A 233,310-nucleotide genomic window follows, 5' to 3' on the forward strand; every position below is an offset into this window, starting at 1 on the left:
TTGTTCAGTATCCTCCTGAGATCCACAAACCCACCCTAGAGGACATCTTGGTTTTGCTCACATCTCCCATACTAAAACATGCTATACACTCTATTAAGTCCTGTTGTTTAATTACATCATTATCACATGTGTGGGGGTGTTTTTTTTACTGTCCCAACACTTCAGATCAAAATTTAAAAACTTTTTTTGCTTCCTCCCCTGGATCTCAGGAGGATATGCACTGCCCTCCCACAAAGATGACTGTAAAAACACAGACTTTTAAAAACCTCCCACTTCTGCGAAAGAGTCCTTTCATTTACAAGTCAGGGTCAGGCCTCTGGAGTCAGGAGTCTTCCCATCTTCTCATGCCATGTACACGTTCGAAATGGAAGACATAGCAGCAGAGCTTGGTGCTGTGGCTGGGAAGTCTTTCTATGTTCCTACATCTTTATGTATGTAGTCATTCCTCCAGGGAAGGAGATGCTGATCACCATTTGCCCATGTTAGTGGTGGGTAATAGACATGGGGGAATAAGGGAATAGTAATAAATAATAATATAATATAATATAATATAATATAATTAATATAATATAATATAATATAATATAATATAATATAATATAATATAATATTACAGGTAACACCTGGAGCAGGAACTGGGAAAAAAGTGTTTTAATTCCATATCTGAACTTGCTAAACAACATGTGAGTGCAATGGGCCAGAGAATATCCCAGCTTCTTAAAAAGAACAACTTGTGATTTACTGAACTGCCCAAAGACAATACTTCCATGCCAGAGGAGGAAACATGGTGCTTATTGCTGGCTGCCGTCCCCAAAAATATGCGTCCAGCCTTCATTACAGTTAATGAGCTCTTTTGTCATCCGATAATTAAATTTGAGGAAAAAGGCCGGCCACACAAAGCACAGCACACCGAATTCGACAACACCGTCATCTTCAGGGATTTCACACATTAAGGAGGACTATTGTACAAGAGAAGGCCCAGAATGTGCTACGTTATTAACTGGTCAAACACCCATCATCATGCCCCGAATGCATTACTTGTAACCAAGATGGCCAGCAGTTCAAACCTCAGGAAGTCTTCTGTTAGGTTATTAAAAATAACATTTGAAGCATTGTAAGTGACTCTAGTCTCCTTTATTATTATTATTTTTCTTTTTACATAACATCCTGGGGGCCTGTATCACGAAGTGGGATTTCTTGCTTAGCTGGATAACTTGTCAGATTTAAGGTAACCCAGTATAAATGCACTCTATCTTTATTCACTTACATTTAGCCCAGACTACCTTAAATCCGAAACATTATCTGGCTGAGCAAAAAATATTCATTTGTGATACAGGCCTCTTGGACTGCAGTAAATTCCTTGCAAAAGTATTGATGCTGGCAGCTAGATCCTGGTTGGAAGGATGAAAACTTGCTAGCTGAAATAACGGCCACTCATCTTCGAAAAATGACAAAAGAACCTGGCCAATCGATGAAAGTTAAAGGCCACTTTTTTTTCACAATAAGAAAACCAATATAATTCTGATAAGTGCATGGTGATAATTCTGATGAATGCTTCACATTCAGGATTCAGTCAACATCACTGAAGAGACAAAAGGAAAAAAAACTCTTTTTAAAGGAGCCCACGGTGAACAAAGGATGACTTTGCTCACTTCATTTCTGATCATAGATTCCTCATCATCATACCAGTACAAGCGCACCCAGCTGTTAATACGACATTTATGCAATAAAAGTATTTCCAATCTAGATTAGACCTATTTATAAATGAAAGAAAAGACATAAATTAAATCAATGGCTGTTCAGACCCAACAATAACTGAAAATCAGCTATGAATATTCATGAAGACTATAAATGGTTTTACTTAGCACCTCACAAAATTAGAAGTTGTAGCGGAGAGCGTATAAATCTTCCATTTAGAGCATCGGCCTGATGCCATACAGTATCAAATTTGTCATGAAAACAAGCATTGGCACAGATGTTAGGAGCACGATGCAAATAAAGTATAGCTAGTGCCAGCAGTTTAAATGCATTTTCTTTCTAGAATTATGTGATTAGAATTATCAAGAAATTCTCTGGGATCAAAGCAGTTCATCTAATCTAATTCAAGAACATACTGAACAAGAGAGAACATTATATAACCAAGCATTGATCATTTTTTTACTGATCGCACAAGCATTTGGGACAAATTTGCATGCATTGCATTGCAGGAGGTTTTTAGAGAACCGCAGAACACAATGGGTGGCTACCTGCCCTGTGGACAGTGTCGACATCCCTGTTCCCACAACTAAATGCGGCAGAGGAAGCCAGCCAGGTTGAGACTCGGAGCCCAGTGTGAACTGAACAGACGGCGCGTCTAGCTGAAAATCGTGGGCTGGTTTTCAAGTTGGTTAATTGTGCTACACATGCAGCATATTGCTTCTGTAACCCTGACCAGCTGCAATTTAAGCCTGCCGGGGTCTAAGAAATATGGGGGCATGTTCTACGAGCATAGCAGCCTCAAAAATACACCTGACCCACAAGCAAGGTTTGGCCGCGTTCATACTGACAGGAAGGTGTCCCGGAGAAGCTCCAGAATTAATGCGGAGATCGTGTTTTAATCTAAAAACCCGGTGGCTTTGTTCCAAAACTGCCATAAAGTGCATCACACGAGAGAAGCAATCAAATGTGAGGTTCTCCTCCACGTCTCACACACCTGAGTCTGTGCAGAAAGGTCTCTCTATCAACTGACAGAGGCAGCAAATCTCTGACACCCACGCAAGTCAAACTAATGACGAAGCACTGAGGACAGTGTAGCTCATGACAGTATTGCCAATGGAAAGTACAACACCGGTCCAGAATATAATTAGTGCTCTTATCCATATCGTGTATTACCTGGATTCAGTAATACAGTCATATACTTTGAAAACAAAACATTTTTACCTGTACAGCTGTGGCCAAAAGTTTTGAGAATGACATAAATATTAATTTTCACAGTCTGCTGCCACAGATTTTATGATAGCAACTTGCATGTACTCCAGAATTTTATGAAGAGTGATTATATGAATTGCAATTAATTGCAAAGTCCCTCTTTGCCGTGAAAATGAACTTAATCCCAAAAAGCTCATTTCCACTGCATTTCAGCCCTGCCACAAAAGGACCTGCTGACATCATTTTAGTGATTCTCTCGGTAACACAGGTGAGAGTGTTGATGAGGACAAGGCTGGAGACTACTGTCATGCTGATTGAGTCAGAATAGCAGAATGGATGCTTTATAAGGAGGGTGGTGGTTGAAGTCATTGTTCTTCCTCTGTTAACCATGGTTACCTGCAAGGAAACATGTGCAGGTATCATTGCTTTGCACAAAAAGGGCTTTACAGGCAAGGATATTGCTGCTAGTAAGATTGCATCTAAATCAACCATTTATCATCAAGAACTTCAAGGAGAGAGGTTCAATTCTTGTTAAGAAAGCTTCAGGGCGTCCAAGAAAGTCCAGCAAGCGCCAGGACCGTCTCCTAAATTTGATTCAGCTGCGGAATTAGGGCACCACCAGTGCAGAGCTTGCTCAGGAATGGCAGCAGGCAGGTGTGAGTGCATCTACACGCACAGTGAGGTGAAGACTTTTAGAGGATGGCCTGGTGTCAAGAAGGGCAGCAAAGAAGCCACTTCTCTCCAAGAAAAACATCAGGGACAGGCTGATATTCTGCAAAAGGTACAGGGACTGGACTGCTGAGGACTGGGGTAAAGTCATTTTCTCTGATGAATCCCTTTTCCGATTGTTTGGGGCATCCGGAAAAAAGATTATCTCAAGAAGAAAAGGTGAGCGCTACCATCAGTCCTGTGTCATGCCAACAGCAAAGCATCCTGAGACCATCCATGTGTGGGGTTGCTTCACAGCCAAGGGAGTGGACTCACTCACAAATTTGCCTAAGAACACAGCCATGAATAATGAATGGTAGCAAAACATCCTCTGAGAGCAACTTCTCCCAACCATCCAAGAACAGTTTGGTGATGAACAATGCCTTTTCCAGCAGGATAGAGCAGGCAAACGTGATAACTAAGTGGCTCGGGGAACAAAACATCGACATTTTGGGTCCATGGCCAGGAAACTCCCCAGACCTTAATCCCATTGAGAACTTGTGGTCAATCCTCAAGAGGCGGGTGGACAAACAAAAACCCGCAAATTCTGACAAACTCCAAGCATTGATCATGCAAGAATGGGCTGCCATCAGTCAGGATTTGCCTCAGAAGTTGATTGACAACATGCCACGCCAAACTGTCTTGAAAAAGAAGAGCCAAAAGAAGAGTCAAATATTGACTCTTTGCATAAATTTTATGTAATTGTCAATAAAAGCCTTTGACACCATAGAAACATCTGACAAAAAGATCCACAAACACTGAAGCAGCAAACTTTGTGAATATTAATATTTGTGTCATTCTCATAATTTTGGCCACGACTGTACAGTCCATGAAAAGGGTATGTCATAAGCATAAAATGTACTATTGATATGCAGAGTTGGATTAAGAGTATTAAGTGCTTCTGGGCAACAGCACCTAGAAAACGCTCCCAACCTAGGGGCACAGGAATGCACCTATCATGGGGAAAACGCTACATAGGCTTATCAGTGAGTATCAAAAGAACAATATACAGTCATACTAAATAAATCCATCTTGCCAGCCATTTTCTGTAACGGCGTGTCCTATTCACGGTCACATGGGGTCCGGATTCCCATAGGCTTCGGGCACAAGGCAGGGAACAACCCAGGATGGGGTGCAAATCCGTTGCAGGACACACTCATGCATACACACCAACAGGCAATTGGGTAACTCTAACCTGTACAGGGAAGGAGAAACCAAACTACCCAAACACTGGGAGAACATGCACACATGGAGTGATGACGGAGATTCGCACCCGTGCCCGCATGCATAGTATGGGTCAGTTAGTATGCCAAAAAGCCTTTGTTACATTTGCTTATCTAGTAGATGCTTTTATTCAAAGTGACACACAATTGAGATGCAGGGTCAGACAGACCCAGAGGCAACTGGGTTTAAGGGCCTGTGCTCAGGGCTCTGATGATGACATCACTCTGCTCTGATGATGACATCACGTCTCATGTTAGAGACCCCTGATATTCTGTGATCGTATGCACCGCCCAATCACCAAAGGAAACGTCTTTCCACAGAAACACTCAGCCTGCGTTATTGCTTTGTTTTCTCAAAGGTGTGTGGTAAGGTGTCTGGGGGGGGGGGCGGGGGAGGGGGGGAGATGGATATTGCTGCTGTATCACACAAATCCTTTTCAAAACACATTTAGTCCCATGAAATCAAATCATGGGTTCTTTAAAAGAGCAATGAGTTATTTGTCGGGACGGAGTTGTCGAACGATTTTGTAAACCCTGGGGGGAAACCTTACAGATGATTAAATTAATCGTCCTTAATTTGAGAAGTGCAGAAAGGTAACACTTTGCAAATATGGTAAATATTGATTTAATGTGGCAGGTGGTAAATAGAGAAGGGAATGTGTTTATATACAGTGCCAATGAGAAGCAGATGCAGGCCAGAGGGCTGGACAGAGGACCACAGATGTGGATTTCTGGTCAGCTTACCAGCTTACCAGCTTACCTCTGATGCTTCCTAAAAAGTGATCCAGTCGATGGATTTAATACCTTCTCAGGAAGGAGAGGTACGACTTTCCCCTGACATCCGAAATAAGCTTTATATAAAAGTAGATTACTGTTGTTATCCCATCGTGTTATTGTATCTGCTGAGTTTCAGGATTCAAATATTTTAAGTAGCAAATGTAAACAAGTGTTTTTCCACTGACATCTTTCATGTTTCATCATGAGATGAAATAAAAATGAGAGAACAGTGGAGAAAAAGAGAATGATTTTTGCAGAGTCAATCAGAATCAGTAATTATTAAACGAACTGCCTGGGAGAACTGAAAACAAAGCGTGGGTTTGGAATCGAGGGCCAGATTTGAATAGTGGGGGTGTACACATTTCCATTTTATACATCATATAATTCAGTGTTTCTAAACCAGCTCTCGGGGACCCCCATAGACCGTCATGTTTTTGGTCTCTCCCATTTGCCTGGCAGTTGAGAGGGAGCAAAAATGTGGATGGTCTGGGGGTTCCCGAAGGACTGGATTGAGAAACACTGATATAATTAAAATATCAACCTCTAAAATTAACTATTTTAATTTTTATAAACTGTGTTCTCAAAATTCTGTACTGCGGTACAGGACCAATTAAAACTCTGGCCTTTGGCAACTGTTTCGGAAAGGAAGTGCTTTGGTTTAGTATGACTGTGGCGATTTCATGCTGGACTAGTTCTGCTGATACAGCAGGTGACTTAACTGCCGCAGTGTCCAGCAGAGAGACCAGCTGCAGAAGCTTCGATGTTCAGATTGAACGTTACTTTCAGCGAACGAGACCGCAGACCATGGAGCACACGTTTAGTGATAGGGCAGAACTTTCCACGTTGTTATCAATGTTGTTATTAAGAGTCATAGCAAATTAAAAGTGGGGTCTTAAGACAACATATAACAAACTGTAGGGTGAGGCGATGGATGTCCAGGGATGGGGGCAAAGGCAGGTGACCAGCATACTTATTCAGTCCAGAGATTTTTTATTCCTAATTCCCATTACACCCACGGCCCCATCACTGCACTCTTCTTTTTTGTTTTGTTTTGTGTTCTGTAGCTACTTTCATGATTAGGAGCCAATGTTCTTCAAGCTACAGAACAGTTGCACTCTTTTCGTTTTGTTTCGTTTTGTAGCCATGTTCATGATTAGGAGCCAACGTTTTTCAAGCTACAGTAGAGATATTGCTTGTTTTCTGCCTTTTTACTGCTGCAAACCACTACTGGGCGATCAAGGGCATAGAAAGCAGCATGAATTAAATCATAGGACATGGATGAGAATCAAAACCACACACTGACTTTGAACTGTGACTGAAGCCAATTCAGTCTCAGTCCAGACCCCTCACAGAAATCCTGTTTAATCTGGGCACTGATTCTACTTCTGTCATTTGATAAAACGTTGACAAAAAGAAGAGCAAATTGAATTCTGAACATCCAAAATGACTTGTACTGGATACGAAGGTTTGCATCCCTGCATTACAGTGCCTGTCAACCCCTCAGGTGACATCAGCAGCCTGCTGGAGCAACATCTTCGGAGGAGGTGCTGATTTTGCAACCCCTTAGCCACCCCACCCGTCGAGCCAAAGTGAAATTGGCTGGTAAAGTTTACTTGGCGAGGGGGGTTGGGGGGGCTCCAGGTGGGCACTGCTACTTTGCTGCTTAACAAACCATCTTCTTTTTTATATGTGGGTAGCAATCAATATCTCACTCTCTAAATGTTAAATTCAGGTCATTCAAGTATTCATGATCCAATTTTATATCACACACCTACTGAAAATTATTAAGGCAAGCAATTCTGTGCACTGTGGATTTCATTTTGTTTCACTGAAAAAACTGTATGCCTATAAAAAAAATATTTTAAAACATTAACACAAAACTTGAAAAGCTGGAGACTGAATAAATGAAATGTTTTCAGAGGGCCATTCTTTTAGCTAAACCCAGCACACAAACAATTATATAAACATAATGACTGATTACATCTTTCTCGCTTGGAGAATAAATGCTTCTGGCTTTAGAATCTCAGATGCGCTTTCTAAACATCGAGTTTTATTCCCATCTGCAGAATAATGGATGTTGCAATGATGACTTTGCAGCTACAAACGCGGCTTATTGTAAACTCAGCGGCCATTTGTGTAAACAGCTGGAGAATGTTGCCTTGGGAGCCCAATTGGCCCTGTCGTTTTTATGCTAATTTAAATCCCCTGGAGTCTTCCATCACCACTTTCCCTACACTGTCATGCCTTGTATGCGGGCCGAGGCTCTGCTGGTGCCAAAGAAACTTCACAGACATATTTTCACAAAAGTTTTCTCAAGACTCAGTATGTGTTCAGGGACAAGTAGTATGATGTAAAAAGCATTATTGAGTAGAAATAAAATACAAATCAGGTTATTTAATTTTAAGGACAACCTGGAAGTGATATGACCTAAATTGATCATGTGACATGTTCCATGCGATCTCAATTGTAGTCTAATGAATTGGAAGGGCCATGTTGGGTCATGGACATGGGTTTCTCCTCACGCTTCACAGGAGACCTACTGCTTGTGAGATGACAGCCTCAGATGAGTGTCCCGTTACTGAGAAGTTGCCATGGGCAAACTTCCTCTGCATGAGCTTTAATAGCATGGAGCGAATGAGGAACCCACTGTCATCCTCAAGGCCTCACAAAGCCCCGGCTGGGGTTTTTCAGGAGGAATTTCTCCAATCCAGGCCTGCCACTAGACTGGCTTGTCCAGAAGAGAAATCAGAGATTTTTTCTATCTGATATTTCATCTTTTTATCTGGTACTTTCTCAATCAGACATTTCTAGACATATATTTTCATAGTAGAGTTCATGGGTATCAATTCTGGGAGGCTGGGAGGGTTTATAACGCCCCCAATAATCAGAACTGGTCAATGCAACCCCACCCCCACCAAAACAAATCATTGTTATGATGAATGGGTGAGGACCTCAACCACCCCCAATGTTCAATCCAAAGTTATGCCTTTGTTAGAGTTTCACACAACCAAACAAGCCAATCAGAATTGAAATAAATGGGGGAAAATGTCTGTTGATTGGCTGAACACTTCTAGGAGGCACAAAAAGGCCCCACCCCCCACTCCTTAGCCATGCATCCATCTGCAATGATGTGAGAACTGCAGAAATGTCAAAAGGATCTCATCACCAAGCCCCCCCAAGACCCAGCCCAAGTACTGATTCTGGGCTGCTACGGGTTTGCTTCCCTACCTACATGAAAAAATAACAAATGCAAAAACAGAAATGCTTAGGGAATAGCATGGTGGTTTCTGCTAGGGTATTTAAAGTTTCATATTGCCATTATATGAGCTTTAAATTGTTTTCTAAAGTCACACAACAAAATAAAATCCGCCAGCATATCATTTCCTGTCTGTCCCTATATAAAATTAATGGAGACTCAATGTCATCCCCCTCCATTTACCTTATAATGGTTGGCATTAACGGTAGGCCATTGTGGAGATGCTGTATGCCGTCAGACATACATTTTGCTTGAAATGCTTCAGCAATTACCCTTCTGTGTGACTGGGAGGAGAAAAATGTGAATGCTGGCAAGATTAAAATATCCTATATAAAAAAGCCAGCTGTTGAATACATGAGGGGCGGCATTCAAATATTTCTGGGCCATAACGTTATCATGCCTGGCGGAAATTTGCAGCAAACTCCAGAACATTTGAACCAGTACATATTTACATGAGATGTAAATGTTAACCTTATTGGTTAGGCATACATAAACACACTCGAGGGCATGATATCTGCGGGAGTCCCGGCACATGACATGAAAGCGGCTTCAGTATCCCATGACACGAAAGGCCGGACGCCGAGCGTCCAGGTCAAGGCTTATTGCCGTTATTAACCCCGAATCCAGGGAGCAGCAGATCTGCAGCCTGAAGTTGTGCACATGGGACGTAAATAACCCCATTTCGCCTGGGGTCCTTTTCTCAGGGTCCAGACCAAAACATCATTTGTCTGGGAGCCATTAGCCTCTCCTCACGTCTGTCCCCTCGCAGGGCCAGCCGGCTGCATTAGCGCGTTCCCACAGCCTTGGAGCACAAGGCTCAGATTGGCCATTCCAAGCTCGCGGACCATAATGAACATAGGTTTCCTCTACCAGCCATAAACATGCACAGTGAAACCCTTTCAGCTCATAATGGCACTGGTTATTTCTTTGGTCTAGAAAGAGTACCATGCTATTTTATATTTATAAAGGTTGTTTCATATAGGAAAACCAAAGCATCCTTGTGTCTTATTTTCATGCCAAAACCTACCCTGGAAAAGCAGTTCAGACTGGCTAGAAGGTTCTCCACTTATTGTTACCTTAGCAACTGGTCAAGGTAATAACTTTGATGAATGATAAAACCTAATAACTTATAATATAACAAAAATTTGGGTCAGACTGCCATATCCTATAAAACATATCCAATTAAAAATTAGTCCTTTTTCAATCTCCATGGAAAAAGGTATGTTCGGCACTGACAGAAACTCCAGAGAATCTCTTTTTTTGTCACAAACCATGACTCATTTTTATGATAAATTCTTGCCTACTTATATTGTTGCATTCAATGAGTGTTTTTTGGGTTATTGTTTGAGCCTGTTATCCATAGCAACATTCAAAGTGGCCAGCATTCAAATGTAAAGCAGACATTAGCTGGAATTTAAAAAATCTGGTTTTATAACAAGGACACTGTGTATATGAGCTTTATTACAGAATGTTCGCATGTTACCTTGGTCATATGCACGTCCCAGTATTGTGTGATATGCCAAAAAACCCAAGCAAACTCACCCAAGCAAAATAATTTGTTGTTTCTCTTCTACAGGGACATGTCAGTTACGAGAAGTGTCTCAAAACAAGTGCAGTGGTACCTCAGAACTCGAATTTAATCCGTTCAGAACTCCGGATCGAATCCTAAAAAGTTTGAGTTCTGATTGAATTTTCCCCATAAGAAATAATGGAAAACCAATTAATTGGTTCCTGGCCCCAAAAAATTACACCGAAATATGTTTTTTTTTAGCATTTAAACACAAAATGAACAGGATAAAACAAGAAGAGCATATACTGTACTAAACACATCTAAGCACATTTATCAAAACAGTCATTTGTAAAGTAAGAAAATAAATGTATCCAAACAACGTGTAAAGTTAAAAAAAAAAAACAATGTGTCCTGCCCTGATATTCCACTCCTTTCGTGTGCCACGCCCCCTCGTTAACCCTGTGTGGAATCCCCGTGTGATCAGCTGTTTCTGGTTGTTGTCATTAGTCCTCTGTATTTAGTTCGCGTTTCAGTTTGTTTCCCCAGTCCGGTCATTGTATTGTCCGTCTGCGTTTTGCCTGCCTTACCTGTAATTAAACCCCGTATTCCCCGACACCCTGACATCTGCGCCTTTGTCTCCATTCGATCCCAGCTGTGCACGACAATATTATTATAATTAAATGTATTAATGGTTTATTATTAATATTAAAATAATTAATAAGAAATCTTTATTTTGAACTGCATTTTATTACATAATAATAATTACTGTTACTGTCTATCATTGTCTAAATGTATTTTTATTGTCTAAATATATGTATTCAGCTAGTGTAAACATGCAGGATGCTATCACAGCGAATGCCAGGCTGAGACTGAAGCGTTAGCCTTTGTTTCCGCTGAGAGAAGTGCGGCGTGACTCATTTCTCCGTGCGTACAAGTTAGGTCGGTGTTCACGGTTCGACTTCTGAGATTCAGATCGAGTTCCAGGTCATTTTTTTCCGAACTGGTTGGTTCGACTTTTAAGAAATTCAAGTTTTAATGAGTTCGAGAACCGAGGTATCACTGTATTTTTATACTGTGTGAATCAAACATGGCCCCCGATGAGCCTTAAAAAAAGAGTAAACATTTCATGCTCAGTGAGCTGAACCAGGGAGAGGTATCAGTGTCTCAAACATTTGCCACAAACACCACACTGTCACATGCTGTTTACACTGTGTTATTATCCCTGGGAAATGACAGAGGCTGGAGCATGTTAATTGTGTCTTTCAAACACAATCATCAGAATGTAAATAGAATCTTGCAGATGGACTTGAATGGACTAAACGATACAGAAATCCACTTTTGTAAAAATTATACAGAGTGACGATGAGAGAGTAGTATTACTTGAAACACAATTCTGTGAGGTTGTCCCTGCTCCCTGCAGTTAAAAGAGAAAAAAAAAACAATTAAAAAGAAGCTTAGAAATCCAAAACAGGTGAGGTTACCATATATTCTCACTATATCACTGTCAAAAATCCCATCACTCACATAATGAAAACGCACCCAACCACAAGGTTCCTCTGAACAAAGCCCTGAGCAGATGGCCTGAAAGCATTTCATTGACTGGACCAGGTGCATATCTATCGCAAGCATAACAAGACTAATCATGTGACCTGGTCATGTGATCAGGTGTGGCTGGGTGTTTCTGCTGATGGCAAAGAATGAACTCGGCTTGTATGCATCCAGGGGCAAACCGGCAACAAAGAACAGGCTGGACATTTGCCACTGACCAGGGGGGCTGGTAAGGTCCCACTGGGTATATTTTACCAATCGCAATAGATCAGGTCTAAGCAGATAAAGCATAATCCATTAATCATCTCCTGCGATCAGCTTGGAAAGACTGACCAACGGGTTGGGCACCCCTTGTATATTGGCACTGGGAAAATTCCCAAATTCCCTGATGGCCAGTCCATACCTGTGTGCATCTCCATCAACATCCAGATGGTCTTGTGTACACAGTAGCCTCCCTGCATAGCATTTGCAGCATGATGAAAACCAAAAATTTTCCATAATAATATTTGTATCATGCCACCTTATACCACTAACAATATACAGGGTAGGACAAAAGAAGGTGTACAGTTTTTTATTTTACACCACCGATTGGGTCATATTTATTCTTTTAGGTGTTTGAAATGTCCTCCGCCAACGTTGATACGTTCCTGGAGCCTGTCCCTGACACTATGACACACAAATCCCAGTTAGGATTAATGTCCACAAATGCCTGCAAGATGAGCTCCTTCAAGTCACACACTATGTGGGGCTTCCTGTCAAGAACTTTCTCCTTTACTATGCCTCCAAAAGAAGTCCATTGGTGTCAGGTTGGGTGAATGTGGTGGCCAGTCAATGCTGTGGCGTTGCCTGATCCAGCGCTACGGAAAGGTGCTGTCAAGGTAAAGTGTGTCACGGTGTCAGGGACAGGGTCCAAGAATGCATGAAAGTTGACGGAGGACATTTCAAACTTTATTTTGCAAAACAGAACCTGTAATTTGTATGATAAAAAACTGCATATGTACTTTTGGCCCAGTGGCGGAACAACTGTGCACTGGGCTCTGGGGCAAAAATGGACCAGCCCCCCATATCCAGATTCACACCTAGGGCCAGTTGTAGCAGTTGCGGATGACGAAATTTTAGCAGCCTCCAAATATCATACCCATCATGCACTGCAGTAGTTAGCAAATTCCACAAGCATGCTTTTTTCATTAAATACATGCCTCAACAACATAGTTTGACTACAAAACATTACAAACTATTACATTTCAAAATTGTTTTAAGTATTGTACCAAATATTTTTGTGTTATGACTCTCACCATAATCAGATTGTATACATATAAAAAAAAGATATAAAATAGGATGTCACAGACTATGTTTAACATATATGATGTTAGTACTTTAATTACAATAACTGTTTTGGTATATACATGAAGTTTTTTTGATTGGTGGGGGGCCCTTGATGCCCTGGCTGCCCCGCCTACCAGTCCACCCCTGTTTTGGCCCACTCTGTTAAGTTTTTCTTAATTGCCTAAGCACAGTGGTCAAAACAATAGAACAGTCTCAACACAACCTGCAAAATGCTTACATAATTTGCAAAACTCTACATTATAGCAGCAACAACCTCCCTGCCAATCAAAACAATAAATACATGTTGGAAAACTGCATAAGTCACTCAACAAGTAGCTCACAGCATTACAACAGTGACACAAGCAGTCTGCGGATAATCACTGTCAAAACGTTCAACATACGTCTCAGTGAGGCTTAGCGCAAACTGCGGTCAGTTAAACAGTGCAATTGTTGCTTGTTACCTACTGTATGGCACTAACCGTAATCCACCATACATACATATATAGATGGGTCAACTAAATGAAATACAAAGATCTGAATGCACATTTTTAGTGCAATATGACCGATTTTACAGATTTTTTTCTGCAGGCTTGAAGCACTATCTCTGAAACCATTAACACATGTAGCTAATCCATTTACAAATTCAATGTATGTTCTCTGTTTCACACTCAAGTTGAAATTTTATAACAGACTTGTTGCAAAGCTGTAAACACAACTCACTGCTTTCCACTCAATTTGCAATTTAATAACACACATCTAGCAAAACTGTAAACATTGGTCTCTACATTCCTATTTGCCAAATGCCGCTCCACATTGACACACGTGAAAACACCTTTATATAATTACAAATCAGAGCTTGAGCACTATAAATACGCCACAGGTAAATATTTGGTTTGGAGAACAGTGGATGCCAACACTGGAAAAGGAATAAGATGGGTGAGATCTATAGGAGAACAAGGGGGGATATGAGGAGGAGGTGAAGAAATTGGAGGAGGAGGGGAAATATGAGGAGATGGAAGAGGTGAAGAAGTAAGAAGAGATAGGTGGAGGACGAGAAGGAAGAGGTGAAGTAGGATGGGAAAGAAGAAGAGGAAGGAGAATTAGGACCACAATAACTGATCAGTGCAGCTTTGGTTGACCATGTTGTCAACCAGGGGAAGAGCATGAGGGAGGCTGGGCAACTGGTTCAACCCAATCTGAGCCAGTATACTGTTGCTGGGATAAGTAAGTAACTGGTAAGTTACTGTAGGCTTCATAGGTCATAGGTACAGTAATATGTACTGTACTGTACTGTCATAATGAGAAGGATCTGTCACTAAAACCATTATAATTTTATTACAGAACTGCAAAAAAGCAGTATCTGGTGGAAGAGGCCTGCCCTTTACCCCAGAGCTGGAGACCCACATTGCAAATATGGTCACTGCATATAACTGCATCACACTCAGAGAACTGCAGGATCACATGAGAGCAGATAACCCCATATTCTAAAATGTCAACACAGTGAGTCTCGTCTACTGAAACACTATAGAATTAGGGAGAAGCAGCTGTACAGAGGCCCTTTTGAAAGGAAGTCAGACCATGTAAAACAGCTGAGATTTGAATATGTGCAGGTAAGCCATACAATCCTATTATTGGTACTGGATCTGGAAGTGTATGATGCTACATCATATTGACTGATCCCTGTCTGTTCATACTGTCAAACAGCGTTCTTCACCATCATGCAATCCTAGATCCATACAACACTGCATACGCTATCACCTTTCTGGACACCCTCCACAACAGACTCATTCCTATAGTCTACTGACTTCTGAATCTTCTGTCCAGTTCGAACCTCAGAAGTTGTCTGTAGAGCTCATCAAGAAACGAGCAAATTTTGTCATTTACATTTGATTCTCAGATGACTGCCGTGTCTGTTTGATAAAAGATGTACAGCACTGGAGAATTACAACAGTAATAATGTCGACTGTTGGGCAAAAGTATTTCTGGTTTGGCTTATATGGTGTTTACGACTGACTACATGCACTGCTGGCTTGATCAGCCCCTCTAAGCATCTGAGAAAAATTGTAATAAAATGTACTTGTAGACTTCAGTCCTCTGCTGCAAGCCAAACATGCTTGTGAAAATGACTCAGTGTTCACATTAAGAGGGGGCGGGCCCTGGGCCCCGGGCCAGCATCTCGCAGAAGTCAATGGAGGTCTGCTTCAAGGAAGTTCTGGTTGTTTGCTCAGAAGTGTTTAGTTTCCATCCCAAATTTCTCAACATGGACTCTGTCCGAGTTCCCAATGTCTTGCTAAAACTATATCTTACTGTTCTCGATGCTATGATTCAGTGTCTACCAGCTTACTATTTCAAAGCAGCTTACTAAAGTACAACAAACAACCCTGAAGAAACCCAAGATATTTCGTGCTCTTTTCAAAGCTTTACATCGCTGCCATCTACTGATGAAAGGTTAAAAGGAGAGAGGGAATAGAAACTGGAGGAGAGGCGGAGAATCCTGCTTCTTCATTTTGATTATAAAATCAGATTTAGCGTCATTAGGGCATTTGATCAGACCAATCCTTTGAAATGTCAAACTCTTTACAAATCATATATGGCTGGGGCGTGAAAGCAAATACAAAAGTAATTGTGTTTTGTGCTGATTAATAGTACAGTTCACAAAATAAATTATAAATGATGCAAGACATTACTAACAGACTCAACTGTCAAATGAGAATTTCTATGCAATTTCACTGCAATCCGTAAGACCATTTCTCATTAAGGTACTAATAGAATGCAGTAATTGTAATCTGCTGCCACCTTGTGGGTGAAATATTTTACTGCGCTATATTTAGTCCTTATAAAACAAAAATACACACACTTTACTAGGAACACCATACTAATACCAGGTAGGACTTCCCGATGCTTTCAAAACAGCCACAGTTCCTTATGGCATGGATTCCACAAGATGTTGGAAATATTCCTTTGAGATTCTGGTCCATTCTGACATGACTGCATCACACAATTTCTGCAGATTTCTCGCCTGCACATCCAAGCTGCAAACCCCCCATTCTACCACGCCCAAAAGGTGTTCCATTGGATTCTGATCCAGTGACTGGTAAGGCCACTGAACTCATTGCCATGTTCATGGAACCAGCTTGACATGACTTCTGCTTTGTGACAAGGCTCGTTATCCTGCTGGAAGTAGCCATGAGAAGAAGAGGTGAATTGTGACTATGCAAGGATGCATATGGTCAGCAACAGTACTCAGTAGTATAGTAGTACTCAGTGGTATAGTAGTACTCAGTAGTATAGTAGTACTCAGTAGTATAGGTTGTGGCATTCAAGCGATGATTGATTGGTATTAACGAGCCCAGAGTGTGCCAAGCAAACATTCTCCCACACCACTGCACCAACAGCAGCCTGGACTGTTGACACAAGGCAAGGTGGGTCCATGAATTCATGCTGTTGCTGCCAAATTCTGACCCTACAATCTGTGTGCCTCAGCAGAAATCAAGATTGATAAAAATAGGCTACATTTTTCCAGTCTGCAGCTGTTCAGTTTTGGTGAACCTGCGTCCACTGCAACCACAGCTTTCTGTTTGAAGTGGAATCTGACATGGTCTTCTGCTGTTGTAGCCCTTCTGCCTTAAGGTTTGGTGTGTTGTACATTCTGAGATACTTTTCTCTTCATCATCCTTTCAGTCAGCTCGAATCAGCCTGGCCTTTCTCTTCTGACCTCTCTTATCGCCAAGGGGTTTACGTCAGCAAAACTGCCGCTCACTGGATGTTATTTTTTCCACTACATTCTGAGTAAAGTCTACAGAATGTTTTGCGTGAAAATCCCAGCAGTTATGGAAATACCCAAATCATCCTGGGATCGACAATCATGCCACAGTCACAACCAATATATGACATCAGTTTTCCCCCTTCCGATGTTTGATGGGCACATTACCTGAAGCTCCTGACTAGTATATGCATGATTTTCTGCATTGTGTTGCTGCAACATAATTGCCTCATTAAATAATTGCATGAATAAGCAAGTGTACAGTTCCCAAAAAAGTTTATCAAAGGATGTGCCTGAATACATAGCAGGTTTGACTGTTTAGCCCATTATGTGTAAAACTGAGATTTTTTGCCCCATTCCAATTATGAATTGGAATTTGAATTTGAAGACCACACAGATTGTTGAATTGGAATTTAAATTAGAATGACAAGAATAAAAATTTACTTCATATCAATTCAAAGAAATCCATTGCAATCAAAAAATACAGGAATGTCATTTAATCTAGCAAAAACATAAAAAATATACATATTTTATTTTTTATTTTTAGATGAATATATATATATATATATATGCATAACTCTTAGCCCATTCTAAGAATATACATTTGCCTTATGTTAGACACCTAAGACCTTTTCCTTGGTCACATATATATTGTTTTTGAATATTTAACCGTTTATGTGTGTTGGCATTTTTTACTGCAGTCACTTTTTTACGAGTGCCCGTGAGCTAAGGTGACTTGTATGAAGTGCTCTCCCACCATGGTACAACCGACAGTTACTGGCAGAGAGTGTGAAGCGTCTATGGATCCCCGAGGGCCAGGTGGCAAAACACTGGTTAATTCTATAGTTGAAACTTCAGGTTTTCCACTCTTTCATTCTGAGCAACATGACATTTTTATAACAATGATATTGTATGTGCTTCTGTGTTAATGGTTATGTGTCATTCATGTTGAAATGTTAAGCTGTATTGTTACAGCTACACCTACACCTTGTACTGTATATGAATTTATGTGAATTCAATTCGATTTTAATTCTACTTCCTTAAATGTAAATTAGAATTTCAATTCTGCATCCCGTTTTCAACGACAATTGAAATTTATATTCATGAATTCAATTAGAATTTCAGAGCCATTCTTGATTCAGTTCTGAATGGTGCACAACCCTATTATGTACCAATATTGTATACTAGACTATCCTGTCTTGGCTGTCCTAAATAAGAGCATAAGAGCACCTTATCAATATTTTATGAATCCCTGCATCACTGATGTCAATTCTCCAATAATATACGGCTGCAAACTCTTAACATCATGGGGGCAGCGTGTGACTCAGTGGAATAAACATCTGTGTTTGTGATCAGAAGGTTGCTGGTTCACACCCAGCCTCAGCAGACCTGTGGGTCCTTTAGCACAGACCTTAACCCCCAGCTCCCTGGGTGCTGCTATGGGTGGCTGCCCTTCATGGCCAGCTTGCTGTCACCTACAGAGAGCACATTGGGAGAGGCGTAAAGGGAATTTCCCCAAGGGGATTAGGGAAGTATCTATTACCAGCTGGGGTGAGACATACACAGAAAACAAACAAACATGCACTTCATCTGTGTTGCAGATTTTTAAAGTGTAGTTTATTATTCTTGTTTAGCGTGTTTGAAAAAAAATCATATATACATATTTATACACCATCTGTTTCATAATTGTCAATCTATTCAAAATCTAAATATTTAATATGTTCATTTTGCGTTTACTGTTTAAAATGTTACTGTTTATGTGTAAAGACTCACACAGCAAAAAACACAAATAGAATTTTATTGATATCAGCGGTTGCCTACGATTACTTGTCAAAGTCCCGTCTAGATATTTATTATTAATCACTTTTAACATCTGAAGCATTCTGGATATGAATTTAATTATAACATTTTCAAGGGTATAATGTTTTGGAAAACTATTGCATTAACTGTTGCGTTATTCGTTCTGGATCAATGAAATAGGCCCACATTTACATCAGGATTGAAATAGTACTGAAGCAATATTGCTACATGGTCGGTTGATTCTAAGAGTGGTGCATCGTTCTGCTTATGAGTGAACCGGAGGGGGCTGGAGAGTAGCAGGACCATATAGTGTCGGCTGTGTGTGTAAAGCACGAGGACGAAACAAATACCTAATGAAGATTGTAGTCCTGTATTAAACTTATCTTATGGATCGGTTTTTATTTTTGTGAAACTGTACTCTAAACAATATTAGTCTTGATCTGAATGATGAAATCTTTATTATTCTAAAATTACTGAAAAATATCTGTTTTATGGCATCCTTTCACGATGGTGTCCAATGTCTCTCCTTTCAACGAGTGCATTATGAGGCTCAGGGTAAGGCACTCCTTGGGTGTGTTGTCTGTTGTCTCCGTCTATGCTCCGGCCAAAGTGAGTGATGTGTCGACGAAGGAGACATTTTATTCGCAGCTTTGCTTGGCTGTCGATGGGTGTCAATGAGGTGACACTCCTCTGGTCATGGGTGACTTCAGTGTGACCACTGGCACTGACAGGGCTGGCTATGAGGATTGTGTCAGTCCCCACAGGTCTGGAAGTTAGTCAACCTGCCTCAGGTCCTGATGATTCCGTTTTGCACAGCAATCATCAAGTCCATCCTCACTTCATCCGTAGCCATCTGGTTTGAGTCCTTCACCTCACAAGAGCGAGCCAAACTCCAGCGTATTGTCAGGATAGTGGAGCAGATTATCAGCTGTACTCTGCCAACGATTCAGGACAATTACAATACAAAAAAGTCACAAAGTGCTCTGGCAAGATTATAGATAACTCCTCTCCCCCTGGACATCACCTCTTCCAGCCTCTTCCATCTGGTAGAAGGCTCTAGACAATCTAGGCCCATACAACTAGGCATGCCAACAGCTTTTTCCCCAGAGCTGTGGCACTCATTAACAGAGAGCCGTACCATGTGGCAACAGACCCATCAACGCTTAGCTGACTGATCCCGCAGACTGAAGGACCAGTATGACTGTCCACCCCGAACCTCCATCTCCCAGGCTGCCGCAAACTGGTCCCTAACTACATTAGCCCATTCCGCATTCTCCGTCAGGTGGGGTCTGTGATGTTCCAGTTGCAGCTCCCCCGCACCTACAGGATCTCGCCGACCTTCCACATGTCACTGCTAAAGCCCGTCCATTACTCAGCCCCCGAATGACTTGGACGAGGGTGAGACTCCAGAGGACGGCAGGGGCAGCTGCAGTATCTGGATGACTGGGAGAGTTATGGCCCAGAAGAACAGACCTGTGTCCTGGCGGTGGACATCTTTAACGCTGAGATGGTGGCTGAATTCCACCAGGATCACCTCAACAAGCCTGCTACTCTGACCGTTTTCTACTTGTCTTCTATGCAGCCCTGACCCAACCTGCCCACCCTGTTTCCATCCCTGATCATTTGCTCCAGATTCCTGCTTTATGTCTACCCCAGTCCAGCGTCATCTTTGTAGGACTGATCTCCCTAGCTTCCCAACTTACTTGTTTAGTGACCCCGACCAAGGCTCTGCTGTTCGATTCTGTTCCTGGCTGTCCCGGCTGATTCTGTTCCTGGCTGTCCTGGCTGATTCTGTTCCTGGCTGTCCCGGCTGATTCTGTTCCTGGCTGTCCCGGCTGATTCTGCTCCTGGATGTCCTGGCTGATTCTGTTTCTTGCTGTCCTGGTTGATTCTGTTCCTGGCTGTCCCGGCTGATTCTGCTCCTGGCTGTCCCGGCTTGTTCTGCCCGTGAGTCTCTCCCAAATATTTTCTGGTGTAACAATATTGACCTTATATACACTCACCTAAAGGATTATTAGGAACACCTGTTCAATTTCTCATTAATGCAATTATCTAATCAACCAATCACATGGCAGTTGCTTCAATGCATTTAGGGGTGTGGTCCTGGTCAAGACAATCTCCTGAACTCCAAACTGAATGTCAGAATGGGAAAGAAAGGTGATTTAAGCAATTTTGAGCGTGGCATGGTTGTTGGTGCCAGACGGACCGGTCTGAGTATTTCACAATCTGCTCAGTTACTGGGATTTTCACACACAACCATTTCTAGGGTTTACAAAGAATGGTGTGCAAAGGGAAAAACATCCAGTATGCGGCAGTCCTGTGGGCGAAAATGCCTTGTTGATGCTAGAGGTCAGAGGAGAATGGGCCGACTGATTCAAGCTGATAGAAGAGCAACTTTGACTGAAATAACCACTCGTTACAACCGAGGTATGCAGCAAAGCATTTGTGAAGCCACAACACGCACAACCTTGAGGCGGATGGGCTACAACAGCAGAAGACCCCACCGGGTACCACTCATCTCCACTACAAATAGGAAAAAGAGGCTACAATTTGCACAGTTGAAGACTGGAAAAATGTTGCCTGGTCTGATGAGTCTCGATTTCTGTTGAGACATTCAAATGGTAGAGTCAGAATTTGTCGTAAACAGAATGAGAACATGGATCCATCATGCCTTGTTACCACTGTGCAGGCTGGTGGTGGTGGTGTAATGGTGTGGGGGATGTTTTCTTGGCACACTTTAGACCCCTTAGTGCCAATTGGGCATCGTTTAAATGCCACGGCCTACCTGAGCATTGTTTCTGACCATGTCCATCCCTTTATGACCACCATGTACCCATCCTCTGATGGCTACTTCCAGCAGGATAATGCACCATGTCACAAAGCTCGAATCATTTCAAATTGGTTTCTTGAACATGACAATGAGTTCACTGTACTACAATGGCCCCCACAGTCACCAGATCTCAACCCAATAGAGCATCTTTGGGATGTGGTGGAACGGGAGCTTCGTGCCCTGGATGTGCATCCCACAAATCTCCATCAACTCCTATCAATATGGGCCAACATTTCTAAAGTATGCTTTCAGCACCTTGTTGAATCAATGCCACGTAGAATTAAGGCAGTTCTGAAGGTGAAAGGGGGTCAAACACTGTATTAGTATGGTGTTCCTAATAATCCTTTAGGTGAGTGTATGTACTAGTGAGTGAAGTAAATTTCACATTTGCATGAGTGTAGGATACATATTTACATATTTATCACTGAGATGCTCAGATTTTTCAGTCAGGTGCCCGGAAGGGGGGGGGGGGGGGGGGGCATGGCCAACTGGTAATTTTTGCTATGGTAAATTTTCATGATCGCAGGGTCGTGGGATTCAGTATATGCTGTTTATGTTATGTAACATGCTGTGTAATTCATTTTCAAATATTAAATCTCATCCTACTGGCTGCACAGGCAGAATTGGGCACGTCTGGCTGGGGTTCGAGTCAGGGTCTGTACTGGCCCTCCCTGCCCTTCAGCCAGGGGCATCAGAAGCATTTTGAATGTGGGGGGGGGGGGGCACAATAGCGGGGTGTCTGGGGACCCTCCCCCAGAAATTTTTTAATGAATTAGATGCCGTATGTGTATTCTCATATCGATCAAGTTGAATGGATTCTTTCGTGAAGCAATAGGAACAGCCCTGGGTGAACTAATATTTAATGTTTAATGTGGGGGGGTCCAGATGAATGATTATGAAAAGATTTAATAGCGGCGATGCCCACGCCTTCAGCCGCAGTGTACCTAAGCCCCTAGTGTGTTTACTGTTACCTGGACCGCCACTGTGTTTGGTACTGTTTCTTTGTCTTTGCCTTTTGTCCCCACTTTTGGTTTACCTTGTTGTGCCTGGTTTGATTATGTTCTGCATAGCCTTATGTTCCTAGTCTTCCCTGGTGTTGTTAAGCCTGGGTTTGTTAGGTTTCTGGTTTTGTTTAATGTAAATTCTGATGCCTGTATCTCTCTGAAAGGACAACATGCAAAAGTTCAAATAAAGAACGGCGTAGAACTAACAAGCGGGTCGGAGCACTGGAAAATTTAGGAGCAAGAATACGAACTGGCCTACTTAAAGTTACAAAGGGATTCGGGAAACATTTGCTAATTAAGGATTGATGTTAAGTGCTAAATAACGAACTACTTAGAGTTAGGAAGCTTTCGGGAAAGGCACCTCAGTTCAGGGGCCGGGACATGCCCCCCTCCGCCCCTGGCCACGGCCCTAAGCCAGGGACACATAGGTTACGGTCAGTCATGTGGTTTAATAAGCATTAATGATTTGGCTGTTTTCCCTTTTCACGTATTTATAGACAATTGAAGGGACATGGAAGGCGACACCAGCATGATAAACATGCTAACCCAGAAGCGCTTAGGACGCAGCCACATTTCTCACAAGAGAAATGTAATAAGAGACAACGGATAGAGCTACAAGATCAGTCGGATGAGCCGAAGGTGGAAACGGGAGTTAAATGATAGAGTAACTTACTCTGGTTTTATCCTCATAGGTTTCACATCACATATATCTCAATATACCCATTATACTTTTCAAGGCAAAAGGCCTGACTTTATACTGACCAAATGCATTTCACCACTTAACACTGGCTAATTGCATAAACCATTGCATAAACCATTACTTCTGTTCTATTTGACTGGAAAACAATGGCTTTTATTAGGCTACAAAGACAGCTTCACTTGGAAAAAACAAATTATTAGCACCCTGCTAACAGTGAAATACCACCAATGAAATGTGGACATTTTAAACAGAAATGGAACAAATGACAAAAAAAAATATTTTTCAAGCAAGAATAATGTCAACCAATTATTTCAATTTTCACATTTTAGCGGAAGATTATCTTAAGTGTTACGTTTTTGTTCTGAAATAGACTTGCTTTAGCCTAATTATTTTAATTATGTATGCTTACGTGTTAGACACAATTGCAGATTTATATTTTGTTAATTCGACTAAAATTGGCAATAAAATGTAGTAACCTTTATGAGAATTTATCCAAAGGATGTGTAATTCACACAGGAAAATTCATAGGAAATATCCTTTAGATTAAGTTAGTATTTTAACGAATTATATACATATAACTGTAACCCTAAATTAAATTTTATTTGTATAGCCTACTACATTTGTATAGCCTAATACATTTCACTGACAATATAGGTCACCACACAGCATAATTCCATCGACAAAAAAATATTAACAACACGACATTTCAAGAAGTGATCATCCCCTGATGTTAAAATTTATTTAGCATACCGATGCTTCGTTTAAATTAATCATCAAGCTACACTGCTCTCAGTTCTCGAACTCATTAGAACTCAAATTCTAACTGTTACGATCCCCAGTCTAGGGTTGAGGATCGCCAGAAAGGTAGAGGAGAGGGACAGAGGAAGACGGGACAAACAGGGAACGGGAAAGGGGAACACAGGAAACAAAGGGATCTTTTTTGTATTTTTTTTATATTTATTCACAGACACGGTTACAAACAGGAGGTGCAACAAACTTCGGGAGTGACCCACGCCAAAATAACAACCAAAACAGCTAACGAACACGTCCCAAATTAAGCTAGGCCTAACTCTAAAGGTAATGAAAAGAAGAGGAAACAAAATGACAAAGACTAAGTGTAACTCCCTAACCAAAACAACAGTAAACACCACGTTCGCAAAAACAAAAAGGCAGTCACTCCTTACGCACCTAACAGACATGTACAGAAAACACACAGGCCGAAACACGGTATCCGAAAGGGCGAGGCAAAGAGAGTAGTCAGGAGCTAAGCAAGAGTTCAAACCAGAAGACAAACAAATCGAAGGCAAAGGTACCAAAAGGGCAAAGCAGAAAGTCAGAAACCGAAAAACCAAAACAGTCATACACAGATAATCAAACCAATAAGCAAACCAAAGATAATCCAAACAATGAGCAGAGCTCCCGAAGTTTGCAATCCGCGGTCGTTCTTCACAGGAACCAGGAAGTGACGCGTGATGCATCAGGGGATATGTGGGCGGGGTCCAGTCAAGGAGGCGGAGCCAAGCCAAGAAACCAGTTTGAGGGGGAAAAAAAATACCTAGAACTCGTTCTGAATCTCAGAAGTCAAACCGTGAACGCCGACCTAAGATAACTTGTACGCGCGGGGAAATGAGTCAGGCATACATAAATAAATAAAGTAAAAAAAAAAAAAATACTGTTTTGATAAATGTGCTTAGATGTGTTTCGTACAGTATATGCTCTTCTTGTTTTATCTGGTTCATTTTGTGTTTAAATGCTAAAAAAAACATATTTAGGTGTATTTTTTTGGGGCCGGGAACCAATTAATTGGTTTTCCATTATTTCTTATGGGGAAAATTCGATCACAACTCGAACTTTTTAGGATTCGATCCGGAGTTCTAAACGGATTAAATTCGAGTTCTGAGGTACCACTGTATTTCTTGTACAGTACCTGCTAGTGCTATGCAGGGTCGTGGGGTCCGGGGTCTATACCGGAAATTAAGGACGCAAGACAGGGGACAACCTTGGATGCGGCACCAACACATCGCACGATCTACAAACCATTCATACCTACGGGCAAGTTAGTAAATTTAAATATTCTCAACATGGTTTTCTTTTCTTTTTTTAAACTGTGGGGGAAAACACCACAGTGGAAACCCCAGGACGAAACGCGGAGGACATGCAAACTGCAAACTCCACAATGGAGCCACTTCGGACACTTGGACCCCGTTTCCAGAGGGTTGAGGCAACAGCGCTAATCACATTCCACTCCTGAATTAAAGAATTTTATTATAATGTATATTTTATCTTTAGCTAAATTGTTTTATTTAGTTTTTAATTAAAATCACATCATAAAACTATAAAACAATAGGCATATTAATCATTTTATTTAATTTTTATTATTTGAGTAGGATGGTGATGAATTTGATGAATTTATATAGGCCAATGGTAGATACAGATAGCATCCCAATAACACCCCTTTATACTGTATGATTACATAATCGTAATATTCTATTGATTCCTCAACTAATTTGTGCAATTATAGGATTATTCGATTAAATATAATTGCAATTCACATTATAATTCACGTTACAATTCACATCTGCTGGACTACAAATCATTCAAGGACGACATAAAAAAAGTATCGACGCAGTAAACCTTAACGTCGAGTCTAACATAGAAATGCAAAACAATAGTTTAAAATCTGTGAATAAAAGCCGAGCAGAAAAGATTACCAAAGACGCACTTGTGGGCAATTTAATAATCATAATCTATTGAAAGGAATGTCTCTTGCGTAACAAGCACGCTTGGCAGAATTGTGTTACCCTCGAGGTCCGATCATTCTCGGCTCTTCAGTCCCTTTGTAAAACTTCGCTGCCCTCTTTATTTCGCAGGCGATTGATTCATTCAGGTCAGCTGTGCCCAGGCAATCGGATAAAACCACGAGGTAAATGTTACAATGTATCTTGCTCGCATAAACGTTTAGGTTATATGTAAAATTTAATTATTATTATTATTGAAGACGTTTTAGTGGTATGTCAATGTTAATCATGCTTAATTTACGTGAGCTAAAAGGCACAAAAGTATTATAAGAACAACAAGAAAGCATACGTTAAAGCCTGGATTACTTGAGTTTGCTTACCGTTGTCGCGATCTCAGTGTTCCACATTATGAAAGATCTGTGAGAACGAACACCAGTTTTACTTAGGGGCCGTGTTACGGTTAAAAAGTCACTCTTTTGTGTGCATTTGACGAGTCCGAGCTGACAGAGGTTAAGCTGCCGTTAAGGGGTTAAATAAACCGTCTCTCGTATTTCGTGTCTCCGAAATTCTTGAACAGAGACACTTATGATCAGGGTTGGTCAAACAAATGTTTTTATTATTATTAATGTTTTATTGTGTGTTCTTATAAGTTCATATGCATCTGCAATTTCCTTCAAGATGAACAAAGCTTTTATCTTGTAATATGTATAATTCGGTCAATACAAGCATCTTCAGAATTAATATCATAAGAAGCGATAGCAGAAATGGCTATTATGTAAAGCTTATTGTTTTTTTTGGGGGGGGGGGCAGGAAATATTTCAGGACCTTCTAGTCCCTTTGTTATGTATAGTATAGTCTCATTTCCTTGTACACAAGTAATCCTACACCATTTCTTTTAAGCCCTGATTCAGAGCAAATGCTCAATAAAAATAGCTTAAGCAAGGCAATCGAAGTTGTTTCTAAATATGTAGTCCTTTTTTCAGGGTTGCTAATTTTGGTCAGCATATAGATGTAATAGTTTTATAACCTTGTAAATAGTCTGTAGGGTTTACAAACTACCCCAACGCTTTTGATGTAGGCCTAGCTAATTTTAGTTTTATAATGGAATAATATAGATTTACAGTAAGATTTCAGGCGTGAATCAGAAATCGTCTCGTCTGATGCGTGACAGTTGGCAACCCGGTTTTTAAAAAAAAAAAATTATTTTATTAAATGCGATTATGCTGGTCTTGCACGGCTGCGGCCAGGAGCGCCGACTTGGCCTAGTCCTCAGCAAAACCTCAGCAATCATCGAGACCACTGGGCGCCTTCACGATGTTGTGGTTTTCGATGATTTTTATCATCGGCTGTGCAAAACACGTTAGAAACAATAATACGACTCCAGTAAATTTTTCTTTCTTTTTCTTTTTATTGCGCCCAGATATTACTTCAAGCCCACCCACCCTTCCCCTCCACTGCACCTGGCCTGTTAGATGGGAACCACAAAATGGCGAAACCAAATAAATAGGCTACGTAAATTTTGTGTACATTGTAAAAATAAATAATTCGAAATCTGAACTGAGATAAGATTAAGTCAGTTCGTGTTGACATTAAAAGTAGTTTAATATTGAACAGTAAACCAAAACAGGCAAATACTTATAAATTAACGTTAACTTGGAGGTGGGCGGGTCATTCTGCCTGTCTGGCATAAAATTGTAGGTTATTGAGAAAGAATCCGAATAACTGGAAAAATGGACATTAGGCAATAGACGATTTAACACCTGTCAGTGGAGCAAACAGCTCAGTTGAGATTGCTTATTTAGCTTTCTTAAGATTAAAGCATATATAATCCTTAGACGTTATGTTTTTTTTCTTTAGTAACCGCTGACCTTATATTATACGCGCGTGTTCATATTTGTGCAAACTACGATGTACAACATAAAAACAGACCTCGTGTGGCTTGTGCTGCCCATGCGTCTGTCAGTTTGTCATTTGCTTCGCCAATGATTGCCTGTCAGTTGTTGTTATAACATTGTAATAGCAGTATTACTAGTATTCCTCTTGGTGAAACTGTGCCCCCACGCCGTACGTACGACGCATAGCAGGCCTGCCAAAATGGTTCTGGCGCCGGGGATGGATATGCATATTTAAAAACACTCTTGTGGTTAAAATACTCACATGAGCAATGATTATGTGCACTTTGGCTTGTTAGCCATTAGAGGGCAGTCAAGTCAAATTTCACAGAGTATCTGAGCGGAAAAATGATTTATTTAACAGAACAATGTCTATTAAGTCAGAGGAATGGCCCAATATACTATTTGGGAGATTGTTCTTTACATCAGACAACAACATATACCATAACTGTCACTTAATGTGCAGAAAAAGAATTAACTTAGATTACTGTCATATTTTCCAATGGTAGACAGTCAACAAACAAAATTCGACAAAGCAAAGGATGCCCAAGAAAAGTCATGATGAGCCTACAAAGGGCATTCATTATTTCGACCTTGTAGTTATTTATAAAGTGGGTTCAGAAGGACTAAATCTCTTAAATTGCCCAACAAACAATCTAGGTTGAACATTTAAATCCAGGCACTGATTACATAAAGGAAACATTTTTCTTCCTCGATAGGTGGGGAAATTTGGAAAAATAAAGACAGATGTAGACTTCGGTCAACACTGAGATATTAAATATTAAAATTTACTCAATGCACTCCTGTAATTCTAATGTTTAAATAGTATTTCTTTATTATTATTATTATTATTATTATTATTATTATATTTGTCTCCTGTAATCTCCTTACAAATGTTGCCTGTTCTGCCGTTCATACTGTACATCCTTCGATGCTTTTTCTAATCGATTATCCTGACCGTGAAGGCTGAGCCTTACAAATAAAATGTTTTAATGAAACAGTCATTAGGTCGACAATCTAGTTATCGTGACAAATTTAGTTTTCGTAATTTAAGTTTAAACTTGCGTTTAAGTTACTTGTGTTAAACTTGTGTTTAACTTATCCTTCTCGTAATGCGTCAGTGAGTAAGTGATGCGTAGGCCTACGTAAAAACCATGAGAGTGATGCTCTATCTATCTATCTATCTATCTATCTATCTATCTATCTATCTATCTATCTATCTATCTGTCTGTCTGAATGTAAATGTAAACGTCATTTTCTGCCGGAACGCGTTGTTACATTGACCTTAAAAAGCCCAGGTTGTTGTGGGTGCCTTTAATATTTAATTATGATGTCTTTGTTACTGAAGGCGAAACATTATTTAACCGTAGTAATGAAAAAATATAGAAATGAAATTGGTGGTATTGTTTTCCAAAATATTTGTTGAAATATAGTCTAGATAAGCTTATATTTTGGATAACAATGTTGACATTTCAGGTCTTTTGTACATTTGTTGTTGTTGTTTTTTTTCGTAGGTTAAATATTTTGTAGGAATACTTCCAAATAAATTGGCAACATATTTTTTCTTAATTTCGGTGATATAATTTTTCTGTTCTGGTACGATGTATTTCTTGTTGTTTTTGTTGTTGTTGTTATTGTTGATGATGATGATATTTAGATATTGAATACTTAATCGTTAGATGTACAGTCCCTACGCTAGTATTATATACGTGTTAAGGATTTTTTTCTTACAACAAAGTCAATATGCTACAGAATACTGTACTTTATTTTGTTAACCGCCAGTTACAGAAAATACCATAACAATCAAGATGACGTGTATGAATTATTGAATATGCTATTATTGGAATAGTTATAGGCCTATTAGAAAAAACAATAAACGACATAACGTCAGTGAGGATAAGATGGTAATGGTCTAATACAATTTGGCGTTAACATACAATAATACCCACAATCACATATTCAAGGGTCGAAGAACGAGTTCTGAGCCACTGGGTTGGCACTCAGGCCTATATTCTAGCTGGGCTAACGAGGTCGGGTTCATCACTTACTCATGACATTATGCGATGTCACGGATAGCCAATGGGAGTAGCCTATATCATCTTCTAAGTGAATGATTCCGTTCGCCTCTGGAACCGCTAGCTGAATTTTTATTTTTTTCTTTAATTGGCCTGAATAATGTATCTGACTGACAGGGGTCCCTGCAGCCGCACGGCGCACTATCACACAAATTGGTAAACGCAGTGCAGCTAATTCCTTATATTTTTGTGAGGAATCCCATTTGCTATTGTGTTCGACCAATCGCAGAATACTGTTTTCTTGGGAATAGTTTCTTTCGCTGTGCACTTCGCCTTGCCATCGCTGATTGCACCCTTGTCCCTTCGCCAATGATGTCCTATTTGTTCAAGGTCGCTAACTGCGGGACACAATTGCAATGATTGATCGGAGAGGTCAAGACAGAGGCAGAGCACTGTGCCACGGCACGCGAATATTGTAAAGCAAGAAGAGACGGGTATACCTTAGCCGCCTGGATTTAAATACATAAGCAATGCCAGATAAAGCAGCAGAGGCTCAGAATTCAATGTCACCGAGGGTCTCGTCGTTTCTCATTGAAAATTTGCTTCGCTCAAGCTGGGATGAAACCTCGCGATCGCGTGCACGCCACAACTCGGAGGGTGGCGGCAGAGAAAAGGCGCCGCGCACAGCAGCGCCCAACAGGCAATGCAGCCATGCACGCTGTCCACGGCTGATGAATCGTGCTGACCGTGATTGCTCATGTCCAAGGGAACCTTCGCCCGGCGGCGCTAGCGGAAATCTACCAAGTAAGTCATCACTCCGCTTCAAAAACAGGGCATCTCCCGGTTGGACTATAGTGCCATACGGAAAGATTACCAACTATTCATTAGATTAATTGCATTGTAACCACTCGGAGAAATGGTAAGGTATTACAGTCACAGCAACACATACTGAGACCGCAAATAACTATTTTGCAGTATATTCAATTAACATGGGATATTATTAGGCACAATAATAATAATAATAATAATAATAATAATATCGAAAAAGTATATAAACACAGCAGGCGACTACATCTTTCTGTAGTTGTAGTTCTTTTCTCCACATGGTAAAATCTCAAAGCTATTATACAACTCAAACGTCATTATATAACTGCTAGGATAATCGTTATGTATATTTAATATTAGAAGAATTAAGCCTTTAAAATTAAACAGGTCTGATAATAGCCTCGTCGCTGTGACTGCTGGCGGAAAATAGGCTACCCAAACACTTCTGTCACCCATAGGCTACGATTATGTTAGTGGACCAATATTATTTTTCAAAGTGTGTGCAAAACATTAATATATTGAAATTGCATATTGCATGTATTATTACTCTGCATAAACATAGATTATGTTCTAATTAAATGTCCGGTTGATGTCGAATTGAGTTTTTACTAATATTAAAAGTAGTCATTCATTATAATTACCAGACTATTCAATAATCACTCGATAAAAAGTATAGTGTAAAAGGTATATATGTGTAAAGTGATGTTTGATATGTGATTTCCTTACAACTGTTGTTTTGCACACTGCGCCCTTATAGGTCTGAATCAATATCTAAACAGTTCGGAAGAACTCTCTGCTTCTCTAATCCCAACCAATGATCGTGATTCACCATTTATATCTGAGGTAGAGGAATGTAATGAGGAAATGGACTTAAACAGACGGCAAATTCCTCTCGACGAACCGGCTTACAGTAGCAGCCGTACCTTTTACGAGCGAGACGGGCACCACGCTCCGGATCAGAAATCGGCTCGCAAGAAGAAGACGCGGACCGTGTTCAGCCGGAGTCAGGTGCTCCAGCTGGAATCAACCTTCGACGTGAAGCGCTACCTGAGCAGCTCCGAGAGGGCGGGGCTGGCCGCGTCCCTTCGCCTTACCGAAACGCAAGTGAAGATCTGGTTCCAGAACAGACGGAATAAGTGGAAACGGCAGCTGGCCACGGACATGGAGGCCGCCAGCATTTCCCACTCTGCCCAGAGGACGTTCGGGGTCCCCATTCTGTACCATGAGGGCACGGTGCCTACAGGATTTACCGTTGCGCCTGTGCCCGCTTCCCTAGTTGGATTTTCACGCCCTTTGAATATTCCCTTTTCTCCTTTCACCCCTTCTATGTCTTTCTTAAGGTCACAAATGATAGGGTTCGTATAAAAATGTGCGTGTTTAAAAATCAGTGGGTACTTATAAAATCACCTGCGTGCAATAATTCATTGGGATTAGCGTCTGTTCCTTACATGTAAAACACTAAATTTGTCATAGGAATGCATCATTTAAGGGATGTTTGTTTTGTTCTACGATATTATTTTCTCTTCGAGGTAGTGCAAAAATATCAATGGTCTCACATCCCAAAAGTATTTGCTGTATATTGAATGAAGACAATTACAAATTTATTTTACAAAACGTTTGTAAAACCTTTTTTTAAGGATTCACCTATGTTCCACAATACCAAGTCTTAATTAGCTATCAATAAAACAGATGAGCGTACGAGTTTGTTTGTCTTTGACGTCAGGCTTTTCTCCTTTGCTCGCACCTGTCCGCTAAGGACCACGATTATCACTCGCCGTTGTAGGCGACGCTTCATTCAGTGTCACTGTGGAGCAGCCAACAAACCAATTTCTTACCTTTCATGTAATTTAAATATTTTTACTGGACCAAAACCTTGAAAGCTGACAATTGGCCTAAATCCTATCCAAATTAAACGAATGTAAAATTAATTTACACGGTATATTAATTTATTGACAATACATAGATACATTCGATTCGTTAGGCCTATTATAAATCAAAGTTTTCTATATAATCTAAGTACAACGATTTTATTCTTATTAAGGAGAAGTAACGAAGCATATCGTTATTTTACGCAGTGAGAGATGCGACTAGCAAAAATATTTTTCGAAAAAGAAATTCAAGCACTTAAGTTGGCAATTTACTCTTATATAGGCGAATTAGGGATAGGTGAAAATACAAAGATAAATAGAGCAGTACTGAACATCGCATTATTATATAAACGTAAATATGCGTTTGTATATTAGATAAGGGGCCTGGCTTTAGCTCTTCTGATAACATGTTGGTAGCCATCAAGGTCAATTATCCTTTCAATTTTCGCTCAAGAAGGAATTCTAATCGAGTTGTCTCATTTCAGGATATCACCATATATAACGAAACCACGTATATATACTTCGCGAACAATCTGGGTCATTCTGTATGAACTGGCCCATTACTTTTGCTATATTGGACTTTCTTTGCCGGTCCTATAGAGGATGGGCCTTTTAGTCTGGGTCCTTCCAAGGTTTCATCCTGCTAGGGAGTTTTTCCTTGCCACTGTCGCCTCTGGCTTGCTCTCTGGGGGACTTTGGGTATAGGGACAATGTAAGAAAATGTAATACTGTGAAAATGCGCTATATAAATAAATTTGGATTGTTGTGATACTTTTGCTGAATCTGTATTAAGCTCACTTTATAAATTACCTTCAGAAGCAAAGACTGCTGTACACAACTGTAATTAACAGCCTAACTGGACGCGCGTATTCCGGACGAAGCGCACTGAAGTACTATGTAGCACAAATAAGACAATGCATCCAATGTTACTCCTTAAAATCAACGACTTTGAGGTTTTATTAAGTTGTCTCGTTTCAGGTTATCACAATTTACCGACCGCTGGCAGAAGCGCGCTATAACGAAACAGTACTGGATCTCGGGGATCGCAAGTAAAAATAAAAAAAAAATTAAATGACTTTTTTGTATTTAAAAGCATTCAGTTCTACGAAAACGTTCTATGGAGGACTTTGCCTAAAGTACAAGAACAAATGCACATCAAATGCAAAATTGTCCATATTTTATATTTATAAATAACCATTTAGAAGACGCTTTTGTCAATGAGACACTCAGAAAAAAACAGTAATGAGTGCCGGTCAGCACTGGAGTAGCAGCTTGACAATTCATTACGAAAAAATGATCATAACAGAAGAACTATTGCAACCAAAGACAGGTTTAGCAGTAGGTTCTTGCGGAACTAGTGCGAAATACAAGAGCATTCAAGTGTTCTCGGAAAAGACGAGTCCTCGGGTTTCATATTAGGCAATGATCAGCGATTCCGTGACCACCTTCATATACGAGTAAACATGGTTAAATCACAAGGGGAAGAAAAGAGAATCCCGTCCTAGGTCCGAGCATGCAGCATCCAGTCCACGCCCTCTCCTGTCACCCATCGTCACGACAGCTCTGTTGGGTCACCAATCCACTGCTGGAGAGACACTATCTTCCGGTTCATTGAATAACCGCTATAGACAGCCACTACTGTAGTTGTGATTTTGGAGCAATGGTGTTCGGAGTGCCCAGATTTAACAGTTTTCTGGAAATAGGGTAGAAAATCAGAAGCAAAAATTCACGGTCTGAGGCAAATTCTGGAGAATATGAGCAATGAAATCATGTCAGGCCGACCTCTTTCGCTGAAATTTACAATTGACAGCATTCTCAATCTAAAACAAAACAGCAAGAATTTTGACGGATTTCATTGTAAGCAACAAATTGACAGGGAGAGTGAAAATATTTACCGCGAACAAGAAGACCATGGTATAGAAAGTGGACACGAAACGGTCTCTTTACAGAAGTCAGGTACGGTACTTTGTTCAGTTTAAATTTTATGTGCATAATTTGCTACACAAAAAGTTAACAAAGGATCAGAAGCTGGGTAACGATTTTCTTCCAGTTTATCTGTAGAACCGTGAATTCTTTGCGACCTGTTGTTTCGGATAATATGTATAGTTTGTGATTATTAAAATAATAATTAAAGAAATAGTAATTGTGTCCGTTTTATCTTTACCCCTCAGAAATAACAAATACGGACTGCTACAAGTACACTGCGGGAGAGCACGTATGCGGCGCTGGATCTCTGAGGATCGCGGACTTGCGGGATCGGGATCTCACCGAAGGCTGCGGCCACGGCGACTCGCAGCACAGAATAACCAAGAAAAGCAAGCCGATAGCCAAGAAGAAAACTCGTACAATATTTTCAAAAAGACAGATTTTTCAGTTGGAATCTACTTTCGACATGAAAAGGTATCTCAGCAGTGCGGAGCGAGCTTGTCTGGCCAATTCTTTACAACTGACCGAGACGCAAGTAAAAATCTGGTTTCAGAACCGCAGGAATAAGCTGAAACGGCAACTGTCAACGGAGATGGAGAGACCTTCTGCTGACCATTTCACGGTGGCCAACAAGACCATGGTCCTTCCACCACTTTACAAAGAAAACGACATACTGGGTCGATGCATATTACCAATGCCTTTGCCTGTTGTGTACCCTGGAAATAGCACGCCATACCTCTGTTTTCCAGCGGCCAGCAAATATTTTAACCTTTTCGATGGAGACTTATGATCCAAGGTGCTTCCCTTTCGGGAAAGTAGCAGGCGCGCGACGCCCGCGTCAGTATGCGCGCGACTTTCTCCGTTTACATTTCGTACTTTGGGATAAAAGTAATTGCGAAGTTGAATTTGACATTTCTGGATGAACAGCTTGGAAGTAAGCTTTTATAACCGTGACACCGATCTGCTATTTTAATACGACATGCTTCCGTTACATTTTTGCTACATTTGTTATACTACCATCTGATATGTGAAAACTGTTAGACCCACTCGGTTAAACATAGTAAAAGCATATGGGAGCGGCATATATGTTAAAGAAGCATCAAAACATGTAGCCTATCGTCTTCATCCTTTAATTTCTATAATGGCAGTATAGTGTTTATGGTTAATTAAACGGTTCTTGTTTACAAGAACAGTTGGAAGTTATGTAACAATTATCATAGGCCTAGTAATAACGTACAAGTTGCAACAATAAACACAGCCAAAGACATTTTGATCTTTGCCTCTATGTATCGCATTAAACACTTTATTAACAGTAATTTTGGATTACGGCCATTTAAATGAATGTACGAACATGTTTATTTTGTTGACTTTTTAAACGTGTTAAGATGTATCTGGTTGATTTATGTTATTATGTATTATTTTTTATTGTATATGTATGACCTTAACATGCATTTATACTGTCCTGATCCTTTATTAAACCATCTATTTTTAAACTGTACAGCTATTAAATTTTATTGTTAAAATAGTCATGGTACCATATTTATTAGTTTTAATTGTTTTTTATTTATTTATTTTCACTGCTTGTTCCTCGGGAGTATAGCAGGAAGTAGCCTAAAATAGTCCAATCTGTGCACTAAAGTCTTACGTTTTAATGGATCCTGTACTATCTAATAAATTAAACAACACGGCGCCATGTTTTATATATCGTTATACACCATTTTATATGATAAAATGGATTTATTTTACTAAGTGTATCTATTTAATAAAACAGATGATTTTAGTGATATTTTAATCCCGGCACATATATGATTTTCCTTTGAAATTGTTTTATTTTTAGTGTGAAGGATTTCCAATTTCTACCGCTGAATATTTCCTATAAAACTATCGGTCAAGTGTTCCCATAGAAAGTTACGTCATTAAGGCTATTGTGCTTAAACGTCATATTTCCTGTGGGAGAAACGACAGCTGTCTGTTTCCAGTCAATTAAAATGTAGTATGATAGGAATCATTGGAAAACAGGTTGCATAACCAGTGTAATGATAAAGATTGATTTTTTTTGGTGACATAGTAAACATGCACTTGGCTAATGAGCGCGTGGCTCCACGTGTCGGATCGGCAAAGAGAACAACTTGTCCAAATATCAAAAACGATAACCACTGATTTAAAATGCAGCCACTTTGGAAATCCAGGGGTCTTAAGTGCGAAAAGAAGCAACGAGTAGTAAGGAAGGTAATTTCAAAGTTATTGCCCCTATTTAACCCGAATTAAGATTAAACAATATTACTTTCTTTGGTTTTTCACTTTAAGGCAAAGCTGCAGTGTTAGGCAACTATAGGCCTGTATCTCTGTGTTTCACTTCGCTCGTCATAAGGGTCACATATTGTATTTTATTTTAATGGTTTTTAAAGGTATCAAGAACTGGACTGAACTGAATAAAAGCAGCATGGTAAAGACCAATAACTACCTTCATGCATAAGACATATGTGTTTGAATGCATGTTTACGATTAACTGGCCTCTCGTTCTGGCGGCTCATTGTCTTAACTACACATTCTTACATTCTTCCAGAGATTAATCCTACAATAGGACAAGCGGTTATTGAAAATGGGAGAATCGATTCAAACGTGGGTCTTAAGTAGCTCCCTTAATTCTTTTGCGCAGTACCGCACAATTACTCTAATCATAATTGAACATGCGTATAGTAAGATATATTAACCGAATTCATTTAAGTTTAGCGTAAAAAATAAATAGTACATTAATTCACTCACATGTGTCTGTCAAACATAATACAACAGATCAATAGGCTTTAAAGCAAAACGAACCAGTATTTAAAATGGACATATACGTTGTAATTGTAAAGTACATCGTATACTTAGGAAATACATTAAACCGTGTTCCAGGACATTTCACTGGCGTTCCTAATCAACGCTTCTGGACACATTTGCATATTTTGTTTATATCCTGCATCATTAATGGCCTGTGTATGTATGCTATCTGGGTATTTATAAAGCATACTGTTCACGTTTGGCTTTAGCCTCAGTCTTTATAACACTTCGTCTGGCAGTGGTGAAGAGTTTAGTGAACAGTAAACAGGAGGCGATTTTTTCTTTTGAGGTTGGAAGAGTTTTTTTTTTTTTTTTACTTTGAGGAGTTTTGTGTCTTATTATACGATTAGACCTTTAAAATTGCTAATTAAGTTTATTTCCGTTTTTGTTTACTTCTTGACACCAAATATTGCATGGTATAGATTACGGGAAATTGTGAAAATCATAAATACAACATCAGATCATCGCAGTCGCGCAGGGAGAAAGAAAATAATGTATAATCTGGAATTTTAATAGTCAACAAGTCACTGAAAGTCATCCAAAGCTTTGTCCCGTGTATATTATTGAGCAACTGCGGCTATAAGATTCTTTCTTGGTCAATATTTCGCGAACTGTAACACATACGGTTATGCGTCGCTTAATGTCCAACAGTAGGCTACATACGTCCGAGGTCCCGTAAGGTTAAAATAAAGTTGATAAATCCCGATCGGTTAACGGTGCACAGCAGACGTAAGCGGCCGCTGTACACCACGTGTACCTGTTGTAAATAAAGCGGACGCGCTCCCTGCCGTAAAATGCTACAGTACATGGGCCTATCTCATTTACAATACCCATGATACATGATGGCAATAATAATCATCTATGTTACGCATTTGTGTATTTATCTAACTGTACTACTGTCGTTCTTGTCTCTCTGATAAAAAAAAAATATATATATAGCGTCCACATTGTAGATGGATTGACTTATGTTTGCTTAGCAGTGAATATTTATTTTGACAGGAATCGTTAGTGCTAGTCTTTAATTATTTGTGTATGCTTGTACTTCAGTGTGTTCAGTTTAAATGTTTTTTTTTTAAATATGAATAAAACGGATGAGGGAGAACATTTTTAATAGTCTAATTAAAGCCTAATATTACTCTGACTCTCACTCTGCCAGTTTTAGTAAAATATTACAATTTTATAACAGTTGTCACTGAATCTTCTCTTCAGTTCCTTGGAAGTATACTTAAATTAGAGCTGTAAGTTTAATTTTAAGATTGGTTGTCTCTATGCTGCTCTGTTTTAAATATTATTTTCCAAATCGCTTTAAAATGATGAAATCACAAAGCAACAAAGTTTTGAAACCTTAATAGCTTCCAGAATCATTCAAGAATACTATATTAAAATATCACTTTCACCACCACTTTCATAGCATTTTCCACAACATACAATCGTAATGCTTATTATAAAACAAAGCACAGCTACAAAGCTTGACACAGTCAAATCCTGACTCTTTTTAGAAAATATGGGCCCTGTGGTTCCAATCTCATTGTCTCCAGGATGCAGCATCTCATTTGAAAAGCTTTGAGGAAAGATGAAGATTAATGACATTAAATCAGAATGGAAATAAATTCAGCAGTGACCACACAACTTACATGCCTTTTTAAAAAAGTGTACTTTACCATACACATCTCTCACAAAGACATTTATGTGACACAGGAATAACGGACCATTTTTCAGTTTTCTCTTTTTTCACTCCTTATTTGTTCACCTGATTTTATGTAATTGTTTGGATTTGTCAATGGGAAAGATGATGGGGCACATTGTAAATAATCAAGCGCAAAACTTTTTTTTATATAGGAAAACGTACAGGATACTATAATACATTGAACATATCCTAAAATCTAAATTTTTGTCCTTCTGCACAACCATTATGTAAAATGGGTGCCACCGGGAATTATTTACAGACAGGACAATGCTGGAAGATGTGGCCAGAACTTCTTGTGGGTCCTTTTGTCCCAGACATAGTCTGACACCAACGACCACCATGAGGATGATACTACATCAATGCCTTCTGGGAGCATTTGCTATGCATTGAAAAAGATATGTCACAATGACTGGATACAGTCTTTAAACAATACTCTTTATCATTATTATATTTAATAGGGTCCTAACTGACTTGCAGATGAGTACTTCCTGGAGTAATTTAGATTGAGTATTATAGTGACATGTATTACGACAAATCCATTCATCGCATGAACATTTATACTTCCGTGTTTAGAAGTTTGAATCAGTTGCCATAACACTACCTGCTACTGTGGGAGATAGGATAAGCTCCCAGAGATATGCTGATCTTAAATACCCCCACTCAGCCACACAGAGTAAGTCAAGTATCCATGGTGAATTTGAAGTAACTTAAAATAGGAGCTGGCCATAGGAATTTGTTCATGCTGGTATCATACTGGCGGGTTCAAACTCAAAAAAATAAACACTGGATTGAAACTTAAATGGAGGCTGCTACTGGAGTATATTTAACTGTGTCATTTACGAACAAATCATGCACTGCTAAATATTACGATGACTTCGCTTTCTTCATTCTTTCCATATGATGCTCGAAAAATCAACATGTAACTGAAATATTGGATTGCTGTGTGTTATACTGTATAGTGTCAGAAAAAAAGTACCACTTTGTACCTTTGAGGGTATAATTTCTTGTCAGTGGGGCTGTACCCTCAAGAGTCTGGCAGTTGTACCCTAGCTGTAGGTAAATGTACCTTTTAGTCTAATTTAAGGTACACAAATTGACTCTGGGGAACATTTTTGTACCATTGGGGGTATATTAATGTTGTTTGTACCTTGGGGAACAAAACTGTACCAGGGCTGTACTAGTGCTTTTTTTCTGACAGCATATAACCAAAATTAACTTTTAAAAGTCTGTATGTTTCAGCCAACAGATCTTCATGACAGTTCAGGGAAAGGCCTGTTGAACAAATACAGTAGCAGAATAATGAGGAATGGGACTCCACACCCTCTCTGCTGCCCTATTCCCTCTGCTACAGTCAGCAGATTTACCTCCCAACAGCCATGAGATGTCGACACACTTCTCTCTAGGCAGTGACACTGAGACTTTCCTAATTATTATGCTAGTCAGTAGTAACAGTGCAGTAAACAATATTAATCCTACTCAGCCTCACGCAGAGGTTGTGGAGATCCTATAAGGTTTCTGTAATCACACTCACACAGGTGTGCGCTTGTGTGGCTGTACATAGCATTTGATACATTATAGCACTTTGACGTCAGTTCTGAAAAGAGAACAAGCAATGCTCTGGAATCCTTTTATTCACCAAGTATGATAAGTGCATTGCATTTGCTTTTGGGCGTGAGGTATACAGTGAAACATGTCAAGACAGACAGATGTAAGCAATAAATAGTACAAAAGTGGAAGAAACCCCACAACCACGTGGAGAGAACATGCAAACTCCACACATGGATCCATGGTGGAGACTCGAACCCAGGTCCTAACGGTACAAGGCAACAGCGCAAACCACTGTACCACCACAAAACCAACATGCTAATTTTTTATTAGCTTAATCAGTTCAATCAATATTTTGTTTAGGACCAACAACAGAGATTGTATGAAACATATACAGTATTTTAATACTTAAAGAAGATTTAATATGGTGAAAGTTATAGTGTTTACAAAAATCTTATCATAATTTGATCTCTAAGAATGCTTGGGTATCTATAGAAACAAGTAGCCTCTTTGGTGTTGCTGTCTTAGAATATTGCCAATGAATTAATTCAGCTATGCGGAGCTGTTTGACGGGCGTAATACTATTCTTTGTAACTGTATAATCATAGACAGCATATTATGCACCATAAAAGTAAATGAGTTTGCCCCCTGCAAATATGTAAGTTTAGGGGTGGTTTCAGAGGCTGGTGTGTGCCCCATCAGGTTAGGCTTCTGTGTCTTTGACTGGAAGGTTGTTGGTTTGAATCCCGTCTTTGGCAAGGCTGTCAGCCAAATAGCCGCACCTGCATAGGACCTGAACCACCCCAGGTGCCACTGAAATGGCTGAGCCTGCACTTGGTTCCTAAACTTCACTCTCATGTGTCTGTGTCTCAAAGGGAATCAAGCTATATATGTGAAAAGCAGCTGTCTGATGTACTTCTGCGAACAAAGAGTCGTTTTGTTTTGGGGATGTGGGGGGGCATCTTGTCGTCTCAGTGTTGAACAGCTCCATTGGCAGGAGTTGGAGCATCACAACCTTAGAGTGCTTACATGGAACATACACGTGTGGGACTTCACTAACTAGGTTAACAGGAAGAAAGCAGCAGGTTCGTTTCCTAGGACGGACTGTACTCAAGCGACAAAATTAACGAAGTTTCCATCCATCATAAGAAAAGTGGGGTAATGTAATTTACTTCCTAGACTGGAATGGAGAATGACATTGAATTCTACGACATGTGTAAACAATACAAAAAGATTGAAACTGAAATATATAACGAGTTGGTGGTTGCGGAGCCAGGAGTATACGTTACGTAATGAGTATTATGAAATACGCATAATACAGTATGGTTGCATATACAATACAGCATGTTTCGATCTGCACTTCAAAGAATCTTGCTGTTTCCAAATCGGAGGAGGCCAGAGTGTCATTTTCACACTCCGCTTCTAACTCCTCTGCGATGGGTTGCCGCTCCCTCCTGGGTAGACTATGGACCCCCCATGACCCTGATTAGGACAAGCAGTTATAGAAAAGAATTGGATGGACTTCAAACTTCTTCAAATTCTTGTTCAAACACACCTGCTTTCAGTCCCTGAATAACAAACACCAGACAGACCATGCCAGTTTTATGTATCATTGCACTAGGGCTGGGTGATATATTGACAAAATATCGTGTTGTGATTATAAGCATTAATTTCATCATCAGTTTCAATATCGTGAATATTGTGGTATAGCCTAAATAGTTATTTTGTGGCGTAATTAACAGGTATAACACACTGTCTTCACACAAATTCCATCAAGGTATGAGTATGTTCTTGGTGTAATTTAATTTTATAGTTGTAACGTGCTCCGTAACTATTAGTAAAACAACTTTCATAATCAGAAAAAACTCAAAACCACCTGTCGTATTTTACTGTTTTCTACAGATGAATTTTAGAAGATTGTGATAAATGTCGATATTTTGAACGCCTCCCTGCTCTACATTGTACATGTATTGTTAGCCCGAATGAACACTTACTGAAAAGCCATTCAAAAAGGTTTTTATTTTGGAGTCACATTATAGCCAGACTTACAGTAGTGCCCTTTTACGTTTCTAAATGCACCATCCTGTGTCCCCAGTTGCTCTTCAAGTGAGTGCATAACATTTTTCATGTTGTCTGTCTTTCTTATAGTGCAGATACATTATGTAGACAGTTCTCAGTTATTGAATGGACGTTGGCGTATAGTTTTTTTCTTTTTAGTCTACTAACGGAGGTGCCGGTGTTCTTCTCAGACTCAGTATTGGGTTTCGGCTCCGGGTCCCTTAAGCCCCATTAATTCAGTGTCTCCGTCCCGCTAATGGCCACGGCGGGCAGGATGGGGGGCGACCGGCAGACTCTCTGTCTCGGCTGGCCAGCGCAGGAGCGCTTTTCCGTCGCGCTGTGCCAAGGTGCAGACGACCTTCTGGCTCCATCACTTCTGGCGTCTGCGTTTAGCGTGCGTCCGAGGCAAACAAAAATCCATCGGAATCTCTACCTGATCAAAAGAAGTCGATGCCGGCTCACCATCTGCGCTCGGTTAAGGATATCCATAACCCTGACATGCTCTAAAAGTTTCATACGAGCTATTGATTAATGTCACCGGTAACTATTAAGGACACCGTACTCTATTAAGACCGTTTCGGGTTTCTAAGGGGAGGTCTGTGCTCTTCTGCATTCTGACAGAGCTTCGCTCAGCTCAAGTGTTGTAGAAACTGTCAGCAGTTTTTTTTCTGGAGAAAACAAAATGGCTGCTGACTGAAAACGTGGTTTCATTTTAGCTGGTATGAGTTTAAAATTTAAATCAGTAACACTGACCAAACAAACCGAAAATGAAAGAAATATATCCCAACAAAATGTTTTTTTATAAATTTACTATAATAATTAACTCATCTGTCTTCTAGCCACTTATGACGGACAGAATTACAGGAGATCCTACAGCTTATGCCGGCCAATGGGGAGGTGCCACATCGGCTAGGATCAATGCTGCATTATGGGTAATATACAAACTACATTTATCAATTACAGCTTTTTGGGCATTTGGGAGGGAACTGGAAGAAACCTGTGTCACATGAGTGCAGATAAGCTCAGCACACAGGGAATGTTAGCAGGATTGGGGAAGGAGCTGCATTACCAACGGAGTCATTGTTCTGCCCATTAGAATTTGCCACTTTTATTAATTGTTAAGGATGCGGGTGGATTTGGGGTGATGGCGAGGCACAGTGCAGGCAGGTAGGAGGGAGGTGGCCGACCTACTGGCAACTCAAAGGACAAATGGGGTTTATTAACTGAACTAAAAAAAAAACACAAGGAACAACTTACAAAACAAAGGACCACGAGGGGTCAAAAGTATATGGGGATAAACAAAGACTAATTACAAAACGGGGCAGGTAAGCAGAGCCAGCATACAACTTCACAAACGATCAACGAACCAGCGAACAAACTAGAGAACTAAACAGAGGCAGGGACTTAAATACTGAGGGTAACAAGGCTAACAAGGGACAGGTGAGATTGATCAACACGGTTAGGAAAACAGGTTACAGGTGAAACTAATAATTAACTCAAGGAACTAAAACTAAGAACTAACCAAGAAATAGGGAAAACAGAATCTAACTCTGGGGGAATAACAGAGAGGTGGAAACACAAGCACGGGAACAAAGAACGGAACCAAAACCAAATACAAGTCACCAGACACAGGAACTAGAAAAACTCATACAAATGAAACACTAGGGAACAGAATACAAAAACAGAGGAGGCGGGATTCGAACACACGGCAGAGGGGTTCACAGACCGGGAGCAGGCGAAAACACAAAGACTGACGACATGAGTGATGGGATGACCAGTAATGCCTGCTGGCCAAACGGGGAAGGGACACAGAGTGGGACAACAGGAGCTGACCCTAACATTAATATACAATGTTTATACATTCATTCATTCATTTCCTGCAACCGTTTGTCCTATTCAGGGTTGTGGGGGGGTCTGGAGCCTAGCCCAGAGGCCCCAGGCACAAAGCAGGGAACAACCCAGGATAGTGTGCCAACCCATCGCAGGGCACACTCACACATGCACACCTATGGGCAATTTGGTAACTCCAGCGAGCCTCAGCATGTTTTTGGACTGTGTGGGGAAGCTGGAGGACCCAGAAGAAACCCCACGATGACACAGGGAGAACATGCAAACTCCACAGACATGGAACCCAGGTCTTAGAGATATGAGGTGACAGTACTGACCACTGCACCACTGCGCTGCCCCTTATACGTAACTTATCAATTTAAAATACTACAAATAAAGAAAATGTGGAATTAATGTCATTCTTACTAATTTAGTACTTGATGAGTGAATATGGTCTTCAGACAAGTTACGCTTTTTTTCTTATTACACCAAGCCTGACTGTGCTCCACACACCCAAACAAGGACAAGAACTCTCGTCATAGTAACTCGAAATCAGAACCGAATACTCTCTACTTCCAAACTAAATGCTCTTTACCATTAACAGAGTGAAATGCTTTTATCCTGTAAGGTCCATTTAACTCATCTGGCTACATAGATAGTAACGACACTCTCTGCTAGGCTGGAGTCTCGAGTCTGTTTGGCTGCCCACAGTATCATTCCCTAATGTGCTTTTCCTGCCTCCCTCGATGCTTCTCGTGTTTCGTTTGCCGTTGTCGGGCTCTTACCCCGACTCCTTATGACGGCACACAGCTGACATTGTAACTGACGTCTCTTGCTCAAGTCACTGACCGAAACGGGAGGCACACACGCCTGTACAGTGCTTATTTCATGTCCGACCCGTGTGTGTGTATACGTTGCGTGTCTGTGAGCATTGAATAAGGAGTTGCTTCATCACTGGGTTTAGATCTTGGACCTTATAAAGCTGCTACTGTAGGATTCAAAAGTCAAGATATTTTTAAATACATAGATGAAACAAGGCAAGCTTTGCATGCAGTACAAGCCAAATATTATAAGGAGAGAGTTTAAAAGGAATTAGTCACTTCGGGCAGCACCTTCCCAACACTCGGATTTCTGAACTGCTTGTGCCGGGTTGAGTTACAAAATCTGAAGGCTTTCTCAGAGAGGAACATCAGCCCGCATTAGCGGGACTGGTGACTTTCACAAACACAACCCCAAGGCTGAAGACCACACTGAGGGCGCTAAATGTCACAGGGCACGTAGGGATTGCAGAGCCGCAGAGGTAAACTTAAAACACATCATTCACTTTAGACATTTACCCTATGACCCACTGGTCTATGATGAGACAGGTGTCAGTCACAGGAACTCAAATTACCATGACTTGATTGTGATTGTTCTGTTATGCTGTTACAACCAGAGACAGACTGACTTGGGTATATATATAACACAGAATGATGACTGGCTGCGTAAACGTACTTCAAAGGGCTAGTGTGTAGCTCTAGTGCCCAGTACCCCTGTTCAAGGTTGTGGGTTTACAGCCTAGGACCAGCAGAATAACCGTATCATTGTTGGTCCCTCGAGAAAGTGCCTTAATCCCACTGCTCTAGGGGCACTGAACACTGACTGACCCTGCGGTCTGACTCCAAGAGCTGTTTATACATGTGTGTTGTGTCCCTTATGGGGTGTAAAATGGGATATGTGAAAACTACCCAGTTTCCCCAAGGGGATGATAAACTTCCATTATGCAGTTTTATAGCCCCAGGTCCCAGTATCACTGAGGTAGGGAATCACCCTGTGCGTTGATCCCACCCCTTGCATGGTATGTTGCCCCCTCTGCAAAACAGCCCAAGTCCTGACAGAACTCCTTTCTGTGGGGGCAGCACCAGAAGCCCTGGAGGAAATTCCAGTAGAGCAAGACTGTCTCAGGGGTCCCCTGCTGGGATGGGATGCCACAAGTTCTGGGTGATCTTGATGGAAATGTCTGAGAATCTGGGTCAGGGATGTCATATCAAGGAATCAAGGACCTCTCACCAGGACTATGTCAGGTCCACTCGGTATTCCAGTCCCTGGAGAGAATTCATCAAATATCAATGAATGAGTCAAATATCTTATTAATGTTGTATAACAGTTTATCATTTTTGAGCCTAGGACGTTCAGGGCTAGCAGGAGAAGAGAGTGGACTGGTTACCACAGGTTTGGGCATAAGTGAGCATTACTCTGCTACCTTCAGAAGATAGTAAATTCATAATGCAATTGGCAATTGGAGATTGGGTATGAGGGACATTTGAGGATTGGCAGAGGCATTAAATGTCTAACTACATTGTTTCTTGGTGACTTTGAGCATGTGTGGCATATCTTAACATTTTGTTCACTGTTGCTCTTCCGAAATTTGAGCGATACTAGGCATTCACTGCATTTCAAACCTGGATCTCCAGCGCAGGGAGGTCTGTGCACCTACTGTAACAGATTTCAGAGATATTTTGTTACTTGGGACCTCTTGGAGAGTGTTTCTTATTAACTTTGGTGTTTTTGCGACCAGATTGGTGATTGACAATGAATTGGAACCTGCCGAAAGACAGCGACCACTTAGCCTGTCTTTAAGCCGCTTGGCCCTCTGAAGGTATTCTAGGTTCTTGTGATAATGTATAACAACAAATACCAACAACAAAAAGCTTCCTCCAGCTAATACCTCCATTGATCTAGAGCAAGTTTTCTAGCTACTAATTCTTGGTTTCCGATGTCATAGTTTCTTTGAAACGTAAATGGTTGACCTTTTTATTGTGACAGTTCTGCCCTCACACCAACCTCTGAGATGTCAAACTTAACAATAAATATCTTCAGGTTGGACCAGGATTAGAGTTGCGGTAAACAGTGGCATCAGCCTATAGCTCCCTTTAGGACATCAGAGGTAGGAGCTGCTATTGAACTAAAATTCTAATATATTTCTGGAAAGTTTACTGCAGCCTAGAAACTATATGCCTCTTTCAGTGTTTATTGCACTGGCCAATTCCTTACAATCTTACTCCCTCAGGACCATAATGAATCTTAAAAATGACACAGTAGGGAAGTAGATTTATTTTCCAGTTCAATGTATAACTTATTCACTAATAGGAGGTGCAATACAGCTCTGAAGTTCTGCATATGAAAATCTGAATCTGACATATATATATCAGTACATTATCAAGAAACCCCTCTGCAAACATACTTAGGATATGTCTTAACACGATATTGAGGGGGTGTTGACCCATAAACAGCAAAGTAAAAACCCTCCCACAACCAACAAGAAAATGAAAATGGCAGTCACACCCCTACAACCGGTGAGATTAAATACATAGGCCAGTGAACACATCGACACAGAGGGTTAACTAAGCCATAAAGGACAGACTAAGCTCACCATCCGAATGACAGATCAAAACCAATATTGAAACCACCAGGAGTAACAACGCATACAGCAAGAGCAAAGGCAGGTACAAGGCTGAGCATCGAAAATTCAAAGCTCCCAGCACTGGCTCCTTGAGTGGCTATATACCGTCACCCACTGATGACATCATCAGGATGGAGACAGTCCACAGGCTGGTGAAGAGGTGCAGGAGAGTAGGAAGGCCTGGACTGGAGTCAGGGACCAACCAACCTGCACACCTGGGACCACATACAGTATACTGCCCCTAGCAGTTTGTAACACCGCATATTACATACACAATTCACAAATGTTGTCTTATACATAAACACCAGAAATACAGTCTTACATACATGGATCACACCTTATATTACATATACTCATATCACACTGTCTTACATATAAGATCACAAGTTCTACGTGACTTAACGTGCCACTGTAGGGTAACCATACTACTCCAGTGCCTGCGATTGCCCTGGGGATGCATGTCATTGCGACACTGCACGTTACAATGAAAATAACATCCGATTCATTAAAGCCTGAAACTGGAGCGGACCTGTGGCTGTCTGCACCTCCTCCGAGGGGGGGCAGATGGCTTATTGATTCTCTAATTTAGTGGAGTAACACGACAGGCGTATGGAAATGGATGGGGGATAAGGGAGTTTGAAGAGCCTCTGCTAAAGTGAAGAGATGAGGCTATGGGGGGGGGGGCAGTGGGGGGGGGGGGGGTCTGAAATATAAAACAAAATTTTCTGAAAACAGTTTGCCTCTTGCTTTCTAACTGTGGAGGAAATGCAAATGCATATTTAGTGCATCAATATATGTTTAAAGTCACTTAAAAAACTACAGTCACTTTAAACTTACTCTTTACATACATAGGAGTGAATATATACAAGTACACACTACACTCTCTTCTACTACAGTCACTTTAAACTTACCCCTTACATACACAGGAGTGTATATATACAAGTACACACTACACTCTCTTCTACTACAGTCACTTTAAACTTACCCCTTACATACACAGGAGTGTATAGGGTATATACAAGTACACACTACACTCTCTACGACTACTACAGTCTTTTTATAAGTACTTGCAAACACTAAACACTGTTTATTATGCACCTTACTGTTTTACTATTTAATTTTACTATTTACTACTTGTACTAGTTTTCTGCTTTATTTTATTCTACTTAAGTGCTATGTTTTTTATTGTTAAATGTTATTTTAGTGTGCAAACATTGAGCGGGGTCTGTGTCCAAGAAATTTCATTACAGGTATATGACAAAAAACTTGAAACTTGATGTTACGAATTTTCAAATTAACAAATAACATTAACAAAGATATGAATGTATTATTTTCATGAACCGAAAATATAACAATGTCGGTAATATCTCGAGGATTCACTAATGACTTGTGCCTTTTGGATATTAGATAGGCTGCATTATCAGTTCAGGAAGCAAATAATGGCAGCGGCTAATTCTGTTTTGTCAATAAAGAGGAACTCAGCGTCCCCCTGTTCAGTTACAGGCCAAAGCCACAGTCACCATTAATAAAGGCCCTGTCACTCCAGCTTCACTGGTGCTCACGGTGTTGGGAGCGTCTGTTAAGAGCATCTTGGGCTATCCCATATCATAAAGGACCTTCTTAAAAGGGAGGGCAGGTATATGAATGCTGACAGCACAGATGGGAAACCCAATTCCTGCTGTCACAGCATAGAAATCTGCCAGCTGAATGGGGACACTGCAAACTGGACCAACGTGACGCAAAATGTCAGAGGAGAATCAATGGCGCAAACTCCAGGGATCGCGGGAATGAATCCTGATGCACGCGAAAATATGGCAACAGATACAAGGGGCTGTAGTTCATATGAATATGGATGGTGCAGGTCATGCTGGGGTCGTAGAAGAGGCCAAAGGGTCTTTCTAAGAGCTTTAGGGACATGTAATCAAAAGCTGTCGGGCTATTTCAGCTGTCTGCTGAAAAAAACACAGGGAACACAGACAGGACGCCTGTGGGGGAATCCCCCTGCCACCCCCTCATCTTGTAGGATCAATACTTTGTCTTTAGCCGCACATTATGGGCACATTAGCAGGACTCGGCGGACAGGCTTGACGTGAGAGCTCTTTCATTAATGAACACGGCAGGAAGTGCGAGGTGGTGCCCCCGGGGGGACGGGCTCAGCTGCCTCCTCATTGGCCACCACCCGGCCTCGGGGATCGACTGTCTGTCTCCTGATTGGCTGCCTGCATGCAGCCACTGAAAGCTCATCAAAGTTTTACTACAGCCGCCACAAAGGAAAGAGAAAGAAAACAAGAGACATGTTTGTCATAAAAAAAGAAATGTTTCAAAAGAATCCATAGGCATTGATCAGGAAGCATAAGGTTTTTGCCCCTCTGATAGAAAACATATGGGTTTTAGTTTACAGCTTTAGACATTTTATATAATATAAAATCTATTACAGACAATAGCAAGTTTATAGAAAAAAATATTTGGCACATGGGTTTTATATATTCACATTTTCTTTATGTGGGAAAATTACTGGTATCTAAACAATGAAGAAATTGAAACTCCACCATTGGCTTCTCCCTAAGTTCTGCATTGGCTTTTGTGCTGACAGCATCCTGAGACTTTGGAGCCTACCCTGTGGCAGAGGTGAGGGGGTCACGGGAGAAGTTTGACTCCCGTGCATCCTGGCCCCCGCAGGAGATGAAGATACCAGAGTCACAAAACGATTGTACTGAGTGTATTTCTGTAGACTGGTCATATAAACACAAACGTACATTACGTCAGTCCCACCCTTCTGTCAGCCAGGGTTAAGCTCTGATTATGTTACTCGTTCATGGCAGGACATCATGATGATGCCAGGAGTGACCAGAATAAGGCAGGTGGGCATCCGTTTGGCACCATGACCACTGCTGTTTCGGAGTGTAAGGATGGACTATTCCATGTCCTCAACATACTGTTCATGCCCAATGAATACAAACCAAGGTCATGGTCTGCATAATTCTTTGATAAATCTACAGACCAGTAGGACAGATAAAAAGAGGCTTTTGACCCAGGTGTCAGGACTCTTCAGCCAATCAGTCCTCTAATTAGTAATCTAATTAGGGAGTCACAGCGAAAACCCACATACACACCCAGTGGCCTATGCTGGATAAGATTGGCCACCACTGGTATAATGAACCCAAGCTAACCAGGGGTGTGATTCCCATACGACGGAGGCTGGCATAGCTAATGCATAGACATGGTACGATGTATCATTAAACTGAAGTACGACTGTTTCCCAAAATAGTCATACTTTGTTTGTTCCACAATAGTTTGAACCGTGTTGCTTTGAACCACCGTAGGTCAAACTACAATGGTCCCGGAGGTGGTTGGTCTGACTTTCATAGCGGGAAGCCTGCAAAAACTCATAAACTTAGTAATATGATTCAGAAATATGACAGTTGTGATGATGTTACATTAATATATTATTTTAGTCATTTAACAACAACAATAATAAAAAAAAACTTCTAAAATAGCAGTAGTGTCATAATAATAATATGATTTGCTTGTTGTAGAGGAAAAAACTGAATTTACAATGCATTTAGTGAAATAGGTTCTATCTGTAATTATGCTTATTTTGTTTTATATTAATCACACTATAAACACTCCCTGATCCGTCACTGTTTGTACAGCGTAGTGGGACGGGTTCACACTCCCCTACGGTGTAACAACATTTCTCACTTACACAGCCAAAGGGTCGTATCCAAGCAGCAATGTGTGCTTTTTAAAATCTTTTTATATGTCAACGAAAGCTCTCAGTGATTAAGAATTGATTGATTATTTTTAGGCACTAATTTGCCCGAATGTTTATTTGCTTTCCCCATGTTTTTCCTCATTTGACACTGTGGGTATATAAACACTTAATTATAAATCGTTTCAGTATCGTCATGGCGATGTACACATGCATAATAATCAGATCACACTCTATTGTTAGATAAGTTCTCTTTGGCAGTATTTAATTTCATCTCATTTTTGGTTTTATAAATATTACAGTATTACTCTATGTGATATTGCAATGTCATAATCGTGCAGCCCTAAATATATATAAATATATTTATAAATGTTTTTGAATTCTATCATATAGCACAAACAAAGTGAATAAATAACATCCTGTCCAATCATATCATACTCATCATCAGAGAAGTACAGTCCTCTTACAACGACATTTTCAAAACACTTGACATTGTAGATATTTATACAGCTAGATTATTTAGCATTTTCACCTCATGTAGATGATGACTACCCTCCTTCGACTGCATTTTCCACCATCGATGACATAGTCACCAGTAAACAAGCTTCTAATTACAGCTCAAGAGCTGTAGCTTGAACAACACAACTTAACGACAGTGTTTGCGCATGTTCGTTCGAACTGTAGTTTTGGGAAAGACCTGTGTAGTTTGACGATGGTTCATACTATGTAAGTTACCAAGGTAGTTACCTCCATAGTTCGAACTTGCATCGCAAATGCATTGTTCCGAGTAAGTCTTTGGGCTGTCGTATCACTCAGCTTATTCATGTAACTAGTGGCATAGATTCATACAAAAGAGCTCTTTCAACTTTCAACATCGGTCCATCAAAGCAGGTCTTTTCAAACGATGATTCAGGTACTATACCAGCTGATCAACATGATAACAGACAAATGAGTTACATCCCAATGACTCTACTGCCAGAATGACTGCACCATCAAGAAAATCCTTGCCAATTTTAATTAAATGTACATGTGCAGAAAAGAATAGGGCAGAGGGCCAGGGGATCTCTTTGATGGGATGCCAGTCACACGTTTGGGGAATTTACATTCCAATTCACCAAGTTCCATGACTTCAGACTAAGGAAGGAAAGTCATAAATCACAGGAAGAGAATATTCAAACTCATCAAAAAACCTTTTTTTGGAAATATTTAGTGATTTATATGAGCTATAGGAGCATCAGGGGCTGTAGGAGTATTTGGGGCTGGAGGTCTATCAGGGGCAGTAGGAGTATTCAGGGCTGGAGGTCTATCAGGGGTTGTAGGAGTATTCAGGGCTGGAGGTCTATCAGGGGCTGTAGGAGTATTCAGGGCTGGAGGTCTATCAGGAGCTGTAGGAGTATTCAGGGCTGGAGGTCTGTCAGGGGCTGTAGGAGTATTCAGGGCTGGAGGTCTATCAGGGGTTATAGGAGTATTCAGGGCTGGAGGTCTATCAGGGGCTGTAGGAGTATTCAGGGCTGGAGGTCTATCAGGGGCTGTAGGAGTATTCAGGGCAGGAGGTCTGTCAGGGGCTGTAGGAGTATTCAGGACTGGAGGTCTATCAGGGACTGTAGGAGTATTCAGGGCTGGAGGTCTATCAGGGGCTGTAGGAGTATTAAGGGCTGTGGGTCTATCAGGGGCTGTAGGAGTATTCAGGGCAGGAGGTCTTTCAGGGGCTGTAGGAGTATTAAGGGCTGTGGGTCTATCAGGGGCTGTAGGAGTATTCAGGGCTGGAGGTCTATCAGTGACTGTAGGAGTATTCAGGGCTGGAGGTCTATCAGGGGCTGTAGGAGTATTAAGGGCTGTGGGTCTATCAGGGGCTGTAGGAGTATTCAGGGCAGGAGGTCTGTCAGGGGCTGTAGGAGTATTATGGGCTGTGGGTCTATCAGGGGCTGTAGGAGTATTTGGGGCTGGAGGTCTATCAGGGGCTGTAGTTCTATGGGGCTGTATGAGTATTAGGGGCTGTAGGTCTATGGGGCTGTAGGAGTATTAGGGGCTGTAGGTCTATGGGGCTGTAGGAGTATTCATCAGGTCAGCTGTGCTGTGTAAACTTACATCCAGCAGCCCATCTTGGATGTTTGAAACATGCAACCATCAGGTGACAGGTCCAGATGTTTCAGATGTCCATCAGCTTTGAGCCTTCACTCTCAACAAGGCGACCTCAGAGTCCACCTTGGGATTGCTCTGGCCACTAATTCATACTCACCTACATGCAGCTTTTCCACTGCAGAACCCAGAATAGAAACTTGCATTTTCACTGGTCAGCTGCAGACAGATTAGTTTCACATGAAGGAGATACTGTCTGCATAGCATGCATTTAGCTGATAAAAAACACGACTCCCGGGATCAGCTAGAAATTCAGAAACAAAAAAAAATGCCATTATTTCATCAGTGCGCAAAAGTGAGAGGAATACGTATCTATAAATAGGTTCTGCCTGGGGTGCGGGGGGGTGGGGGGATTGGTTTCATATATAGAGCACTGCAGAAAGTTTTTATGTTTATTAAGGAATGGACATCATCTCAGGAATGTATTATTACACAGCACTGTAGAGATCCAGTATTTCCGCAGGCCTAAGGAATTTTGTCTAATGTTTAATAATAGTCAAATAGATCATTTTGAAAAACATTTCATATCTGGGAGATGATTCCTGCCCTGCCTGTGTCAGTGGGCCTTCTCTCTGTGCTTACACGGGCTCCTTACACATACTCTGCTTTCCTCTCACACTCCAAAGACATGCAGTTAGAATAAATGGTTTCCCTAAGCTGCCCACAGTTTTCCTGTGAATGTGTGTGTTTGGGCATGCATATATTACATCGTGGGGACCAAATATTCCCAACATGTGATAAGAATCTGTTATTTTGACCTTGTGGCATTTTTTCAGTCCTCACAGGGGAAACCTTGATTTTATAAAAATCTCTCATTACAATAAAACACCAAAAATAGCCAAAAATCTTGTATTTTGTTTGGTGACTTATGGTGAAGTTTAGGGCTGGGTAGGGGTTAAGACCCCCTCCCCCCCAATAACTAACAAAATGACTTATTCATCCTCCATTGCTTTGGCATGGTTTATTGGTCCCAGGTCCTGTTCTGTGGTGTGAAAGTGACACACGAAAGTGAGCAGGAGCTACAAAAGTTCCAGGTGGAGAACTTTGCTGTGAAACTGCCTGTTGTCATTATTGGGATTAGGGTTTTACCCTTAGAAATGAATGGACGGTCCCCACAAAGATAGATGCCTAACCTCTCTCTCTCTCTATGGATTAGGTTTCTATTACATTTAAGCACCAAATGGCCCCTACAATGTGATAAAAAAAACCTGTTATTTTGACATTATGGGGACCCCTTTTCAGGACAGACTCCCAGTTCACTGCAATGCTGTACGAAAAAATTATATAAAATAGTCAGTGGATAGACAATTTAAAAGGATGTTCATTTGTGATCAAATACGCATGTTTCATTTGAATGTTAGTAGCTACAATGTGATATGCCTTATATAAAAAATATCATTCAGAAAAGTTCCAATACAAAAAATTCACTCATCTCTATGGCCGTTTTTTTTGCACTTATTTTGTCGTATACGGGCAGTGCTTGATCAGCAAAGAACCAGTTTCTGTGCGCTTTCTGATCCTACTTTGTACACATTTCACTAAAATGCTCTGGTTTGGATCAGTTAGGATGCCAGTCCAGCCAGTCCCCCATGCTGAGATGTTTCCTTGACATTTAGGAGAACAAGTAGTGGAGTGTTTTGCATAGAAATGTTCTTCATTTCAGAAGACCTGCCCAGTTCTTTAAGCACATACCCGTGGATGCCTCTGTGTCAGTGGCTCACCATCCAACAAAATATTTCTGACATCATCGTCATGGTGTCCGCGCTGAATGCATTCTTGACATCATCGTCAAGAAAAGCACATTGCATTGAGTCTCCCTATTGCGTAGGTTGCATGCAACCTGCCTTCCAGCACCACAATATCTCCAGCGGGATAACGAACCCTCATGAGCCCACAGATCCCTGGGAATTCTAATGATTCCGTGAAAAAGGATCAAATCCTATAGTCCGAAGTGACATAATAATCATATTTTAGGAAGTAAAAGATAAGGCTGAGCCGATACACACATTTTAAAAATAAAAAAATACATTAAGAAACACAAAAAAAAAACAAAAAAATATATGCGTGTGCTTCATACCCAATATTATATATTCATATATACTGCAGACACACATATATTTATTTGTATAAGAAAGTAATCAAATCATTTGCTCTGCCATGTAAAGTACCTGTATCCATCAGACTGCCATAACAAAGCTGTGTTTTTCCTGCATTTTGCACGACTCTGCTATGTCTGGCCTTTTCCTGTCTCTTTCCCTCACATCACCTGGTATTAACTGCAGTAGTGCTCTTAACTGCAGTAGTACTCTTTCACCAACGCGGCCGAGCCGGACGACATGCCGCGGAGCAGGGGAAAGGAGCAATTTCAGTGTCGATTAATGGACTTTAATATATGGATGAGTTCCACCCTGCAAGTTGTTCTATGTGTCTCTACCTCACAAACAGAGACACATCATAATCAATAAGAACCAGGTGGCGACTATGAAAATGAAGCTGATGAAGTCAAAACATTTAACTCAAAGCAAATTTTATTTCACGACTGTAAACATTCTCATAAATGAGTTTTGGACATTGTGTAATGGATGTTGATATTCTGAACATTCATTAAATATGAATTCATTAAATATGACCTTGTAGCGATGACAACATTTTAATGAGCGTAAAAACATGGCCATTTAGCAGAAAAAAAACATAATAATTATAATAAGTATGACGGCCTCTCCTGGCTTTATTCCTTCACGCAAAATGTGTTTACCGGAAAGCTATGACCAAGCTGAAGATGAACTTATTCATTCAGGTGAGCGGATCCGCCATAGTAACAATACGGCAAGTTCACTTTCGAGTTAAAGACCGGCAAGTTTAATGACAGCTATGGGGTTTTTCATATCTTGCATCAGCGATTTTCTGGTTTCAATCATATTGTTCAAGTTTTTATCATGTCCTTAGCCATTATGTAGTCAGTTCATACACTAAAACATCCAGGGAAAGACTAAAGGACTTATTTACAGGTGTATAGTATGTGGACCAATGAATGACTGAATGGCCACACGTGTATCACATCTTCCATGTGAATATGAATGAGAATGGACAGGACCAGACTCTGATTTTTTCTGTATGTCTATAAAAAACGCAATCTTGATTTTTTACACATAAGAACCTAATTATCCAGTAACCAAATACATCGACAGATACACAATCTAGAGGGGGATCAGACTGGCCAGCCTGGTTTAAGTGAACACCCTCTGGGAAGAGCTTGTTAGGGCACGACAAAGCATCGTTATTCAAACTGAACCCAAGGAAATCCACACCTCGCTCTCTCAGCCATAAAGGGCCATGCATACCATAATGCAACACAGCTAGAAAGGATCTCAGCAAACTTCCTGGTCGGGAACTTTAATCCTTAAAAGGAAATCATGTGGAAAAATAAGATATCAAGCTCATTTTGGGAATCCCTAGATGATGTCATTCAGAGGACTGATTCAGCAATTTCTTAATTCACTAGCTGTAACCATTAAGATATGATTTTGAAATCACATTTATGCACTGTGATACTTCTACTCAGGGGTGTCATTAGAGATGTTGGGCCCCCAACCCAGACCAATTATATTCCAGATTTTTTAGGGCCCCTCTTGCTGAGGGGCCCTTGAAATTGTCCCCCTTTCCATGGCTCCTGCAATATGTGATTCTGTAATATGGAGATAATGCTTCAAAGCTTAGCAGCGTGAAAGGCACAGTCCAACAAGCCACGAAACAAAATACAAAAATGCTAATTTCATTACTTATGAAAACCAAAGCAAATACCACAGCGGATCCTTACCAGAGCAGACATGAGGGATAACATCTAAAATGACTGAATCTTGGTGGGTTCCTCCCCGCCCCCCCAATGCTGAAGTCACAAGGTTTGGCTGCCAAGGATCCAGTTTAAATTTAAATGTGCAGAGAAGCACCACTCCTGCCTAAGAAAGAAAGAGCTTATGAGTCTATTAGTGTCTGTCAGAGGCAGTAAATACTAAAGAGTGCTATATCAGAGAGAACCACCGCGAAGCTGTGTTTCTCCATAATGCACATTTAATGAGCAGGCTATTCCCCAGGGCAAATCACATCATTCAGACTGACAGGCTGTAGAGTGAACTATGAATTATGGGGTATTGAAAGGGCTAATCACCCTGCCGGCCCTCCAGAAGATCTTACCGTGCTTAGGTGCAGATTTTAGAGGGGAGGTTTGAAGGAAAACCACAGGTCTGAAGCTTTAAATTACGTTTAAATTTGCATGAATGCAGTTAACAGAAATCCGCAAAAACTTGTAGGTCAGCACATATAAATAGTCAAGCGTAGTCTAATGATGGGAATATGTTCTGAGTTGTGGGTTCTCAGCACAGAGATAAGAACAGTCTGAAACCGTGTATTTCAAAGCTTTACTTTAGGGTATTTTGTACAACATAACAAAGCAAAGGTTTCAATACACTAGAAACTTTCAGAACGCTAGACATTTTTTTCCATTGTAGTTTCCAATATTGCATTTGTTGTGGTAATGTGAGTAGGTGTGATTTTTGAAAACCTCTGTATTCATTTCTCAAGGTCCAGACAGTCAAAGTCTTCATTTATATACAGTTATTCATGGTTGATTTCTGCTTTGTTCATTCAGCAACAACAAAATCATTCGCAGACTTGGCACGTTCTTATGTTACACGTTTTAACACCTCCGGAGACGCACATGTCTTTCTCCTGTAATAAATCACAGATACACCGTAACTCTATTGTATCATGAAAAAACAAACATTTGGGGGGAAAGTTGTTGAACTGTACTGAGGCCTGAATTCTCAGATTCCCGAGACTCACGTCCTGAGCACGATGCTGATGCATTTGCATCCAATAAATGATAAAATTTCAAATGGCCTTTCCCCACTTCTGTCACTCGTCGTGATCTTTGCATACTTAAGTTGCATGAAAGTCCTTTGAGTTGTAGCCATTGTCCATGTTTTACTGGTTCAAAAATGATATATCCTCTCAAAAAGTGCTAAAGACATCACTAACTCATTTCAGCTTCCTTTCTCTGCAGACGAAGGCCTCAGACATTCTCGGTGCATCTCACAGATTCAGAATAGTTTTTTTTACAGTGTGGCACACAACAACGCCATTACATTTTTTTTGACACAGCATAATGGAATTCATTCTTTACACAGCATCTCTTGCATCATAGCTTTAATATTACTTTTAAAAATTAGAAAGAAAAAAACATCATTATCAAGTGACATGCCAACGGTTATCATTATTTATTCAGAAAGTAACCCACAGACATGCTAAAATTACGTCACTGAAAAACACACATGTATGTCTTGTTATAAAGTGTGGAGCAACGGGGAAAAAGAGTAAGGAAAACTGAATTTACTTTTGAAATTTTTGAAATTCTGCGCAGTATGATTATATGAATCACACATAATTGTATTATCACAGGCAGGACCACAGAACAGTCTAGGTCGCGGGACAGGAGTCAGTTCTGTTATTATATGCTGTGGTAAACTCCACAGGGCATTTAAACAATTATAGAGGAATTTTTCATTGGAAGTGATGAGCGACGATGACAGAATCTATGTTATCAGCCATTTCTAATCTGGGACTAAAGAAACCTCAAATCTCCTTACTGAAGTGGTAATGAATGTAGATGTGTTGAAATGACAGGCAGATTAGTTCAAGACAATTTCCAACGCAGTTTGCATTGACATTTGGTTGTTCCGTAATAATTATGGACAAAGTGACATGCGAGTTCTGTCTGACAGCGCATTACAGCATCTAACAACTTTACTAAAACCCCTACAGGTGACAAAATTAATTTTGCACATTTAGAATGGTAATAATTATTTAAATGTTTGCCTCATCACAGTGATGTCTACAGTAATCTTACTTGAGATGAAATAAAAATTACTAGGCAACATTTGGTAACAGTTTACATTAACTGCACCTTCATAATACATTTATAATGCATTCATAGAACATTCTGTGCACCTTCATAATGCATTCAGGCAGTAAGTATACCTTAACATCCTAACATACTTTAATATACATCAATAACAAACATTATATGATTATATTACTATAATGTTTATTATCATATAATATTATTATAATAATGTTATTAATGTACACTATATAATATATAATATATAATATACTAAAGCTGTTGGGATATTAAGGTGTACTTACAGGTCGCTTATTTATGTTGTACGAATGCATTATGAAGGTGCACTGAATGTTCAACAAATGCGTTATAAAGGCATTATGAAGGTGCAGTTGAAGTACAATATTTCCCAACATTGTATTTTTCAGTTAGCTAAATTTCAATGCAGAAGTGACAAAAGTATAAGACCAAGACAGCTGAGAATTAATTGTGCATGGGAATGGTTGCGCTTCCTGTAACACTGATGTGATGTGAAACAGTCCCAGCGTAGCCCTGCACAGTCTGGGTTTGGTGATAGGAAAGCTGTAACTGTAGTCACCATGGCCACTGCAGGTTCAGAAAATGCTCACACTCTACTTTCTCCACAGTCATTGATCTGCTGTCCACAGGAAACTCTTGGATTTCAAGGTTGCCTATTACCTGGACATCAAGAAATTCAGGCTGACACTTGGTGCATTGTGCGAGCCGGCCTTCCACGTGTTCCCCTCGAGCCGACAGCTTTATCGTCTCACTTCTCGGATGAAGATGAAGGCTGGGGGCTGAAGCTAACAAGTGCTAACACAAGGCCACTGAAAAAGCCTGTAGCATACTGAAATTTCATACAGAATCGGCCTGATACAATCCATCCACATGCACAGTTTTTAAAGGGAAGTTATCCTCCTAAGGATGCCATTACCAAGTCTAGCTGCATCTTTCAAATGCAATACACCTGAAGCAATACATCACATGCAAGGCATCCAGCTGAACATCAATTCTTTACCAGACAGAGGGAAATAGAGAGAGAGAGAGAGAGAGAGGCAGGGAGAGGAAGAGAGAAGGATGGAGGTCACTGGTAACATTTCCAAACCCAGCCCATGATCAAAGCATGCAAGGCCTTGTCTAGACATTCTAGGTGTTACCTTTCAAATGGAATGTGTCCCAGACCCACCTTCGGTCTGTGGTTCCAGGCCAGGTCTTCGCTGAGCTGATCTGTGACTAATTTCAGCTACATTCAAATACATTGTCTATTCTTATATAAACACTTCACATAAACATAAACAGACACCGTTAGCATTCTCTTGGCACTTGTATGATTTTCCTTTTCACTTAAATATGCACCATGACTTGCGGCATTAGCTAATACGTTTCGGCAACAAATTTTCCTGTTAACCTAAATCGGGTCATTGCCAAACCATTGTAGATTCCAAATTGCATAATGAAGTTAATCTCGGGGGTAATCCACCGTCCCTTTGATCCCTCTGAGATCTCCAGGTCAGGTCTTCTCTGTGTCACCCTGCAGAGAGGGGCTGTGCCTCCCGCTAAAGCTTAGGAGGTCACATTTCTTTCACCTGATGCATTAATCAGTCTAAGCGTCCCACTTGGTCACCAACCGCATGCTAACTGCTAACATACTGTGCAATAGATGTGCCTATGGGCTCAAATGCAGCATTTTTGTCATTTTGTGCAGCCAAATACATAAAATGTCCGCTTTCCTGGCAGTAATCCTTCATGTCCTGAATACATTTTTAAATATCATCACTCCACTATACTCACTTTGCATCCTTTCAAAATAAATGCAGGAATAACTGAAAGCATTGAAGACCCACAAAAACAATTACATCGATACAAACAGGAAACAAACATTTATCATTTTACTGTACAGCTTCGGGTCCTCACTCTCCTATGTGCGTTCTATTTCCACAACTATACTGAAACTATATTTACAATCCAAGCAACAACACGGGTCTGTAAAGAGTTCAGAAATTACTGTGAAATTATATTTAGCACATGAAAGCATCGTGGATCTCTCTGGGGCTCAAAGTTACCCCCCCCATTTGTTGTTCTTGACGACTTGCAAATGAATATTAGTTGCTTAATAGCCCCAGTTAGTGGCCCTCAAGGGACTATGGTTCCTATATGGTCCCCTGTGATGTGGGGGAGGAAGCTGGACTGTTAGCAGAGGAACTAGGGGGGGTGAGGGGGGGGGGGAGCAAGCACTTACAATTACTAGTAACTGTTCAGCGGATGAGGTCTTTGAAACCCAGAGTCATTTCCAGGGCCCTGGATCTGATGAACCCAAGAACACCTTTGGCTTGTCGTGGGCAATCAAGAGTTGATTCACATTTAGAAAACACATTCCTTCATGCAGGGCCATTTACCCTGATTAAAGGTAATGGTCAATTCACACACATTTTCTCCTTTTTCTGCAGCTGGTATTCTGTTTTTGCCTAATTACCTATTACACCCACAAAAAAGGGCTATAGATGATTCAGAGTAGGATTGTTTATTTTCGTTTACACACTTAATATGTTTAGTATTTCACTGTTCTGTTTGCTAGGAATTCTGAGGATAGATTTGCTTGTTTGTCTGTTTAAAGGTAACAGTGTAAATGGTAAATCAAAATGTTGTTCTTGCAAAGGGTGAAATTATTCCACATGAAATAAATTAGCACGGGGAGAACAGAACTCCCATAAAACTATCTTTTGATCTTGAGAGCACAAATTGATCCAAGGTGATGAATGTGTAATAGGTTATGATGGATGGAGCTCGGGTGGGAAAGGGCGTGCCTTCATCCCAAGGCAAAAGTCTCTCCGTCAAACCCACTGTAGCGTCCAACAGTCTACCGAAGGCCCTGGGAAAATATAGTCAAGCGGCGAGTTTAAATTGTATCGAAACAGATGCGGCTTCGTTAACCGCTCAAAGAGCGGGAAGTGTTACATTATAGCTCGTGGCTACTTGAGCCCTATGGGGGATTACAAGAGCAGATCAAGTGTTAAATGATGACAATAATGAAGAGGTGAATAATGAGAGGAGAGTGGCCGTCCCAGCCTCGGTCAGACGGGCTGCGCAGCAAAACAGAAACATGTGCTCTAATATACAAATTTCAAAGCCTTGAGTATCACTGACTTGTCCTGGTGCTTTTTTCAGTATGCATTGAAGTAAATCATAACCATGCAGTGTAACACTATGGGATGTATCTTATAACAATAGATCACCCCCCAGTCCCCACCGCCCCTCCCTTAAAATAAGACCCCATCAGCACTCACAGTGAATTCTGATCTTTGAGGCACAGTGTCATTCTTATATAGAGTAATGTTAAACCCAAGCAAATCCACGTCACTTAAAGAGGAACGGCACTATATTACCTATCAGCTGTATTCTAGCTCAGCAGGTTTGTGTGCAGTGACTTCGTAAAGGTTCGGAACACCTCGTAATCAGATGGGTGTGTGAACTTTCATGCTCATTTTCGGCAAAGGTCTTCACAGATAATCTCGTAGGCTTGAGTAAGGTTGTCCTTTATCATGCAGTGTGTTGCGGTATTTTGGAGTCAACGGAGCTGGGAGTCTTTCCCGAGTTACCGTCGTGCTCCAAAGGCCGTCAAAAGGAGAACGGGTTTGCAGTCTTGCGTACTCTCCACCTCATGCCCAGGGTGAAAGCCCTCATGATTTTGAGAAATTGTTAAATTCAGAAGAAGAGTAAAATAAGCACATTCTGAAAGGTGAATTTATATAAGCAGGTACAACCAAATATATCCAAGCAGATACAACAAAAGCTTTTTTTTTTTTGTGGCAACAAAAAGAGGTGCCCACTATAAGACAGTAACCACTGAAAAATCGTCATTATGTGGCCACATATATGTATGTAAATAGATAGATAGATAGATAGATAGATAGATAGATAGATAGATAGATAGATAGATAGATAGATAGATTTTACAACAGTATCTGTTAGAGGAGTGATGAAATCTTTAATGTATTATCAATTAATTTTTCTAGCGTGGAAACAGATGTGGAGCAGCAGGAGGTAAATTGAATTAACCCACCCAGCAGTTGGCAAAACATTCCCTCATATTCCGCTTTCTATATTCGCTCAAACTGATTTAACTAAATCTGTCAGCTATATGACGAGCCTTACTTCCCAGCATTTGCAGCTTCTCCTTCACGGCCAGGCGCATATTAAAGAGCGAAGAGGCAAGTTTAACAAACTGCAGGGTGCCTACAATGCGTCACAGGGTTACGTATTTCATACGCCTAATATGAAGGTGAGCACTTGTTGAAAATTAATCATATCTTGGAAACCATTTTGTTGGATTGACCTAGGGTCTAACTCCGACACCTTAAATTCCTAAGGAACACTTCCACGTGTTTCCATACACCCTCCATAAGTCTTTATTTCCAGCTTGCTTCTGGAAGCAATCAGTTAATTACAGGCATTTGTTGCAAACAATTACTTAGGTTTTTTTGTATTATTAGGTCGTTTTAGAAGAACCAGGCTTTAATGCATGTTGAACGCTTTGTTGATGAGATATGTTGATTACAGTAAATTGCACAAGGCCCTGTGAGACCAGCAGCATAACAATAAGCATACATGGCAGGTTATTAAGCATGTGCAACACTTCAATCATGCGCATTTTTTCAGGTAATACTGCCCATTTCTAAAGAACAATTGTGCACCCAATTTGGATTCTTTTACAAGAACCTTTGTCAGGTTGAAATATGATTTGGAGAAAAGGCAACGACCAAATGTTGACATTATTGCTAATTCTCCCAGTTTCCCCAGCTTCTACAGGGCAGTGATCTCGGTTTAGACTAGAAATAATCGTAAATTAACAACATAACCGATTATAAACCAAAAACCCAATAATCGGGGTGAAGCAATAATCAGTTATCTATAAAACAAATTAATAATTAGAAGGAATAACACTGGTTTATACAGACAAAGTAGCGGGTGAGTCGAGCGGAGGTTACGCAGGCGATAGTCGGCAGGGCCAGTTTCACTCACCTGGAATGACGGCGCTCCCGGGGGGGCGGGAGGCGGGGGCTCCTAATCAAACGCAGGCGCGCCTCATTACAGCGCCGCGACTCCTGGCTCATGTCTGGCGGCTCGGCTCCTCCCCCCATCAACGTGCCTTTTTCACACGGTGCCGGCAATATACCGAGTATTTAAAGATTATTAAACAACGGAAGTGTTTCATAGCCTGGCTATGAGACTGACTGTTTTAAGTTAATGTTTTACACAGTCGGTTTTAAGGAGTGCTGTAATAGGTGCGAGTGACAGGCTTTTCCTGCCACGACAAAGGGAAACGTGATTTCCCTGAAATTCCCATAAGCGGTATTTCTATATATGTATATTTCATATATATATTTCTAAATCATGGCCACGATTCTGTGAATTCTGCTACGATTGAGAATTTTCTAAAGACTGCCTAGTCTTTGTGGGAAAGTAGTGACCTTCCACATTAGCGTGTGCTTTCGTATGGCCTACTGCCTGAGTAAACTCTCCAAATAAAAAATGCATACGGTTCGATGTTCTTTCTCTAGCATGTAGGGCTGGTTACCATGGGGATGACCAAGTCCATTTCATATGCATGGATGAACCCCAGAGCATACGGAAATATTATAGGTATAAATCTGATTTTCCCTTTTAGTGTAGGGCTTTGTGGAATAAACTGTCACACTGTAGGTGCCATTTGCAGTTAATTCGGCGAAGGCTATGGTAAAACTCTTATCATACCCCACCTTTTAAAGATTAATTTTCTACTTGTGATGTAATTGTTATTGATTTGAAATCCCCATATAGAGATTCTGTATGCTTTCATTTTTCAGTTAGCGGTGGTCCTGGGTTCGATCCGGGGCCTTTCTGCGTGGCGTTCGCACGCTTTCTCCGTGTTTGCGTGGAGCTCCGGTTTCCTCACACGGTCCAGAAGCGCGCAGGGCAGGTTGATTGGTGAGTCTAGATTGTCCCTGTGAGTGTTTGTGCGCCCTGAGGTGTGTTGCCGACTGCTTGGTTCCCGGGATAGGCTCCAGTCAGGAAATTAGGGTATCTATGTTGATTTTTCTAGGCTGACAAACTTAATTTTAAAACCGCCAGTTGTACCACACTATACTTATTGGGGAATAAGTATTTTTATGGTTTATCAGTATGGCTGGAGGATCATATTGTTACCTTGGGTACAGTGAGGAGGAATTGGCACTTAACAGGGTTATGTCAGGGTCTGCTGGGATCAGACCGAGGTTGTCTCAGTTTACCAAAGATGAGTGATGATCAGCGATAAGGATGCCTTTAATTGGACTGTTTCAGTGGTTTACCCACTTTAATGACAGGTTGTGAGGGATGATAAAATAATACGAAATGATATTGACGCCCGTCCATCTTTTAACTGGACATTACAGTCACCCGGATCCTATACCAGTTCATCAGACTGCATAAGCACAAAGACACAAACTGCGAGTAATTTATAGATGTCACTTATCCTAATAGCATGGTTTTAAATGGTGAGAATAAAGTAAGTACTCTGAATAAATAAGGAGACCATATCAACTCCACAAATTCAATGTGAAGGGATTCAAACCCACAACCATGAATGTAAGAGACAAAACTGGGTTTGCTAACTCGGGGATATTCTAGGATGTGACCCTTAAGGTAGGTTGACTCCTTGAAGTCAACAGGACGTCAACCCCAGTGATTAAATTTGCAGAGAGTAGGGCGGATCCCAACGACGAAGTTTGCAGAGTCATGGGCATGGGAAAAAAATATTTTTGGGACGGCTGAGAGAAAAAACAGGGGTGCTGAAAACCCCCTAAATAGGGTCTCGAACTAACTGTCCATAAAGTTACCCAGGACTGGTTAATGTGTGATAGGAGATTAATAAAAGATGTTAATATTACAGGAATGTTACAGCTGTGTGGCAGGCAAGGTGGTATGTCTAACTGCACTCCTTACAGTGACACAGTGACACACTCCTTCCATGCATCCCATACACTGCACTCCAGTGACAACGTTTCAGTTTATAACAATGAATCCGGCTTGTGCTGCTTGTGGACGTCTCTTCAGCTTGTATGCATTCCACATTTACCACATATCCACCACACATAGAATCCTAGCTATGAAACAGGTGTGAAGTCTAGGATTAAATTGCATTTGCATTCGCCAGTAAGGACTACGGATTTGGCATCTGTGAAAAAATTACTTCAACTAACTAAATACGTTAAATATGTGGCCTGGTGCTCTGTCAGCCAAGGGCCTGTATTTTCCTTCGTAAATCAGCTGCGGCTAATTTTACTAAGCATGTGTCACCTTTAAAAAAGAAAGAAAAGCACAGAGTGAGGAAAATAAGTGGAAAATACCTCTCGGGAGGCAAACGGTCACCATGGCACGGATTGCTGCGTGGAAGGGACCCATCCATGTGTGCACTAATATGACCTGACAGCTGACGCCACATTAAGTCCAGGCTTGCCTGGGACTAGAAGGCCTGTTCAGCTCGCAAAGCATGAAAGTAGTTTCATGCTTTACGACATCTACTGTCATGTGACTGGCACGGCGCCCCCCGATGGTGGAAAAAGTTGCCTGAAGGGTCATTTGGGGTAGATTTCAGCATAATTATCAGCTTAGACTGTAAATGAACTAGATAATATGTACTTCAGGCATAATATTTATATGTATATATAACTTGACTGATATTCTTCTGTTTTCCTATATTTTGTAAATCTTACCAGACTGGCCTGAACACTGCAATAGTATAGCTTTGCAGAATCTAATTATACTGTACATGGAAAATTGGGGTTTGACTGAGCCAAGGTTTGTAGCTCCTTTTTCATTGTTGGGGGTGGCCATTCAGTAACGACTTGGGTCTTCTTTGGGTCCATCTATACTCCTGACAAGGACAGGGAAGAAGTATCTAAGGAATGAAATGGGCGTAACAATGAACTAGCACTTTCCCTGTTTAACTACAGTATATCATCCAGAAAGATATTGACAATTCAATGTATTATGTCTCTCAGGACATTATTAAGGAGCATTTACCAGCCCGAAAGGCATAATCAGCTACTCATAATGCCCTGTAATAATGTGCATGGCAATTTTCCATTCACTCCCCTCTCATCTACAAACTAGATTGTAGGTGTTAAAGGGTTCAAGCTCTTACAAATAAACGTTCTCAATGGTGGCTGAAATAAGAGGATGGGGTAAGGAGTCTTTACTGCAATAGCACCAAAGCCCTGAGAATCAATATAAGGCTGTAAGAAACTGTTCTACTTATCTTTAACTTCCACTTCTCTCTGGAATTGAACATGGTAGATCTACCACCTAAGTGGATCAATAACACAATCATAAAATCAGTGTAGAGATAAAGAAGCAACTATTTCTAAAGACTTCCTCTAGATCTAAATAAGAGTCAAGGATAGACTCTTCTTTATTAACCTGCTAGCCAAGATGATCCCACAGAAAGAGGTTGCACTATTCACTTGTAGCCCAGTAAATATGGCAGTTCTCAACGTATTTGTGATTATGTGTCTTAGTTATAAACCATAGGCGTTCTAGATGAAGAACAACCAAAGGTCTGTGACCTTTACAGAGCTGATTGGGTTCCCTACTGAGTCCCACTTAGTCAATCAAATTGTCAGCAGACTTATAGTCCACTATCAAGAAACTTAGCAATCACCCCAGGGAGACTTTACCTAACAGTAAAATGGGAGCACTGGGAATGATGAGGAGTACAGTGTGGTTCATAAGGGCCTTTTTGAATATGGTCTGTCCTAGCTGCTTTGGACATTTCAGACAGAAATGGTCAGGCTTACCACCGTATTGGTGTAAAAGACATTTTCCCAGCAGTGGATTTGTTCTTAGCTGGACAAGTGCATATGGTCCAACTACATAGGCAGTTGGAGGACCAGCCAGCTGTTCAGCATGTTGGCATTCTGGTCCAAACTCACAAGAGCAGCCGAGCTCCTTATCCACTTTGCACTCCTGCTTGCAGACGTCCTTCATGCCTCCATGAGGAGACAAATCAGAGATTAATGCATATACCCAAGGGTGTCGGAAATGGGGGGGCGAGGGGGACGTGTCCCCTCCAATATTGGCAGAGCCCCCCACCACATTCCGGAAGATCAATAAATAATAATAATAAATGCATGTTACTGAGGCAAATTTGCTGTGCATGCAGAGCGTGAAAACAAAATATATACATATGGAAGACTGTAGTCCTGTATCATTGTATCATATTGCATGTGTGTGTGTGTAAATAGACATGTGTGTCATGATATGCATCCTCCCCCCTGCCTTGCCAAATCACCCCCACCCGCAAACGTCAATCTCCTTCCAACGGCATTGTGTATACCCCTTAACCCAACAGGGTAACTCCTTCTTCAATGGGTCACATAATATTTAGGAGTAAGCAGCGATGACAGAGGAACACTGCCTCTTATGCAGCAAGAGCAAGTATGACTCAATGCTCCAGCTAATGTCAGGGAGGTCAAATATACCTCGGAATTGCTTTAGGAACAGTATCCCAGCATCCTCTGTTTCTGCACACTGCCCTTTCCAAATGAATGAATGGGCAATGCCCAGGATTGGGCTATCACTGTGAGAAGGGAAATAATGAAGGAAATCTTCAACTTAGGTGTGGGAAATTACAAAAACACCAGGGAATACTATGACTGAAAATCCAAGAAATGTCTCCATTAGCTGGCATTGGCCATTACCTAAGAATTTCCTTCATCTCTGGATGTTGTTGGGTAATCATGAGTGCATATGTCGATAAAAATTTAAGTAATAATAATAAAAAAAGAGTGCATATGTCATATGTCCTGTAAGGCTTAAGCAACTGAGAGAGACTGTAACTGCTGATTGCCAAGAATGGTGCCCTGCTTTGCAAGAGCCAACTCAAACATTTTTGTTTCTGCTGGATCCTTGGTGCAGCTGAGTATTTAGTCGTGCTTGTGGAAATACTTGCAATTCACACTGCTGGAGTTTGCAGGGTGAAATCCATCATGGAAGGGAATCAACCAGTGAGATTCCAGTGATGAAGTTCTGATGTCTGAGGTGAAAATGTTGACAAGGGACATTCAGGAGTGAAACAGATGTAGCATTCAGAACCTGAACCAAACGGCAAAGGACAAGACGAGAGGCAACGCTGAAATCTGAGTGAAGAGATGAACCTGAGAAAACCATCAGTTACAAAAATCAATTAGGGCTTGCTAACAACAATACTCAGCAGTGAACCTTTGTTGCTTGCTTGTCAATAACGTCCCTCATGTCAAAAGCCTGGGGAACGCTGCCAGAGTTACTCTGACACAAAGGACGTCTGCAATGACTGTGCATATACAGTGTTGGTTCCACCTGCTGGACTGGCGAAGTTGTGCCAGACAGAGAAATTCACATATTTTACCCCATCTTCTTGATTCAGTATGCAATTAATGCAATTACCCCAAACTGTGAGTCTGCTTCCTTGAATGCTGTCAATTTGCTTGTTTTTCTTGGAAGGTATGAATTCTTTGCACATTTGCAGAATAAAAGTGTCATGGAGACAAACACTATGTGGAGTGGAACCACAGTTACTGTGATTATTTTCAGCCCACAGTGTTTTCACTGACAGCATCAGCTGCCAATCAGTAAGGTCCATTTGCCCAGAAGCTGGTGATATATAACACCATGCCTTTGCTACCAAGCGATCAGTACAGACAGTTCACGTTCACACACCACTTGCAGCCTGGAATCATGCTGTTACATTGGATTAGAGGTCTGCGACCCGACCTGCCCTCGTCAGGCCCAGAAAAAGTATCGGGTTTTGGGCCAGGAACTTTGGGCTCATGTCGGATACAGGATTGGGTTAGTTTTTTATGTGTGATTTTTTTAAATGTGTTAATCACTTTTGTGCTTGCTGGATCCTTTGTCCATTCGTACTTTCCATACCACCATCAACACCCGACCCCCCTCTCCTCTGCCCCCCCTTTTTCTCTAGTCTACCAGCTTTCTTCCAAGCATCCAAGTAGCAATGGACGAAATGCGGCAAATCTCAAAAATATCTCTGTATACTGTATAATATAAGTCATATTTCCATAATTCTACATTTCCAAATCCCTACTATTATTGGAGCCAGGTTGGGTTCGGTGTCACGGTCTGGCTATGGATCTGAGCGGGGCTTTCATTTCAGGCCAGTACAGGATTCTATTTTGGATTCAAGGTAGCCTGACTGCATGATGCCGTCAAGCAAAACCCACAAACATCCTCCAGAGAATTTACCCCCCGCAATTTGCCTTAAACACATCCTATGACAATACCATGTGTGGGCAAAGTTCCAGCTGATAAAACCATAATCATGCAAGAATTATCAAGAATCATACAAGAGAAAAGTTATTGTCTGGCTTCACACTAAGCTAATGCTGGCCAGTCTCCCCCCACTGGGAAGTGTCCTGCCTTCAGGGCTTGCTGTCAGTTTGAGTTTGAGCTTTTACACATTGCAGTGTTGCCCTTTAGCAATCCCAGGAGTCTCCTTCTTGTCCTCTGTCTCTTCCCCACATTTTTCAACTTTTTATGAGAAATAATAGTAAAATCTATGGCTCTTTATCTGATAGCATTATGTGCTCAGTCTACACAGTATAGATGCAGTGTCACTTCTGCCAGTGTTGTTTCTGTGACGTAGAATACAGAGCTTTGTCTGAGTCAGTTAACCTCGTGAGGCTATAGAGGTTTAATTAAGCATCAATGTGTCCTTTGCAGTACTGCTGCATGATACCTAAAGTTGCTCTACGTTTTTTGGAGATGCAGCAAATTCAGGAAATTCTTGAGACTTTTTTGATGTCGTTTTTAACCTGTTTTAACCCAGAGATAGCACAGCTACTAACATTAAGAAAAGGGCAACTTAATATTTTATAACTTGTACTGTCTTATGAGGTCAGTTTTATTCAGTCCAAAATAGTACACCTGAATAGTGATTTTGCTGGCATGCATTTCCTGTATCCCTGCAGGCTTTCTGATATGCATTTCCTGTATCCCTGCAGGCTTTCTGAAATGCATTTCCTGTATCCCTGCAGGCTTTCTGACATACGTTTCCTGTATCCCTGCAGGATTTCTGACATGCATTTCCTGTATCCCTGCAAGCTTTGTAACAGTGATCAAGTTATCAACCTGTAGGCTGCTTTTCCTTCATCTGAACTGGCTATTGACATTTCTCCTGGAGCCAGCAATAATCAGGATCCCAAAAAGGAACCAAAGGTCTTCCCTATTTTACATGTTTTTGTGATCAAAATATATATTTTTATTCATTATTTTCAAACACAAATGTGCTTGTTGTAAAAAAATAACACTTGGTATATATAAGTAATTTTCCTAATAGTGTAAAGCAATGCAACTTTCAAATCGTGGCTTGCTGTGTTCTTGGTATATTTGTATCATCTTATGAGCAGCTAAAAAGAAAATACAAAACTCTAATGATGTGTTTATAAATCATGACTTCCCCGTTTACAGCAGGCTGTCATTCTCATTTCTGAGCACGGTTGGAGCATAAAAAGCTCACAGCTCTCTAATTTCCATGGGGTCTAAACAAACTCAAGTCTAGGTCAGGACCGGTTCAGTGTAGGGGCAACACATTCCAGAGTGTCACAGAATCGTGCCTTTAGCTACACACTATCTGCTAGACGTAATCAGATCTCATCAACGACGCGTCTGAATTCTTTTTCCCCGTCTGCCAGCAATGAAACGATTTCATTGTGCAGAGCTGAACCGAACTCGCCTCCCCTGAAGTACAGAAATAAACTATGTACCCTGTGGGGATGGGACGACCCGTCCCATGGGTGGCAACACTGCGTCCCATCTTCAGAGTGACATTCGGTATAAGAGCTCAGCACCGTTCATAGAATACAGCCTCCAATGACCCCTTCAGATCAGATTCTATGAGATCACAGGAGGTACTTTGGTTATAAGAAGGATTATCAGAATCTAATAGTAGCAGAATGAACAAAACAGATGATGACGGGAGAACAATAATGTGTTGCTGTCAATGAGAAAAAAAGTTTTACTCAGAAGTTATGTATCTAGTGACCACAGTCATTTCTGGAAAGTCTCAAAGCTGTCATTCAGATGTGCGGGGTAAACAATATTAAAATTAGTCTATAAACACAAAACAACGCCATAGCCTTTGAGCACACCAGCTCTGCATTAGCCTGGCATGACCGCCTCTCACAAAAAAATAGATTTTTCTGTGGCTTGAAAGTCTTCTGTTTCATTTGAGCCACAGATTTAAGCATCTACTTAATGCTAAAAAATTCATTAAGAGGTATAATTTGCAGATGACTTTCATTATCAGAAATACCAAAATCGCTACTGGGTTGTGATGCATTTTGTTCTTCTGTATTGCGAGCCTTTAACTGCTCTTCACTGCCAGGGCACCTGGAAGATGTCACAGTCACAGAAGAATATTCCAAGCTTCTTGCCTGTATCTGACCTGCCAGTCCTGGAGTTTTGTGCTTTCAGTGCCTCCAGCTCTGAATTGCTTTATTCACCCCAGTTATGTACAATCCTCAGTCAAACTTCACCAGATGTTTGGTATCAAATTAGTAGCTAAATCGGTCATTAACTGAGAAGTTTCCCTGTCGTGCCTTAGAAAGCTAAGCTTATATTTGTTTTCTGTTTAAACAGAACAATGATTTTAAAATTGCAGTGTTTGTATAAGCCGGATATGTGCCTTGCTTGTGTGGAAGTAAAATTGGACATTAGTAGGCCCGGGAGGGGAGGCATATTGGGTCTGTTATGTTTTAGGGCTTAGGCAAGAAGAGATTGTTTTGAATACTGTGTGACCTCGCTTTGTGATAGCTGCCTGCAATGGGCTCCGCAGAAGCTCGGACCTTGGAGAGGCAGACAGTGGAGCAAAGGGGGGGAGAAACCACTTGCAGGAAGAGACTCGAAGCTGCCCCAACTGGTGCACAAAGAGTTATAGCTTAATAAAATAGTTGCAGTAGACAATATATAATATGTTACGCAATTGATCGCATAAGTAATCATGTTAATCATACTAATGTTAATCATACTAATCATATGTTAACCATGTATTTGCAGTGATTCAGGGACAATACGTCAATGTGTTAATCATTAATCAGTGGAACACCCAAACATTAACAGTGATTCAATGTCATATAATTAATATCTATTTACATATCTCAAGTAGAGTCTAGAAGCCGAGGCCAACTCCAGTAAATTGCATATAATGGGTGAACTTTACCTTGCTACCAAGGTGAACCAATGGAGCAGGAGAATTGTGTTTGTTATACGTTTCAGTTTAGTTTGTTGATGTTTCATGACCAATCAGGACTTAGAAGTCCTGGGAGCTATGGTTTATCTACTGGTTGCTGTGTATGCCGGGTGTGACTTGGTACCAAGGGCCAGAGTGTGATGGGAGCGCTTTGCTGAACTCGCTGGAATAAAAGAGATTTTCTTTACTCACCAAACTGAGAGGTCCAGACTTTTATTCTAAGTGCCTCTCTGTGTTATCAGAGAGGTTGATTTATAATTTTTCTACCACACTTGGTTTTGCAGAGGTTCAGTGGATGACACTGTTGCTTCGTACCTTCAGGGCCGGGGTTGTCTTGTGATGAGCTGCCATCCCACCCAGCATGGGGTAGATCTGAGCCCCCCCATGAGCCTTTGAATCATGACTTTTTTGTTTTGTGAAAAATATTAATTTGTCTTTATATATAAAGACAAAATAATATTATGCACTTAAAGAGCATTATAGATTTTTTAATTTATTGTTATTGGGGCTTATTTCTCTGATTCCAGAATGCTTCAGTTTTTATTTCCTTCATTACTGTAAAGCAATGAGTCAAACTTTTAGATGATAGGAATGAGAAACAGTTTATTAAACCATGAACATGTGTTTCAAAACAGGTGCGGTTGCAGGGTCAGAGCATATGCAGGTCTTAGCTCAGAAACCTATGAATGAGGCTGGAGTCATCATCTAATGGATATCACTGACAAAACTTTAGCTATTGTCAGCTAGCCAGCAATCTAGCAAACTTATTATTAGTAATATCAATTATTAACATGCTTGCTTATTAATATATTACTATATGAATACGAGTACAGCTGTGGAATGTCATGTTCTGTGAACCTGAAACAAATGTCTCTGCCATATTTCTTTCACTAAATCCATGATGTTTGCAATTAACTCGATTTACAATTTCGCATTCAGCTATCGCGCCAAGGGTTTCATACAGCTGAGAAGAACAGCACCGAAGCCGGACTGGTAAAGTAGCCGATGACTAACATGATCACTGGAGATCTGAAGTCTGGCGTTGCAGATCTGAGGGATTCCATTCCTGGCGAAAAAATGTTACAATGTACAAAATGACAGTGGTTGTAAAAGTGACTCTAAAAAAAATCATGCTTCGCTAAAAACATTCATGGCGTTAGCCCTGTACGCCTGTCACTGGTGCTGCCCATGTTCTAAAATGAAGGAAGTGATTAACTTAAGTAATTTTCATTGCACATCCTGTTTTCTTTATGCTTCCCAAACAGATGAGAAGTAGCGGTTTAATACACTTGATTACTGATCTTGTCTTGTGCAATTTAGTGATATCTGACCAATTACTAAGATTATAATTTTGCTTTCACGACTATAGTCATGTTTCCTTGTTTATGCTGCTAATTTTTACCTTCTACAAATGAAATTGACATAGAACAATGCTAACTTGTACAAGAAGTTTTTCTTTTTCTGAAAGATACTGATAAGCATACATACTAATAAAAGCTTGCAGAATTCTGGACACAAAGTGCCACATTTCTCAAAAGAAATTGTACATTGTTTTCGGATATTTATGCTATATTTTATTTACACTTCAACCTGATGCTGATTATGTCATATGTATAACATAGAAGAATACAGCTATCAGATGACAGTTACAGATGTTATTTGATTTTGTTTGTGTTTTCTGAAGCTGAAAAGTGGGGAAATGATTTCCTCATAACCATAGCAGTTTATTAGCGTGGATTATTGGTCTCATACGCCTCATTGTGATAACATTTGTTGTTGCTTTTGATGAGAGGAAAATCTGGCCCATGACGCAACAAGCTGGCCAAAAAAATGAGGTATACCGGTGATTTTAAATGGTCAAGAATGGGAAAAGTTTATAAACGGTAATGTCCACATTCACAGGCAAAAACAACAGGGGCTGTATACGTGGAGTATATTAGGCAGGAGGCAAACTGGCAAGCCAGACTGTAATCTCTATAGCTCTTCCAGATGATCTGCATTTTTTTGTGCCGGTTTTTCCATTTATTAGTTCACAGAGCCTATAACATGTACAACATCAGTGACCGGGTTTGATTTGTCTGGACGAAAGTCTGGACGAAAGTCTTTCATGTAGCAGAGTTGTCGTGCCTGGTGTTTGTACAGGATTTGGCCAGCAGTTTTGCTACAGTAATGCCGTAACTCTGATTCCACAGGCCAATGACGCTGAACCTGCTGAGGTTGCTGTGGATTGTTTTGAGTGGAAGAGTTTAGGCGACGAACATGACCCATGTGAGTTTCCTGTGGCGCTGACATCACCTTGGAGTCGAGACGGGAAAAGGCATAATTATGGACTCAAGTCAATAATCATGGAACTACTACTCTTGGAACTAGCTGAAGGAACTACTACTCTTGGTTTGATTTTTTTGGTTTGTCCCAGACCTTTGTAATCTTCGCAGAAGAGCCTGTTCTTTGAGCAGCAATGTGTCGCTCTCTTCAACTGAGATGAAGTGGAACATTATGGAACCAACAACATACCAACCTGTCGAGTTGAGAAGACCGCCGACTGCCGAGATCAGACTTAAAGACTATGCTTAACTAACCATAGACGGATGTTAGAAGTTGTTTATGCACTACAGAAGGCCTAATGTTTCAATTTACTAATTTACTGACCACAAGTACGATTTCTCTTTCAGACCTCTGTGTAATATGACATGATTGTCTCAGACCTGTAACAAATGATAAAGAGCAAAGGAGATCCCGCCGGTCTGGCCCGAGAACAGAGAGCTCAGAATAGCGGCTGCTCAAATGTGTTGTTTCAAATCAGGTTCAGTGACTGCAAGCTTCTCGGGCTGAAATCCGATCAGGAGTCCCTCTGGCCTGGGGGGCATACAGGCTGCCTCTGAGTGCCCCCTCCTTATGCTTTCTGAGAGGGTGGAACATAATGCCCCATTTTTTACTGTTGGCTCCTCTGAAACAATGTCAGGTACACGGCTGAAACCAAAGTCTGGGAACAGCTATCTATTTGGGAAAATACTCTTTTTTTTTCTTTAAATCCTTGCCATAGGGCTTTAGTGTAGACAACAACTCCTCTGTACCAAATGAGTTCCTTGGATGGCCTTAAGTTGTTGAAAGTTCTTGCCTTGAGGTTGCCCCCGCATTTATCATTAGCCAAATCATTATCGCCTCTCAAACCATTTCAAATTGCAGCAGGATTGGGTTACACGTGCATTATTTGGGGGCTTATTTTCATCCCAGACTAAATAATAATACACATAGTTCTATCTCAAAGTTGCATCTTGGGTATTTCCACACTTTGTAATCCAAGAGCAAACATTAAAAATCATTAAATAAGTTTTCTCTTTCTTGAAATGGTGCTTGCATTAAAAAATTTAAAATAAGGGTTAAGTGTTGGGATATGGTTGTGTTTTGATGACAAGCATTGCATTGGCACATGAACACAAAAATTTGAAAGGAAATCTAATATTTTTGTCAAAAATATGAACGCAGTAATGAGTTTCATATTTGCAGCCTTTCACATTGAGAAGAGTCAGACATCGTTGCAGCTAAAATAGTACGGTTGTCTTTGCAGTCTTGAGTACCAGTACTAAGATGGTGAAATGAAGTCAAAGCAATATTTAGTGGAATACAACTCATTTAATGCCAATCTGGGGTGCATTTCCCAAAAACTTCTGTTAGCACCTAACATGGTCGGACCCATTCAGTTGTATGGTTCCAACCATGTAAGTTGCTAACATATTGAGATCCTGATTATTTAAAAATGTGGTTTAAAATATATGGCACCAGATGATAACCCCAGAAAAAAATGACTTTCATTTGACATAATGACATTTACTTTATACTTCTGATGGTCGTTTACACTTTGGTTGAGCTTTGGTTGTCCATTTGGGACAATGTACAGAAGGCAGTGACATGAGGAGCTTGCAGCAAGGAAGGCGTTTGTTTACAAATGTCTAGCTTTTCAGGGTTAGACAGTGATGGGCTGGGCTTGGCCTGTTATGGCACAAACAAAAGCAAGGCAGTCAGGTCTCGGTCAGGGGGAAGAATTAATCATAGGTGAGACTGATGTGTTGGAGCTGAACCGGATAGGAAATTACAGGTCTTGGGACTGAAGGCGGTGGGCATCCGGGTTACTGAGATGAAGCGAAACAGAACACTCCAATTTATACATGCTGGGGAGCAAAAGGGGACAGGTGGAACCAATAAACTGGAATAGTCTTAGTCATCCCAGTCTCCCTCCCAGTATGGCCAAAAGCCATGTGCCCTCTTTTTATATACATGCAGGATTTTATATTTTCTTTTTCATGTAGGTAATGCATACTGACACCTTTCTCATATATTCCATATCAATGATGTTAGTGGAGTGTGTTTGACACAGCGGGATGTCAGACAAAAGCTCAGCTCCTTCTGCATTTTTGTAATCTCTGTTATACAGTCTCAGCAAGAAAAGGCAGGAAACCTGCATAGTTTTAATGTGTAACAGAGTTTTTAATATCATTTTTTTCACCTGAATTCCTTATGGAATTAAATGTATTAGTATCATAATAATAAGAATATTAATTATTATTATTATTATTATTATTAACAATAATAATAATAATATTTTTCCCACTACCCTGAATAGGATAAGTGGTTACAGATGTTAGATGGATGGATGATATTATTATTATCATTATTATTATTACTCTTATTATTAATAATATTATATTTGTTATAATTATTATGATATTATTATTATAAATGTAATTGTAAGTTATATTATTATTAGCATCATTATTATTATTATTATTCAAAGTTGTTTTATATTGCAAACACAGCCCATGCAGAAACGGCTGGATGTCTGGGGCACCTCGCTGATATCCATATGAAGAGAATGTATAGTTAGATATGGGTGTTAAGATTAAGCTTAGTCATAAAGATCAACAGCGCAGCCATTTCCTCTGCAGCTTTTCATTGCTGATGTTTGTCGGTGACAACTAAAGTCCAGTTTGTTTGTATGAGTAACAGTCCATATTAATGAAAGAACAGAATGCTCACATTGAATGGACAGAAAGTCACACGAATGGACATTTATCCATCCGTCCGTCCGTCCGTCCGTCCATCCATCCATCTATCCATCCGTCCATCCATCTATCTGTCCATCCATCCATCTATCCATCCGTCCATCCATCTATCTGTCCATCCATCCACTTTCCTCCACTTAATGAATAAAAAAGTAATGGATAAGTAAAAACGGATGGATGGGCATTTTTCAAAATTCTTTTCAAAAATGCCCATCCATCCGTTTTTACTTATGCAGTGCCAAGCCTGAGGTCTGTCAGAGTAAGTTCGGGGTGAGCCAGGTCTTCGCAGGTTGTGCTCACTTTGGATAAGAAACACTGATCTGCCTAACGACGTGTTTTTGGACTCTGGGAGGAAACAGGACTGACCAGAGGAAACCTGTGAAACCAAGGAGAACACAGAGGAGAACACAGATACTCCATAAACACACACACACAAACACACACATGTGGGCTATACATATCCTTATGGGGACCGCTCATTCATTTCAATGGGAAAAATGCTAACGCTAACTATGACAACCTTAACCCCTACCCAGCCCTAACCATAACCATAAGTAACCAAACAAAATACAAGAGTTTTTGCACACACACACACACACACACACACACACAGAACTGGGTAGGGAAATCAAACCAATCAAACCACTGGGGGTGTGAGGTTTCAGAACTAACTGCTGAGCAACCACACTGAGCGAGTAAAATGCACCAGATTTACACGTGAAACATCATGTCAGGTAAACCTTATTTACTAAAAGCAAAACTGAGGGAAAATATATCTGCTCAAAACTAAAATGTTCTCATACTATAATGTCTGCAATCCTAATTAGTAGAGTAACTGAGGAAATAATTTGTTAATTCGATTAATTGAGTAGAATGAAAATGTGCAAAAACTCACAGACCTAGTGTGATCATATCTTAGAAGGACTATGTCCTGTTTGAATTTTGTCACATTCCAGCACTGAAGTCATGAATCAAACCTTCCAATAAAAAAAATCACAAGCTCTGCATTTGTAATTAAGTTAACAGACCTGGGACCAGTTGGCATTTGTTTTTAACCTGAAAAAGCAACATAAGGGCTTACAAATTCTGTGCCAGCACTCCTGAAGCTATGGCACTAAGAGGAATGCCAGGGAATGTGTTTTTGTGCCCCAAACACAGAGCGGAGGGCTGTGTAAATGAAACACGGAGCAGGAGCTCTTCAGCTGAAGCTCGACGCGTGTGGTTCTGCGACCGCTGCATTCTTTCGTGTTCCTTTCCAGCCCCGTAACTCAGACGTCACACATCTCAGCACAGCAGGATGGAGGAGAACCAATGCAGAAAGCTGACCTCGGCGACCACATGAGAAAGCACCCATCCCAAGGGAAATCGAAGCCAATGGACAACAACAAGAGATACAAAAACACACCCGCCCTGTGATTGCTGTGTTTTGAATGTCAACTCACCCATCAAATTAGTTCCAGGGTCAAAACTGAGCTGAGGCCTTTTGCCCATATCCCATCTGATCGTCACGCCTCCGGGGAGAGGAATCAAATAAAACGACGGAGAAGGAAATTGTCTTCAACTTCAACAAACCCCCTGATGGCCACTGTGACAAGGCAAACCCCTCCTGCATACCAGACAGAAGCTAAGAAAATCATCATGATAACCTTACCCTGCTGGATAAGTTGTGTTTTAGTCAACGGCTTTCTAACAAGCGTGGAATTTAGTTTGGAACAGAGGGCCAGGCACGCGGCCCCGTTCATTCACTTCGCAGACTGGCTAGTGACAATGGAAGCAGCTTTTTTGCCGCCATTGATGTTGACACAAGCACAGGCCGGTAATTGCTGCTGTTCAACAGCAGACTAAACTGGGGACAACACAGGGGCTTTATTGGAAGATCAAGTGCTGTTTATGCAATTATGTTAGTTTGGCTGACCACAGTGAATCGTCCCTGTGATTCTCATGAAAATGTGCCGCTGCCTCTGGTTGGCAAACTGGGGCATTTATTTTACTCCAAACTTTATTATCTATTAGCATTACTACAGTTCGCATAAATGCAAATGATCTACTGTTCATGATTAAATCTTAAAAAAAAAATGTTTAAATGAGAACCACACACATACACCTCATCTATGACAAAACAGGAATTCATTTCTGTTGTCTAAGTTGAAGAGCAAATTTACAAAACTTACTTAGTCCACAGCATTTGTTTTTCAGAAAAATGTTGGCCTTTGTGAGTCACTGTTGACTTTATGTCATTGGAGGTCTCATCTCAAAAACAACAAGAAAGGCCTGAGTGAATTTTTGAAATTTACTCTTTAGTTAATTATGCTTTATCTGTCCAATCATCCTCAGGGTTATGTCTGTGTGTCTGCCTCTCTATTGCTGGTAAGTGTGCTTCCTGCTCACTTTTAACTGTACTACTGTAAATAGCCACGTGTCTGAAAGACACAATAAATGAAGCAGAAAAAATGGGGCAAAAACCGAAGCATTTCACTGGCGGTTTGAGTAGCCTACCTGTTAATGCCATGGTGCTAATTCAGTGCGGCAGCCAGGCCTGCAGCCTCCATGTCAAATGGTCAGCAGGAGAAGGTCACTCCCAGCCAGCGGAGCAGACAGCCAGATCAATGCATGGCTTTGAAAACGATGACCTCACTATGAGCACAACTTCTATCAGATATGGCCTCTGTACCTATGTACTTTTTAAGCAATCCACACAATATGTATATTTTGTCTTTAATCATCTCTGCCGTGTTTATTTTATGATGACTGATAAGTCTAATTGTTTTTCAAATGCAAATTCAATTCTACTTGTCACATACCAAACACTCCAGATAGCACACATATGTTGAAATGACACAGATTCCATATCAGACAAAAAAGGCTGAACAACGTTGATCTTCAATGTTTCACCTTATATAAACATTGAATCAAGGTTTTGCCACCATCAATTTTTCAATATTGAAAATCTGACCAAAAATCAATTCAGTTTCAACGGTGATAATTTAACACTGACCATAATTCAACGCATTTAACTATAATCCAAACAATATAGCAATAACATGGTGCTATCTGGGACACAGTATGATTTGCAGTGAAATGTTATTTTATAACACTCCGTGACATAAAACAAAACAGTGGGAGCAGGGATAAATTAAAAAAAAAATTCACGTAGGAATCTAACAGTTGGGGCGTACTGACGTCATAATTTTTAAACTTTACTACTTTGGTACAATTTTCACACATATATTTATATTTGCGTTTATACACTATAGTGCGGCTACGATGGTCTCCCTCTCTGACATTAAAAATGTGTTTCGCTTTTTTAACTGCTTAAAGTACCGGAGTCATAGGAATGAGGCCGGACTGTATGGCTCCAGCTCTGCCTCCCAGTGATAATCGGCCGTGCTGTATGAACCAATTTATCTCCACTGACAGAAAATAATTTGCAAAGCAAACAAATTAGCTGCGCTACACTGAGCTGGCCCCTACTCCGGGGGCGCGGCGGGGTGCGGCGCTGCACTGCAGACACGGCTGCCTTAAACTCCATCACAGTCCCGCCTGGAACGGAAACCACGAAAAATGAGCACGATTGACAGTAGATATGAATGCATACTGTTTAGGGATCGCTGTGTGAGCCGGGACGCGGAGAGCACAGTCACAGTAAAGTGGAAATCTTTATTGTCGGCTCGTGATTCTAAGGTAAACTTCCACAAGACGACTTTTAAGAATTCAATGCTGTTTTCCTTACATTTCGTTTGCAGAGAGAATCAGCCATTAATACCCATTTTTCACACGCCCTGGTTAACCCTGCCATATACTTCGCCGTTTAGTCATGGAGCGGATGTCAATTTAAATTAAATGGACATCGGAATATGGTCCGCGCGTTGCAGCCTCGAGGCGCGTCACGTTATCTGCAGCGTCGTGACGTTTACCGGAATGCCTACAGTTCAGGGTTAAGCAGATAATGTGCTTACAGCTGTTTACGGTACCATTTAGTAGAAAAATCACTCTTCTATGCATTGATGTGGTAAATATAGTCATTAGTCACCTATGGAAGAAGTATAACACGTCATTGATTTTACTACTTAAACCGTGACTGCCTTACTCTACTTTCTTCAAGGTCCTTAGACATTTTGTTCATTACGGAAAGTATTGAAATCGGTCGCTAATAACAATTCAGCTTCACCTTGTTTGAATTTTCCACTTAAGGAAAATATCAACATCTCACACTGTTAAAAATGGGCAGCTTCATATTTGTTTTTAAATTATTAGTGTTATTAAATTATTAAAATCCCTCTGCAGAAAGGTTCTGCACGTTAACTTAGTGCGTCAACTGGTAAAATCCTGGGTTTCAATACCACCTGTACAGTTTCAACATCATTGTAGGACTGATACATAATTTGTTGTAAGGTTATACAGTAATTAAAATTAAACGTATTTTACATTCTCCTGCAGTGTTTTATGCCGAGGGTAGCAGTTTCAAGGCTGGACTGTGTGCTTATAAAGAGTGCAGCCACTCTGCACAGTTTGTTCAGCCTGTTTGGGACTTGTATTCTTTTGCATTTTTCCCTCTGTCTGGGGCATCCCAGTCCAAACGTTTGCAGTTAACACATGTGTACACAACACAAGCCTGGCACACAGCATCTTAAGGTTCTTTCTAATCTGAGTGATTTTAGATTAATCTACTTTTCACATTTTCTGTGCTAAACGCTGAGCGTTTAACTACGACATAAGACTGTCCTTGAGTTTCCTGCATGGTGAAAAGCCAGACCTGACTGTGATTGTGACTGATAACTTTTGAGCCCCCTGTCCGTCATTGGTTTCTCAGCAACCCAAGAGAATTGTAGCAAGACTGAACCAAGTTAGTGTGCAAGGATTTATCACAAAAAGACTCATTTCTGCCATATGTGCTTCCTGCATTTAGTGCAGTAGTGCATTATTTTGTTCTGTGTTATATGTTAGAAAAAATCACAATTTTGTAAAAAAAAAAAAAAAAAAAAAAAAGGAGGGGGGGAGATGAATTAATTAGTTATCTTTAATATTTTTGTGATGTCCTGTAAAATTAACAAGAGTTTTGTTGCTGATTATATACGTTCTGCGAACCTAACCATACCTGCCATTCTACTTAATGTATACTACCCCCCCCCCCCCCCCCCAAATGAGCCTTTATTCGAGCATCCCCCTGTGCTCTGGCTTGTGCCTAATAAGCTTCAGGCTCCCCTGTGACCCTGTACTGGAGGAACATTTGCAAGATGGATGGTTTCATTTTGAGTGCATTTGTTAAAACTTGTAAAAAGAGAAAATACTAAACTACTTCACAGATTTTTGCTTCCTTGGTTCTAAAATTAGGGAACACATTTTATAGTATAGCGGGGGAAGACCTCGATCCTAATGCGGAGGACGTTCTTTGTTGGTACTGTTGACATCTTGCAGGGAAATGGCCATTGAGGGATTTAAGTAATGGAGAGCAAAGCAGCGCACCACAACCCATCCAGAATACATCAGGGTTTCATGAGTCCAGTGACCAATCAGAGCTCACGCTTACGGGGCTTAGCCAATCATCCCTCTACTGGACCGTTTCTATAAAGACAGCCGGCCGCCCCCCGGGCAGCATAAGAAAATGTTTTCCCGCACAAGGTGCTCAACAACAAGCAGTACACATAGAGTTTAACGCCGTGCTGTACAGCCTCTGCAGGTCAGGAATGCAGTTCCGTCACTATGTTTCAATATGTCAGCTAACTTTTTTGTAGTTATGTCGAAGCACACAAGTCGATCAGTGGTGGGCACATTTCTGCGAAGTAGGAGACAAAAATATGGCCACGATCGTAGCCTTGCCTTGCCTGTCTTTGCCGATTATAGAGCTGCGGACGCGAAGTCCGTTAAACAAGCCGTCAAACGTTAAATGACACGCTTACGGTTCATAAAGCACAGCGAATGGATCCAGAGGAACGCGACATATCACACCCTCCAGGTATGCAGATGATGGGCAGGCAAAATAAATAAAACAAACGGGAACTTTTCGGCTGAAAGTTTTTTTTTTTTTTTTTAATTCAAGCACTTTAGAGTGGAATAATATCTGAAGTGTTTTTTTTTTTTATTATGCCTTAATTTTGCTTTTATTCACACTTTATATAACACGCAGTGTATTTAAATACTGCAAGCAGAGTTAAACTTAACATATAAAACCTAGTAAATCAAATGAAGAAAGAGGTTTTTCATTATAACTGGCAACAGTGGAACCTGCTTCTTTGAAGGTTGTAATATGTCTAGAACAGGGGAGATTCTTGCTATTTCTTGCTAAGATCAGGGGCTAAGTCAAGTTTACCTGGGGCTTGACTTTTTGTTGAAGAAAGGAAGATTGGCATCAGGGCTAAAATACTTGGGGCTAAGCTTAAAATGCCCGGTGCTATACAGGTAGCTCTGAGTGATCGGACCTAACGACGCCCATGAGTCTAGAACACATCTCCAAATGGATCTTTTCTTGTTATAAAACTGCATTAGAAATGTTGAATGTCTTGCCTTGGTTAAACAAAAGGTATGTTAATGGACCTGGATGTTGATATCCTTTTTTTACACTCATCTTTATTACCAAATAGGTAAGTTTGGCACAGTTCTTATGCTTAAGACTCCAAATAAGACGATCTCGCACCACTAATAAGGAAACGCTGTCAACATTGCTTGCAATTGGATTAATCATTCACTGCCTCCTCTCCATGTGGCTCTCTCGAGACCCCTATGCCCTAAACATCTCCTCCTCTTCTCCCTCTTGCTATCACGAAAAAAAAACGTGGCATCACCCCACGATCCGTCAACAAGGGCTTCAAGGCGATTCCACCCAGATTGTAAGCACATGTAAGCTATTTGAATAGAGATCTGTCTACGGAGAAATGTTTGTTCCTTTATGGTTGACAGTTTACTGACAGTGTAGCTAACATCGCGCAGACCTTCCTACCCAGACAAAGGAGAGAAAAAAGCCTGCGTTTTGTTTCTGAAAGCGTTTCATGAAATTTCTGGCCAATAAACAATAACTGGGGGGACAATTTAAATCTTTATTATTACTTAAACAAACTATTTTCTAAATAGATGGGATTTGATGATTAATAAACCGGGCAATGAAGTTAGTTTAAGAAAATGTCCGAATCTGGACCTTTTAAAGGTATGAGATTTACGTTGCTTTTAGGAAGCGGCAAGCAGTTAGGCAGGAATTTTATGTTAATGGGATTATGGCTCCACCTTCTGGTTATTTAGCGCAAGTTCCAGAACATAATTTTTTAATAATTCAGAGAGCCTATGGTATTTGAAAGAGGTGAACCTCAAACACATTATACCAATGTCATTCAGATGCTTATTAATTTTCTTACCATATTTTGCAAGAAGTTTCTTGATGCAGCGTGGGTCAAAAGTTTCTTGACAGTCCGGTAGATTATTTTAAAATGAAAATTGAAATTTGTATGAAAAAAGATGTTAACTTTCAGTTTACATTTTAAGGTGTTCATGTTTGCATTAGGTAAATACTAAATAGTGTAGGAATTTTCGTCCTTTTAATGCATGAACACCCCAATTCCAGAGCCCAAACCTGTCCTTGGGATCCCCAAGACAATCCACACTTTTGCTCCCTACTGGGAGCTGGGAAGGAGCAAAAATGTGGATTGTCTGGGGGTCCCCAAGTAGAACCAAAAGTAATTGAACAATTAGTTTGGTTTATTCCACAGGTATGTTGTGTTTCATTATTACTTATAGAGTAAAGAACTAGCCAAGATCTTGAGAAGATTCTAGGTCCAACATTTGCAGTTGGAGTTTTTTTGTCTCATCACAAGGAGCAAAGAAGTGACAGTACCAATGCATCAAGCCACCATGCAACTGAAGGATCAGAAGAAAGTGGTCAGAGACTAATCAAAATATTATAGTATGCTAAATTCAACTGTTATTTGGTACATTGTTAAGAAAAAGTGTTGTGATGACATGGGCACTCTCAAATGATCTGTTAGGCAAGTATAGTGAATGAAAGAATAGATGTGTCAAATACTACCATCAAGAAAAGATTATACCATCAACTGATAGAGTTAACCACAACATGCAAAATCCTTGTTAGCCTTGAGAATAGAAAAAAAGAGATTTGCATACATTAAAAAGTCTTGAATGCCGAAGCACAAAAACATCGTGTCTACGCACATCAAAGTGATTGCAACCAAAACTCATTGGACAAAACTTCACTCAGCAGGACAATGACCTAAAAGTGGAATTTTCTGTCTAGCAATCAACTGACCTCAGTCCAATTGAGAATAAATTTCATATTGCAAGACCGGGCTGAGATAAAAAAAAAAAAACAACCTTTAAAACGGTGGCAGTTCAGGGATGGCAAAGTATCACCATGGGTGATACCAAGCGTCTGGTGACCTCTACAGGTCATAAACTCCTGGACGTCATTGGCTGCTAAGGATTTGCAACCAATTAAATATAATAACTTAATTTCAGCTCATGTTAATTTATCCAAATACAGCCCCTTAAACTTTATAGTCACACTGTATAATCAACACTATAGATATCAACTGCTGAGAATGCTAAACGCTTAAACTAAAATTGAAACAAATAGACTGTTTTCAAGTTTGTCAAAATGATTTTGTTAAAATCTCCCTTTATGCAGGAAGCATATAAATTATACATTAACTTAAAACAATAATAATCTCAGATTTGTTTAATGATTAACACGTGTATAATCGAAAAGCATATTTCTATACACGGTAAAGTTATAATATTGCTGGGGAACAGTGACCTCTAGTGTGCAGCAATTAAGTCGAATTGATGGTAGGTATTTGTGTGGGTCGTTTAACAAAAGGTTTCTCCGATGTTAGTTGCTCTGTTTACTGATTGAATGGAGATGTTATGTCATCAATATATTGCATCTTTTTTCACCTTGAATTTTAACCAGGAGCAATGTGGCTTGAAGGCCATGGTGGTTCAGGAAGATTAAAAAAAAAATGCATTTCCAAAAAAACATGTTGCTCAGCTGTCATTGGTTTTACTAACCCAGTCCTGAGTCACACTTTAGAAAATATGCAGATCGACCAAATGATGCATTGATTGTGGCATCGCTGATGACGCTGACTCCCGAGATTTCAGCATACTAGAGTAACACTTAATATGCTTCTTGACAGTTTGTCTCCATTAAAATCCGAAAGGCCAGGTAAAAGCTTTTTACTCCTCTGAGTAATTCTCTGGGGGAAGCAGAGGATTTCAGTGGCAGACCCGAGGACAAGCTAGTGCAGCTTAGCTCACCGTGCTAATTCCATTGTGGCAGACATCAGATATCGGTGTGACAGGCAGAAAAACCCTTGTTAGCTGAAAACTGAACTGAATTGGTGCCATTTTGTGTTAATCGAGTACTCTCACTATTATTAATACAGTTCATGTATAGTAAAATTAATTGTAATTTAATAGTAACTTTAACATTGTTAAAACAACCTTTATGGAGTGCCAAGTGGTATCTTTTTGTGCATCTTCAGCAAAAGAGAAACATCAGGTTCGTTCTGTAGATACACACCTTTGTCAGGATGTTTTAATTACACCATAGTTACTGTCTTCTGAGGCATTTTGGGTAAAAGACACAAAAGGCTCAGATTGCTATGGTTTGCTTTGAAACGTAAGGGCAGTCAGCAGTACTTACTCAGCGTGAATCTCTCTCATCAATGACACCTGTTTGCCAGGCAATGGCAACACAGTAACCTTAAGAAGGCATTAACCACAGAATAAAAACACACTGACACGGACTGTCCAATGGGGGAAGACAAAAGATGTTTTCTGGGCTGCATATGATACACTAGGAATGCAAGGGAAGATGTGATTGGTACATGGGTCAGCAATGCAATGCCATCTGTTCTACTTTGTATACACTCTAACCGTGTGATTGGTGGTGGAGCTTGTTGGTTCTGGCTTGGACCAGTATAACTCAACCCAATCACCAGGAGGGTGGGAGTGCTTCTAGGGGATGGGGGGGGGGCGTCCTTTGGAGTCAGTGTGACTGTAGATAGTGGTCGTTTCTAAATACCAAGAAGAACGCTAAGATCATACTTGGGGTCTCGGCAAGAACGGTCTTGCTAACTTGCCTTTGAAGAATGAACTTGGGGCACAATGAATCTTGGGATTGGTCTCATTCGGCAAGGATGCAACCAATGTATCCTTTATATTTGGGGCAGGGCAGGAATGACATCAGGGGATTTTTACCGTCCTCTGTACTTCCGATCTTAGTATTGGAACTGGTCTACGGCAGCGGGAGATGATGCAAAACGGGTACATGAGAACACAAGTACGGTCAAGTACACATATTGAGAAACACTTAGTGACACCAGGATGTGATGGATGCAAAGCTTATGTTATACGGTCCCTCAGGAGGCTTTAGTTGTTCCTCAGGAGCCAGTTTGGGGTGGCGCCCCCGGTCTGGCTGAAGTAGGACCACCACCACGGCTTCTCAGGGCCCTCATCTCCACCCTGGTGCAGCTCCGACATGGTGTAGCGCTCGAACTGGTTGTACGGGTCGAAGCGGTCGTAGGTGTCCGTTAGTGGGATGTGGAGGTCCTCCATGCCCGGCTCCAGGACCACGGGCTTCAGCTGGAAGTCGACGCGGCCGGCCTGCTGCAGGCGCGTGGGCAGGAACACCTTCTTGGTGGCCCTGGTGTAGCCGGGGGCCTGGGCCGTCACGATATGCACGCCGGGGGCTAGCAGACGCCAGTAGTCACCTTCCTCAGCTGGGTGCAAGCAAAACAACACAAGGTCCTGCTCACTTCAGGAGTAACCAAGGCAGCAATAACCTGACATTCAGAAGCGATTCCGCATGAGTTTGAAGTTTATTTACTCAGTTTAACTTATTGTAAGTGAATTACTTCTTTCTGTCTGGCCGTACACACACTATTCACATTTATTATACATGCTATGACATATATATACACACACACACACACACAGAGTCGTGTAATCATATCTTTTTCGGGACCGCTCATTCATTTCTATGTGAAAAATGCTAACACTAACTATGACAACCTTAACCCCTACCCAGCCCTAACCATAACCATAAGTAACCAAACAAAATACAAGAGCTTTTGCATTTTTAGTTTTTTCATTGCAGTCGTGGATTTTTATAAAATAGAGTTTTCTCATATGGGGACCAGGAAACTGGTCCCCATAAGGTAAAAAAAAAAAAAAAACGGGTATCCATCACGTTGTGGGGACATTTGGTCCCCACAAAGTAAGGTATACCTGGACCACAGTGTTTCAGTGTTCTTCTAGCCATCCAGCAAGGCATCAGTCACTTTTTGGAGACAAGAATAAATTCTTGTTAGTTTTTATTGTGTTATTCTTAATTTGCATCTATTCTAATGTTAAACTGTGTTTTTTTTGTTCTGAGCCAACACTTACTACCCAGATAAATAAGTTTAAAGATTTCCTGTGACTGTCTTAGACTTTTGCACAGTACTGTATATTTGATATTATATGTATATTTGATGTAATGTATTATTTATCATGTATTTTTAGTGTACATTGTGCTTTATGTAAATCTGTAAATTCATTTCCCATGTCCATGAATAAGTGTGAGAGCACTGACGAAGTAAATTATGCCGACAATAATTATCTATCATAGACTGAATTAAACCTGGGGGCCAACTTTCCGCTGTGCCTGGGAAAGAGCCTGTTAGCCACAAGCAGCCCTCAAAGACGATGCTCTGTTTTCAGAAACCAGGGCATCTTGGCACAGGTTGAGTCTGAGGGAACACAGAGCTTGTCGTGTTCGGTGGAGAGTGCGGCCTTCTCTTCCAAACACCCACGAAATTGTGGATTCAGCACAGTCACTGTCGGCTCCTACCTGTGGTGATGTCGCGTCTGATTCCTCTCACCGACACTCTGGCTCCTTTGATCCCTTTACCCTTTTGGTCTTTAACTATCCCTTTTATCCCGCGGTGCACCTGTGAAATGCAGACAGTTACACACAGTGGGATCCCTTAGTTGCCTTCAGATACAAATGCAGTCACAAAAAAAGGACTATAAAACTCTTAAAGGTGAGTCAAGTTCTCTAGAAGCAGTAAGCTTCAGATGGATCATGCCTGCCGCATCTATGAAGCACAACGGGACTCCATATTCACTGAGATGTGACTGAAGTAACGGACCATTCTACTCCATGGAGCTCAGGACAGTGAACTCACCGACTCCATGAAGCTCAGAAGAGCTTCCTTATTCCGCTTCCACTCTGTGTAGAGCTCTTCCTCAGCTGGGAACTTATCGCAGCCCAGCTCCACAGTGATCTCCAAGCAGTTTGTATGAAGGTAGTTAAAGTCAGACATTCCTGAGGAACGGTGACATTTAACAGTTAAAGAAAACACAGAGATGACAAGTTTGAAGCCTAGAGGTCTTCGCCGCCCCACAGTCATGGACTAAAGTTGCTCACCTCCTGCAAAGCTGTACCACTGGGCACCATTAACGATGCCCCCGTTGTTGGCAAAGGTACCCCCACACCTCTCAGTGTTTTTATCGGCCATGTCAGCATGGGCATCAGCGTAAGTTCTCGCCAACTGCTTGAAGACCTGCAGGGAAACAACCGTGCAAACCAATAAATTAAGTTCCGGAACCACAGCATCTTTGCCAAAGTTCTTCAAGAGAATGTCCATTTGTGATTGACCCATTTTATGACACATCCCTCACTTAGGTCACCTGCTCATCTGGGGTTGGTGAAAACATCTTTTCCTCCAAAGGGTGTTTAGAGAAGTCGAATGGATAGGAGGCAAGCAGGTCCCCACTGTGGAAACTGGCTGAGATCACAAAGGGGACGGTCCTGATCCACTTCATCACTGCATATGTCTCAGGCGCCACCTGGGATGTGCAGCATAAACACAGAAGGTAATGGGATATTAACGAGGTGGGAACACTGCACAGTGAATGTCAACCAGTGTTGTTCACAACCAGCTACTGGGAAGTATATCCTGCTTGCTCAAGATATGCAGGGTCACAATACATAAACAGAGATCCCAGTCCATACCTTACCAAACCAGTAGGAATCTGGAATGGGAATGTGATCACTGCGATATCGCCGGTTTCTCCGGCGACTATAGACGATGGATGTCAGCTGAGGGAAGTTCCGATTTAGATCGATGTTCTGTGCGTTGGTTCGGCCACTGGTCCATGCGTCGTACCTCGGGCCCTTTGGGTCACATGGGGGGAGGTACAAAGGTTTACTGTTTTGGGTGGCGGGGAGCAGGGAGTGGCTGTGATATAGATGAAGGTATGTCGAGCACAGAAGGAGATCCACTGATACCAATAAAGAGATGTTCCAGAATGATCTCCAACACCAGAAAAATGCCCTAGGGGTACCTTTGTTGGTCAAGTAGTTTAGTTAACACTGATCATCTTCTATGTCTAGATCTTCCTTTATTGTGCATTTTGGAGGAAGCGTTCCTTAATTACACATACAGCAGACCAACATGGTTCAGACATCTTGCTCCAACACGCTCACGGAAATGGACTTCCCCTTTTTTCATTCCCCTTATACTGTATTCACTCTAGCTGCCAGCATGTGTTTATACATCGCAGATTCCTGAAGGATTTTTTTTTTCCCCTCCCACTGCCAATTTTGGGTAGTCGGGCATTTTCCAAGCACATGCAATGACTTGCTGTTGGTCAGTCTGATTTTCAGTTTTAGGACACTCAATTTATTGTTCTCAAATGCATTCCAAATAACATTTTAGAATCCAATGTGATTTGTTTTGTTTTGTTGGCTTTACAAAATCTGAATATATGAGGTAGGATCTATCACATACCATGCACACCCGCAGCTGTAGAGTTACTGTTTCTTATGCTCCAACTGTCACACTTTCCTCAAGGAAATGTGTCCAGTCATGTGCTTTGTACGATTTAAATGGATTCTTCAGCTCACTGGGGGTTTTGCAAGTCGTGTTGTTTGTTCTTGCATTTGAATAAATATGGAATCATTTCAAACTGTGCTTTTCTAATGCCAACATCTGAAATGGATGCTCTGGGTCTGAGGGTTTAATAACAGTGTTTAAATCGTTGCTCTCAGGCTACATATAAGCCGTGTTTAGTTTTTGGTTTTATGTTAATTTGTAACCGCAGTGTCCTTTCACACACCAGACACCTGTTATCTATTTTCCGTCATTGAGCAACAGCTGCTTCAGTGCTGTGAGGAAGCTGAAGACTCACAGGAATGGTGGTTAGTCATATGACAAGGCCAGCAGCCTTCCCACTGCCAGATGTCCTAGCGGAACGGCACTCTTCATCTTAAGCTCCGTGAATGTTTAGTATCAGAGGTGGACAGTTCAGGTCCAGAAAGTAAAAATCCGGACCAAGATTTTGTTTAAACCAACCAGAATACTCTGCGATTGTGACTCTTTATACTCAACTGGTTGGATAAAACAAAATCTTGTTCTGAACTATCTTGACTGAACTATTCAGTCTATACAGACTTATCCTTTAACTTATTTTTTTGGTCGTACAGGTAGATTCTAAGTTAATATTGAATTTTTTTGGTTAAGCAGTTTATCTTTCAGTTACTTGACCAATGCTCGACTCGGGTATTAGATCTGCAAATAACTTGCTCTCCACCGGATGGCGCCGTACGCTTGAAGTAAGCGAGGACACAATCTGGAAATGGGTGACCAGGCACTGCTAGGGAGGAGCCAGGGCAGATTTATGAAAAATGAGTATTTACTTCCTGATTTTCTGGATCATTGCTATCCTCTACGTCTGCGGCAGCCAGTTCATAGCCATCAGGGTTCATGGAGGGCAGGATGTGGATGCGGGTGGTGTTGATGAGCGTCTGGATTCGCTCGTTGCCCAGCAGATACTCAGAACACAGGTACTGAGCAAGGTAGATGAGCAGCTCTCTGCCCAGCACCTCATTCCCGTGCATGTTGCCGATGTACTTCACCTCAGGTTCCACTAGGGGGCAGAAATGATGCAGCTGTCAAGGTGAGCGATCAGAAAGTCAGGGACTACAGTTGCCTGTGAAGAGATGAGACTGAGACAACGTGTCTTAGAATGGCAAGGAGACAACTTGCTTAGAAATGAATGGAAAGAAGAATGTGTTCAGAAATCGTGAATCTATAAGCAGTCGCTTACCATAAAATGGCTTGTACTACAAAGCTGTGGGAATCAAGCATTACTCACATAGGTCGTGGCCGCCTGGGTTTTCTGAAAATTCGATGACCAGAAGGTCCTTTCCCTCGAGGCTTCTTCCGATGCTGTAGGTCCTGGAGATGTGGGAGCACCGTGAGGCCGTCTTCTTCAGCATGTTCACCATCTGGGTGTTGGAGTGGTAGATGAACTGGATGATTGTCGACGGCTCCTCCGGGGCGATATCGGCCAGGGCTACCTCTTGCCTGGCTGGAGGTGACGCCGTAACACGTCAGGAGACAAAAAACATCCGTAACTGTCTTGCAGAGCTCCAGTTTGGACTCTTATAGGCGACCCATCAGAATGACCAGGATCGAAGCTTATTAAATTTGTTCATTTATCCAACATTTATCCAAGATTTTTGCAACTTTGCAAAACTTGCTCAATGCATTTTTTGTTTTGTTTTGAGATGAGAAAACCAATGACCTAAAGTCAGGCTTCCTCATCATATGTCACGGTACTAAGAACCAAAACTCACTCATCCTCATGTGATCCATTCCAAATTAAATTTATAAAAACTCACTAAGTCTACAGGAATGGTATCTACTTACGAGTTTTGGAAATTTGCTCTTCAGTTCCTCCCCAAACAGTCATGTTGTGCCTAGCAACCTTGTCAGGGACTGAAGTCGTTTTTTGAGATAAACAGCTCAAGTCACGAGGAGAGAGGTACAAGGGATAGGAATCCACATTTAGTGTCTGCACCTCCACATTCCAGGGAACTGCTCTCTCATTAATGTGACAGAGATATATGAGAGCATATGAGAAATAAACCAGAAGCAGCTGAGAACAGACCTCATTAGACCAAAACGTGAGTCACCATGAAACTACTTCAAAGATGGAAATAATTAAAGAGCTGAGGGGCAACACCAAACATCTGCTCGCTTTTTCCCGCCGTTGCTTTGGGGCCGACTTTGTAATCCTGTTAAAAGCCATCAAACCTGGGCAGCGAGCTTATTGGTCATTAATGAGCACAGTTCCGCAAATGGCGGAAATGACATTATGGCTTAAACAAATTTCTCATTTCTGAGAGCGGTGTTTCAGTTGGCCCATGAGCTGCAGCACAGCTGTGATAATAAATAACAGGGCCCAGGAGACAAGCAGATCCTGGTCCACACAAATAACGCCTATTTAGAATTAAAATGTCCGTGGATGAGGCCCATCTGTGGGTGCTCGGTCTACTTCTAAAAATCGAGAAATATTTTCTCCACATGGATGGCGTATGCAATTTAACTCCTGTTACACTGAACAAATGGAGAAGTCCGATACAATCGACGTGATGTGCCAATTGTAAGATTTCTACTTTTCACATAATACCCAAAAATATTTACATTTTACTAGCATTTATATGACCCATGTGGAATGTTCATTGGATCATAGTATATCCAATAGTTTGTGTTTGTTAGAAGTCTATTAATGATACCTTAGTCAGTCGACATGTAGCTCCAGAGAGAGAACCCTCAAGCATCATCTAACCCTTGGATGATTCCCATGTGTCTCTTCCACACATCGGGCCCCGTACCTCTCAGACCTTCCAGGGGGTCGTAGCACCCTTCCTCATCACTGACGAAAAAGCGGTCGCAGTCCAGGAAATAGGGCCAGGCCATCTGGATGCCTTCGAAGGCGTGGATGCAAGACTTGCGCACTTGCTCGCAGGTAGAGCGGCAGGGCTTGACAGCTCGGTCGCGGTCACAGCGTGGTACCACCACCGAACACGACAGCAAGCGCAGGTCTGGGTTACACTCCCCGCCCAGCAGCGAGTTATACACACTGAGCAGCAGGTACTCTATGCTCGTCTCCACCTCCTGCCGTGAGCGCTGGTCCAGCAGGTTGGGGAAGATGGACTGGGAGTAGGGCATGTCGTCGCAGTATCCCAGCACCATATCCGCGCACCTGGCTTTTTGGGCAAGTGGGCAGACAGAGAGCCAGTTTCAGGTAGTGGGGAAATACACCCTAGACAAGCTGCCGATACAACAGCATCCAAGCAAAGCCAGCTTCAGATAGAGAGGGTAACCAGAATCAGGTTCAGAGAGAGGGGAAGGCATCAGATCCAGGTTCAGATAGAGAGGGCAACCACAGCCATCTTCAGATAGAGGAGCATCCAACTGCAGCCAGCTTCAAATAGAGAGGGCAACCACAGCCAGCTTCAGATAGACTGTCAGAAAAAAGCATACAGCCCTGGTACAGTTTTGTTCCCCAAGGTACAAACAATATGAATGTACCCCCAATGGTACAAAAATGTTCCTCAGAGTTCATTCCTGTACCTTAAATGAGACTAAAATGTACATTTACCTACAGCTTGGGGACAATTTGCAGACCCTTGAGGGTACAGCCCCAGTGACAAGTAACTGACCCCTCAAAGGTACAAATTGGTACTTTTTCATGAGAGTATATAGAAGCATGCAACCAGAACCATCTCCAGGCAGAGAGGGCAACCAGAGTCAGTTTCCAGTAGAGGAGCATGCAAAACAGAGTCAGCTTCAGGTAGAGGGACATTCAACCAGAGCCAGGTTCATGCCCAGGGGAACACACCCAGAGCCAGCTGCAGATATAGCAACGTCCAACCAGAGCCAGCTGCAGATAAAGCAACGTCCAACCAGAGCCAGCTGCAGATAAAGCAACGTCCAACCAGAGTCAGCTTGAGACACAGGATATGCTACCTGACATTTTAACTACGAGCATCAGGCCATTCTGTTATTGTTCGTGTGATAAATCCTACTTAATCTTACATAAATTATAATGCTGTAGACTGCTACAGGTCTGCAATCCAGCCCTCCGTAAGCAGAACAAAATAATAAATTGTGCTTGGCAAAATGTAACTCATTTCAAATTCATAGAAATTCTTTGGAAAATTGATATTTAAGCAAACCCATTGCAATTATCCAAAGCATAACTTAAAGAGAGAAAATATATGCTACACTGGCATGCCCCCACCCCCTCCGCCACCCATCCTGTCAGAATCTAGTGGTTCTAGGCCAGTGCTACAAGCCCAAGACATAACTGGGACACTCTCTTGGGCTGGAAAGGAGAGGAAGATATTTACAACTCAAAGACACCCTGTCCTCTTAAGAATTTCCCCCCTTAATAGCGACATCTGCTGAGACAGATCCTGACGCCTTTTTACACAGGGTCTGGCTGGGCTCAGAGGACGATGGCGCAACCGGATCATCATTCGGACTTTTAACTGAAAGGCTTAGTGGATGATTTTCACCCAACCCACTGTCCAGTGAAGCCTTTCTGGTTGTTAGTGATGAACTGATGCCTGTCTGGAAATTAGCATTTCATATTCACAGAGGTAAGGGTAAAAAATTGTGCCTTTGCTTGTTGAGGTACATTTCTGTACCATTGATGGTACATTAATTCTGTTTGTACCTTTGAGATGTTCCTCAGAGTCCCTTTCTGTACCTTTTTACAAGGGTACAGCCCAGTGACAAGCAATTGTACAAATTTTTGCCCTTTTTTTTCTGAGAGTGCAGCAGCAGACATTTGCATGCCTGATGAGTAATAGGTAGAAAGTTAAATTAAGTAGTATGTTTAAACTTATAATTCAGAATCTAATTAGATACAAAGCGTATGGAATGTGACAATCACAGTTCAAACAACTGAAAGTGCCATACGGTTCAGTTTGGGGAAAGACAGGAGAAAGAGCACCTACGTTTTTCTTCGGCTGATTCCCTGCATCTCCCTGCAAGACACATCATACATGTTACTACATTATTACCGTAACTGAGTAAACACTACATTCAACACTAGATGGCAGCAGTGCGATTACGTTCCTGCTGCTTCATATACAAACACGTGAGTAGTAAGTTCTTTTTTGAATGATCAAAGCAATATACTCTGCTACAGGGAAAAAGAAACAAAGAAAAAAAAACATTGGAAACATTTCTAACGCTCGTTTAGACCTTATGTTTGTAAAATGTATAAAATTCATTAAATACAATGTTGTTCTTTGGTAGCTCATTTTCCCACTGCCGACCACTTTCGTTATACATATCTTCCCCTCACGTTTCTTTAGATTAGTAAATACACTCTCTCCCCCTTCCTTTCCCACTCCCCAATTTAAAATATTGCGGTCTTCTGTGAATGGCTTTGCATCAGCGCACGAAAATTGTTTCAATATGCAACTAAACGTGTCCTTTCTTTCACAGGAAACAATCCTTGCCCCCCAAAGGCTTAATTATTTTCGTTAATGTTATATTCGTGTCAAACTCTGTTGTTATTACAAAATTCAGCAGAACTGCATTTCCTCCCTGCATATAAATGTAACGTCAACCTAATATAGCCTGCAGTTAACTAATCAAAAAGTTGTTAAACTTATAAACGTTTATTTATGCTACAATGAAAAAGTGAATACAACTGAATGTAACATTGTAAATGTTCACTATATCATAAGAACTGCAACGAGAATAACATATATGTGAACATGCGTCAATGCAATTCTGTCGTACGTCATGGAAGATTAAATCACGACAATATGTCCTTTAGCTTTGTCTTACCAAAACACTGTAAACATTTGTTGCAATCAGTTCTGGTATTTCGCTCATGAAGTACAACTGCATCCAGAAGACTGTAGTATCCGGCTTAGAATAAATCATACATTACCTAAAATTTCGTCTCCCGGTTCGCACCGCGGAGGAGCGGACCAGACGGATATAGCGAATATATTAAACGTGAAGATAATAGAGTTCATTTTGATCCATTTGTATTCCATTTGGATTGTGATGTGGCACGTCTGCGCTCCCCCTCACTTTAATTACAAAGGGGGCGCTCCGCTCGCTCTGTTCCCCCAGAAAAGTTAGTTTCTTATGCGTTTTACGGTCGCCGATCAAATTACAAAAGAAATTGCTGTACAGAAGAAAAGCGGGGCGACAGCGTATTGGCTTATTGCCTATATATGTATGCATTTTAAAGCCGTATATTAATTAAGTATTATTCTAATAGTAGACTACTTGCAAAGCTGTTGGTAAGAAAAATAGACTATATTCTTTTTATTTGATGTACGTTCGCACATTTTGCTTGCTTTCCATACTTTATAAGAAAGCATATTATGCGGTTCCTAAACACTTAAGTTTTGCTTTCACGCAAAATATGTGGTTGCGGAGATTGAGTCCATTTCGGAGTCCCCCATTTGTTTCCGTGGGATATACAAACAGTTAATCCAGGCAAGTTATAAGCATACTTGTTTTTCGGAGTTTGTCACATTTCTGGTCATGATGCACCTTACTTTAGAATAAATGGCCTTTGTTTTTCAAACTAGTAGCCTATAATTAGCATATTCTTTTCCCGTTTATGTAAACTGTTTACTTGACATATACGGGAAATGCATATGCTAATTACACTAAAATGTTAAACATCTAGGAAATTGCTTAGACGTTGAGTGATGCGTGCGCTGTTTAGCGTTTTCTGAAGTGCAGGGTCCGTTTAAAAAGCACAGAAAGTTCTCCGTAGTAAGTCATGCCACTCTCTCGTAACAACCTAATAACCTTCCAACAATGAGGAAACGTGGCTCGTGTGTTGTACTGTCTAACAAGTAATAACCACTGACTTCTCAAGTGTCCTCTGCTAGGGGCGCTTCCTTAGAGACAATAAAGTAAACAAAAATATGTTCAAACAATAATTCCAGAACAAACAATAACAACAAAATAGTGGCTAAAGAATTAAACAGGGTTCACCAAACATCTCTGCCAACTTTATTGCACTAATTTCACAAATGGTTCCACTCACACAACAGAAAACAGCAGGTACCTTGGAGCAAAATTAACATTCACTGTTTACTTCTGAACCATCTGGTCCTACGTTTTACTGGGTACGTATAGAAATTAAGCGAATGTTTTGGGCATGAAAACACTGACTGTCCGACAGTTATTTATAAACATAATCTGGCACAAGCACAATATAATTTAAAGCACATAAACAGTATAACTTTCTCCACACAGAGGTTTATTTCTCCCTAATAAAATAATAATTTCAACAAATACGTGATTTTAATGCAGCAAAATAAATTGCCTGGAAGTTTAGTATAAATATTTTATAAACCATTTCTGCAAAATAAAAGAGAAGTACAAATGTGTTTGAGATCTGGCAGTACATTCAGTTTAACACGTAAGCATTATAGTTGTAATAAAAAAAATGGATTTTGCCTTTGGCCTTTTTTTGGAACTATTAGCTCTGAAATAATGACAAAGTGCTTTAAGAGCCAGTGAGTGACATACCAGAGTGAACGGCGGTGGAGTCTGCAGAGTCCACAATGGGGAGGGGGGGGGGGAGGGTAAGCTAATCGTTGTAGACATGGGGTTTCCTGCAACACACTCCCGGTGGAACTTAATGCATCTCTCCATTCCCGCCCCTGGCACCAGACTCTTGAAGTGTGCCGAAAAGCCTCGCGGCTCTGCCAGCTGTTAGCTATGGTGCCACCTAGTGGTGGGCTTCCGTTCAACTCAAGCCAGACCACCACTGACACAGATTCAGTTGAAGAGGAAAATGGGCATCTCCATGTCAATGCTCAGTGCCAGACTAACAGCACTGTTGTGTTTGAATGGAGTACCAAGGCTATTAGGTATATATAAGGTCCTCAAGTTTCTGTATCCATCAAGCTGACGGCCAATTACTCGAATGAATCCACTAGCTGATCCAGTTTGGTCCCTGCGTTTGGCACGGTCCATGGGTCCCAGAGCTGTGCTGGCTTTCTCTGACTGTCAGCATGGTCCCAGGAGGACAGACGCCCCCCCTCCCCTAGCAGCTGCACTTATGTCTGCTTACAGCATGGCTCTGGGCCACACAAGTGAGCTTAGCTGATCCTCTGAAGACAGGAGTCATTCTCTGTATCCAGGGAGCTGTTGTGTCCAGAAGAAGGGTAGAGGTCCCTCTTCAGCACGCGGTTGACGATGTGGATCAGGACCTTCTTGTACTGCTGCCGCAGTAAAGAGTACGCAAAGGGGTCCGAGGCAGCTTTGCTGTATGTCAGACACTTACTCACGATGCCCCAGTGCCTGTTTATGCCTACAGAGGGTAACAACTCTGCCAACCTGAGGGCAAGTGAAGAGAAGGTAATCAACAGTGATAGCAATAGTTTGTAGTAATGGGCATATGAAACTTCATAAACCATTAGCTATATTTTCTGAGTTCTCTAGATGGTGCTCATTATTCATAAAAGGGCTCAAAGCAAAGCAAGAGCACCATCTAGTGGGGTCAGAAAATACAGCAAATGGTTCATGAAGCTTCATTTGCCCATTACTAATGGATTGGACACAGAATTCAGTACTCAACACGCATTTATCCTGGTGTTACCCTTGTGAGCATCAACATTCATATTTAACACTGCTAGTTCACATATTTTTACTTGACATTTAAAAAGCATCACAAGAATGATCTGTGCTCTACCTCTGCCTCGTGAAGGCGTTTGATACGAGTGATGGTATAGAGTAGACCTAAGGGGGTTGACTCTCACCTGATGAAAAACTTTACTCATACACAAGAATCGTATTGAACCAGTGTTGTCACTGATACTAATAAATATTCATTATTAATTTTCATGTTAAAGATATTTTATCACCTGCCTTTCAGGTTTCAGAGTGAGTTTTTTCCAATCTCTGTGCCTTTCGTTATTTCGATTATGTAACCGTATTAGCAGGTATATGTGAGAGATTGAATATCTTAAAGCACACTTACCTGGTTACAACATAAGGGGCGAAGCAGATGATAAATGAACCAATAAAAATGCTGATCTTCTTTGTTGCGCGCTGTTTTCTCTTCTTCTGCTCCACAAGACAACGTTGTTTGACACTGGAGAGGTTAGGGCACACACATACCCCATTGTAAAGAACAGGTTGCATGATGAATAAATAAATATACAAACAGTTCTGTCAAATCTAAAGCGATGACTAATCGTTAATGCTGTTGGTAATATAATCGCAAATATTACGGTCAGTGTTTTATATCTCACACAGGGGTTTACCATACCGACCTTAGTTACAGTCCTTTAATATCTGTTTTATGGTAGATTAGTTTAAACTACCACCGTGCGCTGGATATTTGATTCGCACCAAAATAAGCAAATCAGCATACCTTGGGTGAATATCTACCAGCAAGAAGAGGGTCTGCATGGTTATCACGTCAATCCTTTTGCAGTGAAATCGTGCCACTTTTAAGACCTTTAGGTATGTGAAGCACAGGGTTAGGAGGGAGAGCATGAAGCTGGTGGCATGGAACACGACGGTGAAGACTGTAAACTTTATCCGCTCGCTTTCTGCATTGAGGTGCAAGGTGCAGGAGGCATATACCTGGTGATAATCAAACCAAGAAAAAATCACTGGGATGAGGGAAAAGGTGAGCGAGTGAAGCCACGAGTAACAGACCATGACTATTGCGTCCTTGTATCGCATTTTACTGGAGTAACTCAGTGGGAAAACCACGGCTATCCACCTGTCTATGCTTAGCGCTGCCATGCTCAGCATGGTGTTCGCAGTCAAAAAAGTCTCCAGAAAGCTGACTGCCTGACAAATACAGTCTCCAAAGGGCTTTTGGTTTCTGATAATCCCCAGTAACGTCGCTGGCATGTTCAAAATCGTGATCAGTATGTTGCAGAAAGACAAATTCATTGTGAAAATGCCCGGCACCTGCCTTCTTATCTCGGTGCTGTACATAAAACATAGCAGCACCAGTAAGTTCGACAACAAAGAAACAATCGCGACCACAAAGATGAACAACACTAAGAGGATTTCTGCCAAGTCCATTTCTCAAGCCAGGATGTCACCAACGTATTATCTGCAGTTGTCGAAATATCTCCATGATCTCCAGCGTGACCCTCGGTCGCTCATCCTCAACACATCTCATTCCTTGCGGGGAAATTTAACTCCTCCAACTCTCGCCTGCGAAGCCGGAGCTGTCCAGCGTGCTGAATCCAAAAGTTGATCGCCTCCGCGGCCACCCGACCATTTCCCCTTCACACTCGGCGCAGCCTCTTCCACATTCGCTCCCTATAATTCGCCGAAATCGCTTTCATTTTTCGAGGAACTTTTGGTCGTTAGAAATTATGATGATGCACAATATTTTCGTGTCCGCTGCTGCTGTGATTCCTTCTATGTGAAAATCCGAGGTAGAGAACAGATCATGCGCATAAAACACAGCCCGTCTGATACGCGACTTGGGGGGGGGGGGGGGGGGGGGGGGTTGTCCTTCACCTGATGAGAAACTTTAGCCATGCAGAGCCTGAATAAGTGCAATCATTATTATACACTCGCAGTCTTGTTATTTATGAGTATTAATTATTATTATTATATTATTATTATTATTATTATTATTATTATTATTATTATACTAGCTATCAAGGGTGTAATTAGAGGATGTAATGAAGAATTTACAGAGTAGACTTATCTTGGCATGTCTGCACATCAAGCTGATTTCATTTATACGGGCGGATCGCTGGGTTTAATGAAGAAAAAATGATTTAAAAATATCTTTATGCCACAACACATTCATACTTTGCAAATAACATCGTCTATCGTTTCATTTTACAACAAAGTAATACAGTAGTTCAAATATTTTTTCAATTATTATTTCAAATGTTTTTTTTTGCTCAAAATTTATCTGTTTTGAGCACGTCTCTGTATTTTTGATGAACCCATTCTCCCCTGCAGTCTGTTTAACTCATGTACAGTAACTGCAGCCATCTGCTTAAGTGACAACGGTGTCCCTGGCGGAACCATAAATCCATTAAACATAGATGTCTTAAATAAACCGTGTAAACAAAGAGAACAAGAAAGGCACAGAAAGAGGAAACGGATAAATTTACGGATTCTGAGAACTGAAAAACAAGCATTAAAATACTTATCGGTAATACTTCAGACCTCCAGTCTTGTTTATTTATTTGCTTATTTATTTATTTATTTATTTATTTATTTCCTGCTCTTTTCAGTTATAAACCATCACGCCCAAATGTTTCGCGATGTTCTTGTCAATTCACGTTAGGCCCACATTAAAATATGATTTACCTAATTGCCTTACTCCGATGGTCCACAGGGACACGCTTGATAATTACAAATGCATTCGATTCTCTCGTTGCCCTGACACTGGGAGTTAGGCAGATAGGTTCATTTCCCGAAATTAATTATTCATTACAGACCCAGAATAACCGGGAATAAAGACGACTACATGTTTCAGCACGGTATTCAAATGGATGTGGAGAACGGCAATATTCTGGTGACTAAAAGCATCGGACACAGGAAATTAAATTAAATGGAACAACATTTTTAGCCAAGTCATGCCAGCCCGTTGAATACAGTATAATGACATAAATATTATATGACTAGTAAACAGAAATTTTAGTGAGGGTCTGTATCGAAAAACATTAGGGTTCTTGGAGCAACAAGTGACAGTGATTAAAAACCTGGACACATGAACAGTTATTACAAATGTTACAGAGAAGTTGCGGTGGTCAGTATTTTTTATTTGTTTGGTGACAAATCTTAAACACTACCTGATAAATAGGTATACTACTGAGAATACTTCCTAGGGTAACTAATTACTACTAACAGATAAACACTGCTCTTAGTTTCCTTATTCATTGTTTTAAAAGAACCATCTTGAATAAATAGCAGATTAACAACCCGCTGGTTCAGGTAAGACCATGCAGGTATGTTTCGATTCCCGCGATAAGTCACTTCTGTTCCACGGATGGGACTCTGCTTTGCATGTCTGTTGCATTTTGTCTTTTATATCCTATCCTGCTGGGCCCAGTTCTCTGGCTGGATAAAAGCGAGTATCTTTGTCAGATATTAGCAACCAAGGAAGCCGGTCCTCTGGTGCCATCCATCCGTCGCCTGCCTGCATAAATCAGGCAGTCTTACATGGACTGTCTAACGTATCTTACATATTTTATTAAACAGAAGAGGTTGGGGTGGGGGCGGGGGTGCTCTCAGACTGACAAATTTTGTGACAGTCCTGTTCTATATTTAAAGCATTAAACAGCCTAACGTGAATCTGAACCTAGCTTGTGCCTTGACGGATGTCAACAGTAACATTTTTAAGGACCTGCTAAATCGAGGCACTCGAAACACGGCCATTGTGTTGGTCAGCATATTCCTGCATTGTGTACTTTGTTGAATGCAAAAAAGTGATGAGTAGATTAGCATTTACCAAAGAACACTTAAATACGTTCTAAAGCAGACCTGTGGCTGTCTCTTAGCACGTCCAGCTTTGCTGGCTGTTTTCCTGTATTTACAGTGATTCGAGTTCAGATCAGCTCAATAGGAAGTTTTCTCTGTTGATTTTGCTTTGTTGTCATCACATCAGCTACTGAAACATTCTGATCAAGATGAATCAATATGTTAATTCCCTCAGCATCGCCCTGTGAGGTTTGGTAACCGCCTCATTGTCCTACAAAATCTCCAGTAATTCCTTCAACAAGTTTTAGACATCCAGTTTTTTTTCTCTGCAAGGTCAGATCAAAGGCTGCTATGGTTACGGCTTCATCCAAAACTCGCCTTACTGGAAAATGCTTCAGCGCGTCACTTGAAAGCCTTCCTGGTGAGACTAGAGGGCACGTCTCTTATTTACATGGAGGGAAACATATCTGATTTATTGTCGTCTGCCGGGTCAGGCCGTGTTTGTACGCAGCAGCGCGTAACTGTGTATTTACACACTGGAGACGGCAAGGTCTGTTGATTGGCCCAGAATGTGCTGCCGTTAGGTAAGACTTCACAGCCCTCGCCGTTCCGTAATGAACATGGTAATGAGGCGACTCGGGCCGCACCTAAGTTTAGGCTTCCCCAGGGTCTGGTGACTCACTGTCTCGGAGAAGATGTCAGCTCTCGGAAGTGGCTGCTCATCACAACACCCAGAGACATCACTGTCTGTTCTGTGTATCCCTGTTTCATTTCATTATCATGATCAGTTATATTAATATGATATGATAAACATTTTATATATATGTATACATATAAAACACACCTGTGGAAAAAATTGAGACCACAGAGACACAATTTTTCGTTTGACATGCTAATATAACGGCCATATTCAAAAAACGGGATAGAAGTAATCCAGCAAACTATAGGCCAATTACTTTAACTTGCATAACTGGAAAAGTAATGGAAGCTATAATCCAAGTGAAAATGGTAGATTACCTGGATTCAAATAGCATTCTGAGGGATAGCCGGCATGGATTTAGGAGAGGTAGGTCCAGTTTAATTTGCTTGAGTTCTTTGAAGAAGCTACAAGAGAAATTGATTACAAAAAGGCCTATGATGTGATCTACTTAGATTTTCAGAAGGCCTTTGATGTTGTCCCCCACAAATGGCTCTTGCTTAAGCTCAAAGCTGCAGGGATTTTAGGAACTGCAGCAGCTTGGATCGAAAACTGGTTAACAGACAGAAAGCAGCGAGTAGTTATTAGAGGCACAATGTCACAGTGGGCCTGCGTTCATAGTGGGGTACTGCAGGGCTCAATTTTAGGACCATTATTGTTCCTAATTTACATTAATGATATTGACACCAATATATACAGTAAACTGGTTAAATTTGCAGATAACACCAAGGTGGATGGTGTAGCAGATACGGAACTAGCAGCACATAGGCTACAATGGGATCTTGATTTAATTATTGACTGGGCTGATACCTGGCAGATGGAATTTAACATAGATAAATGTAAGGTAATCCATGCAGGGAGCAGAAATATAAAGTACAGATATTTTATGGGTTCCACTGAAGGTAGCTGATTATGAGAAAGACCTCGGTATGTATATTGATGCTTCCATGTCCCACTCTCGCCAGTGTGGGGAAACAATAAAAACGACCAATAGGACGTTGGGTTACATCTCTAGGTGTGTGGAGTTTAAGTCAAGGGAGGTGATGCTACGATTATATAATTCCTTGGTAAGACCCCACCTAGAATATTGTGTGCAGGTTTGGTCACCATACCTTAAAAAGGACATTGCTGCCTTGGAAAGGGTGCAATGTAGGGCTACGAGAATGATTCCTGGTCTTAGAGGAGAATGATTCCTGGTCTTAGAGGAATGTCTTATGAGGAGAGGTTAGCTGAGCTGAATCTGTTTAGCCTCAAGCAAAGGAGACTAAGGGGGGACATGATCCAGGTATATATGATTCTAACAGGTCTGGATGCTGTTCAGCCAAATGGCTGTTTCAATATTAGTTTAAATACTAGAACTCATGGCCATACTGTAAGTGGAAATTAGCAGGAGAACATTTTAAAATGAATTTGAGGAAGCACTTCTTTACACAGCGTGTGGCTAGAGTATAGAATAGTCTTCCTGTTCAAGTACTGCAGGCTAAAACCCTGTGTTCCTTTAAATCTAGCTAGATAAGATTTTAACAACTCTGAGCTATTAGTTAAGTTCTCCCCAAACAAGCTTGATGGGTCGAATGGCCTCCTCTCATTTGTAAATTTTCTATGTTCTTATGTTAATTTCTCAAGTTCTGGTTGTTTGTCTGTGAATAATATATATTTTTCTGCAAACTGCAGCCTGGTTCTTCTTTGTTTCTCATTGAAGGGCTTCTTCCTTGTTTCATCGGAATTCAGTCCTGCTTCTAGGAGCCCGATATGAACTGTTCTAGCAGTGCACTTCACACCTGCCCTAAATGTTTCCCGTTCCTTTTGAAGGTGACTTGATGCCATCCTACGATTCATGAGAAACTGTCAGATAAGTTAATGGTCATCTCTGGCTGGTCATTCCCACTGTCTCCTGCTTCACCTTATTCTCTTGTATACTGCTGTCTTAGAAGTTTTGAACCTTGAAGCATCCTGATACTCAGCGTAGCCCTCAGCCAGCAGAACCATGATTAAACCAGGATGTAAAAATGCAGATTTGTTTAAAAATATAGAGTGGTCTCTTAATTTTTTCCGCGGCTGTATATATATTGCTGCTATATAAAGAGGTAACATGGAAAAATGGATCAATACCAGAATATTAAAAATATCATAATTTTCTCTAATACATTTAAATATAGATTCAAGTATCAGTATACTATTACCACTATTGGTGGGCAGTGCATTAGGTACGTCTGCTTATTGATGCAAACAGCTTGCTCCCCCAAAGAGTGAATCCCAGCTTGCCAACTTTGGTCAGACAATACTTTTATTATCTTGTAAATAGTCTGTAGGATTTGCAAATTACCCCAATGCGTTTGATGTAGCTAATTTTAGATTTATAATGGAATAACATAAATTTGCCATAAGATTTCTGGCTTGAGCGCGAGTCTGAATGCGTGAGTGTCACGCTAGATGCGTGAGAGCTGACAATCCTGGTCAATCATGTAACTACAACCGAATATATACAGCTTGGAGACAGTAGGGGTTGACTTTAGCACTCTGCGATGATGCGTTCAGCTCGATGTCGACAAGTCTGTCTGCTGGCCATATTTAATAATTAATTATATAAATTTCACGGGTCGTATAAATAAAATATTATTAAAAGGCTGTGTCCTGTTTTGATCGAGATCCATTCCCCAAATAGCCAACAAATAATTAACAAAACGACTTGTTTTGGGGTACTGGTGTAGTTCCATATGTAACTATGTGCTTATATATCGTTAAGGTCACAGTTTCTGCTGCGCAGTGACACACCAAAGTAGCCAAGAGCTCCTACAGGTCCCAGATGAGACGGCTAAGGGACTTGGAACCAGGAATAGGTTCCTGAACTTCGGTGGGAAGGCGCCTTATGGCTGGGAGGAGTTTTGTTTTATAAGTGCTATTCTGTCAATTTGATCTTTCTTCTTTCGCACTTAAATGGAAGTTGTAGCATACATGTGTTATTGTTGCATAAATTGATGCAGCCTGTTGTTATTTCTATGCGTTTCTGTTACACATAAACGATTTGTGTGTGAGCCGTCTGCATATGCATTAAGTTTTGCTAATGCAGATTGTTGGTTGTTGCCACTCATTCCCTGCTCTTCTGGGTTTATTAATGTCCTCATCAGTAATTAGTCGCCTTTGGGTCAGCTTTCACGTTACAACTGTCGACTTCAAAAAAATTCAAGTCATGCAGGCCTTAGTAGACATGGGTAAGATGCTCAGTTACTGGGAGGCTAAGCATTAGAACAACTGTGGTGATGGTGGTAGGATTGTTGGTGCTGGATATGATGTTACCAGTATTCATTTTCCTGGAATTTCCTTGCACTATATTTACATTGATTTTGCAGACACTTTTGTTCAAAGTGACATACAAGTGAGAGAGTGGGCTCAGCCGGTCCCTGGACCAATTGGGGTTAAGGACCTTACTCAGGGGCACGACAGTGAAATCACTCTGGTGGTCATTCAACACTGACCCACTACAGTGTCCAAGGTTAACAGAGAAAGTTGGATGAACAAGACATATCCAGTCAGGGACAGTTATTTGGCTGTAAACACCATGTTACTGACTGAAGTCAGAGGAGAATGGCCTGACTCGTTACAGATAGCACATGCTTCATGACATTTAGTGAGACAATGCAATGCTGCATATGAGCTGTGCAGTTGGCCGGGCCCTTTGTTCTGGCTTTCACAGGCACTGGACAGTCAAAATGGCAGCTGTTGACTTCATGATCTCTGGAGTGGTCATGATGGTGGACAATCTAGATCATCTGGGACCATCAGATACAAGATGACGTGACTCAACAATAGCTGCTATCGATGGGTATTGTGTATAGTTGGTCATGTGCTGTAAATCCTTCATTGTTGTACATTCCGTAATCCTTCCATCCATCCATCCATCCATCCATCCATCTATCCATCCATCCATCTTCCAATCTCTTATCCAATATTGGGTTGCTGGACATTATATGGTATTATATAATGTTATTATAACAATATATTAAATAGTGATGGAAATTTCTGGCCAATACCGATAGCCGATTATTTCTAAAACTGACACAATACCAATTTTTTTGGATGTTCTGCTTAAAGAGATTTAAAGGGACATTCCACCCAAAAAAATGTAAAAATAAATAAATTACATTCCAAAAATATGAAAAAGTATTTATTTTTGGTAGGATCACCAACTAAACCACTACATTTTATAACTGTATATATCTTATATATTTATGACATTTACAACACAGAAAGGCTGATCATCAAGTGTGATAAACTCCATAATTTTCCAAGTATTTCCGAGTATATTTTGATTCCACACTGCCTGCACCGAATTTTCTTTTGCTATCAAACGCTTGCGTTACTGGCAGACTAGCCTTATCCACCAGTACGGCAGCCATCATTACTGGAACAGCTTTTGTTTCTCAGAAACTCTTCATACTCTTCACTCTCTTGCCTTAAGGTGATCAATCAAATTTGTTGTGCTGAAATGTATTAGTAGATTCTCCTCGTGAAATTTTAGCAGAGCGATGTTTGCAAAATGCATTTCTAGCTTAGTTTTTCCTAACATTAAAAAAATTCTGCACAGCAAACATTTCTCTAACTATTTAGTATGCGGGTCTACGAAGCAATACGGGTCTCCAGTTTATAGGGAAATACCGGCAGTAAACATTGGCTCATCTTTAACCATCAGCTGATGGCTGACTGTTGCTGTATTGGCCGATACTGATAGTTATACAGTTGGTGCATCTCTAATGCTAAATATTTATAGACATATGGTCTTTGTGACACCTGTTAGAGGGATTGGCCTATAGCTTATCTCTAGCCGTCTCTCGATGGAGAGATTTGGGTCATTCATGCTGGTTTTTTCCTGCTGCTGTTTCTTCAGAATATATGAGCTGGAGTGTTCAGTGACTCTCTGCCCCAAGTTCTGTGTTCCCTTCTTCTCTCCCAGACACACTCCTGTGTTTGCTTGTTTTTCTTTCCAGCCAGTAGAACAACTTACGTCTTCCTTCTGTGTATGCTGATCATGTCCCTGCTCCGGCCCGGAAAAAGAGTCCCAGTCTTCAGTTAACTCCTGGTCGCTATTCGGGCCCTTTTGTCATTTGGTTCTTCTTGTCTTTTTCTTCCCGAGGCACATTCCGTTCTTTGGTGTTGTGAGGTTGCATCAGTGGGTTTTCTAGAGCGCTGGGTGGTATTTGCCTTCCCAACATCTCCGTCAATGACCTCACAGGCTACCCTGTGCTCTTGGTTCTTCTGGGTTCAGGAGCTGACAGACTTTGTTTTCTTTAAATTTCTCTCTGAGGCGGGAGGATCCCCGGAGTGAGACTGTCGACTGAGCCCAGTCCGGTTGGGGGTGGCCAGATGTGAGAGCTCATTCTGTGTCAGGGTCTACAAAGTCATGTTTGCTGGTCTGCTGCTTACTGCCCTGCACATTTTGACAAGAGAAATTCAGCTGCACAATATTCCATCCATCCATCCATGCATACATACATACATCTTCTGACCAGTGTTGCAGAGTGTCTTCCTTTTTGCAATATAGGCCCTAAACTGTATATTTCAGATGCTTCTGCATGCACCCTATATCCCTCATATGTTTTATGATAAATGTACACAGTTTATTTTTAACATGCTATTGTTGAACAATGATCCCGTGAGAGTAACCTTTTTCCGGTAATGATGAACGCACAGCTTTCGCCCACTGTTAGGTCAAGTGATACATTCAGTCAGACGCCTTACTGGTGAGTGAAACTGACTGAAATGGATTTCGGATATATAAACGCTTCCAGCTGGAATGGGAGAGCCATGACAGAATTCTTGTGAGTCATGTTTCCGTGGCAACCAAGAAGTCCCATGAGATTTCGGCCATCTTTGTTTGACCTTGCGTAGTAATTACAGACTTGCCATATGACCAGCTGTAACTTCTGCTTGGTGTAAATTAAATAATCCTTGCCTTTGAAAAAGGCTATACAGGTAAAGAATCTATGTGACACTGCTCCTATGGGACGCAGCCATTCTAAAACATTTTTATACAGTAGGAGATCATAAACCTTGTTAAGGGATGACATCTTAATTCTGAGCCAAAAATTAGAACAGAAACGTCTTTTGACCAGATGTAAAAGGCTTTCCTTGTCTTTGGCTGCCAGTAATACTTTCTTATGTTCACAGTCCTGTGTCCCACCGGGCCAAGATAAACAGCACATTCCATCCTTCAAAAGGTCCTACGCCGGTGCCAAGAATGAGGCAGAAGAAAATGTACAGAAGAAAAACTGGCGTCAAAATGTGGAATGTCGTGGGCGGTTTGTTTACCTTATTTGAACTGTTCTCCCTGACAACACTGTAGCCCCGATTCATCACGCAGCCGCGGGTAGATTTAGATTAACGTGGACTGGAAATAGAACATGCAAGCGAGGCTTTAGAGAATGATTGTGATGGAGAAGTTGCTTTGTAACTCTTATATTCATCACTCACTTAGGTTTTGGTTAACGACGCTACATTAGACAATGTTGGAGATGATAAAAATAATTTATATAGGCCTCCAGGCATTCTCTCTCAACGGATAGCACTGTACTCTCATACAGTACTTCCCGGAGCAGAGGTTTGAGTCCCACCATTACTGTGGGTATACAAAGCGAGTGTTGGAGTTAGCATATTCCCCCGGTACATTGTGGGCTTCCACCAGGTCCTCCTAGACATATCACAGGGTTACATTCTGATGAACCCATTGCAAGTGGAATATGAATATACTGTAATATGATAAATAAGTAAATAAATAGCTACTCTCGCTGCATATATAAGTAAATAATTCCAGTAATTAGAAAGTCAATAAATTAATTAAAGTTTATTGAGTTAGACACAGAAAAAACAGACTGTATGGTACAGTTGTTAAACACTGCACGAGATGTTTACGCTCACGACTGCTACAGAGACTGGAAGCGTGGCTGGGTGGATGCTGCCATAACCCGGCATCGGTAGAAAGTATCGTACGGCATATCGCTAGCCGGGGAACAGATCAAAATTCAAAGTTGGTGCATTGCTTATCGCACAGTTGCGAAGTAAGAATATCGCAGGTCAAACCATTGTAAAGCGAATCGTTTATCGTAGTTTTCTATAAACTGCTCAGAGTGCGTGACTGACTGACAGACCGACTGTGGGTATGTGTGCCATGTGATAAACTGGTAACTCTGGGCAGTGTCCCAGTGCATTCTGGGCTAGGCATACGGCCTGCTGTATTCCTGTCTTGGATATTCAGTTGGAAGATGGATGAAATGATGTAAGCCGCCTAGGTCAATATGGCGTAGGACCTGAACTGTTGCAATCATTACTTCACACATCCCACACCGGACCTTCTTCCCAAGCCCCCTGACCGCAAGCCCGGCTAAGAGGCTCTTTCATCTGGGGATTGTGGGAGGTGACACTGGCCCAACACTGTCTTTAAAGGTGCCTACCCAGGGCTTCGAGCAAAGGCAGGCTTTATGTGCTCGGCGGGGGGACAACAGACTCCTTACCATGACTGGTGGCCTTTTGTTGATTTATTTATGACCCCGATTCTTTGTGTCGCCTTTCTGCGTATTTATTTATTAATCTGAACATAAAAGGCATCCGCCGGGGATGAGAAACATTCTCTGGAATCGCTTTCGTGAGAGGCTTGGTTTTAAACAGACAAAAGCAACATTAGGTAACACATAAAGCTTTGTTCTCTACTAGGACAAGCACCATTTCTAGTGAGTGTCACATACTCTGTCTTCTCTCCAGCTTACCAGGGGAACACACTGAGAGTGTTCTTCAGCAGAGGTCCGCAGACCTATTCCCGGTGGATATTTTTGCTGCTTTAATTGCTGTTTGCATTCTGTTGAAAGGCGGTCCGCGAGGATTCCCTGCCGAAAGAGATTAACAGCACAGGAGGGAATAGGGAAAGTCTATTAAAGGTAACGCGGGGGCGTCTTGTGAATGCAGAATTTCGAAGAATGTCCGTCAAAAGCCTTCCTGCAGGGAAATATTTACAGTAACGACAGTAGCTTTTGTTGCAGTGAACAGACATGAATTATTAATGGACAGCAGACGGGGTATTCATAGCTATACCTGTGGCTGGGGCGTCTACTCTGCCTGTCAGCTCTCCAGGCATGTCACCATTATTTCATTGTCCTTTTTGAAGTTTCCTACCCTCCCCCCCGCTGTCAGCAGGCAGACACATTAAGCAACACCTCTGTAGCTGACTTTCCTCCCTCTCTAGAGGGGTTCTGTGGACTTTTCCAGCAGTTCCCTGCATATCGGCAGACAGGAGTCCGAGGACCATCCGGTCCCCACCGGAATCTTTTTGTCCCGTTTGCCAAGTGACGAGCTGACTGAAACAAAGAAGTCAGACTCCTGAGTCTGCTTTCAAGAGCACCGCACACCGCCCGCCCATATGTGTAGCGACTTAGCGTTTGTTTAAAGCAGTTTACAGTCATAACCATTTATGCAAAAGAGCGTTAAGCCACAGCTAACAGGAAGTCAAGGGGGCCTACACATGCTGCGCGTCACAGCCAATCAGGATCAGTTGAAGTGGTCAGATGATTCAGAAAGTGGTTACAGTCTCGAATCATGCCCAGTGTCTCAAGGAAACAGAAGCTGTCTGGCGCATAGTCATAAAGACATAAAGTTGAGTAAGGCACTCATCCTGAAGGGTTTCTGTGGATGCACAGAGGCGTACGCACAGCGGAACTGCGGGCCTTGTAAATTGCTTCAGATTATCGCGAATGCTGAGCAACGGAGTACTGTAAACAAAGGCGAGAGAAACCGCGTCTGCTGACTCCACGACCACAGCCTGCAGGAGTGATGTCACCACGTAACATCTGCTCGGGCCGAACACTGAAATAGCACGAGTCAGATGTACCCGCTGACTTGCTGAAGAAGCTGTGATGTATGCTTCACTGCTAAAAAAAGGTGGTCCTCCATCTTCTGCTTGCTCTGTTTTATTCAGAATTAATTAAATCCTAATTCCGGCAGAGCTCATTTCCTACATCTGAGTTTGACAGTTTGTCTCGAGAATGGCTGGTCATAACTGCACGTGTGCGGATCATAACCCATAAACCACTATCAACTACACTAACAAAGTCTACAAATAAATTCAGACAATTAACTGTGCTAATAAACTCTAAAGCCAGTTTATTAATGTCTGCCAAAAGATTTATGTAGTACTCAGAGGCCATTCTGTACACAAAAGCTTATTTAAAGGAAAATGACTGCTCAGAGACAAGCATACATGTCATTACTTATTTAGAGCCACCCTTCAATGGAATCAAAATGTAAAAATTCCGTAATGTGAATAAATGAGGTAGCAGAGTTGTGAATTAATGATTCTGTTTTGTTTTGTGCAGCTAAATGCAGTGCCTGACAATGGGACAGCAACATACCTAACGATGTTCCAGCACCTCTGTATCAGCGCAAACAGGACGGAATCCCTGAGTTAGCATCGCCGCTCTTTCTGAGCACGCCACACTCCGGTATAAATTAATCATCCTGGTAGCATTTCAAAGGGAAACGGGATTCTTTCTTTGCCTCTTCACGCCGAGCTGCGCCCGTAATGCAGATGACGAAAGGTGACCTTAAAGAGACCCTCCCCTCCCCCCCCCCATCACCCCCCAATGGTCCATGCTGGCCACCCCGGGAAGCGTGCTTTAAAGGCCCGGAAGGCCCAGCCTGCCAACGAGCTTCGTTCAGTGGAAATACAAGCTGTGGTGGCTGTAGGAGGGCAGACCTACGGTATTATGACGGCCTATTTAAATTCTGCAGTGAGAAGAAGACTGCAGTAACAAACTGGAAAACAGAACCACGGAGTATGAATTCGAGACACGCTATACACCCCCCCCCCCCAATAATCAAAACTGGCTAATATAACCACCCCCCCCCCCCCCCCCCCCAAATGGGCGAAGACCTCAGCTCCGCCAGTGATCAAACCAAAGTTACAATGTATCATGAATTCATGTGTGAAAGAATGATACGGTGTGACTTTGATATACAGTGCATATTACATCGATAGTTTGAATTTGTATATTTTATAAACATGCTAGTTTAAAATATAAAGGGAAGGTCCCAAATAATGATAGTTATCAGTGCATCATTTTCTAAACACAGCCTAACTGCACATCATGCGTAATACATCCATAAAAGTTTTGCAGCAGTTCAGAGTAAAAGGTCACATCTGGAACGCGTCCTGGGATTAAAACTGGGAGCCCCCGCCCCCCTCCCCACAGGCTTGGGGGGGATAATATATCTTCACCTTTAGCGATAAGAGAGAAACAGCACGGCAACATAATCCTCTGGAATGCAGTGAGAAAGAAATCTTGGACTAATAACACATCGTAGCAGCTTAAAAATACACCAACCCCCCTCCCCCCCACCCATGTGCCACACGTCTAAAACAAAAACAAAAAAAACAAAAAAAACGAATGAGTCATCTGGGACCAAAGCACAGGAAAACATTGTCATCCTCATCCAAAGTCTACGCAATGCATTTTCAGGAAGATATTTTTTGAAAACAAAGCTTGGATTATTCATCTTTCACAATGAGACGATGTTCCGGTAAAGTTTAAAAAAGCTGAACATGCTCGCTAACTGTTAAAGTGATACCCTACTGCTGTGTGTGGTTTTGTTAAGGATACCGAACTGTATGACCTGTTTTCAGCAATCTGCCCTGTTTTTACAAACCTTCTCCATAGCTCTCACTTTTACGCGCAGTGTGCTCAAAGCCCAAGACACATAAACAAATATCTATTTATATAATCCAATGTAATGACAACGCATTTAAATATTCTTACAGCAATAAGATGGATGGTTCCACTGAAGATATGGTTCTTAAAATTATTTTAGGAATATACAGGCCATAACAGTGTAGCTATTTTTTGTAGTTTATTTCTTCGTAAGACTTTGTTATATCATTTGAATTGTCTTACATGTTGTTTTTGGTAAATTCCATCCTGTGTGGGATTTTTTTTTTTTTTTTTTTGAAAAATTGGTGATGCTTTGTTCCATGGTGAGTAATTACTGCATAAATAGCTCACAGTAGTAAATTATCTGTAATAAATAAATAAATAAATAAATAAACAAACAAAATAAAAAACAGGCATTTAGCTTTGAGGATAGATACAGTCCCTCAAAATTAGCTCCATGTCAAAGTGTTTTCTGTCATTGTACAAAATGCCCATACTAGATTGGGCTGTCGTTCCAGATTGCACATATTTTATGTGGGCTGAACTGTTGGGAGGATAAGAGACAATCTGTGCAACTCCACCAGCTTCTTGCATCTTCATCTGTCTGTCACTAACCCTTTCGAGAGAGAGAAAGAGACAGATCACACCCGGGCCGCAGAATGTCTTGACGCAGCGGGACTAATGCAGCACAACACTGTGTTCATAAAGAAAGGCTATTTTTGGCTAAGGAGGAACAAAGCAGGATCATGACTTCCACAGTCTAACTTGAGCAATGAAGCAAACATGAGGGTCAGAGGGCACATTTTTCCTTTTGAGAACTTCTTCAGGCTCATTTATTAAGGTCTCTGCAGTGGTGGCTCATCTCACCGTGACCGTAAGTCTCCTATGTAGTTATGTAGTGTGTATGGCACACGTGTTACCCCCCCCCCCCCCCCCGACCACCATTTATCTAGCTACCAGAAACCTGCTTGTGTGTGTAAAAAGCTAGCCTAACTGGATTAGACTGTCGAAGCGAACAGACAGAAATGTCAAAACCAGGCACCAATCAGGAACAGGGAAAGTCATAAAAAGTTAGCTCTGGTCCAAGCCTGAGCGATGAAGTCACCAGGCTTGAGAGTGCTATTGGCAAAAACGGCCTGGCTATCATCATCACTATCCACGTAACCATAGTGACCTGCACTGCCAATGAAAATGCAGGCTCAGTTTACCAAACATCAACTACATCAGCTTGAACTCAAACATAACACAGCATGATTAAGCTCAGTTCTGTTCAATGAGCTTTTGAATCAGTTGAAAGGATTCCTGTGTTCTGCTTCAATATATGCAACACTAGTTGGAGACATTACCTTTCAGCTTAGCTCATGAATGATTAAAATATATGGTGTCGCTTTTATAGCTACTTAGTACAGTTGGAAGTTCACCTGAGTAGATGTTCTCAAAGACAGGAGTGTCAAAAGAATGCTTTTCATCTGCTCAGGAGGATAGTGAGATCACGGTTGCATCTGCACGGCAAGGATTGAGCCAGAATCCTTCTCAGTGGCCTTGTTTTGGCAAAAATGCTGGTGAGACAAGTGTGAACGGCCCCTGTGAGAAAGCTCTCTCGTCTGCCAGCACCTTGGCAAAGACGGGACTTCATTAGGAAGTGACAGATTGTGCCTTTTGTTGACTCATTTTGCCTGCATTTTACAGCTGCTGGTGTAAATCATTATTAATAAGAAACTTCTTTTGGTGACCAGTAAAACTCTGTTTTGGCCTCGGCTGATGAGGGACCCCTCAAATCAGAGCTGAATCGTTCTCTGCCCTTTGATTATTGGTCATTAGAGGGACATGATTCAATTGGAGGATGAATCCTCGATGAAACAAAGCAAGCTGTGGGGATCTGTTATCTGTCGTAGCTCCTGATCCTGGGACACAGGATAGCTGACCTTCTTTGTCTGTTTCCAGATCCATTTGTTTATGGCAAAACAGAAGAGCAGACACTTCCCCAAAATGGGGGAGGTGGGTGACTTAATAGAGATTTATTTCCAGTGACCGACTTCTGTTTTGTTTCCACAGGTTTAAAAGGGCAAATGGGTGACCATGATTTTTGGACCTCATTGTGTGAATCTGGGTTTGGAGTTAATGCTCCCTCACAGTAAGAACCAAAGGGGCCCTGTGGTTCACCAAAACCTCCGGGCCAGTAGCTAACTTACAGATACGAGATGCAATCCAAAGTTTATCATCTCGATTTTAGATATTCTGGTATTGAAGATGTTGAGGTTCAGCAAATTAACCAAAATTAGCCGAAATATTCAACATTAGAAATCTGTTACGCTGGATGTTACTGTAGATAAAACGCTAATTGACCGTATTAGTTTAGGAAACATTCAGCTGCCCTGAATTGGGCTGATTAAAGATAGCAGAATCGTTCAATTGATATTTCTGAAAACACCACATTGCTGGGGACTCCCCCCCTCCCCCCAGCCCCCATTGTTTTGTATCTGGTGTGTGGGAACCCTGTTAGTTTTGCCTTGTCTCCCCCAGACCCTGGAGACCGTTACGCAAGAACCAGGAGGCATCCCAATGACCTGCTTACCGTGCTGAGTGCCGGGACGTTACATAAGAAAAACAACGCATGAGTCACATATAAGCCAGCACCCCCCCAATACTTGGGACCACAATGAGCATTGTCTTTATTGTGTCTCCATGTTAACCATATCGATGTGTATCCATGTCAACACATGATGCAGTTGTACTTCTACTGATTCTTGTTTTACTGGCTTTAACATTCAGGCTGCCATGGCTCGCACATTTTACTGCGCACTCTGTTCTGGGCGGAGCAAAACTTTATCCTGACATCATTACTTTTTCAGTAGCCATTCACTATTCACCAGCGTTACATAATTCTAATCAGGCAAGTAAGCGAGGCTCCTAAAAACCTTCACAGCCCAGAAGACAGCTCTTTAATCTTTAATTAACCACTATGTGCACAGTGGATTCATCTGTTCGCAGAGAGAGCTATTTCCCGCTGGCAGCACCTGATCTGATGCTGCTAGGTTAGGGACTGCGGGTCCATTTAAAAGCAAAGATAGTTTTAGTTATTCAAAGGAAAATGTTATGAGAATTTCAAAGCTTTGACAGAAGGTATTTGTACTGGCTTTGCAAAGGTAGGCAAGGAACAGAGAAAAGTTCAAGAATTCAGAAAGACGTCTGAATGCTAACAATAAGTACATACACATACTGATATATATATATATATATATATCTGTGGCATAGGAACTGGGGGGAGCTGTTTCCCCCCAGTATTTAATTTACCTTTACCCCCCCCCAATAAATAAACTTTTGCATTTAAATTATTAAATTGTGCCCCCCCCGCAATATCAAACTATCTCCTATGCCATTGTCTTTTGTCATTACTCTGTTGCATAGACACTACTGTTTTTATTAACATTGATTCACAAATATGTACCTTTCTTCCAAAACAACTCCAGCATATTAATTGTGTTACTTTAATTACTTTATTCTTATTGAGTAATGTTGTCCTGCCTTATTTTTCTGTAGCCATTCAATAGCAACATACATCTTCTGTCCAACATGCATGTGGGGCTTTATGTCTGTGCGACTGTCTGACAATTTTTGGCTCTCTGTGCTACTGGAGTTCCGGGCCCCCACACACGTTCTACATCAAATCTGCCCATAGCTGTAAACACAGACAGACTGATGCTATCTGTCACTTAAACTGCCATCTTTTCACTTACCATGATAGAAAAAAATACTTGAGAAAACAATGAAAGAGGATAAGACAGCTGTGGAGCATTATGGCACTGAGCAGGCTGAAGGAGTAACAATGTGTTGGCATAAACCTACACATGAGGTTCTTATATAAATGGAGCCTGGCGGAGCTCAGCCCTACCAGCTGATGTCCAAATCGCACCTTGCTGGAGTGCAGCTCCGCCTCCTCATGTCCAAATCACACCTTGCTGGAGTGCAGCTCCGCCTCCTCATGTCCAAATCGCACCTTGCTGGAGTGCAGCTCCGCCTCCTCATGTCCAAATCGCACCTTGCTGGAGTGCAGCTCCGCCTCCTCATGTCCAAATCGCACCTTGTCAGAGTGCAGCTCCGCCTCCTCATGTCCAAATCGCACCTTGCTGGAGTGCAGCTCCGCCTCCTCATGTCCAAATCGCACCTTGCTGGAGTGCAGCTCCGCCTCCTCATGTCCAAATCGCACCTTGTCAGAGTGCAGCTCCGCCTCCTCATGTCCAAATCACACCTTGTCAGAGTGCAGCTCTGCCTCCTCATGTCCAAATCGCACCTTATCAGAGTGCAGCTCCGCCTCCTCATGTCCAAATCACACCTTATCAGAGTGCAGCTCCGCCCCCTCATGTCCAAATCGCACCTTGCTGGAGTGCAGCTCCGCCTCCTCATGTCCAAATCACACCTTGCTGGAGTGCAGCTCCGCCCCCTCATGTCCAAATCGCACCTTGCTGGAGTGCAGCTCCGCCTCCTCATGTCCAAATCACACCTTGCTGGAGTGCAGCTCTGCCTCCTCATGTCCAAATCGCACCTTGCTGGAGTGCAGCTCCGCCTCCTCATGTCCAAATCACACCTTGCTGGAGTGCAGCTCCGCCCCCTCATGTCCAAATCACACCATGCTGGAGTGCAGCTCCGCCCCCTCATGTCCAAATCACACCTTGCTGGAGTGCAGCTCCGCCTCCTCATGTCCAAATCGCACCTTGCTGGAGTGCAGCTCCGCCTCCTCATGTCCAAATCACACCTTGTCAGAGTGCAGCTCTGCCTCCTCATGTCCAAATCACACCTTGTCAGAGTGCAGCTCCGCCTCCTCATGTCCAGATCTCACCTTGCTGGAGTGCAGCTCTGCCTCCTTCAATATTGACATTTTCTCGTAATGTCCCAAAAATTTGTAAAAGATTCAAAGCGACCAGTTTAATAAAAGGTTAGATTTGCATTACAATCATGGTTTTCCATCAGTTTTAATGTTAATTTTTATTTCTCGCTCTGATTTCTCAAGCAAATGAGATGTTCCCACATGACACCTTGATATCTGCCCATGTTATTGTACCTTGACTTATATCACTTGTAGTATTGCTGCCAAAACTTCACTTACAGTATTAGCTAGACTCTGCTTGAGGTATGAAATGTGTAGGAAGCAATCTGTGAATAACTTGATATTTTAATGCATTTTCACAAGGACACAATGAATGAACAAGCAAGAACATTACTTGTAGTGATAAACCATTCTGAAGCATTTTTAAGTTTCATTTGCGTTTGAAAAATTCATGTACTCTTTAACCATTGTATATCTGCAATAATCATATTAAATAAAAATCCATATGATAACTGCATTCTGTACCTGACAGGGCTTCCTCTCCTCTCTGAGTCTGACTTAACCCTGCATACACACACATTCAGCATATATGCTGTCGCGCTCATGAAGATGCTCAGTTTGTTTTTGCTTTTAAGAAAGTGCCGGAACTCTTACATAGTTGTCCCTCCGACATCGGGATGGTGAGTTTGTGACTTGTGAGGAGTCCTGTGCAGAGGTCACTGGCGGAACTATTGGCAGTGCAGCTGGTGCAGCCACACTGGGGCCCACAGAAACAGGGGCCCATCAACCCTCTGTGGGCCCCTGTTTCTGTGGGCCCCAGTGTGGCTGCACCAGCTGCACTGCCAATAGTTCCGCCATTCACGGGGAGGATCAGGAGTTGATTGTATTAGTTTAAATTATCAAAGAGCACGTTACATTGCATTATGAACAACCAGAAAGCATAGGTGTGTGTATATATGTGTGTATATATATATACACTCACCTAAAGGATTATTAGGAACACCATACTAATACGGTGTTTGACCCCTTTTCGCCTTCAGAACTGCCTTAATTCTACGTGGCATTGATTCAACAAGGTGCTGAAAGCATTCTTTAGAAATGTTGGCCCATATTGATAGGATAGCATCTTGCAGTTGATGGAGATTTGTGGGATGCACATCCAGGGCACGAAGCTCCTGTTCCACCACATCCCAAAGATGCTCTATTGGGTTGAGATCTGGTGACTGTGGGGGCCATTGTAGTAGAGTGAACTCATTGTCATGTTCAAGAAACCAATTTGAAATGATTCGAGCTTTGTGACATGGTGCATTATCCTGCTGGAAGTAGCCATCAGAGGATGGGTACATGGTGGTCATAAAGGGATGGACATGGTCAGAAACAATGCTCAGGTAGGCCGTGGCATTTAAACGATGCCCAATTGGCACTAAGGGGCCTAAAGTGTGCCAAGAAAACATCCCCCACACCATTACACCACCACCACCAGCCTGCACAGTGGTAACAAGGCATGATGGATCCATGTTCTCATTCTGTTTACGCCAAATTCTGACTCTATCATTTGAATGTCTCAATAGAAATCGAGACTCATCAGACCAGGCAACATTTTTCCAGTCTTCAACTGTCCAATTTTGGTGAGCTCGTGCAAATTGTAGCCTCTTTTTCCTATTTGTAGTGGGGATGAGTGGTACCCGGTGGGGTCTTCTGCTGTTGTAGCCCATCCGCCTCAAGGTTGTGCGTGTTGTGGCTTCACAAATGCTTTGCTGCATACCTCGGTTGTAACGAGTGGTTATTTCAGTCAAAGTTGCTCTTCTATCAGCTTGAATCAGTTGGCCCATTCTCCTCTGACCTCTAGCATCAACAAGGCATTTTCGCCCACAGGACTGCCGCATACTGGATGTTTTTCCCTTTGCACACCATTCTTTGTAAACCCTAGAAATGGTTGTGCATGAAAATCCCAGTAACTGAGCAGATTGTGAAATACTCAGACCGGCCCATCTGGCACCAACAACCATGCCACGCTCAAAATTGCTTAAATCACCTTCCTTTCCCATTCTGACATTCAGTTTGGAGTTCAGGAGATTGTCTTGACCAGGACCACACCCCTAAATGCATTGAAGCAACTGCCATGTGATTGGTTGATTAGATAATTGCATTAATGAGAAATTGAACAGGTGTTCCTAATAATCCTTTAGGTGAGTGTATATATATATACAGTGGTACCTGAGTTCTCGAACTCATTAGAACTCGAATTTCTTAAAAGTCTGACCAACCAGTTCGAAAAAAATTACCTAAAACTCGATCTGAATCTAAGAAGTCAAACCGTGGACGCTGACCTAAGAAAATGAGTCAGGCGGCACGTCTCTCAGCGGAAACAATGGGTAGCGCTTCAGTCTCAGCTTCGCATTCGCTGTGATAGCACCGTGCATGTTTACACTAGCTGAATACATATATTTAGACAGAAAAAATACATTTAGACAATAATAGACAGTAACAGTAATTATTATTATATAATAAAATACATTTCAAAATAAAGATTTCTTATTTTAATATTAATAATAAACCATAAATACATTTAATTATCATATTCTCGTGCCAAGCAGGGACAGAACGGAGACAAAGGCGCAGACGTCAGGGTATCGGGGAACACGGGGTTTAATTACAGGTAAGGCAGGCAAAACGCAGATGGACAATACAATGACCAGACTGGCAAAACAAACTGAAACGCGGACTAAATGCAGAGGACTAATGACAACAAGCAGAAACAGCTGATCACACGGGGATTCCACACGGGGTTAACGAGGGGGCATGGCACACGGAAGGAGCGGAGGATCGGGGCAGGACACATTGTTTTTTTTAACTTTACACATTGTTCGGATACATTTATTTTCTTGCTTTACAAATTACTGTTTTGATAAATGTACTTAGATGTGTTTAGTACAGTATATGCCCTTCTTGTTTTTTCCGGTTCATTTTGTGTTTAAATGGTAAAAAAACAACATATTTAGGTGTAATTTTTTGCGGCTAGGAACCAATTAATTACTTTTCCATTATTTCTTATGGGGAAAATTCGATCACAACTCGAACTTTTTAGGATTCGATCCGGAGTTCTGAACGGATTAAATTCGAGTTCTGAAGTACCACTGTATAAAATAAAATAAAGTTTAAATAAATTACATAAATGCTCTAATAGTACACGTAAGTTAGTGGTTTATTTATTGTTAGTTACTGTAATGTTGCGCTGCTTTATTTGGTTAATCGTCCAGTCTGTGAAGAAGGCATTCAAGTAAGAATTGCATTGTAGTATGACTCATTTCCTGGTGCGTACAATTTATATTAGGTCAGCGTTCACGGTTCGACTTCCGATATTCAGATCGAGTTCTAGGTCAAACTGGTTTCTTCGACTTTCAAGAAATTCGAGTAGTAGTGAGTTTGAGAACCCAGGTACCACTGTGTGTATATATATATATATACACACACACACACACACACACACATTTTACTCATAGTGTCTAATTTTGCATTTTTCATTTTTATGACAGGACTATGAAAGTTCACATACCTTAAGCATAGTTCTCAAGATGGTACATCTGTAACATTTAACCATTAATGGTCAGGGGTTGGGTGACCACCTAACCCATGTCGGGGGGGGGCACTATAAGCTAAGGCATAGTTTGCAAACTACCATTTCAAATGAAAAAGGCCTGAATTTCACTTTAGCACTGAGTTCTTCCTGTGTGCTGATTGGTCAGTCTCCTATCATCATGCGTGTGTCACTAATGATCATGTGAATCAGCTGGATGAGTCTTTCAGTCAAGGAAACAAATCAGCCAAAGCACCAGAAGACATGAAGAATTTAGCCCAAGTAGGGGAACCTTTCAGCTTTAAATTAGTTAGTAAAATCTGGAAGTAGCTCAGTGTCCGCTCTGACCGGTCCTGAAATAAGGAGCCCCCTCCCCAAAAAAATCTAACACTGGAGTCCACTATAAGAAGCTTACACCACTGAGGGATAACACTACTTTTTATGGACTATTGTCCCTTCCATCCATAAAACGATACTGTGCTCTCTCACTGTCAGCAATGTCATTCCCTTCAGTGTCCCGCATCCTCCTCATCTTCTCCCTGGGGGGCGCCAGTAACCCCGTGCTCTGCATGCTCAGTGACCCAAGACGTGTGGCTGCACCAGTTGGCACGTAAAAACTGTTGCCCGAGCAGCATGGCCCTGGCGAGACTGGCAATGGTCTTGACAGTAGCTCTGGTTATAATCGTTACTGAGTGGATCACGCTAACTGTGCTAGCCTGCTGGTACTAGCCTGTAGACTTTAGCCTCTGGTATTGCCTCACTAATAGATACTGTGACTAGGGCAGCTACAGACTCAGAGTGTGGTACATGGCTATGATGGGCTTGGCTGGCTGCTGTTATATGTCACAGGTGGCATTTCAAATGGATGGGTGCATCAGTGAATTATAACAGAGAACACAGGAGTTCCATGCAACCGGACAGTATAGAGAAGAGTACAGGCAGGCAGCGTGGGCTGGCCTCCGCTGTGCAGCTGTCAGTACCTGCTGCAGGGCACTTTGATCTAAGGCTGACAGACACCCGCCCCACGCCATGCAGCTACCTCTTTCAGGCTGTTTCAGCTCCATTTGCAGATGCACCTTCAGACCTCATAAAGACCCACTATTTCACGCTAAGCGGCGCTAACTTCACCCAGTGCCCCTGAAACTGACGGAGGTTATGATGGAGGTGGAGTCAGCTTACAGCAGGACACTAGATTTGATCTTGAGTAGAAGGAAAAACAACCGACAGCTTTATTTTGTAGGTTCCTATTCAAGTAAATTGCTAGGTTTACCGCTCAGCATGTGAATCACCTAACCTTAACAAAGCTTTTTTTTTTTTTTCATTAGTATTTTCCGTGTATTAGAGAGAAAAAAAAAACGCTCAAGATAAACCTCTCAGAAGGTGCCGAATAACCGATCGTTGTTGTCATGGTAACGGCGATAGCTTCTTCCACGTTTTTGAAAGACTGCTCAGGTGCGGATGACATTTAGAGACGCCGCTGTTATTCATGCCCATCTGAAGAGAAATACCTTTAACTAGGTGTGCGTCCAGAGCTGTGGTATTGTTGTTCCACTGACAGCATGAAGGCGGTAACCGGCACAGCGAATAAACATCACACCTGGTTGTGCTCAATTCAATTTCTCACTCGTTGTTTGTACAGCTCTAATCTTTATGTCTCTATTTGGATTTGGAGTGGTTGGTGGAGTGACAAGCAAACACTGGCTGTTTGAAAAACTCAAAGGTCCTCGAAGCCTGCATGTTTGCAAATGCTTGGTATGAGCAAGAACAAGCTGAAATGTATGCATGGGTTTATTTATCTAAATCTGTGTACAGTGAGGCTTTGCTTTGGACAGAGGGCGTGCGTGACACTGTTTAAGGCTAGGAGGACCGTTTCTGTGGCAGTGAGCAGATGCAGCCTCAACCTGGTCTGCAAGTTCTACAAAAGAGGACAGGGTGTACTGTGAAATGCCAACTACCCTGTAGAATCAGATTTAATGCTCTACTGAAGATGACCCTTATGGACTCCACAGATGACCCCTATGGACTGATGGTACAGACGAGCAGGCAAGATAAATTACTGTGGAACCTAAACAGTAACCTCTTGTGTGTGAAGGTTTTAGAGTTATTGCCCTCATTCCGCTGAGTCAGGCACTGGCCCTATTCTGCGCGCTTTCCCTGGGGGGTCACCTTGAGCAGGTGTTGAAGGATACACCTGGAAAATTATAGAGAGGGAGAGATAGAGAAAGAGGGGAATGAGAGAGAGAGAGCCCTCGTTAACAGGTCGTCCAGAGGACAGGCGGTAATTAAGACCAGCCCGAGTGGCTGTTGAAGAGGAGACACTGAATGTGAGACCGAGAAAAGTGTTTAGCTTTTTATGTTCCTTATGAAGCCCTGACTTTTGTGTGCTGCTACCTCTGCAGGCAGGTCATGCGTTAAAGTGCTCAAAAACACAGAACACTTATAGGATCCACCAATCAGCTGAGGGAATTCCCGGGGGGTAGTCTTGACCTTTACTTGACCATAATTTTTACAAAAAAGTAGACCACATTACTTACAGTATAACCTTTTATATATAATGAACTAGACATATTTCTTCTGTTAAGTTAGTCAGGGTCAAGGTGAGGCTTCTGTACTGTAACACTGTAATGTTCAGATGAGATTATCTGCAGCTCTGGCGTTTGCTCGTCTCAGTGGGTCGTGGTCTCAGCCACGTTCCCTCCTCAGCACTGCAGCTAGCGGTACGGCTACCAGACAAGCCCTCTGGTGCCTTTATTGATTGAATGCAGTTATAATTGAGGCCCAGAGCACTAATCACTCGCAGGAATAACACAGAATGACGCTCGTCTGGGCATGGCTGTTTCTCTGATTGGGCAGGTGTTCTTATAATGTGCAGTCATGAAATGAACGTCACGCTAATTAAAGGGAGGGCTCGTGAATCTCTGACCCTCATTGGTAGTTCAGCCTGTCCGTCAATCCACTTTGCCGATTTTTAAGTACCTGCCCATCTGAGCTGTCCGGGTCCCTGAAAGCAGAACCGCACTCCGCTACCGTATATGGAGCCGATTAGCAGGTCCCTGAGCAGCGGTATGATTTATGTTGTGTTTTACAGCTGAGGGACTGGACCAGAATTAAGGACCCGGGAACATATGCACAGCTTATGGAACCAGCCAGCCATGGTGGGTACACACATGACACAACTCAGACATAGGAAGGTTGTTTAAAAGAGCTAGAGATGAGCTGATATAATTATGCTAAAATTAGAGCTGTGGGTTTGCTCACAGTACCAAGTAAAGCCAATATCTTTAATCAAAGGGTCTTTGTACGCCTGATGTCTTAGAGAACTGGTACCCTGGCTTAACTGTATATTGTAATTATCCGGGATGACATGGAGCTGGTGTAACACCATTGTTCCCAGCAGGCTCACTCAGACAGATCAGCAGAGCCATGTTGTGAGGTAGATTCACGCTTTGAGAAGAGGAGTATCTCAAGGCCAGGTGTAAACATTAATCTGAGCTTCAGCGGAGTCTACAGCTTGACACCTGCAAGCCTAGTCCTATTACTCATTACCCTGTACTCAGATACGCAGCTGCTGCCGGGAGGCAATTCCGATTTTAACGGCTTCAACGAATTCATCTTCAAAGACGTGCACTGGAAGGAACAAAATCTCACTGCAGAAGCCGTCACGTGCACACAGCTCCAGCAGAACACAGACTCAACTGGAAACTGGAATCCATCTTAATTACCAAACTATATCCATGCTACAGTTTGAAACATCTACTGAATGTCCTGATTACATGCCAGAAAATGTTTGCATTATATATTACAAGGATATATATGACAAGGACTAATGTCTGGAAGTCATGCTTGTGGATGCATTCAGGATTCAAGGATTCAAAAGTTTTATTGTCATTTGTACATGTGCTTCTCACTTGCCTACCTCCCTTCAGATTTAAACAACAAAAAATAACAAACAAATAAAAAACAACAGAATAGTGTGGACAAATAATCAACAAACTATATATACAGTAAACATACAGTAACATACAACCATTATAACATATAAAGCATACAACTTTTGATTCTAGTACACACCAAAAATAAAGAAAAGGGATGTGGTATTTTTGTGCCTTTCGGGGGGGGGGGGGGGGTTTGTACAGGATCCATGGAAAGCAGGAAGAGTTTATTTCCGTACAGAATCCCAAGGCAGCCCTTCGCATCAACACAGGACACCCAGGTGATGTTTTTCACGAACGTGCCTTTGACACCAATGCAGGGCTCTCGTCTCACGCCGTTAAGTTAAAACGGAAAGGGGTGACAGAGAGAGCTAAATAGTAACCACAGAATAGTGGCTGAGGAGTACCAAGCGACCCCTTACATGCCCCCCCTCGTAAGCACATTCCATTACCGCTCACCTACCCAGACGCTAGCCCTCAGGAAGACGTCAGTCTCAGCCCACAAAAGCAAACAAGAAATATTCTCTAACAACCGATTTCTTCTCTAGTTTAGAGCTCAGCTCCCAGCAACTCTTCAAGTTTTACTCATCAAGGCAACGTCTTACAACCTTATTTTTCTTTCCAAGTTCGTCCTTCTTTCAGACAGTGAACTGAAGGCCGGATTCATGAGAAATAATATAAGACATTACAGACTGTACTTCACTAAATGAGGGTCTTGAATATGAAGAAAAAAATACGGAAAACCATGATCATTTCGAAGAATGTGGTCTTCAAATATCCCATAAAGACAATAAAAACAGCCAACGGCCATTACGTGATTACCTGACCTGTTAAATATATTATTTGAGAGTTACATCACTTAGTTTGAGGTCTCATATAACAAGTAATTGCAGTTTTTACAAGTAGAGTCACCAAATGCTATGTCAGACTGTAGCATGCTGCTGCAATACAAAACCAGATGGACGGCGGTGACAGGAAGAACAGAAAAAGGAAACACAAGGTACCGGGTGGTTCTGGGTAATTAAACAGTTTACGTGTTTTGACTGCTCTTTTTCCTAAGCCCCAAGCAAACTTGTGGGATTACGCTGCTTTAAAGAACCCATAAACCTGCGTGGTTTCACTTCACGTTCTCACACCGTTCATTTCTTCTCTCCGTCGGGCCCACACCGCGTGCAGAAGGCGAGGTAGTCCTCACCCATTGGGGTGTGTGGAGGGTAGTTGTTGCAGGGGCAGTCTCTCTAGGTCCCAGTAGGTGCCTGGCCTACTGGGAAAGTGAAGAAAGCATGAAGAAATGTAAGGTGGGGCAGAGAGACGGCTGAAAGGGTAAAGAAAGAGAGAGTGGGAATGGTGGAAGGAAGGATGGAAAAGGAAAAAGTGAGAAGTGAGTAGGGAGAGATGAAAGAAAAGGTGAACACCTCCCATTACAGCCTTTCTGGACCACTTCTGCCAGGTTGGTATGGACTGGAGTGTGGGAAATAATGGAATGGGACAAGTGTGGACTAGCATGTATACTCACTGGCCACTTTATTAGGTACACCATGCTAATATCAGGTTGGATCCCCTCTTGCATTCAGAGCTGCCTCAATTCTTTATGGCATAGATTCAACAAGGTGTTTGAAACATTCCTCAGAAACTTTGGTCCAGTGAACTCATTGTCATGTTCAAGACACCAGTGTAAGATGATATGATATGAACGTAGCCATGAGAAGCTGGGTACACTGTGGTCATAAAGGGATACACATGGTCAGAAACAATACTCCGGTAGGCTGTGACATGTAAACTATGCTCAATTGGTACTAAGGGGCCCACAGTGTGCCATGAAAATATCACCCACACCATTAAACCACCAGCAGCAGCCTGAATTGTTGATACAGGGAATGATGGATTCATGATTTTATGTTCTTTACTCCAAATTCCATCTGAATGTCGCAGTAGAAATCGAGACTCATCTGACCACAGTTTTTCCAATCTTCCATTGTCCAATTTCGGTGAGCCTGTGCTCACTGTAGCCTCAGTTTCTTGTTCTTAGCTGACCGGAGTGGCACTCAGTGTGTTCTACTGCTGCTGTAGACCATCTGCTTTAAGGTTTGATGTGACGTGCATCAGAGATGTTCTTCTGCATACCTTGGTTGAAACCAGTGGTTATCTGAGTTACCGTTGCCTTTTTTTATAAGCTTGAACCAGTCTGGCCATTCTTCTCTGACCTCTGCCATCAACATTGACCAGAGAACTGCCACTCATCGGATGTTTATTCTTTTTCAGTCCATTCTCTGAAAACCATAGAGATGGTTTTGTGTGAAAATCCCAGTAGATTTTTCTGAAACACTCATACCAGCTTGTCTGAACCATGCGATGTTCACATAAAGTCACATAAATCACCTTTCTTCCGCATTCTGGTGTTTGATGTGAACATTAACTGAAGCTCCTGACCAGTATCTGCATGATATTGTGAGGCCAGTGAGTATATATAACCTTGATATAATATTAGAGATAAATCGTTTATTTCTTGTTCTAATATTGGGAATTACCAAGATGAACGAATAGTGTACATGAATATAGTGATTCCTACAAGACAATGCAGTGCAATAACAACAAGTTCAGATTTACATTAAAGGAAAGAGATCTCTTGATTGATAACGGCAGTGTAATAATGACTGGTGAGACCCTCGAACCCAAGGTTGTCAAAATCGGAGCTGACCAGGAACATCCGCTGCTGTACTACTGAAAGAGACGGGCGGCAATGCTACTTCCCGGTAGTCTTATGGTTTGCCAAGGATTCTTACTCTGTCTGGTTAAGCATATCTGGGTCACATGCTTAAAGCTCAGAAAATAGAATGCAATGAATGGATTTTTCTCCCCCAACCAGAATGCCTTTCAAAACTATTTAAAAATAGTAAGCATGGTAGTCATTTTACAAGAGTATCCATTACCATGCTGTATGTGTTACGGGTACAAACAGGACAAAACAAGGGCTCCTAATATTTTCCATACATGCAGGATTTATATAAACCAGACTTCTTCACATTGAGCCTGATCGAGTGACAGCTTTTCCCAAAATCCCCCCGATTCAGCATTCCCAGTGAGCCCCGCTGAAATTGGCCCCTAAGGGCGGGGTGTCACATGACTGCCATCTGCCCCGGCTCCTCCAGTAGCGAGGCCCATTAGCCACCGGGCCCGAGCATCTCGGAGTGAAAGATGACTACCTCGATGAAAGATGAATGGCTGCCCTGAATCCCGATGCCCGTTCCTGGCTCGGCTCGCCGGGTCTGACTGATTTAAAAGCTCTCTTGGCACAGCCAAGCCAAAGAGATGGGCCTTCCTGACATACTTACCGGTGTGGATCGCACACCTGTGTGAAGTCAGATCTCGTCGCCTTGGAAACCCTAAGTATTTCCTCATTAGCCACGAGGACCGGGGATAGTACCCGGGTTCAGGTGTAAGGAAAAAAACCCAAAAGAAGGTCAGCAAAGGAATGTTTTCCACAGGTTCCTGGGCAATGCGACGCTCTCCGTTGACACAGGTGGTAGCCCTGGCTCTCTGTTAACATCTGTCTAGTGCAGAAGCAGCTCAGCCTCTCGTCCAGGCTACACTGCCTATCCCAGTGATGCCCTTCCCTGTCTGGGATTCACACAGCTGCTTCATAAAATGGATTACCCCCACAATGTCTGTGCACTCTAGATGAACAATCTCTCAGTGTAGATATTTATGTGCATCTGCAGACATTCATTTCAGCCACAATCCCAGAGACTGTTCTAGAACAACTCATGCATACAAACATAATGTGTGTGTGTGTGTGTACACAGCTTTGTCCTATTATATTGGTCTAGGACATTTCAAATAAAAACAATGATGTGCACTCATTGGTCATGCTTCGGGAATGAACTCACAATCTAACCAGGACAAAAATGCAGCTGTTTGGCATTTTTACTCACAAACTAAACGAATCTCATTTCTAAGTTACAAACAAAATCCCCTTGTTTGTTTTATATTTCATTTTTAGTATGCATAAGAAAGTAAAATTTTATGGTATTCGTTCTGGATCGTGTCTTTTTATTGAATCTGTGGATCTGGGGGTGATTTATCTGTTAGCCTATTTTATAAACCCGTATAAGCATATTTTGAAAATATGCATTTTTTTTTTTTTTCGTTTTCTGTCTACTGGATTTTAGTACTGACATTTAATAGTTCGGCAATGTAATAGCGGCCCGGTTGCCCTCATAAATTCCATTTGAAATCAGGGGAACATTTAATCTCAAAAGATGATATGTCAAGAAAACGGCCTGAATAACGAACCAGTAGATCAACAACAGGTTTGCTGGGAATGACACTGTGCATGTTGCAGCTACTAAGTCAATCCAAGAGTTGAGCCACAGAGGACACTGTAAACAGTTTAGAAATGTACTTGGAACGTGTTCTGGAATTTCCAGGGTACTTACAAACCCTCAGGACATACTCCAGCAATGATCCAGTGCATTAGAAGACAGGGTGGCACCAGACAGCACCAATCCTATAGCATCCTGACAGACAGAAGACACAATATATTTTTGGAAGCGTTTAGGCTGCCGTAAAAGGTTGAACGAGCTTTTGTTATAAAGTTTTAAGTGCTTGTGGTAAACACTTAAATAAGGATGAATATTTAATTGGTTATGTATTTCATTGGGTCCTGGCTTTCAGTCTGGCCTGTTAAGGTTTCACAACATTACACCACAGACTTGTTATGCAAACATTTTTCTCCCTGGCTGAAATATAAAATCCAGTATTCCAGCTATCCATCTATCCATCCATTTTATATAACCGCTTACCCTATTTTGGGGTTCTGGGGGGTCCAGAGCCCATCCCGGAGGCTACAGGCACAAGGCAAAATCCAGTATTGTGAAGAATTACTGGAAGAATTTTCCAGTAGCCCTAAGCAAATTACCATTAGCGACAGCCTTTCCGCATGCATTTGCTCAGGTGGATTATGCTACGAAACGGACATGCGCAGGCAGCGAGTGCTAAAAAGGCAAGCCCCCCCCCCCGTTCAGTTCCCGATGTGGCTCCGCCACGCTCTTTTCCCTGTAGGACGCATAAACAAGCTGTGCTTTCTCTCTGGGGCTTGCAGACCAACCGCAGCAACGTAGATCACTGACACAGAGACACACGCTGCAGATAAGGGGTGTAGAGCCAGGGAGACACACGCTCCATAGTCTGCAGCAGCATTTTCAGGGCAGCTGCACCCCTCAGGATAAATTATGGATGGCCGCGCTTCTCTCCCTTAGCAACATTCTCAGTGCCATCGCCAACCTCAGGGTTAATTATGGCTGGCCGCGTTTCCCTCTATCTCATGTCAAGGTTCTCAGTGCCGCCACACTATCAGGGTAGACAATGGCTGGCCGCACTCCTCACCACAAGTCAACAACTTGCAGTTTAACCACAGGGCTAAATTAGAGCCTTTTGGGAGTAAAGTTTCCTGACTCAGCCTGGTATAAACTCTGCATGACTCTTAGTCATTATCCTAGCTGCTGACCAACATCCTCTACCATGAGATAGACATAAATTGGGCCCTGTTTTGGTGAAAAATGCCCGGGCATCTTGCCAGGCTGTGTTCTTGTCCATTGGCATCTCGCCCTCTTTCCGACAGACAGCCGGAGTAATGGCTATGTTTTGCACGTGCTGAAAGAGAAATGGTGAGAAAAATATCCCTACTTTAAAAACCACTTGTCTAATGGTTGTAACTCAACATGCTGGAAAGAGGCGTCTAACTGAACAAGAAAGTCCTAGGAACTAAAAGCTTTTATTTGATGTGGTGATAAATGGAAACAAATGTTAAATATTACAAGATCATGCTGGGTTACATTAAACTAGGATAAATTGTCAGAAAGCGCAGTTCTTATTGGTGTGCTTTCGGATGTTGGAAAATTTGAACGTGCAGAGGACTACCGTTCAATAAACACTCTTCAGAATGTGCTCTTTTTAAATGAAAAGTTGGTTCACACAGATTTCACGGGATGTGGTTCCCGGGAGGTCTCAAGGCCTGGTGAAACATGTCAGCTCACATTTTCTTACTGCTGAAAAGTTGATTCAAACATACATCTTCAACAGGACAGCGCTTCCAACTCTGAGTCTATGTAAAAGGCTGGAGCTGTAATGCATAAGAGGAATCTGCTGAATTCAGCCCGGTGTGGCTACAAAGTGACTCATACAAGCCATAAAAACACAGGAAGGAGAACGAATGTCTGAGTAAACCTCACTTAGGCAGCAAACACACACGTGAAGGTGGACGTGAGCATACTCTGTTTATTCGTGGTAAGTGCCGGGCTCACACTACTTAATATTATATTACGACAGTCTTAAAATGTGGGCCGTATTAAAAGCACATTCCTTTTTTACAGTCACTGGAAGCCATCTGTGAGACACAGAGAATCACCAAGAAGAGCTGTTCATTTGGATCAGTTAATCCTTCTTCAACTAAATGTAGTTTTTTTTGCAAGTGCAAAAACTATAGAGAGGACAGCTGAATCAGTTTAGCATATTTGAAAGACAGCTGCTATCCGTAAGGTGTCGGTCACACTTTAGTTGAGGGGGCAGAAGTAATTAGTAACTAGTAATTAGTCAAGTACAAGTCATGAACAAATATAGTAACTGCAGGAAATACATGATGACTGATTAATGATGAAGGAACATGGGATCAGTATAATTAACACTTAGTTTCTGGTTAATTAATACATTAAGTAAGAGTGTAGTACTACATTTTAGGGTGTCCCTCAAAGCGTTACAAAGCTGTCTTTTTAACATCTTAACTCAAATGCTAAAACTATTTCTTTTGATTTTGTATCAGCATGTTTTGTATTATGTGTGCAAAATGAGTTTTAAAAGATGGAATCTTACATCTGCTGCACAGCTAGAAGTATACAAAGGAAACACGGAAACATTATTATGTGGCTATTTTGGAAACAAACCTGAAACAGTCAAACTGGTGACTAATACAGCCATCACTCATACAAGCTACTCTCTTCAGGCAGTGACACCTGAGCAAAGAATTTTCAGATTGTAGCTTTGTAATGGTAACCATACCTGAGTGTGGATTTGTGGGGACAATCACTCCTGAGTGTGGGTTCGGGAATAATCACATGTGAATGTGGATTTGTGAGGTTAATCAGTCCTAAGTGTGGGTGTGTGGGGATAATCATACCTGAATGTGGGTTTGTAGTGATATTCACGCCTGAGTGTGAGTTTGCGGGGATAATTATTCTGGAGTGTGGGTTTGTTGGGATAATCAGTCCTGAGTGTGAGTTCGGGAATAATCACATGTGAATGTGGCTTTGGGAGGTTAATCAGTCCTAAGTGTGGGTGTGTGGGGATATTTATGCCTGAATGTAGATTTCTGGGGATAATCACGTCTGAGTGTGAGTTTGCGGGGATAATGTCTCAGTGTGAGTTTGTGGGGATCATAATGTCTGAGTTTGTGGGGATCATAATGTCTGAGTGTGAGTTTGTGGGGATCATAATGTCTGAGTGTGAGTTTGTGGGGATAATGTCTGAGTGTGAGTTTGTGGGGATCATAATGTCTGAGTGTCAGTTTGTGGGGATCATAATGTCTGAATGTGAGTTTGTGGGGATAATGTCTGAGTGTGAGTTTGTGGGGATCATAATGTCTGAGTGTCAGTTTGTGGGGATCATAATGTCTGAGTGTGAGTTTGTGGGGATAATGTCTGAGTGTGAGTTTGTGGGGATAATGTCTGAGTGTCAGTTTGTGGGGATCATAATGTCTGAGTGTGAGTTTGTGGGGATAATGTCTGAGTGTGAGTTTGTGGGGATCATAATGTCTGAGTGTCAGTTTGTGGGGATCATAATGTCTGAGTGTGAGTTTGTGGGGATCATAATGTCTGAGTGTGAGTTTGTGGTGATAATGTCTGAGTGTCAGTTTGTGGGGATCATAATGTCTGAGTGTCAGTTTGTGGGGATCATAATGTCTGAGTGTGAGTTTGTGGGGATAATGTCTGAGTGTGAGTTTGTGGGGATAATGTCTGAGTGTGAGTTTGTGGGGATCATAATGTCTGAGTGTCAGTTTGTGGGGATCATAATGTCTGAGTGTCAGTTTGTGGGGATAATGTCTGAGTGTGAGTTTGTGGGGATAATGTCTGAGTGTCAGTTTGTGGGGATAATGTCTGAGTGTCAGTTTGTGGTAATAATGTCTGAGTGTCAGTTTGTAGGGATCATGTCTGAGTGTGAGTTTGTGGGGATCATAATGTCTGAGTGTCAGTTTGTGGGGATCATAATGTCTGAGTGTCAGTTTGTGGGGATCATAATGTCTGAGTGTCAGTTTGTGGTGATCATAATGTCTGAGTGTCAGTTTGTGGGGATAATGTCTGAGTGTCAGTTTGTGGGGATCATAATGTCTGAGTGTCAGTTTGTGGGGATCATAATGTCTGAGTATCAGTTTGTGGGGATAATGTCTGAGTATCAGTTTGTGGGGATAATGTCTGAGTGTGGTTTCGTGATGTTAACCTTCCACTGACTGTAGACTCAAATCGCACATAACATTAGAACTTCCAATTTATATAAAAATGTGGCCAGTGCAGAGGGACAGCAATAAGGATATGTGACTGTTATAAGGCCGATTGAAAAAAGATCAGCACGACCCCCCTGTGTGTGACAAGCACTCTCTGTCTCATTAGCAGCTGTCACTAGAACAGACAATGTTCACACTGGATTATTTTGCCATAATGCAGTGCCCTACAAGCACTCATAAATGAACTGTGAGTTACTCCAGCCTCCTCAACACTGGAGGCCTTGATGACTCGTCCTTCTGCTCTAAGCTTTTCTTCAGATGCTCTCTGGATGGCTTTTGCTTTGACGCACATTTCATGCTTAGCGCTTTTTCTTCTGACGGAATTGTTTTTCATTTCCAGGCTGATGAAGGTGCGCTTTTAGCCATACCGTCGTCCATGGACGACGGCCGAAGACTCCGCGGAAAGTACCGGCTTCTTGAAAGCCTTAGCCGCTGTCTGCACCCTTGGGACAGATTCGTCAGAACCTCTGCTGTAATGGGACCTTACTGTCTGCGTAACTTTAGCTGGAGCCTGGCCTGACTGGACCCTGGCAGGTCAGACTTCTCGCAGGTTCGCTGAGCTTGATGAGGCATCTGTGACTGAATGAGGATAAATTCTCTCTTTGCTTTTTTCTGACTCAGGGTCACAAAGAGGGGATCCAGTGTCTTGTCTCATGTCAGCTTTGCTTTTACGTGCATCGATGTGAGGAAAACTCATCTCTGCTTTGCCAGTTTAATGTGAAACTCACAAATGAAGCCTGCTACATCATCCTTTCCTGGAAAGGCTGAAGCATTCTCCAGAAATTCCTGACTGAATGTGACATTAACACACTCACGTGGTCCCAGTATATGGTAGCTGAGACAAATTTAAAATTCTAATTTCTAAAAGTTTTTTTTTCTTGGTCTTCAAGAATGATTGTGGGCAGTCTTGCCAGCAAAGACCGTGAAGAGCAAACTGTCAATTTTTAACGTGTTTTGGATTCAGTCCCTGAACGCAGATCTGTCTTTCAGCCATACGGACACAGCAAGGACACCAGGACACAAAGGCTACACAGACAATTGCTCCAGTGAAAGGCAGAGGGATTCTGAAAGCGATGAAGCAACCCTGCCCACCTACACCCCCCACCAAGGTCTTGTGGCTTTTGAGACACCGGACCATAATTGTGACCGGTGGGGACTGCTAGGATAGCGTCCCCACACCCCCTACAACGGCCCTCACCAAATTATTTATGGAACTAACATTTCGATGAAAGGCAGCACAGTGGAGCCAGTCTCTCCTAACCCTTTTCATGTAGACATGGGGGGGGGGGGGTCCCTTTAATTGATAATGACCCCAATTGGTTGTGGGGGGGGGGGGGGGGGGGGTCACATTTATCAGGGTGACCTCCAGGGTAAAGGACTCCATTTATAAAACTAGCAAAACTGAAACAAATGTGAAAAATGCTTTCTTCAGTCATTTTGGCCTTCGGTCAGTCCTAGCAGAGGTCATCTGAAGAAAGTTGCCTTGGTGTGCAGCCGTGGGTTACGAATCTGCACCTGTTCCCGGAAGGTTGCTAGTTCATGTCCCGTGGCTGGCAGAGAAGTCACACGGGCACTGAGCCCCTGAGCAAGGCGCTTTACTCTAAAATAAAAAAATGTAAAAACTGTTTCTGGGTAGCACTGTCCCCCTGCTTCGCTCTCACCAGCATGTGTACCTGTATGTAGTTTATAGGAGATGCAATGCAATGGGATATGTGGAGATTGAATTTCCTTGTACTTGCTACCTGTACAATGACAATACAAGCATTCAATTGTGGCTATATTTAGTAAGCTTGATGAGTGTGTGTGTGTGTATCAGGTCAGGTGGAAATGTTGAGCCCCAGACATCCTAAAGCAGTGTTTCCCAATCCAGTCCTCAGGGACCCACAGACGGTCCACATTTTTGCTCCCTTCCAGACAGTCCACATTTTTGCTCCCTTCCAGACAGTCCACATTTTTGCTCCCTTGCAGACAGTCCACGTTTTTGCTAGGTGGGAGGGAGCAAAAACGTGGACTGTCTGCGGGTCCCCAAGGACCGGATTGGGAAACACTGTCCTAAGGTGATCGACACAGGCCCTGCAGAGGTCCACATTCCTGGAAATACACAGTTGTGCTTCTTTATTTACAATGTTTACACAGAAAGAGAGCCATGCTCTAATAAACTCAGGAATGCGCCGTTCAGTATATCGTGACCCTCCCCCGGCGACAGCAACTAAAAATAAACACAGCTCCGGACTCAAAGCACCATTTTTCTTTGGTCCATAAGGCACCAGCCTGACCCGTCTTAATAACCTCTGTCATTTCCGGAGGACTCGAAAGGGCCGGTTCCACTTGATGGCAGTGTGTACCTCAACATCTCACGGGGCTCGCTGTGGTTCTGTCTGAGGGAGCGTTTGGGGCAGAGTCAGTAGACGTAAAAGCACACGTGTCCCAAAGAATATGGATCAAATGAAAAGCTTCCCTTATTTTAAAAAGTGGATTATAAACTGATGGAAACAAGCATCTTATTTATCTTAAGATTCCATTTTTTAACATATAATCCCTCGCATGATCAGAGGTATAGATTTCGGGTCCAGAGAGTCCAAATCCAGACCAAGATTTTGTTTCAACCAACCAGTTGAGTACTATGTGACTAACTCTTTATACTCAACTGGTTGGTTGAAACAAAATCTTGGTCTGGATTTGTACTCTCTGGACCTGAACCCTCCACCTCTGCGTATGATCTATACCTGCACACAAACTTTACTTTTTCTATGCATATAATGCGACTGCCTTAGGCAATCACACCAGCTGATTCTCAGCCAACAGAACTCAGGGGATAGTGCAATGATCATTGTGTAGGTTGTTCCCATGAGCGCCTTTGCATGTCTTCCAGTCACATGTCCCTTTTCCTCCAATGAGGCACGTTGGCAGGACGCAGGTCCATCTCTCCATGGGCGTAGGCACAGTTCTCGGGCTCCAGGGGGCAGCCTTGTGGATGGTGGGCATGAAACCAGCACGGCCGGGTTTTCCGTGCCTCAGTAGCTGTCCGTCTGCTTCCGGGTCCAGGTTTGGACTTCCGTGCTCCAGCAGGTACACGCCAGTCACGCACAGACACCCTGCCGTTCACCACTGAAAGGAGAATACTGACATTAATGCTGAAAAACCAGCGGATTCCTGTCCCAAACACAAGTACCGAAACTAATTATGAATATTATGTTATCAGTACTACAATATATTTTATCCAGCTGAAAAAAAATATTAAAACATGAAACCTATGCAGAGGCAGACACTGTACTTTCACTGAAAGAGAAGCTCACAAGAATGGGTCAGTGTACCAGAGTCCGAGGCAAACATGGTCAGCAAACAATGTATGCTAGTGTTGTGCTACATGATGGCTTGACTGCAGCAGGTGTGACAGAGCAGCTGGTCATGTGACACACCAGCCGGTCATGTGACACACCAGCCGGTCATGTGACACTGCCCAGCCACTTCATCTTAACAAGTTGGCCAAGTGTGAAGGCAAACAAGAAACAGTCTCTGTCACCTCCTGAGTCTTTGACGGCAGTGTGCAATGCTACATGAGAAAATTAGCCCCTACTTTAGCGCGATAAAAATTACTTTGTGACCTAATGACATACAATGCACAAATAAATAATAACATATATAATTATTAACCTGTAAACCAAATGGATGTCCTGAGACTGACCATCTTGTCAAGCTGATTGCATGTGACACCCGTTTTAACCAATGATTGCATGTGACACCCGTTTTAACCAATGACTGCATGCGTTTTAGGTAAAGAGACTGAACGTGGGGACCTTCTGTACCTGTAAACACTTGGTGGTTGTTCTTCAGCAGTGTCTGCAGCCCTCCGCATTCGTTCTTCAGGGTGAGGAGTTTGTCCTTGTCCAGGAGCTCAGCTACCTCCCTGAGTGTCAGGCTTCCTGCAGGGCACAGAACTGGCTGATGTCACCAAACACACAAACTGCCTCACTCAGTTATTACTCACTCAAATCTTGGAGTCTGAGCTCACGCTGTAAGAACTCATAAGTATCTCTCCCTCTCACACAGCTAGATCCTCACCGTGTAAGATCACACACAGCTACATGCTCACTCTGTAAGACCTCTGACAGCTACATCCTTTCTCTGTAAGATGTCACACAGTAATATCCTCACTGTGTAAGATCTAACACGGCGACATTATCTCTCTGCATGATCTCATACTTAATGTTTCACTGGCATTGTAGTTTGAACCCCTAAAATGGAGTTCTCCAGCGAGTGTTTTTTCCTTCTTCACAGTTTGAGGATAAAATTAAATTCCTTTCACAGTTAATTACCACATTGGACGGGCAAAGCTCGTTTATCTGGAAATCCAATTCAAGCCCTCTGAAGGTCTCCTCCGCCAAAGCCTGCTGTCCCTGAGGAGCCTGCATTAGCGGGCGCCCGATCGTGAGGAAGACGCCCCCCCCCCCCCCACACACACACACCCCCGCCGGCGGGACGCAGAGCTGCCCTGCACTCAAGCTACAGCGGTGGGAAATTAATTACCGCTTCAAATGTCTATTTTTGACAAGGCGCGTCTTCTCACCGGATCAGCGTCAGCTGAGCACTTAAGTTCGATCTCTGCGATCGATGCGAGTATTCAATTGAAGGACGCGCCCATCTGACAAACGTGATATCTGCATTCAGGCGACCATTAGCCGTGGCTCGGATCTGGGACTCATACTCCCCAACTATTTGCTCCTTCCCATGACAGGACTAGGGGGAAATCTGACTAAAGTACAAGAGCTACTGAAATTAGCATTAGTGGGAAAAAAAAACAGACTCAGCCTCTTCGTTACTGAGGACTACTACTGTTCTAAAAAAAGCAAGTTGAAAATAAAGTAATAAAATTAAAAATTCCAGACTGTAAGAAGGCGGCGGATCGTCGCTGATGCCACGCTTCTCAATCTGTCCTGGCATGTGACCTGTGGTTAGCCAATAGCATCGATGATGCCCCGTCCCCCCCACCCTCCCCCCCGAATTCTGGCCCCAATCCAACAGGCCATTCCTCTTCCATCTGATCACACTGACCTGGAGCTGGTGGGAACATTCGGGCCCTGGCCACGTCGCTATGGTGACAAGACCTGCTATCCGCATGGCCAGATGCGCTGTGTGAGTCATCTCATCTGACAGGGGGCTAACTCTGCCACAATCAGACATACCCTCCACCCCCCGCGACCCTCATCAAGGCTTATTAAATGCGAGGCTAAAACGGCATTCCTCCTTGGGCATCCCCTCACATCTGTCACGGCCAGCTGCAAAGAGGCATGCTTTTTGGGTGTCACTCAGATTTAGAGTTTGCCCAGATTTAAATTTAGATTGAACATACTTAGAAGGGGGGGAAAAAAAAAACTCTTTCTCACAATGTGCCTGTAAATTAGCATCCTTATGAAGCTTAGTGCGGTTTTACAAAGCTAGACACATCTGTTTTAACAATATTTAGCAAACTGCCTACAAAGGCAAAACACAGAAACTATGCTGAAACTGAGAAAAAGGGGCTTCAAATGTTTTCGACTTGCCATCCGTAGTAGGGCAGGTAAATGATTATGTGTTCGCTTCAAAACCAAGCATAGCTGAATGAAGATATTTTGTCAAGAGATAAAACAATCTAAGAGATCGAATTTTGGTCAGAAATCAATTTTGATAAAAAATATGCAGTAACTGTTTTGCCTTCATAGGGCAGCATAGTTTATCATAGCAGGAGCAATGTTTTAACAGGCGTCCTGATGCACGTGAAGCTTTCGCGCACGTACAGACGCAAGCACGTGCACACACGTGCGCCCGGTCACACGGGCCAGCGCACACACGCCGGTCAACGTGTCCCGCAGCCTGCGTCCATAAACACGCCAATCCATTACCTCACCGCAAGTCCGACGACACCGGCTACAGCAAACTGGACTCGCCTGACCTTAAAGGACGTCGGGCGGCCGATTGGCCGACAGATGCAGGGGGGAAGATCACGTTGCAGAAAAATTAGATCAGGTTTAATCCTGATTTAGCCTGCCAGATACTGGCAGAAGGCCTGTTAAACGTAACAGCAGATGCCCGCTTGGCAAACAGGGCAATAACAAAAAAGCAAAGATGGCAAGTCCTGTACAGAAGGATTGAGAGAGCACGTCCCCTGACATCGGAGAGCCGCTTCTACAAGCAGCTGAAAGACGGATTATCTCCTCTGGCTCCTTCTCAGCCTCCCTCCCAGGCTCAGTGCTAATGCACGCCTGACAACACTTAAGAGAAAAAGCAGTCACGCCAGACCAGAGGCGTCAAGGAGAGACAAGGAAACCGAAATCCTAAGTGGCATTCGCGAAGTTCCGACGCGCTCCCACGTGATTTTCCGTGGGATAACAGAAAATGCGATGGGGGGCTTGGAGGCAGACGGCCAACCTGGGAATAGGGATCCCTGGATATCGCAGATGCGCCGTTTCACCCGAGTCATTCCGTGGTCGGGAAAAACTGCGAAGCTGATTCGCCGCTGCAAAAGTGAGATAATGAAAGCATCCGGCATTCCCTGCTCACGATCTCCCCCCCTCCCCGGCACTGAGAGTCACCTTCCTTTACGGCCCCTAAGGCTTGGCTGCAGGATCCCCCCAGTCCAGCAAAAGACTCAGCCACCGCGAAAGGCAGCTGCCACGGATGTTCAAGGCGGCGGCCATGCCGTCACTGTTCTCGCGGCCTCTAAAAGAGCGCTTCCGAGACGCAAAAACATGGGTTCCTATGAATAATTCAGAACAGAGTACATAATTCATGCAGCCATCTATATCCAGAATGTCATGGAGCGCCGGTTACATTTCTGCATTCCAGCAGACGGCTCACGTTTATACCGGTGAGCCTCTGCCCCGCTTTAAAACGGCGAGATGCAACGAAATGGCCCGGCACGGGTCGGACGAAATGCAGAGCATCTCCGCCTATGGTCGATGGACATGCAAGCGAAGCAGTTAAGGAGACTGGCTCGCATCCACGAGGTTAAAGGTTCAAGTCTCGATGATTCAAATACAATAAAATTGCTGAATGATTAATAAGGGAGTAATCACAGAATGAATATTTAATGAATAGGCCCAGAAATAGAGCTTAAATGGGGCCTACAGATCTCAGACCAGGGCTCTGGTGTGTTCACAATGCGTTCAAATAGTAAATCAGGCATCTGGCCGGTAAGGGCGTGTTCTTAAGGATTCTGAGCATGGAGAGGGAGGAGTTAGTGTGCGACTGTGCTGTATACCATTCTCTGGGTCTGCGGGGGGTTTAAAATTACCAGTGGGTTAAATACTAGCAGGCTCCACATCTACTCTTCTGCCTCGTCCTGGTCTTTCCCGAGTCTCTAAAAACTGTTTGACATTAGCTGCCGTGGCGTCTGTCCAAACTTCAGTTCTCATTTTGTTTCAGATCATCTTGTAAAGTCGCTAAATGTTCATTAAGCTCTTTAGGCCACAAGTACTTCGGGAAGCAGAGCGAAACGGATCACTTTCCACCACATGAAGGATATAAATCACACTACTGTCTTCATACAGTGAGCCTCTCTCACCTCCTCGATTCCAGGTGTCTCCCCCGCTGCCCTCTACGGAGGTCAACGACAGCAGGGCTAGTGCCACCTGCGAGACCACGCGCTCAACCAGGTCCCGGGGGAGGCTGGCGCAGTTCCTGATGGCTTCTGTCCGCTGCCTGGGCTGGAAGCCCCGCCCCCAACCCGCTCCGTCTCCGTACTCCCCCGGTCTGGGCTGGTCCACTGCCGGAGCATCATTAGCAGAGACCCCTGCCCTGCTACTGATGAAGCATGACCTATGAGCCTCAATCTGGGCCTCCTTGTGCCGCTCGTAGCTCCTGGTTCTCCCGATGAGGCACACCTGACGGGGAAGCCACAAAATACTTATAATTATCTAGGCTGAAAATGACCGTATTCCACCTAAAATGTGTATCACATGTTTTTTCTTGCTCCCCATATTAATCTCATTGGCCCAAAGAAGGAGTGTCACAGGCAGGACATAGCCTGCAGGCGGCCTCTCCAGAACATCCTGTGCTCTCCAACATGGCCTTTTAAATGCAGGAGCAGAGAGCACAAACATAAGCATAAATTTACGCTACTACTTAGCATATGTGCTGATGTAGAGAAAAAAGCAATAAAACAAAACATAACAAGTACAAAAGCAGAAGAGGATGCATTTGGGTTTTTAGAATTCAACTGAACTCGGTAGTTTTTCATACAATAATTGAGGATGATCCTGAGCTGGAGGAAGTGGATTAGAGTTTATTTTTAAAACCAAGTAAACATTACTGTGTAACAAAAAATGTTTTTTTTTGGTAGGAATATTCCAAGTTGCGCTTTTGTGGATTTAGATGCAGCAGAAGTGAGTGTACTTAAAGGTCCGCTTTCTGCCCTGGATGCAGTTCGCTACATTGGCCAACAGGGCGGAGACTTTTACCAGATACCCCTAAGCACACGTCTTTATACTGCAAAACCCTTGACAAAGGAGGAGTTTACTGGCTGCTGACAAAGTGCCCTCTTACCCGCTTGGTGGAGGGGATTCTCAGGCAGTCCTCCTCTACCTGGAACCCACACACGGAGCCGACCTCGGAGACAAAGTCAATATACTCCCTGTACTGGGAGACCCGGCACCGGCGTCGCTGGTACTTCCCACTGAAGTCGAAGAAGCAGCACGGAAGGACAAAGAACCGACAGGAGTAGGCAGACCTGTGAGATAGAACCATTTTACAACAATACATTCAGAATCCTGGACATACCCAACACTATTATAATGATTTAAGTCGGAGATGCGGGGGTATGTTAATATGAAACAAGACCAGAGAGCATTCGATAATCGCAGAAACGCAATGCCACGTCTCAGTTACGCATGTGAACTCAGCAGCACCACCTAGTGTCAGAGAGCTAGGATATTCTTAAAAACTTTATTACTCTGGGTGAAAGGGAAGAGGGGGGGGAAAAAAAAAAAAAGTCAAGAGATCGACTGGCAGCTGCAGAGAAGGAGCAGAAATGCATTCCCTGATTACGCGCCTGGAAGATATGACGGGTATCCATGGGGTCAGCTCGTCCGAGTGGTTGCCAATCAGCCAGTCTGCTTCAGGAAACAGGAAGCCGTCACTCGGGATGATTGCACTTTCCTTTAATAGAAGCAGAGAACATAGGGGCCACAGGTGGCTTTTAGCTCCAGACCGCAGACGCCATCTCATGCTGCATTATTTACTACACAATGGGCCGGCCATCACAGAGCCCCATTGTAACAATGATTATTTTCCCCCCAGAGATCCAGGATTTAAAATTTTTCCAATCCAGTATAAATCAATTACCCGCATGCCATTACCAAATGGAACACATGAGGAGTATGAAAGACGAAAGGTGACCATGTGATCCACTCTGAAGAGTTTACATTTACATGTATTTAGGAGATGCTTTTGCCCAAAGCGACGTACGAGTGAGGCAAAGAGCGCAATACCAGCATGGCTAGGCATGAGTGCAGCTGGGCTGGGCTTCCACGACTCCATGACCTTTCATATGAACCTTGCATTTCACCTACATGCATAGCAAACCATCCTAAAATATATGCAGCCCTGAAAAAAAATGTCTTCATCCCAGTTTAGGGTTGGCCCACTTCTGCGACAACCTCAGTGCGGAGAAGCCAGCAGTACACGTCCCGCTACTGTTCATCCTAAAGGTGCTTCGTGTAGCCCACTGCTATTTTTGTTTTTACCCAGACATCCATGGGTTTTCCCATGACTTTCTGGCAGGACAGAGTCCATGTGCCTGTTCGTACTACACAGGACGCCTTGCCAGCCAGAAGTACTAAGAGGCTGTGGCTATATTTGACGTGGTTCACTCACTCACTATTCCTATTACTATAGGAACACTATGAAGTTCACTACAAAGGGAATTAGGGAACATCATGTAGTTCAAAGGGAATTAATCAGTGAAAAATAATGGTTAAGACACTAAATTCCAAGATGCTATATGCATCCTAGCAAACATAGACAGCTGACATATGCGAATAGCAACAACAAGGAAAAGCAATGGAGATAGTGAAAAAGAATGTGTAAACCTGCAATTTATTCAAAATTGTTGTTATTATTATTTACTTCACTTTATTGCTTTTATTCTTATGCAAAACTGATCTGTCAGCATCAGGCTTTGAAGAGATCATTAGCTTCCTTCTTGCACCATCTCATTTATATCATGAGTGGTCAGCTGACAACAGACATCACTGTTCCATTATATTATGGTATATAAGATATCAGCGATACACCCGCAGTGCATTGTGGGTAATTTAAAGTGCACTATATAATGAGTCACATTAGCCAGCGAAAAAAAATCAAACAGCATTACAAAATGTCAGATACTCTATATAGTGAACTGTTTACAGAATTGGGACCGATTTCAAATATAAGCCATCGTGTGTCACATTCAGCCTCATTTAACACGGGGTTGGGGGCACGATGGAAGCCACAAGTTGCAGCTCTCTGAACATCTGCTGGAGATGAGGAAGTCACCCCCTCCTCTGGCAGTTCCATCCACAGCACTACGCTGTAAATAACTAATGGCTGGGAATCCTGAGAGGCCCATTGGCAATGACAGATGTGAGCTGTTACGACAGTTAGTTGCACCAAATAAGTCACCTTGAGTGAACTTATAAAGACATAAATTCTATCAGTGCATGAATCTATAAAAAGAAAAGTTTAGCGGCCTTTCAAGTTTTCAAGCCCAAGTAGGTCCTTAACTGCGGTCTAACTAAAGCCTTACCTCCAGTTGTGTCTGAGGACCGTACATGTCCCAGATCTTCCGTCTCCGGACATCGAGACCCTTCCCGGGATACTGGAGCACGACACACAGACACAGACATCATTTAAGCATGGAAGGCCCTTCGATAGCGAAGGGGAGGGTCACAAGCAGTGCCACTACTCCCCGCTTCGCCCCGCTTAACTGACGACTGGATTGTGCTTCGATCGCGGATGAGTGAATGACCTTCACCGAACACAGCATTTCCTCTGAGGTGCTGGACGCCCCACTGCAAATTCAGCTAAGCAGTGAATGAAGTGTATGTGCAATAACTTCATATTTCAGGTTCCTATCCACATGTTTGTTGACTAAGTATGTGATGTACAATGAAACACTGGTTATGTTCTCAGCTGATGCTCAATGTAAAAGATTAAAAAACATACCCCTTCATTGCTCAGTATGTGAACCAGGAGTCCATTGCCACACCCAAGATCCACAAAAGACTGTTTAGACGTCAGTCCCCTCTCAGCCCGCTCCTCTTCCCACAAGACCTGGGTCATGGCAGGAAACAGAAGCCTTAGGAAAGACTCTCATCACATCTGTCCACTTTCATTTTTTGAAGCATTTGCTGCCCCCAGTGTCACTATCCAAAGGGATACCCATTCAAAATGACCTCACACTTTCGCCAAAAACACTTAGCAAGGGAGAAGTTCCTGCTAATTCATTTGCTGTGCTTCACCCCGGGGAACACTGGGCTACCATGTGATAAGTTGCACACAGCACTAAGTTTATGCACTGAAATGCAAAGCAGAAGTAATGTTAAAACACAGAGATTTAAATAATGAAACTGGAAGCAGATAAACTAACTGATGTTTTTTTCCTACACAAATCATTAAAAGAACCTTATTTGTCAACAACTGGGGTTATCTTGTACTATGAAACATAAATCTGGAATTTATGCTGGCGCTGACATGTGGAAACTACATATATCTAAAGCTACAAAGATGCACAAGTTGGTTTAAAGAGTACAAAACCCAGACTCCTAATGGAAATAGGCAATATGGTCTGATGAGTCATCTTTCAGTGCTTTTCCTACATACGTTTAGAGAAAGCCAACAGATCCCACAGCCCACAATGTCTGTTGGTATGGTTAGCTGTCTCGTGGAAGTCATTAGGTCCAGTGATTGCTCTGTGTGGTGATATTAAAAAAAACCTTAATTGTCAACAATCAGCTGAACTATGAAATATCTGTTGAGCCAGTATACTACCCTGAATTCACCCTAAGTTCTAGATGTACTCTCATTTGCTAAGTGATTTAAACCCAACTCACTCGTCCTAGCTCCAAGGTGCTTCACGTATTTTGTCCACCCCCTGTATGTGATGAATTCAGCTGCTCTCTTAGCCACAGAAAAATAGATCTCAATCCTTCAAACGTACCAGCAGATATGTCGCAATGGCAACATCTTCATAAACAAACTTCTCAGGATCTGTCACTTCAGGCCAAACCTTGATAAGAAGTGAAATATCATAAATTCATCTCACAAACATCATAAAGGGACATTCTGTCACAGTGTCTGCTACAGAATATCTTAATGGAATATAAAACCATAAGAATCAAGATGGATCATGTGCAAAAACAATCAGAACTGTGACCCTGACAAGGAGAAGCAGTGAGAAAATGAGAATTTATAAAATTAATATATAAAATAAATGTTTTAAAAACAGTTTGCCTGAAAGCAGACGGGGCATTCTCAGGTCACGGAATCTAAAAGTTTGTACAATGTGGGGGCTTTTCTTTGATCTGGATGAAGTATTGAAATCCAAGTACGGTCTGAATGCCCTCCACTTATTTGCCAGCCAAAAATAATATTTAAATGATATTTGTGTTAGTGTAAAATTATATGATGTCCATCAAAATGTGTCATCTTAGTCATTTCAAAACCTCTCCGAAAGTCATCCCCGTATCCACAGCAGCCATCAGATACACCCAGGTATTTTGTGATTCGAACCCTAACCCCACTTTGTTTGGCTAATACCTCACTGAGTAATTCAACATAATTAAATTAATTAATTGAGCTGGTGCTCAAATTTAATAAATACATGGAATGGCCCTGAGGAGAGGTTTGGGAAGCAGAGCTGTATGCTTCTAGCCGTCTAACAAGATTTTGGTGATGTTTTGAAGAATAGAAGAAATTCTTAATTTGCATGTGTTCTAATATTAAATTGTGTTTTATTTCTGAGCAGATATACAGTACAAGTCAAAGGTTTGGAGACACTGAGCTGCCTACAAAGGAGACCGATAGTATTGCATCACATGACCTGGCTACCTGACCCAAACATAATAGAAATGGTTTTGGAGGAATTTGACCAGAGTGTGAAGGAAAGCAGCCAATGGGTGCTCAGCATATGTGGGACCTCCTTCAGGACAGCTGGCAAAGCATCTCAGGAGGCCACCTCATGGAACTAGCATAGAGGAGACAGGAGGGGCAGCCAGTCCCTGGGGCCATTGGAGTTAAGGGCCTTGCTCAAGGGCCCATTGGTGAGATCACTCTGCCGACCCAGAGATTTGAACCAACAACCTTCTGAGTCCCATCAAATTATTTTTTAAATACATTTTTGGACAGTGCATAATCCATATGTGTTATTTTATAGTTGTTATGTCTTTATAATTATTCCAAAATGTAAAGAATAGTAAACCTTTTAGTAAACATAAAGCTTTCTATGGGTAGGTCTGTCCAATACATTTGACTGGTACTATATACATACAACCCAGATCAATAGCTTTAAACATTTTCTCTGACTGCCTATGACTTTTGCACAGTGCTGTATATTCTCGTCACCTTGACTATCTCCCTGTACTTCGCCTTCAGCTCTTGGTACAGTGGTCCATATTTCTCAATGGGGAGAAGGGACAAGGTGCTCTTGAACTCGCTCGTCTGACTGTCCATGGCCCAGCGCACCAGTCTGGGCAGCAGATCATCACCCAGCCAAGATAAACGGGGGTAGACCACGCCATCAGAGAACCAGTCATTCCCTCCCAGGGTGGATATAGAGATGGACCTGGAGTATAAAATGGTGGCAGATGATCCCACAGTTAGAGAAATATGTAACTGACAGGATAGAATTAGGTGATCAGTGGTCATTGTTGACACACCACAGCACACAGCGCACAACAACTAAATGTGTCCTCTGCATATAACCCATATGTGACATTGTAACATAGTACATAGTAGGGGGCAGCTAATTCAGTACCTGGGGAGCAGTGCTTGGGGGCAGTACCTTGCTCAGGGTACCTCAATGGTGCCTTGCTGGTCAGGGATTCAAACCTGCAATCTTTCAATTATAAGTGCGCTTGTAATTGTTCCCTAACCATTAAGCCTTTAACTGGTATGGTAGTACACAGTCACCTCTAAAAGTGGTCGAATTACAATAGACATGATTTTTGCAACAGCGCAAATGCGTACTTATTGTATGTGCATCACACTTTTTGACCTTTATATGCTAATTCGTACTTCATTTGCGACATAAAGGTCGATTCACGCTCGTTTTTAGAGGTGAGTACGTACTTGCTTACGCACAACACCAAACAGGCTGCGGTTAAGTGGCTAACTTACCCCGGTCCAGTACCATGCATCCCTGAGTTCCTGACTAACGCTGTCCACTTGTGATCGGATCAACCAGGAAGCGTGTTAATAGCAGGTGTGAACACGGCCTCTAAGTCTCTCCATTAGTAAAACTATCAGCCAACACTGGAGAAACGTGAGTATATAAAATATTGCATGATGCTTATCTACAGCATCATGACATACAGATAAAATCTGGATTAACCCAAATTCCACATCTGTAAATCCACAGATGGAATTTAAAATTCATTGTATATTTCACAGTATAAGATGTGGTACATGCAAGTAATTTGAGGTATGTTTATTTAAAAAATAAATAAATCAGTCGTTAATTACTTTTCAAATACTGAATTTTACACACACTACAGTGTGTAGCAGTGTCTAGTAGAGAGTTTACAGAGAATGACGTGATGTTGCTGAAAACACCATGTTGAAGTGGGAGGTTGAAGGAGAGTGGCCAAGCTAATTAAAGCTCAAAGGAGCCGTGTAGAAAATGGTCCTTGACGTGGTTATGGAATGAATACGGGGTTCTACCTGGTAGTATGCAGAGGTACCTAATAAAGTGGCCACAGTGTGGGTTCGACTACATTAAACGTGCAATTGTTTTTTGCCCTCAAATTTAAGACTGGAAGGCTCACCATTCGTCGTTATTTAGGTTGTTGAGCTGAATCTGATATACATTAGTTTTCCGAAAGAGACAGTCTCCATCTGCACTTTCTTCGAAGGGCAAAAACGTCACACGTTTTCTTGGTAAGTCTAAAAAGACGAACAGAAGAGTAAAAGGGGGATTATTGGGTATCCAAGGCATTTAAACGGAGCGGCATGCACTTCATCTTCATGTGACTATGGGATGTTTTAATGGAATGATGCCACAGTAATACTTGCTGCACTCAATAACAAATACTTGCTGTCTGGGCCACATACTTAGCTAAGTAAAAATTATTCCAAAATAAGATGGAGACAACTCACCTTTTAGCATAATTTCTTTATGCATTTGGGTCCCATATGAGTTGACTTTAGGAATGATTGTTCTAACTTCGTAACACCACTGTCCATTTTCAGTATCTAGGGGCTGACTCTGACATTCGTCGCCATTGTTCAAATAAAAGATTATGTCTTTTAACTGGTCGAAAGAAACACCCCATAAAACTGACAAAATGTGTTCAAGTTCTGTGCCATTCACTTCTTTATAATCCTCCTCTTTTACGCCACACAGTCGTTTATTCAAAACATGCGGTTTCTTAATCCACACGTCAACAGCAGACCAAAACCTAACTGGCAAGACGCAATCGGTGTCGGTAACAGGCAACTCACGAAGTTTCGGCATTATTAACAAATTGATCAAGCATGGATCCTAATGGAAACATAGCGACGCACAGTGATGACAAAAGGCAGCAAAGCCAAAGCAACCGAGACTGAAACGACAGAAGCCAATCAGAAGCCGCATAATGTGGCAAGACCACACCCCCTACACCTCGAAAGCGACTCCCTCATTTGTCGCATATTCGTGACGACATTTATTGCCAAACCTTGGTACGTTCAAGGCTTTAAGTATGTCAAAAGTGGGTGTTCGTTGTGTATTTGTTTTCTGCATTTAATCATCGTCAGGTTCAAATCGACGTGTACAGTATAACAATTCAATAACGGTATTTAAGAATTAATAACAGAAATTGTACCTGGTTGCAAGTCTGCAAATGTCATTCTCGTCACAATTTCTCCTGTATACCTATACCTTGCTGGACAGTAATAGCTTTTACGTGGAAATTTAAATACAGTAATACTTGCTGGCTAGTTTATAGCTCGTAGCTGTATCAGTGTTACCGATGTCACCTTGCGTATGGACCTTGTTCAGTGTATTGTGTAATACAGCCCTTTAAAACGGCTGTGTAAATTGCCTAGAATAATTAACTAGTCTCCGGTGGCAGGTGTACTTCAACAGTACCACTTTACTTCGCATTATTTAGCGTGGATGAGAACTGTCATTTTTAAGCAAAGTATACAATCATATCCCGAATTGTGTGACTGTCGAAAAGCAGCTGGGAGTTTCTAATTTCAGTCACTTCTCTTTGCCTGTACGTTTAACTGTCTGCTGTTGTCGCTTTCCAGTAAAAGGCAAAGGGCAAGAAACAGGCTTATTCAAGAGCGCCGACTCAACTTTTGTCCAACCTGAGAAAATGCACCAAAACCTTCCCGATCTTCCTAGCGGACCCCTGGATGTCTATAGGAAAAAGGCATCTTTCAATTGGAAGGAAATGGCCACCTTTTTGGAGGGAGAAGAAATCATAGCATTCAAAGTAAGATCTGGCATTTTGCAACGTAACTGACTTCGGATTGTCTATGGTTTGATGTCGAATTAGTGATCTTAAGTTATGGAATGGATGCATTGTGGTGTTACTCTCTGCCGACAGAAGCACGTGTTCTCCGTCCTGGAGAACGACCCCATCTTCGCCCGACAACCGGGTGAGGACCTCTCCTTGGAGAAAATGCGGGAGATGACTTTCCGGCGCTGCAAGCAGCTTTTCAGATACGACCTTATCACCCGCGAAGAGGCCATGCAGAACCCATGGAAGACCACCGCGCTCAACGACTGTCTGGGCATGTACGACTGGTCTTTGGCGGCCAAGTATTCCCTCAATAAATGGGTGAGATCTCCGTTTTCCTTGGTCAACTAGACTACAGTGGAGTAGTAAGAAATTTATCTTTGGATGTACCATATGGGAAAGCGAGATGTACGAGAACTCAAGCGCAATAAAGTAACGCAAACGTGTAATTACTGTTGCTTTAATATCTTCACGGTCAAGTGTATGGCCAGTGTCATATTGTGCTTAGGGTTGCAAACTTTCAGTCTGAAGAAATAAGCGGGGTCGATCGCGCTGTCCCTATTAAATTGTCTGGCTCAAACTAGAGTCTGCTTGTTTCTGCGAAACTGAAGAAAGGGGAAAAAACAGTGATTTTATTTGGGTGTACAAGCTGACGTTTAGGTTGACATTTGCACAGCCTTGGCCATACTCCAGTTTTTTTTATTGTCAGATTAACCTTTGAAGCCGCAGTTGTTTTTTCCTTGTGTTTTCTGTTCTATGTATCTCAAATGTGCAACACAAAATAACATTTTGCATTTATGAAATTTCAATGTTTTTCCAGTTATCTGGCTATATGTAAGGGTTATTTTGTGCACAGCACAATGGGTTTTTAATCATTTTTTCCTTTCAGATGTTTGGTGGTACAGTACTCAATTCAGGCTCCAGTAGACATGAAAAATTTGTCCAGGATATTGAGAATATGATAGTAAGTATTTTTTATTTTTCCTGACAGCCCAGTTGTGAGTTTTTCTCTGTAATCCTGAAGTTTGTCTGGCCATTCCTTTGCATGCTGTTGTGTATCTCTACCCCTCGTTAATGTATCTGTTTGTAGATAACAGGACACAGTACTACTTAGACTGTGCATGTGTAGTCCAGATTTTGGCTCTTGTGTCTAGCGAACTTTTGTTGGTGGGTACGCGTCGACTGCACAAGTACAAGGAATAACTAGCTGATCTGGTGAAATATCAATGCATAGGTATGCACCAAGCATGACCGTCGGCGTACTCAGACAAATGTTGCACGTCCTGAGAAGTCCGCTTGCACAACTGCACGGATAGTAACGACACACGGAAAATTCAAGTACTATATGGGCCTCAGAATACACTTAAAGATCTTCACATTTCCATACAGCCTGACATAACTATGATAACTTTAAATCCTTTTAATCTTTTATTTCTAATGTCTAAAAATGTATTAGCGGATGAGTTTTGATACTGGTTTGATTCTGATTTTCTGCTGAATGCTTACGTTTTAAGTATTTTGTTTTTCCTCTCTTACAGATAAGATGTTATGCTGTTACGTAGTATGCCTGCCCTGACACTGTGCTGAAAAATATCTATCTATTCTAGACCTTTGGATGTTTTGCCTTGACTGAGCTGAGTCATGGCAGCAATACAAGAGCAATGAGGACCACAGCCACGTATGAGCCTGAAACTCAGGTTGGTGTGGAGACACAGACACCTGTGTTATCTTGGAACTGGTATCAGAAGCTAGTGCATGGTGGAAATACAAGGTGACTTGTGCAGGAAATTGCTATTGAGACAATAGCCCTGGAGGCAGAGATAGCATTGGATTTAATCTCTGATCCAGAAAAACTCAATAAAATCAGTATGCACAGTATTTTTATAACTGAGAAATTGTGTCGGGGATGGCACAGTGGCTTACTGAGTAGCACTGTTCTGTCCTCCCACCTGTAGGTTAGGGGTTTGAAACCCGCAGCCACTGCCTATGAGGGGTTTGCCTGTTATTCCTGTGTTTCCCCCTGCAGTCCAAAGACGTGCAGTTAGGATAATTGGTGATTGTAATTTGCCCATAGTGTGTAACTGTGTTTGCATATGTGTGCCTGTGTGTGTCCAGGGACTGACTGGCATTCTGTCTTGGGTGTTCCCTAGCTTTGTGCCTTGTGGTACCTGGGATGGATGGATGGAATTGTACTGAGCAACTATTTATAAACTATGAATAATTTATTAATATTATACTTAGAACATATGCTTGAGACATATGTGTGAAGTCCTTCCATAGTGAGAGAGAACTGGGGAGAACTTTGTGATTACTTCACGTTTACTAGGGCATTATTAATTAGCTGGCATATCAGTTCATGTATGAAGTAACTGTGAATTAACATTCCTTAACTGATGACCTTTTAAGCGTGAAATAATCACATAAAGACACAGTGACATCATCATTAGTTCATGGTGAGCAATAAATAATTAAGAGTCAATAATTAATTAAGCATAATTTAAGTATATGATATGTATCCTTATTATAAAGTGTTACCATGATTACTGTAGTAATTAACCATGTTCTCATTGACCCACCAAGAGACCAGATGACTTCTTATGGTAGGTCCATTCTTCTGAACACTCTGGTTCTGTTGTCTCGGGTCCTTTACTGACCCCGTGGGCTGGATGAGAATGGCATGGTTCTGGCTGAAGTGAGAAGGAGGCTTCAACCCCTGTATGACACCACAGATGGTCCTGTTGCAGGGATGATGTGAATTTTCCTCTAGGGGGAAAAAAAACAATGAACAAAAAACGGCATCGGTTGTATTGAATTATGTCACAATACTACAAGTTCCCCTAAACCATTCAATGTCAAGCACAATGTTCTTGTTGTTAACAAGCCTTTTGACAGTGTGCCTTTTGTATATGGTTGATCCTGAGGGAAAATTTGTCATTGCATGGATTTGTGAGTTTTTTCCCCCCCCAGATTCAGTTGCTCACAGTATGGCTTTATGTTTTTCTGTATGTATTAAGAGCTGTTCCTCTATATGGGAGCAGATTTTTCCTCAAAATGAGGAAACAATGCAGGTAAATATTTGCTTCTTTATTGCAGGAGTTTGTGATCAACTCCCCAGACTTTGAGGCGGCTAAGTTCTGGGTGGGGAACCTGGGGAAGACGGCCACCCACGCTGTGGTGTTCGCTCAGCTGTTCACGCCCGACGGCCGCTGTCACGGCCTGCATTCGTTTGTCATACAGGTATCCCAGCTACGAGCTCTGGCGGCCCACGGGACAGCAGCTGTAACATTCGGGGCCAACCTTTTCCGTGATTGCAATTTTGTGGCTTGTTGAGTCCGATGAAGTCTGGATTTTTGACCCGTCAGCACAAATACTCAGACATCTGTATTGAACTGATTTCTGAACTCTGTTTTGACTATGTAATACAAGATTCACGATTCAGAGGTTCTGTTTTCATTCTGTTGCATGCAACATGATTACGCTGGTGACTTCCAAAGCCGATGCAATACAAATATGGACAAAATAGTATATAAAAGATGTAAACAATGTGCAACTACACTGCGACTGGACTCTCTCAGAGGTCCTTCTGCTGATGTGCTTTCCTGGATGTACTTGTGTGGTTGAAGGCAACCCACACGCTGCAAAGGAATGAATTTTGCTAGCGTGATGAAGCATCGAATGTGTAAATCTCTGCCCTGGCACAGGTGAGAGATCCCAAGACGCTCCTGGCCACGCCTGGCGTGATGGTCGGAGACATAGGCAAAAAGCTCGGGCAGAACGGACTGGACAACGGGTAAGAAGCTGAAACGGTGAAGTCCATTAAACTTCTGACATTTATAAGAAGTAGCTCATCCCTCCCACTAGGTGGCAGTGCATCTTCAGGGGAGCTGACTGCTTCAATTTGGGGAGAAAATGGAACGTTTTTTCCTGATTTTCGCATGTATATTCTTTCTATATCAGGTAGTTAAAGGCTTGTGGTATTCAGAATTATAAAGTGAAGCTTTATCAATTGTATGCGTGCAGTAGAAACTGTTCTATGCATTTTGGAGAAATGCCCAGTTTGTATTTGAATGTGTGGACTGGAACATTCCAGCACAGCATCAATGTCCTGAATGCCTGCTGTTAATCTGCATGTTGATATTTGATCATAACCTTTACATCCCTGCCCTGTTGGATTCTAATCCACCACATGCTTGCTGCTGAGCTGAATGGTGGGTAAATGCTTCCTGGGAATTGTATCAAGTCACCCTGTGCTGACTGTGGATTGTATGCCAGGAAACTCAACCTCAAAAATGTAGAAGATAAGACCTCATTTATTTGCAGGAGGAAGCTTTGAAATATTACGTGTGTGCAGCGGGTGCTATTGCAGCAAGTGATTCTACACATGGAATAATCATTTTTTTTGGTGGAATTCTCCTTTAAGAAGCAACACTGTGTAAATCTGTCCAGCTGGAAAGGGCAGGCTAAGGAAGTTCAGTGTGGAGTCTGAGGGTGAGAGCAGGTATTGTGAGGGTGACTGGGAGCCAGAGCCAGTAAGGGAATACAGTTGGTTAGGTTAATTGGTGTCTCTGAATTTGCCTGTAGCATGTGTGAGTGTCTGCTCTGTGATGGACTGGCATCCCACCCATGCTGTCTGGGATAACCTGCAGGGTCCCTGTGACCCTGTAATGAAAATGCGGAAGATGGATGGAGAGGTGGTAGCAGGATCTCTGGGAATCGATGGACCCGGTTTTCAAGTGTCTTATTCCTCATTTAGCAGCTTTTTAAATGCAGTTTTGGGTAGTTGATCAGAGATCTAGCTTTTGCAGCTATTGTAGTAAATTTATCAGTTTTCCCTCCATTTTTGTCTGTCCTGAGTCTGACCACCTGGCACAATATGTCTGATTAGTCCCGTTTCAGTTCCCTTTCCATTTCGTTTCAGTTAATGTTTGTACTTTAAAAACACGACAACTGAGCATCCCAGTGTTGATTTGACCTCTGGCCAGCCTTAAGACCTTTCCTCTTTCCAGTCAATTGTTTCTAGCTATTTTCAAGCACTGCTGAGGTATTTTTCTGACCGCAACGTTATTGACTTGCTCTCCGTCGCGAATTCCACAGGTTTGTGCTTTTTCACAATGTCCGAATTCCTCGGGAGAATCTGCTGAACAAGACGGGGGACGTCACCCCCGACGGCCGATACGTCACGCCGTTCAAGGTGAGCGGCGAGCCGTCTGCCCCGCTGGGTATTCCTTCACAGCCTGTTACTCACAGACACTTTACCGTTCCATATACCTAGTATATCTTTTGCGGGAAAGTCGCTCCCATCTTTTTTAGTGAAACACTCCGTCAGCGATGGCGTTCTGGGGTCTCGCTCCAACGACAGGGTGTCAAACAAAAACACGGTGTGAAAACATGCCTCGTCCAAGCCTGCACGCCTGAGCGCCCTGGGAAAAAGCCCTCCAGTGTAGTGGGCGGACCTGGACGTCCCCTCTGTCAGCTTATAAATGTCCTGGGTCAGTTTGGGCCTGGGGGCCACAGCAGAGGGGGGGTTCCCAAGAAAACAAACTCGTATGGGAAGCACCAGCTACATCTCATGATTTGCCAACTTTCCCGAAACCTCTCCATTTGTTTATTTGACGGTTCTGTGCGTGTTTGTTGGGTTTATTTTTCTATTTTTATTTTTTTTAATTCCAGGATCCCAGTAAGCGGTTCGGGGCATCTTTGGGGGCGCTGTCGGGGGGCCGGGCGTCCATAACACGTATGGCGGTGATCAACCTGAAGCTGGCTCTGACCGTGGCGCTGCGCTTCTCTGCCACCCGCCGCCAGTTTGGCCCCACAGACGACCAGGAGATACCAGTGCTGGAGTACCAGCTGCAGGTGGGCCCAGGCGCTTGGCTGACTTTGACCTTATGCATCCTGCTTTTATCTTAGATGACGTTAACTGCAGCTTATTTAGTGCAGTGATCCATTATCCTCTGCATCACTTGACTTTATATTATTCTCTATATCCCCGTATATTATGCAGGTTTAAGGCTTTGCCTGCATGCAAAGGACATTATCCTAACGCAGTGTTCTGAATCCAGTCCTCAGTGATCTACAGACGGTCCACGTTTTTGCTCCCTCCCAGAGCAAAAATGTGGACTGTCTGGCAAGGAGCTCGGAGGGAGCAAAAACGTGGACCGACTGTGGGTCCCCGTGGACCAGATTGAGAAGCACTGTCCTAAAGCAATACCATTTATGCATCTCCCTTGAAGGGTCAACCGGCTCATTCTTTTAACTTGCGGTTCCGTAATTATTATGCCACCTGCTGGCCAGCCTTTGGAATTGCTTCTCCTTCAGTTCATCGGGTGCCCTTCTGTTTCTCCTGCAGCAATGGCGTCTCATTCCATACCTGGCTGCTGTGTATGCACTGGACCATTTCTCCAAGTCCCTCTTCAAGAACTTTGTTGAGTTCCAGATTGGTCTCATGATGAAAGATAACAGTGAAAGACAGGTATATGCTGGGGTGGGCTACACACACACACACACACACACACACATTTGTATTCACACCTTTGTGGGGACCATCCATTCCTATGGGCAAAACCCTAATCCTAACTATGACTAGCTTAACCCCTACCAGCCCTAACCTTAGCCATCATAACTAACCAAACAAAATGCTACACTTTTGGCATTTTTAGTTATTTGATTACAATCACCGATTGAAAAACTGGCCGCAACAATGTTAAAATAACAGGTGGGAGGGCATTTATATACATGAGGCACACACACACACACACACACACACACAACCCAAATAAATGTTGATTATTCAGCAAATAAAATGTAATTATTTTAAAATGTTATTGTCATATAGTACAGGCATATCGTGTAATTTTGAAATGGATCTGCCCCCACCTCAAACCCCCTGCACAGTTTAGTTTTCTTTTTTCCCCTCACCTGCATCCCCTCTGCAATTCCTTCACAGCCCACCAGGCGGGCGTGCCCCGCAGTTTGAATACCTGTGTATTAAATATAGATTCATACATACAGACAAATGCACGAATAGAACTGTGTGGGAGTATTGTGTATAGAAGAATATATGACCAATTATACACACTCTGTTTGGGAAGATGCAATAGATATATATTTAAAAATCCATCCATGCATGCATGCATCCATCTATCTTCCAACTGCATATCCAGTACCTGGGGGGCTGGAACCTGCCTCAGACAGGGGACTCCCCAGATGGGAAGCTGCAGGACACACAACACACACTAATGCACTGTGGGTAATTTAGTGAGGCCAGGTCGATTGAGGAGATAACATGCCAGCTTCAGACGCTCTGCAGGGGAAGGATTAACAACAAAAAAGAATATAAATCAGCATATAATTTAATTATTGTAGTGGAAAATGTAACATTGGTAAATGTTTTCTGGGTGACGTCCTGATGAATGATGACGATTAAGTGCGGAGAGGTGGGAGATCCGTAAGCTGCTGGTCACCCCGAGCGCGTCTCTCTGCCCGCCTGTTTTCCAGGCAGAGCTGGGCCGGGAGATTCACGCCATCTCATGCTCCAGCAAGCCCCTGGCGTCCTGGACGGCCCAGCGAGGCATTCAGGAGTGCCGAGAGGCCTGCGGCGGCCACGGCTACCTGGCCAGTAGGTGGCGTTTTATCCTCATTTGTGAAAAACGCGCATTTCCGAAAAATCCATTTCTGCATCGTGAAAAAGCGCATTTTTTCAGAAGCCGCTTTCCAAAATGCACCTAAAACGACGCTATGAGACACGCTTACCGCCACAAATACAAATCCGTCTTTACATAGCTGTCAGTAAATGGTTTAATGTGTTAAACAAGATGCAAACTAATCTCACTTTATAGTACGTTATAGTATAGTAAGATTAACATCAATGTTAGTTAGCTATCTAGCTATCAACGTGAAGTTGTTAAATTTAGTTGTATATAGCAATCCATACCAATGACCATCACGAGTACAAATATTAACTAGTACAAACATAAATGTAATTGCTAGTTAAATAGATGACTCAGTAAAACATCTTTTTATTAGTCAATTTGATGTCAAACGCTATCAGTAGACAAAGGAGAATGGGCATATTCCATCTATAGTAAAAGGTCATCAAAACAATTGTCAAGCTGCCTATCTCTCTCTCTCACACACAAATACACACACGCAGTTTTGAAATGCGGTGTGTTATGAATAAGAGTAGAACGTGTACCTGTACTGAAGATCATGTAAGGTGACAGGTGTCAGGGTCTTTTGTTTAATTGGGACTGTCACCGAAGGAGGGGTTTTCTCCTGAGGCCCGCCGGCTTGACAGGGACGCACTGTGCTTTCAGTAAGCCGTCTCGGGGACATCAGGAGTGACAGTGACCCAAACCTCACCTACGAGGGAGACAACAATGTCCTCCTGCAGCAGACCAGTAACTACCTGCTCAGCTGGGTCAGCATCAAACATCAGGGTGAGCATTTCCACCGTGGCAGCCATCACAGAGATGTAACCGCAGACTCGATGTCAGGTCATCTTTCATCCACTCAGGACTGGACAGACAGACCGTCAAAGTGATTCTGATTCAGTCACATTTTTGTTCATGCGCAATTTTATCGTTGCCTCCTGCTGGTCAGTGTCATTGCTTTCTTTCTTTTTTTTTTTTTTTGGATCTCCCCGCTGTGCAGAAAAACGGAGGATAGAATCCCCTGTACAGTCTGTGGACTTCCTGGAGGGCTTCAACAGCATCTTACAGGACAGGTTCACTGCCGCCTCGGAGGAGGACTGCATGGATTCGGCAGGTATACTGTACCTCGTTTCGGCGCACAGCTGCCTCCGAACTTTGCCAGCACACCTGTCAGAGAAAGTGGCGCTGGCTTTGCTAGGCTTCAACCCTGCTGCCCCAAACTTTTGTCTTTTATCTGCATTGTCGTCTTGCTGTCTGGTGTTGATTTTGCATGTCTGGATATGTGTATAGGAACAGAGCTTATATGGCTCTTTGATTTTGAGCTGAGGATCATGGTAGTTTGTGGCCCTTTGTGGTTCAGGTTAAGGAGGTCAGCTACCTCTGTAGCCTCCTCCTGCTAACACTGGTTTAGCTTGCATGCTTTTCTGGTGGATTGCATTGGCTGGTGGAACATCTGTCCCCTTTTCCTCCCAAACGGTGCCCATTTCTGTGTGGTTTGGAATGTGCTGGTTGTCAGCATGGTGCTGTTTTGCTGCTTGGTTTATATTTCCAGTATTTCCAGAATGTCACGGTGTTAGGTAGTGTTAGTGTAATGTTCAAGGAGTAGTTTTGGCTTTCAGTTCTGGAACATTCCATAACCTTGTTCTTTTTTCACGTTAACCATGTTAACCAACGTCGCTTGTATGTGAAAAAGAAAATATTATCAGTATATCATTACCCCAAGTAGCAATTCATCTACCAAGTGAAGATAGTCCATAGACTGTAATACAGGGAATTGACCAGGATGATTTCATAAAATCATATGACAGGAGCATTTTGTAATTTCTGTTTTCCCTGTCGGTAAAAATGCATACAGACCTTTGTTCAGGTTTCTCCACGGATGTTAAACATCTGCTCCCTTTGTCACAGATGGTGACTCACTCCTGTCGCTTAGCAACAGAGGTCATGCAGCCCGCCTGTGTTCTATTATGGTAGTTGCATGGTTCTGCAGTGGCCCCTGGCCACCCCCCTACCTCACTGGTCACCCGCTGGCTCTGAAAGTAATGCATTGTAGGTCTGACAGGCTGCACGCTGTAGAATGCTGTGTTTCGGTATGAACGCTGAAAATAAGCTAATTTAAGTGCTGCTCTTTGCATTGTAGACATTTTTGTAAATCGTTTACTCTCCTTAACGCAAGCTAACAGGAGCGTAGCTAGAAACTCTGGGCCCCCTGACAAAATGTCACCTTGGACACCCCCATCCAACTTTACCTGCAAGTTTACTGTACATATGCCCCTATAAAGTGCTGGGCCCCCTGAATCTGCCAGGGCATTGTTACTTCACCCAGCTCTTCTTCGCGCAGTACCGCTGGCGGCCTACAAGTGGCTGGTGTGCTTCCTGCTCAAGGAGAGTCATACCAAGCTGGCCCAGGAGAAGTCTTTGGGACTCGGGGACTTTGAGGCGAGGAACAACAGCCAGGTGAATGGAATTAAAAATGTCAACCTGTGGAGCAGAATCCACGCAGCAGCTTTTTGTTACGGCATAACCTGCCCCTCCTCCCAAATCACCCATATAACTAGTGATCCATAAAATCACCTATATAGGGGAATTTTTCAGAAACCTGTCAGCCTGTCTGTATTATGTATAGCAGCAAAGCAATGTGTTTAATCACAAACACATTCGTTTTGCATGCTTTAATAGTTTCAGTCTCTTATTTTTGCCAGTTTAACAAGGACAGAAAGTTGAAGCACAGTGCTCCAAGCAGATGGGCCTCCAGGAACCAAGCTTATATACATTGTGGTTTAAGTCCTTCTTGAACTGAAGCCTCCTTAGAGTGGCTGAAGCTGTGCTGAAGCAAGTGTGCTGTGCTGAAGCAGTGTGATGCACATTAAGAGCAGTAGCTGGGGACCAAACACCTGTGTGTGAACATATCAAAGGCTGAGAGACAGGTCTGCATTTGATCCTCCTCTGGTCCAGCTGCTCCACGAGAGAGGAAACAATTCCTTTGCTTTTATCTGTGGGATTCCGGGCCCCATCTGGGAAGCCGGGGAAGGCGGTGGTGTTGGCACTGGTTCAAAGGTAGCCATGGTGCTTAGCTGAGCCGATTCCCAGGTGTGATGAAAGCCGGCAGGGTCACGCCCACCTGACAGGCCACGAACCCCCCTCAGCCTCGTCTTTGTGACACATCCCTGTACGGAGGCGCTGCTTTGCTAGCAAAGTGCGCCTTAAACTAGAGGTTCCCAACAGCTAGTGTTCCAATGGGCCGCGGAGCCCTGGGAGGTGGGGGAGAGGGTTTGGTTAATTTCCAAAAATAAAAACCATACATTTTCAAACCATCTGAAGAAATTGGAAGCGGTTAAGCTTATTAATTCACCGATGGATCTGCCGGCACCCCCACCCCCCAAAACTGGATGAGAAGTTTTACCAGTCCATGAAATTTTTGTATGAGTTTAACCGGTCCGCAGACATCAAACGGTTGGGAAGCCCTACCTTAAATGCACTGTGTAGGGTAAAGGTTTAAGTTAGAAGACAAATTAAAAAACAAACTAATCTTTTTGAAACTGGTGCCACCTGGGTTACTGTCTAGTAATTCCATGTGCTTGTGGAACAACCCTCCCCCTGACCTGTGATGTCTAGTTTCCAGTTTTGAGCCTCATGCCTCCTTTGATATCCCTGTTGACGCAGGTGTACTTCTGCCGCTCGTTAGCCCTGGCCTATGTCGAGCACACGGTCCTGCAGCGGTTCCATGACTTCACCCGCGATGCAGAGACTCCGCTCAGCCTCCGGCCTGTGCTGCAGCGCCTGGCCGCGCTCTATGGCCTGTGGAGCCTCGTCAACCACATGGGCACTCTGTACCAAGGTAGTGTCCGGCTATCCCCACACTCTGTACCAAGGTACAGTCCGGCTATCCCCACACTCTGTACCGAGGTACAGTCCGACTATCCCCACACTCTGTACCGAGGTACAGTCCGGCTATCCCCACACTCTGTACCGAGGTACAGTCCGGCTATCCCCACACTCTGTACCGAGGTACAGTCCGGCTATCCCTACACTCTGTACCGAGGTACAGTCCGACTGTCCCTACACTGTGTACCGAGGCACTGTCAGACTGTCCCTACACACTGTACCGAGGTACAGTCCGACTGTCCCTACACTGTGTACCGAGGTACAGTCCGACTGTCCCTACACTGTGTACCGAGGCACTGTCAGACTGTCCCTACACTCTGTACCGAGGTACAGTCCGGCTATCCCTACACTCTGTACCGAGGTACAGTCCGACTGTCCCTACACTGTGTACCGAGGCACTGTCAGACTGTCCCTACACACTGTACCGAGGCACTGTCAGACTGTCCCTACACACTGTACTGAGTTACTGTCTGACTGTCCCTACACACTGTACTGAGGTAATGTCCGACTGTCCCTACACTGTGTACTGAGGCACTGTCAGACTGTCCCTACACACTGTACTGAGTTACTGTCTGACTGTCCCTACACACTGTACTGAGGTAATGTCCAACTGTCCCTACACTGTGTACTGAGGCACTGTCTGACTGTCCCTACACACTGTACTGAGGTAATGTCCAACTGTCCCTACGCTGTGTACTGAGGCACTGTCAGACTGTCCCTACACACTGTACTGAGGTGCTGTCCGACTATCCCCACACTCTGTATCAAGGTATTGTCTGCCTATCCCTACATTCTGTACTGAGGTACTGTCCTGCTGTCCAACTGTCCCACAGTAGTGCCCAAGAATATCAAAATGAATACCTACTAATATTCAGAAACTGAACAGATATTTAATAAGCTTTAACACGCTCAAAAAACAAAATGAACAAAATCAATGGCCTTCACCCAAAACATTTCAGTGAGCCAGTTTTGCTTTCAGTGGACTGGAACCTCTTTCTGATAGTATAATTCCATTCTTTTGTTAATTGGCATGCTTTGTGTATGTCTTAACAGGTGGCTATTTATCTGGGAAACAGTCGGCGGACTTCATCCAAAATGCCATTCTCAAATTGTGTGCACAGGTTCGAACTCTCCCTCTGTTTGTTTTCAGTATTTTTTCTGTGTTATTGTACATGGTGTGTAAGAAAGTTATTTTGTCTCAAAGTTATAGCTGGCTGTGTGCAGATGTGTTGAACTATTAGTTGTTTTTTTCCTTAAACGTTAAGAGTTTTATATGTCTTGTCCTCTCCACCTGCTGGTGCAGCTGTCTCTGGTTATTGAGCGTGTATGGGCCCCTGCATTGCCTTCATGTCCATTCGCACATGTTAGCCCAGTGAAAGACTCACGGAGACCCTATTCTCCTGCTCTTGGTCTCCGACAGTTGAAGGACGATGCCGTTGCTCTAGTGGACGTCATGGCTCCCCCTGACTTCATCCTTAACTCGCCTCTCGGCCGTGCGGATGGCGAGGTAAGCATCAGGCCGGCAGGAATTATTTTCAATTTGTAGAGATTCTTACTGGCAAAACACACAGCTGAACTCTTCGGATGACTGAAATGGAATTCACGGTCAAGGCTGCATCTATTGTAACTAAGTGATAGGCCTTCATATTTATAAGGATTTGAACTGTCCTGTATTGTGGAAGAAATGTCAAGTTACTCCCTGATAGTACTGAGATCATGCTTATTGATTTAATGAAAACCACATTCCTTCTGTTTATTACCATGTACTAAGACGAGCTTCTCTCATACAAAGATATGTTCTTCTTAGACCAGTGTTTCCCAATCCGGTCCTCGGTGACCACCAGACAGTCCATGTTTTTGCTCCCTCCCAGCTCCCTGTTTTCATTTTAAGGTGTTTATGTTTGTATTAGGTAAATAGTGTAGGAATTGCAGTCCTTTGCATGTATGGCCCTCCCCCCCCCCAATTCCAGAGCAGTGTTTCTCAAACCTATCCTTAGGGACCCCCAGACAGTCCATGTTTTTGCTTCCTACTGGGAGATGGGAAGGAGCAAAAATGTGGAGTGTGGCAAATGCTGTCTTAGGCAGTAAAGATGGTTATTTCTGGTTCTATCATTCATGTCAAATGTATGACAGATCTGCTCATGCTTTAGTTGATCATGGAGGATGAAGCTGCTTGTGTACTAGTACCACACAATGTACAGTGAACTCAGTCTGTATGTCTGTATGTCAAGACCACATGTTTGCTCTGTGTTCCCAGCTTTACAAGAACCTGTGGTCAACAGTCCTCCAGGGAAATGGGGTCCTAGAACGTCCATCCTGGTGGTCCGAGTTCTGTACCGATAAGCCAGTTGTGGGGTCCCTCCGGCCCAAGCTGTAGGGGTTGTGGACTCATAACTCTGCAGGTGAAGTCAAATCACCGTCATCTTCAGCAGGTCTACAGATGGGCTTGATAACAAACCTCACCCCACCCACACAAGAAGATCTATTTTCATTTCTTCACGAGGCATAAGAGGAACGTCATCGCAATGATATATTTTGTTGTTTTCCATTTTGACACTAATCCTGAGTACTGGGAACATTACACCTCCTGAACACAACTGATACCAGCTTCTGGATCTACCCTAAAATCATTTTTATTTGCAGTTGCAATGACAGTAATTAAGGTGCCAACATTACCCATTGAATTTATGTTCTACTATTTTGTAATGTAAATATTAATAAATTTTAATTACTATAAAACAATAGTTTTGCAGAAATACACATTCTGATGTGACGCTATAATTGGTCATTTGACCTTTTTAACATTAAAATAGTTTTGACTTTAACATGAAATTCTGGGCTTATTTTAGTCACGGGTCTTCTCTAATACTTGCATCGCTGTCAGAAATTTGACTTTAGCAGACTTGTTTTGAACTCTGATCATTCCCACTTTACATTTTGATTTCAGCAGGAGGAACGGCACAAATATGGTTACTGTCATTCTGACATTACATCCTTATGACTTGCATCCTAATGTAGATGTTTAGTTATAGTTTGGTGTTATAAAAAAGGTCACCATTTGAATTTATATCAGCAAATACTTAAAAGCCAATGACTAGATCATTATTACAGCTACGTTATGCAGCAATAAAGTGAATCAGCTGAGTACCTGAATCTACTGAATGGCCAGGTTACACCTCCATCCATCATAAATGGATTTTTTTCTTCCCTGTTGGCATGGGCATATTCCAGGACAAGAATGCCAAGATTCAATGGGTTCAAATTGTCAAAGAGTGGTTCAGGGAGCATGAGGAATCATTTTCACGCATGACTTGGTCACCACAGAGTTGTGACCTTAACCTCATTGAAGGTCTCTGGGATGTAATGAAGGAGGCTTTATGGAGGTTCAACTCACTTGTCAATACAGGATCTTGGTGAGAAATTAATGCAAATATGGATTAAAATAAAGGATGAGATGTTGCATAAGCCTGTGGAAACAATGCCATGAAAATATGCGCCATAATCAAAGCTGAAGGCGGCCCAACCAAAAATTCAAATGCCGACTTTTTTTTTGGACGGGCAGTGTAGTTAGTTTTGGGCACAATTTGAACTTGGGATGAATCCTAGAGAACAAAAACCTTTCAAAACTCGATGGCTTCCTGGAAGGATCAACACTCAACCAATGTTTGATGTCAAATCATTTCTTTTAGTCTCTTTTGATTGTTTTTAGCAATGCTTTTTTTGCACTAGGCTTTGTTACATGCGTAGCGTTTACAGAGTTATTGCCGCGTGTGTCGCTTGTGTGGCACTGGGATAATCCTATGTGTGTAGCCTTTGCCGTACTGGGATAATCCTGTGTGTGTAGCCTTTGCAGTACTGGGATAATCCTGTGTGTGTAGCCTTTGCCGTACTGGGATAATCCTGTGTGTGTTGCCTTTGCCGTACTGGGATAATCCTGTGTGTGTAGCCTTTGCAGTACTGGGATAATCCTGTGTGTGTTGCCTTTGCAGTACTGGGATAATCCTGTGTGTGTTGCCTTTGCAGTACTGGGATAATCCTGTGTGTGTTGCCTTTGCAGTACTGGGATAATCCTGTGTGTGTAGCCTTTGCCGTACTGAGTGGATTCTTTGTCCGAAGCCCTTATGAGTTTAACAGTCTTCTCTCTTTTCTGCTGCTGCTAATGTCTCCTCGAATCGGGGGAACAATTCTGAGTTCACATTCCAGACATTCATGAGACCCCTGGGGACTGTAAGAAAGTCGGTGTGTTTGTTGGACCAGAATTCTGATGGGGGGGGGGGGGCTTGTTTCTGGTGTCGGTATACAGTGTTTAAGCGTTTACCTCATTGGACCCCCTTTATCTTGTAGTGTTACAGTCTGAATTCAATGTAATTGAATTACAATGTAATTATAATGTAATTGTAATTATGTCACGAATCTACATAAAATGTTATATAATGTTACAGTGAGGGAAAAATCTTCTTAAATTTATTTACATATGAAAAACGGGTTGCATGAGGTTGTGCCCCCTTTGCTGTGAAACCTATAAATAAACTTGGGTGAAACTTATTCCCTTCAGAAATGACATAACTAGTTTAAGTGTGAAATTAAAGTGGCAGAGGAGCCCAAAAAATGCACCTGTTTCTGGGAAGCCCCGGAGAAGATATCTAAACAAACAGCGTCATTAAAAGTAAAGAGCTATCCAAACTTTGAGATACAGTTCTGGAGAAACACCAGTCAGGCTTGGGTTATAAAAAACACAAACTTTTAACATTCCCCTGGGTCATCATTAAATCATTAGACGTTATTGAAAAACGGGAAGAAAATGGCACAATGATAACTTTTCTAGAGAAGACCGTCTGTCAAAACTCACTGACTGAGTAAGGAGGACATTAGTCTGTGAAGCAACCAAGAGGCCAATGGTAGGTGTAAAGGAGATGGTGAAATCCACAGCTGAGATGGGAATAACCTTCAGTATGAAATCTTGTTTGGCGTTTGCCAAAGGACATGTGAGAGGAACAGCAATCATGTGGAAAGAGGTTCTCTGGCTTGTTGAAACCATAACCGTTGGTGCAAAATGGTACTTGTGGTGGAAAGGCAGCAGTGTCCAACATCCCGAATACACCATCCTCAAGGTGAAGTATGAAGTGGTAGCATCATGTTGTGGGGGTGCTTTCCAGTGGCAGGTCCTGAGGAACATCCAGGATTGAAGGCAAGTTAGATAGAGCCGAAAGCAGAGTAATTCTAGTGGAAACAAACCTGAGACTGGAGTTGAAGTTAACCTTCTATATGAACACTGAATACAGCCAAATCTATCTTGGAGTGGTTTAAAATCAAGAATCCGACGGTCTTAAAATGGCTCAGTCAAAGCCTAGACTTCAATATGATCTACAATCTGTAGAAAGACTTGAAAATTAAAGTTCTTCAATGGTCCAACCTGACAGAGTTTGAACAGTTTATCCAAGTATGGTGGAGAAATTACATACACAAGGTAGAAGAGACTAGAGACTAGTAGCAGCCAAAGGTGTTTGTAATTGGTACAGGTGTGAATACATATGCAACCAACAAATGTCTGCTTTTTCGTTTAATTAACTTTTGTGTCAAAGTAAAAATATTTTGACATCATGGTGTTATGTTGTTTATATCAAATGGAAAATTCCTAATTTAATCCATTTTAATTTTACAAAACACCTACTTTTGAGTTCACTGGGTCTGTATGATCATTTTAGCCAAAGGACATATTTTTCCTATAACGATAAGGTGGTCTGAGTTCCCCAGGGTTAATTACAGGTAATAACACAACAGAATGTGGTCCGGGGGGTGAACACTTATGCAAGGCACAGTACATCCATAGTATCATGCCAGCTCCTACTCTTGCTTTGCTCATGCCCTGCTGTCAGGTGGGGCTAAATGCTGGAAATGATGGCTGGAGTGAAAAGGCGTGTGGTAATAATGGTTCCTCTGTTTCTGCTTAATTCGGCATAGAACCAGCGGACACTCGGTCAGACAGACGTGGCATAGTTTCGGGATTAGAACGGAGGGTGTTTGTGGCTGGGATGTGGCCTCGTTGGGGGAGTACACCCTGGCACCCTCTGCTGTCCTAGCCAAAAAAAACAAGCTAGAATGAGAAGGGATTGTATCTATCACCAGACTCCCAGGTTCATTCCTTTCACGCTGGTTCCTGCTAGAAGATTCTACAGGATCAGACGATCAACCTGCTTCACCTCCTCAACTGTAATGAAACGGACCACCAAGTAACATCGAAAATAACAAAACCGGGATAATCTCTTTGGAGAGCTTGGGCCCCTACAAGCCAGCAGAACAACATAAAGGCACCGGAGCATAAATTCCACACGTCTGGACCTCTACTAGGGGCATCTGGTGCAATTTTTCCGTGAGAAATTACATCATTCGGTGTTTCATTGGTGGTCTTGGAAAAACTCTTTCAGGCGCTGTTCCAGAATCTTCCATAACGGTTCTCATACATTGAGATGTAGTGACATGTGGAGTACATCGTTTTCACGCCCCTCAAATCATTTAGTGACCATTTCCACAGCTGGGGGAGGGGGCCTGCTCAGCCTGGAAAGTCCCAATCCCTTACGGACAGACATGCTTCACCACAGTATAAACAAGATAGCACAGACTAATTTCTCTTTGAGTCTCAATTACCTTGCCCTCTGACTGGACGATCCCATAAACCTCACACCTTAGAGAGGCAACCTTTCACTGGGGGAGAAGCAAACTCTAGTCTTTTGGCTTCATTGTGCATATGTTACACCTACTTGCCTGCTTACTGAGAACATTGTGTCCATATGACTTTTTTTGACGACCACTTTTGTAGCTGTAAAGGGAGACATATGTGTAGACTTGCCGTGCGGTAATCATTTTCAGTTGTAATGTACAGTACTGTGCGAAAGTCTTAGGCAGTCAAAGGAAATGTTTCAAGCTATTTATCTGGGCAATAAGTGTATACTCAGAATAAAAAACACAATTTAATATTTGAAAATTCAGAGTTACACAAAAAACTATCAAGAATTTCTTCCGTTCTCCAAAAAGTCACGGCTTTGGTTCCTAAACCTCTCCTCGGAGGCACCACAGCCATTCCATGTGTTTGATAAATTTCAAATCACTTAATTTAATTAGTCAAAAAAGTCAGTGAGGTATTGGTTAGCCGTACGAGGTGAGGTAGTGGTTGAGTCAAAATATACATGGGTGTATAGGATGTTGGCTGCAAATACTGCGGTGACTCTAGGGGAGGTTTTGAAATGGCTAAGCAGACACACTCTGCAGACATCACTGTTGTACACCAACATGAAGATCATTCAAACATCATTTTCCTTGTCTAGCTAGGACTTTTGCACAGTATAATACATTTGAGAAAAGAGGCCTGGCAATAATTCTGCAGACTTTGCAGCGGAAATAGGAATAATAATCTGTAAAGGAAACGATCTATGTGCATGACAGACTGTTTAATTTCACGTGGGGGGAAACCCAGAAGTTAATTTATTCATGGTCTGTTCCTGGGATTTTACTCTTCTTCCTTCCAGCTGTTTTCTGAAGCTCACAAAGCCAAACCTCTGTCTATAGAATGCTGTATTTCCCTCTGCTGTAGGAAATTGTCAGGTCAGCTTTAAAAGACTTTATTGTGCTTTTTGGCCAATGGGATTAACTCTTAAAATCAAGCTGAACTACAGCCCAGTGCATCTACTGGTTAAACTATTCTTTCTGAACCTAACTAATAATGATTATAAGTTTGACTGAAAGGTATTGAACTTGTAGTTTGTCATATAACCTGCTTTAAACCAGAATTTTTTTCTAGGTAAGCATACACTCATTGATGTGGGGACAGTGAACCAGGACGATGATCTCAAATTTATCAGAAAAATCACAACTTTACTTCGTTGTCACATTGTGGGTCATTTTTCTTCAATTGTAGAGGAAAACATTGTCAGAGTCCTTAGTCTGCCTGGCAGCGTGTCAATCACATATAACGCAGCACTGGTCATTGCTCCTGCATCTACAAGGCACTTGTTCACGAATACAGACAGTTGTAAACATTTCCTTCGGATACGTGCTATTCTCTTATGAATAAATATAAAATTTAATGGCTAGTTCTGCATAACTGGTATAAGTCATATTTTGATGAAAAATGGCAGTCGTCTACTGTGTACGCTAATGGCTCTCACAGGTGTTGGGGGTCGAGGGCTTTTTGTCGACTTCCTTGGCAGTAACTGGGGCGAGCAGTGGGACCGTTGGTGCCTTGCTTTTGCTGTTACCGCCAGCCCAAGGCTTCCTGCAGGTCACTGCATTATGACGTCGGGCTCGATGTGGAACAGCAGGTCGTCGTTGCCACGGCGAACCTCCAGCAGCAGGGCTGTGTCCTCCATCAGCGCTTCCTGCAAGTCGACGGTGCTCTCCAGCATGCGGCCGTTCAGCTTCACGATGATGTCGCCGTCTTTGATGCCGCCCCTGCGGTAAGCGGGGGAGGGGAAATGATCACCAAACACCCTGTCATCACCTGTTAGTCTTACCTCCATACCAAAGTACAGATGCTCCCTAGGTTATGATGGTCTGTGTTACGATATTTCAACTTTACATTGGGTATAATTATTCAATAAATTACACAAGATATTCAACACTTAGGCCTTGGGCTCTATTTTGATGATCTAACGCAAAGCACGAAGCAGAACTAATGGTTATGGGCATGCTCAAAATAGATTTTGCTATTTTGATGATAGAAAAACCAGACTTTGCGCCAGTGCAAGGCAGAAAAAGGTTGTCCTAACTCTATTAATTATTCAGAGACGTGTTTTGGGCGTAACATGCAGTGAACCAATCAGCATGTCACCTCACCTTTAAAAGGCATGAATAACGACGGATTACTATTACAATGGTGCGTTCGCCCGGCAAACCAGATCACTTTTCGGCCAAGGAAGCAGATGTGCTCATGCACAAGGTGAAAAGGCATGAGCACATAATCTATGGGAGCAGCACTGTTCCACCTAAGCCTTTCGGGCTGAAGCAGGCGTGGGATGAGGAAGCAGTGAGTCTGGCATCACCAGTTCATGCCGGAAGCCATATAATGATGTCAGAAGACAGGGAAAACAGAAGCTCGCTGCTGAATTTTGGGTCTGCAATTTGCAAAATATAAATAAAAGTGTGATTTTTGTTCAAGCAAAACACAACCAGAGGCAATAGGGCTGTTATTTTTCTATTCTCACAGTTTAGATTCCTTGCCAGGCTAGAGACGCTTCAGCTCTTCTGCCAGCTGACCCTTCCTTGCCCGCGCTGCTGCCTTTGTTGGCATCAGCACATGCAATTCAGCATCATCCCTTCTAAAGTCCTCTAATGTGTTCTAATTTTCGTCCGACAGATAATGTTACGCAAGTTACAAAGAACGCTGCGACCTTCTGAGAGCTGCGTTGTAGTGTTCCACCTGACATATCTATATATCTGAAACACATTTTCAGCAATCGAAATGCCCTTTCAATTACATTGTGCACATTATGCGCTTAATTCTGATAATGAATTCGAAAGTTTTTCTAATGATACAGTTTGTTCTTTACTTAATATGTATTGTTTTTCTTTTGGTATTTCATTAAACAGTATGACTACGTGAAAGGACCAGATGTACTCTATAAAAAACGTATACACGTGAAATAAAAATTTAAAAAGTGCGCGTATCTGTGTCAATAACAAACACCGTGCACCCGCATGTTTCTAAAACGTGCCGCATAAATACCATTCAACAATGCGCCACTGACTTTAGACGTGGTTTTTGTCCGTCAAAAGCGCAGTGACATTTCTCTGCCTTAAAATAGCAATGCTCCGACAATATGCCCGGCCACGCCTCATTTAAAAAACACCACTCCTACGAGCAGAAAGTGGGTTGACGGCGTGCGTGCATGGCGTGAAAATGAGTAACGCGCTGGTACGAAGCTAGCAAAACCACTTTGTGTGGAAAATGGAGCCCTTTGTGCTAATGATTTTGCAGTACTGTAGGCTAAGGTAAGTGTTCTAATCAAGTTTAAGGTAGGCAGGGCTGAGCTTGGCTGTGATGTTTGTTAGGTTAGGTGTACTGTAATAAATTGCATTTTTGCCTTAAGATATTTTTACCTTAGAATAGGTTTATCGGAACATAACCCTATCGTAACCCGGGGAACATCTGTAATTTCATAAGGGTTACTGGATTCCTGCAGTCTTCCAAGGTACGAGTAAATCTATTTAACAGTCAGTATTATAATTAGTAGCTACAGGTATACTATTCCTGTAGCTGCGGAAGGAAGGTTTATTAGGTTTAGGGTGTCGAGCAGACTTATTGAAGCCACTTTGCTTGGTTATGATTGAACAAACCTTCCAGTTGGTTTTCTCTCCAATGTTGTTCACACGACCTTACATGTGTGCATGTAACAGCATGAAATGACACTAACTTGACTTCAGCACGCTCTGCAAAATGTTACAAGGAGGAAATCTGAGACCCAGCTTGCCAATGGTGGCTGACACCACTGAAGCCCGCCTGACGCTAGGCAGGGCCTTGCACATACTTCTGAGCCGGGGAGTTGGGCACGACTTCATGCACGTAGATGCCACTGCTGATGTCGGGGAAGTCTGTGTTCTGCTGTTTCAGCTCCTCCACTAATCTGCGTGAATCATGGAGAAGAGCCGCAGGAGTCACTGCTGATCCAACAAAACCCAAACGTACTCATGTTTCAATCAACAGACATCCTGCAAAGCGGGCTGCACTTAATTTATCTTTTCACGAAGGAATGGAAACAAGCTTTTTTTTCTCTCCACTTCTGCATGGAATTTTAGTTCGAACTCCACTGAAGGACACCCAAATGAGTAAACCATTAATATTAATGTCCTTCCACTTACGCTTGGGTGATAGTAAGCATCCGAATCCCAATAAAACGTTTCTTGACCGATCTCACCTCTGCAAAAAAAAAAACAAATTCACATATGTCACAGTGAAGAGGCACCACAACAGTCTCAAATATGAAATACACAGAAGTAGGCAAAGTAAGAGGGTTAGTATTAACCCAGTTCAGATCTAACTACCCATGACCCTTACGGTATATTACGTACAGATGCGCTTGTCTGAGTTTCAGAGAAATAGCATCTGAAGTGTTTGTTCGAATATGGGCTTGGTGATTTTTTTCCTCCCTTGTTACTTTCCATCGGACTGATCCCTGCTAGTGTGTGTTTCCAGGGATATCGCTAGTGCTGATTTTTTCCAATGCTTTTGAGCGCCCCGAAGAAATATAGACTAATTAGTTTAAACTGTATGTTCTCATTCATTTTCATTAAAATCAGACTCCCCCCCCAGTAAAGGCGTAGCTTCCCTTTTCATAAATCTCCAGTGACACTCCTGCTTGTTTCTTGGTGTAAACAAGAATGCTTGATGTGATTGTGGCTGGTCCACATCAAAGGACACTTCCGCAACCATTATTTAGAGCTGTGTTTCTCAAACCAGTCCTCAGGGATCTCCAGGCGGAAATCCCAGGGAATTGGGAGGGAGCAAAAAATGTGGACCATCAGAGTGTCTGTAATCAGGAATTAGAAAGTTCATCCAGTTCCAAACTGATTGGCAAGGCATATTGTATTATATTTGATCATTTTAATTGGGAAATTAGAAAACCTGCTTACCTTTGCCGTGTTTGTTGAGAGACTCATTAAGAAAACGAGTGATTCTATCTGAGGGAATGGCAAACGAGATTCCCGCCGCGACCTTCAAGGTGTTGATCCCGATCACTTCCCCATCCTGAGACAGACGAGGTTTGCCTCGTTAACCGTCACAGTCATCATTTCCCCATGTGTTAGCAATTAAAAAACATACATGTGACTGGAGAGACATGAGAATGTTACATATGCTGTGAAGCTTACCAAATTTACAAGAGGGCCTCCTGAATTCCCATACTGTATGGAAAAACATGAACCGGTCAAAAGAAAATCAACAATCTACAAAATCACTGATATATGCATTTCAGATCTTAGTCAGGGGAGGCATACAGGCAGTTTTTAAATCGCCAACCATGTGAGGATTGTGACCCTTGTGCACCCCCTAAATTACAGAAAGTGAAATAAACATTCAGAGAGACTGTGACTGTGTCCCTTGCAGGTGCATGAAGACAGGGCATGTTTACATTGATAATGGCGTCCGTCTGTATGTAGTCCATGTCCGAGTCGCGGAGGCCCAGCTCCTTGCCGTCCCGCTGTGCGGTGCTGACGATGCCGGTGGTGACGGTGTTCTGCAGGGCGAAGGGGCTTCCGATGGCCACCACGAACTCCCCGGGGCGCAGGTCCGCCGACTGGCCCAGCAGGAGAACAGGCAACTTTTTCTGAGGTGGAAACGGACCAGAACATACAAGTTCGGTTTCTGCCTTGCTTAGGACTGAACATAAGGACTGAGCCGAAAAGGACTAATTCACTTCAATTAGGGAAATAATCTCTTCAAGCAGATGCTTAAGCACTAAAATAGAATAAAAACCTTCATATACATATTTTTGAAAGCAGGGAACATTTCATATCTGCCTTCCCTCTTTTACAGAGATCTTCCTAATTATAGAAAAGCTGATTATTTTTCTTTAATCTGAAGTCACAGAATTTTTGTCTTTAAAAACTACATTTTGAAAGCTATGGAAATAAAAGCTGGCCTTTTTGGTCTGTATTTAAGGGTGACTTTTTGAGGATTATTTTGCCTACTGCTTGTACTAACACCTAGCACCACTAAACAGCCCATCCTGACAGAGACCGTGCGTGAGAGTTCATGACCCTCCCCAGGCAGACACCAGCCAGCCTCTGGCTCACGCTGCGCACCCACCGCCAAGTACATCAAATTATAACGCAGACCGTCATCACCACAGAATAACAGAACCTGCATCTGTTGAGCATTAGGAAAATGAAACGAAGCGTTCCGATTAATCCCAGCGGTTTTCTTGGTCCGAGCAGAAACGGCCCTGTGCTTTTCTAGCACAAGAAAACCAAAGAAAAAACACCTCTTTAAATTTGTTAAGTGTAACAAACATCGCGGGTAGTGATTTTACAGAGATCTGGCGAGTCTGCAGCTTCACGTAATCACTTGGAAGCTATGAATGGTGAAAAAGGAGTTTAAATATAAATAATGGTTTTCTTTGTCACGCACACGTCCATACCACTGGGAGTTAGGACCCAGGTTGCAAAACAGCAAACAAATCGTGTTTCTAATACACAAATGTACTGTCTGCTTGAGCAGTGCCGTTACGTTCGGGAGATTCAATGCCTGGAGAGTGTCTCTCTGTGGGTGAGTGAGTCACGCAGTTGTCCCGTGTGAGCCTAACTTCAAGAGCTATTATTCAGCATCTAAATTTCTCCCTGGTTGCGTATTTGCGGACAGTAAGGACCAGGCTACTAAGAAAGTGTGCTGAGATTTACGCTTCGATGTGGGACAGCATCATAGATGAAGGAATAGAACAAGTTCAATTCGTACCAGCAGAGTAGCTGGCGAGATCTCACCTTGCTCAGGTGAACATTCAGCTATAATGTGGATGATTACAAAAAAAATGGGTTTACAAGTTTAATTACTTTAGGGCTGAAAAGAAAACATTATTAACCTTCAAATGAGTGATCAAGCACTCGCCAAGTCCCCTATTCACCCTGTATTTCCTGGTTTATCGTTCATCTTGTGTAAGTTCTGCCTATTTTGCAGCTGAAGATGGCACAGATACTCACATCCGACATCAGCACTGCCCTCTAAAAATGAAACAGAAACTCTAAGGGATCAGCAGTATCTTTTATCTCCAAGTACTCAGATCTCTAAACACAAGTTCCTCTTGTAGTTTTTCTAGTCTAAAAAAAAAAAAAATGTATGCTCAGCACTTGAAACTCTACAAAGACGCTTCATCAAACACCGTGGTGCTGTCACTTTGCTAGGTGGCAGGGAATAAAAAGGACTTTCTTCCGTTTGATAAACTACAAATGAAAGGGCTGAAATGTCAGCGGCGTTGTAGGGCCATATGGACGATCAAACGGCGCTTCCAGGAAAAGGGCAAAGTTCACGTCCCTCCTTTCCCATCTCTTGGAGACCTCCATCGGCTCCATGTTAGCGGCCTCTGTCCGAATCACTGTGTGCCGCAGGCCGTGTTTAGCAGCTACACAAGGAGTTCCTTAACGAGACTATGAGTAACGTTTATAGTTTGAAGGTCAACGTCACACGTCAGTCATTCGGTTTCACATGGAGCTCTTGTTAGCACGTTGGCATTAACGGCGAGCGGCATCAGAGTTTAATTTTCGCCTCATTGCAGCGTTTTTGGCCAGTTTGACTTTTGGCCCGATAAATCTCTCTTCTAGACCTCCCCCCCTCTTTGAGTCACTGCTACAAAGCTCCCCCCCCCCCCCCCCACCCCCAGCGGGATTGGTAAGGCCCACACAAGCCGCATCTGAAACCCTCTGCCACACAGGACGCTAGAGTTACGGTGGAGCAAAATCCCCCACAACAAATGTGCGTTATCAGATGGATGCTGAATGTACTCTACGTGGAATAAAAAATATGAAAGATGGATTGCGAGATGGATGGATGTGGAATGTATCAAATGTCACCAGACGAGAAGAACGTACTTCTTGACCTCTTTATGTCAGCAAAAGTGTTTGGCTAAGAATTGTTTAAGGGAAGGCAGCTTTACAGCAGCACCCGACAGACCCGTATGACTGGGCTACTTAAAGCAATGGGGTAACTGGGAAGTGATGCTTACCTGAGGGGTCACCTTGATGGTGGCAATGTCCAATTTCTTGTCGATGTCCTTGATGTTGGCCTCGTGCACCTCGCCATCCTGGGTCTGCACGCGGAGCTGCTGCTGGCCGGACACGGGCGCCGCGCTGGTCACCACGTGGGCGTTGGTGACGATGAGGCCAGTATCTGACATGATGAAGCCCGACCCGCTGGACAGAGGCACGCTGCGATCGAAAAGAGGGTGTCTGGGAGAAAAGCAGCGATTAGCGGGATGTTAAACCTGTGAGATGTTTCAAGCATGATAGGGGCTTTTTACCTAAAGAGTTACGACAACAGCTAATGCTAAATCGTCTTACAGGTCTTGCGTACCTGTATCCCAGAACCAAAAATACCTCGAGACAAACCTGAGGAAGAGCTCGATGTGGACCACAGCAGGGGCGATCTTTTCCACAACGTCCGCAATGAAGTTAAACTTATACCTCGGACTATCGGGCTCTGAGGAACCTAAACTAACAGAAAGAATGAGTCATGTTAACAAGTAACAATCTTACCCTTCCTCCACCTTCACATTCTGACCTTTGGCTTCGGAGGAATAATGTCAGTGGTGAAGGATTTGTAAGCGTTTTGGATACAGTGCGTCATGTTTGACAAGGAGTCCGAAAAAATTAAAATACAAAAAATCGTCACGTAAAAGGCTTAGTAACTTGATGTTGGTTTCACTCCTCATAATTGTATAATAGCTTCTAAACCTCCAAGTACTTTTTCAGAGTCTAAAAAGAGTGTACTATTTCAGCAACTTGGAAATTATCCTTAAGTCATTTGTCTAAAAATAATAAGAATGGTTCAAAATTGCTCCCTTTGCTTGCTTAGGTCATGGAGGACTTGTGCTCTAACCTGTGATTAGGATATTCCTGGCATTTAATTCCAGCAGGGTTAGCTTTGGAGCCTTCCATTTGTGACCAGGGCTTCCTCTGACTCTGGTGAGATTTACACTGTAATTAAACAGCCCGAAGGTTGACGTTTGGGCTTTGGCAGTATCTACAGGTCAGACCTTTTAACTGTCATAATTCAAACCGTGAAGCAGCAAGCGCAGAGTCATCCACCACATCGTCTCAGTGACTGCATGTACTGCTCAGTTTGCAGATTTAACCCAAGTAGTTTACATAGTTTACATTTTTTCTACATGTGTTTAGTTCATTATTTTACTGTAATATTTGAGTTAACAAGGTCAATGTGCAATAACTGGATTTCATCTTAGGTCCTGCAAAATAATTTAACAGGCAGAGAAGAGTCTTCGGGGGATAGGCATTAACATTTCAGGAAACGTACAGCACATTTACGGGGAAGGGGTCCGGCCGCTATTGTGGCGCCATGAGTAGATCTCCATCTCAGCTATCCTTAAATGGATAAGCACCCTTACATTGGTAACCCTGCTCATGAAACAGGAGACCATAAGCTGCCTTTGTCTTCAGTGTTAGAGATACAGACACATAAGCTTCTGCTTTTTCTCTACTTCTAAGGGTGTTAGAAGATATATGAACAATATTTACGCATTTGGTGTTTATTCAAGTCATATTGTTATCTATATCCTGCCCCTTCTCCACCTTAGCTACTGTGTGGTGAGTGTATTTGGTGAAAAATGGCTGCTGTCACATCATCCAGGATCTACACAGTGGTGGCGGATGAAGCAGCTCCTGATTGAATCGGTAAAATGCTTTGGGTGTCTTGAAAAGTGCTTTATGAATGCAGCTGTCATTCATTCATTTGTCCCTGTGTGGGAAACATAATTACAATATCAGTCGTTAGCAATGTAGTGTCATAACTTCAAGGTTGAGGGTTGGAGTCCTGTCCTTGGTTCTGGTTGCCGTTTCTGCATGTGCTCCTTGTGTATGTGCAGGCTAGGTGGCAGGTAGGTGTCACGGTGTCTGCAATGGGCTTGCATCCCATCCCTGGGTGCCTCCTGACTAGTGCCCACATCTTCCATAACCAGTTACCCAGCATAAAAGGATGGATGTCAATTAGGTACTAGCAGTTGGACACTGAAGAGAAGGTAAAGTGACGTTTTGGTCGCTTTAAGTCGACCTGAACAGATCCAACGACCTCATTTGAATGGGTGTGGGGAGACATAAGACTGGGAACAGACAATACCGCTCTGTCAGTGCAGGATGCGACAAACCGCTGCTCTCCCAGCAGACCAGCACAGAAAGGTCTCCTATGTCATTTTGTCCTACTTAACACTGTTGATTTTGCCCTTAGACTAATATATCCACTGAGGAATTATAACTGCGATTATTATGGGTCAGTCACTTTATTTTTGTACCTATTTTTTGATTTAAGGACTTAACCTTTAGTGTTTCCACTAAACCTTATGCAAGGACTTGAAAGTTAATGTGGAAAAAATGTTTCAGGCTACATTTATATATTATGCCCTTGAGATTAAATCTCGACATTTTTAAATTTAATGCTAAGTACCGAGGAGCTTAAAATGCCTTTATTGGACATCTACTGCAGTCTCGAAGTCAGTGAGGTCAACAAATAGGTACAAAATAAGGCTATCCGAGATGACAGGACCATTCTGAGAATCCAAGCTCATCTAAAATGAAGAACATCTATGGTCCAAAGCTGACTGTGCCCCTGCTTTGGAGAGGCAATGAGGACCAGAGGGATCTGATTAATCCTCTCATTTTGTCTGTCTGGCTCTTAATTGTCCAGAATTGATAAAAGGGCAGATGTCAGACAAGGCTGGACTTTAATTTCAGTCATTTGTGTCCCTCAGCCTTTTTCCTGGTTAAATGAGTCCCAAGGAGCCTTAAAAGCCCCAAAACCACATCCGACTTGCCCTCTTGCCCTGGTGTTTCCGCTTCCTGTGAGGCCTCGGGGGAAGTCCTGTCTGTATCCTGCTGCCCCTCAGACTGGGGATCCCCCCCTTCACCCTCTCTCATCATCTGTTATATCTCCAGATTGACTGGAGGGGCGTATTCTCTATTCATCACCCTGGTTTATCAAAGCCATGGGGGGGGCACAGCAATAAACATGACATTGGCGGGGGGGGGGGGGGGGGGCATTAGGAAATCCATGGCAGAGTGACTGTGGATGATAATAAGTGGGGCCTGACTGCCCCCCCCACTCCCCCAAAGCACGAATTACCATTAGACCACCAACTCTGGCACCCAGACTTTAGGTGGTTTCAGTGACAGAAAATACTGAACTTTAGACTGGATCAAACAATCGTTTCTAGGTGGGGGACACTTGGTGGCAAAGGCAGGTGACAGATTCAGTGCAGTGAACACTTCTGCAATTAAATAAAAACACTATCACTGCCACTGCTTATCTGCTTTTACTCCAGTGCCCCAGAATTACACGATATAACGCTTGTTATTGAAACGCCAGTAACCTACCTGCGGCGGGCTGGCATTGTCCCTGATGAGCTTGGCTGGGGGCGGGCTGTCCCAGCTGCTGAGCCCTGCGGTTAGCGGCCTTCAGCTGGCAGACGTTAGCGTACGTCTCGCCGTCGCTGCCGCACACCGCCTGGCTCTGCTTGCACTGGCACACGCCCTTGGAGAGCCGTCTCCCGGCGGGATGCTTGCATTCCAGCCCGTCTCCGCACGGCAGGTCGTCCTTAAGGCCACAGGGCGCCCCCTCGCCCTGGGCGCACACCAGGCAGCAGTTGCAGCGGTCGGGCACGTAACCGCTGGGGCAGATGGGGCTCGGACACAGGCTGACATCGCAGCGAGCCTGGCACTTGGCCCGGGGCTCCGCACCGATCAGCCGATGGAGGTGAAACACGATCGCGACAAACAAAAACGCATGCATGGTTCGCCAAGAACTGGGATGCAATCCGCACTCAGTGCTACGGGGTTTAAAGAAAGCCTTTTAATTCCCAGTGTAGGTAAATCCTTACTCCGCTTGCATCGTCCAAATCGGCTGTTTTTACACGTTAACTTTTCAAAGTAATGGAGGAAAGCAGTACTGTATTTCACATCGCATCTCCCAAGGACAATAAGCAAAATACAACCTGCAGAGGTGATGAACAGCAGCTCGTCCGAAAGAGTAATTTTAAAAAAACACAAAGTTGTTAGTTAGAGCAAACTGATTATAAAACGCTACATTGTTTTCGATGCTTAAGAACGAAGTGAATCAGTTTGTGTGGAAGAGAAGTGCAGTTTTGTCCCGCTGTCACCCGGGGGGCTGGCGCACCGTCCGGCTCGGGGGAGGAGAGAGCCCAACAAAAGCCGTCTCTCATGCCGCCTCGGTGCCTCAATTATATACTATTAACTACGATATCCACGGCATTTATTTTTCAATTAACGAAAGTTTTAAAGCACTTTCGGAAATTTGTCAAAACTTGGAACCAAACATGCTTCTGCTTCTATCTGCCTCACTCGTGCGTCACTTTGGGTAAAATCGCCTGCTAAATAAATCAATGTAAATTAAGCTTTAGTGTGGGCTAACAAAGATTTTGAAAATATTAAACGGCTTTATTTGTTAAAAAATAATGTTTTCCAATACAAAGTGCATTTCTCTAAACGGGATAACACCTTTTTCGTAGAGACGACGCAACGTGTAAATTTGGCTGCTCGCCTTAGATGTTTCTTTCTGAGTGAATGGAAGGAAATTTCCACAACGCGCTGTAGCACAGCCTAGTGTTCATTTTCAGTTTGTCGTCTGCAAATAATAATAATTAATGATGTTAAGTAAGTCTACGTATATAAATTATATTCCCATATGTGGGGATCACATTACTATCCGTCTGGGTTGAACTGTTGCACGGCACTATACTGTAAATAAAGGATTCTTCGATGTAAACTGGATGGAGAGAATAGTCTTCTTCCTAGAAGAGGCAGGAGAAACATATCCTTCCTGTTCCAGTTCCTATACATACTGAATCTCAGTAAAAGCCCATGGGTTTAGCGTACCGTCACTGGGTCTCCACTACTGTACGTACGCTTCGTTTCTTAGCAGACTTTCTTATACAAAGCCACTAAGTATAGATTACTGTTTTACTTTACTTATTTTTAGACCTGGAAACATTTAAAGACACCTTATATTAAGTTCCCGATATTCTGCCTTGTTTTAAGCTAAATATCAGAGACGAAGACATGAATTACACAGCCGCATGCGTCTATATAGACAGCAATTATTCCACAATTGCAAAAACACAAAAAAGAAACCGTAAACCTGACTGCTGATAGATAAATTGTTTGTAATTACATACTCCTGCTGCAGTTCATATATGTGATGTCAGATCAAACAAAATAGTATGAAATAATGACAGGATTTCACATTGCTGGATTTTTCAGCGTATTATGATGACCCACAGATAAAGAGTCACATTGTTACGCCACAATAGGACCAATGCAGCGTGCTGACTGTGGCGCCATTGCCGCCGCTAGGTGGCGCCGGTCTTGTACCGCGACGTGCTGCAGAAGTGCTGCTCGGGCGACAGGTTGATCCGCCGCACGTTAAGTTCGGTGGCGAAGCCTCGCGCCCTCTGGTAGAAGAAGAGCGAGAGCTCGCGGTCCACCAGGAAGTTGTGGTAGATGGTGGCCAGGCGTGTGCAAAGCTTCAGCTGGGCTCTTTTGTTCCCCAAGTCCATGGCAGCAGCCAGGGCCAGGTGGTAATACCCAGCTGCATCGTAGGGGTCCTGAGGCACCCAGATAAGAGCACCAAGTGAGTAAGTCAGTATCTAATCTCATTATCTTTGTCATTCACTGACCTCCTGCTAGAAATTTCACAAAAGGGTACAACTGAAGTACTCGTCCCAACATCCTTTGGGTTTGAAATCTAATTCCTATATTACCACTCCACCTACTTCCCTGGTAAATACCACTCTGATGCAGGATAACACTGGGAATAGTCATATCTGTTTGTAAAATACAGTACAGATGTAGCGCTTAAAGCTAGAGAGGGATAACACTGGGAATAGTTATATCTGTTTGTAAAATACAGTACAGAAGTAGAGCTTAAAGCAAGAGAGGGATAACACTGGGAATAGTCATATCTGTTTGTAAAATACAGTACAGAAGTAGAGCTTAAAGCTAGAGAGGGGTAACACTGGGAATAGTCATGTTTGTTTGTATAATACAGTACAGATGTAGAGCTTAAAGCTAGAGAGGGATAACACTGGGAATAGTCATATCTGTTTGTAAAATACAGTACAGATGTAGAGCTTAAAGCAAGAGAGGGGTAACACTGGGAATAGTCATGTCATGTCTGATTGTAAAATACAGTACAGAAGTAGAGCTTAAAGCAAGAGAGGGGTAACACTGGGAATAGTCATGTCTGTTTGTAAAATACAGTACAAATGTAGAGCTTAAAGCAAGAGAGGGGTAACACGGGGAATAGTCATATCTGTTTGTAAAATACAGTACAGAAGTAGAGCTTAAAGCAAGAGAGGGGTAACACTGGGAATAGTCATGTCTGTTTGTAAAATACAGTACAGATGTAGAGCTTAAAGCAAGAGAGGGGTAACACTGGGAATAGTCATGTCTGTTTGTAAAATACAGTACAGATGTAGAGCTTAAAGCAAGAGAGGGGTAACACTGGGAATAGTCATATCTGTTTGTAAAATACAGTACAGATGTAGAGCTTAAAGCAGGAGAGGGGTAACACTGGGAATAGTTATGTCTGTTTGTAAAATACAGTACAGTTTAGGTGTTTAAATAATTTACCCCCAAGATGTTGAGCCCCATGAAAATAAACGATAGTGGGCCCCCAACCCAGATCAATCCAACTATGTTCCTCACTTTAATGCCAAAAATGTCATTTATAAATTTACAGCTGAATGAAATTAGTGATCATTAGTACAGTATTATACCACACTCGGTTTACCTTGAGGTCATAGAAGATGATGTCCCCAAGCGTGAGGTAAACCCTGACGTAGTACAGGGTCTCCTCCTCGAACTGCAGGGGTGACGGGCAGAGTGACAGGGCTTTCAGGTAGTAGTGTTCGGCTAGTTCCAACTGGCCCAGTTGATGATACAGTGTACCGAGTCTATGGAAAGCCACGCGTTCATTCAGATGCTCTCCTAGGTAACAGACAGAACAGAGAGGGTCTCTCAACTTACTGGACAATCAGATATATATATTTTAGTGTTGTCAAACGATTAAAAATTTTAATCAGATTAATCACAGGGTTGCTGTGGATTAATTTCGATTAATCATGATTAAATATCATTCATTTTTAATCTGTATTAATCGCATTTCATTTTGCATGAGCAAACAGACTCAAGAAAAAAGGGAATATATATGCACTTAACATGTTTATTGAACATCTTGAACACGAGTCGGATGCATTCCATCTGCCACAGAAGTTCAATACCATGCACCCATATCAAAAAGCAAGATTTTTTGCTTAGCCGGACAACTGGTCGGATTTAAGGTACCTCAGTTTAAATGGTCTTTATCTTCGTTCACATACAATTAGCCCGAACTACCGTAAATCCTACAAATAATCCGACTTATCATGAAATCCAATTCTAGCCCGGTTAATTGCCATTGTTACCAATATCAGTTGATAACACATTACGCGCAGTGCTTTACGTATAAAACTCCGTAGCAACACGTCCACAGATAAGTTGGATGGTATAATGTGTGCGACCGATTTAATGAGCCACAAATGAGAAGTAGTGCTTAAACAATAAAAAACTACAACTTTCCCTTCTGTTGATAAAAGGCGCAGCCATCTTGGATTTTGAACTCGGGATCCTCTGTGCTGCTCCGAGTTATTTCTCGGATCTCCGAGAAACAGGAGCACGCATGTCGTCACTTCCGGCTTCAAAACTCAGAATCCGACTTGGAACACATGTTCCGAGGGCAAATGGAACACACCAAAACTGCCCGAAATGGGTTGACAGAGACATTTCAGGGATTTGGAGTCATTCTGCGCTGCAGATGGGTTAATTGCGTTAAAAATTTTTAATCAGATTAATCATGATGATGGATTAATCTGCGTTAACCCCTTTAATTTTGACAGCCCTAATATATTTGAAAAATCATATTCAAATCTAGGTATAATTAGGATTCTGGATTTTGCTGCTAATATACAGTAACCTGGAGAAAGGTGCCCTCTGGTGAAAACAGAAGGCTATAACTGTATTTTTCTGAAATGCTCACAGAAAATGTGGTCTTTGCTGCTGGATTAATACTAAACATGTATTATTTTGTTTTGAAAAAAGAAAATGCTAAAATCCTCATAAATCATTAATCACTCTGTGTATATATCTGTGTTTGAGTCCGGTCACATGATGCTGTTTGGCCAATCAGAGGATGACGTGGGTACCTAAGGTGATGCTAAGGTCCAGTGAGGCCTGGGCAAACTCCACTGCATCCCTGTGCAGCTGCATGTGCATCAGCAGTTCTGTCAGCTTGTTGCAGAGGCGCAGCTGGGATGGAGTGTCGCCCGTCCGGATCGCAATGGGCAGGGCCCGGTCCTGAAGGGCACAGACCCCCAGATCATCTCAGAGTCCCCCCCCCTCCAGCCTGGGCTAACAATCCATATGCATAGTATGTACATTCGTCAAAATACAAAGTGGTCCAAACTCATTTAGTGTGATAATGTTTCAGTGGAAACAAGACTGGTGCAGTGCAGAATGGATGGAATACACTTATCATCCAGGCTATTTCGGAACAATGTGGATGGAATATATTGTGGTCACCTAGAGTGACTGGAATCTTCTGTGGCTGTCCTGTTTGCATAGCTGGAACATTCTTCAGTCACCAGCATGTCTGCTGCATGACCGAACGGATATTTCCAGAGCGGTCGCTCCCGCGTTATCTACAGAATACCTAAACCAAACGTTCCCGGAAATGCAACCAGGAAAACACGTGTGACGTGATGCATGGATGCCGGGGAGTTCACCCAATAGCATGGTGCCCTCGCTCCACCGCCTACCCTGTAGAAAGACAGAGCCTTGTCTCTGTCCCGTGAGCTGTTGAAGAACAAGTCCCCCGCAACCTCCAGCAGCCCCAGAAGGAAGGCTGTGTTCCCTGTGCTTAGACCGGAGTCCTGGGCTACCTGGATGCAGAAGAGAATGGACCTTCTTTCAGGACTGCCTACGACTGACCAGCACAAACACCTCAACTGGAAACTCCTTTGGCTTTGTTGACAAGACTGGCCTGTAGGTAGAGGTCCACCAATTCGTCTTGCCCCAGGATGTGGTAGATCTTTCCTGCCTTCAGCCAGGCAAAAGCCTCCTTCTCCTTCCTGTGCAGGTCGATAAAGAGGCCCAGGCTGCATTTGGTGTGCTCCAGGGCGGCTCGGTAGGCCCTGACAGGAGAGAAGGGAGAACGAGTTAGAGCCAAGCCAGGACAAGGCCGGGTGCTGCTCTCGAAGGGCTCAGGGAGGAACCACACTGAGGTGCACGCAGGTTCTACTGTACCATGACATAGTCAAGGGCACAGCTGTCATCTTGGCAAACTGCTGCCTTGTAAGGGATAAATCACACCCCCCCTGTGCGCCCCACACGGCTCGAGAACAGTTTCACTGCTAAACGGCCTGGGATCTGTTACCTGTCTGTGCCCAAGCCCATGTAAAGCTCGCTGATGGTTTCCAGGATGTCACCCTCGTGGCTCCGGTGGCCCATGCGACGCAGCAGGACCAGCTGGCGCTCATTGTAGATGATGCTCTGGGCGGCATCAGGGCACAGCGTGTGGTAGAAGTGGCACAGGCAGCGGCACGCCTGGAGCTGGCCTGCGAAGCGAGTGCCAAATGGGCCGTTAAACTCACACACATGGCGCTCTGCCACTTCATACGTCCAGGTAACACATTTAATTAGCAAACAGTAAGTACTGGCTCAGCAGCAACTGAATACTATTAAAAACCTAGAAAATTAAACTTTTTGGCCATCACTATGAATACTGGCCCTGAAGGTTTCTTGCCTGAATTGTGAGAATGGTTACAGTTGGCAGTTCGAAACAAGAAACCATTCATTTAGTTTGACTGACATGTTTTCTATTGTTTAGGTTGGCCTTATAACCAGTGGCGGTTATAATGGGCAACTGGCCAGGGTGGCATCGTCTGAGGGGGCGCCGACGTAGCAAATTGCGGGTGCCAAACTGCCGCCCCCCCCAACCAATAACTTTAACTGGGTGAAATCGGTAGGGGGGTTGTGGTTTTGCCAGGGAGCCAAGAATGCCAGACCCACGGTTTATAGCAGAAACTCACATATAGTAAGATGTATACAGACATTTCTATCCCTGGATTACAGGCCATTTTATTGCTGACACTGGCAGAAGTGATTGGTTCAGCAGAACGGCCATGTTTGATGCCTTAAAGGTAGCCTGACATGAAGCAGAGGCTTATGGGTAAAAGCAGAGCATGCCGCCGCTTGTGAGAAACAGTGCATCCCTGATGAATACAATGGCAAGATGGAACACGGTGCCGACAGGAGGAACAGGCAAACAGCACAGTCGAGACAATCCTGACATGATGCTTCCACAGCTCTGATCATTTTACCTGACTTTAGCTAAAAATACTGTTTCTATTCTATGCCCCTGTTCCTCTATATCGAATCCCCCACAATGCCTTAGTGCTCCTCAGGATGTGGACACATGAAGGCATGAGAACGGGACGTACAGTGCAGGTTGCCAGAGTTGATGGCAGTAAGAAGTGCCCACTCGTAGTACAGCTTCCCTTTCTCCAGTTCCAGCTGCCCCCGGCTCACGTAAAAGCGGCCGAGCTCCAGGAGCACGCAGAAGAAGTCCTCTTCGTGGCCTTCATCCTTCAACTGAGAGAACGTCTCCACTGCACGAAGCAGGCTGGCCTCGCCCAGAGTCTCCGCCCCCACGTGCCAGTAGAGGAGCCCGCGATTGGCCAGTGCCACGGCCGAGTTCCGCAGGGAGCCAATCTCCTCGCAGGCGTCCAACGCGGAACGGTAGCTGGCGGCGGCCCGCTTGGCGTCACCCGTGTGACGGAGCGCTATGGCGCGCATGTTCTGGACGAGGCCCTGAATCTGCTGGATGTCCAGGAGACCTTCCAGCACATGCAGGGCGTGCAGCGGCTGCCGGTTGCGGATGTGCAGCCACGCCAGAAACAGAAGCGCATCCGTGGCATCCACAGGGGTTTTGCTCAGTCCGCTGTCTAACAGGGTGCCCATGCAGCGGAGGGCATCGTCCAGGAGACGCTGCCCCTGCAGCAGGTAGGACAGGCACATGGAAGCAGCCTGGCGAAGGGATCGCTCCGCCGTGTTTTCCGTGAGCGCCAGCGCCCTCCGCAGGTAGGGTGCCGCCTGTGGAGGGATGCGCTCACCCTGCTTCTCCAGAACAAAGCTGATGGCACTCAGGTGGGTCTCCAGAGAGGCAGACGGGTGGAGCGAGGCCCGTCTCAAGGAACTGGTAGCCAGGTGCGGGAGGCCGCTTTCAGAGTACAGCCTGCCCAACGCCAGGTAACCATGGCTGGGTGGAAGCTGACCAGCCCCTGGCAGTTCCTCCATCAGGACCTGGAGCCTCTCGACAAAGGGCACGGCGCTCCAGCTCTCCCCAAGCGTGCAGTGAAGCTTAGCCAGGAGGAAGCAGACCCTGGCCTCGGCGGCCTTGCTCCCTGCCAGCACGGCCTTCTTCAGGGCGTAGCGCAGAACCTCCGGCTCCCTCCCGGTACTGCAGACGTGCCCGCCGACTCCCATCCGCAGGGCGGCCACTCGCTCCGAAGAGTCGACATACTTCTCTGTGTTCTTCTGCGTGAGGTAGACGACAGCCAGGTTGGCGTGGATGGCGGTCAACAGGTGCCAGTCCGCAAAGTCTTCCCTGGTGATGCCCAACGCCTCCTCGAAATAGACACGGGCCTGGGAGAGTTTGACCCTACGGGCACAGAGCTTGCCCAGGAGGAAGCAAAGCCGGCTCTGGGCCCAGAAGAGCCTCCTCTTGCGGGCCGTTTCTCTGGCCGCGCCTAGATAGGCCACCAGCTCTTCCTCGTCTGAATGGCCCCGGAATAATGAGCAGACAAACTTCAGGGAGAAGTGGTAGAGGCCAGCAAACTGTGGTTGATATTCTCTGACGTTCAGGAAGGCGAGCAGTGGCTGGACACCTTCGGGGTCATGCCCGTCCTCGGTGACAGACACGGTGAAGCACACTGAGCCACCTTCTCCTCCTGCTTCCTGGTCTCCCTCATCATTACCCTCCAGAGAAGTCTCTACCTCCTCGGCCGGTGCAGTATCAGCTTCTAGTGTGCTCAGTTCTTTCAGAATCCTGTCTACTTTGGTTCTGAGTTCCTCACGTTCTAAAACGATGTCTTCTTTAGAGGATGGATCTGAAGATAGAAACATTGAACTATGAAACAAGAACTATGGAACTAAGGACTACATAAAGCACATCAGAATCTTCAAAACATTTAAGCATCATCCATCCAGCTTATCCTGTATTTCCCAATCTGGTCCTTGTTTGTAAAAGTGTTATACAAAAAAACTTACTTCGAGGACTTCCTTTCAGAAAATCAGATACTTCAATCAGATCTGGAATACACAACGCAGTAACAGGAAGTGAGGACGATAGCAGGCACTCAGTGCTTGATGTGGGAGCAGCTGAAGTGCTGTGGGTCGCCTCGGCTCACCCAGCCTGTAGATGGCGCCGATGTCATTCCGGCAGGACTCCCTCAGCTGCGTTAAAGCTTCGGCTTTCACGCGCTCCAGCGTCACGCCATTCAGCAGCCCGTCCTCGTCTTCCAAAAATATTTCCGGAGATCTACCAACATAAGACTTTCATAAATGACTTTCAACGGGATCTAAAGTATGTGAGACCGTGCCCTTGACTACAGGCAGCCACCGAAAGTCCAGCTTACAGGCGACTCAGACTGTCAGAGAACCGATTATATTGTCATCACAGCGATAAACAAGGAACACAGACAAGTGCAGGAAAAGGTACAAAAATGGCATTTACTGACATAGTCACTCTCACTACTCACACACACACACACTTGCCCACCATGCTGACCATTCTGACTACTTATACTCCACACAGTGTGCGCACACACACTACTACAGCACTACACATGACTTGAACATACAGCACAGAAACAATACTGCATGATAAATACACTGAGTTATTTACACTATTAACACTGCTGGCACTGATCCAGCATGTTGCCGCCCCCCGATGGACAGTCCCAGTGCTACACTATTAAAAATTTGAGTTAAGTAGAATGATTCATAATATTGAACACACGCACTACTTTGTGCCACTCGTGAAAATATTGCACTGCTTCCTCGGTTCATCGGTTCAAGGTACAGTACAGTACAGTACATTAAATACATACTAGACAAACATTTGACTGACACTAAATAAGAACCAAATCTATCTGTTCCAACTTAGCTACAAATTTGACTGAAAGACAGACTTAGGAACAGATCTCGTTCGCCTGTTCTATATAGCAGTGTTTCCCAATCCAGTCCTCAGGAACCCACAGCCGATCCACGTTTTTGCTCCCTCCGAACTACTTGCCAGTCAGTCCACATTTTTGCTCCCTCCCAGCTCCAGGGAAAACGTGGACAGTCTGTGGGTCCCCGAGGACCGGATTGGGAAACACTGCTACAGTATATAGCATTCATCAAGAACACCGCCCAGCAGAGCCACAGAGGGCAACACTCACTCACGGAGGGAGCTGGCGGGCTTGACAAAGCTGGATCTCACAAGCCCGAGGCTTCCTGTCCCCTCATGTCTCCCCAGGAACCACTGGAGGCAGGACACCAGCAGACCAACCACATGGATTACATCTCCACGCTCAAAGCTCAGCTCATCTGGGCTGCTGGCATCCGATTGCCGCGTGGCCACGCAGGAGCCTGTGGCTGTGGAGCAGAGACAGGAGACAGGTAATCAGCTTTGAGGCAAGACTGGTACAGCCTTGTTAAGGGGGCCCAACAGTCCCCAGCAACTCACTCTAAATCCCCATTTCCCACTGCTGAACTGACATAACCCCGTGACATTTCCAGCCTGGTCGAAACATTAGATCTTACCGCAGAACAAGAATAAATTGTGACACAAACCGAACTGGATCTAAGGATTTTGCCCCACAGTGATCTCTGCTCACCAAACTGACAGGGGAAGTCACAGGTCAATTTTCCACGGCCGACCAGGATGTGTTCACAGCACGATTTCAGGAACCATCTGGAAAGATTGCAGAAAAAAAAAAACGTTTCCAGCATTACATCAGTTGTCATACAAAACATTTGTTTAAAAGAGGAAGATACCTTGTATTTTTTGTACAAATACTCCAAAAACCGCAAATGATTACGGTTTCCACAGGATCCCAGTTGGTGGCTGGGAAACACTGGGACGGTATGGAAATTCCGGGGAAGACACAAGTTCAGGGGCCAAAGCCTCTAGTCAGTATTAACTGACTGTATTGAGAGCATAAAGCCAATTTGCCATGTTGTGTTAGAAAGGAGAGGACTGAGAGAAATGATGGCTTCAGATCCATCTATATTTAACTGTGACCTGCACAAAATCTCTGTAGAGCCCCTGTAAAATCACCCTGCTCTATCCTCCAGTACCTGTCTCCAGTGGATCCGTTTGCTGTCACGAAGAACCTTGTTTTCCCCGTCACTCAATAACATAAGAAAGCATCTCAGAAATGTGCTTATAAATAGCTGTATGAGGAGATAGTTATGTACTGTGATTAATTTTGGATGAAAAAACATCTGGTAAGCTAATAATAGATATGAAGTTGCTGTAGCACCATGCACATCCACTCACTGGTGAAACGGGATGATGGGTTCCACAGCTGGTCTGCACTTGGTGCCCCTGGATCCGTCTACTAGGGACTGTACAGTCCAGTCAGAGCCCATGAAAGGTGGCTCGAAGATGCCAATGTCACCCTGCTCCAGGTACAGGTCCCTGCCTGATGTGGAGCTGTCAAACATCTGGTTGGCAGTACAGCGTCCAAAAAATGACCCTGGGGAACATACGAGTTTAGGTGGGATCTTGGAGTAAGTTGATGGACAAGGTGTTAGACCAGGTATTGAGGATGTTGCACCACGATTTGGAAAGCTGTTAAGTGCATCGTCGGGCTAAGATGTAGAGCAACTTGGGGTACACAGCGTTGAGCAAGGACATGGGGTTTTGGAAATGTTTTTGGAAATGGGAGTAAAACTAACATGTCAGAAAAGGTTATGGACCAGAGGTTGAAACTTGAAGTTCAAGTATAAATCCAGACCAAGATTTTGTTTCAACCAACCTGTTGAGTACAAAGAGTCACAGTCACAGAGTACTCAGCTGGTTGGTTGAAACAAAACCTTGGTCTGGATTTGTATTTTCTTGACCTGAACTTTCCACCTCTGTTATGGACTGAGTGTTGGAGTCTATTGGACCATGATAGTTTAGTGATATAGGTCATTCATCTGTTACCTTCCTGTATAAGAATCCCTTTGTACAAAAGATTTAGCATTTCTTCTTGGACTACAGCCTCTATTCCAGCATTTTCCTGCTCCAAGGAGCTCAGCCAGAAATCTTGGTCAAGAAGTAGGTTTTCCATACAGTGGCCAAGGAAGCCTGATGGGTATGAAGAGATGTCAGGGTTGATGTGACCACAAGGGCAGACAAATCTTACAGCGACTGCATTCTGCTCACCAGAAGCTGCCAACCTACCCATCGTGTAATGTGTGTGGAATCTCCATAGCTCTTCAAAGGATTTGAAGGTTATAAATATGGTGTCCTCTTCACTGTTGATGGACAACAACTGGGCAGAAAGTTCCTGAAACATGAGGCAAAGTAAAAGTTATGTGACAACTTAATTCACAGGATTACATAACTGTATCCAACAGGGAAATGTACTTCTGCTATAGTCTGAGAAAGTACACTTTGAAAAGTTAGAATGCAGGAAAATTAGCTGTTTTATTATTATTATTATTAGTAGTAGTAGTAGTAGTATGTATGTATGTATGTATGTTTGTATTTTTGTACGTACAGAGTTTCAGACCTTCAACACCACTAATTTTAAGTACAGAAAGCTTAAAAACTAGGGATTTCAATTAACAAAGGTGAAATAAGTAAGCTAGTACAGTGGTACCTTGGTTCTCGAACTTAATCTGTCCGGGCTCTGGATCGAATCCTAAAAAGTTCGAGTTCTGATCGAATTTTTCCCATAAGAAATAATGGAAAACCAATTAACTGGTTCCCGGCCCCCCAAAATTACACCTAAATGTGTTTTTTTATTATTATTATTATTATTATTTTTAGCATTTAAACACAAAATGAACAGGATAAAACAAGAAGAGCATTTTATTCTTAATGGCTTCCAAAACGATAAAGATCTTATCCCAACATTACCCCTGTCCTGCCCCGATCGTCCGCTCCTTCCGTGTGCCACGCCCCCTCATTAACCCCGTGTGGAATCCCCGTGTGATCAGCTGTTTCTGGTTGTTGTCATTAGTCCTCTGTATTAAGTCTGCGTTTCAGTTTGTTTCCCCAGTCCGGTCATTGGGTGCGTTCGACTTGCTTACAGCGCTGGGTTAAAGCAACGCATTCTGATCCTGACGCAATGCATTACGGTTAGATGCTTTGCGACCTCTCACCCGGCTGCACAAACTGGAACCGCCTCCGTGACGACACACCTTTGCCCTTATTGGCTGAAGAGTTTAGTTACACGCATGACGTTTGTATCCCAGGCAGTTCCGATGCGTAATCTGCTATTTCTCCCGAATATCACGTAAAGCAGTGAGAACTGGTTTTCAGTTAATTTACCTGGTAAAATAAAGTTTAAATAAATGACATAAATGCTCTAATAGTACACGCAAGTTAGTGGTTTATTTATTGTTAGTTACTGTAATGTTGCCCTGCTTTATTTGGTTAATTGTCCAGTCTGTGAAGAAGGCATTCAAGTAAGAATTGCATTGTAGTATGACTTATTTCCTGGCACATACAATTTATATTAGGTCAGCGTTCACGGTTCGACTTCTGATATTCAGATCGAGTTCTAGGTCAAACTGGTTTGTTCGACTTTCAAGAAATTCGAGTTGTAGTGAGTCCGAGAACCGAGGTATTTTCTCTAGCACAAACACACCTACTAAACCTGATAATTGGCTGATTAAGATGTGTTTGGAGTAGGGAAATCTGCAAACTGTGTGTTGGATTCTAACCCTCCAGGACCGGAATTGGGGAACCCTGTGCTAAAGTGAGCGAGGCAGTAAGCCTGACCCAGACACGGCCTGAACCACTCCATAGGTGCTGTGGGGGAGCCTCACCGAGAAGAGGGTTCTGATCCCTCCACTGTCGGCCTCCAGGTCACACAGTTTTGCCCGGAGCACTTCCTGCAGTTCCTCATCAGGCTGCCTGTCGAACCCTCGTACTGCAGACAGCCGTATGGAGAGTGCTGTGGATAAATGATCAGTCAGCTCAGTTTGTGAGTGCTCCCCAGTCACTATTACATCATTGCTCAGCTGGTACTCATTCACTGCACACTTGCGACTGATAGCTACCGAATTTCTGCTCAGCCACTACTCAGTCACTACTCAGTCATCACTAATCAGTCAATGATCAGTCACTGCAAAGTTATTTCTCAGCTGAAGCTCATTTTCTGTTTAGTCACTGCTCAGAAACTACTGAGTACCTGGTCACTACTGACTAGTTGCTAATGGGTTTCTTTTCACTGCAAGTTGGTACTCAGCAGTTTTTCGACCACTGTTTTGTTGTCACTCCTTTATTTGCCACAGAGTAACTACTCATTTAGTGCTACTCCATTGTTGTACAGTCATTGCACTGTTGCATCCATTCCATCTACACATTTCAGTTGCTGTTTATCCATCTCTTCACTAATGAAGGTAAACTGTCATAAGGTCTTACACTTTAAACCATCATTTTGGATCAGCTGCCAGTTGTAATCTGTAGCCATGCTAAGAGTTTCCAAGCAGTGACTGGGATAAAGTCACAGTCTGAGTTCATTGCTAACAGTATGAGCAACGGGAGGTGAACATTGGTCAGCTTTCCTTCCAAAGCAGAGGTACATCATTACTTATCTATTACCGGAAGGGTAAGAAATTTCTGGGATGACCAAGGATCCTTTGGAAGCAGCGGCTCCTCTTTGTGAATCATAATCTGCAGCGGAAAGATGTGCACAACACTGTGTAATCCAGCCTGCTGCCCATCTCTGTGGTTAGACAGTTACGAAACGCCAGCTTGATAAGATGAGTATTGGACATGTTTTGTATCAGTAAATTCATCACACGAACATTAGATGAGGGGAAATATATTCTTTCAGACTAATAACATCAGCCCCAGTCGAACACACCCTTGTGCAAATTAATATAAAGAAGTTGTTGAGTCTATATGCACACAGACTGACCACAGTTAAGACGGACATCATAGTCACATTAATTCATACTTATCGCCTTAGGTCCGGATTTAGGACATGGTGGATTGATAAAAATTGTATGGGAATAAACCAGGATGGGGCGCCAATTTGGCAACTCCGATTAACCTCAGCATGTTTTTGGACTGTGAGGGGAAACCAGGGAACCCAGAAGAAACCCCACGAAAATTTTCCATGACAGGAGGATATAGCCAAAAATATCTGAGGTGAATATTTTGGATGTTATCCTTCCACTTATGGTGGAGCAGACTTGAATGTTCTGCCATCATCTGCACACACCCTCAGAAACACACACTCCGATCCTCTCACATACTTGGCTTTTACTGAACTCTGTCCTCATTAGGAATTATGCGCATTTATTCTCTCTATATTCAATTTCGCTTGATTGACATAAATAAATAAAGGTGTGCCTGTGTTTTTGCTCTTATGCAAGAAGTCACGTTTGCTGTATATTTCACTTAACAAAAAAAGTTCTAATCCCTGTCACGAAATTTATATTGTCAGATCTCACCTCTTTCCCTATAGTCGCTTCCGTTACCATTGATCAACGAAACCTCGTCCCGTTCTTCAGTCTGTGGGTCTTTCGTATTTCGAAGATCTTGAAAATCGGCCTGAAGTCCATTTCCAACCTGGACCGAATCGCGGATCTTGCTGCTAGTCATCTTCACGAAGTTTAACTTTTGTTCTTCTGGGTGTGGTAAAGCAGCTTTGATGCATCACGCGCTATCTACATCATCCATGTACAGTATATCGTAAAAAAATATTATAGCAAGAAAAAAAAAAGCTGCCAATCTAGGAATACCTGAAAAGAAATTTGCTTTTTACATTGCTTTTCACCCGGCTCCTAACGTAGTGGAAGCGTAGGCAAACTCAAAAGCGAATATGCACATTGATCGAGGCAGCTTTGACGCTACAGTTTAGTAAGAAAGCGAAACGAAACTTTCCCGTCACCGCCGGTGTCCGTCCCGGAGCTGTCCGGCAGGTTGCTGTCGCGGCGCCCCGTGGATTATGCCCTTCCAGTTCACGTGGGCTTGGAACCATTTGCTGGCTCCGTAAGCGTCTTTAAAAAGTTAATAATCTCTCGGTCACCAAATAAAGTTTTACTTGCAGCTGGTCGCCAAGCACGTCACGGAGATGCTGTTTTCTGAGCAAAGTTTATACTTTTTCATGTTCAGTTGATTTCACAGGTCCCGCCCACAGTCAAAGGTTTTGGAGGATAACACGAATCCCGAGAAATGTGTCAACCAACGAGAGGTTTTAAAAGTCATTAGACACATTATTTACAATTATTTACAAAATTAAAAACGTATTTTTTGGCCCAATTTATTACTTTAGAAAAATAAATTAATTGATTTGATGATTATTCACAGCAATTGTAAAATTAAGCTACCGATTCAGGTAAATTTGGTTATTCAAAATATTTGATGATACAATTCATGCAAAGATGTGTTTGTTTAGACATTGCATGAAATAAAAAAAAATGCATTTGATTTGTTCTGGCTGTCTGAGTGAAATGCGTAATTAATCCGTTTTTTTCCTCCTAGCTCAACATAAGAGTGGTGATAGCGGTCGGCTTACATATCAGCTACATTAATGCATCAAAAAGGAATATTGCTGACCAGGGGCGTTGCTAGAGATTTTGGGCCCCATGAAAGCATATCATATTAGGCCCCCCAGTCCAAACCAATCCAGTTATTTTCCTAATTTTGTAGGGCCCCTGTCACTCAGGGGCCCTTGGAATCGTCCTAGCTTTCCTCCCCCTTACGGCGCCCCTGTTGCTGACACTTGTTATTGTGATGGACATTTTCAAGAAATTAAGAGAAAACATTTGTTTCAAAATGAAATCAGACGTCTCTTGTTGTGTCAAACAGAAAATTAATACTGCTGTTCAGATACTGTCCAAACCCATGGAATCCCAAATATTTCTTTAATGGCTATTAATGCTATCCCTTTCACAAAATTCTGTTTCACATTCATCTGAGAAAATGTGTCACAATTTCATCCGGTCAAGAAAAAAGTGCAAAGGTTCAGAACTATAGAACTACAGATGACTATTTATTCCTGTATAAGTCTACACTAGAATGAATGTGCTGTTCTCTGACAATAGTGCACAAATAGTTTGTTTTTAAAGTGAAATAGATACATTTGCAGAAGTGAATACAAATGTATTAACTTGTTTCAGTTTTCCATATTGAGAGCTGTAAGGCAGCACATTTTTAATACAGGGGCACACAGAGCACAGGGCCGGGATACACCCTACACAGACAATGACACGCCATGGGCAATTCAGAGAAACCAATTTTGGGTCAAATCTATTCATTGCACTGCCACTCACATTTTTGTATTTTATTAATTTAATTAGTAGTTTTTGTTTCATTTGTGCTTGCCAATTGTACCCTTAGCTGTAGGTAATTGTACCTGTTAAGGTACAGAAATGGACTCTGAGGAACATTTCTGTACCATTGATGGTACATGAATGCTGCTTGTACCTTTGGGATGTTCCTCAGAGTCCATGTCTGTACCTTAAAAGGTACAATTACAAGGGTACAGCCCAGTGACAAGCAAAGGTACATTTTTTACCCTTTTCTCTGAGAGTGTCGCATTAGACTGCTTATACTTTGTTCAGATTGCTGCTGTAATCCATTTATGTTTATACGCACAATAACCTATAATTGTAACCACTTACATTGCTTGAAAAGGTCATTCTCAGGTTACAGCATTGTTTCCCTGACCACTATCTGCTTTTTGTACATAAAGGATCCAGTGAATGAATGGATGAAAGGATGCATGTCTTTTAATAAAAGCCCTTAGTCAGTCCTACTTCCTAGGAAAAGTGTCAGCACTTCCCTTTCCTGTCCTGTGATCGGTGCTGTTTCAGGGAATGTGTGATAGGATTAGCAGTCCTTACATAACCCACTGCTTCATCCCATCATATTATTGGAAGTCAATATCATTAAGTCGTACTTTTGGGTGTATCACTGTCGTCAATGGCATCTGTGCACAAAGCAAACATACTATAGCTAATCCACCCTGATGCAATTAGAGCTTAACCGCCATTGTGAGTATACATAGTATTAACACTGAATCCAAAACGTACCTCGTATATTTTCGTGCTGTAATTAATATTTTAACATACAGTTATGTTAATTGTGCTTTATTTAGAACTCGCACCTAATTTATTGCGTACGGATTTTTTCAGATGTGCCACTAGAGGGCATATACCACCGAGAAAACCGCGGTGTATTTTAGTGCAAGTTCGAAACCATTGTTTGCTTATGAAAGTAGATTCTATACACAGTGTCCCCTACTCAACACCACATCTGTCCAAGCAGTAGAGTACTGCCAAGGCCGCAGACCCCTGTAGGTTTCTGGAAAGCTATTGTGTAATTTTTTGTTACCATTTCACGTCGGCAGGCTTTCAAATGGTAAAATTCAATAATTTGGTGCATAAGGTTGCATTATCACTAAAGGAAAAGGTAACGTTCAGTAATGATTTCTGAAGAAAAACGGGCACAAGATAAAGCGTTTACGGTAATTTTTATGACCTAATTACTGAATGAACAAGATTACGTCCATAGATATTTAAATAATACGCAAAAAGTGGTGGATGTAAAGATGCAAAACACTTTCACCTCTTTACAGTAACATTAACAAAATTACTTTGCAATAAGAGACACGGTGTCCACATTTTCAAAGCATAATAGAAACTTGTAACATTTTAAATGGAAGCCCGACTAATCAATTGTCGAGAAATCGAACAGGCGGCGGAAGTCGCATCATCACTGAAGGAGACGAGCTGAGGCGTGGAAGAGAGGCAGCGATGTGAGACCCAGAGGAACCGGCGAAAAAGCATAAAAAGCGCAGTCTTACGATTACAGCCCAGACACACTGAAGACAATCTAGTGTTTAGCAAGAGAAGGCACGCTAGGCCTTAAGGTAGGTATGTTACGTTTATCACATCATTGCACGATTCTTTGTTGTTTGGTTAAATAGCCTAAGCAGCCTGTTCCACGTAGCCGATGTATCTGCAGTATCTACCACTTTCATTAAGAGTCACACTATATAATTAAAGCTTGACAGATGCTATAATTTAGCTAATCAGCCGGATACTTTTACGGCTGCATAATTACATGGGTTTGTACATTTCGGGTACCTACGGAGGTTTCAATACGGTATTAAACAGAGGACATCGGTTTTACTAGTTGGCAGGTCGGAAGGTGACCTGCAAGTTCAATCTGAATTAGTACAGATGCAGACGGTGATACGACTGGAAATCTGGATAACTGTATACCTGCTTTAGATAGATACTGTCTTGCCCTTGTTGTCCAAAGAATGACAGCGAGGCATTGAACCGTTTAACGTGGGTGTTCTTGAGGCGTTTAATTCGTCTGTGTATTTGTTCTGTAGAAAGGATGGATCCAGCACTGCTCCGTGAGCGGGAGCTCTTCAAGAAGAGAGCTATCTCCACCCCGGCTGTGGAGAAGAGGCCAGCCCCTTCTGAGTCCTCTTCCGCTTCCTCTTCCAAGAAGAAGAAGCCCAAGCTGGACCGGGAGGGATCCACAGGGTCCAAGCATGGAGCAGGTCAGCCTGTGTGGGCTCTTCCCTGGTGCCAAATTATTTTTTTGCCGGTGCAGGTTCTTATATCGCACTCATAACTGTGTTGGAAAAATGCAGAGAAAGATCAACCAGCAATCACTGATTCCTGGTGGAAGTTGGCTTACTGAGATGCTAGTGCAGGCTAGTGCAGGGGTGGCCAATCTTATCCTTTGTAGGCCAGTGTGTATGCAGGTTTTTGGGGTAACCTTTAGGTCAGCTGCTCAAACACAGGTATGAGGACTCCTCAGCCAATCAGTCCTCTAATTAATAATCTAAATTAGGGAGTTGCAGTGAAAACCCAGATACACACCTAACCTCTCTGGGTAAGATTGGCCACCCTGGGCTACCAGAAGGCTCGCGGCTTCCCAAAAGACACTCAGCATTGTTTCTGCTGGTTTTGGTGTCCTTCCTACTCCTCTGATGTATCCTGCTCCTTTGTCCCTGAAACATTCCAAAGGACCCAGCTGTACATCTGGGCATGGGGTTGGGTATCATGTAGGGCTGGGTGATGTCACATTGATATTGTATCACGCATGCACAATAATCATCAGGGCTCCAGGTGACGGGTGAAACATTTGGCCAGACACCAGCTTTTCAGTACTACATGAACGTTTATTTACGCCCGCAATTTCATAAGCAGATTAGTTAACGCATCTAAAATTTTGATGAGGCATTTTATGATGGGGCCCGGCCGGGCACAGCCCGAAAGAGGCACGCGGGACTGTCCCCAGGTGGGCCCACCACCCGCAAGGGGAATGTCAGGGGTTCGGTGCATTGTGGATCGGGTGGCGGCCAAGGGAGGCCCTGGCGGTCCGATCCTCGGCTGACAAAACTGGCTTTCGGGACATGGAATGTCACCTCTCTGGTGGGGAAGGAGCCTGAGCTTGTACGTGAGGTTGAGAGGTATCGACTAGATATAGTCGGGCTCACCTCAACACATAGCTTGGGTTCTGGAACCAATCTCCTGGAGAGGGGCTGGACGCTCTTTTACTCTGGAGTTGTGGCGGGTGAGCGACGCCGGGCTGGGGTGGGGCTATTGGTGGCCCCACAGCTCGGTGCATTAACAACGGAGTTTACCCCAGTGAACGAGAGGGCTGTTTCCCTGCGCCTTCGGGTCGGGGATAGGTCTCTGACTGTCATCTGCGCTTATGCGCCGAATGTCAGTTCGGAGTACCCGGCCTTCTTGGATTCCCTTAGCGGTATGCTATTTGGCGTGCCGCGGGGGGATTCCATCGTTTTGCTGAGGGACTTCAACGCTCACGTGGGCAATGACAGTGTGACCTGGAAGGGGGTGATTGGGAGGAACGGCCTCCCTGATCTGAATCCGAGCGGTGTTCTGTTATTGGACTTCTGTGCAATGCATGGTTTGTCCATAACGAACACCATATTCGAGCATAAGGGTGTCCATAAGTGGACATGGTACGAACATGCCCGGGGCTACAGGTCGATGATCGATTTTATAATCGTATCATCTGATCTGTGGCCTTCCGTCTTGGACACTCGGGTAAAGAGAGGGGCAGAGCTGTCAACTGATCACCACCTGGTGATGAGTTGGCTCAGGTGGCGGGGGAGAAAGCCGGTCAGACCTGGTAGGCCCAAGCGTATAGTGAGGGTCTGCTGGGAACGTCTGGCAGAGGCTCCTGTTCGCTGGAGCTTTAACTCGTGCCTCCGGCAGAATTCCGACTGCATGCCGGGGGAGGTCGGGGACATTGAGTCTGAATTGACACTGTTCCGGACCTCCATTGTGGAAGCGGCCGTACGGAGCTGTGGCTGCAGGGTGGTCGGTGCCTGTCGTGGCGGTAACCCCGTACCCGATGGTGGACACCAGAGGTGAGGGGGGCCGTGAAGCTGAAGAAGGAGGCTTACCGGGAATTATTAGCCCGGGGGTCTCCGGAGGCAGCTGACGGGTACCGGTGGGCCAGGCGGAACGCAGCTCGGGCGGTCACAGAAGCAAAAACGCGGGCGTGGGAGGAGTTCGGTGAGGCCATGGAAAGTGACTTTCGGTTGGCCTCAGAAAGGTTCTGGCAAACCATCCGGAATATCAGGAGGGGGAAGCAGCTCCTGGTTCCTTCTATTTATAGTGGGGGGGGGGGGGGCTGTTGACCTCACCTGGGGACATCATCCGGAGGTGGAAAGAATACTTTGAGGACCTCCTCAACCCTGCCTCAGATACATCTACGCACACTGCCTTTGAGACATCTGGGGGCGCAGAGCCCGAGGGTGCTGGGGGGGGCTTGCCCATCACTGGGGCTGAGGTGGCCAGGGTGGTTAAAGAGCTCCGTGGCGGCCGGGCCCCGGGGGTGGACGAGATCCGCCCGGAGTACCTGAAGGCTCTGGATGTTGTGGGGCTGTCGTGGCTGACACGCCTTCTCAACAGTGCGTGGAGGTCAGGGACGGTGCTGCTGGATTGGCAGACCGGGGTGGTGATCCCCTTATTTAAGAAAGGGGACCGGAGGGTGTGTTACAACTACAGGGGGATCACACTTCTCAGCCTCCCTGGGAAAGTCTATTCCGGGGTACTGGAGAGGAGGGTGAGATCGATAGTCGAATCTCGGATTCAGGAGGAACAATGCGGTTTTCGTCCTGGCCGTGGAACACTGGACCAGCTTTATACCCTTGCAAGGGTACTGGAGAGGGCCTGGGAGTTTGCCTATCCGGTCTACATGTGTTTTGTGGATTTGGAAAAGGCTTACGACCGGGTTCCCCGAGGTGCTCTGTTGGGGGTGCTTTGGGAGTATGGGGTCCGGGGTCCGCTATTGTGGGCGATTCGGTCCCTGTACGAACGGAGCAGAAGCTTGGTCCGCATTGCCGGTAATAAGTCGGACGTGTTCCCAGTGCGGGTTGGGCTCCGCCAGGGCTGCCCTTTGTCATCGGTCCTGTTTATAATATTTTTGGATAGGATTTCTAGGCGCAGCCAGGGTGTTGAGGGTGTCCAGTTTGGTGGCCTCAGGATTGCCTCGCTGCTTTTTGCAGACGATGTCGTCCTGTTGGCTTCATCTGCTGGGGATCTCCAGCATGCACTGGGGCGGTTCGCAGCCGAGTGCGAAGCGGCAGGGATGAGGATTAGCACCTCCAAGTCCGAGACCATGGTTCTCAGCCGGAAACAGGTGGTTTGCCCTCTTCGGGTCGGGGAAGACGTACTGCCTCAAGTGGAGGAGTTTAAGTATCTCGGGGTCTTGTTCACGAATGAGGGTAGGCGGGATCGGGAGCTGGATAGACGAATCAGCAGCGTCTACAGTTTTGCAGGCGCTTAACCGGTCCGTCGTGGCTAAGAAAGAACTGAGCCAAAAAGCAAAGCTCTCGATCTATTGGTCCATCTTCGTCCCTACCCTCACCTATGGTCATGAGCTATGGGTAATGACCGAAACAATGAGATTGCGAATACAGGCGGCCGAAATGAGGTTTCTCCGCAGGGTGTCTGGGCTCTCCCTTAGGGACAGGGTGAGGAGTTCGATATATCCGGGAGGGCCTCAGAGTAGAACAGCTGCTTCTTAATGTCGAAAGGAGCCAGTTGAGGTGGTTTGGACATCTGGTGCGGATGCCTCCTGGGCGGCTACCCGGAGAGGTTTTCCGTGCATGTCCTACAGGGAGGAGGCCCCGGGGCAGGCCCAGGACTCGCTGGAGGGATTATATCTCTCGGCTGGCCTGGGAACGCCTCTGTGTCCCCCCGAGGAGCTGGTAGAGGTAGCTGGGGAGAGGGAGGTCTGGGTGCCTCTCCTGAAGCTGCTGCCCCCGCGACCCAAACCCCGGACAAGCGGCAGATGATGGATGGATGGATGGATTTTATGATGCCCAAAAGTTGCCATATCCTCATGTTAAATAAACGTGTTATACTATAAACAGCGACGTCTTTTTACCTTGTCAATCCACAATATCTCCTCTTTTAAAAGATGTTGTGGCTGCTGAGCTGTTCCTTTCTTCACTGCCACTACAATGTATATTGCACTGAAGTATACAAAACCATAGTATACCAAAACAGCATTATATGGTGTGCCCCGCTACAGTGCATATTGCCCTGCAGTATACCAAACCATAGTATACCAAAACAGCATTATATGGTGTGCCCCGCTACAGTGCATATTGCCCTGAAGTATACAAAACCATAGTATACCAAAACAGCATTATATGGTGTGCCCCGCTACAGTGCATATTGCCCTGCAGTATACCAAACCATAGTATACCAAAACAGCATTATATGGTGTGCCCCGCTACAGTGCATATTGCCCTGAAGTATACAAAATCATAGTATACCAAAACAGTATTATGTAGTGTGCCCCGCTACAGTGCATATCACACTGAATTATACCAAACCATAGTATACCAAAACAGTATTATGTGGTGTGCCCCACTACAGTGCATATTGCCCTGAAGTATACTAAACCATAGTATACCAAAACAGTATTATGTAGTGTGCCCCACTACAGTGCATATTGCCCTGAAGTATACCGAACCAAAGTATACCAGAACAGTATTATGTGGTGTGCCCCGCTACAGTGCATATTGCCCTGAAGTATACTAAACCATAGTATACCAAAACAGTATTATGTAGTGTGCCCCACCACAATGTATATCGCACTGAGGTATACCGAACCATAGTACACCAGAACAGTATTATGTGGTGTGCCCTGATAACTGAATTTAATAAACATAAAGATATGTAAAGTTTATACAGATTGCTAAGTTCTTGGTATCACAAAATGCATCTCATTATTATTTTGACCGTACTACTGATCTGCTTAACAAATTGTAAATAAACATCCAGGTAGTACCAAAAAGCTAGCATCTGGCCAAATGTTTCGGCCATCATCTGAAGCCCTGGGGATTGTTGCGCATGCGCCATATAATATCGATGTGGTATCATCCAGCCTTGGGATCATTTCATGCCCCATTTCCTAAAACCCTTAAAGCAGTCTGATGCATCGAGTGTAAGGAAGGGTAATAAAACTGCCCAATACCGAGTGAATAAAAAGTGACATACTGAGTTTCTGTGGTGTCACTGGCTTGCATTTATTACGGCCAATCGCCTGGAAGGACTACGGGCGCCATGGAAATGGCGCTCACATCCACACAAGCCGCAGCTGAATGAAGGAAAGCATTTAAGTTTGCCGTGGTTCGCCGGCTGTCGACGTCTCAGAGCTGGTTCTCGGTAGTGATGCTAATCAGATTCCGGTGTGACGATGGCTGACATATAGAGGGACTCGTTTGAAGCTGCTCCACATTTCACTCCTCACCGCAGACTTTTTTTTTTTTTTTTTGTCAGGACGTTTGTCTTGCTTGACATTTCTGCTGCTTGGGACATTCTCTGTACTTAATGAATGTAAAAAAGCCATTTCTCTACTACTTCCGAGCGCAACTTCATTTTGTTCTTTAATTTCAGACTCAAGCAACGGCTCCTTCAACCTGAAAGCACTGACTGGAAGTACGGGGTACAAGTTTGGTGTTCTAGCAAAGATTGTGAACTACATGAAAGTGAGTGTCACCCTAAATCTGCACCATATCGCGTCACAGTTCCAGCAGTTAATTCGTTGTTTTGAAAGTTTGCATAAAAATATTATTTTTGGATTACCCAGAATCCCCCATTTCACTCAGTACTGACAGAACTTTGGGATATTTTTTTGTAGTCATGTCAAATTCACGAGAGGTAGAAGTTAAGGTTAAATTAAACGCCGTCATTCGAACCCCAGGCGCAGAGAGAAGCAATAAAAAGCACGCATGCTTTAGGCAACCAAAATAGTAACTTCCATCCCCTTTGTAATCATATCTGTGTTTGGATCTTATTTTCTATTTGGTGGGGAGCTGCATAATGGTTTTTCCAGGGTATCTGTTGAACGGAGTTGGGGAATGAAGTCAGGGCATTGAAGAACAGTGTTATGCACCTTGAGTTCTCCTGCAAAGGATTATTTGGCCCCCTGCTTACTGTGTGCTCATCTCATCATCAACAACTGTCTCCTTGTTTACCTCGGGTTGGGGTAAGACCCGGCACCAGCGTGGCGACACCTTCCACCTGACCCTGGAAGAGATCCTGGATGAGACGAAGCTCCTAGACATTGGCATGAAGCAGAAGATGTGGTTGACGAATGAGGTAAGTGATCCGCAGCCAGTTCTTGCCCTCTGGGAGACCGTCCAGGCATCAGGCGACTTCAGTGTGACATTTACTCGTCTTTACTGCTATGGTGCTCATCCAACGTGAACAGAAACTCCTTACGTTTTATAATCTTTAATCTCAGAAGCTGCTCACATCCTGTGAGAAAGTCAAAGTCCGCTATGCTGACTGTATTTCGGCGCATGTGGTTATTTATTTGAAGTTTCATTCATTTGAAACAAAATGTAAAAAACGTGAAACGAGGTTGCCAACGTTTTGGTCCAGTTTAATGAAAAATTGCTTAATTTTTAAAAAGATCAGCTGAGATACTTTAATTGGGTTCTCTGTCCACTAAGGGGACGCGGGTGCCGGGATTGTTTTGTTGCAGGGCCAGCTAGATAACGAGCTGCGGCTCCGTCGTTAGCGTGCTAGTTATCCCTGGATGCATTTAGTGCCGCACCCGGCTCACCAAAGCGCTGCTATTCTGTGTTCATTGCCCACCCCCCACCCCCCCATCTGTCTGTCCCATCCAGGCCCTGGCCAGCAACCCCAAGATCGAGGTGCGTGACGGGAAGTACGCCTTCAAGCCCAAACACCCGCTGAAGGACAAGAAGGCGCTGCTGCGTCTGCTGGACAAGCACGACCAGCTGGGCCTGGGGGGGGTGCTGCTGGAGGACGTGGAGGAGGGGCTGCCCAATGCGCACAAGGCCATCAAGGTGCGTCTGCATGTATCCATTTGCATATGTGTGTCTGTGTTTGCTTGTATCTACATGCGTGTGTGTCTGCGTCTGCGCATGTGTGCGTTCATCATGAAATAATGTATGCATTTGGGCTGTGAATCAATTGAAACAAATTAACGAATTAATCACCTTGTTTTCTCCGATTTGGCCATCAAACTGCTGCATATGTTAATTTGGTCAAAGAAATAACGTTTTGAATTTTAAATTACCACTATGCCTTAATGCGATAAATATCCCAGCCGTAGTATGCATATGTATGCATGTGATTGCACAAAGTCATGTAAATGATTTTCATATAAAACATTTGTATGTATTTATGTACACTCTGGGGCTAGTTTATTAGGTACACCTGCTTGCTAATGTAGACAGTCTCTCTGCGCTTTTGGTTCTGTCGCCCCCTGCAGGCCTTAGGGGATCAGATCATCTTTGTGACCCGGCCCGACAAGAAGAAGATCCTCTTTTATAATGACAAACACTGCCAGTTTACAGTGGATGAAGGTGAGGAGAGTAAGAGAGCACAGGTTTCACTGCTCTGGGTTTTAGCTGGAGGATAATAGGGTTAAATCTATAAAAACTGAATTCCAAGTACAAACTCACCCCAGACTCAGAGCTTTATTCTTAGTAGTATATTTTCAGATTCAGATTTAGCAGTGAAACTAGAGTGAATCCTTCAATCAAAATGAACATATTTAATTGCTTAGTTGAACTTTTCATAATATTTCACTTTCAGCATGCATAATTTAACTGTAAAGGGGGGCGGTGGTTGTAGAGTTCCAGAAGTTGTGGCGCAGCGTGCCTGTGGACTCGATGGATGAAGAGAAGATTGAAGAGTACCTGAAGAGACAGGGCATCTCCTCCATGCAGGACACAGGACCTAAGAAACCGGTATGTCCAGAGAGCCCAGCCATTGTGCCTGGCTCATTCACCCCCCCCCCCCCCCCCCCCCCCGCCTTGTTGCCCCGCCCACATCTGCTCCACCTTGCACCCCCACACACCGTTCCAGGACTCCGCCTTTCAAATCGTTGTTGTTCAACCCGAATCTCCCACAGGCTCCCATCCAGAAGAAGAAAAAGCCAGCATCTCAGAAGAAGAGGCGTTTCAAGACGCACAACGACCACCTGGCCGACGTCCTGGAAGACTACTCCCAAGGAATGTCCGCTAGGAAGTGACACTGCAATGCGTCTTCCCGCCAGCAGGGGGAGTAGCCTGTCAGAGCTATACTTTAAAACGGAATGAAAATGCAAAAACTCCCCTGTCCAGTGGCCTACACTCTCTGGAATCCTGCATAAATGAATCACTAAAGGAGTATGCCTTGAAAAGGCAGTGTTTATACTCCATACTACACATTGGATTTACTTGTCAGACAAAGGTACACTGGACAGTTTATTTGAACTCGTGCTTTTTTCTTTTTAAATTAAATGGCGCAAAACGAAATATGACTCCAGAGATCTTGGCCCTCCACTGCCGCTATCAGCACCTACTTTCTCTCAGCTGCCGGCTTGCAGCTGTGGCCTTAGCTTCAAGCTGACAGCATTGATGGCGGTAAACACTCTGAAAACTGTCTGTTCCAAAAAAAAATTGGAGAGAAAAATAACTTGCTATAATTGTGTTTGTCTACTGTAAATTACTTTCGATAATTCCGTCATTAGCAATCACTTTTCATTCAAATGGAATAATTATGAGAATAGCAATTAGTAAATTATTAAGTGGAACAAATAAAACCATAGTAACAGTGACAGTAGGAATTCCTCAGTAGTGGTTGCTAGGTGACGAGTCTCTGGGGTGCCTCAGACCTACTGGACTGGAGTCAGGTGCTTCTGTAGTTCTGGTTGTAGCTCCCCACCGCGTAACACCCTGGAGCTGGTCCAAGAGCGTCACGGCCATGAACTTCTGATCTGAGTGGTAGTAGCTTGAGTCTGAGGAGGGGCGAAATGGGGCTGTTTCGCCTTTCACCAGGGCGTTTCTACAGTATAGCCATAGTATGATACCCAGCCGTATTCATAGCTTCAGCGGAACCCCTCCTCTGTAAATGCTATGCTGTAGACCCCATGGTCCACGGTGGATTGTTAGCCTAGTGTCCGGCACCTGTATGCGGTTCTCTGGTCCTTAGATGAGGAGGTCTCAACACCACACAGAAACTGCCCATGGTTGATCCAATCTTATTTTATTTAATTTTTTTTTATACAAAAGCTTTTAATTTTTTTTTTTCTTAATAAAAACATTATGTGAATTAGACCACTATAATTCACGGAAATGCAGTTTCTCCTTACAGTGGCTGTATACATACACATCTATATAATAAGCATGCATTGAATACACAAAGACACAAAGTCAGAGCCATACAGACTCATACAGGCTGTTCTTAAATCACTGCCATCTTATTTGTGGTCATTTTTTGTCAGATTAAAACTGTCGTTTGGACTACCTTATACATGGACTACCTTACCCTCATTTATTTCCTGAAAAATACAAATTATTGCTGCAGCTGGGGAAAAAAGAGCTCACGTGGCCCCTTATTATTCCTTGTGGTTGGTTGATATTCCATGGTGCTGTCACAGTTGAACGGGTCACCCTGTCATCAGCTGTTTAAACTGACTCTGACCTGTAGGGCCACCTAACGTATTCATACGTCGCACTGCTGAAATCTCACACGGCACGTCACCAACGGTGCATCCGCATGTAGGCCGGCTGTTCGGCAACGCCAAGGTACGACCTGCCGTTTCCCCTCCTGCCAACTTGACAATTCGCTAACCTCGATCTATCCGGGGTCTGACGATATTTGAGCGTCATGGTCGTGAGAGAGACACGAAAAGGTTTATGTGTTTCTGCAGGTCGTGTGTGTGTTGGGGGGGGGGGGGGGGTATTTCTGGAGTCATTTTTCTGTTTAGTGCTCAATTAGCATTCAAGCTTCAGGCTTAGCTCAGTCCTGTTATGGAAACTTAAAGCCTTTTTCCTCCAGGGAGCTATTTTTAGGTACTCCGAAGCGGATTCGAGAGGCCACTTGAAAAGGAAATCAGAAAACAAAGGCACTCACCATGAAAGCAACAGAAAAATATGTAGTGCAGACATAAGTAGAGAACTTACAAAGTACTCTGGCCCATTTTCTTTGTCAACGTAATACTCACCAGCACAAAGTGGATGATGAAACCTTTGGGTTGTAAATGATTTGCTCCTGCTCTTGAAAAGCAAGAGCGTTTGTGTGGGAGGGAATTTCTTTCGGATGCATAAGCCTGACACGCTGATCCTTCCTTTGTGTCTCAGCCCTCAGATGATGACTTCACTGGAATTTTTGTGGAACACCATCACGTTGAGATGATGAGCTTTTGGGCCTCACGTTCTCCTTAGACGCTAGGCATGATCAGAGTCATGTTCTGCAGAATGCTCAGAATGACCGCGGATGACTTTATGTTGCACTGCACGTTCAAAAAAAGAGTAAGGCCGGTCCGATATCTTGTATGAAAGGCATAGTTCTTATTTCTGAGGGATGATCTCTTGCTTTGGTCCACAAATAGGTCCAATCTCACAAGGCTAAGAAAGCTGAAGTCCTTGAAGATGTGGCTACATCAGTAAGGCAAACAGGCAAGACATCTTTACTGAGAAGTGTTCATGGCACCAAGGCTGTTAATAATGCCTTTCTTGGCTTCTTTGTTCACAGTAATCATACACATTTCTGCAATAGCCCGAGTACTTAAAAAAAAAACGGGGCTGTTAAATCCACAGATTTCAAAGTACTCAACTTACACCGAATCCCATTCCATGGTACAATGACTTTTGCCCCGATGGACATAGCAAACAGACTCTACGGTTTGTGTACACCTCATTCACTGCAGTACCATGTCAGAGAAGAGTGATTTTAATAATGAACCTCGCAAATATTAAGCACCACACAACAGAATAAAACATTCAGAACAATTACTTAATATAAAAATACCTGTGATTCTTCTTAGCGCATCTAAAACTGTACAACATTGCTTTGGCAAAGTCGTACTCCAATATGTCATACGTAATAAGGATGGCAATAATAATTATTATTATATTAAGAAGGATTACTAGTACAGTTCTTTGGGGAGTAACAGCTATGAGAGCACATGGGGTTGATGTGTGATGGGACAGGAGTCTTGAAGGTCTTGAGGCCCAGGGAGGGGCAGTGGCCTGCAAGAGTCATGGATAGACATGTCACCATCGACCCCCCTACCATGTCCATATCAAAGTACTGGGAAGGGGCTGGAGGGCTTGAACGATCATATATTCACAGGGAGCATGAACTAATATCTCCTATAAAACATAATGAACAGGAGTGTAAGCACTGATAAACTAATCTCCTGTATGGTCAAAACCAGTGCTTGAAGTGGGCTGGTACTCACCAGTACACGGTACCAGCACCGATTTGTTTTTCTCTTCAAAGTACCTGCTTCTCTTAGTATCTGCTGGTACTGAGTAAGAAGGGGAGCACCGGCACCTGGTGCCGAGTAGGAAGGGGAGCACCGGCACCTGGTGCCGAGTAACAAGGGGAGCTGGGGCACCTGGTGCCGAGTAACAAGGGGAGCACCGGCACCTGTTTTCCCTTCTTCAAGCATTGGTCAAACCCTCCATTTATAAACTGATTTTCATACCAACAAGTAGAGTAGGAAGACTTCAGAGAATATGTCTAACTTACCTGACACATTTAATCTAAATAACTTACAGTAGAGGAAAGGGTGTACTTCCTGGGATTCAAACCCACAAGCTTGACATTATTAACACAACACTACTTCGTGAGCTATAGGAGCTCAGACTTTTAAAATGGACATTACTGATATATAAGACTGAAACTCACCAATAAGTCCACGCTATTGTTAATTGGATCAGGTATCCACCCAGTCGGACATCAGATCAACACCATCAAGACCAACTGTGGACGCCATCACACACCAGAAACCTGAAAGAAGTGACTCCTTTAGATTTTCTCCATTTCACAGCAGAAACATAACATACATGAGTGAAATGCAGTCCACCACTCAGCAGGAACAGTGCAAACAAAATAAACCCTTAGGAAATCTGTGCAAAGTGTTCTGTCCTTCCTGGTACCTTAAGGGCAGAAGAGAGTGTAGCACTCGTCTGTAAATACTGAGGGCAGAATCATAGGAAACTGAAGGATTTTGGTTACATGGATTTGGTGATAAAAGGTGATAAAAAAAACCATCTAAAAGAATAATGGACAGCATAACAAAACCTTTTTTTGGTTCATGGCAACATGTTTAATCGCCCATAATGCTCTGGCAACCCTTTATGGTTAATCACATGCCACCTCAACCTGGTGCAGGTCCTTGGGCTGGATAAACTGCGGTGTGAACATCTGCTTTGGCAACCCAAACACGCCTCACGGAAGCCAGCTTTTGCTACTTGCAAGTGTTCAGAACAGGAAAGATGATGAGTACAGATAGAGTAATAGGTCTTTTGAGAAATGACCGAAATGTCCCATCATTCTCTGAGGGGCAAATATATTCACAAGGAGCGATAAGGAGATCATTTCTTAAGCTGTCTCCAGTTTTCATCCCCCTTTCTTCTACCCCACCGAGGATGGACAGCATATGATCTAGTAGGCCACGGAGCTCACACCAATCAACACCCCTTCCTTCCCAGGCACCCCTGCTTTTTCCCATCACCCCCTGGGAATCTAAGAAGCATGTCCTTTCTTGCAGACGCTTCAGCAGCCCGGAGTGGCCTTGAGATCTGACAGATCCGTAGTATCGACAGTGACAATGTCATTGTGAACTATTTTATTCAATAACTGGCCTAACATTGATCCTGGCAGTACGTAATATGGGTTCGGTTACAGGGAAGTGAAGAGGACTTGAATGACACTACATTCTGTCACCATGGGTTAAATTTTTACCTTGACATTCGAAGCTACTTTAAATATGTAGTTTACCAGACATTTTCCTTGAAAGTTCATGGTCTGGGCCAGTTCAGCATATGGACATTTGAGCACATGCCCAGGGGCTCCACACCCTCGGGGGGCACCGAGCACTGCACCCCCCCCCCCCATCACTGAAAAGCATGTTTACCCTGTATTTGATGCATTTCTTAATTTCTTAATTTTGCAAGCCACCGATCAGCTCAGTTATATTCCGTTTTCTTAGCCATCTCGAATCAAGATGGAGAGATGTCAACAACATAGTGAGTATACAAAGAAAAATTAAAAAACTTAAAAAAGAAAAGGAATGAAGAAATATCGTTACCATCCAAAATCTGCCAGCAATTATTTAACTACAGCAGAGTCCTCAGGTTTACTTAGTTGGAACTAGATGCTGTTTCTTTTATTCAGTTATTTTATTGAATAACTTTAGTGTGGCTTATTGTACACTTTGTTCAGATTTTAGCCTTTTTACATTTAGTTGACGCTTTATCCATAGTGATATACAGGTCATGCCTATTATCTACCAACTGATGACAGATGTACTACACACTGAGCAGCTCACTGGGTCAATCAGGGCCTTGTTTCTCAAACCAGTCCACTGACACTGATGGTTTTTACTAGGCTGACTCTGTGTCTATTCCGGGCCGGGAGAGCGATGAGAGACACGAGCGCGGTCTGGTCTTGGTGAGCCTTGTTTTGCGTGGCAGGACAGCAGATAGAAGCTAAAGCTGAGTGGTGTGGATGGAGGGTTCTGCTACTCACCCAGATATCAGCAGAACTGCCTGGACTTCCATCCCTGAGGGAACCCGTCCGCAGGAGGGAGCCAGGGAATCTGCAGCCAGACGTCGTATATTTTGGAGTAAAGGTCATCAGGCGGTTACTGCATTATGGAGGGGAGGGTTTGGGCGGGGAGCGAAGCCGGGGGCTGACGCGCTCACCTGGGCGTGCAGGCCGGAGGGGTACGTGAGAGCGGCGGGGAGGCCGGGGGACAGTTCCGCGGGGTACAGGGGGTAGGGCGCCCACACGTCTATGCCGCCGGGGTAGAGAGCGGGCACCGTCAGCTCATCTTGAAAACAAGAAGGAACATGCTCAGGGTGTGTGTGTTTGTGTGTGTGTGTGTGGGGGGGGGGGGTTCAGCACTGAGCATGGAGACAAGCAGAAGGAACCAGAGGCTGCTGTAGGCCCCCTCATTCATCCAATCAGAGAGGACTTCAGTATTGACTCCTCCAATAAAACCTCTTGTTTTCAGGCCTGCTATGTAAACACACTATCCCACAGGAATATATTTTGCCTTTTCCCTCAACCACACCATGCAGCTGTCTTCCGTCTCCATAGTCTGGGCTTTTCTACTGGCTCCGCTCAGCTCAGGTGGTTCTTCAGTAAGGGAGGGCTGATATTTGAGTGGGGGGGGGGGGAGCTTGGGGGGAGGGCTGAAACACTCCTGTGGGTTGGGTAAGTGTGTGGTATGTCAGCCCCAAAACACACAAACACGCTCGATGCCACGCACGCACACATTCCGTGTTTCCCCAATGGAAGGCAACACTGCACGTCAACGCAGGCCAAACGTTCGCTTGAACTCACTCCAGACACTCCTGCCCAAAGGGGTGTACAATCAGAACACGACTTCCATCTCACCTGCTAGCCAGGCAATTATGTCATGGTTGCGGCTAATCGTTTCCTTTCCATGTATCTCTTGGAGGAACTGAGGACGGTGGTCGCAGATTTAATGTGAGATTGACGCTCGAGGCACGATCATTTGGCAAAAATGCAGTGCACTGAAGAGGATGCCTGAACACAGCTGTGGATGCCAGCTACAGGCTGTTTACGAAATGCCTAAATATTTATTTGGGGGCTGCTAAAGTGCAGGACAATTTGGTATGACAGCGCGGATCCTTTGGTCCTTCAAAAATACAGACACTTGCTTAACATTTGTTTGTATGGTAAATTCAAAGTGTCTTAGCAACACAGCTAATAGCAATTAGCCAGTTATGCTATTAAGTGCACTGGAGCTATTTAAGTTAAACATTAACAAACTGTCTTCCCATCCTGGGACTTAGTAACTGGAAGACCAGCTGCAGCCCTAGTGCATTGTTAAGTCTGGAAAGTTTACTGAAAGTCAAACTCCAGGAGTAATGAGCGTCACATCATGACCTGTGAAATTCATCCATGCATTTTCCATGATCATTTATCCAGTACAGAGTTCTGGACAGCCTGGACCATATCCCAGGATGCCCGGGGCAGGGGGCACTCTGAACAGGAGGCCAGTATGTCACAGTGTGCACACACACACACACACACACACGTTGGGTATACCTATCGTTATGGGGACCACTCATTCACTTCTATGGGAAAAATGCTAACGCTAGCTATGACAACCTTAAGCCCCAACCAGCCCTAATCATAACCATAAGTAACCAAGCAAAATACAAGAGTTTTTGCATTTTTAGTTCTTGCATACACATTTGCGCTGTCACAACAATCGATAGTTTCATGTATCGTATCAGTAACAGAATGTGTACTTGCGTACCAGTTATGTGCATCTCTGGATACAGATAAGCACTGTTATATGACAAATTCTATATCATCATCATGCAAATCAACTCTTTCGCTGAATATCTGATGCATATGGTTGCAAAAATAGGAAATTACAATTGCTTAATTTAAAATGTATGCATAAAATAATATATCATGTACAGTATGTTCTGAACAGCTCAGACAAAACTGAAACTGGAAACTGAATCAAAACAGGAAATATTCATACATTATCCTAAAACTGACTATTTAAATAAACAAAAGCTATAAACCTATAGATAAACCCATAAAACCGACATTTGGTGAAGGTATCAGTTGTAAAACTTCTTTCATAAATACCCATTGGAACCAAAACACACAAAATGACAACATCATCTTTTAGGTCTAGAAGATGTAGAGAAACTCAAGAACAACAGACACTCAGTAATAAACATAGTTCCCTTGTATACAACTATACCATACATACAATGGATATGTGCACTGTACTGAATCACCCAAAGAACGACATTATACACTATAAACACACACATATACAGTGATACTCATGTGGTCTGCTCCATTGTTATTGTGGGCGGGGGGAGGGGCTTTTAACAGCAAGGGGGGTTCCACACCGGCAACGATAAGGTTACTCACAAGGGTCCCTGCTGATGAACTGAGGGCCGGGGCTCTGCCGGGAGGCGGGGGGATTGGGAGTGCCCACCAGCTTACTCTTGGCCATCTTGGTGTTGGCTTTCGCGAACTCTAGGCGCAAGGTCTGCGGGATCTCGGGATCAAAGCGGATTCCCTGAAAGTAGCACAAGTTTGACGTTAAAAATGAAGATGGGAGGTCTGGATCGGGGGTCTTTCCTATCCACCGCCATTAACGTAGGCCCCATTGTTTCCATACAAAGAAATCACACAACGACAAATCCACTAATATGCGGTTGTCTCAAACTGCGAGGAGTTGAGTCTAGAGTCAAACTACCAACACGTACAATTAGAAACAAAACCCATCTGCTTTTCATTGCCTGATTAACTTGGTAATGTCCTGAAAATGCCTGGTGATGCAAGAGCCGTTGTGGTGTTTACAAGCATGGTGGTCTGCATGTGAGCTGAACACTCATGTTGCCTCTAAAGAGCGATTAATCTAGCTAAGACCATCCCGCTCATAGAGAGATATCATGCTTAAACACACGAACCGCTGTGAGCTCAGTGTGCCAGGCATTTCGTTACTGTCACAGTCCAAACCTTCCCTCGTCCCTCAAAGTAAACTGACAACAAGCAGACCTTAGCAGGCTACTAAATAATGATCACAATGATATTTTGGAAATGAGCTGCCCCCTGTTTTTGCCTGCTGACTCCAAACAGCTGCTTTACAGTTATGGTAGACTTTCTGCTGAGAATTCTCTGGAAGTATCTTTACTCAGAAATCGCTCCGGTAAAAACCTTTTAACTCACTCTGCTAAGAAAATGACGCCCTGATCCAAATACACAGCATGCAAATGTCTTTAGCAGTGACTGTAAATATCCTTTACGTACACACCGAGTCGCGTGATGACATCACCAGCATGACATCATGACTCATCATAGTCCTTCATACATCACTGTAATGATATCATAGCATGTGAAACACTGTATCAGCTGTACTTCAGTCTTCTGGACATACTGCAACATGGCAGAATATGCATGTCCTCATGTTTTTTTATGTTTTCTGGAGCCTACAACTAGACTAAAAACACTGCCGCTCAAGTTAACAAATCGCCTTTAACTTGTATAGTGTGAGAGTGCCCCAAAATGGAGTGTTCATCTGCCTTATGCCCTACGCTACCTCCAATAGCCTGCAAGTCCCCCCCACCCACCCTGCACCCCTGACCAGGATAAATGGGTGGAAGATGGACCTGGCTTCCCGTTCAGGGTGAATGGTTAGATTGATGGTGTAAATGAAGTCTGCACACAGCACAGTCTGATGAAATCTGTGCCTTGTGTTGCAACCTTGAAGGACTACATACATGATCCAGTTCAGTCAAAATGTGTCTGTATACATACAGCACTGTGCAAAAGTCTTAGGCAGACAAAGAAAATGTTTTAAGCTATTTATCTGGGTAGTAAATGCATATGTGCTCAGAATGAAAAAGCAATGTAAAATTAAAACAAATGCAAATTAAAAATAATACAATAAAAACGATCAATAATTTTTTCTGTTCTCCAAAAAGTCATTGATATCTTGTTGGATGGCTAGATGAACATGGCTTTGGTTCCTAAACCTTCTCCTCAGAGGCACCTCAGCCATTCTATGTGTTTGATAAATAGTGAATGGAAGAAATAGGATGGTGATAGATCTGATTTGAGATAATTGTCTTTTTGCCTATCCTATCTTGCTCTCCGTGAGACACACAAACACATATACAACATAGTATATAATTCACTGATGAAGTAATTCGTTAAATTCGCTTATCTAAACATGGTTTGCTAGTGGTCGAATCAAAAAATGCATTTGATTACTAAGCTGACACACTTTGGCTCTTTGACCGATGTAATATCACGGTTTTGCACCAATATGGAGATCATTTAAACATAAATTTCTTTGACTGCCTAAGACTCTCGCAAAGTATTGTAGCCTAAAGTAAATCAAGACATGCAGGACACTTTAGGCATGAATTCCTGCCACACAACTACATACATCTGATCAGCTAAGTGGGATCTTAACAGCTGGTGAGAGCTGAGAATAGTTCTGCCGAAATCAAATAATAATAATCCTCTTGGTCCATAATCATGGGAGACTGATTGCCATAATCGTTTTCTCTGCTCTGTGCTCTGCTCCCACAAAGGTGTAAGTGTTACCTCCACGCCTGACACTATACTATATCATACTCATGCCGTACTGGAACACCGAAGGGTTTCAGTGATTCTTTGCCACCGTCCTTTGCTAAGACCCCAAGATAAAAGAAGAACCCACATTCTGTCTTTCTGGGAGGCTGTCAGACATAAGGGTTCTTCCCACATTATTTGACACACTTCATGGGCAAAGCCCATTGTCTCGATGGTCAGGTAACACGCACACACAGAGTACGCACACACAGGGTACGCACACACAGGGTACGCACACACAGAGCACGCACACACAGAGCACGCACACACAGAGCACGCACACACAGAGCACGCACACACAGGGCACGCACACACAGGGTACGCACACACAGGGTACGCACACACAGGGTACGCACACACAGGGTACGCACACACAGGGTACGCACACACAGAGCACGCACACACAGAGTACGCACACACAGGGTACGCACACACAGAGCACGCACACACAGAGCACGCACACACAGGGTACGCACACACAGGGTACGCACACACAGAGTACGCACACACAGAGCACGCACACACAGGGTACGCACACACAGGGTACGCACACACAGGGTACGCACACACAGGGTACGCACACACAGGGTACGCACACACAGGGTACGCTTACGTTTAGTGCGTTCTTTGCTGCTTCTGCCTCCGATCGACTGTCAAAACTGACAAATCCCACAGGCTGAAAACAGAATGAGAAAGAGAAGAACATAAGGTTTGACAGAGCAAATGAAATTGAAGAGCAAGTTTCCAAAACTGAGTCAACAGGATACATCTTCGAGAAAACTGTGGACTTGGGAATATAACAGTAGGTCTTTGTTGGATTACATGAGCACTGAGTGAGTTTTGGATCCCAGTACTGTAACATCTCAAAAGCAACACAAAAAAGGTCTGTGTGAGTTTTGGAAATTTGCTCCTCAACTGTCACCATGGGGGGGGGGGGGGGGGGGGTAGCTTGAACCTGACAACAGCGGCCCAGGTCTGCGGTTATATACACCCAGGTTTCAGTTACAGGTGAACGAAGGAGGACTGGAAGAATGGGATCCTGGAAGTATCCGGAATCTCAGTCTACAGCCTCCCAGCAACCCAGAGTGGACGAAGAGAGGGGGGAGGAGCCTAATAAAACAAGGGCCTGTCATCACGCCCTGCTGGGGGCTACACTGCTGGGTGGGAGTATACAATGAGAGTAAAAATAGAAGGCCGGAGACATACCGCTATATATGGAGAAGGCAGCACTGCGGAGCTGAGCCCAGGAATTGGGCTGTTTGCTATACTTTGTGGGAATGGGGGCAGCTGAAATGCCCCAGAAGAATGGACGCTAAAACATAGCGATGAAGTGCCTGTGATGTCACCCTAGCAACGTCGTCACGGCCGTCTATATCAAGTCATTTGTGCGAATTCTCTCGCTAAAGCCCTCCCCGACTCTGGTCTCCGTATCACGTCGAGTAGCCGAAAGGGACTTTCCATCTCACGCTCGCTCCTCTTCTGCTCACTTCAGCGTCTTGTTTATTTTTAATTTCTTGAGTTACATCTCCTACGCGTTCCGCTGAAATTCCACCCAAAGAACTCCTCTGATGAAACGGACACACACGGATGAACCAGAACCGCGGCCCCTCAGTGACCCCTCTTGAAAAACACCCTCCCCCCAATCCCGACGGCTTCCTCCAGAAAGTGCCGCCAAGTTAGCCAAGCAGCTAACACCTATCAGACGGACTGGATCCTTCCTGACAGCACTAATTTACATCCGCGTTATAAAAAAACAACACCACCTAATCTAATACAAGGTATAAAATACTTTTGAAAAAGACAGTCTCTCTTTGAAAAAGGGTCACCAGGGTAACCCTGCATTTTAAGAAAAATTCATGATGCAATATAAATACATTAACGCATGACAACCAAATAACTAACCAAGTATACATGCTATATTCGGAATGCTCTGTAAGCTGCCACACTTTGTTCAACGAAACCTTCAGCGATCACATCTCAGCACTTATTTACTATTTACTGTTCCGTCCAATGGCTGAACTCCCACCTGATGAGAAAGCCGCCAGAGTGACGACGCCAACCTTTCTGTGCCTCCCGGCCCGAAATATAGGCCCGCGTTTACCTCCCGCCTCCCTGCCTGGCCCGATGTTTTGCTTAAGGTTCACTAAAAAAACCTCAGAGTATCTGTGATAAATGATACTTCAGCAGTGGCCAAGGGCAGCCGCGGGGCCGTCGTGAACCTCGCTGCCACCCAATTACTCCACACTTACCTGCTTGGAGGTGAGCTTTATCAGGGAGCCCTCGTAACCCTGAAAGGAAATGACAAAGCACGCTGTGAAACCTGTAAAGCCTGAATAGTTATTTAAAAAGAGCAGACACAGCAGCACCGGCCCCGGGGCGCGGAAACGGGGTGACCCCCCCCCCCCATCTCTGCTGGGGAAGTGGGACACGATCAGGGGGGTCAGCTTGCGGTGATCGACCGAGTCGACAGGGGCAGCTCTCAGATTGAGGCACCATGAGGGTGAGCGCCCCCTGCTGTCAGTGGACGGTGCTTTACCTGGAGTGTGGCATGCAGATGTGAGGTTTGGAGATGAAGCTCAGGTGTGCGCGTGCGCACACACACACACACACAGCTAACCTAAGGTACCTGATTGAGACCTATATGCTGTATGTGCAGTTAATCAAATCCAGTTATATTTGTGTGTGTGTGTGTGTGTGTGTGTGCTCTCTCTCACTCAGGGTCAATTTCTGACACCAAAGTCGAATGGGGTTACATCTACGTTCTGGTATCTGAAGCCCCTAATCCAAGCTCCAAGCATGCAGCTTGAGAATGAGGGGAGGAAGAGAGAGGAGCAGATGTTCAGCATGAAAAACAGCATCTGCTCAAAAAAAAACCCAAAAAACTTATACAAAAGCACAGACAATAGTGTGATCCTGGGGACAAAACTTACCTTAAATGGCCTGAAGAGCAGGTACAGCTCCCGGGGCTTGATGTCCAGAGGCAGGCCGCTGACGAACAGCGTTCGCACCTACAGGCAGAGAGAGGGTTGGTGGGGGCCAGAACTGCAGAGATTTTATCATTCCAGGACAAACATTTTCCCTTTACAAAGATGGGAATGTGCACAAGGCTCCTTTAACAGAAGGGGATGTTCAACAAGGACCAGAACCTCCTCCCCGCCGATGACCATTTACTCCCCTCACAAAAACCACGTCCTGGGAATGTTTATCACTGCCTCCCCCCCCCCCCCCTTCTCTTATCAGCTCAAACAAAGCAACCATCAATCACCAGAGGCATCACAAGGCCCTTAATGAACCCGAACAAGCCCCAAATCATTAGTTTGGATGTTTTAACAATCATGTTCACAGTTTATGATCCAAGGATGTCTTAAGATCCTAGCAACACTACCGTCAGTCCCCAAACTGGAGGGACGTGACAAAAATATATATGGTAAGGAACTTAAGCTTGCATTTCAAAGCCAACCCGGGGGATACTGCTAACTTATTGGTAAGACAAATTTACGGGGAAAACCATGTCTGATTTCTCTTTGTAGAGATATAGTGGGTGGTACAGCATTGTTGTCTCACACCTCCAGGGTGGTTAATAGTGATACGTTATTCATGCCTAAGGGTCAGCCCCCCTGAAGCTGGGGGTTAAGGGTCTTGCTCAAGGGCCCACAGACATGCAACTATTTTTCTCAGGCCAGACTTGAACCGAAAACCTCCTGATCGCGGGTAGAGAGGCTTAGCCTGCTGAGCCACAACACTATGTTTTGCTCTGGGCGTTTCTTCCAATTTTCTTCTGTCCCCTGGCAGTCCAAATACATGGGGTTAAGTGAACCGGCATTTGGGTCCGTGTGTGGCTCTTACCATGATCAGAAGGTTGCTAGTTCGAATCCCGTGGTAAGCAGAGTGATTTTAAGGGACTGGCTTATCCTGCTTTTGCAAATGCATATCTGCTAAATAAATGTAAAATCACCCTGCAGTGTGTTACATGTGTGTGCCGAGGATGTCCCCACGCCTCTGGCATAGGCTCCAGGCCCCTTGCAATACTACATTGGGTAAGCAACCAGATGACAGATTAATGGATTAAGATTGGAAATACAAATTTATCCACCAATCACATTTGACTAAGAAGAATAACTGTTCACTTCTGTCAAATCGTGTGCTACATTGAGAATTATTTTAAAATGCTATGACTTAAAATAAAACACAGGAATAAAAATCCCATAGTAGTCAGTGTATTAAGAAAGGTAGGACATATCTGCAAAACAACATGGCTGTTCCACCTTCGCTTGACTCAACAAGCCCATATTTTATAGGTCAGACAAATGTATAAAATTTGGGGGGAGGGCTTTTAAAACAAGCATGTCAGAGTTAACAAAGAGGCTCCCAAGGGGCCGGCATAAATAAAACGTTAACGCTGAGTTTAACTTTTAACTCCTCGTCACTTGAGTTGATTTCCCAGCCCTCCGGGGCACTCTGGGGGTGAATGAATCATTTACCATTTATGGAGATCCCACACGTACACGCTCACCGGACGAAAACACACAGCACGGGCGCGCGAGGAACCGCGCGGTGGTTACCAGGCAACGCTTCGCTGAACTCGCCGTGCCCCGACCCGGAGACGTCACATCCCATTACGGAGACCGAATCGGGGGTCTGTCTGCCGTCGTTTTATATCGTGATGCTACGGCTGTCGTCGGGCTGTCGGCTGCCTCTACTGTGACATCTCCTCCGTCTCCGTCGTCTGTGACGTCATCCGAGTCGAGCGAACGCGGACGCGAGCTTGAGGGGTGATCGCAGGGTCAGAATTTCACTCTGACAGGCTATTCGTCATCCAGGGGGGCAGGCGAGGCAAAAATTAACTCACCGTTTAAACAGAGGAGTGTTGCATGCACATTTAATGCCTTAAAAAGGGGAAAGCAGCCATGACGATATGCAGTTTGTACCAGAAACTCCAGCGCAGACCAGGTGGACCAGAGCAAGGCCTAATTACCGGCTTAAATCGGAGAGATTACGGTCCGCTGCCCCTTCAGCCGAGTCCAATTGCAAACAGAACTATGACCATAAAACCTTCACTCTACATCTAATTTAGCAATAAGCCTACAGAAGATTGTGTCCTCTTTGCTCTGCAGAGGTCTGCAGCAATGAGGAATGGCCATCGGCTGGCCCTACAGCCATTATTCACTGCATACCGGCCAAGCTCAGCTATAATGTCCGTTCTGCTCTTATAGACCCGGACAATACTGGACAGCAGGTGGTAACATATGCAGTCACGGTATACGGCAGTGTGGGTCTGACAATAACATTACCCTTTTTTTCTGGTGATAGCCACAACCTTAACTATCCTGAAATCTGTCACGATACGATACAACTGTATGACACTGTAGTGTTTTCTTCTATAAACAGAACCGTCCACATCTGTCCACCTTCTAGCTCCTCATCCCGTGTCAGCTGTTGGGGTGGGGAACTGGAGCAGGGAACAAGACCAATACGCCTTGGATAACATGCCGGTTATAAACAGCTCTTAGCCGGTTTCAGAGCCACTGTAAGAGTCCTTGGGAGGTGAGCCGAGGTCAGGAGACATCTGTATTGCCCATTGTGTGTGTGTGTGTGTGTGTGTGTGTGTGTGTGTGTGTGTGTGTGTGTGTGTGTGTGTGAGAGAGAGAGAGAGAGAGAGAGAGATCAGATATACATTACATTGTGGGGACAAAACCTGTTATTTTCACTTTGTGGGAATGATTATTTCAGAGTGGGTATGCATGTGTGTATGTGTGTGTCGATCTTGTGATGGACAAGCATCCCATCCAGGAGGTGCCTGGCCTAAGACTGACTGTAGGCTCACAATGATCCTCAATAGACAAGCGGTTATGGATGCTGACTGCTAAAATGAATTTTTGGCGATACATTTTGTTAATAACTTTAATGTGTTCATGTAATACAGTTTATATGATCTATCTATAGTCTTCCTGCATGAATTTACACACCTTCATTTAAATGATATCCCACAATATATATGAAAGTAATTTGATAGAAATAACCCAGATTATCGGTTAGTCTAGTTACTCACCAGAAACTTTACCTGCCCTCTGATTTTCAAGATCAGGTTATATATTTACCAGGGGGCGCTGTGACTCCATCCAATGGTTGTGTTAAACTTTAACAGAACATTAATAAAACATACTTTAACACACAGCATAAAACTTTTGACTCAAGGCTCAACACAACAGCCTCAGTGACTACTGGGAAACCAGGCTCTCTGACCTGCTTTGAACACAAACATCACCTGAGGATGGCAGGACCAGGGCAGGTCATTGACACAGTTTATACAGCTCACTGGAGGTACCACTGCACAGCCACTACACCTCCCTGATACACACTGGGAAACTGGTCAGGACGCATCACTTCCTGGTCAGGAATCAAACTCAGCACAAGAGGAGACATTCAACCCTAGAATTACGCAATGTGTGTACTTTTCAAAGAACTAAAAGTAACCAGTTACCACAACCATAATGTTTTGAATACTTAGGCTTACTCTGAAATGACAGAAAGGTTCACTGTAAAGTAGGCCACAACATGAGCTGACAGTAACCAGACATGTCCTGTGCAGCCTGGGACAGGCACCAGGCTCCCCAGGACCCTGACCAGGAGAAGCGGATGGATGGATGGTTAAATCTCCACCACGATTTTGTTTCAGTCAACCAGTTGAGTATAAAGAGTCACAGTGATAGAGTACTCAACACTTTCTGGACCTGAACTATCCATTTCTGGTTTTGGGTGATCTTTTGCACGGCATGTAATTGGTCTGCAAACCTACGGTAAGTCAACCACAGCCACAGGTAACACAGTGTAACCCAGACTGCACAGAATTCCTATGTAGGGTCAGCTGGACAGATGAAGAAGAGAACAAGACATTAGAGAAGGTGAGAGTAAGACTCTCCCCTATATGTGTGGAAAGCATGTGCGTTTGTTCATGTTATGTGTTTCTTTGTGTTATGGGACTTTTTAGTTAGCCTTTATATACTCTGTTGAGTTTGCCTTTGGTGAAGTCTTAACCTGACCAAGGGGAGGTTCTTATTGGCAGACCTTCTCCATGAAGATATACACGACCTAGTGACTTCTACCTGGGTCCCCTCGCAGTTTACTGGCTGCAGTCACGTTCAGATTCCGCGACTGCACCTGTGGGCTCTCTCGACCCATTCGTTAAGGCGGATATTCGAGTCAAACGACACGGCGCCAAACGTGAAGCGCGGCACACCCGGATGAGCTGGCAACGTCCTGGCATCCGACAGGGTCACGTTCAATGCATGTCAGAGATGTCTCAGCGTTCATGGGAACATAATCCTGTCCCGCTGCGGAAGTCACAGGTACCTAGCAACCATGGAATGCAAAACAGCAGCAACTTTCAGAATTATGAAATGCCAGAATCTAAACTAAAACTAAATTAAGATGGAATGGAAAGGCAGCTGAAGTACGCTACGGTGAGAAGGCATATTATGCGGCAGTGTATTGTAATTAAGCTCAGCTGATCCACCTTTCCGTCATTGTAAACTATTCGTTTTTCCACTGCAGTCAGCCTGATAGGCTCCCATGCCAAGCCGTGTTGACTTTTAAAATACTTTACATGGTGTGGTCAGCTAGTGGCCGAGATATGGTGACAATCCCCCTGGCTGTTTTATAAATAAACCCAACGAAGTGTGTGTGAGCTGATGCCACTTTACTTCTAACCCAAGTTTCCAGGCAGTCTTCAGTAAGCATTGCTGTCTTTGGGTGGAGAATGTGAGAAACGGCCGACTAGCACGGCTAGGCTGTTAATCCCTCATTCATATACGATATACTGGGAAACTGGGAGAAGAATCTAACCAGTAGCTAAAGAAAGCCCATAAATTCCCCTGAGGACCTGGTTCAGTTAAGTCTGCTTGGTTGTTTAGAGATTATTTACAGGAAAGCTTTCTTAGAATTGACCGTAGGCACCAATGGGATCGGAAGATGGGTGGATCTTCATGTGGTCTTATGCTGAATATCCAAGGTATGGTTAGGTTACTGGAGTAACTTTTGCTGGCAAGTGTTTTTCCTGCTTAGAACACTGCCCATATGAGAATGAATACAGGACCCGGGGTTTTGTGTAGTGTGCATCATGTAGTGTGCATCATGTAGTGTGCATCATGTGGAAACCATCTGTACTGTAGGTTAGATGAGTCTGCACTTATCTGGTGTCATTTCTGTGGATGAGATAAGACACTGACTATACTACCAAGCCCAGTTCAGCACTGCAACACTGCAAAAGTCTATTACAAGTCTATCAGAAACTGTGGTAAATGATACAGTGTGGTATGACATAAAGCCCTAAACCTTTCTGAAATTTGAACCTTTTGGCAGCTGAATCACAAAGGGGAGAAAATGGGATTTAGAAATATTGTGATTGATGTATTCTGAATGAAAGTTTCTTTTACTTTGTTTAAGAAATAGATCAGAAGAATGTGACTTCATTTTCCTTATATATTCTGGCAGAGCTGATGAGAAACCTTTGAAAGGCTTGGATGGACCTAATTAAACATGAAAATGAGCAATCGGTCTTGTTCATGGACTCAGGGTAGGAGATGACTCTGAGCAGCCTCCACAACCCCTAACTGGAGAGGCCTGGCTCTCTTCCCTGCCCCCTAGTACACTGTAGAGGAGATGAAAGGTCACAGCTGGACTGATCTCAGCTCAGTGAGGAATGCTGGAGTATTACTAATTAACCGCACCTGCGCTCCCATGAAGGTAGGAAACAATCGATACGTTCAGCACGGAGCAGGTGACCCACCCAGGCTTAACATGGACCGTAATCGGAGGCGGTCAATCTAAGTTTTCCATTGATGCGCTTTGACTTCTACTCTAAGGTGGAACCTCGTCATTTTAATCTTTTTTTAAAAAAAAAAAAAAAAAAACACACGTGAGCCCTTGATTACTGAATAATCTCACATATACAAATAAAATCATTCAAACACACAATATTTCCACTTCGCATCAACAGGAAAACTGAAAAGAGTTAATCCCTCATCCTACTCCAAGGAAACGATTTAGCACAAAATCTATTCACGCAAAGGAGTCTAAGAAATCAGACACCCCATTACGCAACCTAACACTCAGAAACTGGCCCGAAAAGCAGCGCTACTTTCCTCATTCTACCTTTTCAAAGTGGCGGCTTCATTCTGCGTTAGACGCTGCGGAAACCGCATTTTAAGTCGGTGCGGGAACAATAGTGACAGTGACATCTCCAATTGCCATGAAACCGATGCTGCTCTTCACCAGCGCAGGACCTGGACGCTTTTCAGAAGTAACACATAAGTACAGATGCTGCTCTCCCTGCCGCTGCCAGGCATGTATCTGACGAGTAATCTTACATTTTAAATTAAATCTTGTAGTCCATTCTTTTCTGGTACGAACGGATACTACCAACTGGTAGCATTAACTCTTAACATTCCACGTGGCGACAATAATTTGTAGCAAAAAAAAAAACTAATGTACGGTTGTAGCCTACATTTATATTCGAACAGCAACATAATACTAATTAAAATAATAATAATAATATTGAACAATAATAACGCAGGTGTATATAGTCCGCGCTCTGTGTGTGAAAAGTCCGATCATTTTAATTTATTCAGGCGGGGATGTAAGAAGTTAAAACAGAGAAACGAGTCCTACTATTTGAAATCAATCAATTCAATCGCTTATGACTTTCCAACTAATCTGCTTATGAAAGGTGGACCAGAAACGACAGCAGTCAGAAGAAAAGCAAACATAATCGCATTACCTCCTCTTCTTGGTTGCTGAATTCATTTGATCCAGCCTCTTTATCCATTATGTTGCGAGTCCCTTTGTACAGGATGGATTCTTGCAAATGTTACTTCTGCGGGCGGTGTTCTTTTTAAAAAATCAATAACCTAATAACAGCGTGTCTTTTCTTAGGTCGTAATAATTAGTGAAAATGGCAAACTCCAAGCGGAAAAAGAAACCCAACAGGCAGATGAGAGCGATGTCGGGCATCCAGCCCCCTCCGCACAGCGTTATTCCCGTAGTAGTGAAGTTGTCGCCGCTCCCCACGCCGCGGTCCCCTGCCTGCCCCACGCTGACTGCCCGGCACAGCCAGCTACCTTATCATGTCCCGATCGCTACATCAGCGTCAGGCTGTGCGTGGAGGGGGCCTTCGGCGTCTCTCTCGCTGGGAGGCTGACTGCGGGGCGGTGGCGCTGTTTCTCAAAGCGTTTTTGGGAACTCACCTTTGGAACAATAGCAAGGAAGTGAAGACCACACCCCGATACCAGGGACACTTACTTCCACGATCTTCTTCGTGGGGGGTCTGCGTTGTCTAGCGAGGCTAGATGAAAAGCATGCATATTTATGGTCTGACATTTATTATAAAGACAATTATAAAGACAAAGCAGCAAAAATATACATAACAGGCAATTTAAAACATGTATTGACAGACCTATTATTTTAATTCTGGCATAGTCTTGGTCTGGATGGAGCCTTTTAACATATTATATATAAACACTGGACATTTATAGCACCTTAAAGGATTTCTGCAAATCCAGTCTGCATCTATGATACCTTTAAGTGAACTGAAGTGATTCATTGTCATTGTTGACGTACCACAGTGCACAGCAATGAAATGCGTCCTCTGCATTTAACCCATATGTGACATCATGACATAGCAGGGGGCAGCGAATTCAGCACCCAGGGAGCAGTGCTTGGGGGCGGTACCTTGCTCAGGGTACCTCAGTGGTGCCTTGCTGATTGGGGATTCGAACCAGCAACCTTCCAATCACAAGCACACCATATTCTTGCCAGAAGACAATAACTGAGAAATACATACACTTTTTGTCACCCTCATTTCTCCTCACTGCATTCAGATGGGAAACGCTCTGCCAGTTTAAACCATCATGCTGGTTACTGTTCAACCAGGGGGCGCTTTTGTGAATCGTTAGCGGGGGATTGCGCAGTAACCAAAACAATCGGACCACCACTCTAACATCCTTGGCATGCAAGGCCAGAGGCGAAAGATAACACAGTGTTTGCTCTTTTGAGCATCAATTCTCTCTTTATTACGCTTATGTGCTTAACTGTGACTAACGGACTGACCCGTTTCAGTCCATACTGAACTGGACTGAGTACTGGAACAGGCAGAAATGTGGGAATGTGATGTCATGCATTCTTACTCACTTGTATTATGTATCCCCTGCTCTGATTTGTTGCTGCCTTGGGGGTCCCTATCTGTTGCATGTATACTTTACCTCATCTTTTCGTCATGCTTCTATAACAAAGTTCACTGAGGCTTTTCCATATAACTGTTGCTATTATTTAAACGATAACCCGTAACTCAATTTGCATGACCAGTCTATTTATCAGGATGATACTTAGCCATAATTTCTGCATTCCCTTCCAAAGCCGTATGATCGACAGCTAAAAGATCGTCATCTGCTGGACCCAGACATGTGGCTTGGGGCAGTGTCTGGGTTGCAGGTCAGTGTGTTTGGTGTGGCAGAGGGTATCGACACAGCTGTCCGCAATCCACAGTCAGTCCCCTTCCCCCAAGGCCTGGATCACCGCAACACGTTCACGGACCACGATCACGGACCACGATCACAGACCACGATCACGGACCACTCTCTGCCGTCACTTACGGCCGCCATTTAAACATATTTATCACAATAAACTTTGTTTTTATTCTTTGCCGCTCTGTGCACTACAGTGACCCTCTTTGAAGGGGTCAGGATATAATGTTCAACCGTGTGGTAAAATAATTACTAAATGTTTAAAAATAAAAAGTGAGACATTCTAGAAAGTAATAAAG

At 43.1% G+C, this 233,310-nt stretch overlaps 9 protein-coding genes and 2 long non-coding RNA genes across 19 annotated transcripts; 4 read left to right on the plus strand and 7 right to left on the minus strand.

Annotated features, from left to right (window-relative positions):
• The first annotated feature begins 30,424 nt into the window (after nucleotides 1-30,424).
• Nucleotides 30,425-32,406, plus strand: LOC111842632 (homeobox protein HMX1-like). Its single transcript, XM_023809462.2, has 3 exons — nucleotides 30,425-30,491; nucleotides 30,611-30,801; nucleotides 31,580-32,406. The coding sequence occupies exons 2-3, from the start codon at nucleotides 30,729-30,731 to the stop codon at nucleotides 32,185-32,187; spliced, it is 681 nt and encodes a 226-aa protein (XP_023665230.2). The 5' UTR covers nucleotides 30,425-30,491; nucleotides 30,611-30,728; the 3' UTR covers nucleotides 32,188-32,406.
• Nucleotides 32,407-88,483: 56,077 nt separating this feature from the next.
• On the minus strand, nucleotides 88,484-99,046 carry LOC111842630 (carboxypeptidase Z). 2 transcript variants are annotated; one of them, XM_023809458.2, is made up of 11 exons: nucleotides 98,842-99,046; nucleotides 97,892-97,921; nucleotides 95,759-96,133; nucleotides 94,234-94,449; nucleotides 93,776-94,005; nucleotides 92,090-92,251; nucleotides 91,765-91,923; nucleotides 91,502-91,637; nucleotides 91,260-91,399; nucleotides 90,923-91,022; nucleotides 88,484-89,810 (listed from the first exon to the last, which is right to left on the minus strand). In XM_023809458.2, the coding sequence occupies exons 1-11, from the start codon at nucleotides 98,948-98,950 to the stop codon at nucleotides 89,461-89,463; spliced, it is 2,007 nt and encodes a 668-aa protein (XP_023665226.2). In that variant the 5' UTR covers nucleotides 98,951-99,046; the 3' UTR covers nucleotides 88,484-89,460. The 2 variants fall into 2 exon arrangements, with proteins under 2 accessions (XP_023665226.2, XP_023665227.2); XM_023809459.2 differs by having other exon boundaries at nucleotides 98,736-99,046.
• An 860-nt stretch (nucleotides 99,047-99,906) lies between these two features.
• On the minus strand, nucleotides 99,907-106,531 carry LOC111842605 (G-protein coupled receptor 26-like). Of its 3 annotated transcripts, none has more exons than XM_072697599.1 (4): nucleotides 106,359-106,531; nucleotides 102,304-102,518; nucleotides 101,908-102,021; nucleotides 99,907-101,264 (listed from the first exon to the last, which is right to left on the minus strand). In XM_072697599.1, exons 2-4 carry the CDS (start codon nucleotides 102,426-102,428, stop codon nucleotides 101,027-101,029), a joined length of 477 nt encoding a protein of 158 aa, XP_072553700.1. In that variant the 5' UTR covers nucleotides 102,429-102,518; nucleotides 106,359-106,531; the 3' UTR covers nucleotides 99,907-101,026. The 3 variants fall into 3 exon arrangements, with proteins under 3 accessions (XP_072553700.1, XP_023665119.1, XP_023665118.1); XM_023809351.2 differs by lacking the exon at nucleotides 106,359-106,531 and adding an exon at nucleotides 102,519-103,365 and having other exon boundaries at nucleotides 102,304-102,389; XM_023809350.2 differs by lacking the exon at nucleotides 106,359-106,531 and having other exon boundaries at nucleotides 102,304-103,365.
• A 22,458-nt stretch (nucleotides 106,532-128,989) lies between these two features.
• LOC111842603 (uncharacterized) lies at nucleotides 128,990-133,486 on the minus strand. The gene is made up of 2 exons (XR_011981802.1): nucleotides 132,393-133,486; nucleotides 128,990-131,330 (listed from the first exon to the last, which is right to left on the minus strand). It is a non-coding gene; the product is annotated as an uncharacterized lncRNA (long non-coding RNA).
• A 6,223-nt stretch (nucleotides 133,487-139,709) lies between these two features.
• Nucleotides 139,710-153,439, minus strand: trmt44 (tRNA methyltransferase 44 homolog). Its single transcript, XM_023809341.2, has 11 exons — nucleotides 152,942-153,439; nucleotides 152,611-152,728; nucleotides 151,190-151,409; nucleotides 149,787-149,855; nucleotides 148,793-148,900; nucleotides 148,374-148,445; nucleotides 146,637-146,743; nucleotides 146,132-146,315; nucleotides 145,152-145,470; nucleotides 141,418-141,534; nucleotides 139,710-140,719 (listed from the first exon to the last, which is right to left on the minus strand). Exons 1-11 carry the CDS (start codon nucleotides 153,297-153,299, stop codon nucleotides 140,484-140,486), a joined length of 1,908 nt encoding a protein of 635 aa, XP_023665109.2. The 5' UTR covers nucleotides 153,300-153,439; the 3' UTR covers nucleotides 139,710-140,483.
• A 26-nt stretch (nucleotides 153,440-153,465) lies between these two features.
• Nucleotides 153,466-170,372, plus strand: acox3 (acyl-CoA oxidase 3, pristanoyl). 4 transcript variants are annotated; one of them, XM_072697601.1, is made up of 18 exons: nucleotides 153,466-153,505; nucleotides 154,079-154,266; nucleotides 154,381-154,614; nucleotides 155,183-155,257; nucleotides 155,901-155,990; nucleotides 157,387-157,530; nucleotides 157,995-158,083; nucleotides 159,388-159,484; nucleotides 159,964-160,146; nucleotides 160,640-160,762; nucleotides 161,788-161,908; nucleotides 162,606-162,728; nucleotides 162,943-163,056; nucleotides 164,284-164,399; nucleotides 165,606-165,780; nucleotides 166,881-166,948; nucleotides 167,248-167,334; nucleotides 168,085-170,372. In XM_072697601.1, exons 2-18 carry the CDS (start codon nucleotides 154,147-154,149, stop codon nucleotides 168,202-168,204), a joined length of 2,079 nt encoding a protein of 692 aa, XP_072553702.1. In that variant the 5' UTR covers nucleotides 153,466-153,505; nucleotides 154,079-154,146; the 3' UTR covers nucleotides 168,205-170,372. The 4 variants fall into 4 exon arrangements, with proteins under 4 accessions (XP_072553702.1, XP_072553704.1, XP_072553701.1 ...); XM_072697603.1 differs by having other exon boundaries at nucleotides 153,501-153,523; XM_072697600.1 differs by lacking the exon at nucleotides 153,466-153,505 and adding an exon at nucleotides 153,510-153,618.
• A 3,298-nt stretch (nucleotides 170,373-173,670) lies between these two features.
• On the minus strand, nucleotides 173,671-185,132 carry LOC111842613 (serine protease HTRA3-like). Of its 2 annotated transcripts, none has more exons than XM_023809408.2 (9): nucleotides 183,906-185,132; nucleotides 180,912-181,011; nucleotides 180,530-180,752; nucleotides 177,947-178,141; nucleotides 177,687-177,719; nucleotides 177,450-177,564; nucleotides 176,679-176,736; nucleotides 176,348-176,443; nucleotides 173,671-174,272 (listed from the first exon to the last, which is right to left on the minus strand). In XM_023809408.2, exons 1-9 carry the CDS (start codon nucleotides 184,318-184,320, stop codon nucleotides 174,104-174,106), a joined length of 1,404 nt encoding a protein of 467 aa, XP_023665176.1. In that variant the 5' UTR covers nucleotides 184,321-185,132; the 3' UTR covers nucleotides 173,671-174,103. The 2 variants fall into 2 exon arrangements, with proteins under 2 accessions (XP_023665176.1, XP_023665177.1); XM_023809409.2 differs by having other exon boundaries at nucleotides 180,912-181,016; nucleotides 183,906-184,072.
• A 558-nt stretch (nucleotides 185,133-185,690) lies between these two features.
• Nucleotides 185,691-200,029, minus strand: LOC111842612 (SH3 domain and tetratricopeptide repeat-containing protein 1). The gene is made up of 17 exons (XM_023809407.2): nucleotides 199,311-200,029; nucleotides 198,454-198,525; nucleotides 197,676-197,803; nucleotides 196,081-196,186; nucleotides 195,841-195,984; nucleotides 195,190-195,388; nucleotides 194,525-194,601; nucleotides 194,087-194,282; nucleotides 193,052-193,182; nucleotides 192,912-192,953; nucleotides 191,084-192,751; nucleotides 190,018-190,198; nucleotides 189,625-189,775; nucleotides 189,401-189,523; nucleotides 188,789-188,939; nucleotides 187,339-187,535; nucleotides 185,691-186,151 (listed from the first exon to the last, which is right to left on the minus strand). The coding sequence occupies exons 1-17, from the start codon at nucleotides 199,459-199,461 to the stop codon at nucleotides 185,897-185,899; spliced, it is 3,972 nt and encodes a 1,323-aa protein (XP_023665175.2). The 5' UTR covers nucleotides 199,462-200,029; the 3' UTR covers nucleotides 185,691-185,896.
• Nucleotides 200,030-202,559: 2,530 nt separating this feature from the next.
• LOC111842614 (general transcription factor IIE subunit 2-like) lies at nucleotides 202,560-212,646 on the plus strand. 2 transcript variants are annotated; one of them, XM_023809412.2, is made up of 8 exons: nucleotides 202,560-202,739; nucleotides 203,207-203,380; nucleotides 208,773-208,864; nucleotides 209,370-209,477; nucleotides 210,011-210,193; nucleotides 210,622-210,715; nucleotides 210,987-211,102; nucleotides 211,267-212,646. In XM_023809412.2, the coding sequence occupies exons 2-8, from the start codon at nucleotides 203,212-203,214 to the stop codon at nucleotides 211,384-211,386; spliced, it is 882 nt and encodes a 293-aa protein (XP_023665180.1). In that variant the 5' UTR covers nucleotides 202,560-202,739; nucleotides 203,207-203,211; the 3' UTR covers nucleotides 211,387-212,646. The 2 variants fall into 2 exon arrangements, with proteins under 2 accessions (XP_023665180.1, XP_023665179.1); XM_023809411.2 differs by having other exon boundaries at nucleotides 202,560-202,735.
• Nucleotides 212,647-214,054: 1,408 nt separating this feature from the next.
• LOC111842615 (RNA-binding protein with multiple splicing-like) lies at nucleotides 214,055-231,811 on the minus strand. The gene is made up of 9 exons (XM_023809413.2): nucleotides 231,271-231,811; nucleotides 224,426-224,503; nucleotides 223,745-223,783; nucleotides 222,109-222,171; nucleotides 219,282-219,432; nucleotides 217,055-217,182; nucleotides 216,879-216,948; nucleotides 215,034-215,135; nucleotides 214,055-214,369 (listed from the first exon to the last, which is right to left on the minus strand). Exons 1-7 carry the CDS (start codon nucleotides 231,316-231,318, stop codon nucleotides 216,886-216,888), a joined length of 570 nt encoding a protein of 189 aa, XP_023665181.2. The 5' UTR covers nucleotides 231,319-231,811; the 3' UTR covers nucleotides 214,055-214,369; nucleotides 215,034-215,135; nucleotides 216,879-216,885.
• On the plus strand, nucleotides 226,818-229,490 carry LOC111842616 (uncharacterized). The gene is made up of 3 exons (XR_002837955.2): nucleotides 226,818-227,039; nucleotides 227,691-227,816; nucleotides 228,085-229,490. It is a non-coding gene; the product is annotated as an uncharacterized lncRNA (long non-coding RNA).
• Nucleotides 231,812-233,310: the final 1,499 nt, after the last annotated feature.

Source organism: Paramormyrops kingsleyae, chromosome 12, assembly GCF_048594095.1.
Source record: "Paramormyrops kingsleyae isolate MSU_618 chromosome 12, PKINGS_0.4, whole genome shotgun sequence".
Lineage (NCBI taxonomy): Eukaryota > Metazoa > Chordata > Actinopteri > Osteoglossiformes > Mormyridae > Paramormyrops > Paramormyrops kingsleyae.

What these genes read in the sequence shown, in the direction of transcription:
- LOC111842614 (XM_023809412.2), top strand. Translation starts at nt 203,212, where the DNA reads ATGGATCCAGCACTGCTCCGTGAGCGGGAGCTCTTCAAGAAGAGAGCT. An exon ending in AGATTGTGAACTACATGAAA is followed by an intron (nt 208,865 to 209,369) that starts GTGAGTGTCACC and finishes GGTTGGGGTAAG; the next exon opens with ACCCGGCACCAGCGTGGCGA. An exon ending in ACACAGGACCTAAGAAACCG is followed by an intron (nt 211,103 to 211,266) that starts GTATGTCCAGAG and finishes AATCTCCCACAG; the next exon opens with GCTCCCATCCAGAAGAAGAA.
- trmt44 (XM_023809341.2), bottom strand. Translation starts at nt 153,299, where the DNA reads ATGCCGAAACTTCGTGAGTTGCCTGTTACCGACACCGATTGCGTCTTG. An exon ending in TAAAGAAATTATGCTAAAAG is followed by an intron (nt 152,729 to 152,941) that starts GTGAGTTGTCTC and finishes TCGTCTTTTTAG; the next exon opens with ACTTACCAAGAAAACGTGTG. An exon ending in AGTACAGGGAGATAGTCAAG is followed by an intron (nt 149,856 to 151,189) that starts GTGACGAGAATA and finishes CTTCTTATCAAG; the next exon opens with GTTTGGCCTGAAGTGACAGA.
- LOC111842630 (XM_023809458.2), bottom strand. Translation starts at nt 98,950, where the DNA reads ATGGAATACAAATGGATCAAAATGAACTCTATTATCTTCACGTTTAAT. An exon ending in ACCGGGAGACGAAATTTTAG is followed by an intron (nt 97,922 to 98,841) that starts GTAATGTATGAT and finishes TGTGTCTTGCAG; the next exon opens with GGAGATGCAGGGAATCAGCC. An exon ending in TTCTGAGCTTCATGGAGTCG is followed by an intron (nt 91,023 to 91,259) that starts GTGAGTTCACTG and finishes TGCATTTCACAG; the next exon opens with GTGCACCGCGGGATAAAAGG.
- LOC111842615 (XM_023809413.2), bottom strand. Translation starts at nt 231,318, where the DNA reads ATGGATAAAGAGGCTGGATCAAATGAATTCAGCAACCAAGAAGAGGAG. An exon ending in GTTCATCAGCAGGGACCCTT is followed by an intron (nt 217,183 to 219,281) that starts GTGAGTAACCTT and finishes CTTGTTTTCAAG; the next exon opens with ATGAGCTGACGGTGCCCGCT. An exon ending in CCTCCGGCCTGCACGCCCAG is followed by an intron (nt 216,949 to 217,054) that starts GTGAGCGCGTCA and finishes GTCTGGCTGCAG; the next exon opens with ATTCCCTGGCTCCCTCCTGC.
- acox3 (XM_072697601.1), top strand. Translation starts at nt 154,147, where the DNA reads ATGCACCAAAACCTTCCCGATCTTCCTAGCGGACCCCTGGATGTCTAT. An exon ending in AGTATTCCCTCAATAAATGG is followed by an intron (nt 154,615 to 155,182) that starts GTGAGATCTCCG and finishes TTTTCCTTTCAG; the next exon opens with ATGTTTGGTGGTACAGTACT. An exon ending in AGGATATTGAGAATATGATA is followed by an intron (nt 155,258 to 155,900) that starts GTAAGTATTTTT and finishes TATCTATTCTAG; the next exon opens with ACCTTTGGATGTTTTGCCTT.
- LOC111842632 (XM_023809462.2), top strand. Translation starts at nt 30,729, where the DNA reads ATGAATCGTGCTGACCGTGATTGCTCATGTCCAAGGGAACCTTCGCCC. An exon ending in CGCTAGCGGAAATCTACCAA is followed by an intron (nt 30,802 to 31,579) that starts GTAAGTCATCAC and finishes GCGCCCTTATAG; the next exon opens with GTCTGAATCAATATCTAAAC.
- LOC111842605 (XM_023809350.2), bottom strand. Translation starts at nt 102,971, where the DNA reads ATGGACTTGGCAGAAATCCTCTTAGTGTTGTTCATCTTTGTGGTCGCG. An exon ending in CTGGTAGATATTCACCCAAG is followed by an intron (nt 102,022 to 102,303) that starts GTATGCTGATTT and finishes TAACCTCTCCAG; the next exon opens with TGTCAAACAACGTTGTCTTG. An exon ending in GCCCCTTATGTTGTAACCAG is followed by an intron (nt 101,265 to 101,907) that starts GTAAGTGTGCTT and finishes ACTTGCCCTCAG; the next exon opens with GTTGGCAGAGTTGTTACCCT.
- LOC111842612 (XM_023809407.2), bottom strand. Translation starts at nt 199,461, where the DNA reads ATGACTAGCAGCAAGATCCGCGATTCGGTCCAGGTTGGAAATGGACTT. An exon ending in AAGCGACTATAGGGAAAGAG is followed by an intron (nt 198,526 to 199,310) that starts GTGAGATCTGAC and finishes TTTCCGCTGCAG; the next exon opens with ATTATGATTCACAAAGAGGA. An exon ending in CAACTCTGGCAACCTGCACT is followed by an intron (nt 190,199 to 191,083) that starts GTACGTCCCGTT and finishes CTCGCTTCGCAG; the next exon opens with GCCAGCTCCAGGCGTGCCGC.
- LOC111842613 (XM_023809408.2), bottom strand. Translation starts at nt 184,320, where the DNA reads ATGCATGCGTTTTTGTTTGTCGCGATCGTGTTTCACCTCCATCGGCTG. An exon ending in CACATCGAGCTCTTCCTCAG is followed by an intron (nt 180,753 to 180,911) that starts GTTTGTCTCGAG and finishes CTTTTCTCCCAG; the next exon opens with ACACCCTCTTTTCGATCGCA. An exon ending in AGACGGACGCCATTATCAAT is followed by an intron (nt 177,720 to 177,946) that starts GTAAACATGCCC and finishes TTTTCCATACAG; the next exon opens with TATGGGAATTCAGGAGGCCC.